Below are 288358 nucleotides of genomic sequence, written 5' to 3' on the forward strand. Positions count from 1 at the left end.
CACATGAGGGAAGACCCCTGCCCCACAGCTTTTTTTTTTTTTTTTTTTTTTTGGTAAAGTGAAAAATGTGCCTCTCCTGCTGCTGTTGAGCACAATCAGTGCTTCAGGAGGAAACGCAATCTTAGCAGGTCAGATTTCACATGCAGGACAGATTACATGGCTGGAGAGTTATATAGCAAATAATGGATAGTTTAAACCGGGAACAGCTGACTTCAGAGCTCTCAAAGGGCCTGCCAAGTGCTGAATGGCCAGACCCACCGACTTATGTATGAGCACCAGTTGCTATATGGACACCACAAGCTCTGCCAGTCCCCTCTGTGGTGCCCCAGGCTCGGGGTGCTCAAGGCATGTGCAAACAAGGAGGGTGGCTCAGTGGTGCAGCCCTGCAGGGCCACCTTTTGGGTCCTGTTGAGCTCTGTGCAATAAGGTATGAAGCACCCATGATTCCTATTAAGTTGAAGCAGTTCTGTACATTATTAATCTGTTTTTTTGACTTTCCATGAGAAAGCACTGTATAAATTTAAGTAGGACCACAGTGAAATCCAATATAATTAGGTGAAGTCACTCAGTGTGTGCTGGTTTTGACTGGGATAGAGTTAATTTTCTTCATAGTAGCTAGTATAGGGCTGTGTTTTAGATTTGTGCTGGAAACAGTGTTGATAATACAGGGATGTTTTCATTATTGCTGAGTAGTGCTTACAGAGAGTCAAGGCCTTTTCTACTCACACCACCCCACCAGTGAATAGGCTGGGGATGCACAGGAAGTTGGGACAGCTGACCCCAACTGACCAAAGGGATATTTCATACCATACGATGTCATGCTCAGCTGTCGTGGTTTAACCCCAGCCAGCAACTAAGCACCACACAGCCGCTCGCTCACTCCCCCCCGGTGGGATGGGGGAGAGAATCGGAAGAGTAAAAGTGAGAAAACTCATGGGTTGAGATAAAGACAGTTTAATAGGTAAAGCAAAGGCCACACGCACAAGCAAAGCAAAGCAAGGAATTCATTCACTACTTCCCATCGGCAGGCAGGTGTTCAGCCATCTCCAGGAAAGCAGGGCTCCATCACGCGTAACGGTTACTTGGGAAGACAAACGCCATCACACCCAATGTCCCCCCCTTCCTTCTTCTTCCCCCAGCTTATATACTGAGCATGATGTCATATGGTATGGAATAGCCCTTTGGCCAGTCTGGGTCAGCTGTCCTAGCTATGCTCCCTCCCAGCTTCTTGTGCACCTGGCAGAGCACAAGAAGCTAAAAAGTCCTTGACTAGTGTAAACTCTACTCAGCAAGAACCAAAACATCAGTGTCTTATCAACATTATTCTCATCCTAAATCCAAAACACAGCACTCTACCAGCTACTAAGAAGAAAATTAACTCTATCCCAGCTGAAACCAGGACAGTATCCACCCCTTATTCCATACCATTTACGTCATGCTCAGGTCCCACATTATCCAATACATCCTCATTAACCACCACCCCACTTATTCTATGGACCACTCCTGTAAAATGTCTGTAAAATGTCCATAAACATCCACAAATGTCCACATAATGTCCATTGGGTTCATTTAGTCCGTGACTGGGCTCCATCGGTGATGGTGATCACTCAGGACAGGAGAGGTGGTGTGTTGCGTGGAGTTATTGGGCACCAAAGCCAGCTCAGGTCGGGTTACTGCTGCACTTGCACTGCTTCTTGTAAGGCTTCTCCTCCATTTGTTCAGGTGGTTCCTGCTATGGTAATTCCTATAACATGCAACTCAGATCATGGGTTACAACAATTTAAAGGTATTTCCATTACAATCTCCACCCCTGGCCACTTTGGGCCAGGATTAACATTGCAATGAACTCCTCCCCTTGATCCTAGCCTGGCTAGCAACAAGGGGTTCCTGCTATAGTAATTCTCATAACATGCAACTCAAATCCTGGGTTACAACAATTTAAAGGTATTTCCATTACAATCTCCACCCCTGGCCCCTTTGGACCAGACCATTGGGTTTAACACTGCAATGGACTCCTCCCCTTGCCCCTGCTTCGGCTTGGACTTATCCACAGACTGTAGTCCCTTAGCGGTTTACCTGCTCCAAGCGGAGCCTTGTCTATGAGCCACAGTCTCTCCAGGGGTATACCTGCTGTGGCATGGATTTATCCACAGCCACAGTCACTTAGAGGTGCACCTGTTCCCACATGACCTTCTCCATGGGCCACAATGCTTTCAGAGATATACCTGCTCCAGCGTGGCCTTGCCCGCAGCCACAGTCTCTTCAGAAGTAAACTTGCTCCACCATGGCCTTACCCGCAGCCACAGTCTCTTCAGAAGTAAACTTGCTCCACCATGGCCTTACCCATGGCCACACGCTTTGAGGTGCTCCAGCATGACCTCATGCACAGCCACTGATGCTTCAAGGTGTACCTGCTGCAGCACGGACTTATCCACAGCCACAGATGCTTCGAGGCGTACCCTCTCCAGCGTGGACTTATCCTTGGGCCACAATCCCTTCAAGAAGTATACCTGCTGTGGCACAGACATAACCATGGCCACAGACTCTTCGAGACATACCTGCTCTGGTATGGGCTTATCCACGTCCACAGGCGCTTCGGGGTGTCCTGCTCCCGCATGGACTCATCCACAGGTCACAGTCCCTTTGACTCGAGTTCACACTGGAGTTTCAGCCTGTCCAGTACAGCAGCACAGAAACAGCAGCGATGCCCTGGCCATCTGCCAGCCCAGGGCATGGCCGTTGTTGTTATCAAAATGTTCCCAGGCACAGCAGAGTAAGATGATCAGCAGTACAGCAAGTAGCAAAAGCAAAAAGCAGCCACTAACGAGCACTATACTCTAATATACAGTAAGGCAAGCAAGCCCCATGGCAAGTACAGAAGCGTGCTGATTAATACCTAAACAGCACTAACAACTATAAATTCAATCATCTAGCACATTCCAATTAAATCTGTCATTATCTCGAACCCTTCGAGCCCCACGTTGGGCGCCAAAAAGGACTGTCGTGGTTTAACCCCAGCCAGCAACTAAGCACCACACAGCCGCTCGCTCACTCCCCCCCGGTGGGATGGGGGAGAGAATCGGAAGAGTAAAAGTGAGAAAACTCATGGGTTGAGATAAAGACAGTTTAATAGGTAAAGCAAAGGCCACACGCACAAGCAAAGCAAAGCAAGGAATTCATTCACTACTTCCCATCGGCAGGCAGGTGTTCAGCCATCTCCAGGAAAGCAGGGCTCCATCACGCGTAACGGTTACTTGGGAAGACAAACGCCATCACACCCAATGTCCCCCCCTTCCTTCTTCTTCCCCCAGCTTATATACTGAGCATGATGTCATATGGTATGGAATAGCCCTTTGGCCAGTCTGGGTCAGCTGTCCTAGCTATGCTCCCTCCCAGCTTCTTGTGCACCTGGCAGAGCACAAGAAGCTAAAAAGTCCTTGACTAGTGTAAACTCTACTCAGCAAGAACCAAAACATCAGTGTCTTATCAATATTATTCTCATCCTAAATCCAAAACACAGCACTCTACCAGCTACTAAGAAGAAAATTAACTCTATCCCAGCTGAAACCAGGACATCAGCATATAAAGCTGGGGGAAGAAGAAGGAAGCGAGGATGTTTGGAGTGATGGCATTTGTCTTCCCTAGTAACCATTACGCGTGATGGAGCCCTGCTTTCCTGGTGTCCTGTCAGAACACCTGCCTGCCAATGGGAAGTAGTGAATTAATTCCTTGTTTTGCTTTGCTTGCATGGATGACTTTTGCTTTGCCTATTAAACTGTCTTTATCTCAACCCACAAGTTTTCTCACTTTTATTCTTCTGATTCTTTCCCCCATCCCACTGGAGAGGGGAGTGTGCGAGTGGCTGTGTGGTGCTTAGTTGCCGGCTGGGGTTAAACCATGACAATTGTCAGTAAACCTGATAAGGTATCTGAAATTAACATTTTTATTCAAGGATTTGGCTAGCTTGTAATGTGACAGGCATGACTGACATAGTTTTAGATACATGTGCTGAGCTGTCCCATAATTACATAGAGAAGCTTTTGGAAATGCTTTTTTTTCCCCTGTTTGGTTTGGTAAGTGGTATAAAACCAGAGATTAATGAGGTACTGCCATTGGTCAATGGAATTGGATCTATCTTTGTACTAACAGACTTCTGAGAGTTGTAGAGATTTGTAGTCCTCTTGACAGTCAGCCAGAGAATGTGCAGGTTTAGTTTTGAGACCGTCCTGACAAGGGGTTTCCTGACAAATGACTCTCTTGTGAGACTTTTGACATGTAATTCAAACCATCCTTACAGCATGTATACTGCACCCTGATGTACTGTATCCTTGTGAGCAGGTTTGGAAAAAGAAACAGCTGCTAGAAGAAGAGCAGATGTCATTCCCACAGCAGGGATAAAAATGAATTAAAAAGAAGAGAAATCTGTATGACTGATGAGGTATAACAGCTTACGTACTTTCATTAAAGAGGGAGGACAGGAGAATTCTGCTTAAATCAGTCACATGGAAGCACTCCGTTCAGAAAGAGAAAAAGCTCTTTAAGCTACAGCTTAGGTTGAAAGTCTTCAGTATGTGAGCAAGACATACTGCTTTTATGGGGTTTGAAACAAATCCTGATTACCTAACAAAGAGTGTGACAATCAGTTATGTGAGAGAGGGATACTATGAGAGTCTAAAAGTGGTCCTGAGTACTGTTGCTTATCATGTCCGAGTGTTGCTATGCTGTACACTGGGGGAACTAGACTGAGCGTCTGAGTGTTAGAGAAGTATACATTTAAGAGGCTCTGGTTTGCAACACTTAGGACCAGTGTGTGCTTTATTCAGCGCATTAAGGCAGATGAAACCCAGACACTGAAGCAGACCTCTGTTAGATAGTCTGAGTGACTCTGAATAACCCAGGAGCTGGCCAAGGAGTGTATAAATGGCTCCCTTTTCTGCAAATTACTTCCTCAGTAATGCATATATCACACTAATCCTTTCCTTGGGATTCTCCCCAAAAAAGAACAACAGCTGATCTACCCTAGGAAGTTATGGAAATAAAATAACAAGGGGAGGAGAAAGGGATATGGTTATCTTATATGTTCCAACTAGTTTCTAGTGCAGCTTAAATAAGTTTTGTATAACAGGAAGGTCTTTCACATGTTATATATGCATTAAAATCCATAGTATGGCTAAAACTCGTTAAAGACATACAAGTGTGTTAATCCAGGGTATGTCATAGTGCCTTGATTAAAAAAAAAATATTGAGTAGTGGTAAACATACATCAGGGACCAAACTAGTCACATCTCAACTACCTGCCTTTAGCATGTTTCTGAACATGCACTTGTTTGTTTGTAATCACTTGCTATGCCAAGTCCTGCCCATGGACTTTGTTCTGGGCTTCACCTATCAATTCCTGTATTTGTACACTTAGCCTACAAGCAAACAGCTTCAAGAGTTGTGTAAAAAGTCCTAGCAAGGCTGCACATCCCCAGACTATGCTCTTTGAGCATTCTTTAGCACCTCAGTAGGAGCTGCTGACTTTTGTATATTTTGGTCTAAAGTATGGTTTGTCATCTATTTACTTATTTACTGGTTAACCTGGGAAGCTAAAAATCAGGCACCTTTTTGTTCATTTAAAAAAAAAAATAGAAGCTTGGCCCAAGATATAACAGACCTGATCCTATAGATGTTCCCTTAATGTTTTGTTGCTTTTACGTTTTCTGCTGTTTCATAAGGAGAAATTAAGCATAGAAATACTAAAAATAATACTCCGTGGTGTTTTTTTAATTGCATAATACCCGATGTTGTGAAGTTAACCTTTTTTTTTTTTTTTTTGAGTCATTTGGTATGTTTTTTTCTATTAGAACAGTTGTAGAAAAGGAGGGGAGCTGCAAAGTGAGCACAGACTGGAACCAGAAATAGAGAACTGAGCACAGGGACTTGCCAAGTTTCCTGCTTCCCCACTGGGAAGAACTGCACTTCCCAAGTCTCAGGCATCCAGAGGGGAATTTTATGGCTCTTTAGAGCAAGTATAATGATGAATGATACAGTGTCTTTTTTCCCCATTTCTCCTCCATCTAAATTGCAAATGAAATCAGACTGTGCCTTTCTCTGAAACTGTAAGATTGTATTAAAAAAGCAGACAAGAAGCTCATAGAATTGAGAGGAAACCTATGCAAAAGAAGCATCAGCGATTGCAAAGCAGCAACCCAAACAACAAAACAAAACTGCTTCTCCAACTGCATCCTACAGCTCTGAACATATTTTACAAGAAAAGAAAGGCTTAAGGACCCTAAAACTGTATGATATTGTGCCATACATTGCCTAGTTTACTTCTATCTACAGATATGCACCCAAGTCACTGTGAAATTAATTCTTTTCCAAAAATCCTTCTTTTTTTCAATAATTTTGTATCTCCTGTCAGATAAATAGATTCTTTAAGTTGAAAACATGGTGGAAGTTATCCTGCTCTTTTGCATTTCACTGAACTCCATTAATAACAAATGTCAAGCGCTGCTCATGTTGGTTCCGTTCAAGAGAAGAATTGAAGGAAAGCTAGTGAAAAATTGTGCATCTGATCAAATATTTGAGAATCCCAGAAGACTGAATTATGAAGAGTTGTAGTGAAATGTGTCAGCTGACTGAGGGATAATGGAAAATCATCCATCCCTTTGAGCGTGTCATGGGAAGAACCTTAGGGAGCATTCTAGAGCAAAACATAACTGATAGTCTAATCCATGGATTTTCTAATGGATTCTTACGGAATTTTTTCTCTTTAAGGATATTGACTTTGGTGTGTGTGTTTTATATATGCACTAACAAAATTCATGTTCATAGAAATGAAGCTGAATTATATATTTGAATGTATATAATAGGAAGTGAGTCTGAGTTCCTGCTGATCTTTGCATGTTGAGCTCAGCTGATGAGAGCAGCATCATTGAAAACTCTGTTAGGAGATGGACCTGTTAGTTTTACCTGTCTCTTGGGGAACTTCAGTTCTGTGAAGTCTCAGCAGGGACACTGCAAGCATTAGTTATTTCCTCCCTAGCTGTAGCTAACTGGAGCAGCAATGTTGCAAGAAGGAGCTTCAGCAGCCTGCAGAGTGCTAACTAAAATGCAGCAAAATGATGATCTTGTGATGTCAAGGTTTTCTTTTCTCTACATGTTGCCATAAGAGTGGGAGGAGAGGAAAGACATGGTGTGGCAATCTGGAAAGTAAGAAAGGAGCTGACTCTCCAGAATTAGGTCCATGCTGAAAAGGCAGAAAACAGGGATGCCAAAGAGAGTATGTCCTGAGGATAAAGTGTGGGAGAAATTATCTTATGTATATATATAAAAAGGTGGACAAAAAATATGCATTTGCTGGCACAGTTTATGGAAGAAACAGAGAAAGTTGCACAGCAGTCGGAAGCAGAGAGAGATTACAAGAGACATGTGACAGCTTGTGGTATGTGTGTTGTTTTCATGTGGGCTTTATTCTCACAGATGCTCACTGGCAGAAGGATGAAAGAGGTAGTATCCCTGAAGCAATCTTTGTTAATGTCTCATCTCACAAATCATTGCAAAGCAAAGCTGGATGAATGGGAAAAGCCAGTAGATTATTTCAGCATAAACTGCCATTAAAAGCTTTCTCAAGAAGGAATCATATAATAAAGCAAACTATTCATGGACACTGGAACTTGGAAACTGGAAGTAAATTAGAAAAGAAACTTGAATAAACTCAAAAGTCATAAAGAATTGCTTGGAAAAGTTACACTGGCTGTTGGTGGCTTTTATTAATTGCATTCAGTGACAATGTTAAAGATGGAAGTGAGGGAAGCACTAACAGTGATGTCAGCAAATATTTAGACCCACTCACAGAGCACAAAAGAATAAAAACAGACTAAAACCAATGCTGCCATAATGGCTGGATGATGAAACAGATGTTCTCACAAATAAAGCAGTAGACTTTTTTCAGTGTTGAAGACTGAAATACACGGAAAAGATCTGCAATGCGTCGTAATGTTATTAGATAGGGGTAGTAAAAATAACATATTCAAATTTGCTGTAAGATGGATCAATCATATTCGTATTCAGTTAGATGATTGACTAGAGGCACAACTAATGAGTTCTCCTTACTTCTGGTGTTGCTCTCTCACACAGTTTGAAAAATCTTTTTTCACAAAAGTTTGCTGAGTTTATACTGTCTTTTGAAGATCTTTGTTCCTGTCAATAGTTTCAGTAAAGGCTATGCAATGTAGGGCAAGGGAAGGAATTTGTGGAATTTGAAAATTCAGAAATTGGAAAATATTATTGTTACTACTGTTGTTAATATAAAAAGATACCCTACCTTACTGCTCAACAATACTGAAAGGCTATTTGGAGCAGAATTAGCATAGCAAACTACAAAATATACAGTGCTCTGCTGAGATCACTGACTTTCTTTAGCACTAAGTTCTACTCACAGTAGATTTGGGGGACAGAGATTCAATCTGGATATGTGATTGATACGTTTGTATACCTTAACCTATTTGGAATTGGAATTTTAGATGACATTTTGGGATCTCTAGTGTTTTCATGGAAATATAATACTTTATGTTTTGTATGGTCAGCTTGTTACCAAAACCAAAATATGATTATTACAGATATATATTATCAGTGAATAGTAGCTACTGAGAAAAAAAAAATATTTCTCTCCATATGGGAAGGAGGCCTTGACAAATCTAAATTAAAGGTAAAACCAAATGGAAAAAAACCCCCTTGTTTTCCTCCAGATATTAGGCAGGCAAAGTTCCCCTGGAACAGATGAGAAAAAAACCAGGCTTGAGTCTAAAATGACCCCATTCATACTTTCAGCCAATTTAGACATGAAAAGAGATCATTCACACAATCAGAACCTGCAAGGACAAAAAAAGCCATTACCACCTCAGGTCCAGTTAGGTTTGGACCTGGGTTCTGTCTGAATACTGGCCATATGCTTCATGGTAGCCCGCTCTCCCAGACCAGATATTGTAGAACAGGTTTCACACCATTTAAAAGTAGATTGTACTGTCATTCCTTAGTTCTAACCTTCATCAGTGATTCAAAAAATACCTTTCTTTAGGTGATATTCTGTCCCCAGATATCATCTTTAAAGACTAGCATAAATAAATACATATTTTTAACAGCTAACAGGTTTTAGCAAGTTTAGCCCCAAGCCACAGAAACAGAAATCTTCTGTAGTAAACTCTTCATAAACATCAAATAAAACAAACTCACTGCTTTGTTCACAGTGAACTTACAGTCTAAAGATCAGCTAGAGATAACTGTGGTATATAGATAGTAAAAGGAACAAAAGAATGAGTATTTGCTTGTTGTGATAGGCAGTGGCTCAGGCTACTAATTGTTACATTTAACAGTCATCAATATTTGTGTAAATGTTGTAAGGAGGGGTATTTTTAAACATTGAAAGGAGAAATTTTCAGAAGTACCTACAGATAGTTCCTCCTGTAGCTAAGGGGAAGCCTGGAAGTAGCATGAAGCTGCTACTGTGGAAAATTGGTAAGCAGAAAAGGTGGGTCTGTGGAGGAGTGGTAAACAGAGGTTGATATGTCATGGTGAGTGGGACATGATAGGCACGAGGTTTGGTGGAATGGAAGAGTGGCATGTGGAGAAATGCAAAGAGAGAATGACATCCAATCACACAGTTTGTATACATCTAAAATGATCTCTTGCTATTCAGTCAAAACATATGTAGGGCATTCATTTAGACTTTGTATCTCCTGGATCCTACAGAATTAGTATAGTTAGTGAGATTCTTCCAATTAAAAATATCCCCTATAGTCAGAGCACTCAACCAGAATGGCAGAGGGACAGTTTCAAGGCCAATAAGAGCAGAAAACTGATGTTTCAGGCATCATTTTGAACAAGTATGGGCAGAGTAAGGTTGAAGAGAAGCAGATGTTTCAGCTATGAGATAAGAGCTTAAATATGGAAAGAGAGACAAAAAGACTCAGTATCTTGGAGATGTTTAGCAGAGAGATATCCTTCTGGATGTGAGAACCTGGGAAAAAATCTGACTTGAAGGTGGTGTCCATGCTACAGGCCTGAAGGAACGGGTAGAAAGGTGAAGTTGGCACCAAACAGGGGCGGGGCGGGGGGTGGAACAAACACAAAAACAGGTCAAGAGAAAAATTGAGGGTAGCGCTGGTGAGGGGAGGGGTGGGGTGGGATGGGGGGGTGGGGAAGAAAATCTCATGAGAACTTGCCAACTCATTGTCTCATGAGAAGAGTCGGTCTTTGTAGAACTTGCTCTAGAAACCAGCGAGGGCTCCAGTACTTCCCAGTAAGCTCCAGGCAAGAAATCTTCATGATTTCTGTTAATTTGCCCTCTTAATTTCAGTGTGGTTGGCCAGTGAACAAAGTCAGCCTGTGAGGTTGAAGCCACTGTGTGTGATGGGCATTATTTGGATTTGTAAATATTTTATCTATCTATCTGCTCCATTGTATTTTTTCCCAGATATGTTTTAAGTATATTTTGTAAAACGAGAAGAAATGAATTATGAACAAAGGAATATACTATTCCAACTGTGTTGGAGGAGGAAAGAATAAGGAGAGAATTAGATAAATACAAATGTTTATAAAACATTCTTCAGCAATGCTAGCTGGTAGGATTTCTTTGAAATCTGTGACAAACCTGGGAATAGGATAGCAAGACCAATGATAAAGTTCAGCTTTAAATATTTCCTCTGATATATTTTCAGTCTTTTTTTTCCCCCTTAATACCTTTTACTGCTTTTAATTGAGACCTCAAGGGAAGGAAGTATATTATAATTTATGGTAATGAGTTTCAGTCCCTGGCCTCATTTTCTCTTTTCTGGTGTCATAGTAGCAAGACTTATTTTGCTAGTTTATGAAGAAGGGAAAAGATCTACTAAAACTGCTGTGCCAGGAAGAAACAACAACCACCACAAAATGGAATAAAAAATTTTACAGATAAAATGCATTGTAAAATGCATGATGAGATAGTGTTTTCCCTATGCCTAACGCCTTTGCAACATTTCAAACAATGCCTGTTAGAGGAACCAGGACTTTTCAAAGAATCTGAAAGTGAAAATTATGAGTGGAGCAGGAGGTGGGAATTCCCTGTAACATGTCCCCTAGCCCTGCTCTGCCAAAAAGCTGGTATGTGGGGGTCCACATGTGACCAGATTCCATTCCAGTGAACATTTAGGATACAGATGTGCACCTAGATGTGGAAATTTTTGTCCCATGGGAAGGTCCTTTGAGCTGGAAAACCTCAGGGATCACAGTCCTAGCCTTGAATAATGGAGGCACAGGTTCAAGCCAGGTGCAGAGCTCAGGCTTGACTCCTTGGCATAACACAAATTGGGGCAGGTCCCAGTACCTCCTTTTTTGATCAGAAATGTTACTGAGGAATTAGGAAGTCTTTCCTGACACAAGTATTGCTGAACTAGATTTAGTTCCTGAGGTAAAGGGGCAGCTGGACTTGATGGAATGCCATTTGTGAGTAGGAATAAACATTTTTATTAATTGAAAAAAGCGCCTTTATTTCCCTTGCTACTTGTGGATTTGAAGGTGTAGTTCTGTAGATTTTTTTCTTCTTAATCTGGCTACAACAATGACATGAAATTATTTTAATTCTTAGTGCTCTATATTCAACAGTATTTTTCAGTCTGCAGCTCACATAGCCCTGAGTTTCCACAGGCTAGTTCTGAGTGTGCTGTGAAAGGTAAATTAAGAAAAACAAAACAATTCTTAGAATTATAGTAGTTTTATATTCACTATGTAAATTCTGCCCCCTCCTAGAGTCTTTTTAGGTGTCCACTAAAAAAAAAAAAGTTGAAATGACTTCTCTCGGGAGAAAAGCAATAGTAAATGTCAGTTCATCTTTGTTGGCTTTTAATTTTTCTTGCTTTACAACTTTAGCATCATACAGGAAGAGAATAACTTATTGCTAGACAGTGATGTGTCATAATGCTTCAAGGTTAAAACTTTCCAGCATATAAAACAATAATATGCATGCTATTACAGACATTACAACATGGTGTTGCAGTCTTGGGACAAAAGCTATAACAAGAATGAGAAAAAGGATTATGCTGATCTTTCATTTATGTAAAAATATTAGGAAAAAAGTATAAATTTCTTGTGGATATAGTTTCCATAAAATATTCTTTTACTTTTCCTCTGTCCCTTTCTTGAAAATAATTTTGAGCTTTCTACACATCAAACAAATATGTCAATAACAAGCTACCATGACTTTCCTGGTCAAATTAAAGTTTGTGTTAACACTCAGTATTCTAGTTAGGATTCAGTTCTGAGAATAAACTCATAGCATGTGCAATCAGTTACAGAGGTAAAGACTTTATCTGCTAAAATATTTAGTGCAGGGACTGACTTCTTTTGTGTTCTGTATAGGCCTCAGTTCATGGTTAGTGCTCTATAGATACAATTTTAAAAGTCTTTGTTTGTGACTTTAAATATGTTCAGTTCTTTAATACAGTCAAGTCAGGAGTTTATTCACTTTGATGATGAAGGGGAAATGTGTTTCTACATTTTTAATTCTGATTTTTATTGAATTTGTAACAGTTTCCTTTGCCCAGTATCATTTACAAAGATGTGGTCTTGATCTGATTTGTATGGTGCTTTTTGTTCTCATATTCCAGAGCCATAAAATTCATTTTAATATTTAATTAAAAAAACTGCTAAGTCAACTGATTATTAAATAGATGTGCTTGTACTAGTAACAGCATTGAATATATTATGCCATTGATCTGCTATAATTATGCCGCCTTCTTTTATCATCAGATCTAAATAGTGAAGTTGAGTGAGTTACCTCAGATCTGACTATGGTGGATGAAAAGTATATAGCTACAACTCATTTCGGATAAAACAAGATTATTTTTTGTGAAAAAGACACCATAAGAACAAATGGTGGATACCTGGTTTACTACCTTGTGTTCGCTGCCGTTGTCTACAAAGTAGAGATGAATTTGAATCATTGGTTTAAATAAATACATATGAGCATTTATAATATCACACAAAGATATTTGTATAAATATTTAATATAAATCTCTCTCTTGTAACTTCCTTTGCTTCCAGCTATTGACTCCACGACCATTGTGACTTGCACTTTTGTCATTTTCAGGCAGTGATATTTAAGCTCACTGTAGGGAACAAAACATGAGAGCCAGGATCTGCAGAGCCATTTCCCGGCCTTTAGCAGTGCAACCCAGCTCTGCTGGGTGCACTGGCGGCCATATTACTTCCCAAGGAAGTCTAAGGTTTGATGTTTGCTCTATGAAGCCCTACACATCCTTAGCAGTTGCAATCAGTTTTCTGGGAATCCCTGAGTGCCTGGGGAGAACAGAATTTGCATTTTTTTTGACAGAACTTGGGTCTGCTAGTCTTTGACAGAGCTGTTTGGTTGACAACATGGTCTATGGCTGATGTAGGTCTTACAAAATTTGCATGAAGTATTAGGCGGGTGCTTCTCGAAAATGTGCTTGAAACAGTGAAAATCCAGTTTCTGTAAATATTTCTAGGGTATTATCAAAGCTGTAATGGCTGAAATAACTTGAGTTCCTATAGTTAGTTTAAGACTAGAAGGTAAAACCTTTCTGGATTGGACGCTCAGGAGCAGAGGGATTTGCTAATTAGATTTAATTGTGTCAGCCTGCAGTGCCTGACAAAATTCAAATCAAATACTTTGTTGGTATGATGAGCTATGTAAAGCAGTGCCAAACTATAAAAAAAAAAAAAAGAAACAGATCCTCAGATACTCTGCTTCTGGCTGGAGGTACTGCCTGCCCAGCGTTAGTCTACTTCTGACTGGGGATTTTATTCTGTCTCCATTTATCTCTATCGTTACATCCTCATTTGACTCCAAGTTTCTTCACAGCAGACTGCTCTTGCTGCTTTGTGTGCCTATCTCAAAGAGGGTGACTGTTCCTACAAGGAACAATGTCCCTGGACATACGTGGTTGGAATCGGATAAATGAAAGATCCCGGGGCTGGAGAGAGACTGTGACAAGAGAAATGTGCCTGAAGCAGACATTTTAGCTGAAGAGAGGGTAGATACTAAGGACTGTTAGGAACAGAAGTGCTTTTTTTTTTTTTTTTTTTTTTGGCAGTTAAAAAAAATAGGTTGATAGTTTAGATTGCCTCAGGCAGAGAAAATAGTTTTCAATAGAGAGGAAGCATAGAGGCTGGTGACAAGAAGGTGGCAGTCTGGAGTGATGAAGTGAACTGTTGGTGAAATGGAAGGTATTCTGCATAATCAATGCCTCTTACAAAACACCAGCATTGCAGTGTAACATTGCTGGAGATTAGCCTGCTGGAGAGAGGTGAGGTAATGTGAGGAGGCCAAGGAATGTCAAATTACCTGTCTGACAAAGTATATGAGCAAGGTGTTCACGAATATTCTAGTGTATTACCAAAGTAGGTGCTAAACTGTGTCTACTTGAGAAGGAGGATGAATCCTCTCTTTCCCTGACATGATTTCCTACCTAGGAAATGATGCTGGCCTCTGTGCTGAGAAACAGACCTATTAATTATCAGTATTTCCTTCATATGAGCTCTGTCTGCACCAAGTCCTGCTCCAGGATACTGGAGACCTGGGCAGTACACCTGACTGTGCTGTGAACATACAGCTTGTCTTTGGGCACTTCACTGGTCTGTGCTTCTTTCTCCATTCCTCAGTCTCTTCCAAAAATACCTGAGGGCACAGGTGATCCTCTCCCATTTCTAGGGACTCTGGAACAATGTGCATGAACTAGGGCTTTGAAGCTCTACTATACTCAACATATGTTACTTTATTATTTTTTGCCAGGTTTTGGTTGAGAAGTCACGGGATTTTGGATTAAAACATGTGTTTGACATGTCTTTCCCACCCCTCTAAGGATAGAAAGAAGCTGTTGGGCACACCCCTGTAAGAGTATACGTAGGGGATAAGAAAGATGCAGAGGAGACCTGGAGATGGATTGCTCTGACTATCTGAGTTGCTGTGACTTCACCAGATCCATTGTGTCATAGTGACTGAGTGTGTACATGTCCTTGCCTACCAGGGACAGACAGCAAGACAAAACATTTTAGCTTCAAGTCTCTTCCAGCATCGTAATGCTGTTGTGTGTCTAAGCCACTTCCTGTTCTTCAATTATAGCTTTGTTTTTTTCTCGTCCTTTAGAAGAAGACAAAATAAAACATCACAGAGTTTCCTGCTGGCCTGCATATTCTATAAATGAACCACCCTTTCCACTGCCCTGCTCATTACTGGAATTACTCTCAGCAAAAATATTTAGTATTTATGTGTTGGCAATCTGTGTATTAGGGAGAGATGAGAAAAGGATCATCATTAAGGTGAGAAAAGAGAGCAAATCTGAGGAGGTAAGGGGAGTATGTTGTGAGGGAGAGAGTTAGAGGTGAGACTGCTAATATCTGAAAGAAATCCATGTTAGGAAAGAGGACAAGGTGGTAGAAATCTGAGAGCAAGGAAACTGCAAGGAAGAGAGTCTGAGAGAGTCTGAAGGACTTTGTAGAGAAAGGAGACCAAGGCTGTAGAATGAAAAACAAATTATCCATGTGCTGTGGTAAGGTTAAAACCAATTTTCACATTGGTTTTCCCATAACATAAAGTAGGCATGTGGAGAACACAGTGCAGGTTATTATCAGTAGAAGAAGGGACCCCAGTTCCAAGGTATGATGCTCATAGCAGACCGCCTATAATTTTTAGCAGCAATTAAGGGGCAGCCCTAGTCTCATGTACTAATAACAATTTAGTCATGGCCCCAAACTTTTCTAGGCTTCTTTGCAAAACCTGCACTCCATATTGCTGTAGCTAGATAGCTGTTTATACTTGAGCTGGCTGATGGAAAGCTCCCTCAGTATTGTGAGAGCAAGTTAGACACACTGCTGGCTTTCATGGAATTTATTATATGCCCACCTCTTTTTTAGAAAATGTATGTAAACTTCTAAGTCATTTAAGTACTTTGAAAAACCTACTCTTAATCTCAGTGCTGTGAAACTATGAGTGGGAAGATGCTTAGGAGGTTACATTGGGTAAAGCCTTTGGCACTGTTCACTACAGCAGTAAAAATTCAATGAGGAAGTGTTGAAATTGTGTCAGAGGAAATTGTTCCAGCAGGGAACTTGAGACTATAAAAATAAATATATTTTGTTGCCTTGTGAAATGTTAATAGACAATTTGAAAAAAAAGACCTTGGGCCTTGTAGTCCAGATGTTGAAAAAAAAAATTGCAAAATGTCATTTAAACTGTTTTCCTTGTGATACACTCAAGCGTGGGGCAGAAATCTCAGCATCCATTCAGTCTCACTAACCTTGAAATGACTGGAATAAATCTCTGTGTAGCAGGACAGAGTTCACTCATGAAGCCTCCTTTTTGGTTGAGTAGAAATCTAAAGACAATACAATATGGAAGGGAGACCATAAGAAAGTCTTACACTTAGTACCACTCAGGAAAGCAGTGCTAAAGGGGGCTCATGTAATTATTCTACATTACAACTAAAAATGTTAGAAAAAAAAGTTACATGTGATAAAGCAGAGGACACTGTAAAGTCTGGTGGCAAGTTCACTCAAATTAAACCCATTTGCCAGGCGTTGCAAAAACAAGTGTTCTTTACACAACAGAGAGTTGCTCTAGGAACCAGTTATCAGTGTTTCTTAAGCAGTGTCTCACAAGTGTGCTGAAAAACACAGAAAAAGTGAAGCATAGCCTAATATAAATGTTTCCATTTATTTGGCTCATTTTTATGTTTATTGTGCAGACCTGCGGCTCTCTTTGGGTGAAATTTCTCTCTCTGCAGAGCAGAAACACTTCTGTTACAATTAAAACCCTATTTTCAGTGCTCAAGTGGGACTTCCATGGTGCATAGACCCTGTGTTGAAGTAATTTCTGTATTATTACTTTTTCAATACTTTATGTCTGCACTAGGTTGTACCATGTTCTCAGCAAGTATTTATGTGAGGAACATGGCTTAAGGCAGAATATAATTTTCAAACAGAGGGTAAAAGAAAGGATACAGAGATTTTCATGGGGCTATTGTTACTGTTCACCCTTGCTATCTAGTTCTCTGTGACATGGCAGTTGCACAAAACGCATTCTACTAATGAAAAACACAGTTTTAAAATTTTTTTTTTTTTTTTAAAGTCTGACCTTCTTTCAAGTCAGGACAAGGGCAACATAGTGAGTTTTAATGCATTAGAAGGGTTAATCTGGAATTGCCTCTTCTGGATAATCTTTTGTGTTTCCTGCTGTTTTCTTTAAATACTTCCAGCTGCATAACTACTGTAATAGCTATCCTAATTTTCAGCCAATGGCCAAGACAACATGAAACTTCACTCCGGGCCAGTTTGATTCTTAGTTTTGCATTTGACTTCAGTGGAAGCTAAAGCACACATTTAAAATCCTAGTATAATACAAAGGTTTCTGATAACCACAGTGGTGTTAATTTCTAATCACTACTAAAATTTTCTGTCCTTTTTTGGTAAGTCCCACAAATTAACATAATGTTTCTCACCAATTATTTTGAGGTCTGCATGTACAACAAGAAGAACAGAAAAGACAGCCTTTTGAAATGATACTGTAATTCGGTGTGCAAGATCACGACACAGTTGCTGACAAGCTGAACAGCACATATTTGGTTCAGGAAGCGCATCCATGTTGAAATGAAATTTATATTCTTAGTCATTATGGGAGAGGATGAAAAGGAAACCACCTCACTGTTTTTTAGTGAGGGTGATATAATGGATACATCAGAATCAATTGCACTGAGAGTAATGGACTGAGGCTGCCCACATCATTACTCTGCAGACATTCCTTTTGCCTGCTCCTCCCACTGCTCACAGGATCTGATTTTGGTGTTTCATTCTTTGTGCCACTTCTTTGGAAGACGATTTTGCAAAAATACATTTTCCCTTCAGGCATGCTGTTGTGAGGTTTCTTTTCAAGGAGTTTGAGGGTACCAGTGAAAAGTAGCAGCTCAGAAAAAAGTAAATCTAAAGAATTATTCTTTATTTTTTTTTAATACTGGGCTAAAATGAGAGTGACAGCAGTGTTTGATGGCTTAGGAACTGGGCACCGCAAACTCTGTTCCTAGATCTAACAAGGCTCTGATCATGCTTCTTGTTCTTTTCCTACCTTCTGGCCGTTGTGTTTACTTGGACCCTAAATGTCCTGTGTACTAAGTGTTTGTGCAATGCATGGTGTGCACAGTGCAAAGAGGTCATCAGTCCACCTGGTACTTTGAAGTCCTAAGGTTGGAGGTGGGTATAGTGATGACTTATTGTCCCCTGCATGGCCAAAAGCCTGAATCTCATGATGCTACACATAGTCTAATAACTACGGATTTTAGAAAAAAAAAAATGGTCTTTCACTGCTGATGATAGTTTGAGGTATAATGACTGCAAGGGGCAAAAAGGAGAAGGGAACAAATAGCATCAGAGATGACCTCTAGTTATGGGCCTGGCTTCCGCCTGGGCGTTCAGCTAAGCACCTACATATAGTAACCTGACTCTCTCCAGAGCACGTCATCTACCTTTACACTGGCCTATTTAGGCTGGAATGCATTCCCCTGAGATACTCTTCCAGGCAGAGTTAGGACTGTGAGAAGAGTCTGTCAGTATCAGCTGCTTTGGTACATGTTATAAGTTTTATGGTCTAGGAAAGGCTTTGTAACAGTGCCTGCACCCTGATAGTCCATAGTCTGATTGTTGACTATATTTGTACTGTTAAGTGCCTTGGGAACTGCAGTCCAATTTTTGTCCCTTATCATAAGTGAGGTGGGAGAATGTGTCTATTAGAAAACCCCAGAAGAGGCACAAAGAAGTATTTGGAACAAATGAATGTCAAAGGACATCTCTGACTAGTGCAATACAGCTAGAGTGAGTATTCCAAAGTGTCCAATTCAGCCCAAAATAGCTACACTGGTTGCATGGGAATTATTGTATTCAATTATTTTCAGTGTTTTTCGTTTGACTAAAATATTGATCTTAAACTAATTACCTACTACTAGAGGTGACTGTAAATCCAAAGTTATGCATTTGGGAAAGGGACTTAAACATGGCCAGGGGGTCATGCCTTATAATTGAGGCTTAATTAGAGACAGAGTAAGGATGTCACAGGTCTGAAACTTTAAATGCACTGTTACTGTCAGAAGCCTTTAATAATGGAAATAAAGAAAATGAAGCTGTTTTAAATTCAAATAACCACTCAAGTAAAAATACAGGTTTTGTCAAAGAAATTAAATTCCAAAAGGGCAGACAGTCAAATTTCTTTTTGGTTTCTGTTACTTTCAGTGGTATGTGGATTCCAGATTATGTATTTGAAATTGATAATTAATACAGATTGGTGAGAAAGGAAGAGTAGCCTCTGCTTGCATGTATAGCTCTGTCATAGGCCATATGTGGGTTTTTTGCTTCTATTTTATTGTCTCACGAAATGCATGATGCAGTCCATGATGCCAGGAACAAAACACCCAGGAAAAGCATAGCAGGACACTATTAAAGACCTGAAAGGTCTTTAGCTGAAGAGTAAAGTGCACTGCCAGAACTCAGTTCAGAACTGTGCCCAGTTCTCATAGAACAAAGAAAACTCAACTAAAATAAATAATTAGTTGTATTAGACTTTGTTTTATAAAACTATGTCTGCCCTAGTCAGTTGGCGGCATTCTACAGTAAAGTAATAATGAATTGACAGACTTTCTAATTTAGTAGTTCTTCTGTAGTTAAAGGAAGTGGTGAGTGATGAATTTATTGCATACAGGGTGTCAAGAAGCCACGCTGATGAACCCTCTGTGTCCGTGCTGGCTGCATGGCAGATGATGAAGAGGGCAATAGTCCTAGAAATGCTAGTATGTAATGTTCCAGTTTTCTCAGTGGTCAATCCAAGGAGTCTGGGTGTCACCCAGTCTGAATTTTGCCTTTCTCTTCTTTTACCATAGCATGTTCTTACCCACTAAAGCCCTAGATTTGGGATAAATGGGATATTGGGTTCTGACTGCAATGTTATGATCCACCAGAGAATCTTACACAGCAGCACAGAAGAGATTTTTGGGAAAGCTGGACAGATGAGGCCCCTTTCAGAGGACCTCACAGGGGAGCATTTATCTCCTCGTGTTCGGGCTGGAGGTGTGCAGTGGCAGCAGCTGAAAGAGGCCCAATCCACAGTAAGATGAAATTACCATAAAACCATTGAAGCCATGATGTTTGACACTGGATAGCCAAGGCTTTTCAGTTACATTAATTTATATCAATTCCCCACAATAACTGACAAACTAATTTAAAGCTGAATAGGTATAATGATTAATAGGATTATTGCAGACACTTTGAACTAAAAAACCTGTAAAATGCTAATAATGATGTATGAGGGCTGTTAGGTGCTACATGAGGCTCAGAAAAGATGTGGGTAAATGATGTGGGAGGTCACTGTAGACAGTTCCAGCTGGAGAGGACCTCAAGTCATGTCACTGCCCCTGGGGTCTGGAGCAGAGGATTGTTCTTGGAGGCAGATGTCTTTAGCACCATTGTCATAGCTGTAACATCCACAACCTTAGCTGTTTAAGATCTAAATTTATAAAGACTGACAGTGCATTTGAACTGTGTATGGGAGGGAAGAGTCTCGGAGAGTTCCCAGGACTGTCTTCTTTCTAACACCCTGCCCTGAGAGGCTGGATTTCTGTTCACAGGCTGCAGGTGAGCTCAACACAAGGGCAATCTGTATTAATGAAGCTAGTAAAGCCTTTCTGTATTTTTGTTAGAGGCAAGTTGTTTTGGAGCTTTCTGGCTCCTGTGACATCAGTCATCAAAGCAACTCAAACTGTTTAGTCTGCTTCTGGACTTTTCTTGAGCTATCCATCAGGGGGGCTTTGGGAGTAGAAGGGCAGTGATTCTTAACAGAAGAACAGAAAATGGAGCAATAAGGAAACATAAGCCAACTTCTTTGTTTGATTTCTTTTGTGAAATGAGACAAAAAAGAGAGAGAGAGAGAAAAAGAAAACAATATTGAGCAATCTAGACTAGGAGAGTGAATAGTCTGACACACTGCATTTTCAATTCATTTCAGCAGAAATGAGACTCTCTGCTACTACCTTTTTTCCTGTTTTATAAAATATCTATGCTGTTTGACGTCAGTTTGGAATGCTCTTGTGTTTACCCCTTTTGACCATGATGCACAGTATGAAATGGGCTAAAGAAATATAAGAAGCTGCACTCTATGAACTGAGTTTCTTCTGCCTCCTCTCTTGTTCCTGGCAGCTCTGTTGTTTAAGTTTCTTATTTCCCTTCATCTTCAGATTTCTGGAACCTCCTAAGTTTCTTCTCTCTCTGCCAGCTCTTTCGGCAGATGGAGAAATATGTAGCATAGAATGATATTAATCAGACAGATAGATAAACTTCACCATTACAGAAGTGAGAAAAAGGAGAGTCCAGCAACGAGGTAAGTTTATGGAGACTTGTGTTCCAGCCTCTGCTTTGTTAGAGACTCCATGGAACACCTGCATTTAGCTTACCTCCATCTGAGTTTTATGAAAATAGAGATGAAGAGTACATCTTTACTTTTCAGAGATCTTATGAGGCTAAACAAGAGCATGTGGTGTTCAGTACTTTGAGAACAGGAGTTATATAAGCACTTTTGATTGGTGCATTAATAATGTATCTCTGATTGCGTCTTCTGAACAATCTGTCTTACCAGGACTACCTTGATATCAAGCAGCTTTTGACATCCCTCACAGTAAATACAAAATCCAAGCACTACATAAATGGTTTCTTTGATATATTTTTGAGAAACAGAGAGTATATGACCCAAGTTTACAGTCAAAATGTGGTATTTTATTGTCCACAAAAATTGGATGGGCCCGACACAGGTCTTGATACTGCAATAATAAATATTAGCATTCTACAACTCACAGATTCATATGTGAGAAAATGACAATGCTGTATGTTCTAATCAGGCAGGTGGATAGAAAATTTATTATTGAGCTCTGTGGACTACTATAGGCATAAGGTACTATTGATTGTCCCTCTTTATTGTGGCATGCAGTCCATGGCAAAGGGTGACTACACGATTAGTCTAAGCAAGGAAGATTTGAGAACAATTTCCTATGTTTAATGCAGAAAGGTCAGCAAAACATTTATTCTGCCTTCAAAAAGCACCCTGTCTTACTTTTATCTAGCCGGTAGCCTATTTAGCTCCCATCAACATTATTTTCCAAGACTTTGTGTTATCAGCAGGGCTTAGAGCTATCTTCAATTTAGTGAGTACTGCACTGTCAAACAATTTTGTTTACCTTTTAAAAATACTCTTGTAATTTCTTTTCATTTGCATCTTATTGTACACAAGCACAGATACAGTGTACACAATGCCCTGTAATTAATAGAGAAAAGTCTGAGGAAGGCTGAACACATTCTTATTACTTAAATCCATCCTGACTGTCTCTGAAGGGAAATGTGGGTAGTGCTACGCCCTTTGGGAAAAACTTTTCTTTGATTAGCCTTATTGGTCACTGAAGGTCATTTTTTATTTTAATGAAATATAGCTGCAGGTGCCTTTTATCTGTACATAAATAAGAAGTTTGTGAATGCTGAAAACTCCTGAGGGACTGGTTTGTATGTTCAGTGTTTCTCTTTGATACCTAAAGCAGTAGTAAATAATTACTTATGTCCTTTTTGCAGGAACAGGACAGAATGTCTGCACTCATTGAATATATCCAACATAAATTTCCATGCTGAAAATGTCTCTTCTGCATCTGTTTCCTTAATATGGACTAGTTAAATTCATGAGCCAAACTTTGCCTTTTTAAAAGCCTTGTTGTGTAATACAAGTCCCTGTGGTATTTTTTCCCAAGGTTTCTCATGCAAATCAGGGGCACTCCATTTTGAACTGCTGACTAAATATTACAGTGTGCTTCTGGAGGAATGCGCTTAAGTTTTCAGATTCAATTACTGGAAATAACCACTTCACCTGTAACTACTTTTATGCCCTTTATCTCCAACAAATCTGAGTTGATTCATTTGAAATTTTAGATGATGTTTTTTAATATAGAACTAGAATTTTTCTGAAGAGTTTCAGAAAAAGGAGTGTAAGACATTAATGGATAGAGTGAGTTTAACTTGTTTCTCTTTTGAAAGATTTACCTAGCACTTTTCTGGCTCCTATTTCCCCAGTGAACTCCTACTTAACAGAATTGGCTGTTAGAGGTTTTGAACAGACAGGTAAGCGTAATACAATTGTGGTTGCTATGCAGCAATACAAGAACACCTATATTGTATCAAAACATCACAATTGCATAATCATAATTGCATTTTGCAATATATAGACTGGTTAAATATTTTCCAATCTGTCAGATATTGCTTATAACTGGAAAGAACTTTGCTAGACTCATTATTCAGTAGATAAATCAGTCATACCACGTTCCGAAACTCTTTTAAGGAGACATTTGCAAAAGTGAAAATGCGGTGATTTCATATGCCATTTAAAAACTGTAATAACTGGAGAATTGACATGGCCATTTATGTAGCTTCAGATTATTCAAATAAATGGGAAAATGTGAATTATATATGGGTTAGGACTTATTATTCCTGTAAAGCAATACTGTTAATTTTTATTCCTTGCACTTTATAGATTCATAAACTGGGATTATCTGTTGTAGTCAGCAAAGATATTATTTCATAAATTTTATTGCAGAAGGGAAAAGAAATTATGATTAATTGGAGGAAATGCTATCATAAGTAAAGTTGCAAATTTTCCACTGAAAAACCCTTTTATTCAGGATCTGTAAAAGTTCAAAACTATAATTTTTCATAGGAAAACCTCAGTTTTGACAAAAATGAGAAGACACAAAGAAAGACTCTGTATTGTAGTAGACAGAGGACACCAGCCTGGATGTGGAAGACATTCTTAAAGTTCATGATATGAATCATGATGGAATTAAACTACATTATTCAAAACATTCACTTAAACACCATGTCTGACAGGCTTTTACTATTCTGTTTACTCTTCATTGTGATTTAAGTGAAGAACTCTGAAAGAGATGGTTTTCTTCCTCTTGAAGGGGAATAGACACATGGCAAATCTGGAAGTGTTACAAAACAAAGATAAGAGCAACTACTTTTATTTTCCTAGGGTAGCTTGAAGGAAATTGGCAAGCTCCTTTCAAATACTGTTTCATTATGAAATGCAATTGATTCTATATCTTTCTTTGGATAAAAGGGAAATCTTGTGTATTTTCAAGTGATAAGGGATAGTGATAATTCAAATGCTGTTTATTTCAGTTAGTGTTGCAGAGACAATGCAGCTGAGAAAAGGGAGATCTGATTCATTTTTCTTCCCATGCATTGTGAAAAGAACTTTTTGTGTTGCTGCAGATGGATGCGACATCATGAACCTTTCCCCTTCCAGGTGGCAGAAACAGCCTAAGGGCTTAATTCAGGCTACAGAGTATTTCTTGGGTGCAAGGGGAGGAAAAAGAATTACCTTACAGCTTTGCAAGTGTTGTAAGTGTTATGCCAGGAGTCATCCTCTGTACTAAAAAATGTTGAAGGGCAACAATACGTAGTAATCCTATAGAGGAAGAACAGCACCTTTAGAGTATCAGTTAAAAATCCTGAATTTTGGTAAAATATGAACATGTGATATAAAGGGGTCTTGTAAGAAAAACTCCAATGCATTATTGCAGCAAGAGTAACTTTTTAGAATCAACATATAAAACAGCTTTCTGCAATTTAATGAGAAGGCTTTATTTTGCCATTCACTGGAATGTCATACACACAAACATGCAAACAGGTGGAAAAATTTGCAGTTCTACCCCTTACTTACAAAGCAGAATATGAAACAATTGATTCATCTACTTTTCATGCCTGTTTGTGTGACGGCCAAGGGCATTTTTCCATACATTTGTGAGTGCTTATATTGTGGTGATGGCTGAATTTGACAGGCTTAGTTATATTCAAAAGTTAGTTAGCTCCAGTTCTGTAATTAAATAAAAGTGAAAAGAAGATAAATTTTGTAATTAATATTTGGAATATTAAAGGCAAGAAGGAAGATACAACTGACTTTCAGACTAGAAAGATTTCAGCCTTTGAAATGCAAACTCTGGCAAGGAGCAGCCACAACAGTGGGATTAGCAACAGGATTAATGTTTTAGCCATCTTTTGTTCATTTGCTCTTATTGTATTCTGATTACAAGAGATGATGGGAAGTGCTGCTTTTTTGTGCGTAGGTCCCTACCTAATTTGAAAGGACATAAAGGAATTTTCTTCTATTTTATTGTGAGAACTTCCGGTAATTTCCTCAAGGAGAAATCAAATTAAGTCTGCCCATACAATGAATTCACAAAATGATGATTCCAAAAATATCTGAAGAAACATAAGAGTGGACAGACCACCCCACGCTGGTTATTTCAGCATATTCAGCATCCACATAGTCTCAGGGTATAGAAGGCTACCCTGTGAAGGACTCAGACTGAAATGAAACCTAGAAGAATAGAGACCCTTTGTGTGCTGACATTTTCAAGTGTTCCAGCAGTTACCACCCATCCTAGCTGACTGCTTTGTTGAGTATTTTTAACCCTGCTAAATACAGTGTTATGGTAAGCCACAATGCGGCTGAGTAGGACCTCCCATTTATCCTTTTTGCCCAGTCAAAAAATCTTGGAAGACTCAGGACTGTACGGTGATCTACTAGGTATTAAGGTATGTAAAGAGTCAAAATTATTGATTCAGACTGCAGATACCTCAGGCAGGGCTGATGTTCTCCCTCTTTAACTGCATGGTCTGAATCTGTGGGATCTTGATATTTTTTGCTAATTTTATTTTATATTGTTGAAGCTTTGGCTCTTCTTAACTGAATTACAGTAAAGATTCATTCAGGCATCATTTTTTCCATGCTTCTGCCATCTTACAATCCATTACAAGGCATTCTGATTTGGGATTTCAATTTTTGTTTAAAAGCCTTTATGATACTGAAGTAAGCAAGGCCCAAATTCAAGAAAATTTTTGTTTGACTTTAAATACATGCCTAAACTTTACTGACCTCAAGAGTTGAAACAGAGGTTCATAATGCATGGGGAACAGAAATGTAGAAAACACGCTGTCCAAACTTACAAAGAACGTGTGAAAAAGATAATTCAACTATAAAACTAAAGAAAATAATTGAATAATTGTGGAACTGAGTTGCCAAGCTTCATATATGTGATTTAATCATGTTTTGTGTAGCAACAGTATGGAAAAGAGCTGCTTAGGAAGCCTTATTTTCTTTCTAGAAAGGGCAGAGAGCAGCACTGAATGTTTCAATATTCAAAACCTTTTACATGTAGAAGGTGATTCTAACACTAATCTAAGAAAAACCTTTTGAGAAATATCCTTCTCTTTTTTTATATAAGTCCTGGATTTCGGTTGGATGTTAATAGTTTCATAGAAGAAGAAACAACATCTATTTCATCCTTCTTTTCTAAGGCAGCATCAGCTACACCTACTCTTTTCTTGATAGATGTTTACCGAGCCCATTCTTAGCAACCTACAATAATGAAGTCAGCACACTTCTCCCAGACAGTGTGTTTCAGGGTTTCACTATCCCTTACCATTTAGAAAGTCTTTGATAATGACTAACCTGGACTGTCCTCTGTGCAATTTAAGTCCATTACGTCTTTTTTATCCACGAAGAACAGATTATTATCTGCTCCTTGTGGGAGCTTTAAAAGCATTTTAAGTCTGCTCACCAAGTCTTCTCTTTTCTAAACTAAACACTCTCAATTAAGGAGGCTGAAATGGATTAGTACTAAAATCAACCGTCAAAAATAATAATCCACTGAAAACCTATAAAGCTATTTATAAAGCTACCTCATATCATAAAAAGAACTGATTACAGGCTATTTAAAACAAATTCTTCTGATGACATGAGAGCCTGTCAGGAATGTTCAGATTAAATGTCTTTGTCATAGAGAAATTTTTATTCTTCAAACAAAAATTTTCCTTCAAAACATACCTAGTCTGGACATTTCTGAAAAGGAGGTACAACCTCAGTGAGAAATTATATGCAATCCAGCCCTGAAGAGTGAGTGGTATAATACTATTAGTGGTATAATATTATTAGCTTGGGTAGTGTTATCCTGAGGCCCTTGCTGTGAATTATTTGGGATGTGAACTTTAGCACCTTGTACCACAGGTGAGCATCCTAACCTTTTGCTGGTGTTTTTCCTGGGCTGGGGAAAGGTTCCCTTTCTTTTGATTTTTCACTTTGACAGGACTTTGTTTTGTCCTGGCCACCATGTCTGAAATGTTAAATGTTTTCTGGATGAGAACATTCCCTTTCTATCTCAGACTGACAGCTCAACTATACACGGCACAAGGAAGAGCCTTTTATAGAAAGTGAAATCAGAGAAGAAGGAAAAAAAAAACCCAACATAAAACTTATGTGTGTTTGACATTTTGGATCTAATTGAGGAGGGACATATGCACAGAGGTATTCAAGTGCTGTAACAGAGGAGTAAGAACTTGCCTAGCTTTTTTAATCTTGCTGGATATGACAGTCCTGCTGAGAATTGCCCCCTTAAGAAGAGACCCAGGACCCCTGGCACATAGCCACATAGCTCAGGTCAAGAACAGAGGGGAGGGTCTGAGCTTAGATGCAGGTCTCAAATGAAAAGGGACCCTGACAAGTTGCAATCAGACCACTGTACAGAAAAGCTGCAAAAATCTGAGGTTTTGCTTTATTACAGGTGTGAGATAGCTGCACATAACAAGCTTTTCTCTCTTCCTTTGCCAAAAAACTTATTTGTTATTAAGGAGATTTGATTTGTTGTGAGATTTCTGTGCATTTTGCTGGCAGGGTGGTAGCTTTTGGCTGTATGCTAAGTCCATGGGTAATAGTACTCATATTCGGATGTCACTCGAGGGCAGCTGAGACATCATAATTCAAAAATTATCTGTATGAAATACACTATCACTTTCTAGTTAAAAGGTAATATAATGAGTTTTGAAAAATAACACAGCAGTGATTCAGATTAGCTCACTATCCGCAGTATGAGAGAGTGAGGTGTTTATGTACAAGGATTCCTGCTTCAATGCTTGAAGGTGAATAGACACTTCACAGCCAGCCATATTGACAGGCAATTTGTAAGAAGAAAAATTCTGAGTCTCTGTTGAAACCATCCTGCTTGAGAGGACAAGATTTTTAAGTCATCTTTTAGTGGTGACAATTATTTAGTTGCTTTGCCTATGACTGTTTTCTTTCCTTTCTTACATTATATAATGAAGGTCTGGTGCAAACCAAGCAGTTTTTTTCAAGTAAAAGCAAGCCACTACAAGAAGGGGAGCCATTTATCAATACTTTTGTCACTCTACTCTGAGCCTTAATTAGAATTAATCTCTGTTTCAGGATGACTTTATGATTTAGATTCCCCAACTTTCACTTCAAGGTAGAAAAATCTGCTTTGCATTTTAAAAGATATAACATATCCCTCATTTTTCCAATTAATTTGTGGTGTCACTTATGGTGTGTATATATATATATACACACATATATAGAGGTATACATATATAGAGATATACATATAAAAAATCTTGGCACTAAATCAATTGCTATCTGTATTGTAAACTAAAGCCTATGTAAAAATAGTACCACAACAAAACAATAATCATATCAAAGTCACAGGGAATATGAACAAAAGAAAAAATATAAAGGAGAAGATTCACCTGCCATTTGCCATGACAGAAAAAGAGGGCCATGATTTTTCATGAGGTGCTATACAAGGTAGACTGTCTGCTCAAAAGTCTGCCTCTTCAGCAAGAGCAAAAAGTGTAATTCCAAATCCCTACGATAAAACAGCTGGTCTGGTATTATAGCATGCCTCCAGCAATGACCTGTTTTGGACTGGACAAATAAACAAGCAACCTTGTCAATTCTGCAGCATGCTACACATGAGTCCGCAAGGATTTTCTTCTTGCAAGAATCAGCTGATGCACTGTAGCTGGTTGCTGCTGTTGCTCTACTGCAACTTGAGGTCTGCATCAAGACTGAGCACCATTTTATCAGTTGCCTTGTGCAAATCCTTTTGAGAACCTAACCAACCTATTTTACCTATTTTATGGATTGTTTTCACATATAATTTTTTTCTTTTTTTTTTTTTTTTTTTTTTCCTGAAGACAGATATGTTGAAATACTTGGTTTGACTGGGGTTTTTTGACTCATAAGGATGCAGACATCTGATTTGTAATCACAGATTTTGAATAATTCTCTCTTCATCTAAATTATAAGAAAATTAAATATTGAATGCATGGGTACTTCATGCTTAAAACTCTTTTTAATCTTTGTTCTATTGTTTTATGGGAAGGGGAGACAAAGAGAAGAAAGACTGCAGTTGAAAACTGACTTAAGAATCTGATGCAAAAGCAAAGTGAAGCAAAATGGTTCACATTTACTGTGGCGGAATTTGGCTCTGCCATACTTTTAGGCTACCTTCTATATATGTTTTCACACATTTTTAAGAGCTGTGTGTTTGTCCCTGAATGTTTGTCCTTGAATGATGCATTAACTGTTCTAATCAAAGTCATTGCAATGAATTTGGTGAGAAAAATAATACAGCAGCTAAAATACCATTTAGGACTAATTATTTTTACTGTATGTGCTTGCTGTTAGTTGTAAGTGGAAGACTTCAAAAGTGTCACAAACAGGGGTCTTCTATTCTTCCTGTAAGGCCCCTCTTTCTCTCTACTGGTGGAAAAAGTAAGTAAGTTGAGTGCTGGTGTACTCCACTGAAAATGTACTCAGAGTGAAAAAAAGGAGTCTTGCAATAGCAGAGCAAAGTTTTCTTTCTTCCTTTCTTTCTATTGGTTTAAAAAGCTAGTGTAAAGCTCAAGCCTCTGTGGATTTCTCTGCATCTGAAGTGAGAGTTGTTGAGTGCAGTTCTGCACTTGACATTGGAACAGTACTAATAATTCCCAGTGGAAGAGCAGACTGTAGCCATCAGTTGTTTTGTTGTTTTTTTTTTTTCTTTCTCAGAACTTTTATCATGAACTACATAATTTGCCTTTAAAGAGGTTTTTTCTCCCAATGAAACCCCATTTCTCTGAAGTGTACAAGACACTTTTTGTAAGAGCATTAATCAACTTTCCAACTATACAACAGATGTATCACTTGGAAATGAAGACCAGAGAGCAAGAGGAATAAAGGTTACACATTTTCCTTCAGACTCAATTTATTGTAAGGTCCCTACTGAAAATGCTGTGCCATGTTATACTTTTTTTTTCACAATATAAAATGCTAATATCATGAGTGCAATTAATTAATTTTCAAATTAATTTTTTGTTGTACCACTTCTTTGTCTTATGGAAAAGAAGAGGCTTTATGCCGATAGACTTATGCGCATTAAGATTAATTTTTTTTGTTGGATCTTACCCTCTATATTCTGACCCTTGCTGAATATAAGCAACAAGTAACAGGCGAAGAAAAATAAATGGTCATATTTAAACAAAATCCTTCAGTGATTTATGGGTCTTGGCTCTGACTTGTAGTTGTCATCACTACAAGTACTTGTGTTAAAAAGAGGCAATATAAACTGCTGGGTCTGATCAAAGACTTTAAAGTTAATGAACAGGTTTCTGGGTAGGTTGCCAAACCTCTGGAAATGAACTTTTGTTAGATCTTCCAGGGGAAAAAATGGAATGGAGACAAGAAAATGATAGTGACTGATGTGTTTGCAGAGATATGGTAGAGATGAAACACAAAGAGAAGAGGACTTACTGTTTTTTCATGTTTTTCTTTTCTAAAGATCTCTGAGTACAAGTCACAGAGAACACAGCTGTTCTCTGCAGTTGTGACTTAAGGCTTCACCCCACAGGATGTGTGTGTATCATTGTGTTATACAGACCTCCTATTTGAAATAGAACATTCTCTGAGAAAAAATGCAGAGAAATCTGGAATAAGTTTTCAAAGAGGTGAGGGCTTATGTTAGGTAGGATGTTTACATCATACACTGACAGACATTTAAAATTCTTGAGGGACTTCCATGTAATTTCTTTTCCCTCTGCACATAAATGTCTTTGAACACTTATTGAAGACAACAGAATTGCACCCCTCTAAGATCTTGTTCTTCGTATTTAAGAAACAAATGAAATTGATTGACCCCCCCAAAATCATGCATGTTGGAAAGCTTTGGGAAATGAACAGAATATCAAAGGTAGGTCTCATAAAATCAGAATTAAGAGTGAAATAGGATTACAATGTAACTGCATTTCTCAATTCTGCTCTGAGTTTCCCCCCACCACATGATCTCTAGTTTGTGCATTGTCCGCTGTCCCAGGAAATGGTCATGTTTCAAAGTTGTAAACGGATATCTCCATTTGCTCCTTCTCAAGCACGCCTAAATATTTTTGGCATCTTCCCTTCCCTTTCTGTGTGAAGGATGTATAAATGTTGGTAAAAATTATATTGCAACACTACTACATGTTTCGTGTAAAATGAGCTGAATAAAGAGCACTCTTTTAGCAATCAGTGGAGGATTGATTCTTGCAAACCTCTCACTTGTTTTCAGAAGTCTTGGTTTTAATCTCTGTTTAATGGAAGAAAATGCACTCTTCCTAGGTGAAATGGTTGTGCAGGAACCTGTCAAAAGTTGCTGAAAATGTCTGTCAGTGTTTGCCAAGAGTCTGAAATCCTAAGTCTGGGTGTGAACTACCGCAATCGTTCCAAGATGCTAGTGATACTGCTTTAAATATTTACACTATTGCGACAAATTTGAAGGTGCATGTAAATATTTTATGAATGCTATGGCTTAACAGGATTGTTGTGGTGTTTACCGCTTGAATCTACAGAGCATGTTTGTCAGGAAATTGGCTCTGTAAACAGTGTATATTATAATCTTGATATTCATTTTTTAGAAACATTTCAGAATATTGCAGTTCTATCAGTCTATAAGTGAACTCGTGACATTCTTGCAGGCTGACTCACTTGGTTTAAGCAGGATCAGGAAACAGAGCAGAGAACAGAAAACTTGGAATAAAATAAAAGGAGAAGCTTTCAACGAAAAAGGCTAAAGGACAAATTTGGGGATATAGACTGGAATCCAGACTCCAGAGATAAGTTAGAGCTGTAACTTGCGATTTATTTAATATAATGTAGACATTTATGGTGGCAGTATCTGTAGCTGAGATAGTCACCCTTGGCTGCATTTCTTTGCATATAATTAATGCAGAGTCATAGGCAGTTTTGGAGTACAATACATATGACCAATCCTAGACTTCTGTTTTGATTTGAATCTGTGTCTTAGAGTTCCTGTAATTATAAAAAGATCCTGGATAGATTATCTCAGATGTAAACAATGTGGACATTCACATCTCATTAACTGAATCCCACCTATACACAGTTATAGTTTTGTAAAACTGTCTTTTGCTCTGCCTTCTTCCTACTGTTAAGATTAAACAATATTTTGTTTCAAAGATATTTTTTGGATCCCTGAATATACTATTACTCACAACTCCCAAAGGGAAGATCCTCAGATACTAATTATGGTCAGGCCTGCTGAGTGATTAAGGCTTGTAATCAGGCACTTGGAATAAGATAAAGCAAATTGCAACTTTCTTGCTGAGAGAGGTGAATACGTCAGAAGTAACACATCGTGATCCAGAGGAACAGATAAGAAGGGCACCAAAACAACAACTTGCTCTGCAGCTATAACAAGTATTTAATGATTTCATTTCTCACTGACCCCCTGCAGGTGCCTGTATTAATTAATAGAATAAAAAAATAATTTAAGTGGGAAGGGACTGCCTGGCATCATCTGGTCCAGTCCCCGCTCAAAGTGGTGCCAACTTGGAGAAGGTTACTCCGGGTTTCATTCTCCAGTTTCATTCTGAATATTTCCAGGGAAGAAGATGCTACATCCTCTCTGGGAAACCGTTGCAATATTTTATCATCCTCATGGTGAAAAAATGTCCTTATATCTAATCAGAATTTTCCTTTTTGCAGATGTGTTGTTGCCTTTCATCCCATCACTGTGTGGGTCCAGATAGTCTGATTGCTTTCCCTAATTCTTCCGTTAGAAGATTCCTCCTTAACTTTCTGCTCTTGAGGCTGAACACACAAGGTTCTCTCAGCTTCTCCTCATATGACATATGCTCCAGTCCCCAAATCATATTGGTAGCCTGTAGTGTCCTTGCTCCAGTATGTCAATGTCTTTATTGTGAAGAACTGAAAACTAGATGCAGCACCCCAGATATGATGTGACAAGTGACATACAAAAGGGAAGAGTCGCTTCCCAGGACCTGCTGGCAACAGTATTGCTAATGCAGCCCAGGATGTGATTGGCCTTTGCTGCTGTGAGGGCACATTGCTGGGTCATGTTCAGCTTGGTGTCCATCAGGAGTCCCAAGGTCTTTTTCTGCAGAGCTGCTTTCCAGCTGGTCAGCCCCCAGCCCATACTGCTTCAGGGAGGTTTCCCATCCCAGGTGCAGGACTTGGCATTTGTTTTTGTTGAACTTTTGTTGAACTTCATGAGGTTCCTGTCAGCCTATATCTCCAGCCTGTCAAGTTCCTCAGTGGCCCTGCACTCCAGGATACCAAACTCTCCGCCTGATTTGGTATTGATCACAAACTTACTGAGAGTGCACTCTGTCCTGTTGTGCAGGTCACTAATAAAGACATGGAGTATTATTGGCCCCAGTATTGATCCTTGAGTGATGGCATGAGTAACCAGCCACAAGCTGGGCTTTGGTATGGCTGATCATAGGCTTTGTAGCCTGCAGTCCAGCCACATTTCCACGTAACTTACAGTCCACTTATCCAAGGCATATCCTTCCTGTTTGGCTTGACAATGTTGAAAGACTTACTAAAATCAAGGTATCTGTAGCAGGAGCCTACTAAGATGTCACCTGTGTTTATCTGTCCTCTGATCCTTGCCCATAAGCTCATGTCTGGTGTCTCACAAGTTCCCAGACAAACCTCCCTGCATTCAACCAACTTCCTTGCTGACATGCATCTTTTCCTCCTTGCCTGTCCTTTCTAAAGAGCTCCTATTTACTCATTACAGCACTCCTGCTGCACAAGCTACCCCACCATACCTATGTAGTCCAAATGAGCTCATAGATCTGCAGCTGTGCATGACCTTCTCATTCTTCCTGTTCTTTTCCCATGCTGTATGCATTTGGCTACAGGCACTTGAGGGAGTCCCCAGTGAAGCTGCTTTCACAGGGGAAGTGTGAGGGCCTCTTCCATCATGCTGTTCATCAGGCCTTTCCTTACTTCAGCCCATGTATCACTTCTCATCAGGCTTTGGTTAACATCCTACGCTGAACGTTGCTTGAGGACCTCATTGCTAGATTAGCAAGCTTGTTAGCAGAGATGCTCTTTTGCCTCTTCGTCAGATAGATCCTCTCTCTCCAGCTGGACTTACTTACCTTAGTTAAAGAGACATAAATTATGAAGATCCACACTAGGTTTTCTGAAGTGAAAAACTTCATGCACAACGGGAAGGAATAGAAATGAAGGGAATTGGAAATATATGAAGAGGTGAACATTTGTTAAGTCATGGCTGGATCTTATTTTCCTGAAATGGTTGTTTGAGTTATTTAAAATTTAGATGTTTGCCTAAGATAAGATCAGTTAGTACAAGGATTTAGTGGTCTCAGAAATCTTGCAGAGATGCATTTTGTGTTATTCTGTTTTCCATCTTCTGCCACTTTTCATGGTTCACTTTTCTCTATCTCTTCTTCAAACAGATGTAGTAGACAAACTGTATTTAAATCTAATGGGATTTGAAAACTCTCCAGCATGTCTACTTCTGATTCAAAATGACATTACTACAAGAAACTAGAGTGTTTTGTGGCTAAGTGTTATGTGGAAATAGATCAACATACAAGCTTTCTCCCTGTTTTATCAAGTGTCCAACTATCTGGTGACAAATATTACTTCTGTGGAAAGAAGATTTTTATCCTCTGTGTTGTCAGTCTAGAGCATAGCTGACCAGAACAACATTTATTTTTCATTCTGCTTAATGCTCCTTGTGTATCATATGAAGCTACTAAATGTCATCACCAAATTAAGCAAAACGGGGAGATCTATGCCTAGATTTCCTTCCTTCTATTGTGGATCCATTCCATTGAAACTGGTATGTGTCTGTGACAGGTTTCAGTTTGGGAGAAAACAACATTGTACTGAAAATGTGCTCATATCCCCTATTAGACAGGGAGGGTAGACATCTCCTCCACAGGAACTGCTGTTTCTCCTCTCTCTGTTGACTTTGGGGATGAATCATCAGCAAACACTGGGATGGAATTTGGGCAGAATGACTGCAACGTTTTATAAAGTCTGACAGATATTTAGTATTACAGAGACAGGATGATTACTATACAACTTCAGGCAACCAAGGGTTTGTATATGTATATGTCATGAGACAGTTGTTTTCCTGTTCACTTCTTAGAAACAGCATGGTAAAAGTGCCAGAAGCGATTAAATGACCTTCTCTGCTATAATCCACTGCTATATATGTAGTATACCCAGCATCTAAGGCAGAAGAGATCAGAACTGTACTGAGTCTTGCAGTGAGAGGCAGATACACCAATGTCACTGGGACACACGGTACTGACTTGCTCTTAAAATGGCATGAAATAAAAAGTGCATACGGAAAGAAAGTCTCAATGACCAAATCCTAGTTAGAATGCACAAGCTGTAAAAAGGAAGTGTCCTCTTACTTTACAGACATACATATCTCTAATGGTTTTCACCAAAATCACAACCCAAATCACATGGCTTAGTAGTGAATCGCATTTATCTGAAAGATTGTTCCTAGAAGTTTGCTTGCAATCCCTCAAAATAAATGAGATCATAGGAAATGATATACTCATATTTCTCTCTCTCATGGAAAATCAGACCAACTCTTGTCAGTCCAGCCTGATAATATCTAAAGAAAGCATTTAAGCAGTTCTAAACTCTAAAAATGTTTTGAGATTTTTTTTTCTGTATTGACCAGGAACTTTTGGTCCAGCTATTTTTTCTTCTTTTATTTTGTCCAACTATATTTTTCTTCTGCTCTTTTATTTTGTCCAGGATAGATCTAGAAACACAAAAGCCAGAGGAAATCAATGGGAGTTGAAGAGAAATTTGATTGCTGAGACCAGAGTGAATACAGCTTAAGGCTGATCTCCAAAAATCTTTCAGAATGGGTTGGCTAATGGAAATATTATCTGTTAGTGTTTCTGTCCCTCTCATCATCTATTATGAATCTGTTTCAGATTGTGAAGAACTTAAGGTAGGGATCATGCAACTTAGACTTTCTGTCCAGCATAATAGACCTGGAATTTTACTGTGTCCTTTGGATGTTACTACAGGACAAGAAATATTGTTTTCCACTTTCTTCGTGAGTCTTTGAGTTTAGAAAATAATGACATGAGAGGAAATGAAAAAAACTTTTTCAAATTTTCTCCAAGAAAATATACTTAATTGCAGAGGGGGTTTGATGTAGCCTGTTTTCTGATATGACTTATTCTAGGCTTTTTACTTCTATAAATTAAGAATGCAATGGCTAGAATAATCATTGGGGTTTTTGGGTGTTTGGGTTTTTGTTGTTTTTTTTCTTTTTTCCCCTGCTGTTTTTCAAATGTCTGCCTAATTGAGCACAGCTGTGCAGTGGCGCAAAACTAACCAGGAAATGAGCATTTTGATAATTTCACAATTCTAAAGCACCTCTTAAACATCTTGTGTGAAAATAGCAGCCGCAATACCTTTAGAGATCAACAACATTGAACCAGATTTATTATATTGAGCTGTCTCCTGCAGGCATTTAAAAAAATCCACTTTCAAGACAAATCAGTAAAGGTTCCCTCAACTGTAACTGTCTTGTAACATAAACAAAATGTGTGTGGAATAGAGACAAACTTTTCCAGGCTGCTCCAAAAATGAATTCTTGTCTTTTCACTAGTCTACTGCCAATGAAGACTTCATTTTTTTTTATTTCATAATAATCATCTCTACATCAGTTTTCCATTTGGGACTGTGGCCAGTGGAAAAGTATATAGACTTATGAAATACTCTGAAGTAATTCATAATGTGTTGCTTTTTGTGAACATCCTGTTTGTGATTTCAGGCTTCATCTTTACATGTTAAAGGGCTGATTCCTCACTGAGCCATATCCTCAGAGGATATAAAATAGTCTGACTAAGTGCACTGATATAAGTCTGTTGAGTCACTCCTTTCTAAAAAAAAAGATTAATTTAGAAATTACTTTTCTTTCTGATTCAGATTCAAAACTAGAATGGAGGACATCAATTCCTGAAAATGAGTTTTAAGCAGGGTCAGAAATCTCACACGAATAGCTAGTGTGGGCCCAAATTTTGTATTCCTGATTCTTGTCTGAACTCTAGCCCTGAGCTGAACCCTAGCCTTGAGCTGAACCCCAGCTGTCTGGTACAGAAACCCTGTTCTTGCCTTTGAATTTGACCTTGATGTGAACAGTCTCCTCCAAACATCTTGATTCCCTCTATTCTAATTTTGTAGTTCAGTAGTGTTTCTCACACTTCCAGAGCACTGTCACAGAAAGTAGGCGCTGGAATACAAAGACAGATCTTCATGCATTCCTCATGGGTCAAATGTCTCCTTTGGAGTACTGGTTTTCCCTCTCTCCTCAGGTATAGTCAGATACCACCTGTAAGGAACTTTGGATGCATTTAGGCCTCCATAACCTGACTTCTGTGGAGATTTGAATCACAGTATGCGTTTCACTAATGTATTATACTTGCATGTATCTTATTTAGTTTGAGTGAAATTGTACCAATAAAAATTGGCTTTCTGGACTGATTTTGAGAGTTATAGAGATAAATCAGGCCAAAAGTTCCTTTAGCTACCCACTGACATAAGCGCTGCTCTGGGTAGGCCACTAAATGCACTGCTACATTTTAATCTCTGTGTTCTGAAACAAATACAGCTCTGGAATATGAATGCGCTTTTTAGTGCACAACATCTAAGAAACAAGAATAATGTCACTAGTGCGGAAAAGAATGTGCTTTCAGTACAGCATGTTTTAGCTTATGTCACTGTATGCCAATCTACAATTTGTTTTAAATAGTCTTTGTGCTTTATTTGTTTTATTTCTGGTTCAGTGGTCTGAACGAGATATTTTTTATTTTATTTTGATTAAGAAAAGTATGATGCCATTACAGGAAATCTTGGTTTTTTGGAGTCTTTCAGTTATTCAAACTTGGTTGGCATGGTTCAGCCTGTAACACCATTTTAAAAGTAGTATCAAGGGTCTGGAGATGACTATGAGTATCATCTTCCTGGGATGGCCATGGAGGACACTCATTTGTGCTTTTAACCAAAAGTAGAAAGGATTGGTTAAAAGTAACCTATGAATGCAAAGTGTAAGACACATATAAGACACAGCTTTTTATCTCATGATGTCATATCCCAGCAACTGTTAGGAGATTTGTGACAGTGATTTAGAAATATGTTTTATTTTTCTATTAGCCTTCTCCCTCCTTTCTTTTTTTTTTTTTCCTCAGTCTCATTTCTGAGACCCAAACCAAACAAATTACAGTACGTAAATAAATAAATAGGACCATGCGAGAATTTTAAAAATAAAAAACCTTTACCAATGTTGATGCTTCTCAAGGAAAACAAGTTTTCTTGTTTTTAATGAAACCTATTTTCCTATGAGAAAATTTCAGTTACATATAGTAGCAGCTACGAATCGAAATATTATAATCTTTCATTACTTTTACAACCTCAAAATCAAGATTTCATTTTTCAGGTAAAAAAACAGTACAAAATTCTTAATCAATACATCTATATTTTACCCAATGACCCTCTAAACTCAGTGAGACCATTAGGCTTTTCATGGTGACCATCCTTAGACTCATTTTAGATTGAACTGGGCAATAACTTTCACTGTTGCATGACCTTGTTAACAGCATTTATTGCCTGAGCAGCAACTGACAGAATCTTTCTCTGGATATTTCAAGACTGGTAAGATGTTCCAACTTTAATTAACAAATTTAATTAATATATGGTGGTTTGAATTTCTTTTGTTTCCTCTAATCTTGTGCATAGGATATCTTAAAAACTTGTTGCTTGGACCTAAACGAAGTCCCCTGCAGAGGGGCTATGGGGCCAGGCAAACAATTACAGTTATGGAAAGTTCTCAGTATTTCTCAAGGCCAAATCCAAATTAATTATTATCTTTTAATACAGTTTGATTTTCTGCTGTGAATACTTTATAATGCAGACAGTCAGTCATGTCCCATGATGCCGATAGAGTCTAGGGATTAGGAAACATACTTGCTCAAGGTTTTGTTTTGGGTTTTTTTCTGTTGGTTTTTATTGCGTACGTTTTCATTAGTCTAGATATTATTAGCATTTTTCTTTGTACTGAAACCAGCACATGCCATCTTCATTTTTTGTCAATTTTAAAGAACATTTTTCTGCACAAAAATGCCCCTCCTTCATCTACTGCACATTGGTCTGAGTGCTACAACAAAGATTTCTCACGCTTTAAACTTTGAGATTGTTGTGCATTGCATTGTCCATCAGACTGAAAAAAAAGGAGTGGGATAATAAAATGAAATTTTAAAGAATTATTTTTTTTTATTTTGGAGAATGCAGTAAGGAGTTGTCAGGTTACAAGATATTTCTTAGAGCAGGAAAGTCAGACTAAGAAATTATTTTTAATTATTAGAGGGTTTGTGCTTATGGCTGTGAAATAATTAAACAAGTCAAAGGAGGGGTAGTAGTTGAATTAATACTGCTTAACATTAGTATAGCACTTCAAAGCTCTAAAAAAAAGAATTAATTGAGTTCAGTGTGTAAATCCCAAGAAATGATTTACTCGGCATGTACAGCCTTTTCTTTCTGCTCTCAGACTATACACCGACAACTTTTATTTCTCTTAATGCATTTATTGCTCATGTTCTTGTGATATTTTTTGTACCAATAGTATTAAAATATACCTATATATCAAATACCCTGTAACAGAAATCAGTGGTGTTGATCATGGGGTGATGCCTCTATTCTATAGCTGATAGCCACAGTCAGACTTTGAAGAAATCATTGCAGCTTTGAATCCATTAGGAAGAAACATTGAATAAGCAGGGCTAATTTTTTTTTTAAACGAGAAGGGTTTTTTTCTGGTTTATGTGTTTTTCCTCTAATCCTCTTCTTTCCCTTATCATGAGTTTTCACAAACATTAATTCTGATTTGTGTGCTTCTGGGTGACAAAGAGGTATGGTTTTTTTGGTCAATTCTCACTGTTATTTGATGGCATTTTGAATAGATGGTGTCAAATTAATGCATGACAATGTTAATTTACTCTCTGTTTTGGCAGTAGGCATGCTGCCTGGACTCCCAGACAGCCCTGTGTCCAGCCCCATGCACTTTTTTCCTGGTTCAGTCTGACATACCAACCACATGACTTTGCAGACACAACTAGAGCGCTTCTCTGATTTTCTTTTTTGAAGTCAGCTAGAACCTCAGCAAACAGCCTTATAAAAACTGCTTCTTTGTGCCTCTCCTAGGCCAGCCTGCCACCAGGACTGAAAGAGCAGCACACAATCGCTGCCTTTCCAGAGCAGCCGTGGTGATACAGCAGGATGCACAAGCAGTGAAGCGCCTTCATTAGGACTCCTTGAGTTTGGAGGGAATTTGCAGGTTCAGCACAAACTCTTATAAAGTCAGAAGTGGAACAGGGGGAAAGGGAGGTGAAAAAAAGCTAGCTGCATAGCTTGCAAATTTAAGTGATGAATGAGTCCTCACAATAGTTCTTACAGATCTGAGTGAGTAGTCTCTCTGGTGTTGCAAATATGACAGGATAGCTGACGAACAGAGAAATTAATCATGGGGAAGACAATGTTTATGGAGATCTGTACTAAGAAGCGAAGTCAATAATTATTTAGGTGATTCTTTTGGGCTCACCTGCCTTTAACTTACGCTAGTTTCAGTTTGTCCTCCTAGTGTAAGGAAGAGCAGATATGCCGGAATCGGGGTGTTCCCAATTAAATGATTGGCCCAAGGTCATAAAAGACTCAAAAGCAAATACATTACTGGAAACATCAGAGGTCTTGGTTCCACCACACAGGTTAAACAATCATCTAGTTTGTCAGTAAAGAGTATGGCTGCTAAGCTAATCCCAGCACTGTTCTCCTTTAAAGAGTCCTAGTGCTTGGAGGGGAACAGAGTTAGCAGTTCATGATAAAAAGGTTTTCAAAACACTAGTTATGGAAGTGACTGTGACAACCCCGAGATGCAGTAAAACAGGCCTTAGCGTTGGTCACAGAGTTACGTGAAGGAGCCCTGGGAGGTATCATGGTGTAAATTCCAAAATAATGGGATGTGGGGATAATAGAGAAATGCACAAAAAGTATCAGTTTTGTTTTTCTTAAGGATAGACAAATCAGTTAACCATTTAAGGTATTGCTGTATAAAGTTCAGCCCTTTGATATGGTTTACAAATAAGGCTAAGGACAAATATTCCCTGAATATCTTCCAATAAAACATACCTCTCTCTTATTTTGAAGGCTGTGGGTTGGACAAGTTAATCTCTTAAGAACACACTTTATTTCCTCCATGATTTCTGACTAATTGCAAATTCTCCTTAATCCAGTTACAATGCTAGTAACATTTACAGTCCAAACTATCTAATTTTTATAGAATAGGAATTGTTAATAACATAGTTAAAATTGTTAGGTAAACACATGCATGCTCCCTGTGAGCATGTCATCCCTGTCCCTTTTTCTGGTGTTATATTCACCCTGCCACTGTTCCCCTGGGCCGCAAGGTTAATGGAGCCAGTGCGGTCTTTCTTGAGAAGGAGGAGGAGGAAGCGGGGAGGATTTCTGGGGAGTTGTCAATGATGTCCTGAGTTCTCTGGGAAGAGTATGATATAGATAGTGAGGATTGCTTCCTCCCCACTCCAGGTCTGCTATTTTTTATACACTAACACACACTACACTGTGCTCTTCTTTCCATTGGTCCTCAAATGGTGTTACAGGTGTATTTACAATCTATGGTGTGTTTTATACATGTTAGACGCTTGTTCTTTATTCTCTTTGTTATGCTTAAAACCAGTTTAACACATTTTCCAAAGCTTCAATCTTTTGATGATTAATAATTGAGAACTGATTAATTATTTACAGTGCCGGGGCCTCTGAATTTGTCCTGTTCCCACACTTGCAAGGACTCAGCTATCATCCTATGCCTACACTCCTCTACAACACCTCATTAGTCTAGGGTCACAGAATATTTGTGCAGTGAATAACTGCTGGTTATTACCACTGATTAGTTACAAAAATATATCAGAACTATTGTAGCAATACACATTACAGAACACAATCATAAAAAGCTAAACTAAAGCTAAAAAAAATAGGTAGTAGTTGCCTAGTACCTAGAAAATTGCTGTTAGCTAAACAAGCTAAAACAAAGATCCAGGCAGGCCAGGACAAATCAAGCCTGACAAGTCCTACTTCTGTGGCTTTGCAGCATTAATACAAAGCCTGTGGCTTGTCACTAGCAATGGTAGTAATGTTATTTGGATCATGAGGCTACAACACCCAAACACATACATAAATACACAGATGTAAACATACCCACATACATTTCTACCTCAAATGCAGGGAATACATGAAGTCATGAAGCATTCTTATAGTCCCTGTTGCCAGTGGACTGTAATCAGTAGATAAAGCACAAGGATTTTCACCCAGTCAGAATTTTCAGTTGGAGAAAATTATAGAATTTTGGTTTTGTTACATATGTTCAGATTGCAATGAAAAAAAAGCCTTTGGATTTGTGGGTCATGGTCCCCTGTGTCTAGCAGGTATTGTGTTGGACTGCAAACCTTCTTAAATCAACTGCAAGTCTTAAGTTAAACTCAGACTATCTTTTATCAGAAGATCTTTTATCATTTTTACCACACATGAATAAAGTGGTTATTTTCTGGTACATCTAAAACCAAATCATGAGTCTGATAGTAACGAGGTTGAATAGATATGCAATTATATTTTTTAAGAGGAAGAATTAAACCTCATCTTAAATTTTTAATGCCTGTGGATTACATTGTATATAGCAAAAAAAATGGTCATAAAGTGAGCTCATCATAAAACAAGTTTTACGGTATATGAAAAGGGACTATTTCTCTCTGAGAAAGAACACTTCCAATTAGCTAAGCTAGAGATGAATGGACCCATTAGATGGAAGAGGGTGGAGAGGATTTGTAGTCTTCAACCAACAGCAAGAACAAAAATAATCATCTGCCAAAACCATCTTCAAAAAAACAAGAGCTAATGATGTACATTCTGGCCTGAAAGGACAGTTTGTTGTGCATTACTGGGCTTTGTTCCACCCATCTTAAATTCTATCTGAAGAAATATAAATATGATTCTGATTTTCCTCAGTTTTGCTGGCAAGGTTTAAGGAATGACTGCTAAATCCTTGAACAGCTTAACTAAAGTTATAAGTTTGGCTGATAAAAGTAATAGCACTGATTGATACAATACATTTGGAATAACCCATGGGCATAATACCAGAGAATGTTTTCATTTAAGAAGTTGAAAGACATATAATCAGCATAATAGATGGACTGAAAACTTGCTGTCAGTTTTTAAAATACAGTTAGTTGTAGGTGAGGAATCCCAACGAGATGAGTGTGTTTCTTTTGGGGCATCTTAGATATCAGTCCTGGGCCTTGTTGATTTAATTTCAAAATCAGCAATCTTGAAGAAAATGTAGCATAAGTATAAATGAAGTGTATAAATTACACAGATATTGTGGAAGCGCTAAATAATGATAAATAATGGTCTGCTTGTTTATCTGAGCCCAAGTGTTACATGACAGTGAAATGCAAAGTCATACATAGAAATGAGAAACATAAGCTATAACTACAGGTGAGAATTATACACATCAACGCAGGAATGACACAAAAGATTTGAAGGGGGGGTGATAGTAGTTCACCGGCTAATCAGAAAAGCCCAATGATGAATTGCAGTCAGTGAGTTGATGCACTGGGAAATATTGCATAAAGAGGAAATCATATCACCATCCCATGGTGTACAGTCTGACCTCTAGAGTGAAAAAAGGCATGATAAGATAGAGAAAGATGAAGAAAAAAGGTGAAGGATTAAAGAGGAGGAAAAACATCTTAAGAGACAGGCTCTTCAGGTGTTTCATTGACTTGACTTAACATCTCAAAGGAAAGGCTAAGGGGTGACTTTCTCCAAACCTGTAAGTGTCTTGAAATCTAGGAAGTAGAAATCCCTTAACAGAGACTTCTTCTACCTGTCTGGCAGAGATGAGACAAGATTTAATGGTTGGTAGCTGAAACCAGAGACGTGCAGCAAAAATAAAATAAAGATAATGTATCCTCAAACCTACACACTGGGAAGGTGTTATTTTACCCAAGGGCTCAGACTAGATTATCACCATGCTCCATGTTGGCCATTTATTGTATAAGTCTTCAGAAGTAAAAGAAATGTTAATTCACTTCACAGAAGTTTCCCTTTCAAAGTGTTTATAAATCACCAAAGGTAAATTGCCGCAAAGAAAAGATAAAAACCCAAATAATTCTTTTGAAACAATCCGAGCACCTTACATAAACAGCTGGCTATAATGTCATTGTGGTGCCTCAGTTTCATTAGTCTCAATTCATCATGTTCTTTCAGCCACGACTAGATCAGAGTCATAACAACTTCTGGAAGAGCATTCCTGAACCACCATTTCTGCTTTTCTGTTATCAAGAGCACCAGTGACTTCAGAGACCCTCTGTGATGTTGGCCCCTGACTGAAATGTTAATTTTCAAAATGTTAGTTTAAAGGTAAGTCAATTCATGCAGTGGCCACATCCAATGACAAAAATGTAATTGCTCATTTAAAAAAAAAAAAAAAGTGAAAAAATATTTTTAAAAATCCTGACAAAGCCTGTTTTTTTTTTTTTTTCTTTTCTGATGAGTGTCCTATTTAAAGAAACCAGCTTAGCTGGTAGCTGTTTTTCAGCTGCTGAAAACTATCGCTGATCCAACAAAAACTATACGTGAATCTATGTTTACTTTGGAAAACAATTTCTGTTGGAAAAATAGAAACACTTGCAACATTTCCTTTTCTTCTTGAAAGACAACTTCATTTCTAGAATGAAGACGACAGACTATAAACCTTTTTTTTAAAGGATTTGTAAAACTCCTTTTAAAAAAAGGATTCAAACACCTAGAAATAAAACAACCTTATGTTTTGTATTCATAGAAACTCTGCACAAGCCTAAGTGAATTTGTTCTTGTATTTCATTTTGATAAAGAAGCTAAATATATTTGTTTATTATTTCTTAAGTTTGGCCATAGACATGAAAAAAAGATTTTGTTTCCATTATTTTCTTGTCAATATCTTGTGACAATCTGCCTTGTGGTTTACAGAAGCTGCTCTGTATTTTGTGATTTGCAATTAGTCCCTCCCAGTGGGACAAATAGGTGATGATTTAGATCCATTTAAGAATGCAGTTCCACCAAGGAACTCTATTTGGTGACAGGAAGAATAAACCACCTAAAAGCATAAGGCTGAGAGGGGATAAACAAATGTCAGAAACAGATTTCCCACATCTGCATTGAGGTCACTGAGCTCAGTGGGAAAGTTTCTTTTTTAGAGTGGGCATAGTAAAGGTATGTAAAGGTAGTAAAGGGTCCAGTAAAGGTATTCAAAACCAGAATGTTGCAATGGGAGTTTGAACATTATGAATAAAATAAACCCCTAACCTGTGCTGAAGTAGTATGGGAAACTTACTAAGACCACAAATATTAAATGTACTCTGTGACTAAATATGTAGGCATGAACTGAGGAAGTATTGTTTTTGTCCTTCCATAACTCTTCAAAATCCTATCCAAGGATTTTACATTGTTAAATAGTAGTAGATTAGAATAAGTTTTGATCCTATTGTGTCCTAAAATAAAAACCCTAATTTTCAAGTTTGAAATATGATTAAAATAAATTAGTTTAAAATAGATAAAGATATATGCAAAGTTTCTTATTCTAACTTCTTTTTCTGAAGTCAGGGAGAATTGAGCAATAGCTAAATAGGAGAGACCCTCATGCTACTTCCAGTAATGAGTTGTAAAATTTTTCCAATGCCAGACTCTTTCCTCTTCTTACTTCCTCTACATCATCAACTCAAGATATTTACGAACAAAAGTAGGTAATTTTGAATGTGATGATACAAACTGATCCTCAAAGCCTCAAGATCTGACTGAAATGCTTGTCCTTACCAGCTCATGAACTTAATGTACGTGCTATACTCTTCCTGACACGTTTCCCACCAAAGCAGTATACTGACATGTTACAAAGGAAGAATTGGTTGAAACAGTAGATGTTTGAATATTTCTGCATGTTTTTAGTATATTGCCCTGACATATTCTACACTGAAATATCTAAAAATAAAAATGGTAGCTTCCTTCAAAATTCATATTCTAGCATTTGTACTGTATTATGTGGGTTCCATTGGCTCTGATGTAATTGCTTCAATATCTATAACCTAACATTAATTTCAGGCTAAATTTGTGGAAGTTTTCAATAGGCATATGCCAGTCAAGACAAATTGGGGTGACGGTACTCCCTTAGTGAGCAGCTTTCTGAGTAAATTTATTCATAGTAAGAGATAATGTTTGGACCAAGGTCAGGAAATCTAAATCTCCACAGGAATAGCTGTGTGCAGACAGCTGAGGAAATAATTATATCTGAATTTAAAAAAAAAAAAAAGAAATGGACTGAGGTCAATAATTATTTGAATTCTTTAACTCTAGAGAATTATTGCAGGCCCGGATAATGCTGGAAACTCATTAAAGGCCTAAAGGATTTCACTCCCATCTGAATTTCTGTTTGAAAATAACACCAGTGATGTTGTAGCAAATATGCCCTGGAGTTCACCATTTTGTACGTACTAGATCCAAGAATGTTATAACTGTCTGGGTAGAAAGATAAAAAGTGCTAATAACACAGACAGAAATGTGGGTGCCAACCAGCAGGGCTTGCCTAGGAAGCCAAAGGAGATCGTGGAGTTGAAACATATGGGTTCAATGGGCATGGAGCATATAATGAGTTAATTTTACATATGCGCACACACATACACACACAGAGAATTTACTACCTAAGGATTTCTGAATGCTTTGTAAAGGCAGAGCTTTCCTTGTCAACTTGTGCAGATCCCAGGAGCTGTGGTTACCAGGCTTCCTAAGAAGAGCAGAAGGGCTTTGCAGGACTCCCTGCACTTCCATGAAAGAGCCTCCTTCCGCTGCCTCTTCTGTTGCAAACCAAAAAACAAAATCTAAAACAAAGCCTAGGAGGATTTGTTTTTGAAATTTTTTCAGAGCCCTAACTATAAAGTAACTGACATGGAGCCAGTAAAAGTACAGCTCTAATTTGTAAAGGAAGTAATCAGTACAAATGAAGAGCAGATAAAAAGACATTACCATCATAAGGGAGCAGGCAGAAATGAAGAAATGAAAATTCCTGGAATGTCTCCAACAGAGTTTGGTTCTCATGTTATTTTACTTATTAGAGACAATTAGGAGAGATTTGTCTGTTGCTATGAGTCCCTCAGATTAGATTAGAAGACTAAAAAGTTTTAATGTGTTAGCCTTTTCCTGCCCTTGGGGAAAAAAAACCCGGTGGGAATGCTAATGATGGGTAGAGTCTCCGAAAGGTTTCAAATTAGCTCTTTGCTCTCTGTCAGCTCCTCTCTACTTTCCCCTTTTCTTTTCTCCAGTATGTTTGCATCTGTACCTGCACAATTTCATCCGGGAAACTCACAGGAAGTCTATGAGAAATCATGAATTCTCATGAGATGCCATTAACTCCTTGATTTCTGGTAATAGTCATACCTCTGCAATGGGAGATGGAAGTAGGTAGTTTGCAAAGGAAGTAGAAACAAGGCCCTTTTAACAGCAACAAAATCATATTGACTGTCCTATCTGTTACACCCACACATCACTAAGTGCTCTCAAAGGCTGTGATCTGCAATGACAAAGATAGAAAATAGATCATTCACTTGAAGAATTAAAGCGGCCTTGACTTCTTTTGGCAATGTTTTCTTCACAGTGTGTTAAATTAGCAACAGCAAATCGGTATCAAAGATATAGACAGCTGTCCTGCATTTGTTTCACATAGTAAAATTTCCTGCAGGGACCTTCACTGAAGAGACTAAGGGTTTGTGAACACCTGGGTATTAGCATTTGCAGAAGATGTTGCCTAAAGGGCAAGTTACCAGTTGTCAGTTATCATTTATCTCAGAACTGGAAGCCAGGACTCTGCAACTGGGGTAAAGGAGAGATTTATGGAAAAGGAGGATCCAAGAATTGTCAGAATTAGATGAAAGGTCTTCCTAATGTAGCAAGAACACCTTGAAATTAATATGAGCTCAGATTAACAACCAGCGGTGTAACAGAGCCAGGTCTGGAGTTATGAGCTGTAGCTATTCAATGCCAGCAGAGACCAGGCAAGGGAATTCTGCATCAGCTGTTAATTGCGCATGCAGAGGTATTAGTGAGAAATGAATCTCTGCAGTAGCTTAGCCAGGACAAAAGGAAGGGATAGCAAGGACCTCTGCATCAGCAGAATTATGATGTTCTCTTACAATGTTACTAAATTTAGTCACGGAAAAGGAGGAGAGAAAAGACAGCTCTGATGATGTATTAAAACAACCCAGAATCCTAACAATAATGAAGTCTTGTCTTCCCCCACTCCAAGGCATTTTATATTTCTTTTGCAAGTTCTTAGAGGGTGTTTTCTTTTAATGTAAGGCTAATGTGGAGAAGCTGTTTATTGTTTAACAGTGATACATTATTTTAATACAGTGAAAATCTGACAGTTGCCAAAGCTCCTGGCCTCACTGCAGCGATAGCTTCACCAGTAGAGTTTAGTGTTTCAGATGTGACCTGAGCAGCAGGGAGTTGTCCTTCTGACCCCATCCCATTCCTCAGTGCTGCCCAGCAGAGCTTGCCCTGCCCCACTCAAAGTTGGCTGTACTTTGGCGCTTGGCAGGTGTTCTCCACAGGCTCCAGAGATCAATGAGGCATCGGGCTTGATTGAATCACACAACATCCAGAGGGAGAGACCTTTCTGTGTGCAGCCAGGATATTTTCAAGAAAACCTGGGTTATACAGGCAAAATATGACCATTTTGTACTTAGCTATGGGTAATCCAGGTTCAGACTTGGCTAGTCATCTGTCAGTCTCTGAAAGTATAAATTCCATTCAACTAACTTACAAAAGCTTTGTGAAATAGCATAGGCTGGCATCACCGTGTCTGTCCTTCAGGAGCTCTGTGAGAGCAGGTTTTCAGCAAAACAATCAGAAATAGCTTTACATTCTTTCTATTCATCCCAGAAGCTACAGGAACAATTTTTGCTCTTTTGAAAACATGTAGTAGCTTTGTTCAGCTACCTATAACAAAATGCTGATTTTTCCTCTTGTATCTGTTTTTTTGTTGGTTTCTTGTGGGTTTTTTGTTTGTTTGGTTGGTTGGTTGGTTTTTTTAATAGACATGGCAAAGTAAGCATCGTTGAAAGACTTGTTTAAAGCACATACTCAAGAGGAAGCTGTACATTGTTTGGGATTTAACACGTCTTCTGGTTTACTCAGTCTGCCTTGTTCTGTTCTTCCAGTGCGATTTTTTGAGGGCTGCCTGTGCAATTGATGATACTCATGCATCTCTTGTGGCTTCCAATCTGAAATACTAGCAAAATGCTGATAAACTGGCTTTGTTGTCATTTGATATCAACATGTTCTTAGAAGGGAGAGATAAAGTATAAGGTAGAAAAAAAACAAAAATGGTATTTTCAGATGAAGGACTCAGTCCTGGTTCCTATCTTGTCTGTTATGTCCTTGTCAGTTGGTACAAAGCAACAGAAAAAATATCAGAAGATCTAGTTGCCAGGGATATCCCCAATTATGACCTTCAGATGCATTAAGCAGCAGTATGTCATACACATTTTCTCAGCCCTCCTCTAGTCCCGGGCTTTGGCAGCTGGGGTACAATAGCTTCAGCTGCTTCTTCTCTCAGGAGAACTCTTGACAGCTAGTGTCACCTCTACGTGTCATTTCAAATTGAACAAAATTTTATCTATGTGGCAATTTACACCTTAGTTGCCAACATGTAAGGAAACTTAAAAGATGATGACTATCTCACAGAATTAAGTCTCCAATTGCACATGGAGTTTTAATTCCCTCTGCTGTTACTGCACATTTCTGATTCTTTGTGAAGTTGCAAAGGAGATGATGCCAATGCACTTTTCTTCTCTCTTCCAGAATCTGTTTTTAGCAACTGCAATACTGAAGAGGAAAACCATATACTAAGAAACCCCATATATAAATAAAAATAAATGAAAATACTGTTTTAGCTTCTATGGACTTGACAGTGCATATTGGACAGCTGTGCATACTTCTGTACATAATGGCCAACTGAATCTAATCTAATACAGCAAATAAGTCTAGTGGCAGAACAAATCCTGCTGTCCTAATAACATACAGAGACACTAATAGGGTTTCCACTTGTGAAATTGCTTTTTCAAACAGCATATGGTTCAATTTGGCTTTACAGCTTTTATTCCTTTAAGTGTCAGCAATTTGCTGAAAATATTATTATTAGTTATAATTTATTTATTACCTCCCTCAAAAATTCCTAACAATAGTTTTTGAACTCTGCCATTACATTTAGAAACACTACTGAGCCTAGCAATTGACAAAACTGTGTCATAATAAGTTGGATGCGTACTGCCTGTGGTTTTAACATGGCAGCAATGTCCTTATTTTGTCTTATAACTTTAAGAGAAAATTGGCCTCTTTTTGCCAAATCACAAAGCACGTATAGTTATGCAGACAATATGTTTTATGCAATAATACATATAGAAATTATATTAAAAAAGTGTTCAATTTGCAGTGTCAAATCAGCAAATGTTAGAGGCTTCCAGAATTAAGCTGTCCAAACGAAGCAACTTTTTGGCAGGGAAGATTCCTGTGTCCTGGTCTAATCTGATGCTTACACTCTGGAAAAAAAATGATCAGTTTTCTTGAAACTTTCTGCTCTGCTTGCTCTCTACCCTGGACACTTTTCATGATCACATAGTTAAAGACCAAATAATAATTTGAAATTTGGGGAAAGAATTTTGTTCATAATAGAAGTTTTTACTCTAGCACTTCCAAACTTGTGTGTGCTACTTGACAAGAATAATTCCTTTTCTTTTTTTTTAGGAAGAAGAGCTTCCTATGTTAAAATTCTTAGACCCACAACAGATGTAGTAACCATGCGAACTGAAGACTATTTAATAGTAGTAGGGACTGACTATTTTCTACAAGCAAGTCTCTGTGGATGGGTACAGAGTCCTGAGAACTTCCATTGAGTCTGCTGGCTGACTGAAAGCCAGCTCTCTTTCTTCCAGAATCCCAACATCTGTATGGGAATACTGCTAAACTCTCTTTTGCTTGTCTCTCCAGGTCAGTTCAGAAGCCCCCAGCACACACTGATATAATACGTGCCTCATGGACTCCTCCTGACCTCTGGGAACCCAGGAGGGGGAGATGATCTAAATGTCTGGGCAGTGGGGTACAAAACCAGGACAGAGCCAGCTGGTGAATTTGGGGAATCAGGCATTTTGTGGTGAATTTTTATCTTTGAGGGAAGCAATTTGAGAATTTTACAGGCAGAAAATCATGTGCCTATATCTGCCATGAAGTCTAACTATGGTATAGGGCCATTAATGGAAATGGTAGAATTGTTAATAATAAAGCAGGAAAGTCATGAGTCTCTCATATCTGTGTTTTATATATCATCTGCTTTTGGAACAAGGCAGTCTGATGTGTTTGCACTGTAATAAAAACTTGAAGCTAGGATTCCTGGTCCCTCCCAGCACCCAGATCTCCAAGCACTTTAAGGAGACTGCAGCAAAAGGGGAAACTAACCTTGACAGCCAAGGAGAAGATTGAGGACACAGAATGGAGCTAGTCCTCTCTGGAACAGCACCAAAACCCCCTTCCTCAATGCCTCACAAACTTAAAGCTCTTGTTATAAAAAGGTAAAGAGTTTTACATCTTTTGCAAATCAATCATAATTATAGTGTGTGAAGAAAACAGAGCTGCTATATGCTGAATCTGATCTCAGCGTGACTCTGAGCTGGGAAAGAGCCCGCTACAGCTGTTCCACTGCATTAGAACCATCAGCTTCACCTCATTAGGAGAAGCATTCACCTTCCTATGAGATCCCTGCTGCATAACCTCCTGCCCTGCCACTGAGACAGACACAGTACAAGCAGTGTCACTTAACCCCTTGTGTTCCCAGCTACACTCAAGTGTAGGGAAAAGAAAGACACAGAAACAGCTACAAGAACAGCTTCTTGGCCGTACTGGTGTCTGGACTCAAGAAAAACATAACTTTATGTATAAAAATACTTGTGATGCCACTGTGTGCGCCTCTGTCTGACAGACCGGCATCTGGTGGAGCACCATGTGGTACACCAGCAAACACTGAGCAGTCACTCTGGCAGAGACAATGTGTTAAGAAAAGAAAGAACAAATTTAACTGTTTAGACACCTTAGAGCAACCTAACGTAGCCTAGTGTTCCTCTCAGATTAAAATCCATTTTGTATTTTGTGAGGGAAGAGGAGAGCATGTAGTGCCTCCTTATATTTAGACACCTTTTTCATCAGTCATATTTGATTTTCTTTATTGTACTGAGTCTTTGTTAGCAATTTGCCTTTCCAAAACAGATGTACAAACATAGTGTGTGTATAGGATCAACATAAGGTGCATGAATTGCTCTGAACTTTCAAAAGTTCTATCATCTAAAAATCTTCAAGAATTGCAGTCAGAAACGTGTACATGCTTAGTCATAGAGATGAGTTCTGATGTACACCTCAGGACCGTTAAAAAACAGGAATTGTATTCATAAATGTCTGGAGATTGTATGAACTAAGGCTAGGTTCCAACAAAGGTGAAATCCTATTTTACGGAGTTCATGGGTTGAGGGGGGCTGTGGGGTTTTGTGCTATTTTTTTAAAGCAATATTTGGCCTCTTATAAACTTTACTAGGCTAGTGTTTATAGACTGGTGGAACTGTCTTTACTCTCAATTACTTTATTATTTTTAGGACTTTTTGTGAAATAGAGTAATATGATCAGGTCCTTTCATGTTATACAAGCTTTGCTAAGGAACAACCCCCTGGACTCCAAAGTCACTCTGTTAAGGAAATTAGACTCTTCAAAAGGCTCTGAGCTTCCCTGGTGTTCAATTCATTTGCCACCTTTGAAAGTGAACATGTTCCGACAAAACAAACATATGTTTTGGTGTCCCCTATTCACAAAAGGGCAGAGAAGGAAGGTTACGGAGGAAATTGGGGGATGGACTTCTCCAGGCTCTTTTATCTCTGAACACGTGCCACCCATGTCAGGTCTGAGAGCAACAAAAGTAGAGCCATGTCCTCTCTCCCCACAGGGCATTACAGGAGCTTTGATCCCTTGCCCATAACTGGCCAGAATTGGGATCTGCACCTCACTAAAACTCTTTGCAGCTGTATACGCAGCAGGAAATCTCTTTCCTATTGTCAAGCCTTCCCTTTTTAGGGAATGAAGGTCCCATTGGAAAAGGCACTGCGGCAGGCTGCAAGAGTGGGTATGTTGCATTGTTACTGGGAGGCAATGGGCTCAAATGGAGCCAGAGCACAGGAATGGGTTTGTCCAGGTGCATAAATCCTACAAGGCATTTTATAAACTTCACAGAAGGGTCATGTAGTGGTGTGTCTGTGTATGTCTTGTGGGGTGGTGAAAAACAAGGCGTCCATGATTTAGAAGTAAAAGCTAAAGGAAAAGTTGGCACTGTAACAAAGAAAGAGAAGCAGTTTCAAGCAATCTTTTCAGAGGGAAAATCCTATTATATAAGTTTTGATTTAAGCTCTTGTTATTTTGGGTCTTTTCCTCATGATCATAAACTCTGCATACATCCTCTGGTCTGTGCTATCAGAAAGGAACATTTTTCCTTCTCATCTATCCCATGAGAATGGACAGGGGAGGGAAGATGGGGTGGCTGCTTGCTCAGATCCCACAGAAGAATTTCTGGATGAATTTGCCACAGCCTTCTCTGAGCTATGAGACTGGTCCCATTGCCAGTAATCAGTCTGAGAAGATCAGGAGCACAGCCCAACCCAAAAGTGGGACTGCTTCGTAAGATAACTTGAGCTCTCCAAATGCTTTCTGTTCCTTTCATTTAATGATGTTATGAAAATCAGAAAGTATCCAAAAGGCAGTTTCCATAATGAAGCAATGTCTGATAAGATGGAACAAATCCGAACACCCAAGAGAGCTAGTCGAGCGTCAACTTGGGTAATGAAGACTACAACTCCATGCATATTTTGGTCTGTAGCAGCAGCATACAGATCCTCCATGTTATTTCCCTTTTCAAACCTGTTTTGGTACTTCTAAATCAACCCAGACTGGATGTTCTGCTATGTACTAAATGTTTTCCAACCTTTAACAGGTTACTTAGTATCCAAGCCAAAGGATATTTGGACAGCTTTGATGATGCAGGCAGCGGGATTTTTTTTTTTTCTAGAACACAATAAAACCCCAGAACTGCACTGACCAAAAATACAGCAGCCTCAGCACTCATTCATTCTTTTTGGGCCAAATTGTTTGCTAATGTGGACACATTGCGAGTGAGCCACCAGCAGCCTTCTCTCACGCAGATCTCAGCAGCAGAATTTGATGCTATTAATGTTTATATCCCCCTTCTTACACACATTTTTCCATGGTGATGGCTAATGAAGAAGACCATTCTTGACAGCAAGAATGGATGTGAACATGTTGGAAAACAGTGTATGCACTTTATGCTACACGAGAGGATACGGAACAAGGTGACATTTTTGGAAACTGAATTTCAAAGGATGTGGGAGTAACACAGACCATCTGCATAGTCACTTTTTTTTTTCTGTTGAAAACATGAAATTTACAAACAGGAAAAAGTTATCTGGCCCAGCATGTCTGGTTTTTTTTGTTTACCGTAATCCCACATTTCTGTCTTTTCTCTCTATGACTTGATCCCTTTCATGCTCAAGAAGGAAATCTGAGGCTCTCTTGAACTCATTTACACTTCTCAGCCTTCCCTTCGATTATTTATTCCATATGTTCAGAGCCCTTTCAATGAAACAGCTCTTCCTGAGTCTCCTTGGTTTAGTTTATGTTGCCACCAGTTTTTGACTTCTCTGTATGAGAAATTTGTCAGATTAAAAATGCTAGGTTTTGCAAATATAAAGCATTTCATATCAACCAACACCATGAGGATTTTTGTGTTATTAAAGCAGGGGAAATAATAGTAACAGTGATAATGTGGAATCTTAACAACATTTTTAGTTATTTTTTTTCAAAGGAGGGGAGTGAAGAACTAGAAACACAAAGCTCTGACATTTTTACAAATTCTTATAATTTCCTGAACTGCCACATATCAGAGTGATCACGAGGAAATGTAGATGTCTAAAAATCAGATGTCTAAGTCTGGGCTCACCAAAGTGAGTTCCCTTGGTTAAGGGACAAAACAGTTTATAGGACTCATTGTGTACATATTTTACTAGGAAATGAATTGCTGTGTAGGTGCTTATGTGTCTCCATTGCTTGCAAAAGGAACCTATGTAGCCTTATTCAGAGTTAGATACCTAATTCTAGATTACTTAATTACAGCTGATGAATTCCACACCATGTGTCCACTGCTCCACAATAAATATGAGGTAATTTGAAATAATAGGATTGAAACGTGTAGGTTTTCATTGTGACTCCCCATTCATTACCTTATCCGCTGGACCACTAAGCCAGAAAATGTACCTGCTGTAAAAGCAACAACAATTGAAGAAGCTTCAGTTTCAGTTTCATTAAATATTGCTGAAGAAGTCAGGCGTGTGACTTCTCCCTGCTGGGTAACATGGTGAATCTAAATCTGAAGATGTGCAGCCACTGACTGAGAAATGTGGCTGACAAGAAGAGCAAGCAGCTGTTAGCTCGTAAATATTTTGAGACCACTGCAGAAAGAAGGTATGAGTCTTCAGAAAATTCTGTGACTGCTTGAGGGGCTCATATGCTGAACTCTGTGTGGGATGAAGGGGTTTGCTATGAATGTCAGACTCAGGGCAAGACATGACTTTCAGCAAAGCATGTGGAATGCAGGAAAAGCAAAAAGACAGACTGCTCTTCTCTATATGCTTGGGGACCCAAAACTAGATTACAAAGTAAGAATTGTTGAAATATCACTCACATAAAGAGTATTGTCATTGCCCTTTCTCCTGGGTTGGGAGGCCCTAGATGCAGAAGGAGAGTAGTAGGAGAAGAAGCATTTTGCAGTCACAGTAAGTGTTGAGCACTTCTCAGGTTCATATCCAATATTTTGTTCTAAGTATTTCTGCATTTGTCATTTTCTGATCCAATTTATTCTGTCAGTCCGACTAATAAGTTTGCTCATTTATGTGTATATTTTGGGAAAAACTTGATAAATAAAAAAACCTTACATGACAATTTCCACTGAATCCAATAACTTTGCTTGTGTGAGTTGCTTTTGCAAAGGATTTAAGGATGTACTTATTGTGACTCCACATACATATGGATGCCTGCAGTGTCTTGTACCTCTGCTATCCCAGGAGAGTGAATGATTCATTTGTAGTGAGTGGTGGGAGGCTGGAGGTAGACCAGTTGGTCAGATTGTTGCTGGGCTGCCTCTCAGTCACACTGGCAAAGCACCTCACTAAGGCAGGATGGCGCTTTGGCTCAGTCTAATTCTACCTTTTCATTGCATTTTCCACAGACGCCTTCTGAGAATAGCTTTGCCCTCTCCTTATGCTTGGCACTGTAATCTAGAAAGGTCCTAGCAAACCGTATCATTCTCACGAGCGTGATCCAACTCTCCTTTATGCTCTGCAGTGTCACTTAGGTCCAGAATAGACAGAAATTACACAGTGCTGCAGAATTATTTGCAGAACTGGCTTAAAATTTATGTAAGTAATGTACTATAAAATATGTATTTTAATATTTGGTCTATTTACCACTTAGGCCAAGAAATATACAGAAAAAAATTGGCTCACTTAAACACTCAGAGTTTGCCAAAATACAAGCCTATTTCATGTCCAAAACTATGGACACCCTTGGGGAGCTAGGTAAATGTGCATAAATCAAAATGAGAGGCCATTATTGCAGAGAAAACAGCGGCGAGAAACACTGTGCATACAACTGAGACAGTTCTTGGCAGGTATTATATTTAATAACAATGCTTCCAGTTGAGAAATGTATGTTTTAGGCTATTGGCCCTGCACACTACACCTAACATAAGTGATATATTATTAAACTGAATTTCTGTTTTATTGGACTGTAAAGTTTGTTCAGAAAACAGTTCAAACTAAGCATGCTTCCTTTCCTTACTTGTGACTAGCTTCAGGTTCATATGCCAGCACAGTCATGAAGGCCAATATTTAATGTGTCATTTTGATACTTTTATAGAGAGAGGAAGCTATATGCAATTTACATGAATTCTTAGTTTCTACTGCAAGTGGTTAAAAAAAAAAGCGATTATTATCTTGGGTTGTTTGGGGGTTTTTTTGGTTTTTTTTTTTGTGGGTACGTTTGCCAGATTGTAGCAGGGCATATGTGCTATGGAGGGAAAAACTTCACAGCTTGAAAAAAGGCAGCATCTGAGTGGGTTTTATTCCCCCCTCAAAAGTAAACAGTTTTCACAATTAACCCCACTGCTCTGTTTATACGTCAAATAAAATGTGGAGAGTACACACAGTTGTTCTCATTAATTTTTGATAAGCAATAGCAACTTAAAAAAATTACTCCATGGCTTACCAGTTCTTGAATTCAATGTGAAACATATGCAGAAACAGACTTTCAGTCTTGCTGTATGACAAAAGAGGTGGTAAGCCGTCGAATAAATATGTTCAGATTTATCTGTTATATTGGAGTGCCTGTCTCTCTTTCTTGTTATTCCTTGACAATACAGACCCATAAAACAGATCATGCTTCTAAGCTGCCTCTTCCACTTGATACTAATCAGCACATATGCTACAAGGTGGAGAAACTCAGTAGGAAAAACTGTACATAAAATATTCCACTGCTACCTCATGGCTATAGAAACAAACAAGCCCTCACAGAATATCTTGGCATTCAGTATGTTGTTATAGCTAAGAATTTGCAAACATTAAGGACTCACTTTTCTAGGAAATGCCTTGCCTGCAACCCCTTGTGAAATATAAATGTCTTTAGGTTGGATGCAATGCAATGAATGTAGGCATTTAAATGATTCTTTAACTGGGCGTTCTGTATTTTTTGTTTTCATTTCAGAACAAGAGAGAAACATATCATTTGGCTACTCTGAATAGGTGATTTTAAAGTATTGAAATTCACAGCTATTGTCTTTTAAAGAAGTGACACTGACATCATAAGAAACTATGTGTAATAAGGTAACATATAGGTAATAAGCTGGAGCCTGGATATGTAGTGCTGTGCTATTTATATTTGTATCTGTATATTTAGATTTTTATTTTATAGCTAAATAAGTGAGACAATTTTCAAAAATAAGACCCTGATGTACTCGGTGGTCATGAAAATCAGACCAATTATTTGCCACTTAGTTGCTCTGAAGCTTATATTGGATTACATGTTTCTAAAAATCAGACTAATGGAAAAATTATAGAAGTCACCTGGGAAGTCTGAAGTAGGAAGACTGAGAATTTTATCTAGATGTGGTGTTCCTGCATCCCCACCACAAGACTGAATCTAGTAATTTCCAGAACTTCATCACTTAATTTTCATTAGCCTCACAGAAGTAAGGGTTATTTAGCAGTAAATAATGATTTACTCGTCATTCCACTCCACCAGTCTTCAAGATATATACACAGTGTTGCCCTGTGCAAAATTGGCATCTGCCAAAAGCTGCCACATGCAGTATCTGAGAAACTATCCTTTTTTTCCTTTCAGATTAGCTGAGTCTGAATAGAAATAATCAAGAAGTGGCAAGTATTGCTAAACCATGTTTTTTGCAAGTGTATGCTAGTCTAACAAGTGCTGTCCTTTGGCTGTGCTCTTCCCCTCATGCCTGCTAATATAACGTGCCCTCAGTGCAGACTGAATGTGTGTACAACCCCCCCAGGGCATTGCCTTCCAAGGTTTGTACCCTTGGCTCTACTCAGCATCTGCTGATGTGGGAGGCAAAAATGGGTTTTGACTGTAATGAGATGATACCAGAACTGAAGTTTAACCTTTAAATGCTGAGAACAGGGAGACACATATGGATGAAGAATAGATGGATGACACCTAGAGAGGTGATACCTTCCCTGCCCTCTCTCATCTCAAGCAATGCAGCCAAAATTACCAGCCACGAGGGGGCTGCTCCTTACATGAAGCTCTAGTGTGAGCCAGGTTGTTCACCTGGCACAGAGCTTACACTATGCAAAGCTGGAGTGAGGCAGAATTGCAATAGATGGTTTGGCTCTGAGTGATGGCTGTACTAAATGAAGATCACGTAAATAATATTTTTAGTCCAACTCTAACAGTTAAGAGCTCCACTGTGACTTAAATTCTCCAGAAACACAGAGGTAAGACAGCATTAGTTGTAATGATGAAGAAAGTTTTCCAGCAAAAAGAAAATTAATCATCAGAAATGTATGTCTTGTAATAGCAGTTTCCAAAGTAATAGAAGTTTTTAATTGTTTTCAGTTAAGCTCAGGCAAAAGACACAATGCAGCTATTGCAGACCCTGGAAGAGTACCAAAGACCACACGAAAGCAAAAAATTAGTGGTATGTTTTAAAAACAGACTGCAGGAAGATGTGAATATATAAAAGAGTTACTGGAACAAAGAAAAAGCATTTTATGTTTTAAGAAACTGAGTCTCTGATAAAAGATCTAAGCAGGATCTGAAACCAAAACTTGGATAAGACTCTTAGAAGAGTAAAAGCTAGACTTTGATGAAGCAATTAACATTTGTTAATATGCGTGTCAGCACAGACTGTCTTTAAAGTAGGTGGGTAGTGCTCTGATACACTGCACACAATGACAAATTCAAAATACCACAATAAGACAGAGGCAGAAAGATCTGAGAAGTTCAAAAGTGACATCCAGAAAATCCTGTCCAAAGAGCTGCATGCACAAAGACAACTTATGACATTTGGGAAACAATGCAAAATAACATCACTTTGCTGGAACAAGTGAGCGGCCGAGTCAAGACAAAGACATTGGCACCAGCATTGCTACCTCAGAGGAATTACCCACAGAAAAAGCACGCAGTGTTGCAGTGAGTGGCGACTGATCTTTCAACCTGAAACTATTCATGTATCTGTAACTTTAAGTTGTAGACCATACAAAAACTAGCATGGTTCACAAAATGGGGCCCTAAGATTGTAAGGAAAACAATGGGAAACAGAAAGGAAACTAATTCACCCTAAAAGACCATTTGTTCAAACATATAATGTGTTTGAATATTTTTTTCCGGTTCCCCCCCCCCCCCCCGCCCCTCCCCCCCCCCAAGATAAAAATGCAACATTTGAAAATAGAGTTTTGGAAGAGATATAGAGACTTCAGATATGCACTCCAGTGCCTGGACAGGGAAGCAAAGTTGAAAGACAGAATATCAATATCAGTCCAGTAAAAAATCTTCTTTGATCTCAGATGAAATCTGGATAATGATTTCTAGAGATAAAATTGAATGTCAGACACAATAGAAAACACCTAAAGTGACTAGCTGGAGATGTCAGGGGCAATGCATTCTGAAACCTTATTATCACTGTAAGGGGTTGTTCTCAGAACTAAGTAAGATTTTGTGTAGGAACATCTCAGGTTTTAATGGAAAATATGTGGAAAAGAGCACATGAGACTTAGATGGAGGTAAAAGAAATGTAAGAGAAGGGCCAGAGATATTTTAGAGTGTCCTCAGAGGAACATTAAGGAAACTTCTATTTCATATTCCAAATTGCAGATCAAGTCAAGAGAAAAAGCACATTTTGGTAGTAAATTAGGAATAGATTAATTTATTTTGCCTGTGAAAAAGTGTCCTGGACAACGATTCTTATTTTTATACACGACCTTACTAAAAAATAATATATCTTAACTCACGCTTATGTGTAACATCATTAACTTTTCCTAAGGTGACAGACTTTACATAATATTGAAAATTATTCAGTGGATCTAAGCAGTTTTCAATGAAGTACAAATTTTAAATATTGTAACTTCTTAAAATGACTACTGATAAAGGCTTTTGAATCAGAGTCTAATATGCCATACACTTAAAATACAAAATGTCTCTACTTGTGCCCAGATGGTATGTACCCTTGACGTTTAGTTTCAGCTTAAAAGTGAAAACAAGAACCTCTGCACTCCTGGATGCTGATGTCAGGATCATCAGGAAGTTCTGACAGACAAAAAAAAGCAAAATAAGAAGAAAATCAATGCAATTTGATGTTTCAAGTGCTACCATCACCTGCAGAAAATGATGCAATGCCTACCTATGATAGCAAATATGGTTTACAAACAGCAGGAATGTTGCAAGATATGGCTCATGTTCATTTTAGGTTGACTCTCCTGGCAGACAGAAGTTGTGAAGCCAGTTTCAAGTCTTAGACAATAGGAATATAAAGGACATTATGTGTGTATTTGCCCAGGAAAGTCTGAGATGGCCCAGAGCTTCAACAGGCAGAGACAGCTGGTCACCCATCACAACTAGGATAACATGTTCACTATTTTCTGATGGCAAAGGTGCCTGTATTTCAGGGCAGATGTATCTGAAAACAACACTTCCCTCAGAGTCTAACTTAACACCTTTAGACAGTGTCAACACATTAATCATAAATGTTTGGAATACTGTGTGGGACCAAAAGTATTAATCCTTGTAAGTGGCACAGGGTGTTCACATAATGATGTGCAATAGGGAAAAGGATTCTCCATAAAAACTTTCTACCAGCAGCTTCTGCTTTCACAGAGGTAGATTGTTGGCCTTAACTTCAGTCATTTGAATTTCACTCTTTGTGATTTTTAATTTAAATAAAACCCAGTCATCTGCTGCCATCTTGTTTATAGAAAGACCTTGCTAAGTGACTAGATAACAGCTCAGTAAGAGATCCTCCTGTTAGATGTACTTTATATACACATGGGTAGGTCTCCTTCAAGCTCCACAATTTAATTTACTCCACACTACAGTAATTCAATCTGATCCCCATTCAGTTACAGTGCTTGTCAGTGTACCATTGACAGTATTTCCATGTTTGTCAGAACTCCTGCTAATCTACTCGCATAATGCCTCACATATTTACTGAGGCTGCCTTTTCAATATGACTTGAGTGACTGTACCTATGGGAATGCTTGAAAAAATTACAAAATCTGCACCTTTTTCTGTTTAATTCAGACTGGATTTGTGAAGTGTTCTTCCTTGATTATTTGTCTTAATTCCTGAGTTATTTGGAAAGCAAGGATTTGTTTTAGGATCACGCATCTTTGTTATGGTAATGTTGTTACTCTTATTTTATGAAAGCTGTGAAGAATCACTCAAGTAACCACTAGAATTGTTCATGTGTTTATCTTTGATCTGTTACCCTATTAGTAAATACTGAGTTGTTTATTAGTACTCAAAAGACTGCCCATCATTTCTGTTAAAAAATAGAACAGGACCCAGTGGCACCATTAATCTAAACTTTACACTTGGTTTTCAATGATTCGATGTGTCTCAGCTTGTCACTAAGTGTCATGGTTTAGCCCCAATTGGCAACCAAGCACCACACAGCTGCTCGCTCACTCTCCTCCCTGGTGGGATGGGGGGAGAGAAGCTGAAGAGCAAAAGTAAAAAAACTCATGGGACTCCCCCCAGTTTATATAATGAGCATGACATCATATGGTATGGAATATCCCTTTGGTCATTTTGGATCAGCTGTCTTCGCTGTGCCTCCTCCCAGCTTCTTGTGCACCTGGCAGAGCATGGGAAGCTAAAAAAGTCCTTGACTGGTGTAAGCACTACTTAGCAACAACTAAAACATCACTGTGTTATCAACATTATTCTCATACTAAATCCAAAACACAGCACTATACCAGTTACTAGGAAGAAAATTAACTCTCTCGCAGCCAAAACCAGGACACTAAGGCAGCATGCATGGATCTTGGAAGTGGATTCACCTGTCCTGCCATCTTCATCGGTCCTATAAGCAGATTTCCAGCCTACAAAACACTCTGTTGCAATATTTATACAGCTCTCCAGATTCATGCAATCTATTTCCTGCAATTGTGCATGTAATTATGAAGTTCAAAGAGTGCACTACTGTTACTAAAGAAACACGTTCTTTTAAGCTGTGACAGTGATGTCCTTTTGGTAATTTTTTGTTGTGACAATAGACTACATGTAACACAGAAAACATATGGCTAAACTGTGCTTCCTCCTGGAGCGCATGATCACAGAGAGAAAGAAAAAATGCCACTGTTAAGCAACACATGTTGTATGTATACTTTTGGAGGAGTTGCATTAATCTTATATTTGAATCATTGATATGATGTTTGTGTATGAGTGGGAGTGGAACTGAATCAAGGTAAAACTCAACAGCTGAGCCTCTGTCAACTCAGAACAACTGACTGAGGAAAAATTGGAAATATTGTGATCTGGAAATGTTGGCACATATGGTAACCACATGGTTAAAGAACTTGAGCTAATATGTTTTATCAGGGTTTGCTAAGCAGTTTTTAGTTAGAGTTTGTTCTCTCTTTCTGAACAACTCATAATCCCTGCACCCTCATTTTGGTTGGGAAAGACAATTGCTCCAGTGACTGAATGGAGACATTGGCAGTCAAATTATGGGAAGCAGTTTGTCAATCCTATAAGAATTTCTGAGATCTAAACATTTTTCACAAAGTCAAAACCTGAAATTTCAAGTTGGGACAATTTAAATGTTTTATTACAAATAAACATTATAAAATGTATTATTTTGTTGTAAATCTTTATTTTTACATTTTGAAATAATATGTATTTTGGAACAGCTACACAAATTCATTTATATCAAAGTATAAGACTTTTAAAATCTAGAAATATCAAAACTGGAACCAATTTAACGTTTTTTTAAATTTAACCTTTTTTTCAAGTTTGGTTTTAGATATCTTGTCAGTACACCCTCAGATGATAAGCAAAAATCTATGAATAAATAAATTACAAAGAAACAGATCATCCAAATTATTGTAAAATTAACATAGACCCCTACCTTGAAGAAATTAGCAAAGCAATTGAAATCATGAAGAATGCTAAAGCTTCTGGATCCAGCAGAGACATTTAAATTTGGAGACATGAATCATATTTAAATATGGAGTTAATTATACAAATTCTTAGCGACATATGGAAAACTGAATGGTAATTATAGTTCATTACTATCTACATCAGTAAAGGCAACAATTCAGATTTGGCAGTTACCTCTCACATCAGCATGCATGGTGTCTGGCAGCCTAAGCAAACATAAGATTTCATCACTGGCTGCATGACTCCGTCAGCTGTAAACTATCTAAGTAGTTGCGTGATCTGAGGCATAAATAAAGTACAGCTGATGGACTATTTGTAGCTAGCAGTTGCGGAGTAAACAGCACTGGATTTCCAATACTATCCTCAGTACATGGGTGAAACCATTCAATGTTGTCAGTAGAACTGGCTGCTACCATCTAATCTGTAATTTCAATCATAAATCCAATCATCAATGACATTCAAGTGACCAAATGTAGATCTCTATGGTGTAGAATCAACCAATATAGTCATTGGAGGGTAGGGTGATGTCTACCTAACCTGCTATAGACATCAGCTTAAAGATATGATGAATAATGTTTTGGCTTCATTGACTACATTTACTAGAAAAAATTTTACTGTTAAAAGAACATAAAATGTACCTTTACGATGTCTTTGGTCATCATACACAGATTTTTGTATACTTCTCCTGTCACCTGTGATATGGAACAGAATTGTGTGACAGCTCAGCAACTATGCCCTATTAATGGGATCCCAACATGAGATCTCAGTTCTGGCATGCAGATACATTTGTAGTTATCTGGAAACCTGATGGACTTAGCAGATGCAACAGAAATCCATGAGGTATTATCTGGTATGTGCTGAGGAACACATTTTAAAGAGCATAGAGGGGGAAATACGTCATTGACTAAGGCAGTTAACTTGGGGAATAGATACCCACAAAACCATGATGACAAAAAAGCAAATCAAGGATGCATATCATAGAAACATAGAATTGTCAAGGTTGGAAAAGACCCTTAAGATCATCGAGTCCAACCATTAACCTAACACTGCCAAGTCCATCTATACCATGTCCTCGAGCACCACATCTATCCGTTCTTTAAATACGTCCAGGGATGGAGACTCAACCACTTCCCTGGGTAGCCTGTTCCAATGCTTGACCACCCTTTTGGTGAAGAAGTTTTTCCTAATGTCTAACCTAAACTTCCCCTGGCACAGCTTGAGGCCATTTCCTCTCGTCCTATCACTTGTTACTAGGGAGAAGAGACTGACTCCCACCTCGCTACAACCTCCTTTCAGGTAGTTGTAGAGAGCAATAAGGTCTCTCCTCAGCCTCCTCTTCTCCAGACTAAACAACCCCAGCTCCCTCAGCCGCTCCTCATAAGACTTGTGCTCTAGACCCTTCACCAACTTCATTGCCCTTCTTTGGACACGCTCCAGCACCTTGATGTCTTCTTGTAGTGAGGGGCCCAAAACTGAACACAGTACTCGAGGTGCAGCCTCACCAATGCCGAGTACAGGGGCACTATCACCTCCCTGGTCCTGCTGGCCACACTATTCTTGATACAAGCCAGGATGCCATTGGCCCTCTTGGCCACCTGAGCACACTATATAGGAAACTGCAAAAAGAATCAAGAAGTAAAATTGGCAGCATACTATTGCAAACTCTCAACTCATTTTGTACCTTGACAGCAAACTTTTGAAACATGCTTATTCATCGGGTAGCTGACAGATGGCATTAGCAGAGCTTGCACATCTTTTGGTCATGCATCAGGAAGAGTTTAGAAGAAAATCAGAATCAAACTTCAGACCAGATTGAACACTTTAAAAACCTCATGCTGTTGGGGCGCATACAATAGATTTTCTATCAATAATATATATGGATTGCAGAAAAATTTCACCTGTACTTTTTGTACTCCCTGTTGCATGTTAGGGGGCAGGATAACTTGGAGAATAGAGATATTCTGGAAAACTGAATCCACAATCGCTATAGCAAAGCCATGGTGGGACAGTCATACACATAGAGCAGAAGACACCAAAGTGCCAAAGCCATTGCTGCATGATCAACTAAGAAACAGAACACAGAATTGAGGGGAACATATGAAGCCTTCTGCTTTAAAACAAAAGCCTAAACAAAAGTAATATAAAATGGGAGTCAGTACCTGGGAAATGGCAGCAGATAGACCCCACCAGCACAAAGAAGTCAAACTTGAAGGAGCTCATATTGAAAAACAAAATCAAGAAAGAGCAGTGAAACTTGTTTTTCAGCTGGTAAGGATCTCAGGAAACAAAAAAAATGGCAGTAGATTTTGTGTGTGTTTTTCCTGTGTTTGCATGCTAACTCAACAGAAGTTTAAAGGATCATTATAGTAGAAACAAGAATGTTACACATTGATCATTATTAAGACAATAGAAGGTGATGGGATTTAGTGGTTATATGTTGGATTGCAGACAAAATAGCCGTTATCTTGTAAAGGATTTTTTAACTTTCCCCAACTCACCCCTTTTGTGCTTAGCCCGAGTCACTGTATGCCCATCTCTGAAAACTTTGGGCTAACCAGTGAAATTCCCACTGCAGACTGCTGTGAAGGGTGCACAAAACCACCTGAACTCTTAACAGCATCTAAGTTTTCAGTCAAAATAAGTTATCTACCAAACTGTGTTAGATGTTGTAACAAATTGTTACATATTGTAATGAGCTTATATGAGATTTGCAGTTGCATATGTCATACAATCTTAGATGTCTGCATGTTGTCATCAACACAGAATCATGAAAAAAGATTTCAGCGAGGTTTACAAAGTTTCAGTGGGATGGACCCTACAATTGCCAAAGTATGAGCTGCCCCTTCCAAGAGAAACTGAAGTAAAGAGAGCTTTGAAAAGGGGCAAAGATTTCAGCAGCTTCAGAGGTTCCAGTGTCCTCTGACTACATATGTAGCTGATGAAGAAAAGACTATTTTTTGTTAATTGGCTATTTTAACTCATATGTTAAAGTCACAGTAGCCACACTGCCACTGATTGCAGCAAATAATGTAAACAGCAAGTTTGGGTTTCAATAAAGCCTACTTTTCTAGGGAGGCAGGTATGTATTTGAAAAATTTCTGACCTATTCTGTTGGATCTAAGCTTTTGGGTTCACACCCATCACATCTCTGGAGCTCAACAATTATTTGAACCCAGAACATCCACTTTGCCCTTCAAAAGCCATGCTTTCTCTCAATAACAAATATCCAAAATAACAGCATAATTGAATGAAATGCAAAGGAATTATTTATGTAATGGAGACATCTTGTTCTCATAAATTATTGAATAAGAAATAGCTGACAACCTGTTGAATTTTCCTAGGGCTGTGCTGACTTTCTCTTTATCAACTTGATATATGATTTATGAAAGTAGAAGCATCAGGGTAAAAATGATAAGAGAACCTGGCTTGCATACTAATAAAGAAACTTCAGTGAAACGAATATTTAGAAGTTATAAATTAGGTCAAGCTAGTCTGAGTTTTGTTGTTGCTGTTTATTGTTTTCAGTGTTTCAAACATAAAATTCCAGGTGATGTTTTTTTCCCCAAGCTGGTAGTAAAAAAAAAAAAAAGAGAGAGAGAGAGAGAGGGAACTACTGAAAGCTAGTCTTTTTCTATACTCCTTTGGTGGTTCAAGATGCCAAAGGGTTATGCTGGGCTCCTTGCTAATGTTCCCCTTTCACTCCTGTTTCTCCTCAATTTCATCTTCAGATGTAGAAATGCTGTCTATAAGCTATCAATCACAGTACCACCTTTGAGCCCAAAGCAATGATCTGATATCAAGTTGCAGGCTAAGTGAAACCAAATGTAGCTCTCAGAATGCATGAACATTGGGACATCAGCATTTGGAACTGTTCAAATATTAGAAGAGTGGCAAGACCTTTAAAAGTTGATATATTTAGTATTTATAAACCCTCTTGCACTTTGGTTTTCAGAACACTGTATTTTATCGCATGTGGCAATATTATACCAATATCCTTGCATGTGCTTGCTTATCTGGCTTGGGAAGAAAATTACTGCACTAATGCATGATATAGAATATTTGTGTTCGGTAATTCATACAACAGAAACCAACAATCTTCATGATTTCAAAGCAAGTTCTAAAGGAATAAACAAAACCTCCCTATTTTAGAAGAAACTCCAAATTTTATGATCCAACTTTGTGACCTCAAGCTGGTTATTTTCTACTGGCAAAAATAAGTTGGAGGTAAGTGAGTGATATTGACTGGCCTTTTCAACAGTTATTTGTCCTTGGTGGACATCTATCTGGTACTCTGTGCTTCTACGTATTACTGTAAGAGGAAATGTACTTTTTAAAAACAGAAGCAATATACAAGGGCAAATATCACCTGTGCTTTCAGGGCTGCATAGGTGAGAAAACAAGAGAAGAAGTAGCTCGTCCTATTGTTCCATTTATAGTTGGAGCTGGGTGGCAATGACATGGCTGAAGTTTAGGGTGGACACAAACCCAGTAAAGTGATGGTAGGCTGGAGGAAACAAGGGCAGATGAAGATGATGGCTTTCTTAGAGGCTTTTACTTAAGAAAATCTCTATGATTGATTGATTGCAAAACCTCACAGCCTAACTTTGACTATGAACTATCACTTGCTATTAAATGATAGTAGAAAAGCAGAATATTTTTTCCCATCCAGGCATGTCCAAGAGGTAGCAGTTGTTTCTTTCAGTTGTGAACTTTGCCAGTCACTGTGATACACACTATCAGCAGACTTCAAAAACCACATGGGGCCCAAAGAAGATGTAGGGGTTCAGAAGGAAGCAGTTTATTGTCCTGTGCCTCTCAAACAGAGCACCTTGGAGAACAGAGAAGGTATTGATGCAGAATGGCATCAGACTGATCAGTTTTGCTTGCCAAGAAAGGCAAGAATCCCTTGGACACCAACTTGTATAAAAGGTGGCTTTTCTTACTGGTACTGCAGCATTTAATGGAGGTGTCTGAACTGGACTCCTGTCATGTACAAAACCAAGGTTCTGTGAGCAAGTTACTCTCAGTAGAAATTTTTGGACTTTTCAATTTTCTCTGCCTACAGACCTGATGACCACCTGAGAGCCACAAATGGTCTGAGGCTCCTTAAGGGGAAAAACAGAAGATGTATTTGTAGTTGTTGGTAAAATGTCCTCTTGAAAATTTTTTTTATGTGTAGTGGCTTGCTGAGCTTTTAATGTTTCTGGATGGTCTGTCTGTAAGAAATAAAACGAATTGCCAAGGCATGATTCACTATCATTTTTGTGAACAAACTTTTGAGATAGCTTTTCTGTGTAGGGAAATACAAATAAATAAAATAATTGCATATGCTACTTGCAACCTCATATTGAATTTACCACAGAATAATTTTGCACAAGGGTGACAGAGTAAATACTGGGACATTTCAAACTGAATGCATAATTACCCATGTTGTGCTCACAGTTGCCGGTACTGCACATAAAAATATATAGCTTGGATAAAAGGACTCCAAGACACTCAGGCTTTATTTCATGATTATAAGACATTATAACTGCATTACTTTATAATCAGTAAATGTAAAAAATGTTTAAGGCTTTGAATACAGATATTTTTATACAGCAAGATAAACAATTAGCTGAATGAATCAAAGCCCTACACACAATCCAGCAGCAGTGGGGAAAACAGAAATGAGAGTTTTCTGCATCAACAAAGGGGAGCTCTCACTTTCTTGTGCACTGGATGCTCCCTGCGTTGCCGTCTATGTGACGGCCACTAATGTTGCCAGGTATCTAGAATATTTCATGAGGTTTAGGGGTAGGTGGAACTTGATATTGACCTCTTTACCAAGCAATAAGGCAGTTTTTCATCTGGAGCAAGGGATACAAAGGGAGGGGCTGTGAAGCCTTACAGCTGACAACAGCAGAAGCCATGAAAAAATGAAATGTATGAGAAATTTAACAGAAAAGGGAGGGAAATTAGTAGCTGCCTTTGGGTCTTAACAAAAAAAGCTAATGTTCAAGCTAAAAAAAAAAAAAAATGTGAAACAGAGAAAGGAAGAGGAACTGATGGCTATGGTTGATTTTGATGGTAGCAGTCCATTGATCTGGGATAGTTGGAAAGGGAATGTTTTAAGGTATATAAAGTGCTCTGAGCTCCTCAGAGGGGTTTGGCATAGTGAGGGTGGTGTATTTCGTTTCTGTCCTGCTTACTTGTGGAAAACTAACGTATGAGGAGGCATGAGATAATAGGAACTACTTATAGTGCTAAAATGTGCAAAAGCTGGGCCAGATCTCAAACACTAAATGAAACAAATCAGTTTTCGTGGCTCAGACTGATTGCTGAACAGGAGTGAAATGGTACCCTGAAGGGAAAAATGGAGCAGTTCAATAACTTACTATTTCAGTCTGAAGCTTATAGAAGGTAAACAACATCCTGACATTGAGGTCATATCAGGGAAGAAAAATGCTACAAGAAATCAAGCTTGCTATAGCAAGGCATGTTAAGTTAGAGTCCACAAACCAGCAAGGAACTGTGTGGGTTGCAGTTTGCACCAGAAGTCAAAACAATGTCAACATTTGGAAAACAGGCTGCACTGTCTCACCTTGTAAGTTTGCAGTGCCGTCCAGAAAGTCTTGTCAAGAAGGAAACTCTGTTGGCAAAGTCTAGATCAAAGCAATTGTAAAAAGGTTGTCATCTTCTAAGGAAGAAGGATAGTCCTGCCAGAAGCCAGAGCAGTCAGAGAGGCACCAGGCTCCTGGATTTACACACCATGAATGCTGAGCTGGAAAATAAACAAGCAGCTGGGTAGGCCAGTTGGCTTGGACTTCAGAGTAATAAGCAGAAGAAATACCTAGAGTCTTTGATCAGTTTGGTAAAGAAGAGACTCAGCCGTATACTCATCTGCAGGTTCATGCTGTTCTCCAGAATTAGGATCCTACCTGACTTAAATTGAAGAATTTTTAGTTTCATGGAGCAAAACAGGCATTCTGAAGGATGCAGCTGCACTACTGTAGTTTTCCTAAAGGGAATTTGTGCTCTTTATTTCAGTGAAGACTTCCTTACTTTCTTGTATCTTTACCACCTGAGAATGTGGTAAAATAATAGCAAGTATAGTATCTAGTAAGTATAGCATCTAGCCATAAATGGGGCTTTTCCATGCTACAGTGATGAATGGAAATACCTGCACAACATTTACTGCTGCTGGGCTTAGCACAGCAACAGTATTGATTGATTGATTAAGAAGATAGATGAATTGATAGATTAAAAAAAATGGTTTATTTGGTGACTTGTGTCATGGGCCTAATGGAAAAATACCTGTCAGTGCATTATTTCTCGATTTTCTATAGCTCTTGCCTTTGATAATTTAATTTTCTTCTATGAATTAAATGAGAACATAAAAAGTGCCTTAATATACATATTTGTGTTTCAACCCTATATTTAAGTTTGCATAAAAAATTCATATGTTACACTAAGTGATTGCTAAAAAAAGCCCTTCATGAGATGTAATAACTATATAAAAGATAAACCATTTGCAACATATTTTTACTATATTAGCAAGAAATGGTTAGTTGCACTTTTCTAATCCTTTATACTTGTTTTGTTTAATTTACTTGTAAGTCAGAGCTGGTATAAAATATAGCAAGATAGAGCACTGAAGCTATAGCATGTTGGTTTTTAATTAATAATCTTATAAAATATGAATTAGCATGGTTAGCAACTCACTTGAAATCTAATTAACTTGCCTTAGCTATCTTGTTAGATGCCTGCAATACTAAAATATTTTTTACAAGGTTAACATATTAATAAGATTGTGATTATGCATTTCTGCTCATTTAATTATATTGCAAAACTTAGTTTGTCCTTAGATGAGCATGAAACATCAATTCAATGAGCTGTCCTTTAGCAAAACATTTGATTGCTGACATACAAAATCTGATTTAATTCCAAACTCATTATTAAGTACTTTTAGACTTAATTTTCATTTCATATGTTACTGTCACAGTGTATAAAGACTCTTAAATACCTTTTAGATATTTTGAAAGAAGGAGGCAAACAGTTGGTTGAGGAAGAAAGGACATTCGGTTAGCCTTCTTATCTTGGTGTGAAAACTAAGACATCTGTTCTAGCTCCACATTTTGTGACAACCAGGTCTGCAGCTGCAGGTGGGGTGAATCTCTCATTAAGGAAAGGCTGGGAGTACTAATCTCTTATGCCAATAAAGCACAAGAAATTGTAGTGTTTCTTGTTCCTGGAAATCTTTTCCTTTAGACTTTGTAAGAACCACTGACCATAATTGTACTGTGCTTACCAGGAGCTGTAATGTTTTTTAAGACATGAAATATGTTCTTATGCGAACACTTGGGGTCTTCATATGAGATATGTAACTCTGAAATAGTGAAGGATCATATGTGTGATCTTCATAAAGTAATCATCTTGAGTTAAATTAAATGAGCAAGTGTTGTACTAAGGTGATTGTTACCTCTTCTTCCTCCCTCTGTGATACTGGTTACAAGTAGTACTCTGCTGTCTCACTGAAACTTAACAGATTTTATGTATCTATCTCCAAGATTAGAAATGGTAGACTTCATAAATCAAAAATTTACCTTTCCTTGGAATTCCATCAGTAGAGGAATTCCATTAGTAGAGGAATTCTCACATTAGAGAGAGGTACCTCACAGCAGAGATACCTCACAGTTGAGGTACTACTCACATTTTTTTATTAGTTGTTTCAGGAATATCCTGAACATTGCTACAGATTAAAATATAGTCTAGAACTTTTGTTCCATAGTCATTGACTGTATTCAATCAACAAGAAGAGAAACCTAGAAGAACTTATCTTTATGTGTTAATGAAACTGTGCTTAGTTTTTCTCAAGAAATTAGAGGATCCTTTTAGTGAGTACTATAACCATCTATTATTTTGTGGGAGATTAACCTGCTCCTCTGACTTACTTACCTTCTTTGATTTCAGTGCAGCTATGCCAATTTGTATCATGGATCATTCATAACTAATTTTTCAGATCTCTATTTCCTATGATGATTTTGCCCCCAATCACACCTGTAAAATTTACATGTGCAGGTACATGCTTACAAATGTATCCCCAGCAAGTGTTAACTTATAATATGACTATGTGTATGAACAAGAAATAAATGAATGAACAGGAAAACTATTCCATAAATTTATTTTTTGTATGCTTACATTGAAGTTTTCACTAAGAAACCGTGTTAAGCTTTTTCTAGTTTAATGAAGGATGTTATTATTTAAATGGCCCCAAAGTAACTATTTAATAAAAAGAATCATTTAAGGCTGAATGAATTTTTCTTTAGAAAGGATGTATTTTCTGAAATTTCTCATAATGGTTATTTTCTATTTTCAGAATCAATCTCAAGCATTCCTGTATCTTACATGAAAAACATATAAACACATAAAGAATAACATTTTTCTCAAATTTTACTTTAAGAGCTTACAAAATTAAATTGCATGGAAAATTATTGGAGTTTTGTGTGCTTTTATATAAGTAACTGTGAGTTGTGAGGAACAAGATAAAAGTAAGCTCATAAACTATAAATCTTCAATATTACTGCGTAGTAATATTGCTATGCATAATTCTTGTGCAGTTTATCTGGAAAACGTGATTAAGATATACTGAAAAATGAAATGGCTGATGCCTAAAAATTTATGGGATGCCTAAAAATTTATGGGATGATATGGGGACACATTGCCTAAATTCCCATGTGGCACTGATTTCCACATGGAAAGAAAGGGGTGCTGGTTGACCATGACATTGCCATAGTTCTATGAAGACAAGTTGCATGGCTGTATGTTGCAGTTAGTATTTGTGCTTGCAGTCATGTGTTATGTGCAAGTGTGGGTACTAATTTCACTAGGAGAAAGGCTTGACCTTTTGAAAAGAAGGTTTAGCCCTGAAACAACTAAATTTTAATAGAAGCCATAGATGAAGATCTGTATGACAGCCATAACTGACGACTGGATCCTCCCTATCATACGAATCCTATGGTGTGGCAATTCAATACAGTAGTGATGTGCTGATCATATTGATAATCCTAGAGATATTATTTTAGTAGAGACAGATGGATCTTTTCTCCTACACAGATAAAGACCATGAACTCACTCTAAGGATTTCTCATTCTGCATTTCAGAACGGGGGAACTGAAAGGACACATCCCCCAGTAAGTAGATCACATTCATGAGTCATACACAACCAGCATCAGTATCCATGTTTTCCTTCCCAGTGGTAAATAAATGTCATAAAGAAGATGACTGGATAAATAAAAAGTGGAGATAGAAGCATCCCAAAATATATATAAAATCTTAGTCCAAGACAATCTTAATTCAGTCCCAAAACTGCAGTTTATTTCACATGATCAGCTCTGTATTTACAAGGATTTCTCTATTTCAACATGTTTCGCATCTGAAAAGGGAGGGCTAGAGGAAGGCATGTGGAAGGCAAGGAATGGAGGTGGCTCAAAGTATGGGAGAACATATGGATGCTTCAGTAGGGAATCAAGCCGAGATACTGATGGTACCCTGTGTACTCAATGAGCCAAAAGGTGGCTTAAATTTCCATTCAGATCAGCAAAATACAATTTCCTCTGGCTTCGTTTCATTTACCAATGTGTTGCCAGTTGATCTTTGGCTTTGTACTGTGGGTTAGCACAATTAACTCAACATGTTACAATCTTAATGTGTGCTCTGAGCTGTATGCATGTGTTTCATTGCAACTCCTGTAAGATATGGCAATTAAATAAATTAGTCTTGTAGATGCACAGATATGTTTCAGGTCCAAAAGTGGTGTAGGATTTCATTAAGCATAAACAGTCTGTAAAGATATCTTTCAATGTCTTAGTATCTCATCCCATTTAGAACTAAAACTGTTTCTAACTAAAGAATTCTAAATATGTATTTGGTTTTTCTTAGATAGGCCTAAGTTTAGCCCTCATTATATGGAAAGAATAGACACGTACATCTTAAAGAATAATTAGTGACTATACCCCCTTTGAGCATAAGTTTTCCACTGATGATATAAAGGACATTTTATTGTCTGTTCCATAACTAAGAGGAGTTAACCTTTATAACTGATACGAAATTTAACTTTCCCATTTGTCTTCAGTCATTCTTTTATGTTTGTCTCATAGGACATGTCATGTTTTTCATTCTTTGGTTTCTTCTTTTTTTTAAGTCCACAAACTAAAATAGACAAATTTATTTTATTATTTTCCGGAGATTATCATGTGATCAGAGTGCTTCAGACTGTGGCAAGTGCTTACATGTATGATAAATAGATTTTCAGGATTATTTTTAGAAAGGGAAAGGAAGATAATGATAAAATAATTAATAATAATAATAATAATAATAATAATAATAATAATATGTGGCTTCATGACCAATCAAAATACCATCTTATTAAAGAAAGGAAAATGCACTTACTTTGTGAATAGCCTTCATATGTTCCCCTTTTGATCCAAAATGTGTGCTGGGTTTGGAGTGAACTCTTAAAATAAAATTCATCAAGAAGAAAAAAAAAAAAGGTTCCCCCCTTATCTTTGGTCCACATAACCCAAAAAATAAGAGAAAGTGAATTATTAATTAGGGAGTAAACTGTCCTCCACTCGTTCAAGAAAGTTATTCTTTACAAGTGGCTCTACCCAAGGGTAATTTATGAAGTATATATCCTATTTGGTATGAGTGAAGGAGTAAAGCCTCATCTTAAAGATATTGTGGGCTCACATATATTTTCAGTCTAAGCTAGAATCTATCCTTCCTGTGCTGATTTGTACAAGAAGCCTACTTAATTTCATTAAGGCTGATGGTGAAAGTAACTGGTCACAGTTAGGCACACGATACCATATATGATGATGCATAAGACAGCCTGCCTGTCTCTCTGGAACTCATCTCCAACTTTTAATTTTTGCACATTCTCAACATTTCTACCCTTAGCAATTATAACTGTCAAAATTAATGTGTTAAAAATGCCATGAAAGCTATGCGTAGGTATCGGTCCTTTTGGGTAAGCAATCATCTTTGTAATTATTTATTAAGTAATTGCTGTGCAGTGCTCTTCATCTGAAAAGAGATTCAATTCTAAAAGAAAAAAAATGTTAAGGAAGGCTGGTATTTAAAAAAGCGTAATAATCACATAGGCACAACATGTCACAGTGCAGGGGAAGACTAAGAAACACAATAGGAGTTCAGCCTGTTTCAGCTGTAAGTTCTTCACTGAGCTCCACAGGAGACAGGAGCAAACAGTAGAAATTAGGACACATTGTTGAGGGGATTGTAAAGGAATATTTCAAGATGGTAGAGGCAAAATCAGAAACGCTAAATTAAAAACTAGATGCATTAACAAGCTACGTCAGGAATAACAAGGACTGCTTTAGAAGTGCGTTAATAGTGGGAAGTAAGAAGCCTGAAGAAAGTGTCGGCCTACTCCCTTTGTGAAACAAGGAAGCTAATTGCAGGTGATACTGAGAAGAACAAAATGTCACAGTCTTTTTTTGAAACAATCTCCCCTAAAAAGGTCAATTTATGACTAGAGGATTAGTGCAGCTGATTAGAGAGGAAAACGAGCAAGATCTTCAAGTAGAACAGGGAATACAAAATTTAGAGATTATCAGAATAGTTAGGGGTTTTTCAGATCTCTGAGTGCAACCCCTTCCCCTCAGGGAAAAGGACCTGGGGCTGCCCCCCAGCCTGCCCTGCTCCCCATTGCAGAACCACTGGGATATGAGGACTGCTGGAGGAAGAATGAAGGATTGAAAAAAAAAAAACCCTACAAAAAAGCCTCCAATGAAAAAAAGAAAACACAGTTTCCTTTAAAGAGGAAAACAGAGGAGCATGGGAATCACAGATTAGTCAGATTTTAATTCAGTTCCTAGCAAAAATCTGAAGCAAATAACTACCTGTAAGCCTGAAAAATAACAGAGAGATAACAACTAGAATGGATTTGTCATGAATAATCATATCAAATAATATAATTTTCTTCTTCATCAGATTAATAGATCTTGCCGATGGGAAAAGAGCAGGAGATTTCTTGGGGTTTGCTGCCATTGGTAAGGCTTTGATACCATCTCAACAAGCTAGGAAAAGAGCTTTAAAAAAGTCTTTGAAATTTGTGCAACACAAGTTAGACAAGAAGTAGTTATCTATCAATTTTCTATGAAAATAAAAGGAAGTTATCAGATGGGGCTCTGTAGAATCAAACTGCATCCACTTCTATCCAATACTTTCACTAATGAATTGTATGATGTAACAGAAAATAGTCTTGTTGAATTTCAAGACAATATCAGATCGGGACTCTAAGTGTATTGAAGGACAAGATTAGAATGCAAAATGACAGTTCTTGGTAAATTCAAGAAATATGCTGAAAATATAGGCTGAAAATCAATAAAGAAGTGTGCAACAAAAATCAATTGCCCAATAAAGGACATGGGAACAACCAGTTAGGGATCATTTCTGCAAATGATCTAGATTTAGAGGAGAGCACAAGTTGAATCAAGAAGCTATTGCTCTTATAAAAAAGAAAATTATCTATAAGAAACCTGGAAAATTCTTACCTTTTAATTTTGCTTTGGAAAGGCTTCAGCTAGAAAGGCATGCAATTTAGGGCATTACACTACCAAAAAATGTTCACCAGTCAGGACAAGCCCACCAGAGACCAATAAGAATGTTCTGATATCAAAAAATATGATCCCTTGAGAAAGTACTTGTGTAATTTATTTGAAAGATGCTAAGAATGAAGAAGAGAAATGATGATATTTTTTCAAGTGTATAAAGGGGTACTATGAAGGAGAAGGAAACATCTGTTTTCAACAACCCTTGTGAATAAAACAAGAAATAATGGATTTAAACTGCAACATAAAAGACAAAGCCAGACAGTAGGAAACCTCACTGAAATAAGGGTAGTGAGGGACTGAAACAGATTGCTGAAGGATTTGAGGGGTTTCATTGCTGAAGTTCTTTGGGAACTTGGTAGAGAAATACTGGTAAGGAATGACTCAGATACTGGCTATCCTGCCAGCAGATAGACTGATTGATGTCTTGAGCTTGATTCGCATTTCTCTGTGATTTCACCATAGCCAAATATCTAAGAATACTCTGTATTTCACATTGACCTCTGCTGGTACAAGGTACAAGGAAAACTGGAGCTTCTAAAGCTTTGTGTCTGGACTCAAAGCAGTGCTAGGTATAAACTAAAGACTTGTTCCTCGATGTTCTCCTAAAAAAGCCCATCTTAAGTAAAGTTTGTCTCAGTGAGGCCAATACCTAGGACTTTTAACATCAGGACACCAAGCCATTTAATCTCCTTACACCATACATACAGTAGGTATTGTCCAAGTCCATATGTGTGTGTATATAGATATATAGATAGACAGTTACATGTGCATGTGCATACACAGTCTATATGTACAATAATATACTTTGTGCATGTATATATATATCATATATATATTTGGTATATATACCAAGGCAAACATACATATATGTACAGCCAGTATTGTCCAAAACACAATTTACAGTACTTAAATTGTCTTTTTCTCCAGTGATTATAAAGGGCACATAAAAAGCATCACTTTTAACTTAGGCAACTATATTTTATGGTGTAACTATCCCTCCCCCCCAATATTTAGCACTAAAATTATCTGCAAGCAGAGAAAACATGAACATATATTATGCGATGAAAAGTTTCTAATCCAAAATCTCATTTGAATATTCTTTATTAATAGTAGAATAATCCTATTCAGCTTTCATTAATGTTTTTGAGACAGATGTGGTAGGTCTTTCCTTTATAGTAAGAAAATTCGATGGGAAATCACAGGTCCCTGTGCCACATGTGAATTAATCACAGGAAAATTCAAAGGCAAAATGGTTCTGAAGTCTGTCACAATTGCTAAGGACAATAGTTCTTCTGCTTCTTCAAAAGAGGAATCCTACTCTCCCATTAAAATTATTTTTTATCACTTAGCACATACTTTGGCAGATTAATTATTGTTATAGCAAGTATAAAGCCTCTCTTTTTTTCCATGTTCAATAAGCAGGCCTGATCATATTTCCAGAGACTGGTGCATCTGTCTTTGTAATCAGTATGTGCATGCCTGTCAATATCAACTTTACAATGACTTAAAATTTTCTGGAATTCCTTTTATGGTCATATACATTCGTGAAGGTTGTCTCATTGACCTACCAGTCATTGAGGAATTCAGACTTAACATGTACACAGTAAACAACTCCTCTATTTTGTTATAAAACTATGTTGTCCAAAAAGTCGCCATTTCTGTCAGTCAAATATATTAGAAAATGAGACTGATATGTTAATTAAGCATGTTAAAACAAGGAAACAATGATTATCCTGGGGAAAAAAGAGGAATGTACATTCCTTTGCATAGCTTAGAATTCCCCATTGTGTCTGTGTGGTTTATGTGTAAACGCATCCAAAAGTCAAATCAGTTGCAATTTACAGTTTTTGCCAAAGGAAATAATGACTGCTAAAACATTTATTTTCCACATTATCAAACGTTTTCTCAGACAAAAAAAAAATATCAGAAAAATATATATTTGGAAATGTTGGGAAGTTTAATTTCAAATCGGCTAAAGATCATCCTGAGCTGTCATTGTGTTTCCTAGGAAATGTAATTTAGTGTTACAGATTCATCCATATCCTCTAACCACCATAAACAAACTCTTAAACCAGAGGGGAAACCACATTGTTTCATGGAAGATGTAGTCCAGGAAAAGCTGGCTGTAGAAGGGAAAGAGGGCTTGACGCAACACAGCAGTTTACATAGATAAACATCAAATTCAGACTAACTCAAAATGAAATTTAATTTGACAAATAAAAAATTAAAGTATTAAAATATCATTGAAGTCTACATTTCTTTAGAAAAATTTCCAGACATAAATGTATTGGCAAGATTCCTGTGGAAAATTTTTATTTAGTAATTGAATTATATTTTGAAAAAAAAAAAATTCCAACCAATTGTTCAAGAATTTTGAAGGGAAAATAATGACAGCAGGATCTGCCTAAGATTAACCTAAAATTGTCTTAACAATAGAAATAAGGTGATGAGGCAAGATGATGAATGAAATGGACTCTGAAATCTAAAATCCATGGTTAAAGACAATTAGAATTCAACCCTGAGAACTGTCCAAAGTGAAGGTTCTTTAAAATTATCAAGGAACTGGAATCCAGCTTGGACATTTTTTCAACAATGGAAAATAGTAAACCAGCTGAACTGAGGAGCAGAGTCACTAATCACAACAGAATCACTCCAGATTCAATCTGCTAAAAATGAGAGGGGGAGGAAAAGCTTTTTACCAAACAACTCATGTTGCTGTAAAGGAACTGTGAAGACGATGACTGCTGTATTTTGTTTAAAGGCACCACTGAAGGATCTCTTCAGGTTTAGCTGGAAAGTGGCCTGCTATGCCATCTGAGAACCCAGCTCACCATAGGTGGTCACCTGCTTGGCAATATCAACATTTGCATGCCCAGATAGATGCTCAGCACAGGAGGTAAAGCTGACTCAGGCATTTTACTAATACAAAGATAATCCGAGGCACGCTGACATTCTTTAGTTTTAGTGATTTGTGGAGTGATATGGAAAGCAATCATACCCCTCTGTAACCTAGGCCACTGCTTTGAGTGGGCATTCTTTGAGCAACATTTAACTTCTAGCCACAAATAAAACTTCAACTGACAATTTTACAAGCTAAGTATTGCAGATGAAATGATCAAACCTATAGGTTTTTAGTGAAATAATATAATAAATCAAAATAGTTAACATAAAAATGACACAAAAAAACCTCCTTCTTTGAAGGAAATTGATTCTGAGTGGAAAATGCAGTGAAAATTAATAAATTAATTTTTTTAAAGGTTGAAGAGAATGCTGTTACCTTCATCTCTTATACATTTTCATGTTTTGCTTTGTGAACATGAACAGACTATCATCTTCACTGAACAAGCAATAAACCTACATCTTGACCATTCCTAAAAAAGCAAAACTTTATTTCCCTTCACAAGCTATGGAGGAAAAGAAAAGACTTCTTTTGTGTTTATTTTTCACAGTGAGTCATCAGACACACTGAAAATGAAACTGGAAAAAAAAACAGCAGAGAAGATACAGAAGTGGTGTTTCAGGCACCCTTAAAGGGGAGATGTAACATTTGTGTGTGTGTATGCGTGTGTGCGTGTGTGTGTATGCATGTGCACCTGTTTGTCTGTTCATGTAAATGGAAAAGGGGAATTTTAAATGTTTAAGGATAGACAAACTGTCTGAAAAGGTACACCTGCCAGTTGCACATGGAGACCTGTGTAACCCCTCGTGGAAAACCAATTGAAGCTCACAAGTGTGGAGTATATTTTGGCTCAAAAGCAATTCTAAGTTGATACATTTACTGCAGAATGGCTTTTAATTTCCAGCTTTGAAGCTGAATCCTCTTGTGTTAAAACCGAACAACTGTGATAAGATTCTATAGTAATGTTTTTACATCATAATAAATAAAATAAATTTACCAATAGAACTAAAGAGTGTTAGAGGCAGAAATTAATTAGCTAAGTTGGAATTTGACTAGGACATCAGGGTCTAAATGGTATAAATTCTTTAACTACATTAAATAGCTAAAATGCACTTCTTATTTAAAGGCTTCCATTTCTAGAAAACCCAAGGTCCCAAAAGCTTGATAGAGAATTTATTTCTTATTCTACCAGAGAGACAAGTGCCATATACTGAATCAGCACAAGTAAATGCTGAAAGATAGCACTGTCACCAGACTGAACGTGCCTCAAGGCAGCTTGCCTTTTGAACCTAGTAGAAAGGTTTCATTTCACAGGGGGACTTATTCCTATCTCTTATTTTATTTTTGGATCCTTTATTTTGTGGCTGCATATGGGGTCATTCAGGTGCCTTCGGTAAGCAAGGAAGCTATGGGTCAGAAGTCTGCATTCTTAACTTTAATTATGAAGGGAAATAGCTGCAATTTTTTGAGAATGGACCTTTTAATCTTATGAAAACTTCAGTACAGTGTGAAATAAACAGAGAACATCAAATTGTTCCTTTCTACTGTGGTAGTTCTTTCTATAGAAGGGTTATGTGGTACTGTTTTCCAAGTTATTATCCTGCATAGGCAGGAAGAGACTACTAGCAACTGATTCTTGGTACAGGTCAAGGCTGACTGTATTATCACTAAAATCTTTCAAGACCTAGTAACAAATGTCTTCACATTTTGTGATAACTGTCAGGAAAGTTGAAAGAACTAAGTTAGAATGGTGTGAGACATGGTGGGCATGAGATCTGGTAAAACTAATCAGTAAATACTGACAAGCTTTGATCTATGAGACATTTGTATATTCTCACACTCAGTTCCTCCATCAGTGCTAGGGATGGAGCAGTAGCCAGTGACACGACCCAAGGTTTTGGCATAGTCAAACAAAGTCGTTCTGCTGTTTCTGGTAGTCTGCTGCTCTAGGTGACTCTAATTTACAGGCAGTCAATGCCAGCTACAAAGAGGGAAAAACAACTAACTATGGAGACAAAATAAGTGTGTGTGCAAGGAGGATTTAAATGCTTATAACACAAAACCTGAAAATTTAGTTTTCATCAGTGTCTTCTGATATCTACAACCAACCTGAGTATGCTCCTGTCTTCTGCTACTGTGGGGAATCTCGCACTGAGCAAAGGACCAAAAAAGGGTGAAGGCAAAAATTTGGCATTCACATTGCCTTTCAAGGAAGTGAATCTTTCACCCACCTGAGTGGGGAGGGTTTCTTTCCAGCAGAGGAGAACACTCCTGCTCTTGCAGATGGCACAAGCTCATTGCCTCACCCTTTCTTGCAAAGGCAAACAGACAGAGGGGTAGACATTTAGTTATGTTCTGATCTGCTTCATGCATGTATTGGCATAGGGGGTTTTTTATATAATCTGTGGAACCAGTTGCCGTAAGATTCCAAGCCTGAATTTATTTTGAAGCCTTAGCTTTTCACACTGCAAATTAAAGCCAAAGATGTTAAGTTGTTTTTCATTTATCTGAAACAGTAAAGTGCATGATTTGAAAAAAAAAATAAAATTCAGCCCCATTTCAAAAGAGCTAATTTAATTTCTGGTTTTATTTCCCAAGCTGGTAGTTTGCTGCAGAAACTCAGTTCTTGATTAATATGCATCATTTAAATAAAAGTGGACGCCATAATTTCAAAGAACAAATAATGCCACTTCACTGCTAATTCAGCATTATAATTAGAAGTCTTCAGACATGTTAGTTGACAGAATACGTTTAATAAAAATGAATAAACCTTGCTCGCAGGGTCATCCAATCATGAATATTACTAAATTCTGCCTCTTTTTATCTTGTGTGTGTATATATATATGTATACACTTAAATTCAGGTAAACGTAATCTTAGCATAAGAGAAGTGAATAATGGTTCTTGTAATTAGGGTCTGAAGAAGGTGAGACACAGAAAAAGCAGCAAGATGACATGTCAGTGCATCCCTTCTACTCATCAACGAACATTTTTACTCCGCATCTTTCGCTCTTGGGTATGTTATTCAAAAAGCGTGCCTTTAAGTTCTGTTCAGTTCTTATTCAGATACACCACTGGGCAGTGTCACCAGATCAGCACAATGCAAAATGAAATGGAAAAGTACAGAAAGGTGAAGATTCTGAGATATTTGAACAGGTTATTACATGTCACATGTACTTATCTGAAGGGATATATTTGCTGTAGGAGCACATTTCTCTGTGTTCAAATCACTCATATTCCATTGCATCCTTAGCTCGTAATTGTGCTGGATATTGCGCACCACAAGAGCTTAGCTATGATGTAAGTCCCGAATTCAGAGAGGGCTTGATCAATGAATTGATTATGCGTCCCTTGTGCATACAGATGACTCTAAGATGAATATAAACAGCTGAAAATGTTGAGGACAGGAAAGTTAGGACAGAACTTCTGGACTAAATGGAGGCTATTAGTTTCAGATTGTGTTTTGAATGAGAAGTCTTAAAGTTAAATGGATTACTCATCAAGCTCAATCCATTGTAATTAGAAAGCACCAAAAGTCCCTGACCTTATATAAAATCAAGATATATTGGTGGAACAGCTTTTAATAATACATCAAGTGCCAAAATTTATACTGAGGTCACTTGTAACTATGCCTGTACCATTCCTACGCTTTTGTCAATCACTCCCTGAATTGGTCATAAAATGCTTCTGTGTTCTCATTTGCAGCTCTGGTAATTGAGACATAAATCTGGAGAGTAGTCAGAGTAGAGTAAAATGTAACAAAATAGTGTGTTCACTTGTTGGACTGTATCTCACCACAGTATTTTCCTGTTGTCTAGTGACAGATGTGTTCTCTTCTCAGGCAAGATCAAAAACAGCTACTGCAATAAAGTCTGGTTTTTAAAAGCTTTTGGTTATTGTCATTGTAATAAATTTGTGAGATTCAAGTAATTTTTTTTTTCCAAAATGTAATTTGAATACAGTGATATTTCACTAAGATTCTTTTCTTTTTATCAGTAAGGAAAACTTGCAGTGCTAATTCAGATACTGTAAGAGAAAACGGAATGGAATTCATGTGTCTTCATCCTGCCTTTTTGTTTAAATATAGATGGCATTTAAACTTAATCTCTTAGTCTGTAATTAGAATTTACCAGAAATCTTATTAACACTAGGAAAAAAAAGTCTTCTAGAGGAAAATTTTAATAAATGGAGCAGGAGATGTGGAAAGTCTTGTGGTTCTTTTCCTGGCTTTGTTTTTTACCCAGTGTATCATGCTTAACATCTCATTAACTGTCTTTACCTGTTTCCCTGTGAGTAAAATAGGACTGACAATATTTTGTCAAGGGCATACAGATCAACAAAACATACACCAAACAAAAAAGATGGAGTGCTTTATTCTATTGTTACTAGATGTTAATATGAAAAGTGGTAGTAAGACTGCTGCTGATGAAGTTGGGTAAGGTTTCTTGTTGCTAAAAAGCAACAAGACAGTCCACCCCTTCAGCAGAAGTACTGACTGGTGCTCCTAAACAAGACCATTAGCTTCCAAAAACTTGAAATCAATTCACTTGCTTATGAATCAGGAAACTATTACAAATCTACAATCCAAATTAAGATTCATGTACTGTGGGCCAGAGAAGAAACTTACTCTCAGATTACTCAGTACCACAGAATTATAGCTATTATTCATCTGTTTCACAGGAAGTAAAAATGCTGAAGTGTGGCTCAAGAATTAGTTAACAGTGCTGTGGAGAGATCTAAGCCCAATAGCAGCACAGAAAAAAATAATTGATTCTTTGCAGCTCAAAGAGTGGACTGAAGACAACCGTATAGTTTGCCTGTGGGCACAAGCCGCTGTAAATTCAAGTCCTCTACTTTTGTTCTGTCAGCAAAAAACACGTAATTTTTTCTCTTCTGCAAAATACTATATGCCCCAGGCTATCAAACACTCTAATACCTTAAACTGTCCTAAAAATGGAGTTCTTTAGAAGACTGGAACATGAAACTAGAGAGCAATGTATGTTTGGATTGAAGAGAGATGGGCCAGGGAAAGAACAAAAATGATACCCATAAAACTAAAGATATTCAGTGAAACGAATATAGACAATGGGGGCCATCGCTGAAATCCTTACTCTACCTTTATTTCCTTTGAAAAGAAAATTTCCTGCCAGAAGGACTGTCATAGCTTAACCCCAGCCAGCAACTAAGCACCACACAGCCGCTCGCTCACTCCCCCACCCAGTGGGATGGGGGAAAGAATCAGAAGAGTAAAAGTGAGAAAACTTGTGGGTTGAGATAAAGACAGTTTAATAGGCAAAGCAAGTGTCGTCCATGCAAGCAAAGCAAAACAAGGAATTAATTCACTACTTCTCATTGGCAGGCAAGTGTTCAGCCATCTCCAGGAAAGCAGGGCTCCATCACGCATAATGGTTACTTGTGAAGAAAAAACACCATAACTCTGAACATCCCCTGCTTCCTTCTTCTTCCCCCAGCTTTGTATGCTCAGCACAACATCATATGGTATGGAATATCCCTTTGGTCAGTTGGGGTCAGCTGTCCCAGCTGTGTCCCCTCCCAACTTCTTGTGCACCCCCAACCTACTCGCTGGTGGGGTGGTGTGAGAAGCAGAAAAAGCCTTGACTCTCTGTAAGCACTGCTCAGCAATAACGAAAACATCCCTATATTATCAACACTGTTTCCAGCACAAATCTAAAACACAGCCCTATACTAGCTACTCTGAAGAAAGTTAACTCTATCTTAGCCAAAACCAGCATAATGAAAATGGAAAAGGTTTTCAGGATTGGCCTTGAGGTGCGAAAGTGAGGGTACACATGTATGTGGGTGAATGGTTTCTTTTAGAAAAACAGAGGCCAGAAGTGAGCCTCTTGAATAAATGCAGTCATTTTCAAAAGGACTAAGCAGCCAAGAGTTCCCTTTGAACTTGAAGTGTGTATTTGAGGGATGAGCCAGAACAGCTGTAGTTGTAGCTGTAGTTGTAGTTTGTAGTTGTACAAACAACTCACATTTATGTTGTCTAATAGTTCCATCATTAAAGATTCATGAAACTGACAAAAATTAAATCAAATAAATTCAAACATCTCAGTCACTTACAGGACATCTTTGAAATTCAGCAGAAACAAAAACTGAAGTAGGTTTCATTCCTTTGTCCTGTGAAGCTCCATCCCATTTTTTGCCAAGATATAACAAGCTGAAGTCTGCTGTTTCTACTGCTTACTGCTTGCAGGCAACACAAGGAAATCACTTGTATGTAGCCTTATATGTGAGATTTCTCAACCTTGGAATGTGTACCTTGCAATTTCAATAAAGTTTTGGTTTGTTATGTTTTGGTAAGATATACATTTTTTATCCACAAAGTGGCTGGAAAAAGGCACAGGAATCAATACAGCTAATGTGTATTTCACTGAATTTGGCCTCTTGAGGAAAACAAGCAATGTCATTTTTGCCAGCAAAGTTCTGCTGAAACACAGATGTGCAGCTATAGCAGGAAAGTTAAACTGTAGGAACACACTCCATTTTCTTGGAAAAGGCAATAAAGAGAGACCATGTGCAATGTCTGCTGCTTCAGACTCAAAGAAGTGCTTATAAGCCCAAGAATCTGGTTTCATTTTTTTTTCCTCCCAGCAGATCATCTGCTTTCTTAAAACTTCTTATTACCTTTCCCTATAAACTTTGCATTCTTTTTCTTCATTCATGCACTTTTCAGAGTATATGACCTCCAATAACCATCACTAGTACTGGGGTCTTCCCCAGCATGTGTCAGTCTTTTGAATACTGCATTACTTACTAATCAAGTTAAAAGGAACTCAGCTTTACAATATGTCAGACCTTAATAATGGGATCACTATTTTCTTCTTAAGACCCTCACAAGATGAAGAAAGACAAGATGTACTAAAGTTCAAAATTTTTTTCAAAAAGACCTTTGAAGAGTATTCAAAGAGAATACTCTTCCAGCTTCTTTTCCTAGATGACAATTGGTATCTAATTGACTGTAATGGGATCTTCAGCCAGAATGGTCATATCACCCTGGGTGAGTGGCCTCTCCTGAAAAGTCCATGGCTTATGATCCTTCATTATTTACTTGTAGATAGTAGGAATGGATTTAGTGTTTGTGAAAAACATTGGATCAACTAGCTTTGGTGTCTAAAAATTGCTGCCAACTAATGAGCAGTATAAACACTAAGCTGCAACAATGTCATTGTGAGTGAGGGTGGTAAAGATCAGAGGCATGTACATTTCTTTCCACAGAGCATAGCTGATCTGCTGGAATCATCCCCAGAGATAAGAATTTTATTCCTTATGTAGCCCTTCTCAGGGCCTCCCTGCTGAGAAAGAAAATTTAGGGCTTTATTTTGTGTCCATTCAAGGCGATGGCAAAAAAAAACCCCTATTTGTAAAGATTAATATGCTTTTCTTAAAAGGACATCTGCAGTAGGGAGAAGGCAGATGTGATTGCACTGGTAACCAGTTCTGCATCACTCTTTCAAGAAAGGAATCAGTCTTTACCATCAATTTTATTTTATTTGATCCTTAGGTTTTAAAATCTGATTTAACACATTGTGTAAAAAAAATCCTTTTTCTTCTGAAAGCAATTTTACTCTTGAACTGCTTTTCCTCACACTAGTCTTTCTGCTGAAGATTTGCTGTGGGGCTCTCCCTCCCTCTCTAGGCCCTTCATCTCTCAGGAGGCTGCCTTTTAATTAAATAGTTACTTTGGTATTTTTTATTATTTGTTTAAATGTTATTGTTTGTGCTTTGAATTGATCGCCCCTGTACAATCTGAAGCTGAGCATCTGCTGTGGCACTGAGTGAATTTCTTCTGCTATTGCCTCAGGACATTGCTGCAAACATAGTGTTTCAGCTGATAAAGATTCCCACAATAAAAGAATTTACAACAAAGAATAAATTAATTTTTCCTAAAGCTCAATGGCATCAAGATCAGATACTGTTTCTCTTTTTCTCACTTCCAATTTCCACTTGCTTAGAAAATAGGTTTCTATTTATTTGGACTAATATGAAAAGCACATTGTCATACAGACAGACGCAACACTCAACAGAACAAATGTGCCTTTGTCACCAGTGTTTCTTTGTAGCTACCCTTCTAGCCATTAACAACAAGCTTAAACCAAGTGGTGCTATTTTAGTCCCAGTGCAATTTTCTTGTTCCTGCAAAGAAACACCTTTTACTGTTCAGTTAAAAGCAAATTGACACTTCCAGCCATTCTGTGTTGTAAGTTTTTTTCTTTTCATGTTCTTTTACCACTTTGTTCTCACTGAGTTTTCAAAGCAAGAAATTTCTTTGCATCTTTTATATTATATACAGTTTTGCTGATGTTATTGTTTCAGTTGTATAGAATAGTAAAAGAAGATAGATGATAGAAATATTCTGTTCTCAGCAGAAGAGAAGATTAACAGGAATGTCCAGGCACAGAAATACATAAGAAGCAGTAGAGAACTTGGCTGCACTCAGACCAAAATAGTCAGTGATGGTAACTTCTGCTGATACCTCTAATGCTTGTCCATGGGTCTTTTTTCTGCCTAGTGTTCCTCTGAGCCTTGATATGCATTGGAGCCCCTTTTCCTTTTCAAATGAGCCTTTTAGTACATGGTGTGTGGCTGTGGCTTATTCAGAACTTCCTTAGCTCCTGAAATGAATTTGGATTAAAATCTGCACCTGACTCCATTCCGCCGCAAGCCTTCTATTCTGGTATTAAATGTGACAAAACTTCCCTATCTGTTTTCTACATAGTCATTGGTGTTCCACCAATGGATATTATCAACAGAGCTGTAAAGCTACTTGTAACCACAACAATATCACAGAATTATAGATTTTAGGAAAGAAAAGAAATAACAAGTGAGTCACTTCTTGGCTAGACTATATTGCAGTGTTGTGCACAACAGTATATTTCCTGTTACTTTATCTAGTCTAGTTTTAGGCATCAAGCATTGCTATTTCCCTGGGGAGACCATTCCACAGTCTATTACATTTCAATGTTAGCAAGCTTTTTCCTGATGTTCAGTCCAAATGTCCTTATACTGGATCATCCCAGATCACTTGCTGCACTGAGTACCTTTTAAAGTCAATGAAATCCGGGTCCCTTATGGGATTTTTAATACCCTATGGGGTTCTTGTATTTTATTTTTTTTTTAAGACAAAGAGAGAAAGAAAAAAATGACATTCATTTCTAAACTTAGAAATTAAAATTGTTTTGCAATAGTCACTGGAGTGATAGGTAAAAAGCCAGTTAAGGAAGAAGTGCATGTTAAAATCTTTAGTTAATGCTTTACTTTTAGTTAGTGCATTAGTTAGGAAGTCAGGCTTTAGTTTTGCTTTCTAGAATGTTGTTTAAATGTTTTCTTTTCTGAAACACTGACCCTAGATTTTGCCTGAAATTACTTTCTCTCACTTAATGTGAACAAGCAGTCCAGCTTTGCAAATCTTCTGGATGTGGAGCACTTATCCACTTTATATTTTCGTTAAGTCTGAATCTTCATCAAAGTGGTTGTTTAGGTTGTTCTAAGTATTCACTTCGTGCACTGAAGTCAGACAGTTTTGCCACCAAGATCTGCCAGAGCAGTATATATGCCTGGCATCTTCTCAAGCTTCCCCCTAACACAGTAATGTAAGGAGTCTTCATAGACCTTCTTCAGTTCCTTTGTGCCATTTGGGGCTGCAATTCAAATTTCTTTTTCCACCTTGTCTCACAATTTCTTTGTTACTCCCTTCTAAGCAATTAATACTCCTTTTATTCTAAAACAGAACAAATTTCATATCTTGGCTGTGAAAAAACTATCTGTGTATGGCTGAAACTTACACATGACCTTGATGCTTGCTGCCTGACATATCATGGTCAAGAACATATCACATGAGACTGTAACATCTACAGACCATTTTAGCAAAGAACACCAAGGTATGGAGAGAGGTGAGCAAAGAATTATTTCCTCCAACAGTCTATAGACCTCTCTCCTAACCTGGCCACTTGGATGTGGGGAGACAATATTTTAGATTATCTGGACACCCAAAGGTTTTTTTGGCTCTTTTCTAGCCAAAGGGATCTCTAACACTGTGAGGACAAGCAGTGACAATTGCCTTCAGTCAGGATCTTCCCTTTGGGACTTACTGTCACAGACAAACTATCTAGATCATTCAGTTTTTGTGTTGTAAACTAGGCATGAATTTAGTGGTATTTTGGTGTCCTCTGTGGACACTCCAAGATCATATTAAATGTGACTGAACTTAGCTGATGCTACTTGCATCAAAGGACTTCTAAAAGTGGACATAATGGATGTTTATTTTAAAGGAGGTCTACAAATGCACATTTCAGACTAAAAGCTATTATCAACAAGAAATGAAATAATCGATATTTGAATCCCACCTGTATATTACCTTTGAATGTTACATCTATATCTATCATGAGGACAAAGTAGAGTAATTCTCTTCCTCTTTCGCTTATTACAGCACTACACAGCAGCAAAGTGTAATGCTGCCTTATTTCTCCAGGGATCATAAAGACTATTGATGAATAGCAGCTTTGCCCACACTAAAACAAGCACAGAAGAGGCAAGCCCCGATTCCTGTTGCCTGGGTGGCTGCTGGGGCTGGGGGGGAAGCTCTGCTGTGTGGTGGGTCAAGGGCAGTGCTGACTGGGTGGACTGGACCATCCAGTGCCATTTCCTGCTCCTATCCAAAATATTTCCAGGGGTATATTGTATTTTCCGGGCACAGTCAGTTGCCTGAACCTTAGCTATTAGCCTGTAGCAGCTTAAATCACACTGCTAGCTGGCAATTACCTCTTTATGTGTAACGTAAAGTGTATGAAGTCCAGCAGCCTTTTGGCCTTTTGTACCAATAAGTAGGTTCTGCAGTAGTTTCCTTGGGAAGGTTGAGGAATGTAAACTACTAAATGGTAATACCTTTCAGATGCCCTGAAGTTACAATAAAAAGAAAATGAAACTATTTAAACAGTCTTTAATGAAGTGATACAGTAATTAAATTCTAATTAACCAAAGGGATGGTTATTTCCTACTTTCGTATGCAGATGTATAACTTGTGCTGTTGCACCTCGTGCAGATATAAGAGTTTCAGTAACGCCGTTTCCACATCATTCCACAGTTTAGAAAAATTACATTATTGACAAAAATTTGGGGGGTTCTTGTGGGAAAACAACAATTAGTCTCTGAGACACTGTTATGGACACCTAAACATTCAGAAGCAAGCTGATACTACAGAGCTAATTTTATCACTAAATAACATTCAGAATTTAATCATTAATTTGAGATCAATATTTGCCCATTACATCTTGCTCAGACTTTTCACCAATAATATAACTGAGTCCCTGTCTGTTAAGATGGGTAGACAGTCCTGTGTGAGCTCCTGTGCCTGGCACTGGGAGTGAGACTTCCAGAGCACAGTTTGGGCTGCAGTAGGGACACCTCCTTTCTAGACTTGATTATTTGCATCATGGGGAAATTCTGGTAAAGTTTATGAAGATGTGTCCTTTGAACTTGCAACAGATGGGAATGAGAGATTCTTTTTTATATTTAGGCTGAAGTGTCTCACATGAAAGTCCCTAGGACACAGCTTCAAAAGCGGAAAACAAGAGGGAAATAAGAAGATGAACTTAATCTTTTATTCCTTCCAGAGCATGTCAATTTAATGAGACTTATTCTTTGTGCAGTTATAAAAATCATGTGATTAATATGGAGAACTGACATTCTGACCTCTTCTAAAACTAAGTAAGAAATGAGAGATTCTATGTTTTTTACGGCAAACTGACCAGCTCTTCTGAAAGCTGGGATTGGTCAAGCTATGATCAAAACATACCATATCAAAACTTGCATCTCCCAAAGGCTTTATTGGAAAAAGAATGAAAAATAATGATTTCATATCAGTTTATTTTCAAAACCTCTCACATACCACTTCACGCTTAATCTTTTCTTTAATTACACATTACGCATTTAAGGTTTAGTGCAAGTTATTGAAAATCAATAAGGTTATAAATGTAGGATTGGTAATTACTGCATGACTTGTACAATATCTTATTTACATAATTCATTTACTGGCAACTTGCATTTTAATTAACCTAGAATGAGTGCTTCAATGAAATTGTAATTTAGTGTGCTAAATTGAAAAAGTTGTCAAATCTTGCACTTAGTCATGCAACTGCGAGTTTCATTGTCTGTTCAGAAAGATTAAGAATTGTGCAATTAAGATGAATTTAATCCTTGATTCCCAATGTATTATAGAAATCTTTGTTTTTTCCTGGTAAATTGTGTTTAAAATGTGGTAATGATCAGAAACACTGCCAAATTAAAAGTTTGCTGACCAAATTTCCCCCTACAGTGTTCTTATTCAATAAAAATGTCATAAAATACAGCTAGAAGAAAAAAGTTGATGAAGAATTAGTCACCTTAACACCTTCCGAAATGCTCCATGCTGACACTGAAAATATGAATAGAAGTAATAGAATCTAGTCCTTCTACTGGTTAAACTGTCAATATCAACTACTTGCTTCTTTTTATTATATAAACAAAACAGTTGATTTCAGCCTAAGAAGATAGCATTGGTAAACTCAATATCAAGATTTCCCATAACTCTGGGGACCAAAGGTCATATGGAATTATGCAAGAAAAGTGGACTTAGCTCTTACAGTAGGAAGACACGTGAGTTAGATTTTTACTTACCTGCTTAAGCTGTAGCAGTTTATATATAAAACCAAATATGCAAAATTCCCTTTCTCAGCTATCTCCTGCTCACAATCCTTTGTATATTGAATGAATTTTCCCTAATCTTTGATTTGATATTAATGTCCATATTCTTGGAAAGAAATTTCTTAATGACTTTTTCCCAAAATTTGCATTATAATATTGTTCAGAATACATTTGTAGTGTTCATCTGGAAAATACCAAAAAAGCTATGTTACTGTATTCTGGTTATCTGTGCTCTGACATAATCAGTCCTTTCAGAAAACCCATAAAAATGCATTGGCTTTTAAAAGGGCAATCACATTGGAAGTCACATCATGTTATTTATAGCCTTTCTGAGCTTGTGAATATATTGACATAAATATTTAGGTAAAGTTAATTAATAGAAAGCAGTTGCTTTATAACACATAAGACAGGAGATTTTTTTGTCACACTTGAGCAGAACAGACAGACAAATACCATCTCTTTCACCTGATTTTCTATGTGGTGTCTGAGATTTAGACAAAAGATATAATTTAGTTATTTCAAGGCACTTCTATGTCAGTATATATTCCACAAGATGTAATATAATTTATCTGTTACACTGTTTATGCAGCATGCTGTCTGGTACAACATTCCCTCTAGACAGAAGGTGCTGACATATTAAAGAAGCAAGCAACAAGCATTTGATCTTCTGTTTATATTGCTTTTCTCAGAAAAACAGAAGAGCCAATTCAACAGAGATTTGGTTGCCACTGTGTGAACATAGCTCCTGACCTGAGGGGTAAGCTGGAATTTCATAGCTTTACCATCTCAATAAATTTAAACACAGTGTAATCTTTAAAAAGAAAAATTTTCCAGAAAATATCTTTTCACATTTTTAGTTCAGGTGCATGTCAATTATGTTGTTTTATATAATCAGACATGATGCATGGCATTTTAACCTACTAAATTGAGGCAGAATTTTTCAGAAAGGAAAAGAATGCAAGCATTTGTTTAATGGCTTCCCTTCCTATCACCAAGAAAATGCTGCTTGAAGCATCAGAGCTAAGAGAGCCCTTAATATCAAACTGGCTTACTATGGGAGTGTATATTTGAGTGTCACAAATCATGCTGAGAGTGAAGGAGAATATTAAGTTTATATGCAACAAGTATCATGAGGTTCTATTTCCCTCTACCTTACCAGATTTCAACAAAATGCTGTAGTGGATGAAAGTGTCATTAATCTCTCATCTCCAGACTTAAGTCCTTAGACTGGGAATGAAAGTCCTAACTAATTTTGTTTTCACAAAGAGATAGAATGGTTATTATGCACTTGATATATTTTACTGACTTTAATATTGGCATTAATTATATGAGGTGAAAGAACAGGAAAAATGGAGACAAATACAAAGAAAAATGTTATTAGGTACCGGTTTTGCTTTGAAAAGAAGGGGAACTCATCTCTGTTCCAAGCTGCAGGTTCCTGCAGTGAAGTGTTCACCGGTACCTGAACAAGTTAATTGAAAACTATCTTTGATATCTCTGTGTATTGGGTTTGCATGGCATAGTTTTGGTAGCAGGGGGGCTACGGAAGTGGCTTCTGTGAGAAGCTGCTAGAATCTTCCCCTATGTCCGATAAAGCCAATGCCAGTTGGCTCCGAGATGGACCCGCCACTGGCCAAGGCTGAGCTCATCAGTGATGGTGGTAACGCCTCTGTGATAACATGTTTAAGAAGGGGAAAAAAATTCTGCCCAACAGCAATGGCAGCCAGAGAGACATGTGAGAATATGTGAGAGAAAGAGCCCTGCAGACACCAAGGTCAGGAAAGTAGGAGGGGAGGAGGTGCTCCAGGTGCCAGAGCAGAGATTCCCCTGTAGCCAGTGGTGAAGACCATGGTGAGGCAGGCTGTCTCCCTGCAGCCCATGGAGGTCCACAGTGGAGCAGATACCCACCTGCAGCCCATGAAGAATCCCACGCCGGAGCAGGTGGATGTGCCCGAAGGAGGCTGTGACCCCATGGGAAGCCTGTGCCGAAGCAGGCTCCTGGCAGGACCTGTGGACCCATGGAGACAGAGGAGACCATGATGGAGCAGGTTTGCTGGGAGGACTTGTGACCCCGTGGGGGACCCACGCTGGAGCAGTCTGTTCCTGCAGGACTGCACCCTGTGGAAGAGGCCCATGCTGGAGCAGTTCATGAAGAACTGCAGCCTGTGGGAAGGACTCATGTTGGAGAAGTTCATGGAGGACTGTTCCCCATGGGAGGGACCCCACACTGCAGCAGGGGAAAAGTGCGAGGAGTCCTCCCCCTGAGGAGGAAGGAGCAGCAGAGACAATGTGTGGTGAACTGACCACAACCCCCGTTCCCTGTCCCCCTGCGCCGCTGGTGGGGAGGAGGTAGAGAATTCGGGAGCGAAGTTAAGCCTGGGAAGAAGGGAGGGGTGGGGGGAAGGTGTTTTAAGATTTAGGTTTTATTTTCTCATTACCCTACTCTGATTTGTTTGGTAATAAATTAAAGTAATTTCCCCAAGTTGACTCTGTTTTGCCTGTGACATTAACTGGTGAATGATCTCTCCCTGCCCTCATCTTGACCCACAAGCCTTTTGTTATATTCTCTCTCCCCTATCCAGCTGAGGAGGGGGAGTGATAGAGCAGCTTTGGTGGGCACCTGGTGTCCAGCCAGGGTCAACCCACCACACTGATTGCTGCTGTGAGTGGAAGAGTGGCATGTATTTGGCAAATCTACATCATTTGAAAATGAAAAAAGGGGCTAGTGAAAATCAAAGCTGGGGGCTCAGACACGTCACCGCAATTAGTATCATTTAACAATCTAGCCCCCCCATGCTGTGGCACAGTAATTGTGCATGAACTGCTCCCAAATCCCTAAATGTTAAAGGCCATGTAGCTTAAATTACTGCCCAATGACAAAGTTAAACTGCTGCATTACCTATATGTGTATACAAAGCCATTGGGTTAATGAACAAAAGACTACGGCTCAACTAAGGTATCATAATGTGACTGTTCATTGGAGCCTCCCATGTTTCAGACATTCACAAACTGTAAAAAAGAGCTGAAACATTTAGCCTTTTTTTCAGGAATACCTGCAAAAGAAAACTGTGCAGTACAAGCTTTCATAATCTGTCTTTCCAATGTGCCTTGTGACATCGCTTGTAATGGACATAGTAAATTCTCAGCACCAGTTCAGTCCCTTGCGTCTCTGAGAATCATAAAAGACTGTATTCACATGAGAAGGTCAGCCATTTCTCTCAGATCTGCAAAAATCCTTCAGATGACAATGTCTTCTGATTACCTAGACTATGAAGTTTCAGATTAAGGTGGACTCATCTTTCTTCTATTTTAACACAGCATCCTGTTTGTAGAATTTCTTTAATATCTATATCTATCTATCTATCTACAGCTGTTATCTTTTGACTGCACTCAGTGATTACAGTGGAATTGTGCTGTTTTGAAGCAATGGAAAATTGCATCCTAACGTTTTTGACCATGTTTTGAATACTCTAGTAAAAGAAACTTAAACATATTAACATAAAGTATTTTACAGTTTTAGCAGATATGTATAGGTTTACATAGAAAATATGAAAAATGAGTGAGAATAAAAAATACTCACAGGTTTCAGATGTCTGCTGTATCAGAAGAAAAAGGTCCAAATAAGCATGATGGAAAGCAAAACTGACAAAAGAGTTTTCTCCACTAGGTAGGATCATTGCAACCCTGCAGTGTGGACAACTCTGCTAGCAAATCATTTCCTGCTAGCAGACCCTTTCCAAATAAGTTGATTTTTTTGCTCAATAGTGTTAGTATCACTGGCTATTACAGATGTGATAAATACATCTTCAAATGGGAAGTTTTTGTGTTTTTGAGATAAATGTCTAGGTGTGCATACTGTAAAAGTGAAAAGTGAAACCAAAAAGCTAAATCTTCTGTACCATCATCTTACTTTTGAGTGAAATCAGTTTCTTTCACCTGTGAAAGCACAATTAATTACCAGATGAAAGTTCTAAGCATATGATTTCAAAATGTAGTAAAAAGTTCGTATAAATAATGCTTTCCTTTGAATGACACTCTTCCCTTCAGTATGTTGAATACTAAAGCTAGTGCTCAGGCACAATCACAAACTTACTGTAAGAAGTAAAAGTGAAAAAGAGGCACAAATTAAATTAATCACAGTTCTTGCTTGGGGGAAAAACTGCTTATCACTAGTGGAATAGGATAGACTACACCTGGGTTTCAGGGTTTTTCTGTGGTACTATGCCACAGCTAAAAAGGTTCCCTTGGGGCTGAGCAAGTCAGAAATTTGCATATGATAATGTGAGTTGCTTTGGGAATTTGAAAAGAAATCTGTAAAAACCAAACCCACCTGAAATTATAATAAAAATTAAACTCCATACTTATCAGTGTTTAATATCTATGTAAAATCTCTTAAAAGATAAGGAGCTGTTCTGTAGATTAGAGGTCAAGGCATCACTCACAGACAAGCCCTGTACATTTGTCAAAAATTAAAGTCAATTTGGAATAGCAACATCTGGGATAAGTTTGGCACATAATTAGCTGATTTATTAGATGAATGATTAACTTTGATAAGAAAGAGATTGACTGTTTCAATGGTTATCCAGTTTCCATTGCTTCCTAAAATGAGCAGATCAATATCTTCTCAGAAAATGGAAAAGCTTAGTATATTTTGATTTGCAAATACAGCATTAAAGAATTTGTACCGTTGTCTATGCTTGCTTCTGTCATGATATTTTATTTATATGAAGAACAATGAATCATGAGCCTGGTTGCTGTTCAGTTGACTTTTCTGTTTAAAGGGCATAAATTCTTTCAGCAATTTTACTGGTAGTCCGAGAGCTCAGAACTGGAGGAATCTGGGACGACTTTGATGCTGCACCTGTACAGCTGATCTGTGTGTTCTCCCCTTCCCTCCCTGCCTCGTCATGGTCACTGTTGATGTATATCAGGTGTCTTTTTTCCTGTTCCAGGGAGAGGCCATAACATGGTTTATCCTTGAGCAGACTTTAGAGAAGTTTCAGGACTTCTAAAAATTATTCCACAGCTGCAGCAGCTGCTTAAAAGTCCACAGCAAAACACAAAATATCTCTGGATATTCAAAAAATTGATTGCAAAAGAGGAAGGCCCACTGATTCATATTTATGCTGTATTTGGTGATTTTATTTTAATTACAACAAATTAGGGAAGGTTTAACTGGAGTAAGGAAGCATTTTGTAAAATATATTCTTTAAAAAATATTGCAAGACTCAAAAGAAGAATAGTGTCTTCTAGGCAAGGTCAATAACTTTTTTCTTTTTCTTTTTCTTTTTCTTTTTTTTTTTTTTTTAACCAATACTCTTGCAGATAACTTTCATTAACTTCTGTTACTTTGAATCACACCCAGCATAAACAGCAAGAAATGAAAGCAGGCGAAACATTATAAGTAGTATATTCTTCAGCTATAATCCTTGATAAACATGAATTCATTGCATTCATTAATTTTAAAATACACTATTTTAGGATGTTTTCTTAGGAATAAAAAATTGTGGGTTTATAAGCAACTGAATCATCTGAATACCACGAGGGGAATTAACTTAGTTAATCTACAGCTGCCTCTGTGTAAAACATCTACTGCTCTGTACAAACAATAAATGATACAGGCTTTCTATTGTAGATGTCTGCCGAGTATTTGAGAATGGAATCTTTACTGAGTTTTAAGATGGGTTAAATAAAAAGCCATTTGGAAGCAATTTTTTCATATAATTTTTGTGAGTATCTTCACCTAAAATTCCTGCAAAGATTATAAAATTGCAGTTGCTCTATGATCCCAAATTATCAGATGGCATTTTCTCTAATTGTGTCCACTCATCTTCGGGATTTGAATTGAAGGGTCATCTTGGTGATAATTTAGTTTTCACTTGCAAAGTATATTTGCATGATGAAAATGTAAGTTTAGAGTTCTTAAGAACTCTAAAAACGCTTTCTACAGCTTGTACAAATTTTTATCTTCCCTATGTACTTTAGCACTTAAATGCTGTAACAAGTTTAGGAGCAGTTCCTTACAAATGAGGGAAATGTGCTTTGCTTTCTATTCCTTTTTAAGAACTCATAGCAGTACAGTTTATTCCATTATGTGGAAATGCAGAATGATGGGTAGTTTTCATGCGTAGTGCATTCAACACACTTATTTAAAATGGCACGTTGACCAAATTAGGGCCTCCTATGGCTGTTTGGAAGGAATACATGCAGAGCAGTCACCACATAATGCAGTCGAGGCTATGTACTCTCCTACCCAAGTTCCTTGAATAGCTTTGTCAGTGAGTTTCTGGGAGTGAAGGATCTGGGCTCTACAGTGTGTGCAAGCTCTGTCCTCAAGGTCTTAGCCATGACCTTGCTTACCCAGAGTAAAGGGTTTATTAACTCTTGTGATGCTGCAAGACTAGCTCAGGAGAGCCTCTGCGAGTCTGAATCAAAACCCCTTCCCTGTGTCCCCTAACCACTTTTAAAGAAAATAATTTTTAACAGGGCTATCCCTGATACCGCACAGATGTCCCTCCTAAATACATGTTCCTTCTGCGTTGACCAGTCTATTGAAAAATCTCCCTCTGCTCTATTTCCCCCCTAGCTACAAGTCAGAGAGATGCTTTATCCATAAGAGAGCGAGCTCTTTTTATACAATTACTTAAGCTCTTTTTATACAAAAAGTACCAGCTGACAAAACTCAAAAATATGCCATGAAGTCCTTAAGCTTAGGACTAATAAGGTGTTTTAGCATGCATTAAAAACACCTCAGTGTACCATGGCTTGTCATTTCTCAGCACGATATTATTGGCTTTTGTCTGGGAGTCACCAGGAGAACAGAGAATTGAGTTATCTCAGCAACTGTTGTGAGTAGTGTCTCATTTTCTGACCTATTGAAATGCAAGGAGCAAAGTATAAAAATGAGTTTCTTTGGGCAGTCAAAATCCTGTTGTAGGGCAGGATATCATTACATCTATGAACAATAGACATAATGATAAAACAAGTACAATGATAATGGGTAGAGGCAGCATCTCTGCTGAGATATACACTTGCCTCAGCTAGAGGAGCACTGACAGCATGTGCAGGACAAGAAGAGTTGCATCTTAATACCCAGAAAATGTTATGTCAGCCAGGTCACAACTCTGCCTTTAATTAGATGAAATGCCTTCAATTGGAAGCCACCTGCATATAGGTTAGAATATATGCAGCCTGCTCAGTTCCCAGCAGGTAATCTCTTCTGTGAAAGGTACGTTTCAGTTATAAAGAAAACCCCCTACAATGCATCTATTGTGAAGCATAGCTAATGTGTCATTCATATACAATCATAAACAGCTTTAAAAGCACATTGATTCTGTTTATTTTTATTTGAATGATGCTTGTATAGTTGAACATGTAGTTATTTCTTGAAATAACTGGGAAACAGCAATCAAGAGAAAGCGGTTGATTAGCAATTTAAAGCAAAGCAAAATGGAAACATTTTTCATATACTGTCAAGATTTATTCTAAGTGCCTCCCGTTAAAACGGTATTGCTTACAGTAGCAGGCTGCAGTGATTCACTGCCATATTAATATGCATTGCTGAGTACAAGTGAAATCTATATTCAGTTACATAAGATTTTAGTGTTTTATTGTTGATGGCCTTTCCTTTGAACATAAGCTTTTTGTTGCACATGACATCATAGCCCATTAAAACACGAAACTTCTTGGGCCAATGTCAAAGTCTCCTCCCCAAGGTCAGTGGAATTATACTAACTTGAAGCCAGAAGGAAGGAAGGGGAACAAAGCACTCAAGCATCTAAGGTATTTTGAGGACTCAGACCATAGCATCTTCTCCTAGTGATTAATGACCTTCCAGCTTCCGACTTATCATTTATGAGATTAAAAATTTTTAAACAACTCTCATGTATGTGAGATATATATATATTTACATCCATGTGAGAATGAACTAAAAAGGAAATACGTAGAAATGTAGTCACTTACAAGAGTCTGTCATAAGAAATTTCTGGGTGGCCGTTGAAGAGTTTGATATGTGTTTGCTGAATAAATGGCAATTTTTGAAAATGGTGATTTTTTTTAATCTAGGAATTCTATATTCATTATACAGGTCCTTATAAATAGGAAGATGCTTGAAAATATATTTGTTTGTGTAATAAATTGTTTTTATTCTTGAAATTAAACCCAAGGCTTTGCTGTTTCTTGATTAAATACTTTTCAGAGTAAATTGAAGATGTCTGAGTACATTGTTAGATAAATATCTTTTTACTATCCTTATTTTATGTTGATAAATGCCTTTAAAACTATTCCTTGGAAAGGACTTCATTTCTATACTAATTGTAGCCATGTTTCTCTTTGGAAAGGATTACCATAGATGGTCAAAGGATCTTCACATACAGCTGTTATATCAGCTAGAATCTAGATCCTTCATATGCTCATAAATATTTTTAATTTTAAACATATAAACAGTTCCACTGTGCTTTCATGCCTGGAGCTGGCAGAATAGTTTAAACTTCACTGTGTGGGACTTATATATGATCCTAATGTGCTTTCTATCATCTGAAATAATAAGGTAGAATTATCTATCCAGCATCATGGTAGATGATCCAAAAATAAGAGCCAGAAACATAAAAAATCAAAGAGCATGATATTGTACTGGTGTATACCACTAGCTGTATCAAAGAAAAAAAAGAAAAGAAAAAACCCCAAACAATCTCCTCAAAACCCCCGGTGAAATTATAAGTACTTTGTCTGTGTATTTGTATTTTAGAGACAAGTAGAAATGAATTGCAATATAAGTGAAGGGCACCAAACCAAATTGTGTCAAATACCAAAGCTCACATTTGTCAGGGTTGTTATGTGGGGTCAGAAACACTCATCTCCCTCTCTAAAAGGAATTAAATATTGAAACAAACACTAACAGAACCAGAACTTACTAGAACTAATCAACATGTTTTGAATCTGTTTTGTGCTAGATATCCTCCTCCTCAGTTTTATGAGAAGGCATATAAATAACTGCTCGTATTCTCTCTGATCAAAATGAAGCTGTGACAAAGGTGACAGCGTCTGAAACTGGCACCAAGATGTGATCCTGAGTGACTCCCTGTAAAGCTGTCTGTTGCTCTGTTATGCTTGGATTTTGTGTACTGTAGACTATGAAGCAACTAAAGGAAGGTCATCTGGTCGTATAGGTATCATTCAGTTTTTACGCTACGAAAGTAAATGAAGTACTGCGTCTGAAAAGCTTAAAGTAGAAAGTGACAAAAAAAGATGATTCCACTGAAGTTGTTTATGCGCATATTACAGCAAAGAGTTGTCAAAACTTATTCACATTTACTCCACACTAGAGGAGGGATCATAATTTTTGCTGACACATGCTGGTATCAGGATACCACCTTGTATTGATGTGAAAAACATTTTCTTGAGAAGACATATTTAAGCTCAAAAAAAGAAGAAACCCCAGAAAAGGGTATGCAGATGGTTTCACTCAAGGGAATCTAATGTGGGCTCAGAGCATCTGTTCTGAGAAAACAACTGCTGAAGAGAATGAGATTATATGCGATTTGGCCTGTTGCCGTGGGTGGCACACTCTGATTTGGGTTACTGCAAAACATAAATGTGATATCTCTGGAACACTGGGGGCGCCTTTGGAACCTACAATCAGTGCAGCTTTCTGGAGAGATTTAGGAAAAAGCTCTTGAAAAATCTGGAATTTAGAGAGCTGAAGTCTCCACCTGTGTAAACAAGTTGATCTGTTTTTCCATTTTGTAATTTTGTCTGATAAAGTTTTCAGCCTGGATTTGGTCCATATTTTAGAGGCACTAAGTAGTTTGCTTTAGCTTGTGACTTTGTTTGTCCATAGGACTGATTCCAGGTAACGCTGAGCTCAGTTGTGTGTTCTGTCTCCCCTGGACATAAGTCTCCAGGATTAAGAAGCCAGCATCCTTTCAAGTTGTTCGTCACCCTAGCTTCAAATGGGGATTTGCAGGCCATATCTACATTTATGGGAAGAGCAATACAGTAGTACCAGATCTAGACAGTGAAAAAATTGGACCGAACTCCCTAGCTTATGCAGCGTTGGGGTGAGATGGAGTGGGAGGAAGTGTTCCCCTGACTATTCTGGCCATGTGGATTGAGTGCCCACTGGATGATATTAGGTGGGCTCCTGGCATCTATCTTTGGCTTATTTTCATCTGAAAAGAATACGATTTCTGTGCTCTGCAATGTAAACCAAAATATGGTTAAGTGGGGGCACATGGGAGATCCGCTGTGACTTATTTTCCAGTATTTCTGTTGATGCCCCATTCAAGTACAATTGACCGTAGTTCAGCTAGCCTGGTTTAAAGTTTCCATGTGAAAAGAAATGAAATGCTTTCCTTTTTCAGTTCTCCATCCTGAGTACTTTCAACTACTGTGGGTTTTTGATGACTGCAAGTCAGAACATCTGAAATTTAGGACCCTTTTAGTCAATGTTGCCCATTTGTTCAATGTACACATGTAGAAGTCTCCAAAAGTAACTCAGATGACTTAAACTGGATGCCTAATGAGTAATCTTTGTATTTTTTTGGTGAATGTTAGTACACAAACCCTAAGTTGTGATAATAACATAAATGCAGAGAATAAATTTTTAACTCTATTTTCCACATACAGACAGGCTTCTGACTGCTAACAATGCTGCCAACAGGTCAAAGGCCAAAACTCAAAATTGTGGTTGAGAAATAATAAATTTTGAAGAAAGTAAATGGGAACAACAAATCATCATGGACCTCATGATTTTAAATAGAACAAGAGGTATAAAGCCATATTCTTTTTTTGCAGTGTACCTGTTCATCCTGTTCCTTCCCTCAGCTGTATGGACATATTATTATGCTCTTTTGCGTCAGTACCGAGTTTATATATGGACCCTGCATTAAATTCTGCCACATCCTCTACTCTTTTTTCAGCCCCACCAAATTATTCATTGTTGTGAAGATCAGTTCTAAGGGAAACATATAAAGCACCAGGAGGACAAATGCTCTACTAGAATGCACCACTTTTCTAGAGTATGTGAAATTTTGTTTCTAAACAACTTGGTAGTGCCCTTATTTTCCACCTCAGCGATCTTCCTTAATCACTTCTCCTATTTGTGTATCTAGGTTTTGAGGGTTTTTTTCCTCCTCCCCCTTCTCTTTTTCTCCTTCAACTCCTTCAGCTTATGACAATGGTGCAGAATTCTAATGAGCAAGACTCGTCTCCAGCCAGGTAATCATTTCGGGCACCAAACACTGACTGGGCTTCTAAGGGAAATTTGCAGGCTGAGCAAACCTTAAAAGTACAGTAAATGCATTTGATATGCACTTGTTGCAGGTGCATCCACCATTCAGCTTCTTTCTGTACTGAAAGCTGTTCAGACAAAGATTTGCTACAGCACTGATTACACCAAAATCATATCCTATACCCTTTCTCTGTTTTAGCTAGTATTTTGACCATATCAACTGCACATTACAGTAATAAAACGGGCTTTAATGTACATGTGGAATGGTACAGTGGTGCTATGCAATGCTGAACAAAGAGCTCTATTATTACCATATAATGTGAATCTTTGCATAGCTAGTCACTGGGCAAAATTCTCAGCTGGAGTACATGCATATAACTCCTGGGAGATCAAGGGATTTCATGCCAGTGGGAGTTCAGACTTAACATTACATATGAAGAAGAATGACTTAGTTGGCATTCGCTTTTATGAAACAATACATGCAAGGGTAAATGTTTGAAGAGGTTGGGTCTTGTAATCTTTTTTACATTTGAAGTATGATTTAGGTGAACAGCTGATTATTCAAATCTCTAACTGCCAGCTTCTTTCTTGCAATCAAGTATTTAGAACTGTTAGCCTGGATTCATACTTGCAGCTCAAGTGTGGGTGTAAATTGAACCCACAATGGACAAGCTCTTGTACAAAAACATAATCCTAAGTGTGAATGTACCTGTCCTTACTTAGGGACTAGGAATACCATTCTATGCTGATTTTCAATTGTATTCTTCAAGAATCACATTGATGAAAATTTGAGTGCCTTGTAGGTCCTGACTTAGTCTATTTTTGTTACAATAGGTCCTGAGTTAGTCTATTTTTGTTATGATGGGAACATTTGAGTAGGTTTGTGGGAAAAAAATAAAGAAGGAATTTTATTTATGCCTTTGCAAAAAAACACAAAGTCTCTCATCACTGGTAATTTTCCATTTTCTAAAATCGTATTATTTTGTTTGTGTTCACTACCACAACATGAAAGTTGCTTTATATCAATCATTTCACTTTTTGTTTCACAAGCAAAAACATCATTTTGTTTTAGTAATGTGTTACAATGGAAAGTCAATAGTAAGGAAGAAGATTGCCAATATGATAAAGTGGGTGCTGAGACAAATTTGACAGAGGTGATCTGTATTTTGCTTTCAACCTGCTTGCACTGAGAATGAAGCACATAGTGATTTGGAATTGGATTCTGCACCCAACAGAGGCCTTAAGATCTTGCAGGTTTGTTGGTTAGACTATAACTTACAGCCAATAAATCAATATTATTCTTTCTTCTTCACCATCTTTCTAAATAGTTCAGGAGAATGCATTTAAATTATGAGTCCCTTCCAACTTGAGATACTCTATGATTCTATGAACAGATATTGTTCTGAACCTTAAGGTTTTGCTTACTGTTTGTAGTTAAGGAAAGACTGATGACAGTGTATTTATTCATACTAATTTTATAGTCAGACCCATATAGTGATGGAGGCTCTGGAAGTGTATTTCAGGACTTAGAGATGGTGCCAGATAAGAACATTGTTTTGGATATAAACATGGAATACAGGTATCATATATTTATCTTTTTTCATCCTTATGAAATGAAATTACATTTTTGTTTAAGAAGGATCTAAAAGGAAAGAAAGGCTGGTTACTTGTCATGTTCAATGCCATAAGTGATTTTCCCAGATTAGCAGCCTGTAGTAACACTAGTCTTGAAAAGGAGGTTCTTATTGGATAATGTTAATAGTGGGCATGGGGAAAAAATTATAGTAACTTAAATCATGGGGAAATGTGGATCCACATATGCTACTTTGTACCTCACTTGGTTACAAACTACTAACCAGGTAGAGGGGTGAGCTGGGGAGCACAGGATTCTCCAAGTAAGAGGAAAGAAATGCACAGTGTGTGCTAGAGACATGAACAGGGAAGTTCAGCCTGGAAGCCTGCTTGCTGAAGGAATTGGTGTAGCTTTCTCTTTTTGGATGTAGTCAAGTGAGATACACACACAATGAGCTGAATTTGAACTTAGATAAATATATTGTTTGGAAATTTGTTCTTTATTTTGGGATTAGAAACCCAAGAAGTATTGAAAATAACAGCTTGCTGAGACAGAAAAAAAAAAAAAACACATTAGAGGAAAATATCAAAACAGTGTTCATCATTCAATGTTTTTCTTCCTTCCTTCCTCATGACTTTATGTTCTAATATGCTCCATCAGTAAATATAACTCAAAAAAAAAAAAAAATGCATTGACACTGTGTCTTTGAAACTTCTAACAAACTTAGAGTATTAGGAAAGTGTCTCTTTCCATCTAGTGGTGAGTATGCACAGGTGTTTTCTGCACCCCTGAAGCAGGTGTGATGTTGCCAGCTTCTGGAAGGAGATGAAATACTTGCAGAAATTGCAAGAAATACTGCAGAAATTGCAAGAGCCCCACGTAATTGCATTATGTTTATCTATTACAATAGATCATTATGAAATAAGTCAAATCTAGGTAGGTGTACAGTTCTAACTTACTTAAACATCTGGTTCTTCCATTAGGTCTCATCTTATGGGTAGAAACTATTTTATTTTTTTGTCATTCTGCAGCCTCTGTATGTCAGAAACCTGCAGTGTGACCTGGTAGTGAAAGCTGGAAGCAGGTCTCTCTCCCAGATGCCATCTTCTGTCAGATCTTATAGTACCAATCAGATATGGCCACTGTCTTGTGCCAGATAAACCCTTACAGAGTCTGGCACTGATGTTGAGAGATGACTGACCTATGAGCAAGTGGGATCCCAGTGCTGGAGTTGCTGTTCCTAGTCATTCTGTTGCTGTTCCTACTCATGCTCCCTTGCCTTGTTTCAAGTTATATGTTCACATTGCCCCTTGTGTTTCCTCAGGCCACACAGAAATATCTTTTCCATAGGCATAATTTAGTCAGGTATGTCATTTTCCTGCAGAAGCAGACACTAGCACACTTCTCTCACCCCTTTGCCATACCACGCATCTCCCAGGATCCTCTTACACTCCTGTGATGGACTGGTAAGAGTCTCTTGGTCTTTTGTTGGCTATGGCTTCAGCTTTTGTTACTTGGCTTCCTTTTTTCATTTGCTGGATTCTTGATAGGAATATGGATTCTGTGTATTTTACTACTTTTAACCACAAATTTTACTATGCATGAACCTGATAATTTTACATGAGCTCTTGTCAACAGTTTTGTTTTCAAGTTGATGCTGTTTTTATCATATTGCAAGCTGCTATCTGAACAATCTTTTCCAAATTTGGAGTGTTCTTTTGTTGAAGTATTTTACTAGCTGACATAATTCCAAAGTGGGAAATTTTGGGGTTATTCCACAGTGAATTATACGCTCTCCCAGTATGTCCTCGCCTCCTCTGATTTGCTGGGATTTTCTTCTCATCTAAAACCCTCAGCATGTTTTCATCAGCTAGTTACTTTTCAATATTTCTTAGACATCTAAATATATCCACTAAATATAGATGAGGCTAAGTCTGTCACTTATCTCTTCAGATTTGACCAGATTATTCACCTAAGCAGTAGACAACCTCAAGCAAGTTCAAGGTTAGCTCCAGTTCTGGCAGTTATGTTGTGGTAGCCAAGTATAATAGATGGCTAATATATAGTGCTTTACTTGGGATTTTTATGTCTCTATAGGCGCTTTACTTGGGATTTTTATGTCTCTATAGGTGCTTCCAAGTATTGTGCTGTTAATGCTGGTTTTATACAATGTGCTTTAATGTGTACTGTACCTCTTTTGGTTTTTTTGTTTCATAATTGATATGGTAAAATATTTGCTTCAATGCCAGCTTTCAGGTTGAACTTTTTGATGGAATAGAGACTGTGAACACTCTGAGGAGCATGGTAGATAATTTCTGTTATCCTTCAATACTGCCCAAATCACTCATGTTAGTTTGACAAGGAATATGTGACTTTTTGTTTTGTTGGATAGGTTTGGTCACTTTGTACATGGAATAACAGTGTTCTAATCTTCTGCATCTTCGGCACTACCCTCAAAGCTGGCAGACCTTTGGTGAGGATATATGGTCACAGAACAGGTACGGACAGTCTTTCTGGCTAAAATGTCGTCACACTTCTTTTGCTGAGATCTTCTACAAACTTGTAGTCTATGTCATGGAGATTATCTCTGCTTGTGAAGCAAATGTCTTTTGCTTTCCTGCAAGCCAAAATCAAAATCCCTCAGCAGCCTTTCTTTTAGTTCTGTATCATCATCATTAAACATAGTTTGCCTCTGATTGAGTATTCCTTAATATTGCAAGAAATGCTGGATATAACTTTTTGCCTCAGATCTGTAAAATGCTCATTTTCTGTCTAGATATAAATGACAGCAGAATGGATAGCATTCAAATACAATATTTTTTTAGCATTACTTTATTTCCTAAGTATTGTTAAGACTTAAGCCATTTTCAGTTGGCTACATTACAAATGTTCCAAAGCTTCCTCTCCTACAGTGTGTAAATAGCTATTTTTGAGCCCTTTCTTTTTTATCCACCCCCAAAGACTCTTGTAGAGCTGTGGAAGTGTTGCTACCACTGTCAGTTCTCAGCATTATTGCGAAGATAAAATGGGGTTGGGTTGCAGCGCTCCATGTGTAAGAAAAATTGTTCTCTTGCCCGGATGCTTTACATTGGCCTCATTTTCATGTACTTCATGTGCTCGTATCAAAGACAAAACAACCATTCCTTGCTTCACATAGACAGAGGATACAGCCAACATCATGTTATGTTTTCTACATTGTTGTACTTTTGGTTTGTTGGGAAACAAGAACAAGACCAAATATGAAAAGGTTGAAACAGAGTTCAATATGAGACACAAGATAAGGTGGCTTTTATGCGAAAGTTTGACAAACAGACTTCAAACAAGTATTTGTGCCAAGTTGGAGACCCCTTCCAAAAAGCAGTTGTCCTTTGACTGCACATAACTGATTTTAAGAAGGTGTCGTGGTTTAACCCCAGCCAGCAACTAAGCACCACACAGCCACTCGCCCACTCCCCCCCAGTGGGATGGGGGAGAGAATTGGAAGAGTAAAAGTGAGAAAACTCATGGGTTGAGATAAAGACAGTTTAATAGGTAAAGCAAAAGCCACGCGCGCAAGCAAAGCAAAGCAAGGAATTCATTCACTACTTCCCATTGGCAGGCAGGTGTTCAGCCATCCCCAGGAAAGCAGGGCTCCATCACGCGTAACGGTTACTTGGGAAAACAAACGCCATCACGCCCAATGTCCCCTCTTCCTTCTTCTTCCCTCAGCTTATATACTGAGCATGATGTCATATGGTATGGAATAGCCCTTTGGCCACTCTGGGTCAGCTGTCCTAGCTATGCTCCCTCCCAGCTTCTTATGCACCTGGCAGAGCACGAGAAGCTGGGAAGTCCTTGACCAGTGTAAACTCTGCTCAGCAAGAACCAAAACAGTGTGTTATCAACATTATTCTCATCCTAAATCCAAAACACAGCACTCTACCAGCTACTAAGAAGAAAACTAACTCTACCCCAGCTGAAACCAGGACAGAAGGTAATGACACATTAATAACTTTGAACACCTTTTGCTTTGCACACCTTCAGATCAAGTGAGCTCCAGACTACAGCCTAAAAAATATGTACCTGCTGAAAATAGTCTTTTTCTTTACTGTCTTTAGCATACTGCCTGTAGTCCACAGACCACAGCTTCATTGTGAAAGAGGTTAGCTTTTTTTACTCATTAGGTGATTTTTCAGATCTTCTGACCCCATGGGAAAACAACCATAACATTCTTGTAAATGCTACTACCATAAGGGGCAAAACACTGTATGGTAGAGAGGCCTTCCCTCTGTGCTCCAGAAATGTTTGCTTGCCAGTTCAGAGTACAAATACCGAAGTACCCAGAATGAATCTTATAATGTGATAGTGGAGCAGGGAAATCTAGCTGCAGGCAAGTTGCAATACAGCTGCCATGAGCAGGGCAGTTAGATTACATCTAAACTTGAAGGCAAAGGAATATTTTCAAACCCCCAAGTGCAGGTGCATTCCCAGTTACACCCCAATTCTCTTTTGGCATGTACATGTACACACCTGCCCCCTTTAAATGTTGGCTTGTCTGAAGAAAAGACACTAAACATGCAGATGACATGCAGTTTGTGGTAATCTTTAAGATGACCTTGATTTTTATGGAGAAAGGATCCCAAGGTCTACCATTAACTGGGACTCACAGCATGGTTTAAATAAATTCTTAAGGTTTTGGGATACAATCTGACCAAAGTATAGGACAAATAATACCCTGAAACTTGGGCTGATTGGGCCAAACCCAGGCACCTAGCACACTTACCTATGGGAGCAAACAAAAAATAACATTTCAAAATTATATTCAGAAATTATACTCTTCCCTATTGTAGTGACAAGGGAATGAAAAACAAGATATCTCACTGGAGCCAGACAAAGCATATATAATAGCGTGAGTTGGTCTTTGCCTGAAAAAATGTAACACTTTTTCTCTATAGCAATTGGAGTTGTTCAATTTTTGTAACAAAGCATTGGCTATAATAGATGATTGAAACTCAGATTATTGGTTATGAGAGAATATTTCACTGAATATTATTCAAGGTGAAATTTTCTAGGGGGATTTTTTTCTAAAAAGAAGCAGTGAGAATACCTCCCTTTTGTTATTCTTCTGTTTTTTTATCCTTTATAATATATTTAACCCATCTTTTACTGCTGAAGAAGAGCAAAAATGCCTTCAGGAGTTTAATATAAATTGCCAGATGAATGCCCAGTTGAGCTACAAACTTTATGAGTCTTTGAAATTTCCAGTTGGTTTTATAGTACAGAGATTTCTTTAAGTCTCCCTCATGATTTCTTTCAGAGAGTATGATAAACTTTGGTGTGCAATGGGTTTTTTTGTTTGGTTAGGTTTTTTCCTCACTTGAGCAGTCATCCAGAAATAAAAGCCTTCTACAGAAATAATCAAAATATTCAGTTGATCGTGTTCAGAAAGAGCCTCATTCTTCTATGCAGTTATGCAATTATGGTGCATCTTGAATGATTGTCACTTAAAAGGGTTGTAACTTTCCTGGTTTATTAGAAACAGCTGGCAGATACATCAGAGGCGTCAATGGAATTATTGCTTTGAAGCAGATGTTAAACAGAATGGGGCAATAACAGCTGTTGCAATTAGAGGCATTGTGGGCACATTTCTGCACATCTCTGGCTCAACATGACAATGTTCCAACCAAAGACCAGTTAGTAATACGTTATTTTTCCAAATATTCAGAAAATTTAATTTCACATAACCAGTGCTAAGAGAGTGCTTTTTCTTATAGCTTATGTCATTTCTGAAGTAGCTTAGACAACAGAAAAAGCTGAATGAGATCTCAAGTGCCAGCTGATATTTTTTTACTTCAGGTTCTGATGAAAATTCACCCACAAAAATGATTCCTAAGAATGTATACCACCTATTGTTGAATGTTATTGGGTGAGGACAGAAGAGGCTTGCTTAGGTAGAGCAACAGGTTCACTCAGCTCCTTGGAAAGGGAAGGTAGAGTCACATAATGCCCAGATGGGAAAATGTTTTCTTCATATTTTGCACCTAAATCCCAAAGTGGACATGCCATTACATGACACCCTCCAACCAATTCGTACAAATCTCCTAATCCTTTCTGCAGCAGCATGACAAATATTTCTTCATTATTCATCAACATTTTAAATTCATGGAGTCTAGTTACTGAGTCACAGTTAGAGAATGAAGGTAGATGACAAGTTGTGTTCTCCAGAAGCTCTGCAATCTCTTGTGTAGAGGTAGTGCTGAAAACCAGCTAGACCCTGATTGGCCAACATAGGTTCAGAAAATGATAACACGGTTTTAGCCACTAATCAAACACAATATGGAAGTCACCTAGATTGACAAAAAGACCAAGAAGTGGACATGAAAGAGACAGAAATTAGGAAAATATGATTCATAATTTCATAGCAGTATGCCCTTTTCCCCTAAGGACTTAGGAGGCCCTCCCTGGCTGTGGCTGAGATTTCTCTCCACATGTGCCCCAAATTCTCCTCAGTTGAGTGTATTTCAGACAGCTGTAGTTTGCAGATATTTCAGTTAACAACATTAACGGCTATATCAATCTACGTGAGCTGAAAAAAGAGTTTAGGTGCTGTAGGAGGGGTTAGGACAACTTGACTACACCCAGAGGTATTCTCCTTGAACTGAACACCCCCATACAGAATGGCTATATGAGAGAAACAACAGTATGTAAGAGATCTTTGGTTGCCAAGATAAATTACACATAATCCTCACTGGGTGTGAAGTCCAGAGCCCATCATTCCAAGTCAAACTCCGTGACTGCCAGATTTTATTTGTTTTCTTTCTTTTTTTTTTTGGTTTGGCCTCTGAATCAAGTCACAGGGAGGAAGTGGGTTATGGGAAACAGGGGAAAGAAAGAAGATGGAGGTTAAAACACAAATTACTCTTTTTAATTTAAGTTTTATTTCTCATAGACAGACTAGCGATGGATGATAAAAAAAAGGTTGAAGCACTCAACACCTTTCTGCCTTCATCTGTAGAAAGAAAGCTTGCTTTCAAATCTCTCAGGCATCAGCATGCTGTGGGAAGAAGGGCAACTAGAAGCTGGGAAGCAACAGTTTAGGGAACATTTAGACAAGCTCGATATAATCAAATCCATAGGGACAAAAGGAGTCAGCAGAGGGTGCTTTAAGTGTTGCTGTGATAGCAAGGCAAATATCATCTGTGGAAAAACCATAGGGTTACCGGGGAAGGTCACTGACAGCCTGGAAACAGGCTAAGTTTTCACCCATCTTTAAAAAAGAAAAGAAGGAGGACACAGGGAATTATAGGTTGGTCATCCTCCTCTCAGTCCCCAGAAAGATCATAAAGTCATTTCTCTGGGAATTCATTTGCAGGCACATAAGTCAAAGAAGGTTACTGGAAATGCCCAGTACACGTCTACAGAGGGCAAATCATGGCTGACCAAACTGATGTGGTCAATGGATGTTCCGCATATTTTCTTCTTCACTCACTTCAAAGATTTGCGAAAAGTAGGCTTTGGTGAAAAAGTGGGAGCTAATGTCACTGTTGTGCAGCTGCACACCTCTTCCCCCAAATCCCAGAAACACTCACTACTCTTTGGTTGAGGTCTGCATTCAGATCAAGTACTCTCTGCACTTGTGTCTGAGGCTGATGTGACTGTTTCAGACAGATGTAGTTGGGAGATATTAGTTAGCCACATAAATGACTGTATTAGTGTATACGAAGCCAAGCAAGGTGTAAATGATGAAGGGGGAATCAGCGTGCAACTCTGCAAGCCTGAAGGCATTCTGCCTGTGTTGGACAGAGGCACAGACAATGTCTCTATGGGAAGAGAAAATGGTATATACAGAGCATAAAGGATCAGCAGTTGGCCAGAAACTCTGTTTCCTTGATCCTGATACTGAATCTCACTGACCCACGATTTTCCAGATGTGTTGTCAGTTCCTTAGCCTTGTCAGATAATGATAAAATCCATTCCTTGCTTAAAAAGTTAAAACTGATTTTAAAATGTATATATATTCAGTCTATCTTAATCTTCCAGAAGCATTAGAGTAGACTCCCACCCTTCCAGTGAGGTTTGCACAGAGGTCAGCCGAAGAGACTGTGCAGACTTCTTGGAGTTTGTAAGGAGTGGAGAAGTGCCAAACAAACCATTTTGAGTAGAAAACCATCACTTTTAATGGTCTATTTACAATGAAAGAAGTGAACTGACTTAAATATTGAATCATAAATATGTTTCAGATCTATTGAGCAGGAGTGGCTGCCATTTTTATTTATTTATTGTTACTGTTGGAGGAAGAGATAATGAAATGAAGATAATGAGATGAAAAGAGATAATGGGACAAAAAAAGTCAACTTTCATTTTCTTCCTCAGGTAATCTTGTACTCAACACTAGTAGTTGATATTTACTGAAGATGTGCTTTCACTACAGACACATATTATTGGTTTAATTACCTGGACATGAGAGAGAAAAATAGTATCTTATGTTTAGTCTATAATTCTTACTGTTATCATGCCTGTAAGCCTTGGTGAAAATTAGGACCTTTTTTTTTAAAACAGGAAATGTTCTTAGTTTAGTCAATTATTTAAACAACCTTTTTTTACTCTATGAGTAAAACTCCTGACCTTGCTGTCACTGCACCTACATACCACCTCATGGGCTCTGGATAAAGGATTTTATACTTTCTTGTCTGCCTTGGCTGTTTTTCACCTCTCCTGCACTTCATCAGCTAAGCACCAGCCATCAGGGAGTCATCCTTTGGTTACTGTGTGAGGACTGTCAAGTGCTGGTCCCTGACAGTGCTCTGGGACTGACAGCCTCAGCCACCAGGAGAGGCAACTGGGACATGTCTTGTCCCCCATGCTCTGCTATTGTCATAATGGGGGCTGTTTTCATGAACTTCATGAGAAAAAAACAGGGTGTGTGATTTTTAGGAATTTGGCATTAGACAAGAGCTTCTCCTGAGTGAAAGACGATGACCCCACATCCTTCTGATAACCTTTCAGCATTACCAGACAGTGTGACAATGCTGCAGTATATTCTGATATCTACCATACCCCCTTATTTGATTCAGACATGTTTAGGCTGGCACATGCTGGACAACATTACCCAAGGACTACATCTTCCAGTATCTACTGGTCATGTCAGCAGTTATTAATGATGTTATGCAATCTTCCTAAGTACATATAAAGTGCTGCCATTCAACAAGCTCTTTACTGTTATTGCCAACATTAAATTGTTTCTATAGTTCACATAATTCATGACTTGCAGACCACAAATGACCAGTAAAAAGGTATATCTGGGTCATGTCTGCCACAGACCGTTGTATATTAGAGAATAAAGATATTTTTAGGTAAAGGAGTCCCCAGTTCAACTGCCATCTGACTCTGAAAATCAGCCTGTTTATCCATCACTAGTAACTTCTGCTCAAGCTCTGCCTTGAAACACTTCTCTGCAGACAATGAACTGCATAACAGGATAGATACCATCTAAAGGAAAAATAAGCCTATGAATCCACAATCTTACACACTTATCCGCAGCCTGAATAAGAAACAAGAATAAGAAAGCCGCTTCTGTTCTTTCTTTTCTTTATAAGATACATGTGAAGATACAGAATTTCCCATCTTCATTTCAAGTGAACTGTACGTTCATGAACCATTTCTAACCTAAGAGAAAGACTTCCTATCTTTATCACTAGAACAGTTAAATCCAATTCAAGTTTCACGTACTACCATTTCAACACCCCTCAGTTCCTGGAGAAACAACCTTCATATATGAGAGAGTACATTTTCCTTTATACACTTTTCCTCCGTCTTCAATGTAGTTTTTTCACTGGGAATACACAGGAATGCCAATTACTGACAATTGCAGTACTGTTTTTTGCTATGTTAGCAAATCTTTCCAGTAGTAAATCTGTCCAGAGAATGGATATGCTTTGGTTTTGTACCTACTGTCCTCATTGCAAGTCTGTTTTTAAGAATACATTTATTCGTGCAAATATCTTCGCTTTCATGGCAACTTTTGTTATTAGGCCCTGGAAATGAGGTCCTCCCTGCATTGCTGTGCCAGCACATTACCTTGTTATTTAGAATGTATCGGATGTACAGAAAAATTGGTGATACCATGAGCACAAATAGGAGCACAGGATAACAAATGTAAATAAATTGGAAAATGACACAAACTGTGTTCCTTGTCAAGATAACACTGATATCAGGAATGGGAAATAACATGCAGCCAGCTTTACTGAAGTCACAAGATTTTCTAGCATTTTTCTACATTCTTCCAAGTTATTATCAACTGATGCTGTAGTTACAAAAACAAATTTATCAGCTCAGCTGCAGTTCTAATAAACATCACAGCTATCTGTATGTGTTGATCAGTACTTACCCAGAAAATAATTAAATGTTCCAATGATACATATTCATATATTTAAAAAATAATCTTACAGAGGTCTCTCTAGAAAGAGAGATCATTTCCAACCTTTTTAATTCAACCTCTGACTTAAATATCACTACAACATAGAGATTTGTAGGCCTGCTCCAAAGAGCAAACCTTATGTGTCCTTTTTCTGACTTCTGTTTCTGAGCCTTATTGTGGGACACTAACCTGGCTTCTGCTCCTGCTCCCACATAATGCTGTGGCATTGTGCAGAACCTACAACAAATTTCCCTAATGGCAGGAGAAGGAGAAGGTCAGTGTAAACCTTAGACGTTGGAAATGCCTCTTTGGTGTAAAGCCCTGCAGTTGTGTAATGAGAAAGATGTGTATTTAAAAGTAAATCATCCTCTCTCAAGATTCGTCCAAGGATTACGCACGTGCTTAATTATTAAGCACTATGAGTACTCCCACTGAAGTCAGTAGGGCTATTCATAATGCAGAAATTCAAGAGCATTCATAATTCTTCAGGATAAGGGTTATTATACTAAAATGATTGTGGGGAAATGTAAATTTGGGTCCAATTATATTTACTTTGGTGTACATCTTAAAATATTGTTATAGTTTAACAGGTTATTATTTCCTTAAAATGTAATTTTAACTCTGAGTTTCCTCATTTATAACACTTGGGGTCTGGGGATAGAGACTCCTTCTAATGCATTTTATCTTAAATTATTGATGTGCACTGTCAACCTTAGTTCCATCATATACTGTGCTACCTCTGCTGCATAATTATGCAAGTTAATGAAACTCATGAGCAGGTATACTGGACATTTAAATTAATTTATATGTGTTTTATATGCAGAGGAACATATTGTATAGAGAATTGAAAATTAATAGCTATTCGTATAGAAGTCCACATATCTTATTTATTAGAAGTATATTAAAGCAGCAGAATGACTTTAACATGAAAATCACAATACTTTTTACAATATTTAAGGCACTGGTTAGACAATTCAAAAGAACTGGTATTTTTGACTTCCATCCTATGTATTACAATAGATATTTTAACTTGAAAGACAGGCTCAGTAGCCTATCAGGATAATCAAAGAACATTATTAAAATATATATATATATATTTCAGTTCCTCTTCCATTATCTTTTTTAGGGTTTCATGGGTACTTTCTTGAGAAAAAATTCTCCTTTTTCCCTTTCTGTTTTGTTGCCTTTATGCCTGCTTAATAGGAAAAAGAACATTGTCACCAATTTGACCAATTTCAATCAGTTCCAAAAAAGCATGCATTTTTTTTGAACAAACATCTTTCAACCTGATTTGAACTATAGCAGTTATAATTTATAAATTTTTCCAGAAAGAATCCCTACAGAATGTCAATTGACCTTCACCTGCTCTGCAGTGTTGGTAGTGTGATACAATAATACATCAAGCTGAAAGACTTTGCAGCATACCTAAAGGGCATTCGCATTATGGGCACCAAATAGCTACAATATGTAATCCACTGCAGGGGATGGGGCAGCCAACACAAACAGATCTAAGTGGGGCTGGCAGTAGAAGAACTATACCTGTTGCAGGCTTTCTCTTGGAAAAATGCCAAACACGAGGCAGAAATACCTAATTGCTAAAGGCTATAAGCTGCGGCCAGTACCACCATAGCAGCAAATCTCTATCAGACAGGTAGCTATTAACACCTGACAGCCTTTTAAAAGTTAACTGCTTGGCTTTTTTTTTTTTCCAAGAACAGAAATTAAAAAGGATTTAAAAGAATCTTTCACTGAGATCAGTGAAACCTCCCCAACAAGATGTTGAACTTAAAACTGGCCACCACTTGCATCCTGCAGTTCACATTCTGCTAATTATACCAAGTGCTTCTCTGTAGAAATACTGGTTAAAGGATGATTTTAAACTATTGTACTACTATAAGATTTATATTTGGAGCATAGCTTTATCTTTTTGTAGCCTGAACTCTGAACAAATGCAGTGCAAGATCTCTGGGACATCTACCCCATTACATTTTGGATAACCAAATCTGGTGAGAAATTCCAAAACGAAACACAGGATGTGATCTATGTACAACATTTCACGTCTTTTGCTCTGCATGTGTGCAAGATAATTAACAGAGACAGCTTCACACAATGGTCAAATAATGCTTCACATTTCATTTTCTTTGTGATTTGCAATTGAAGATTTTACTTTAAATGTATGACTTTTTTCCTAGCTTCTCCTGGACCACAAAATCAGCTTTCAGTCTTTTTCACAAAGCACAGCTATCTGACCAAGCTGATATCACACCAGATAAATTATAGCAGCATCAGAGGCATGAACTTTTCCCATTTGCTCTTGTAAGGATGTAAACTTAAAAACTCGTGACATTTTAAACATTTACAGTTCTAGGCTTGCAGCGAAAGCAATAAGCAGAATACATTCCATTAAAATCAACGCTGTGAAATCTCGCCCTGGGTGTAGAATCTGACCAAAACCCAACGTCTTCATAGGTTTAAAATTGGTTTAGACTAGATGAGAATAAATCCCTAATGATTTAGCTTAAAAACATCAGTGGTATTTGGTTTCTCACTCTTGTTGAGGTGTCATTTCCTATAAGAGTTTAGAGTTCAGATACTCTAGAGGAATTTAGGCCTCAATGTAAGCTGGAAACTTGTATTTAAACAACAGGTAAACTTTGAGGGGCAGCTGTCCATACACTGAGAAACATCTAAATAGAGAGGAGGCTGGACTGAAGGGTATTCGTAGTTTGGGTTACTTTTATGTATTAGACTATCTGCCTCTAAAACTTGTCCTGCTGACATTACAGCCAGCCTGATACAAGCCAGTTTTGAAGTGAAAATGGTACAGTTGCTGTGAGGAGGCCCAGAGCATATTAACTCAGTTCAGTATCTTGTAATTGTGGCTCCACCTTTTCTGGATAGAGTTGACTCACACCTAGAATGAGATCAAGTTTACCTTAATTCACAACACAGTGGGTGCACTGCGTCTTCTGCATAAATGTAACATGTATTACAGCAGCTTTATTAACCACAGTGACATCTTATTTTGCAGATTGGTGGCATAACTTTGTCCTAAACATTTCATTATTGCACCTGGTCTTATACTTTTATTTTGCATACTTAAAATGAGAGGCTTTTCAGAGAAAGGACTCATTTACTTTGTGTTTGTACATTGTGCTGCCCTCCTGTATTAGCTGTCTATAAGACACTACAGAAATAAAAAGAACAACTATTCAATAGAGAATATAAAAACCCAATATATTTACCTCTAATGTAGGGTGTGAATGTGACGGTAGCAAAAAAACCATTTGTGAGAAGACTGACAGAATGTTTCTCCAATTCTCCTCATAAATGAGCCATGAGAAGGAGGGAATATAAAATGGAGAAACCAAGTCAGTTTGAAAGAAAATGTCGCTTTTAGAGTTCCACAGGAAATAATACTGTGTAATGTAATGTACCAAAAAGTCACCTAAGTACCTTTATTCTAAATGCACAGTAATTATACAAAAGACCATAAGGTCTCATCTTTTTTTTTTTTTTTTTTTCAAAAAAAGACACTACAATAGTAGAGGATATGCTCCATCTATGGCAGCAGTAATCACCTACTGAAACCATTTTGTAAATTTTTACTTTTAAATGGGGTCCACCCGTTCTTCATACAAAATATAAACGTTTAAGGAGTCACTAGAACAAACGGAAACCCCTTTGATTACCATGAGACTGATAGTTTTGTAAGATATTTGTGGGTGAAATGAATATTGACATAAAATTATATGAAAAGCAGAGAAGGGAACGTGGAAAGAGTTTGTGTATCAAAACATCTTACCCATCAATATAGACACCGGAATGATGGTCTGGAGGGTAGCAGGAGAACCCTGAGAAGAAGTTTTCATGGATGCTTAGGGTAGATGTGACACTAACAAAGATAAAATAGGTAGAAAACTAATAGAGGAATCACAAAGGATGTTAGTAGAAACCCATCAATAATGTATAGGTTTTTAAAGTATATTTTTTTTAACCAGGAAGTAGAAAAAATAAAATAGAAGACAATTAATGTGTTACATTTCTAAGTATTGCCTTGTAATTTCACTTTCAGGGTAGCTTTTATCAGCATGCAGAAGCATGGACTATTCTCAACTGAATAAAATATTACACCATGAGAGGTCATCCTCATCTAGCAGACAGTTTGTATAGGTCACACTATTATTTATTGAAAGTAGAGAGGATGGTGAGTGCATAGCAATAGAATGATGACAATGTTTTAAATTGATATAGCACTTTATATCCATGAATATCAAAATGCTTTGTGGATATTAGTTATTCATACCTCTTGACACCAAAACGGAACTAGTCGAATTATTATTTCACTTCCTAGACACAAGTCTGTGTCATCTACATTCCCATGTCATTTAGATTGGTAGTGTACTTTTGAAGTGAGACTCCTGATCATCCCTATTTACTGTGTTATGGTCCACATCACAGAGCAGCATCGGAGCATCCAAGCTGGATTGCGCTGGGATGTCACTAAACCAGAAGAGGTGTTCCAGGAACACACTTAATCTGCTCTTGTAGCAGAGAGACGTTCAGTCCTTGGATCTAGCAGTCCAAAGCAACTTCCCAATGCATGAACAAAATATGTGTGCCAGGTCCTGAGCACTGTTTGATTCATTCAGCACAGCTCTGCAGACCCCTTCTAGCACACTGCACCACTTGCTCATTCATATGTAACTCACACAGCTGACCCAGCTCACTTGTCCCAGCCCAGTTGCTTTGACACTTCTTTGCCTCAGGAAGGACACTGCTTCTCGACACTTGATGTCAATGAGAGGCGAGCTGTTGTTCATTATTTTCCTTTTTCTTTTTTTCCTGCCATAATTTTCCATGATTATACCACCAAAAAGACAAAGAGTGAAGGGGAAGGAAACAGCTCATCTTTTTGCTCTTTAAAATGCCATTTCCCCTGTGTCACTTTAATTCTAAAACATGAGGTGTAAGGGTATAGAGAACAGTGGTGTTTATCTTGAATCTCTGCCTTTGTATTGGATCAAAAATGCAACACCCAGGCCAAAGACAATACTAAACATTTACCGCTGAGGTCACTGATCTGCAATTTGTTGCAGTGACAGATCCAATATTGTGTTTGGGGAACAGACTGGATGGCTGTTAATGCACTATTATAGGCACAGTTGGGAAACTGGCTGAGCACCAGGTAACTGGAAGAACTGGAGCTTATTGCACAAGTCCAAGAGTGTTTTAACTTGTGGCTTGATTGCTAACATGGGGCGAGCTTTTAAAATGTTAATTGATTTTTTTTTTATAATAACATAAACCATCTGTAGCTTTGAACTTAAATTTAACTTCTCTAATTAACTCTGATCCTTCTACTACAAGAACCGTATACATCAATCTCTTCATTCTAATTTTGGTTCAGTTTGTTGCATCATTTAAAGCCCTGACCCCACCATAGCAAGGTTTTAATTAACGGTAAAATAGTTCTAAGGGAAACGCTGTATGAAGCATGAGGAATTGAGTATGGACCCATTCAGATAACATCATAGGAAGATCTGACATGGTATCTTGTGTCTTACCAATGTGTTTGTGAAAGACAAGTTATTCCATTTATCTGTGGATTATCTATGATTAATTTTTAAGCCATGGCTTAAACCCCTGTTTTTCTGTGGAAAGTTCTCCTCCCAGCCACACACTGTACTGCGTGTCAGATTCTGAGAACTGTCAAGACATTGGCAAACAATGCAAACAACAGATAAAAATTACTGGGGGGCACGGGGCGGGATGAATGAATACAAGGTGTGGAAGAAATCCACTGACAGGATGATAAATCGTTTAGCTCTGAAACAGAAGCAGACTTGCCAGAGGACGAGGAATGTCAAGGGCAAGAAATCAAAGACAGGTTGTGAACAAAGCTATTACTGTGATCATCATCATATTACTACATGTGGGCAGAGAATGTCTGTAGGGCTAATGGTTGCTATGTAGAAAACAGAACAAGGAAAACTTCAAGGGATACTTTTGGCTGAACCCATTAACTACTTTATTAGGGCCATACTAATTGTTAGACAGATACAATGCTGCATGGTTGACATTAATATTAACTTGTAAAATAAATTGCATTGGGTGGTATAGAAAAAAATAATGCTCTGTTCCTACAGGAAAGGCAAAACGCTAGTGTCAATTTCTTGGAGAAATTATTTACATAGAAATTAAAGCTTCTCCCTGGGATTTCATCCCCAGGAAAAAAAAAAAAAAAAAAAAAAAAACAAAAAAAACCCAAACAAAAGCTACTGAACTTATTACACTCAGTTAAAGAAGGATGTTAGACTAGTCAAGACCTGATAGAATATCATTATTGGGAAGATACGTACTAGAGATATTCCCACTTCATGTAACATGCAATGCTGTTTACAAAAAAAACCCACACCACATATGGTCCCTCCTCACCTTCCTAGATGCTTACAAAGGTCTGTTCTGAAGGTGCAAAAAGCAGTGATGAGTCAAAGTTGCTCCCGAATCCCATGTGACTTCTGCAATTCTAAGCGCGGCCTGAAGATTTGGGTCTTCATATTGAAAATTATATCGGGATGTGAGAACAATGCAAAGCAGAGTGCAGAGTGGAAGAGCTGGATTGTAGCCTTTTAAAGAGTTGAGACTTCTCCAAGTCCATGAGGACCAAGGACCAAGTCCTTCAAGCTCTCTTACAGGGGCTTTTTCATCCCAGAGGGTTTGTAAACTTATCTGACTTTCCAGTAACTGTAATTTTAATCAGAAGTGACACTAAAATCGACAATGACAGTGAGTCCTCCAGGTATGCAGTAGAGTGAGGGAGCAAACTGCAGAGACCCAGAAAAAGTGAAACTACTGCTACAGGCAAACAAATGCAAGTGTCAGAGATTTTAATGAAATTGCACTAAAATGTGCATATGGTCAGCTATGGCAGCTCCATTCATGAATGGTATTTCATTAAGATAGCATAACTCAATCAAATCCATTCATGTCCCCAAGGTCTAAAAACTGAAGCATGCAACACTATGAATGACAGACAAGCAGATTTGAATTCTTCTCAGAAAAAAGTAAGATTTTAAAATATTCCTGTTTCACATCAAGCTGATGAGATGATCTCGTTGTTTTCATATTTTTTTTTCTCTCATTACAAATGAAACTGAGAGTGATGTCCTTCCTCGCAGAATAACCAATAACTTGGTTGCCAAGCATGAGACTGGAATGTGGAGCTGCTGGTTGAAGGTCCTGGTCTGAATTAGGCAGAGCAGAGATTTGAGCCTGCATTTTCCATACAAATGCATTATACATCCAAGTAATTGGCACTTCTGGGACCACAGTCTTTACCTCTTTTTCTGAACAGAAATTCCTTTCCAGTCCCAAGAAACTTTTCTCAGTTAAGGTTTTGTGCAATTGGTTTGTTGAACTGATATTTCTGACAAAACATGGAAAAAAAAATAAATTTTAATTTATAGCCAGTTAGAGTTAGAACTATATTCAGCCGTGAAGCCTATCATCTTCCAGAAAACTAAAAGACAAGGTGTTTGCTCAGATTTTATAATTTCTATAAAGTCATCCATATCAATACCCTCGTGCGATTGCAAAGCATTTTTATTGTACAGGTAGAACTGAAAGACAACTGAAAGCACTCCTGAATATGTAGCACATGCCATATGTAAAATGAACGATTCCTGGATGGTTATTGTCTAAGCCACAGCTGATCCCAAGCCATACCCACGAATAGCTTTTTCAACAGAAACTGATATTAAACATGCTGGGAAATTGCAACAGAATCATGAAAACTTTGCAATAAGTAAAATGGGACCAAGAAGAAACCACCACATTCATAGACCTTATATGACAGCATGGAATACACTGAGAATGATCTAGCATCTTTACAACTGTTTGATTTAGAGGATAATAAAGAAAGGAGTTTGGGGATCCTTTAAAAGATGGCTGGAGAAATAGTTTAAAAGGAGCATGAAACTGGAGACTCCTGTTTCTGTGATTTCATAACAGCATCATCCCAGACCACAAAAACTGTAAAGCTACAGAAAGTATTAGTGTTTCTAAAAGCATACATGGGAGAAGTTTTCCTCCCCTGTGTACTAATACATTATAAAAGAGCATAAAATTCTAAATAACATGTGCTAAATCTTTATGCTGTGAAATGACTTGTATTTTCTCATAAAGAACAGTCAAGAGAGATTTGGTTGATCTGTCCAAGCACATGTCTAATTTTGAACTCCACATCGCTCCCCCCAGCAATTTGCTGCACTTTTGGAAAAGGATGATATTAACATCTTTCTATGTGAAAACAAGAATTGTGCCCGAAGAGGGGACAAGGCCACACTTTTTACAAACCTTGTCAGTCAGTTCTGTGGCTGTCAGAAACAGAGGGAGAATTCACAGCATGGGAAGGACTCAGGAATTTTAACCATGGTCATGTGGAATGAATGGGATAGTTTTCCCGCCAGCAATTTAATGATGTTGTCCATATTTCTGGTGATTTTAAAATTAACCCAGGCTTGACTTCTGGCCACCATTCCTTTTACTAGCACAGCATACATATGCACTTTACTAGAATTTCTGGAACATGGACTTGGTCATAGCCAGCCTAGAAATGGAGTCTGAAAAATATGACAGTGAACACACAGAAAAGGATTTACTACAGAATAAGGTACCAGTGTTTGGAATATCATCTGCAGCTGCCGTTTAGCAAACTGCATGGGCTAGGTTATGCAAAGCATTTTGGATAGCTTTATAGTTTTATATATATATCAATAATATGTTTATTACTGAACCCTATGATGAGTAATGACTTGAGGACCTCACCAGGGTATTTGCAAAGTTCTCAAGGGGTCATCTTAAATCAGGAAAATATATACTTGTCCCTAAAGATCTAAATATACGTTCTGGTCATTGATAAACATGGAAAACAATTTACACAGATTACAGATTGAGAATTTAGAAAGCCAGCCCAAAGACAGGGTTTCCAGCACAACTTTGGAGATATACAATGCTTTTTGGTGCTTGCTCTTACCCTTTGAGTTTAAAACTAACAGCTATATAAAAGTACATATTTCCTGCCAGAATGGCCACTAGAAATATTAGGAATACAGAAGTAAGTAGGTGACAATTAATTACATCATAAAAGCAAATGAAATTCAACAAGGCTAAAGAGAATCTTTATCAGAAATGGATAGATATGAGTATACCAACATCTGGTTTGAACTTTGCATAGAAATAACAGCCACATACACATTGTCATGTGTGGCACTGGAATGATTCTTCCTATGGCATTTGGGATACACATAGTCTGAAAATTACATGAAGGCTAGTTTGGAACTGTGAAAATTTAAGTTCTATCCCAGAACGTCTAATTTGTTTTTTATGGCAAAAGGATTCATACACCAAGAGAAGACATGAAAGCCACATCAGTCAATGCAATGCATCCCTGATATACTCTGTGTCATCACTTTAAGCATTCAACACACTAATGGCAATCTGTGCGGCATATACTAAGCCTGATATGGTTCATGTCTGATTGTGGTGGATTCTCATCCTGGATTGCCTGAAGGACTCTATGAATTCTGTTTTTTCTGCTCAAATGATGGACCTGTTAAGGCTCATTTTTAAGGATGGGAGACTCTGGACAAACTGTGCAATGGAGGAAACTTCATCCAATCTACATATGAAGCCTATCAACCATTTGTCAGAAGAAAAAAAATATCAAACTTGTCACATCCACTCCTTTCTACTCTTCAAAAGGGGATTAGTGGAAAGATTTATTCAGACATTCAAGCAAGTGGCCCATGCTATGACTCCAGCAAAAGATAACTTATAACACGAGATTGCAAATTTTCTGTTGGCCTGTATGACAGCAGTGCATACTGCCATAAATCACATACTGGGGATGTTGTATGTTCATAAAAAAGAAAGAAGTTGTGAAAAAAGTGGCCACAAATAGACAAATACAATGGAAGCAAGAAACTATAGAGATAATTCACAGAATTCATTGGAACCTAAAATAACTACATACTGATAACATTAGGCAGAAATAGCCAGTCAGAGAGAAGGTATTTGAAACAGCTTCTGTGCATGTATTTAATTTGATGCACTAGAACAAGCATACATATTGAATGTAATTAACAGTCAGACATTCAGCCAGAGCAAAATGACTTGTGAAAACCCACCATTTCTGCTACAAGTGTCCTAAAATTAGAGGGCAGAAAATGTTGCTAACAAAATTACCCTGGAAAGCTTATACCTTGTTTCAAATATTGTTGTGTTGACTAAAAGCCATCTCTGTAAGAATGATGTTATTAGCATGTCTCATCTTTAATTAATAGTATTTTGTACATAAGTTATTATAGATTTTATTGTAAAACAATTATATTCTAATTGTCCTTTTATGATAGAATCATAGAATTGTTAAGGTTGGAAAAGACCCTTAAGATCATCGAGTCCAACCGTTAACCTACCACTGCCAACTACACCACTAAACCATGTCCTCAAGCACCGCATCTACCCATCTTTTAAATACTTCCAGGGATGGAGACTCAACCACTTCCCTGGGCAGCCTGTTCCAGTGCCTGACAACCCTTTCGGTGAAGAAGTTTTTCCTAATATCCAACCTAAACTTCCCCTGGCACAGCTTGAGGCCGTTTCCTCTTGTCCTATCGCTTGTTACTAGGGAGAAGAGACTGACCCCCACCTCGCTACAACCTCCTTTCAGGTAGTTGTAGAGAGCAAAAAGGTCTCCCCTCAGCCTTCTCTTCTCCAGACTAAACGACCCCAGCTCCCTCAGCTGCTCCTCGTAAGACTTGTTCTCTAGACCCTTCACCAACTTCGTTGCCCTTCTCTGGAAACGCTCCAGCACCTTGATGTCCTTCTTGTAGTGAGGGGCCCAAAACTGAACAGAATATTCGAGGTGTGGCCTCACCAGTGCCAAGTACAGGGGCACTATCACCTCCCTGGTCCTGCTGGCCACACTATTCTTGATACAGGCCAGGATGCCATTGGCCCTCTTGGCCACCTGAGCACACTGCTGGCTCATGTTCAGCCGGCTGTCAGCCAACACCCCCAGGTCCTTTTCTGCCAGGCAGCTCTCCAGCCACTCCTCCCCCAGCCTGTAGCGTTGCATGGGGTTGTTGTGACCGAAGTGCAGGACCCGGCACTTAGACTTGTTGAATCTCATGCAGTTGGCCCTGGCCCATCAATCCAGCCTGTCCAGGTCCCTTTGTAGGGCCTTCCTACCCTCCAGCAGATCGACACTTCCACCCAACTTGGTGTCATCTGCAAGCTTACTGAGGGTGCACTCGATCCCCTCATCCAGATCATCAATGAAGATATTGAACAGGATATATTAATGAGGGAGAAGCATGTAGTGCCTAGTTGTTGAGTATCACTCTGAATACTTAGAAGTCCTTCAGTGGGACTCTCTGCCCTCTGTAACCACCATAACAATGCCAGTATGCATAAATCCTGCCAACATGTCCAGATATGACAGGGAATCATGGGTTATAGAAACCTGCAGCCAGCCTCCCAGTGACAGCAGCCTTCTCTAATTTTCCCTGGTGATTGCCTGCCAGCCCTTCTCCTCCATTCTGAGGAAAGGTACTTAGGGAGATGCAGAAGTTAGAGTAGCCAGCAGATCTTCCCCTAATGACTCCAAATGGTCCTCACAGGAGGGCAGGGAGTGATAAGAGCTGCTCATTTGGGTCCACTCCCTTGATTTTCCCCCTGGATCTGGCAGGAGAGGAGGAAAATGGGGAAGCGAAACTGCAGAGTGTTGTTGCCCTTATCTACCACTTGTCTCTAAGTCTCAACAAGTGAGACGGTGATGTCCTGGAGCTAGGGCTACCCCATAGTGGATAGGGTGCTAGGCAATTTTTTGGAGACATGACTTAATGACTGGGTGAGAGCCTTTCTTTCTTAGGAGGTTCAAAGCAACACTATAGCCACATCTACATGCTCATGAGCAAGAGGAGTTCAATCAGAAGGCAGATCCAAACCTATGATGTAAGCCTCAAAAAAAAAAAAAAAACTAATATCTCAGGGCTTGGTGACATTTCAGATAGTGTCGCAGTTTCTGAGAATGGCATGCTTGGCGTAGTTAGTACTTCCATCACCTGTAGGCTCATCTGTCTGGAAATCATCTGTTCAAGTATGCATCTCCCATAGGCTTAGCATGTTACAGAAAAACAAGACTTAACAAGGTGATGAGACCAATGAAAAGGTAGAATTGAAGACAATGAAAGAGGTCTAATGGAGAGGTAAGGACATAAACAATATGAAAGAGAATGCTCAAAATGTACAGCAAAACCAAGCCAAATAGTAAAATCTGGTATTGTCAATCATCTAAGCTCTGTTATTTTACTTTGCTGTTCCAAATCCATGCAATATTTATCTAAAATAGTTTTTTTCAGTTTGAAAATTTCAGTGAAAGAACATTTGCCAGGTTCTCTAACCTTTTTCTTCTTATTTGCCTGTCTGGCTCTGACACAATTCGTGCCATTTCCCCACATTTCAAAAGCACCACAAAGGGCTTTTTTGGCCTGGTAAACTCTTGGCACTTTTTAAAAAAAAAACAGTTGTGGACTTGTGGACCTTGTGACCTTACTCTGTGGCAAAACTATTTGTTCTCAGGAATAAATTAGAAATCATTGAAACTCCACATTTCATCATACTGTTAAACATATTGATTTTTATTTTCTATTTAATTTTCAGTAATTTATAGAGTTTTGTTCTTTGTTCTTCGTTCTTCAAAGCTCACTGATCTAAGGAGTAAATACTGTCTTTAGAGAAGGACAGGATGTAACCATACAATTCTGAGGGTAAGTCACCATGCTTTCTTCCACAGCAGTATTTTCAATTCTTAAATTCTCTTTAAATTCGCATCTATCTAGGCATACTAAAACAATGACTATATCTCATAACAACTTAAACTACGTCAAAACACACACAACCATATGAGAGAAACTTTAGCTGTAAATATTAACATTCCCCAAGAACATCTAGAGCAGTTGGGTTGAGCTTTTCTTTGAAATGACTTTGTTTTCCAAACAAACAGATGCTGACAGAACACTGTGAAGTTAGTGCTCATAAATGTTATAAAAGTTTATCCATTAAACCTCTAAAAATTTTTATTTTCCTTAAATCCTTATGCTCTTCTTGCAGACCGAACAGATGACTGGGCTTCCTGCTCTGAAACAGAGTGAGACTTTCATGAGGCAAAATGGAGACAAATGCTTAAATTTAAGATTTTATCTATGCTGCTGTGATAATGTTTCTACAGGGTTCAAAAGAAGTTACAGCTGTATATAAGCCCTCTTCTAAGAAAAGTCTTCCAAAAAAAAGTTCCCACCCTTGCTATTACCAACATTGCTGAGTTGGCAGTGGTAACAGTGAGAAAAGGCTTCAACAGCTTTCTTTATTTAAACCCCTGCATCAGTAAAACTTCCTCAGCATGTGATTGATAATTGTTCCCCAGCACTGTTGTGGAGCAGGACTGATTACCAAGGGGATTAAAATTCCAGAAACTCTCTGAAGAGTGTCTCTGAAGACTTCTCTTCAGTCTCTTAGCTGCAAAGCTGATATTAGCAGTGGTGGGATTTAAATTTAGCTTTTTTAAGACAAGATTTCCTGGCATGATCAGCATCTGAGGCCTTACTGGAACCCCTTTGGAAAAGTGTCTGTCTTCTGTCCAAGGCATAATACAGCTGCAATTTGGGAACGTACCTGAGTATAGCATAGCTTACTGGCTACAGCTGGAAGGAAAGGAGTCACAGAGCAATAGATCACTCTTGTGGACTGAGCATGGGCCTGATTCAGCCTTCCAAACTGCTCCCCCAGCTCTGCATTCTGGCTCCAATTCTCTGGGCCAAGTCATTTTACCACCTTGTAACTAAGTCAGTTCCTTAACTGATAAAATGAAAATTTTTATATCGATCAGCTAATGTAAGATGTTAGTATTATTTTCTAATTCTTTGGGGTTTTTTAAATTCTAAGTATGTGTACAAATTCTATTTTATCTGGGGATGGGCTTTTTTTCTGTATTTTTGCTCTTATATCAGGGGCCATAGGAGGAGGTGAATGAAACTTAGTGATGAGTCAAACTGGATTGATGATTGAACTTCTTTAAATTTGATTATGTCAAAGAAAATATATAAAAGCAAATATTATTCTTAACTGCTTATGAATCATGCATACATAGAACTGCCTGTTGAAGAACTGCTAAGACATCCACACTGGCAAATTAATTCAGGCTGGAGACCATTCTTATTACTGTTTAATTTATAAGTGTAGGCTAGACATCTGCTTGATAAAATTTACAAATTACTTGGTCTAGTGGTGACTCAATGCTTTTCTTATGCTTAGGAGTGAAAATGAGAGACAAAGGGAAAAAAAACATGTTAAAAATTAATACATTTTCTGATGATAATTAGATATTCAGCAGAAATAATACAGTTGTTGGCTTCTTTCAAGCTATTCTTTGACCAGAACTGAGGAGTGGTTCACCATATCTGGCCCAAGACAGGTATGTGCAAATGGAAGCCTCTGTGAACAGACAAAAACTATTCTGTAGCTAACTGCGTTTGTTTGCACATGTGTTGAATCTAACTACACAACAACAATGCTACTTAAAGAAATTTAAGCTCTACTATAGCCAGCTGGATGCAAAAATGGCATAATGCTCATCAGTTAACCCCACTCTCAACCTCAGCCCAGCAAAGTAAAAAAAAAAAAAAAAATGTGACCCACTATTTCGCATGTATAATGTGAAATCATCCAAGTGAACACAGACAAATCATGCCCATGGCTTATGACAAAATATTTTACTCAGATGATCTCTGGTTGAGCTGGATCCTAAGGTCCCAGAACGTGACAAAGCACCATGCAAGCAAGTTGTACCTGTCACTCAGCGTTTGTTGTGCTCAGTTCTGCCAAATGCAAGATTTGGGAAGACAATCTGATTGTGATAAATACAGCAGCAAGTTATTGTAATGGAGTTTCAGAAAGGAAAAAGAAAGAAGAAAAGGTAGCAAATAGTTAGTGTGTAGTTTTACATCAATTCATCTGAAGCCATAGAATGCGACACTTTTGGAAATGTTTGGCTAAAGAAGAGTACGAAGGTCTGAAATTATAGAGACAAACAGAAAGTAACTAGTTATCATAAATGAATATTTTTTTTTCCAAAGGAAACTTGAAGCCTTAAAAGAAGGAAACACTATTACTGAAGCTGGCAATGTGAAACACATTCTCCTCTTGGGCATTTTACTTGATACCTCTAAAAGTCAAATGCCAATATGATACTCAAACTTCTACCCCTCCTGCACAACAGACACATCTGAAGAAGTGATGAAGCCTGGAACAGCAACTGAATGGAAGCAGCTCCTGTTGTCAACTAATACTCTTTTGCACAGCGTTACTAAAACAGCTGAATAGTATCAAGAGCAACTGCTCTTACATCTCAAGAAAAACATTCAAGTTGCTAAATCAAAAAAGCACCCGTTGTACTGCACAAAGCCAGGAATTTCTATGCCTGTATATGATAGATGTTTGGGTACTGCACAAAATGAGGAATTTCTATGCCTATGTTTGGAAGAAATCAGTGAGGAGATGCAATGAGAGCATTTGTGGCATTTTAGGAAGCAGGGAAAGCTTTTTCTGTTCTGATAGATTGAGGTGACATGGTCAACAGCATCCTGGACACAGGGTCTTAAAATAACAGGGAAGAGCATATGTAACTGACGGTTGGTGACTTTGTATATACTTTATATACTCCTTGCTTTTTGTGCAAGTGATCCCTTTACTGGCATGGGTCTTCACAAGAATGGGACCCAGACAGACTGTTTGACAGACAACATCACAAGAAATTTTAATTCAGCTTTAAAATCAGACACACCAGGTTTTTTTCTCTCTTGTATTTTAAATTGCCTTTCAAAGATCATTTAATTGCATTTTGGAAGAGTTTTCTGAAAGGAATCTGGCTTTTCTCGCTCATGAGATATTCATGTGCCTTAATTAATATCTTTTCAAATCAACGGGAAACAGTGCAGCTCCACACATGTTGAGAGCTGTGCTTAGTTTACCATCATCTTTTTTTTTTTTTTTTCAAGGCATCTTTACTCAAAGAATAGTTATGTGTTTAATGACATTTCCTACCATCTTTGTTAATCAAAAATGTGTTTCCTCCCTTGGAATCTGTGCTTGCTTTCTTGATCCCAATGTGAAGTCTGGGCACAACTGCTGTATCAAAATCATTTCTATAGCAAGAAGCTCCAGTGCCCAGCAGCACGCTTTTTTTCCTTCAGAAGGATGAGGCGATAGAGAAGTGGCAGAAAAGCCTACAAGAGCAACTGCTGAAATCAGTGGGGAAATGGATGCTTCAATATAGCAATTTAAAGCCAATATTTGTGGCATGGCAATGTGTCACTGATTCATATATCTTTCTTATGTATAACCTTACTTCCAAGCCAAGAGAAAGCAAGTCAAATACTTTATGCATAGGTTCACAGAGTGAGGGAAAAATCCAGGTTCATGAGGTTCTCTGAAAAGCATATGTTTCAGCCTTCTGTTGAAAGTGGGTTATCCAGGGCCCTAGCAAGCCAAGACTTGGATATTTCCAACAAGGGAGATGCCACCACGTCTTTAGGCAGTCTCTTCCAGCATTCTCACATGATTTTTTTTTATACCCAGACAAAATTTCCCCTGAAGCAACTTCTGTCCATTGCCTCCTGAGTTGTCATTGTGAGTTCTTGTCAAGGGAGTATCTCCATTTTCTTTATAACTATCTCTCAGGCACTGGAAGATGGTGATTATATCACCTGAATTTTCTCTTTTCTAGGCTGAAAGTTCCTTTAACTTTTCTTCATATGTCAAGTTCTCCAATCCTCTAATCATCTTAGTAGCTTTCCATTGGACCCTCTTCAGTTTTTCAACATCTTTCCTGAACTGGTGGGAGCAAAACTGAACACCACACTCCTGGTGTAGCCTAACAAGTGTTGAGGATGTTGGAATAAGCACTTCCCTTGATCTACTGACTATTACTCTTGCTAATGCAGCCCAGGACGTTTTGCCTTCATGACTGCAAGTGTACACTGCTGGCTGTCTTGCTGCCCTCCAAGACCCCCAGGGCCTTTCCAGAAAAGCTGCCCCAAGCACCCAGATCCCAGCCTGTGTGGCTGCTTGGGATTATTCTGTCACAGGAACAGGACTTTATCTATCTTTGTTATATCTCATGCGATTCTTGCTGGTTCAATATTCCAGCTGCTGAGGTCTCTCTGAATGGTGGGTATTCCTTCAAGGGCATCTAGTTTTCCTCCAGGTTTGGCGTTATGCAGCCACTTGGTAAGGGTACATTCAGGTCTTTTATAAAGAGGCTGCATATTATTGGACCTGATATTGACCCCCGAGGAATCCCATTTGTGACCAGCTGCCAACTTTGGGTCAGTAATCACACATTTTAAGTTCTGCAGTTTAGCAGCTTTCAACTCGTCCTATGGTCCACCTCTCCAGTTAATACCTTACCATCTTGTCAGCAAGGATGTTGTGCAAGACCATGTCAAACACCTTGCTAAAATCAAGGTTATGTCAAAGTTGTTAGTGCTTCCCCTTGTTTGAGAGCGAGCAGCCAATCTTTTACCCTTGTTAGGGTTGTCTTGTCTGCCAAGCCAGCAGCAGTGCTGTCTTCGGAGTAGTGTGCCCGCATGCTGTGTGTTGTCTTACCTATTTTATTGCAATTGTAAAGCAAACAAAGCAAAGAAAGAAGAGAGAAGATCCTCAGAATTTTTTTTCTTCCTTTCCAAAATGTGGTCCTCAAAGATATGCCATTTTCCCATTGTTTCATTTTTCAGTGAGCGGTCCCAGAAGCCTCTGGGGGTCAAGGCCTTGTCTTAGAAGGAAGCTGGAATGGGAGCTGTGAGAAAATTCTCACTTGCAAAGTGAAGTGCAGGATTTGGGCCTTTCGCCAGTTCCGTGTGGGTATGATGATTTCAAGGCAGTTTGCCATGTATTTCTATATAATTTTGTAGCAACAAAAATAGGTTTTGCATTAAAAAATGAAAAAGTGATTTAAAATAGCTTCTCCAAGTCAAGAAAAGAATAAATAAGGCAACACTCAGAAAAGTAAATTTATCCTCACAGACGTTAAACCCCTGAACCACCATCTATTTCATTTGGCTGGGCTTCCTCAGCTGTGTTTTCCACTGCTGATTTAACTGCTCTTCAGATCTTGCTGTTAACATGCTTTATGCTCACAGACCTCCAAACAAAGAAGCAACTGTTAGGTCTTGCAGCGTAGAGGCAGATCCTGGGCTAGTCCATCTTACAAATTGCTAATGTTTGTAGCAAAGACAGGCACTCACAGCCAATATCAAGAACTAGTACGGTAAATTTTCCCTCCCTTCCTTCCTTTTTGCAAGAATCCCTCCATATTCTCATGTTTTACAACTTTTGCCCCATGAGGATGGAAGAAGGCAATCATGAAGACGTGCTCCACTTCAGCTCCACTTTTACCTGAGCAAATGCACAATAAAAAGAATAAACATGGTAATATGTTGCATTTTCTTTTTAAAGTGCGGAGTAGAATCTTTCAGTCTATCTTATGCTTATATAAAACTTACCAAAGGTTTTATGATTTTTCCACATCTGTCTTGTTTAATATCCCATGGCATCAACTACAATACTACACATGCTCGATACAGGCTGGTATGATGATCCCATATGGCACAGCTGAAATAAGATCTGCATAGTAGCATTCTTTCTTATTTCATGTGTCAACTTGCTTGAAACATTTGCAGAGAACAGTTAATGGTGCAAGCCATGTCAGTTCCATTGCACCAGCACATTTTGGCAAATCCATATCTGAGGGCAAAATTTATCCTGATGTAAAGTATCAAGCCTGTACACACAGATTCATCTTCAACTAGTCCCATCCAACTAACACTTTTGTCCAGTATAAAATCTGGGGTGAACTTTTTAGGGATGGATTCCTCTTTGCTCTTATTCGAATGTCAAGGTCTATTAAAATTTGATAACTAATTTTCCTCTCATTGACAACAGTTCCACCAGGGTGTTTATCTTTTGTCTCTGTTCCTTTGTATGTGGGGGAGGATTAGGCCCCTCTGAGTCAGTCATACACCCAGAAAATGGTCAGAGCAAGACCATATTCCACAACAATACCAATCATCCGCTGCTGCAGCAGCTTCAGTTAAGTGATTTTTAATTACTCTGTCATTTTTCATGATCAGACAAGAATCTGAGTGTATGAAACCTGCTTTTGAGCATTGCCCTAATTTCAGCACTGGCCTACATGTGCCAAGGATACAGAATGAGAGCCAAAACATGCACAGAAAAGACAATTGTTTCCTATATCCTTTGAAGTACTATTTATTGTGAGGCATATTAGGTTTTCTATTAGTTCAGCCTGTGAGGTGCTGTTGTGACAGAAATGGCATCCTGAACTTGACATGCTCTACTTCCAAGATGCAAACAGCAGAAGCCACAATATATTGCTGCTTTGGATGGTGTTCATTGCATTTCTTGTTTTCTTTGGGTGAAGACTGGGCATTGGTTTTGCAAGTTGCTAAACTTGTTTTTAATAAGATGCAAGAAAGTGAAATATTCTTGCTCATTACACAAAGACTGCACAGACAGAGGAGCACAATAATATCTGCAGGCTCTAATTCAATTAAAAATATGTGGCTAAAGATATGGAAACATTTTTAAGGATGAAATTTTGAATATTTCTCCCATCTCTATTTTGCTTCATAAGGCAAATCAGAAACAACCCACATTTTGTCAAGATCCCCGAGTTCCATGATAGCTAAAGGCTATTCACGTAAAGTTCCAAGTCACCTCTGGCAGGTTTCTTTTTCATAGAAAAGTTAATTTAGGAATTAGAAGCAATGCTCAGCTGCTAGACTGGTATAATCCACACTAAGAAAACCCCTTAATTGTGTGCACTGCACCTTTTAAGAAATGGAGCTCACCTTGGTAATGCAAATACAGACCAGCTTCATGAAAGCGCTGCTGTTCACCAGTGTCTTGCCACAGACCTGTATCCTTACCACTGCATGCTTAAAAATAGCAGACATATTCTCTTACACAGAAAGTAATGTCAGCTCAATTTATACTAATGACCACTGGATGTGTCCACAGAAGTCTCAGTAGCTGGGGCTACGGAGTACCGTGTGCGAGGCAGCTCCTGTTACTTGAGCCCTGGGCTAAGCTGGGGGAAGCAGCTGAAGTCTATTGTGTCAAGCTGGGCCTTACAGAGTGCACCTGTGCCCAGATCCACACTGTCAGTGCTCCTGCAACCAGTAGCTGCCTCAGGCAGTCCTTACCCTTGTGAGGAGGGTTAGGGTGTAAAGAAATTAAATTTAGTCTTTGTCTTTTTTAAAATACCTTTTCTTTCCTGGACTATGCTTGTTGAAGTAAGATGGTTTGTTTTCTCCAAGCTCTGGCTGCACTGTGCTCTTGGATATCCTTCCTTTGGGAAAGCCTGACATCCACCTGTATCCGTGGTCATTATTAGGCATTGTCACAGTGCTTTAAGAGGCCTTATTCTTCTGATCCTAGGGTAAAAATGTCTTTCTTGTGTATCTGTCAAGTGTATGTGCAGCATTTAAGCTTTTGGAGTATTTTATTATTATTTACTACTCAAATGACTGTGATCAATGGCAGCAATATATCCAATGATTTCCATTTCTTCAAATGCAGCAGAATACAAATGAGAGTGTAGGCTGTGTCCTTGAGCTGTATGTGAGTATACCTGCAGCAGACTTACACAGACAGACCGCAAGTCTTCCTCACACTCACTTCTTAAGAATTAACAAAATTTTATAAATAGAAAAAGACTATTTTAAATGTCTTACTAGTTCTGAGTAAACATTTCCAGCATATTTTGTGCACCCAAGAGTCTGCTCCTGTTTATGCCTCCCAGAATAGCAGAAAAAATTAAGCCAAGATTTGTTTTTATTGCTTTTTAAAAAAACACTAATGCTCAGTCTAAATTCATACCTTGGTGTCTATTTAAATGATAGTTTTGAACACACTGTAAATGTGGGGGTTTTCAAAGTATTTATAGCAAATTGCAAATTGCCCAGTGTTCAATGAATCCAGCTGACCAGATATTTAAACACAAATAAATCAGACCCTAGAGGAGGTTCCACTATTAAAAATATTTACTTAACGCTGTCCCTTCATTATGAGCAGCATTTCAATGACAGATAGGAAATGGACACATCAACAGCCATCTCAATCTAGATTGCTTAGTATGTGTCAGAGACTAAAAAGCACAACACACTTGCTGATTGAATTCTGGCTTTCTGACTCGAATTCCCACCTTCCCTGAATTTATGAAGACTTATTTTGAGTACCCCGAAGTCAGTGGGTGGCTGGGTGCTACAGCTTTATTATTTTGCCAAAGTAAGAAAGGGAAAAGTGCTGGAGGACTAAAAAGACAAAACTCTTTCTGTCAAGAATGCAGAAGGAGAAGGTGAAAGGCACTATAACCAGGGTCTTTTCCTTCCAGTTCTTACATTGAAAGGAAATTAAAAGACCTTATTACAGGACAAGGAGACTGAGAAAGACTAGAACAAGCAAAGGATATTATCAGTGTGTAACAAAATGGATAAATAATTAATAATAAAAAGCAGGCTGCATTTCTCCAGAAGTTGTCTCTTGCATGCTATATTTGACTCAGTAAAGCTATTAGTTCTTTCTTTACTTTCTTAAAAGAATTTTTTTTTTACTGCTTAAGAAAAAAATAGCTGAATGTAGGAAGGTAGGAATTAAATATCTTTCTGTAAGACAAAAATTTTCTTGAAAACAACAACAAAAACATTGTCTCTGAGAAGACTTTAAAAGAAATATCATCAGTGACCTTTTGCAAAAACATGGCTAGATTAGAGTAGGATTCCACAGGGACAATGTAATAGCTGATGATTAAGGTAGTTACCACTAAATATGTATCATTTTTGCAAAAGGAAAATATATTCCAGGTGCCCTCTGATATAGCAGAACATTTCTGCACATCAAGTATGAAAGCAAAGCTGTCAAAATAAATGCAACATTGTGTTCCAGGTGCACGTCTCTGAATTTACAGCTCAAGCGGTGCGTCCATAGCCTAAACGAGATGCTGGAGTTTTCAGCTCGCTGAAGAATGACATCATTGTGCTCTTGATACAAAAGCTGCCCAGTTGCCCTTGGGAAATGCTCTCCCTGCAAAAGATACTCAGTTACTTCAAGTTCTGTGTAAACGAAGCAGGAGGCAACCAAAAGATACCAGCAAGAGGCCTGGGAAGGCTTGGGGGACCCAGGCATCGTGGCCATTCCCAGTATTGCATGCTTGGGCGAGGTAATACTTCCCCAGTTTTGTACTATAATTTTTTTAATCTGTTTTTGTTTGTTGTTTTTTTTTAATCCCTCTCCCACCAGGCTCGGGCACTCAGGGCTGTGGAGAAACTGAGAACTACATCAATCAGTTGGTTCCTATGGATTTGGTGCAAATTTTTCTGAATCAACAAGTTCCCAGGCAGACTGCAGCCTACCCCTTGCAGGGGGAATGACTTCCTAAAGAGAAGAGGACCAGGTCAACTTCAGTATCTCTGCTAATCTTACTTCCCTCCATCTGCTGGATGGGTATTTTTATGGGACAGAATAACCTAGTCTGGTTTATTCAGCCCTTCTGTCATTCACAATGTTTAAGATTCACATCCTCTTACAAAGTAGAATTGATTGTATTGTTATATTAGTGTCTTTGAAGAATAATGCTATTAAATTTGCTAGGCTCACAGCTCAAAGACACTGCAGTGGACAAGAGAATCAGCTCCTCCATGATCAGTATTCTGATCTAAATTATTCAGTTTGACAACAATTTAGGCTGCTGCTGTGCTGAGTCCTCTGATCAATACCGTCTCACTGCTCTCTTTTTCTACTCCCATCTGCTATTTTCATCTTTTGCTCTTAGTTTTCCACTTGGATTGTAAAGTCCTTGAATCACAATCATTACTTTGTTCGTTGTTTGTAAAGTGCCTAGAGCAATTGAGTCCCAGTCTGTACCTAGTGTGCCCAAATGGTGTAATAAAATAAATGTGTCACAATTACTACTGATGCTGCAGTTGTTATCGTATCCACGACCATACAGGTGATAAATGAATGGCAGTAAAGTTGTAAGTTTTCTTTTTTATCACACAATGCATCCCACACATCTGCAGAAGGTGTTCTCACTGCCACAGCCATAACTGTTGGAGAGACCCTGCCACTGGGCAGAAGGGTAGTTCAAGCTTAACTGAGCCCATGGAGTTCCTATTGAGGCTGCCAGAAAGCTTTCTGGTAATCAGATGTTGGCAAAGAAACTCACTGATAAGCTTGAATTTTCATTAAAGGTATACTACCAAAAATAGCCACCCTTCACTCATTGCAATTTTGTTCCATCCTAAAGCAAGATGAATACAGCCCAGGAAGCCAGAGGAAAAAAGGGCAGTTATAAACCAAAGCACTATGCCACCAGCCCTTTCGCTTCCACCAAAGGAAGATTTCACCAAAATCCCTCTATCTATGCAAGTATTCTCTCAGCTTTATGAAATCTATTTATTAGGCAACTGTATATTTTTTTTTCTGATTCATTATTAGTAGGAGGCATTTAAGATGAGTATATTTGCCTACATATTATGAATGAAAATTTTATCACATTGAATTAGTGAAACAATAGTACATACCATTACACACAGTTTGTGCACACGCCCTGTAACAAAGTCTTTAGAAATGTTCCTAAGCTCCTACAGTATCAAAATGACTAAGCATCATGTCAGCTGGGTCCTCCTATCTGACCCAAACCTGACCAACCTCCTGTCCTCCCCAGCATCCATCCCCCTCCTTCCCAGGCTGGCTTCGTGCTACATTTTTATTTTTTCTACTTCAAAAAAGTGGCAGCAGGAGGTCCTGGAGGGACCAGCTATGGACTCTAACAGGAGCTGTGGTCCCCAATGGCAGGTGAGGAAGGGAATGGACTTTCCTGGAAAAGTAAGGGAACATGCTTTGCACCGTCTCACACTGAGTCTTTTGTGTTTGGTACTGTCCTGCACGGATCTGCTCTGGCCTGTCCTCACTGCCAAGGCAATGTCTGGGATGGATGTGAGGTGGGTAACAAGATTATTCAAGCCAAAATACCTGTGAGTCCTCAGCCCTTCTTGCGAGGTTGTCAAAAGTTTATTGGCAATTTTGTAGTGACAAAGACAATGCCTTGATGAGCCAAAGTAGACTCCCAGGCTCACTTCAAAAATAACATGGGACAGCCACTCTGTCAGTCATCAAGTAATGAGGTCAGGTAAATTGGGGAGGCTGGAGAAGGGGGATTTAGCTAGGAGAAAAAGAAAGACCTCACCAATTATCCAGACCTTCCAAAATCCTCTTGTCCCTTGCTCACAAAATTAATAACCTGGAGACATTTGATGTTGTTCTAATATTATTTGGGGAGTTTGGTAACTTACTATAAGGATCACTATGGCCAAGGCATATTCAAGGCATATAATTGCCTCACTGTACTAGTGTTTTTCATCTCTGTTCCATATATATAACTGAAAAGTAAGGTGAATGTTGGTCAACACCTATACCCTTTGAGATATTACACATTCAAGAGCTGTGCTTCTGTAAGCAAGAGTGGGTACGTTTATGTGTTCTTATATTTTAAGCCCTCTAAGGAGAAGCACATTGTGTCCTCTATTCCCTAAGGAAATCCAGACAAGGTCCTTTATATAGGAAGGTCTTTTTTCATTATAAAATGTACAAAGGCTACTAAATGTATCAAAATGAGTTCTTTTATCTCTAATATAAAAGCAATTACTTCTTCATGCAGTAGAAGTCCATAGTATTCTTGCAGCTGGTTTTGTCACTGGAGTCATGTCCGTCCCTTATTGCCAAATGGTAAAGCCCACTTGTGAGTTAATGATGCATTTGGGGTTTTAATACTCTAGTGACAGAAGGAACTGTAATGAATCTCACTGAACTTCATTTCAGGGCATGAACCTGATATTCAGTGGGCCGGAAAAAGTCACCTTCGAGGCTATCAAACTGGTATACTATATTTTGTTCCTTCTGATGCCACACACTGTCTTTTTTCTTACCTGAGCTCCTCAAAACGCAGTTTCACTTCAGACTGTATCACTGAACTGTAGCAGTCCATCAAAAGCTGAACAACATGCGTTGTATTAATTGTTTCCAGGTTCTAGCTCAGAATATTAGTTTAAAAATATCCCAGTAGAAGAGGGGTCTGTAATGAACTAAACATGGACATGCAATAGATTACAGAATGCCATTTTTATTAGCTATATTGCAACTGCAGAAAGATTTAAGGGGAGCCAAGAAATATACCCAGTTCTTTGATTCAGGCTGGTCAGTCTTATTCGTGGCTTCATGGAAAAGGTTTAGAAGCAATGAAAGAAACTGCCTTGTTTTTCTGTTCCCCTCCCCCTGCCTTTAAGCTACAGAACGCAATTTCAGGATGTATTGGCACAAATGTGTTTTTATTGGTTCCTGTAAGCTATAATGTATCCAAGATATGACTGCAGCAACCTGAAAAACAATTAGCATCTGCAAAGCAGTCTGTGACCATGAGATTACTTCAGAAAATGAAGATTTAACATGCAGCTTCCACAGAAATTAGTTGTGTTTGGGTCTGACTTTTCTGTTCTTCTCTTCCTTTATTGATCCCTTCAGGCAGAAAGAAATGGTGAGTTACCTGATTAAAATGTGTGCAAAACTGTAGGGAAATCCTGCACAGCTTCTAATGCCACCTGATTTGATGTTGGAAGTACAATCAGCTGGGTGTTGGTCAGAGCTTCTGAGTGATTTTAATAGCTGGTTGAATAATTTAAGAAAGGTCCAAGGTAACGCAAAAACAGACTTACAGTGTCATTTTTTAAACAGATAGCAAAGTTTAAATGATAAATCAAGTAACTATTTGTCTAGTTTGTAGGAGTATCATAGCATACATAATGCAGGGAATATGGATTTTTTTTTTTTTCCAAAGGCACAGTTATCTGTTATTTGTGAAATGCTTACTGAGGTTTAATAGATTCTGTTAAAATATTTCACTAACAGCAAGTCAAGCTGAGCTGGTAATGGGCTTAAAAAGGTTCTGAAAGCACAGGCAAGCACCTCAACACTAACTATTCAGCCTAAAACAAATCTGAAACTGTTTAATTTTCCTACTGTATTTTAATCCAGAGAAGATGACACAATCTGCAAAAGGCCTGTATTGGCTTGTTTGCATATTTCCCAGTGCATTTGCCAAATGTGTTTTTCTAACTCTATTATTTTGAATTTGCAGGCTCGTGACAGGAAAAATATTGAAAGAGAAACACAGCTGAAACTACCCAGCATATCTTGGTGGGATGAAAGTTCAACTCAACATCATTTCAAAACACATTTACAAATTGTTACATATTTCTCTGAAAATGGAGCAAGTTTATAATCTTTTTCCAATTCCTTTTACAGTGAAGCCAATATGGGGTGGGAGATTATTGTTGTTATAATGTGCACACGGAAGATTGCATTCAAAATTTGATCCCATTGCACATGATGCAAATTTTGCTCAGTTTCTTGTGAGCACAGTGAGAGTAGTCCCGAGATGCATTTTGCCTTCTAGTGGTACTACATAGTATAGAGTACTTCTCTATATGGGAAACATGTGGGAACAACTCAGCCATTTCTGTATTCTGAGCAGCAAAAGAAACATTTTTTCCTCTTTTGGAACGAAAGATAGGGCATGGTGCGTTATTAACAGGACACGTCAAATTCTTCCCCTGTCAGTACCAAATACAACACATGCATGAAAAGAATACCACACTTTCAGACATTTCAGAGTACTCAAAATCCCCTGTCCCTGCCTCTATGAATGCACTATTATTTTGTTGAATGAGTACAAAGAGATTTATGGCTCACATACTGCTTAATGGCCTCTATAGGATACTCTATTTCAAGGACACATAATGCTTTACAAAAAGTTAGAATTCTTCACGTACCTCTTCTGTACTGGGCCTAATTTTGCACTGTTTGTCAACAATCGCTCTCCAAAGTCCTCCCACTGTTGATCTAAATGCTCCCAGAGTGTCCGTAAAGCCACAGGCAGACGTTCATTTTCCAAACCGTTTGCCAGCTGAAAATATTAATGCTCCTTCGCTGTTTGTCTCTGACCTCTGTCAGAGGTTATCCTCCCAGTATTGCCAGCAAAGAAGGGATTATAAGAGGGATGTCTAATCTATTTCAGGCAAAACCAGCCAGAGTTGACTTAATTAAATTGTGTATGAGCTAGGACAGATTACATTGTTCAAGACCAATTTGCAAGTGCTCATACCATACTGTCCAGCAGCAGATCTGTGAGGGCTGTACCTCCAGATGGAGGGCAGCGATGGACAGTGGGTGTGAGGTCTCAGTCCAGCGTCGCTAGACATAGATGGTCCATCAAGGCCCCCATGAAGGCACAAAGGTGTACTGGCCAGGGGCAGGAATAGTCACAAAATGCTCTGGTATGCCCATACCATAGGATGATTCATTCTTCCCATGTAGTGAACTCAGAGTTATTTTGGTACTGAAATAATATCTTAAAAATATAACTCCACCTTCTCTTTTCAGCTGTCCCATGCTGTGATAGAAAAGACAGGCAGTGGACAGTTCTGGGGTTTGGGGTTTTTTTTGTTCTTAAACACAGAGGTGGTTAAGAGTTCATGAATAATTACCAGATGAAGATTGTTTGTCTGACTTTCATGAGCAATTTGAAAAAATAAATGCACTTATTCCCTTGTGTGTTTGTGAATAATTTATCCAAAGGGAAAAAGGGGAAAGTGAGTGAATAAATTGCTGGTTAAGAGTTATCACTTGGCATTACTGATGGATGTTATTAAAATAGAGGTGGGGATAGGTTACAACAAAACAGCACCTGTAAAAGTGAGTTTCAAAATAAACAGAAGTCAGTGTGATGAATATTATGAGCACAGCATACAGTTAGATAATTGCTAGAACTTCTATTTGAAGAAGAAGAGCACAAGAGGGAAGGCCATTATGGACAATATTTCTTTCTAGTGACTTCTAGTCATTGGCTTGGTGGTTATGTTTACACTTGCTATTTCAGATTGGGATCATATCATAGACATTTCCAGATAACAAATAAAGAACAAACACAGTGGTGAAATGAGCAACATCTGTGTATATAAATACATTTTTTCTATAGTGAGTTTTTACAAAGCACTCCCAACTTCTGCTATTCATCAGTTATATTTTGCAAACACAAATCTAAAGGTGAAAACATTTTATGAATTCTAGTACAAGTCAAGCTTGTGACTGTACTGACTTTGTTTAAAAAAGGTTTTTTCTCTCTTTTTTCCAAAGATAAAAAATCTATTTGAAAAAAATTGCTAAAACAGAATAACACTGCTATTACATTCCTTTAATATGCTGAAAGTGCCAGAGAGACAGGAAAAGTTGCTGTCTTTTCAGAAAAATTCATACACATTCATTTTGGGGTTTCTTTTTTCCTTTTTCCCCCCCCTTACTATATTCTATGTAGAATAAAAAATTGTTCTGTTACAAAGCTTATCTTTTTCATGTCAGCTTATACTGTTTGCTTATTGCAAAATGCAGTCAGGTTTTAGACTGACATGGAAGTGGTTTTAGAAAAAACATAGCCAATTTACCTGCCCTTTGAGGTTCTTAATAGTATTAGAAATGTATGTGCATCACAGCAAGGTCTCGGAAGAGTGATTTTGTTACAAGACAATCATCAAATAAAGTACGGATTTTCAACAATCAAAGGATGGAAGTGCACTTACCCTTTGTAGCAGGGTTTGCGTGTAATGGCAAATTTCTTCTCAAAGGGCTTGATCTGGCTGCCACTGAAATCAATGGCAAAACTTCCATGTAGTTTGGTGAAGAAAGGAACAGGTCAAAAAAGTTACATACTGATTTAGGACAAAGCACTGTTTTCTGCAGATTTAATATGGTCTATTTTTTGTGTATTTTTAATATCTAGTATTTGAGTTGGAACTGGAGTAGAAAGACCTTTGGATTCCAGATCTTAACTCCTCTATGGTCTGTAAACATGAATGTCCAAACTTTAATGCATTTACACTCATGTCCCATGATGCCTGACCCTTTCTTGTTTAGACACCAAGTTATAATTACAGTATGCTGTCACTGTGGGCAAAAATTACAACAGAAACCACTGGAAAAAATAATAGTCCTATTATCAAGTGACAGTGGTATTAATGTTGGGAAGCTTGACCCACGGCACATCTGGGGTCAGGAAATCAGACACTGGTCTTTTGCACCAGACTCCAGCTTGGTTAGTGAAGTGCAGTAGGGACAGAAATGCAAGACTGGTAGCAGTTCAGAGATGAGAAAATGCCTGTTTGGGTAGCATGCCTTTCTGATCTTCCCCACCCTGTTTGAAAGCATTTCTCTTTATTTCATGGGGCTGTTGGCTGAGAAAAGATTTCTGACCGAGGTATCACTGTTTTCAGAGCTATAACCTCTGTTTTTCAAAGAGACAGGCTAGCAATGGCCAGAAATATTCCACTCCCAGGTTGTACCCAAGGACTTGAAAGCCCTGCAGTACACTTCGGGTAACAAGCACTCTGTGAAGTAGGTATGTTGTTTGTAATTGAACAGACCACTCAATGTGCATCAATTAACATTTTAGGCAATACTTTATACTGGACTCCAAGGTGAAAAAATAAATCTTTTTTTTTTTCTTTTTTTCCTACCAGATAAAGGATTAAACATTAAATAACAGAAATGGAAATGAGAGTTCTGAAAACAGAACCATCTGAGCTCAGTCCCCTGATGTCAGCTTGGGATTTTCTCCTAGGATGTCTTCCAAGAAATTTGATGGAGGCAGACTCAAGCACACATACCCTTGGCAGAACTGAGAACTTGCTTTAGATGTTTTTTATTCTCCCAACTTGTTGGACTAACAATTAACAGCAAGTGAAGCACATGCTAAATCTCCTTTTATTCTGTTCCCTCCCTATTGTGGTCAGTGGAAATAGAAATGTTGCTTTGTCAGGCTTCTCTGGGACACTAAATTCTTTGTAGTGTACATTCACTGTATCTGATTTGGTTTTCCTGCCTGAACAGGTTTTGTTTCATTTTGTATCTGGATGTTTACTTGACTCTATCCTTAAATTCTGCATCTCCAAACTTATTCATGCTAATTTGAATGAGTTTAGCATATGCTGGGAATGAATTATGGCTTGCTGCAGTATTTAGAACATTTAAAAAAAATTCTATACCCACACATTCGTCTATTATCGTTCTTAGTTCATCCTTGCCATTACATAGTAAGTAAAAGTGATAGAAAAATGTCATGATAGAGAATGGGATTTCTGAACTGTAGAGCCCCACCATGCACAGCTTTAACTTCATGAGAGTCCATGAGGGTCTTCAATAGTCATTTCATACATGCGTGTGTCTAGCACTTTACATAATAGTTATGCATTACTGATTGTGTACAGGCGGAAAAACTGAGATACAAAGACCCTTTGCAGTTTTGCAGATCATTTTCAAGCTAATCTACCTTTTAAGCTGCAGTTTTAGGAGTGTCATTAATGTGATTGCTTTTGCGCTACATCTGGTGAGTGTGCAGAGATGCCTCAAACAGCTCATTAACATCTCACGTGGGTCTTGGAAGCAGCACAAACTTCAGACTTATTTAATTTATCCTGCTTCTGAATAAATAGGCATTGGAACAGGCTGCCCAGGGAAGTGGTTGAGTCTCCATCCCTGGAGGTATTTAAAAGAAGGGTAGACGTGGTGCTTGAGGACATGGTTTAGTGGTGGACTTGGCAGTGGTAGGTTAACAGTTGGACTCCATGATCTTAAGGGTCTTTTCCAACCTTAACGATTCTATGATTCTATGAAATAAACTAACCCATGCTGAGCCCCTTGCTGTTTAGGTACAGCTTCACATACCCAACCTTATCTGTATAATGCTAGCTCAGAGATCTCAGACTTACTTTGCAGGTTTCAGTGTAAGAATAGATGGTATGACAAGGTGGATACCTAGGCCTACAAATGGCCACTGAGATTTTCAAGTGGCTTTCCCTGTAATAAATACATGTTGACAAGACTGTCCTCAAATTACATGTACTCAACCTCAGCAAACAACATTATCAAGCCAACTTCATATAATAAAATCTGTCAGAGTTTGTAATAACCAAAAGTCGAATTGACTAACGGTGGTTTATTAATGTTACTGAAGAAGCATATACCTAGCATTTGCCTTGTATTTACCTGATACTAGTTTTCAAATTTGTTTCATTTTGGATCTCCAGGAAGAATTATGCAAAAAAGCATTTAGAGATCTAAAATGATTCTAGACCTTTCTAGCTGCCAGCCTGTTAAGACTTTTTAAAGCAAAGTAAAAATTGTTCAAAGACGAAAAGTTTAGAGTTGAGAACGGGAGTCTGCTTCTTTAAAACAGTTGTCTCTAAAAATAGACTCACAGTTTACCAGGGTTTTTGTGGATTCATCAATAATGTGATTCCACCCCTCTACATCCACTACCACACACATAAATTTGCTTTTGTGCATGTCTCATTTTTATCCTAACTGTTCAAATAACTTCAAAATTACTAGATATGTTATTGTGATTTAATTTTTGTAGGCTGGAGTGCCTGAAAGCATTCTGTTTCTGTCTTGTGCAACGAATTTTTTATCTGAGGTAAAAAATGGATGATGTGCAGAATGAATCCTATCTGGCCCTGAAAGAGATACTTAATGTTTCATCCTGTCTTATGATTACTGGCTAGGAAAAAGCCATTATTGATTTAATACTCAAAGCCTTTCTATTTCTTAGCTGTGTTCTGACATACATTAAGCAGACCTGTCATGCTAAATTTATTTACTGGGAACTAAAGATGAGTGCTTTTATTTTTGAAGAGCCTTGTAGTTGGGTAAAAATAAAAACATGCCCTGTTTAGATCTAGATCTAATTTCAACTGAATTCCCCACAGGTAGGAAACAAGGGAAGGTGATAAGTTTTTCAGATTATACCTTAGCTCTCCTGGTTGAAAATGACACAGCAGCCTTCCAGCATTTCAAACAATTAGAACAGAGGTGAGGATCCAGGGGAAATAGGAAGCTGAGTGAGTCCAAGACAATAGACTGAGGTTAAATTAGACAGGACAGGTAATCAGACTGGACTTGTAATCCCTGCTGTCCTCCTGGAGGTAAAAGTCTGTCCATAAATAAGATTATCAGAGCATGATTCTGTAAAGACATACGATGATCAAGGTCAGCAGAGGGACAAAATGTCAGGAGTAAGGTGAACTAAGTAATCTTTTTTCAACAAACTTCATACACAAAATAGAATATATTTTACAAGTGCTGTGTTCACAAGTTCAGTCCAGAATGGAATTTCAATTATTTCAGGGGAAGATACATGCTAAAACATCAAAAAAACCCACAAAAGCACATACTTTTACTCTGTCTTATAAATTTACTACTTATTTTTGAACATTAATATTTTTGTGGTAGCACATGTCTCTCTTCACATAATGCTGCTGCAAAATGTTGTATTTCATCCACTATGAGCAACACAAACATGATGTTTATAAATCAGCAGAAAAGACTGTTCATAAAAAGGACTGTGAAATCACTCAGCACTTACAGCACTTCATATTTTCAAAGGGCTGCACAGACATGAATAGCCAGATTGTAATTGACCCCATCTTGACTGCAGAGTGAGTGATGAAGATTTACTGCTTTATCAGATAGAAAAAATTGATGGGAGGCTGGGGGTGTGGGTATGAAATGAATTGCGTCTTCTTCCTCCTCAGTACAGGGACAACCAGAAGAGATCAGATGCAAACAAGAAGCTAAGTTCTTTCCACAGCTACAGTATTCCAGTATTTTTTTTTTCTCTGTGAAAAGTAAAGAATACAAAAGAACATGCTAGCCTGACTCACATTTCCAGCCTTGATGCCCTCACAGAACAAAATATCCATATCTGAACCCAATAAATTAAGAAATAAACTGGAACGAACCAAAGGAATTAGCAGTCTTTCTGCATTACATGTATAGGTGAACATATGCAGGAAACCACTTCCTCCTGATTTTTGATTACTCAAGGTGTTCACAGAGAAAAGAGGGGGTAACTGGCAGCTTGTGCTACTTCAGAACATCTGTTCACTAAAATCCTCACTTCTCCACACCAGTAAATGTGGGGGTAAGATGCAGAATACTCCAACATCTCAAAGGCAGGTAACATATTGGTACGGTACCTGTCAGCGGCATCATGCCTCTGTCCCACAGTGATAAGCACTGGGGATTATTTGCATGCATTTCTGCTCCATTCAGTTAGGAATTGGCATTGTGACCAGTGGTCTGGTTTGCTGGAGAAATGGTGAGAGCCATTGTTGTTATACAAGTGTCTTTGTCTGTTTGACACTCCTCTGGGAAGCATTGGGTGGAAAGAAAGCACACTCACCATCTATGCATCTAAGCTCAGAGAAATCAGTGCATATTATCCCAAAAACCACTCCAAGAGCACCTTTTACAGGGGCAACACTGCGTCCCTTCTGTTAGAAGTGGGATACACAACTCTTTTTCCCATGATCTCTGACTTAGGAAGAGTATGGTCAGGGTGTTAAACAGCATCTGGTGAAGGTATAACGTTAGATGACACGATATACATACAAGTAAGGGATTTGTAATTCCTGACAGACAATGTTCATTCAGTAAAAAGTTTGACTATAGGTAGCTTGTGTACAGAGACTGAGTGTGCCAGGGTTAGGAGACCATCAGCATAACTTTCAGAAAAGTTGCAGCTCTGTGTGAGTGTTTTTCTTCATGGTATGTTCCTGACATGCATGGGAAAGTAGCTCTACCTAGGTGACATTAAAGGATGCTAAATGCTCCTCTCAGCTCTCATACACCTTGCTAAAGTACAACAGGATCAAGGTCACATTGAAATGTTTGCAGTCTAACGGTACCAGCAGAAGAAAAAAAATTATATCCCATATAATGTCTCCAGATCAGGACAGTATTACAGTGATTATTGCAACTTACACCATGTTAAAGAAAAGACTGATTTGCCTCTCTTCTTTCCAGTTGTGCTTCACCATCTTCTGAATATGGAGCCTCCATCTTTTTTATGTAATTCTTCTCCTCTTATGCTTGAACTTCAAGCTTCTGTCTAATCCACAGCATATGTTTTTCAAATACAATTCTTGTTTTTTTAAAGGGCAATAAGTGGCACATGCCATCTGGGTAAGCATTAAACAACAGTTCTTTGAAGAGCTTCCAGTCCAGGCATCTTCCAAAGTCTCTGCATATTAAGAAACAAAGTCTTCTTGCTTTGAACTATGTTTATTGTCTTAGGTTTCTTGGGGAATAAGAGGGGAAGGTAAGGTGATGGTGAAATATCTCTAGTGAAAAATCCTCAGAGTTGAATCATTTTGCTCTATATCATCAAGGCATAACCAATTTCAAGGTATTCAAGTGATTACATGAGTTTTAGAGCAACCCTTCGTGCAGCCCTTGAGAACAAGATTTTCAGGTGTTCTTAGCTTGGATTTTGATACTTCTTGTCATATCTGATGAACAGATGCTGATCCCAAAAGCTTGTCCATTTTTTTTCCAGAGATACTGATTGCTTTAGTACATGATGTTACTTCTCCCGACAGCTCTTGCCTCCAGCTGAATGGGAACACACACTGTGCCCTAACGAGCTGCACGGCTTGCCAAGGTGAAAACTGTTCTTTCACTTGCAGGGAACATTCTCATCATTTCTTTTCTGGGCCATCATGTGATGGCCTCTGGCTGGCATCAGACATGTCCATTCTCATGTCTGCACCACAGACTCCTCAGGCTCAGGCTTCCAGCATGGTTATCCACGTTCATCACTTAGCGCAGCCAGACTTCTCTATATAGAGGGGAGAAAGCCTCAAATACCCTCCATATAGTCCTAGAACTTATTGCATGAAATGTATTCATGAAATGTATGCCCTCGAAGTACAGGGAAACAAAACTCCCGGCACAATATACCAAAAGGAAAGAGAGAGGCTGCTCTTGGGTACGCTATTTAACTGTACAAAGACTATATTCTACCACGCTGTAATTACCCACAACCAAAATATTTTGACAGATGAAGTCTACAATGATTTTTTTTGAGCCTCTAGTCTGAATTATGTTTCCCATTCAGTTTCTGGACTGTTGAAAGATATCATGGCAGCGAGATTTGAAATATATTGGAATTGATGAAAAGTGAGCAAAAAAAGGCAACATAAAAAAAAGAGAATAGTCTTGTCTTTTCCCCTTCCCTTCCCTTCCCTTCCCTTCCCTTCCCTTCCCTTCCCTTCCCTTTTTCCTTTCCTTTCCTTTTTCCTTTCCTTCCCTTCCCTTCCTTTCCCTTCCGCTTCCCCTTTCCTTTTCCCTTTCCCTTTCTTTTGGATTAAGTTTTATATTACAGACAGATCTTGGATATGAATCAGACTGATCTGAGTGAAGCTTGCACTGTTCTGGTCACAAGCAAGTTGTTCACATGTAAGCAAATACTGCATGTACTGCACTATGCATATGTGTAAATCAATGTCATCTCCTATCCCATTGCATTGTAACAAGCTTGTTTTCTCCAAAACATTGGATAGTTTAACATACAGTATGCTTATAGTATCTGTCACAGTATGCCAGAACATATGAGAATGTTATACCTGGACATAGAACTAAAGCCCAATGCTTTAGAGAGTGTCATCATACATGCAGCCCTCAGAAACCTTGTATCTGGGCATGGAAAAAATTCTCTATTTTCTTTTTTTTCTGTGCTGGTGTCAGAGGCAATTGATAAAACAACTATTGATGATCTATTGCTAGAATGTATTATTAACAATAATCTATTGGTAGAAATGCCTATTAAAAACAATCTACAACAAAATCTCACTCTCCACCTTTGAAGTTTCCTCTCCCGTGTGCCAGTGCCTGGTGAGCTGTCTTTCCTCCTCCCTCTGCTCAGTTGGACACATAAATCGCTTATCCTGGCACTTGTGCATTATCCATCCTGGCCCTGTCACCAGCATTTTCTCTCTCCAGATTAGCAGTGCTGTTTTGTTCAACATCCTCCATATTAGGTGATCCGTAGGGGTTATTAGCCCTCAGCAGAGCAACACTGGGAAACAAGAATGGTTGAGAAGATCAGTTCAGCTGTCACAACCTTCCAGGTTTCTGATTCCTAACCCAAACTTACCTACACCAACAGTTCAGTCTTATCTGATGTTTCCATTACTGTAGAAATACTGAGACAAAGATGTAGGATTCTTTTTAAGAATATCTCTCCTACTAGCTCCATAGTGGCAATGCATATGCAGATTTTTGGTTGTTCTAAAATCAAAACCCACTTACCACATCCTAGGAAGAGCCTCAGCTCCCAAAAGCCTCACTAGACAACTTGAGAGTTTTCCTTTAAGAGGTAGCATTTTTCTGTCACTACAGGTGTGAATACCTTCTGAACACTGGATAAGAGAGAAGTCGGCAGGTTTCCAGCAAAATATCTCTTTGTTTTTCGAAAAGGTATGCAAAGAAGGCGAATGTGAAAACTTAGTTCTTGGCCCCAGAGTGCAACCTCTACCTTGGAGAGTTTTGCATGTTGCGGTGAGTGAAGCAGGGATAAAAAAGTAGAATATGCAAGTCATCTGTGTGGGCTGACAGGAACACCTCCCAACTGTGGGCATGGAGCTTGCTTGCAGAGCAAATACTTAAGTAAAAACAGATATTTCCAAAATCCAGCTGATTTCCAGAAAGTCCCACCACATGTTTACTGCTTCAAACAGGGTGAAGTCTGAATTAGATGCCAAAAAATCATCTGAGCCTGCCCAGAAGTGGCTTGGAATCTGACATGACCCTTTTATCTCCTTTGGCAATAGTACTGCAATAGTTATAAGGATCTTTTCTTCTGTAGCTGGCAGATAGGCTTCAATACAAACTTTGTGATATGTCCAGATCAGCTTATACTGGTCTTCACTCAATATGTCTCCTCAAATGTGAGCATTTTAGTCTACAAATCTGCCCCTTGGATAGTGTAGGTTGACTGAGGGAGTCACTTAATATGGTGTGTCTGCAACTGCAAGAAAATAAAGAACAAATGAAACAATTAGCATATTTCTCAAATGATGCTGTTTAGTCATGAAGACTCAGCATTTGACCTGCCTAAAAATGTGATGTTGACAATGATTTCCAGGATCCAAGCATTTATCTAGTTTTTAATATAACATTTCACTGAGGAAGGCTGAGCTCAACAGTCATCACTTTTGCAAGGCAAAAAAAACCAGTTCAGCTAACTCTGATTTCCATTCTCTACAAACTGTTGAAGGGCTAAAAGGAATCAAAGGAAAATATCTTGTGATCCTTTGCTGTCATTGCAGCTGCAGTTAATATAAAATTGTGTTTCAATGTATTTTAATCGTTGATGCCACCATTTGTTGATGCACAGACAAATCATTAAGAAAGGGCTAGAAAATGAAATCTCTTAACTTCACACTAGTAAGCCACCCTCTGCATATCTAAACAGTCCCCTGTGAGCAGTAATATGCTCAATCTCCACCAGACACTCCTTGGAAGAGGAGCATCAGAGTGATACGGAGCTGCTCCTGGAGGTGGGACTTGTAGTCAGCCATGAACTTCCTTCTGGGACTTTGTGTGCTGATGCTCAGAAGGGCATCCCAGACACCGCTGCCCCCTCTTCTTGGTGTAATGAGGCAGAAGAATGACCCTGCTTTTGGGCAGCCCTACCCAGCTTCTCTGCCACTGCTGCTTTGAGGCAAGGAAGAGTCAAAGCTGTAGATCTAGAGGAGCTCAGGGCCTCTGGCCAACGGGTTTTTCATCAAAACCAGAAAAATCTCGTTAGTCTAGGGGATTGTGGCAGGGAATGATGTCAGGCTATTTCATTTGGCTGCTTCACTGACCAGAGATGCAAGGCAGGGCAGAATAAAACCTAGCATTTTCACTGTCTCTTTTCTCTCATCCCAAAGACACTGGGCACACCTGCTCTTTTAAACACATCACACGCACCTTTTAGCACTCTCAGTCTCTTCAAAGACCTAATCTTCCACTTAACAACAGTCTTAGATCATTCCCTCCTCTTTGATCATGCTTCTATTCATTCAATATCTCCAAATATCTGCATAGTGCGTCAATACTGAGTCAGGGGGGCAGAGTCAGAAAACAAGTTCCTCATGAATTAAAGCATTTCTCCTGGCAAATACAATAAGACTATTCAATAAAGGGGACACTGACTCTTTTGGGGCATTTGTATAGCCCAGTGCAACAGAATATTATGTTTCTAATATATGGTATTTAGCGTTAGAGCAATAATAATAATTAATTTTTTCACCCCTTTTTGTTAAAGAATTTTTACTTTTCAGGAAGGAAATTCTAAAAAAGTCACTTGGAGCATATGAGATCTATAAGAACTGAGAAATGAGAGCTGGGAGGCAATATTCCATGTTTTGTACAGGAATTAGCTTATATTCAGCGTCATTTTGAAAAAATGCTGAGACTTTGCTTATTTTCTACTTCAATAAACTTTATTGAACAGCAATATTTTCCTTCCTGAATAAGTTTATTTAATGTTCAGGCCTACCCAGTACCTCTGCCCAAATCCACTGTGTACCTGGCCTCATGTACACTTTTGCTACAGCTGTTTGTATGAGCAGGATGGCTCAAGGGATTATGAATTGCAAAGGAACATTGAGCATAATGATAATATTTGGCATCCTTCTGTGATGCACAAGAAAAACTCCCAGGTTCACTTCTTAAATGTCTGTAAGTGATCATTTTCTTTAGTGGAAAGAAACAGTGTAATGCAAAATGGTACCCCTCATTGAGAACTCATACAACACTGAACGCCAGAATCTGAGGCATGTGTACTGATTAATTAGTATAAACAGTCCCTTTATGTCATGGATTATCTGAAATTTTTACCCTCCTCAGTCCTTGCAGAGCTGTTCTTTGCTGATGATCATTACAGATCTCTCTTCAAATTTTATAGGGATATATATACAAATGGCACTATAAACACAGAATAGAGCACAGCCTTGAGGCAAATAGAGTTTCTTGCATTTAACTGCAGGATACTTCTACTGAAGCAAAGTAGTCATTTCCCAATTATTATGTTAGTGCAAGATAAATATGAGTTAACAGAAGTATCCAGCTGCCAAACTCAAAAACAAAAGAAAGAGACAACATCTTGTCACAGAGATTTTCCTGCTGCTTAATTCTCCTGCCTGCTTCTGTGCAAACACTCACCTTTTTTAATGAGGAAATGGTCCGTAAAGCTGCAAAAATGAAAAATGAGATATATATTCAATTAGTTGTAGTACTGTTGGCATGCCACTTCAGGTCAGCTGGAAAGCTTTGAAAAGCAAGACATTTGTAACTTAAAGTAGAAAATCTGAATGCAAACTCAGCTGGCTTAACTGTGAAGCTCTTTTGGCAAACCACTGAAAAACATAATTGAATGTAGCCCTCCTGGGAAGGAACCTAATAAACTGGAGGACAACTTGTCTGCTAGCATTTTGATTTTGCCTTCGCAGTGTTCAAGCCTTTGTGCGATTACAGTAGTAAGTTTCACTTACAGGAATGATTACCCTATGCAGTTATAGGTAAGGGCCTGTTTTATCCTCCCCCTGCAGCTAACATCCATCAAAGAAATGGCTTTCTATACATAGCCTTCTTTCCATGAGTTTATTTTCAAAGGGTGACCATCATTTTATGGGCACAGGTGACACCTGAACAATTTACTCTGGCATTTTTTTGTGCTTACAACCCATACCACGAATACAAATGTGATGAGCTGCACACCTGACTGAGTGGCTGCTGTGCAGGCAGAAAACAGAGACACATTTTAGCTGTGAGCCTGTGCTGCACCTGCAGGAAGACTAGTTATGCCAGTGACATTATGTATCTACACAGGAATAAAAGGTGAGGGACATTGCTGTAGGGGAACTGTAAGGGAATACATGATCCCAATTCACTCCCCATGCCAATCTACAACTAGAATAATCCCCTTGTAGTCAATATCCTTATGGACACCTTATAAATACTAAGATTTTTCAGCATTTTGTTTGCCAGATTCTAGGATATTTGTGTCAGTAACATCGACTCAGAAAAATAATGTCACCTGTGACCTATTTCAATGCAAATCCCATCTTTGCACAGCTTTTACTGTTTAAGGTAGATAATTGCACCAATGCACTGAGTAAGACTCCTGATATTCTGTAGCATGTTTTTAATTTGGGTTCTCACATTCCCATCAATATAGCTACAATCTATCTTCACCCCTCAAAACAAGAGATCCCACATGAGATAATCCCCTTTCCATGCTTGGTGATGCTTATAGCTCAGGAAGTGATAGCAGAGCAGTTATACTTGTGTCAGGCTATAGGAAGCACAAGTATAGGCCAGACCTGAGAGAAGACACAGATCTTTTATACTGGGATTTGTTTCCATGATTAGTTTAAATGAACGATGCACAGCCAGTCAGCTAGTGGGAAGCGAACTTCAAATTCAGATTCCAGCTTTCCTGCAGATTCATGTGATGGTATCCTGCCATAAAGGGTCACACAGAATCAACTTGGACTTCTGCTGGACAGTGTCTGAGAATCCAGCTCCTGGAAGGTACTCAGTATCATTTTATTCAGGAAAAGTCTCCAACATTTTGATTTAACGAAAAATTCATGAGGTTAAATAAATTCCTTGATGCATATAGTGGTGGTAGAAGTTAACTTCTGGTTTAGCCTGTGACATAGCTTATCAGATAGGCAATGATTACTGACTGTATGTCAGAGTGACACAGACATATTTAATTCAGGTTCAGTGAGGACCAGGTGCTTGGGTCTGATAAAACCTTTGCTGGCACAGGCCAAGGGTAGGGAAAAAGACAGAGTGACTCAGTCATCTTTCCTGACTTCAGGGCAGTTGCAGGCCAGTGTGACCCCAGCAAAAGTGCGGTCATTCTGGCAAGTCAGCCAAGGATTACTAAGGACAGTGCTCTTAAACCTGAGTCAAAGCATGACTGAGCAGCATGAGATAAGAATCAAGCCTACTTTCTTTCTTCCCCTTGTCTTTCTTTTTTGTCTCTCCCAGACTATGCCCAAAGCATTCATCTTCTCTGGACTGCAGTAACCTTCACTTTTCTTTGTTACTATTGAAATCCCTTACAATTGCTCTGTTTTTTTTCCCACGACTTCTTACAATTCTATGCAGAATTAATCCAGTTATTTCAGCATTTTTCCCTCTTTCATTTGTCCTAATTACGTTAATGACTATGAACATTCCAGCACTAAAAAAAGATACTTCTGAAGTGCTTCAGACAGTCTGGCACAGGAGTCTCTGGACGTAGTTTTAGATGCTACAGATTTGGGTTCACATTTTCCTGCTATGGTGCAGTACTAAGAAAAATAAAATCCCAGCTTGTACAGACAACTTGTTAGAGAACTGAAATTACCCGGTACTTTCTCAGGTAATGCCACAGCTGCATCTGACAATGACTGTTATATTCAGGATTAGTTTATATGCATTTATTTCACAAAACAGAGACCTTAGGACTGTATTCTATGTTGGTTACAAACCAAAGGAGTCACAGCCTTATATACATCATTGCTTTGTTTTTCATTCAGTCTTATTCTATACCCAATTCTAACAAACCATTTAATAGTCCCAGACTTCCTGCACTGACCACATTTACATTGCATCATCATGTTTTACTGAGTGTAGAACCAGAAATACAGACCACTGCGTTCCATATATAAGTGTATTTTAGAAAGGTATTTTAAGTGCATTTAATCAGGAAGTTAAAAGAGAAAAGTGATTATTTATACTGCTTAGAAAAATCCTTAGCAAACTGCTAAGAGTCAGATCTTTGAGGTCATTGTCTTGCAGGTTTACTTACTATTTAATAAGTCTCTGTGAAGATTATACTGATTGCTAATACTCAGGCCATCACCTCAAAGATAGAATGGCTGGAACAATTCAATAATAGGCAGTCAACTGTCAGATACCATCTTCAAGAGAATGACAAGAAGCCAGGAGAATGAGACCACCACCAGCAGCACAGAAGAAATACTATCATGGAGGAGAATATGCTAAATAGCAGGGAGCCAGCAATAAAGAAGCGAAGTAACCAAGGACAAAGCTGAAACCATTAGTCAGAAATTCCCACTCCAAACATGAGAGAAACCTCTCACTCACACACTTGATATTTCCAGAGTGAGCAACAGTTCAGGAGCACTTGATTTTGAATGTAAGGCAATCGGGAAGCAGACCACAGATGGAATAGGTCAACACTAGCTATAAGCCCAGCTGCGTTCTGCTTAAAACTCTGCAAACTTTATTGAAATAAGTGGATCTGTGCCAGTTTGCAGCAGCTGAAGGCTTGTCTCTGCTATTTTATACATCTTGAACATTAAGATCAAACCAGATTTCATCATATGTCAAGACAAAAACATTGACAAATAATTTAATTAATTTAGTTCATATTCAAAGGGAAGTAAGGGTATGAAATCAATCTTTCATTTGGCAACTGGTCAGCCAGAGAAAATTATGAGCAAGTCATTCAGTAGAAATGGTAACAATCACCAAAAATGTTTTAATCAGCTCCAATGGAACTAAGAAACTGAACTGAACATGGGTTAGTTAATTTGCTACTAACATTCAGAGTCTGCCATCTGTGTCCGATTCATATAATCCACTCCAAGATATACAGACTAACTCTGCCTGAAAATCTGGGTCTTTCTGTTGCAGTCACCTTCTATAGAGTTGGTTTGGTTTCATTTGGTTTTTTGTTTTTTGTTTTTTACCACTTCAGTCCAAGGAAACATTAGCTATTTTCAGGTTTCGTCATAAATATGAAACTTTAATCACATTACCAGAGTTTACTGAGGTCAGTGAACTTTTTAGTGAATACAGGCAGATTTATGGCTTTTAATGGAACAATGTAAAAGTTGGCTGTTTTCTTCAGTTCCATGTACCTTAAACAGTCATAGGTCAAAATATGAAGACTTGGATAATATTTCCATTGGGTAACAGTTTATCCAAATTCTAAATGCAAAAATTAAGAAACTCCTTCCTCTTCTTTTCATTTCTAAAAAGGTATTCAATTACTCTTGGGATGCTGCAGAGCTGAAAAACAGTCCAAGCCAAAATAAATAACATATATTTTACAAAAAAAGATGTGCTGTACTATGACATATCAAACTGCAGATCCAGTACCATCTCCCATTTCTATCCACTCCCTTCACATTAACAAAAATAATAGGTGCATTTTGCAGAATAGCCTGAATGCCTACCAGAGGGCAGACAGTATTATTGAACCAAGGGGAGGAAAGTGAATTTTAAAGCCAAATATCCTCCCCTAAGGGTGTTTTAGGTAGCGTCCCGTTAGGTCTAGGCCAATTGCAGTTTCGGATATTATTGCTTAGGAATTATAACTTTATACCACAAAATGTCTCTTCTATTACTCATACAATAATGCACTGCATTTCTAAAAACAATTCTGGATCAATGGTCAATAGAGACCATCAAAAGGATGCAAAGGTGTATAATCAAGCTTTTATCTTGCTTTAGTAACTTCTAGGCAATTAAAATTTCATGACATATATTAAGAGGGCTGGATTTTTTTCTGAGTTTATACTTAATGTAGAACTCTCTACAGTGAAATATTTGCCAGTGGCAATCTCTTTCATACATATTAGCATATCCAATTCTTCCCTTGTGGGATGTTTCAGCATATAATATTAATTCACCATTAGGTAGTGTACTCATTTTAGCAATCTCCTGTGTTCTCATTAATTAAAAACCTGGTACAATCACTTGTAGCCTATTCCATTTTACTTTGCTTGCTTTGGCTTTTTTTTTTTTTCCTTTCTTCCTCCCCCGCCCCACCTTGTCTCCAGAGTGGTGCTGGGTTTTAGTATAAAACCTCTACCAATGTCTACCCCATATTCAACAGTTACTCTCATATACTCATCCAACAGCTTCAGGCAGGATGGTCCTTTTCTATTTGGTAAGGTGTAATTACAGTATTTATACTAGTATAAACATATTTGTAATATAACAATAACTTTGCTTTCCTCTAGGATTAGTTCTATTGTCCTTTTCTTCAGAATCCAAAGTTTGAAACCCATTTCAATTTCCTTTTTTTTCTCCTCAGAACTGTTATAGAATTTCTACAAAATTGCATTCTCCCTGAAAGTCTCAGGTGAGTTGTACAAATTATGACCTGCTCACCTCTCCATTATATAGATAATTGTGAGCTGTTACTTAAACCTCCAAACATTTTTTTGATTGAGGAAATTAAATAATAAGGTGTGTGGCATGAACTACTGGAGAATCATCCTTCAAAAGGTTTCACTACATGTTCAGTTCTCATCCTTCAGGAGAGAAAAAAAAGAAAGCCACTGTAATGAAAGTTACAAACATAATAGTAGAAGAACAAAGATATAAAAACGGTGTCAGCTCTCTGAGATTACAAATTACTATTTGATAGTTACTGCTGGCTAGAAGAAAAATTCTGGTAGTAAACCTCAAAGTACTATCAGAATTTTCTTTAAAAAAGGTCAAGACAATTTGGAGCATTTTACTAAAGCCTTTTTTTTTTTTCTGTAAGTTAATGCTAATAACTCCATTCCTTTCTACATTTAATGGCTTGTCTGTAGTGCTTATTTTGCTATAGATTTTTTTTATCAAGTTTTTTATAACTAAACTTTATATCAGTGGTTAAAGGACCGAATGTACTATTTTAACTATGAAATTTAATAGAATAATATAGCAGTTTTAGAAAGGAAAGTAATTATCAGAGAAATATCTAATATTCACTCTACCAAGCCAGAATGCAAACTCCTTCAGAGATATAGTTTTATTTGTTAAAATGTTTGTGATTATTGTAATAGCACTTTTTTTTTCCTTTCAGGATGCTTTTAAATCCAGATGCTGGCAAATTAATATCAAACAGGTTGATCCTCTTTATTAGAAAAGGAATCTTGAAGTTTACATATTTATGACATATAGGTAGACAGGTTGCCTTGTATTTCAGAGAAAAAACATGGTAGAGCAAAACTTACAGAGGGAGACAAAGAAAAATACACTGGCAAAACTGATTTATCAGCTGAAAGAAAACAAGGTGAAAGACCAGATAAGAGGCAGATGGAGAATGAAAGAAGACAAAGGAATGTGGCATCAGGTATTTTAAAAATAGTTGAGCCTGGAAACCCTAATACCCAGAGTCTATATGCTTCTGATAAAGCAGAGGAGGCTCTAGAACAGAAACAAAAAAAAAAAAAGTGAGTCGTTTAAAGAGAGAACAGAAATATGCAGGGTGAGAGGCCCACCAAAAATCAAATTCAACTTGAAAAATTGCAAGCCAGAACCTCTCAGGGAAATTAATACAAAACACAGGCATCCAATGCTCAAATTAAAACCAGGGAAGCAGTAACAGCAATACGTCCTTTGCAGAAATTGTGAGCAACACACTAGCCATGAATTTGCAATGTAATATGACGGAGGGGGGACATAAAATCCAAGCAACAAACACAGGCAGCTAATCACAAAGTAGAAAGAAAATAGTTCTTTATCTATATGGCTTTGTTACAACGGTATCTGGAGTATTTCATTAATTAAGTGTACCTTATGGCCAAAAATATATACCTGCTGTGAAAGGGGAAATGAGGAAAAGCAAAAAAAGATAATAATTACTGGGTTGATTTGGGCTGGTTTATGGGACCGAGAGGGACAGACTTATGAGGAAAGACTAAATAAATACATTATGGCTTAGATACTTAGACGTGGCTGAGGGAACTAAAGTAACCAGGTACAAACTGGCATAAACACTAGAAGCAGAAACTATAGTCTTTATAAGACAAGAGGAGCAGATTCCAGACATCAAAATGTCCTTTTAGAAAATTTTCTGAATGGTATGTTATTGTACAGACAGCAACACAAATTTTCTGCTCTGCTCATAGCCCTCAATCTGGTTCTTATTTCAGCTCCATTAAAAACACTAAACTCTCCTTGATCACCCTTGGCAGGTAGTTCTTCCCCACTCTCAGTAATCTGGAGATATTAAAAAACCCAATACTTTTCCAAGGAAAGGAGGAGGCTTAGGGTGGAGGAAGACCATAGACACAGATAGATACAGACAGCTCAGTATTTATACTCATGAACACCGATTCAGGAAGGTATTTCCTCAGTCGCCTCAAGCAGTGTCCCACAGGAGGTGGTCCCACCCACCTCTGCAAGAACCACTCAGCTTTATGCAGATATGTTTCTGAGAGTTTGAAAGGCTGCACAGAATCAGCCAGGCTCAGCTCACCATCAGTATTTGTACTGTGCCATCTGTGTGCCACAGCCTTTAGCCCAAAGCCTGCAGGTTCCTGTTTGGGCTGAAGTGTAGCCCTGCAAAGCAGCAAGACCACACTGGACTGTGAGCAATAGCAGGCATTTCAGTTCAGTATTAGTTCCCTGGGATTCAGCTTTGCGTAAGGAGCTGCTGCAGGTTGTCTTCCTCTGGCTCCCTGGGACCGAACATACCTCCACCATAGCTTGCAGGACAGCATGGTGAAAAGCTCCTGAGGCAGCTTTGGCATAGTCATGGCTGCTGCCGTGGCAGTTTGGACATCATCAACTCAGCGTGCATTAGTTCACTGAACCAGTTTCCTACAGACTATATGCGAAGTGGAAGCAGGTCACTCAAGAGAAAGTAATCGAAAAGCAAGACTGTGGCTGACTGTATTGTCGAATGAATACAGCAGAAGAAACAGCCTCAGGAAAAACAACAACAACAAAAAAAAACAAACAAGAAAACCAAAACAAATGAAAAAACACCACCACTTTTCCAATTTACACCAGAATCTTCTGAAGTTCACTTGTCATACAGGCTTTACTTACCTCCACAGTCTCAAACAAATGGTTTGTATTTAGCCCTGCAAGTTACATTGTCTTTACATGCGCCTTAAAATGTTGTTTGATATCTGAGGGTCAGAACTGCTAAATGCCCTCAGCAGATCTGCTGTTGGGGGTTGCAAACAGTGCTTCTCCATTAAAAAAAAAAAAATAAAAAAAAAATTATTCTGTATCCATGACTGAACAACCACACACCATATCATCAATACCATGTCCCTGAGCAGCTGAGAGTGACTGACATATTTTGGAATTTTAATGAAACCCATCAGGGAATATCTGATAGGTAAAACATCTGGAAATCAAAAATCCATGGACTTCTGCAATACTCAAGTGAGGACTGCTTCAATTCTCATTTTTGTCACACCTTCTTTATGTATTTTTAAACGCATTTCTACCTTTAAAGTTAGCTCCGCCAAGCCTGCTGTCAGTGCAGTTTGGTTATTACCCATTCCCAGCTGATGCTATCAAGCTGACCTGTGGTGAGGCAGGGCTGTCAGAGTAAGCGGATTCCAATGTACAGTAGTTGAAATAATAAATGATAGGGGCTGTACACCAGAGAAAACTGTGATTATATCATCACTCCAGTGCCCATTAAGCTCAGCAATTTCTAGCTATTTGAAAAACTGAGATGTCATTTCTGCAACATGTAAGTGTTTTATTGAATGTAATAAAATCCACCATTTTAACAGTGATTGCTTCTCAGGACCTGCTCACAGGACTGTTATCTAAATAAACATTTCAGGAGGTTACTTACCTCTATCAGACTTTTAATTCATAATGTGAAGCTATATTGTTTTGGAAATTACAAGCACTCAGTAACTCATTTCTTTCCCTGTCTGCCAATGATCACGGCATCGGGATTTATACCAGGACAGTGTCCAAAGCCCAGGAAGTGCCTAGGCTCCTGAATGTCTCACTTGTGGAAATCTTGCAAGGACTGGCTCTGAGAAGTTCCCACACTCTCCTCCCACTATTTGGACTACCACAGAGGTACATCAAAACTGTACTTTTAGCACTTCTACTCTTCTTCTGCAACTGGAGAGTGTAGTTAACTGAACTGTCTGAACCTTAGATAGGTTTGCATTTCATTTGAAGACATTTTTGGAAAGCTTTTTGTTTTTCCTGGACTAGTTCTTCCACCATTAACTCCGAAGTCCTAAACCAGATGATTAAACGTAAAAGTGAATTTCATCATGTCTTTGTAACAGAATGTACCACACAGTCATGGTAGAACTTGACAGAGAACTGGTGGGAGGCTCCCCATGGATTTCACTGGGTTTTGCATCAGATCAGAGAAAGTCCAAACCCCTCTTTTTCTTCTTAGCCAACTTCCACTTCCAGTTTTGTGTCAGCTGAGTCACGAAAAGAGAACTCAGCCCTCCTGACATAAGGCAACCCAGGATCAGCAGCCAGGGAAGAGATCTTAATGCATAAATGTTCTTGGGGAGAAAATATAAAGCAACTCTCACTTTTGACCCAGCACTTAATGAAGCTGGATGGAAAGCACTATTTCTAATCGGTGAAATGTGTGCTCAAGAACCATCTGAATGTTCATGTATGAGCTATGACTGTGAATTAACTGGAAATCTGTCTCAATGAAATGAAAAAATAACCCCAAAAATCCAGAGCAGGAACCAAATGTAAACCAGTCCTACCAAGAAACAGATGATACAAATGCTATACAACAGAACAGAATGAAAGGACACGTGCAGACAGACTGCAGATGCAAAATACACTTACATCTTTTAAAAACCAATTAAATAGATGTCAGAAATAATTCAATCCATGCTTGTAATTTACAAGGAAAGGATGCATATAAAAATATTTCTGAGTGTTTGTGGGAGGGCAGATTTGCAAGCAGTGTCTCTGTGACAGCATTAGTTTGTTTATCTGAAAACAAAGGATAGTAAACTGGGCTTGAGCAATTTTAGATTTGAATCAAGATTTAGGGCTAAAACACTGACTATTTGCTGGTTGAGTTCACTATCCCAAATATATTCACAAGGGAAGATTGTAGGCTGTAGAAAGAGACTAAAAAATAGTTTGATCTCTTTCTTTCTGTTACTGACTTCAGCAGAGTTCCTCCTCAGTTATTCACTGTTAGTGAGAAAGCAGAAGAAAGTATCTTCTTGTTAGTTGCTGAAGACTCGTGTTTTCACTAAAAAAAGATGAAAAGTGTCTATTAGAATCATAGAATCATAGAATTGTTTAGGTTGGAAAAGACCTTTAAGATCATCAAGTCCAACCGTTAACATAGCACTGCGAAGTCCACCACTAAACCACGTCCCTAAGAACCACATCTACCCTTCTTTTATATACTTCCAGGGATGGAGACTCAACCGCTTCCCTGGGCAGCCTGTTCCAGTGCCTGACTACCCTTTCAGTGAAGAAGTTTTTCCTAATATCCAACCTAAACCGCCCCTGGCACAACTTGAGGCTTTTTCTTCTAGTCCTATAGCTTGTTACTAGGGAGAAGAGACTGACCCTCACCTCACTACAACCTCCTTTCAGGTAGTTGTAGAGAGCAATAAGGTCTCCCCTCAGCCTCATCTTCTCCAAACTAAATGACCCCAGCTCCCTCAGCTGCTCCTCGTAAGACTTGTGCTCTAGACCCTTCACCAGCTTCTTTGCCCTTCTTTGGACATGCTCCAGCACCTCAATGTCTTTCCTTTAGTGAGAGGCCCAACTTGAGATTAATTACTTGAGATTAATTTTATTCAGACCTGTTAATCCTCACTGGATTATGGGATTCTTTGTTTATGTTCTTCTCCACTTATTTGTAACTGTCACGGATTGAGTACTGAAGTGCCACTGGTTCTAAAAAACTGATTTTTATAGGAAATTTTTTTGCATCTTGCTAAGGCTCTGCTTTCCATGTGTAGTTCTATGCTGAACACTATAATATGGTACTCATTCTAGGCTGCATGGAAAAAAGAAGCCCCAAAGTTTTCTCCTTCTCCATTTTCTTTAGCTAATCTCATAGCCCAGAAAAAGATAGAAAGGTAACATCAGCAACCAGAAGATCCCTTCTTATCTGTGTTATTTGCTGCTGGTTTTCCAGCTGAGTCCACAAGCATGGCCAAAAAGGTTCACACTGCTGTTCTTAGCTCAAATCTCCAGGTTATTTCAGGATACGAAGCAACGTACATGGTCATCATGGTGCATAGGAGGCCTTCCACTTCCTTTACACTCTTTTTGTGCCAGGACCCGGTCTGGGTTTTCAATCTTGTGAAATGTTAGTACAAAGATTCCAATGTAAATCTCCCCCAGTCAGTACCCAGGAGATTCTGGTGCCCTAGAAATGCTGAAGCTCTGAACAAACCATGGTGTACAGAGCATCCTAAGATACCCAGTGCCACTCTTGAGATGGAGCTAGATCCATACTTCTTTGTTCCCATTTTAGACTTTGTTTCTATTTTATCATCTTCCTTTTCTTCAGCAAAACTGTCAGTCTCCCTACTTACAGTCCCCCAAATAGCTGCATATATTTCAAAAGCTGAAATACCTTATGTTTGAATTTTATTGCAAGAGATAACAATCCTGAAGACCACATTTCATAAAAACCCGAGATAAATAGCTTCAAGGTATAGCAGATTTAATCCTTCCTAAGGCCTGATTTAGGACAAAACTTACACTGAGACATAAGGACAAGTAATAGTGAAGTTTGGATGATGAAATTTGCAATGACTCCTTCCTCTAGTAAAATACTCTCCTACATGTCCTAATACACATGGAATTCCATTTCTTAAAGTCAAGAATTTGTAGCAGCAGAAAGTTAGGGAATGCTACATTTATGTGGGATGGAGATAATCGCGATCTAAAATGAAAGATGTGACTCATAATAAGTGACAGTTATGTATTAGATTGCATTTATTTTTTTTCTTCCATCTTCAGCTACCCAAAAATGATTACCATGATTACTGTCTTTTTCTGAAGAGAAATCCCACTTCCTCTCCCACTCCTGCCTTCTCCTCCTCCTCTAGCTTTCAAGTTAAAATACTGAGAAATGTTTAAAATGTATCTTACCATTTATAAACACACTTGATTACAAAGAGCACTGGAAGCAATGGTGCCAAACTGTAGCACGCGTATTCTATCACTAGTGCCTCATGCATGCACAGAGAAACCACAACAAATGATCATATCCCTGTTCCTTTCCTGGACAATGTTTGGCCCTATCGCAATGGCTCCATATGCTCTAAACTTCCAGAGAACCATTGCATCCCACCTTTCTGCCCGTGGTATATACTTTGGCAGAGGAATCCTGCCAGAGGAAAAGGGAACACCTCAGCTCAAGTCCTACAAACTCTTAGCACCAATGTGGACATTACTCTCAGAAACCCCAGTAGCTTAATTATTTAAGCATTTCACCTTCCAGAACATTAGCCACACAAGCACATCAGGTTTATTGATAAATTCAGCAGGATATATGACAATGAGGAAAATGGATCCCTAGACAGACTTTGAACAGGAAAATCAATCAAATTCGGTTATGCTTTGCAGAAGAAATACCCAGAGTTAGACATAATCCTAAACAGACCTGAACCTCTTTCTTCACCACTTGAAAAACCTGCTTGGGCCTAGGGCAGAGCTCTATGGAAGCTCACAAAGCCATGCCTCTGCCTGGGGACTCTTGATCTAAATTAGCTTTCTCTGCCCCCGCCCCGCTAAATAGGACTCTCTGATTGTGACGTTGCTCATCTTTCAGCAGTTCCTCAACTTGTCCTCCAAAGTTTGTAGTTGGTATTAACACCTCTTTCCCTTGCTCTGGCTCTTCCCTTGCCCTTGCTATGCTTGCTGCCTCACAGCCTTTTGTATCATTTGGAAGAAGCTGAGCCCTCCTATGATATTTTCAGGCTTTCATCCTCCCAAGGCAAAGGTCCAGCCACACTATTATTGTTCCTAGCTATTCATAGAAAGACACATCAATGACATCCCTATGTCCTTCATACCAGGGACACAGCGCAAGCCCCTGTGTAAGAAGATAAATGCTTTGTGAAATCAAACCAGAGTCTTCACATTTTGGAGACCAGTGTCCAAAGCTATCACTCCAGAGCTTCTCATTGTATTTTCCACACTTAATATTAATTTCACTTTGGATTTGAGGAGAATACCCTCTCTTTAAACACAGCATCTGTATTCAGACACCAGCATCCTTTAACTGCACTGACAGAGCAGGCAGAAGGACCAAAAACCAGAGAGACTAATCCTCAGCTAATGGAACATGTCATATCTCCACAAAATCAATTTGCTGAGGTGACAGCCTTTCTGTTGCTTTTGGTGAAAGCCACAATACCATGGGTAATAGTTTCTCCGAGCTGAAGTACTGGCTGTTATATATGGAAATGAATCACATCATAATTGAAGGCATTTTAAAGTTAGTATTTGAGGCTTTCAGTCCTTGGCCATGTTTTTCCTAGTGAGTTCCAGGACATAAGTGGCAAGAAGCAAATGCACAGACGGTGTATGTCAATGATCTTTCCTCCATAAGACCTTTTTGGGACTGATTCTCTTTTCTGAAATAAATCTAGAGTGACATCTTCTGTCAAGTAAATTGCAGCCTCGGAAAACAAATGAGCGCAACAAACCCCTTTCTTTCCTTCTTTTAACATAATTTCAATGCTATTGAAGTATTCATAGAAATTTCTACCTTCTAATGGCAGAGATCCTGAAATGCAGCATGCAAAGGGCTAGTTAAGGACCACATAAACCTGGCAGTAAAAGAGAAAAATAATAGATCACATTCAGAAGGGTTGTGAGTTCTTGCAAGACACCATCTTGCTGCTGCTCACAGAGCTGTATCTTATCAACTTAGATTTTTTTTCTGGACTCTGTAAACTTACTTGAAGCATGCATGAACTTCAATAAATTAAGTGACTTATGTATGTTAAAACTGGCTTAATGTCTATGTCGAAGCTTTAGAAGAGTAGGGCAAGAGAATCAATTTATGGGAGTCTATTCAAAGATGTAAATTAAGACAGTTAACCTCAGTTACTTTATGTAGCTTCTTGACAGGTAAGTTACTATGTAGATTCAACTTCACACAAGTATGGATAAATAGGTGTCAGTAGATCTAAGTGAATCAAATTCTAAAAGAATTTAATGTTTATAAAAAGGCCAAAGTATAACTTATACATAACCTCTGCCTTTGTCTCAGAACTGAATTTTTTTAAACAAGTAATTCAGAAATTAATAATTAGTGTTTGTTGATTTTTCACTTGTTCTTGTATCTTTTTGTAAGACTTTTTTTTTTTCTAAATATTTCAAGTGCTGGATTCCTCTACACAGAAGTGGGGAGAGCTGCTATTTGGGCAGGTGGGACACACAGCTGCATGGCCACTCCTCCATTGCATGGCACACAGCAGGAAAGGTGGAGGAGGATATAGTCTCCTGAGCCGCCTAATATAGCTGCCTCCCAAAAGCATATTCGAAATAAAGCAGACACAGAAGCTAGACATTGCACTATTGATGCACATCAGTATGAGAAAAAGCCTCTGCTGTACATCAGACACAACACACTATGAAGAATTAAGATTGTGTCTGTTTGTCATGTCAAGAGAAGGAATTTGGGATGATATGAGTTACTTCTGCCTATGATATCTATAGGCTCTGGCTTTCCCATCTGTCAAATTTATGATTCAGACTTTATCTGCTCACAGTCTCCCACCTTTTAGTTTAGAGCAGTGTTAGGTGAATACATCTCACTCCAAGACAATTCCTGATGGCAGGAATGTGATACTATCCCTCTATTTTGCATAAGGGATGACTGTCCTAATTTAGGGCTTGGAAAGAAAATAAGAATTAGTAAATCAATTGTCTTGAATGAAGACATCCTGGGACAAATTCTAGAAAGGGCTATGGGCTGAGGAATCCTTGGGCTTTCCACAGGCTCCTCAGGAGATGGGGAGAAGTCAAAGAGTTCTTTTTTGCTGCCCAGGGCAGTACACAGTACCACTGTGCTGAGTCAAAAGAGAGTTGGTGCCTGAAAATAGCCAGCAGCACATACCTGGAGAAAAGATTAAGAACAAGATATGAGGGAAGTCACTGTTCCCTTAACCTTCTTTGCCAGCTGTCAAGGATTTCTTAAGGCAGGCTATCAGCTTCTCTTTCAGTGCATTCCCACTGGGGGCAAAATTACTCCAATCAAAATAACACCTAAATGCTCATGCAACACCTAGACTTCCCAAGTATGCCTGGGAAGGAGGCAATTGTAGCTTTTTCAGTCAGGAAATTTCTTCTCCCCTTCCCCCCAAGAAGCTGATTCATCAAAACCAACACTTTTTCTAATGGAAGGGCTTAGGATTTTTTTTTTTTTCTTCACTCTCTAGAAATATACTTTAGAAATTATAAAAATATTTCCTGGGGCGGGGGGCGGTGGGGGGGGGGGGGGGGGGGAGAGATAGTTTTCTGCTTCAAAACAAGGTTTTGGGGGTTATTTTAGTGTTATTGTTATTGTTTTATTAAGCTGCTCACTGCTGCAATCATTTTTAATGTTAAAAAGTTAAATGAAGTATTTTCATGGATAAACAACACATTTCTTTTGAAATTTCATTTGATGAATGTTTTTTGAAAATTAACTCTTTGTCTTAATATAAAACAACATGATTTATTTCATCTGTGAGAAATTTTCACAAGATAGAAAAATTCTTTCTTCTGCAGTTATAATCAAGCAGCAGCTTATATGCATCTTTGAGTAATAGTTCCTTCTCTTGTGTTTCTTTGAGTCTGTTCCTCTCTGTCCTACAGGCAGGCCTTATCCATACAGTATAGTTAAGTCCTAAAAAAAAGTGTATTTCAAGTTTTCACAGCTAAAAGTGGGTGATTTAGTAATGAAGAGAGTCAGTTTGCTTAGGCTGTCTAAAAATAAGCCTGGTCTAAGCAAGTTTTTTAGGCTGTTTCTTTAGTTAATGGAAAATTAATATCAGCTGTATAGGGTGTTCGTTCAAGAACAGTGTCTAAGATAGATGGGATTAATTATCTTGAAGACTTGCCTACAGGATGACTATAGAGCAAACCAGGTAACTAGCTCAGACTAGGTGAAAATCTTTTAGATATCTAATGTTATAAGAGATTAATGCCTCCTTCCTAGTGAAAATAATGAAAACATGAAGGCTTTATTAGCAGTGCTTAAGTTGAGTTAGTCTTTTTAAACACCTAAACAATTTTGGATTTTTTCTACCATATATTTTTAATGATATTTGTTTCTCACTAACAAAAAAAACTTTCATTTTCCTAAATAATTTGATTTTATTGTTTAATCTCAACATCACCAAGCAAACTTGACTGAGCTGTCACACTGTCATAGGACCATATGGGAAAAAAAGAGGAGAATATTGTCCCCTTTTAATGGAAGAAGACATGAGGACGTACAGAGATGAAATGAAGCTCCAGGTCTTCCAAAACTTTCAAAAACAATCAATAGAAATACTAGAATGATGGTAGGCTGTTATTAGAAATGGAAACTAAAACTAAATAGTAGCACAGAAGATATCCCCCCATACAGCTATATAAAGACCCGTAACTGAAGAGTTCAGGGACCCTTTTTTTCAGTACTTATTTTCTGACTGTGAGTGATCTCTTAAACATGTACACTTGTTAAACATATTTATGTAGCAGATTATGTCAAAACAACAAGTAACATAATTCTTAATAAATGCAAACCTGGTTTTCTCCTTTCTTCTGAGCTCACCAACGTAATGGGAAAAAACAACAACGTCTGTTAGAGAAATCAAGCATCTGTAATGTAGAGCCAAGTCAAAAGTAGCAGAAATAGTGTATTACATGCTACTTCACGTTCATCTTCCATGTCTAAGCTGTCAACCTTTCAGTCTCTGTTCTTTGAAAGAGAGCACAAGAACTGTCATTTAATAGTCAAGGGATATTAACAATGAAAGAACTATCATTTAAATAAAAATAAGAGTTGTGAAACTGATGTTGCAGCTGTCTGATCTCCAGTTAAGTTTTGAGTTGTATGTCAGACAATAATATTTCATTCAGCGACTCCAAAACAGATACAAATGATAAAATTCAACATGCCTTGCGTTTAGACCTCTGGCAAGAAACCTGGACCGAGCGGGTACGTGGCAGGCTGCCCCAAATGACTGACACAAGGCAAGTGTTAGATTTAGCATGTCTTCATTCGACAGCTGACCCAGCAGAACAGCACCTCAGTGGGCTGCCAGTCTTTTTTATATCTCCGCTCTCTCAATTATAACATCACATCCCATTTAGCACTCCAAATTCACAGTCATTTACGGACATCACCCAAGCCTAAGCAGTCAGCTAAAAGGATATAACCATCTCGTTGTTGTTATTAGCCATCAAAGTTCTGAAACATTGTCATCTTGTGGCAGGTTGAGGACATAACAAGGGAAATAGCCACTTCAGGCTATTTCCCCGGCCCTGGAACAAACCAGCATGCCTGAGGAGATTTTGGGTGCAAGGCACATGTGTGAATTGCTGCAAAGGAGTTTCCTTAGTGCCATAGTGTGAACACACTGGGACAAACTAAATCACAACAGACTTACATGGCAAGATCAGGTCTTTAACTTGTAGTGCTGTGTTTTGGATTCCCAGTGTAGCAGTACTCATTAAATACAAAACAATTTAGCCATTAGACCCACTCACTTTTTCACCTACCTGAGGAAGTACCAGCAGTTTGCATATTTATACCTTCTGCCTGGCTACATACATAACCAATCAACAAAAATTAGACCTGACAGAGGTTAAAAGGTGAGCTCTAGCAACCTAATGTTAATAACTGCTGTACCACCCTAACACTTTTTTGCTTGTTTTTAGGAGAGCTCCTACAGGAAGAGCTTTGCCATCTCTGTTTTGTACTGTCACATGCCTTCTTCCAGAGCATCTGAAGGGCATGCTAAACTCAGCACAGTTCTTCCCAGAGATTACACTGTGTGCACTCATTATCCGAAAGAACAGTGTGTCACCTTACCTTGAGTCATCACTGAGTCAGAGTTTTAGCTCTTCAACACTCAGTGCCATAACTTTCTACCCAAAGTTCCTGAATCATACAGGGGAAAAAGAAAGGAAAGCTACAAAAAAACTTCATGAACACCTATAGACTTGCCCAAGCTAAGGGCACATCTGTCAGGTTGGATGTAGACACATCTGAGCCCATAGAGACGGAAATATTCAAACAGGCCCAGCAATATACCAATGAAGCAATACGGATCTTAGAGTGAAGATCTGGATTCAGCAAATTTGAAGGCCCATGTAGACATATCACTGGATGTCTTCACTGCTTAAGAGAACCCAGGCTCCAGCATCATGTGTGTCTACCTTCTCCCATCCCCAGCTCTTTGCTAACATATTTGTACTAGAAAACAGAACTCATACAAGTCCCTAAGCTCTTTCATATGAAATCAAATGAGTGAGTTACACTAGAAATGATCTGACAGCATTGCATCTAGCTTAAAAAAAAGTACTTGAAGGTTTACTGTTTCCTGAAGAGTCAAGCCCAAAGCCACCTGGTTCACTCTGTAACATAAAAGGTAGAATTACCTCTCTTGTATGTCACCTGATGGTGGACTGCAGATGGAAGCCTCATGGAAGCTAATGGTAGCCTCATGATACGTATAGTGAATAAATTCCTTATTCTCACTGAAAGGAAAAAACAAGAGCCACCACCACAAATGCAGGTCAAATCAGGAGCTGAGCAATGTCAGCAGGGAGGGGTTCAGTAGAGAATGAAAGCAAATGGATATAGCTGTTTTTTCCAGTGGATAGATGTGCAGGCATGTGTAAGCATAAACAGAGACACACAGAAATATCACAGACACAGAGCACAACAGAAAGTCAGAGGCAGCTAGTTGTTTTTTGACCCTGACCTGAAAGAAAGCCAGGAGAGATTTGTGAGCAGAATGCAGACTGGAAAACAAAAGCAGATGGGAATCATAAGAGAGAAAGCATTCTGCTCTTTGATTTCTACTGATTCAGGGAGACAGACTTTTATGTACATTTTTTATTAATAAACATTATCAAATCAAAGAAATATTGTCTCCCACCTAAAGATTTCCTCCCAATAGAAACAACCTGCAGAAACCTAAGTGTTTGCTGAAGGCTAGGACTGCAAAAGAGAGGGATGCACCACATTTAGGTTCATGTATGAAGGCTCCTAACCTGCCTCTGGGGACCATAAGGCCACAGTTCTGCACTGACCACCCTCAGACATGGACTTCCCAGGATCGCTCAGCCACACGACCCTGACCCGGATTAGGCAGGTAAGGAAAGCTGTTTTATGCCACTCACAGGAGAGGAGAAATTACCTGACTGCGAGTAACATCAGAACCGAGCAGTCGATAATATCTGAGCTGGCATAAAATCTAGTGCATAATTGCCTGCCACAAAAATCCCTTGAGCACACAGGAACAGTCAGGGTTACTTTGCACCAGTTCAGTGCCGCACCATATGGTTATGACATTTTAAATTGTATGTTGCATTTTCTAAAACCATATTTTCCATTCCTTGCATCCACAGCCTAAGGAATAAAAGAGCAGGGAAAACACTGCAAAGATAGCAGCCAGCTGAGAGGCAACATTAAAGCAGAAGTATGCCTCAAATCCCATCCCTCCATGGGATTTATTGAATATAAATAGAGTAGCAGGAACAGAACTGAGGTGCCCCAAGCACTCCTGTATCATGTTTATTATCTGGCATGATGCACATTTATTTATTCCACATAAAACAGAAGCTTTAACAGAGGGAATGAGAACATCCTCAGTCTGCCCACAGTAGTTAATCCCAGGTTCAAATCACTTCAGAAAGATGAGGAAAGTTAAATCCTTCCCATCACCACCATAAAGTCTGAGTTATAATTAGTAGGTGAAAGATTAAAACAGGAATGAGATAGAGACAGAGTCACACACTTCAGCACTTCCAGAGATGCTCCATGTGAAGCCTAGTACAACAAGAAGCACTGGAACATGCTTAGTCAGTCACAGAGGGAAGCTAGACAATTTGTGAATTTAGCTCAGACTTTTAGGCATTTAGGGAACTTCACTGTGACAGCGTTCAGCACTTGTGCCTTTTAGGTATCACCAGTGTGAGGCAGCAGCGAAACAAGACTACAAACCCAAATTTTGCATATATTAAAAGCACCGGTGAGGTGGGTCGTCAGCTCTAGCTGCTTTGGGATAATAAGAACCCAACACCTGGACGAGAGTGCATGGCATACAGCCATTGCCTGCTGCAGCCTTGGAAAGGACCAGCATTTCCCCTCTAACAGTGCAAAATTGCACTGTGGATTCTTTACCATCATGGCTACCTTATAGCATTAGGGTTGTATGTTTGGGTGTGAGAAGGTGGATATTTAATACCATGCCAGACAAATCTCTGGTGTAAAGTCTGTCAAGACCAATAAAGTTTCACCATGGAGGAATTTGACCTACTATTATAATTCAAGGAGTTTCAGGACTAAGGGAAAGTAAAGGAGAATGTGTTCACTGCTTAAAGGATGGCCTAAGTATTATTTTTCCAAAGCCATTCATTAATATCTTTTTTTTACATCTATGAGAGTCACACTCCTATAAATGCTGTCTCATATATTTTGAAGCACAAAAGGTGACCGACCCTTACTTAAATGAATGAAAACAATGTTCCTTTCTAATCAGATTTTAAAGGAAATCACTAATCAGCAATTTTTTGAATGAGGACCAGTAGCCAGCTAATCCATATCCTGTGATACCTTCACCTTCCCATTTACCTTCTCGCTGCCATTGTTCCCATGGTTATTTAGCCGATCAGATGCTGAAATGTTGGGTTGGCGTTTATTCAAGCTATGTAAGCATTTTTATGCAGACCAAGGGAAAACACCTAAACAGTACCAAAGCAAAGAGCAGATGTCTGCAGTTTATTTTCTTTGATTGAATTTCAATAGAATTTACATCAGGTCCTCTTCGTATTCAAGTTATCACATTAGGGAATCTGGGCTTGTGTTGGAGCATGACAGGCGTTTGAGAAATTTGTCCAGCACTTGCAGAGGACAAGCTTCCAGATCTGAGCAGAGAAAACAGTGGAGTGGAATTCACTCTTCCAGGATGGGAAAGGAAATAGTGCACTGCTTTTGTATTAGGTTCAGAGTTGACAGTCTTCTCAAATAGCCCATTTGATGCAGTACATTCAATTTCTGCATTAAGTCAAGGTTCTTTAAGGTATTTAGCCTTTAAACTGTCTTAGCTACGTAACTTTGAGGGTTAATATTTTGGCTTATCTTGGAGGTGAATTGTAATGTCATTTGCTTTAATCAATTTTGTTGAACAGCTGTCAGCCACTGCAGTCACACAGTCCTGAAGGAGTTAGGACACAAGCTCTGCTTCCCTTTCCCAACTTTTCTTGCACTACTTTCCCAAGGCATTAGAGGGATAAAACCTCATCATATTCACTGATCTCCAATGCTGGAAGGAATGCTAAGAGGTCAGGATTATATGAATGATCCTGTCATTCCTCTGGAGAATTATGCTACCACTAGTAAAGGAAGTGTTCTTCCTTGGAGAATGAGCTGATATTATGGACTTGAAAGATAGCTGCTATCCTGGCTGCTCCAGCAATTACTGAAGTAAACTTGGTGTCTGGAGTCTTTCAAAGGCAGCATGTCAAATGATATTTTACTTTCCAGGTTAGAAGTTAAGCACATAAGCATAAACTGAGCAAAAGCCAAGAGATGCTACCTTTAAAGCAGGCAAAATGCCATCTGTCAGCAGTGCTCAACCTCTCCAGGAGGCAGTGGTTTCTGGCTCATGCTGAGTTCAGAGTCCCATGGGACTCAGAAACTGGAAAACATCAATATCTCCTCCATGCACTGGCCCTGCTCTGTGCAATTCAGAGTCTGGCACCCTGCAGTACCAATCCATGACAGAGACAGCCTCCACAGCTGACAGATGTGCGCTTCTACAGTGTGATCTTCAAGAAGTGGGTGTGCGGGACAGGGAAGCTTCCCAGTGCAAATCCAGTGTGAATCAAGGGAACCAAGCACACTGGCATACAAGTGGTGTTTATTCCTGTAGCGTGCTGCTCTCCAAGAGTGCAGAACACAGAAGGTGACCCTCCTTGGTGTGCATGCATTATGGTCAGTCTGTTCTTCTGTCAAATGGGCAATTTCTGAAGATCTGGTCTTTATTTTTTCTCTGGCCAGAGTGCTTCCTGTGTGATATATTAGAGTACCAGCCCCAAAAGAACCAAAGCCTTTTGTATTACCGTGGAAGAAGACAAAGAAGAAGTGCAGTTTCACAGTTACTCTCACTACACAAGCAACACATGACAGCAGATTGCAGACCCTTATTGGAGCTCCTTCTTCAGCCTGGTGCCATCAGGAAGAGGAGAGGTTGCACTGCCACATTACTGACTGTACTTGCAGGGCAACTCACACCCCCCTTCTCCAAATCATCATGTTCTGCTCATGATGACCACTCTTTAAACGGTGAGGGAAGGCCAGTACTTCTGGAAACCCATAAAAATTCCTTGGGACACAACAGCAAACTTGGCTGAGATCATGTGGTTGAAGTAATTTTCTAGAGGAGTGGCCGAGGCTGCCCAAAGGGAAATGCAGCAGTTGCAGGTGACCTTTTACCTCACCAGCCTCCACACTCGGCCTTTCTGCCTCTTTCTGTTGCCCTGATCTTTTGCAGGTACATCTATAATTTCCTATCATTAAATACAGGGAGAAATGGGTGCCTTTGAGGGCAAGGAAAAAAGGAAAAGGAACAAGGTATTTTGTTTGTTCAGATCCCAGACCAGCTTACATTTATTCTGGCACTAGCAAGCTCCCTAAAAACACATACTAATTCAGGTTAAAGAAAAAGAGTAATTCATCCACTTTTCCATTAAATCTTACTTACCATCTGTCCAGGCCATTGTAATTCAAATGCTTTCCCCTCCTCATCTCAGATAGAGCTTTTACTCTCAAGTACCTGCTCAGGAAAGAGCTTTTACTTTCATGAATATATATATTCATGTGTATATGAACATATGAATATGAAAATACAGAAGCATCATCCATACTTCATCACAGACTGTGCACATTAGTCATCATGTTTCTTATCTTTAGTCATGAGTGGTCATTAAAAAAGCCTTTTAGCAGAATCCTTAAGCTTATTAAAAACTGTGTAATAATACATTTCCTACTGACTAGTTTATAGGTATCCTGACACAATGGTAATCAAGAAATTCATGGCTGCAGCTAAATTATACACTGCTAAGAGAGAAGGTGTACATTTGAGACTGGACTCTAGGCTGCCAGTGAAAGACTGGTCCCGTCCCCAAAAGCTTCATTCTAGTCAAAAACAGTGATGAGTGGGAGAAAGGAAGCATCATTAAGCACAGTGTACACATGGGGAACAGCAATACAAAGAAAAAGACTTGCCCAATATCACACGGGAAGACAGGGACAGAGCTGGTAATGGAACTCAAATGTCGTGAAATGCAGCCCAGTTGCCTTAATAGTAATTCTTTCCATTCTATGCTATCTTTAATTCTTTTCACTTCACTTAGATATTACAGTGACAGTTGCCTTACAGAAGCCTAAAATGGATGGAAAGCAGGTGTCAAGAATTTCTTGGACACAAAAGTAAGCAAAACAGAAGAGATTTTCACTTTCTTCAGGGAGTATACTGACTTGTCTATCTTCATCATAAGAACACCACGCTACTTTGATAGCTTCCCTAGCCCTTTTATATATATCATTTTTGTAATTGATAGTGTTACTGTGAAAAGCAATCTGCTGCTGAATTAAAGATTAAACCAAAACTAAGCCCTTAGTCGGTGTGAATGTGTGTATTATTCAAGGATCCTATTTATTATCAAGGTAATTCTACTTTTTAATGCCCATGTAGACTGAAAATAAACTAGTCAAAGCAATGAGCTTACCATAAATTATATTCCTAGAATGGACAGGTCTGAATTGTCATTACCAGAATAGTCTGCCTCAATCATTTTGAAAAAGTTTGTGTTATAAAACAGGATGATCTGTACACATTTTATACAGCTCAATTTCACCTAATATTTTTCTTTGTAAATTCAAGAGCTGGTGACACATACGTGTTCCCATGCTTTCTTCATTAACAGGAGAGAGAGAGATATTTTTTCTTTTTCAACACACAGTCCAGCTGATGCCAAGCACTCAAGTATGACAGCAGAGAGAGGAAAGAAACAAGCAACCCCACAAACCCGCAAAAAGATTTCTGCCTGTTGTGTGCAAAGTGCTAACCTTAAAGCACAGCTGGTTAAAGAAACAGCTTATTGTCCTCATGGCAGGCAGGAAAATTTATCTGACTACTATCCACTGCATCCATTGCTGGTGCTTCCAGCAAGTGCAGTATTAAAGGCTTCACTGACCTGAAAGAGAGGAAACCCAGGCTCTGGCTACAGACCAGTGGGGCTGTGTGACCTTCTGTTCTTCACCTGGTTCCTCTGACTAAATACTGATACCTACATGTAAACGAGTCACTGCAAACCTAATTGAGAGCAAATTAACTCATCCAAACTGGATGTCTCAAGTACAAAACCAAAAACCCATCCTGAAATTGCTTCTCTCTCTCCATTAAGCAGACGAGGACTTTTTGGCAGCTTGCTCAGCTGAGAAGGTGTAAACGAATGAATCATGGTCCTGCTCCTTCTTCAGGCTTTTACATTGGGTAGAATGTTTGTAAGTTGTGTCACTTCCACTAAACAAATAAGTATAGGAAAGACAGACTTGGACCTGTTAGAGCAGGTCCAGAGGAGGGCCACAAAAATGATCAGAGGGCTGGAACACCTCTCCTATGAAGAAAGGCTGAGAGAGTTGGAGTTGTTCAGCCTGGAGAAGAGCAGGCTTCAGGGAGACCTTATTGTGGCCTTTCAATACTATAAATGGGGCTTATAAGAAAGATGAAGAGAGATTTTTTTTACCAGGGCCTGTAGTGACAGGACAAAGGACAACGGTTTTAAACTGAAAGAGGATAGATTTAGATTAGATAGAAGGAAGAAATTCTTTACAATGAGGGTGGAGAGACACTGGAACGGGTTGCCCAGAGAAGTTGTGGATGCCCCATCATTGGAAGTGTTCAAGGTCAGGTTGGATGGGGCTTTGAGCAATCTAATTTAGCGGAGATGTCCCTGCCCATGGCAGGGTGGGTGGAACTAGAGGATCTTTAATGGTCTCTTCTAACCCAAACCATTCTATGATTCTATGATTATTAAAAAAGTTTAATGTCTTCTAAATACCATAAATTCAATCAAAAGTCATGGTTGAAATAACAGTCCCTTGGGTCTGTGATCTTTCATTTCAATGTGCCTGTCCTCATCAGCTCCTCTCTTTGCTATGTAAATATGCAGCATTACTGCAGCATGTGGGGCAGCTATTCACAGCATGACTTGCTTGCATTATTTTGGTTGCTATATATTCACAACTGATTGCCTTACAACCCTGGTTTTGTTTACACTTCTCTAGTATTGGTTTTATCAGTTGTGCATACGTACTTAAAGGCTATTTTAGTACAAGGCCATTTAAAGCCTTTCAAGCCAATCAGTGCCATTGAGAAGTCACAATTTACAGGCGCACAGAAGACACAAAAATGTTGCCATCTGGATCTGAAGGAAGAAATGGAAACAAGAACATTTTACCTTAATTTAAATAAGGACTAATCCCTGACACGTCGACAATTATTTATAAATCTTGGTCATCTCCTATAAATGCGTTCTTTGTGTTTCAGAGACCCAGAAACGCAGCTGTGATACCTTCCCTCTGAGGAGGGAATATGGTCCTGATCCACGCTCAGAGTTTGAACCCAGCTGCCATACAAGCATTGCCCAGAGCTCACAAAGCAGAAGCAGGAAAGCGTGGACCAAAAAACTTTGCAAACACACCACTTAAGGAAAAATCAGATTCAGGCCCCAGCCTTGTCCCCTCTTGAAACAAAAGCTGTAAGATCTTGTACGGCCTCAGAATAATATTGAATAAAATGCTGTGGCAAACGTATCTGTTCTCCAATAAAAGACCATCAAAACTATTTGAGATTTCTTCTGAAGACATTGCATATTTCAGTGGGGAAAAAACATTTGTTAAAGGTCAAAACAAGTTGTCTGCCATTTTCAAAACAAAGTAATTTTTGGCTCAGACTGACAGTTGCCCCAGCATTTACCTTTAGTTTTTTTTAAAAAATATTCCTCAAATTAACTCCAATGAAATATTTTAAGAATTCATTTTTTTAATAGGATGAGCAACCTCCCCCCTAAAGAAATCATTTCGGGTCAATGTGAATGGAATTTTTTTTCAGTCAGTGAACTGAAAAATCAATTAATTCAACAGCCACTGCTGTGAGGAACTCAAGGGCAATGTGAGACCAAGAGACAAACTGGGAAAGAAGAACTGACTGATCCTGCCACAATACTTTTCAATATAATGCTACCCATCTTTTCCAACAGGTTCCCTGTTAAAGTTTCCATCTCTTGCTCAAATCTTGCTAGGGTTGGTGTTAAAAACAAAACAAAACAAAACAAAACAAAACAAAACAAAACAAAACAAAACAAAACACAAAAAAAGCAACAGAAGAAGAAAAATGAAAGCAGAAGAGTTCCATTTCTGCAGCTGGAAGCTGAGAAGGGTATAAACACATTTTCATGATTTAGTTGAATTAGAAGCCATTTTGAGAAATCATCCCATTAATGTCCCCTCCAATCCCAGGCAGAGTGGGCAGAGGAGGAGGGAGAGTAAAATACTTTTCATAGGATCATGACACAAATGCTAACACCAGTGCTCTCACACTCATTATTTTCTGTGATTCTTAAAATACCAATTCATTTCTCATTTCAGGAATTTTATTTCCATTCTCTGCTTACTCTAAAAAAAGTACTACATATTTATCCATATTTAAATACTTTTTCAGATGCTTAACCTTCTCCTACCTCTTCTTTTTTCATCTCATTTACTATAACTGGCTTGGGAAGCATTTAGAGGATATAATGCATAGCCTCAAGACACTTGATATGTGATTGTACTTATCTATATCACTGCAGAAAAACAGAAGCTTTGTTAACTTGTGAGTTCTCCCAACAGCAACACAAACCAAATCTAGTTCTTTTGGTAAAAATGTGTCAAAATATAAGTGGGGATACCAATCCTGTTAATTGATGAGATCTGCAGTTTTCTTATCTTTCTGCACACTAGGTCAAATGAAAGTAATAACAAGTCCCATCAAACTCAAGATCCAATCTCTCACACAACAGGTCACCTAGTTCTGTGTGCACTGATATATTCTATTATCAAAAACATTTTGATATTTAGGGGGAAAAAAATCTATTTCTAATTTCATTTTCTTGCTTCTCATTATTTCCCTGTTTCTCCACAGCAAAAGTTAAATTGGTTTGAGTGTAGCTGCAGTAGCCTGAGAAAGAGTAAAGACCTGTGCCTGGAAAGTGGTAGGATCACATGAAGTTTGCCATCTGGCCATGGGGCATAAATGTATGATTAGCATCATCACCTATGACTCCCTTGCCTGGATGACTTTACAAATAGCTTAACCGGCAACATCCTGTGGCAAGATTTTTAAGTAGTCTTCTTCCACAATCCTGCTGAAGATGAACATAATTTCATATTGAGGTGCCAAAATTAAGTGACCCAGTTCTCACATGGAAACGGTATTTTCTTAGTGCCAAGAAGACTTTCAGTTTCCAGGTCTGAACTAATTTTTGCATTACAATTAAAAAAAAAAAATCTAGGACGATTGAACAACCTTTAGGGAAGAATAAAAGGAAAAGAAGAATAAATTAATTTTCATTTAATTGAGGATCAATGCCTTTTGCCTTTAAGCAGTCTGTTGCCTAAACGTAATGTGCTTTTTATTGTTTGGCATAACTCCAAGGTTTGCTATAACTACAAATAACTGGAAAAATGAAAACCTATTTCTGGTTCTCTCTAGTTTGTTTACTTCTGCATTTGCATGCACTCTGTGTATCTTCAGTTTCATTATCTTCCATGTTTCTGTGACTCTCTCACACTGCAATAGCAGAATGAAAATCATGATTGTAAAGCCCCAAGAATTTGCAGAGCAATCACAGAGTAGGAATTTTATCTGATACTACTTTTAATGTTTTTTTAATAAATTAATATATTTCAAGTTGATAGGGTCCCTTTAAATCCTTCTACTCTGATAATCTGTATTTCTGATTATCTTATGCATAAGTACCAGCTTGAGTTTTTCAAAGAAAAACCTCGTTTTCTTATTTTCTGCACAGCTTTGCAACATGCATTTTTTGGATTTTCCCAGTGATGTTGAGATGAGGATTTATATGACTTTTCTAAGTTCTGAGAGTGACTTGATTTTCTTCTTCAAACACCTCAGGTACCTTGTCTTCTTTTAAGCACTCTCTTTCACGGCCCAGTTCAGCAAAAGCATTTAAGCACAGGCTTAATCCTCAGTCAAGTAAAGCATATAAACATGTTAAGTTAATATGAATGCACACCCTAAAGCTAACACCAAAACGCGTGACCATTCTATCTCCTCTTGACTTCAAAAGACTAGTAGTGCAGGTATTTTCAGAAAAGCAACATATTTCATTGAATAAAAAAAAAAATATATTTCCATGATCTTTCAGATCCCATAAAAGCCCAAACTATTTCCATCTAACTCTTGCCTTGTCTCAGATCAGAATAAAAAAACAGCTTTTGTGGTTTTGACAACAAAATCTTTTTCCTTCCATTTGATAAAGAGAGTTGCATACTGAAAACTGTAAAACTCAAGGTACCACTGTTTAATGTGTTTGGATTCACCATCCTTAGTAGTCAGAGTGGGCTAAGAATTTTCCAAGAGACTACTTCTCTGCTGGAAAACACTGTTTCATGGCTGAAATATGCTGCTTTTGGAAGTCCTCTTCTCCTTTGTCTGCCCAGGCTCCCCCAGCAGGACCTAGCCCTTCGCTGTGCCTACGGGACCGTGATGAGAAGGAGAAAGTGTGAGAGAAGGAGTGGGAAGCACCTGCCAAGCCGGTTCACGGCGAGCAGGACTGAGAGAAGATTAACAAACATTTTGGGAAACAGCTATATTTCTAACTGCCAGCTGGACTGGACCACCTGCAGTGCTGCTCTGGTTTCAATGAAGCAGCACTTTATGGTGTTAATTTCCTCATTCTTTTTCCCTTACTTTGTCAGGATCACTGAAAAGATACTCCACGCTAAATTTTCATCTGGAAGTTTGACCCTAGTATTCTTCTATTTCTGTCAAAATTATTCCCTTGTAAAAGGAAAATCATCAGCATTTGTTCACTGTAGATCCAATTTAGCAAAGCTTCACTCTTAAAAATAACTTTTTTTATGCCTGGATAATCTACGTACAGTGATAAAAAATGTATTTTTGTAAGGCACATTTGTAAATTTATAAACTTTTTCAGGTCCTAACAATTTTTCTTTTGATTCCTATTAGAATCTCTGCTTGTTTGTTTTCCAACATTTAGAAATGGAATATCACCACTGCTTACAGTGTCCTGAATTGCTGGGTGCACATGGAATTTCCATTTTAGGATGGGCTATTTGATATTTGTATTTCAGGATCCCTGTGCAAGACCCTGCTGTTGTTTACAGAATAGTTTTGTAAAGTACACTTTTATGTGTCTGGCTGAATAGTCGCCAAAAGAGTTAAATGTGGCATGGCATTTGGAAACATTGCAAGCTCAGAACTTTTCACAATTAACAATACGGAAAAAAATTGAACAGAATGCTTTATGGCAGTCTGCATTTACTGTATGTCTGCGTTTTGTGCTGATTGCATTTAAGTCATATTAGCATGAAAATCATGCCACTAATGAGATTCAGTGCACTTTAAGAAACACTAACAATGATCTTTGAGAAAACCCAGAATATAAATTCCACAATCCACTGTCAGAAATAACATTATACTGTTCATATTTTTAAGTGTGGTCTTGTAAAGGTATCTTGATTTCTTTTCAAGCCCTGTAAGCATTGTATAAAATAGCCTGTGCTAGTGAAATTACCTGGCAACGCCTGATGTTCCATGATCATTTTCCATACAGTACAGCTGGAAATTCACAGATTCAGCAGTCAGCATCAGATTAGCCATGCTTAATCATCATGAGCAGCAGTTCTGGGAACATATGCATAGTCCTGCTAACTCAGTCTTGTCTTCATCTCCGCAATTAAAAGGTTTCCCCATCTACGGCCTATTTGATCCTAGGTAACTTGATGATAAAGTATCCATTGGCCTCTTGCATCACCTCTCCAGTGATGGAGGATTATTTACTCATCTGCCTTGAAGAAAAGCTATAACTTTTCCAGACTGGTTTGTGAGTCTGGCTGGTAATGAGGTGACTGCTCTTTTTCTAGATATGAATGATTCATTTTAGATTAGAAAGGTTAGGTTTACATTACATTACATTGTTCAGTTTACAATGCATTGCTTGCATTGCAAGTTGCCCTGGTATTTTTGTAAAAAATTCAAAAAGTCATTATTTGCTATTTTACTTAAGCCTGCTGTGTGCTAATATGAGAAACTAGATTAGCACTAAAATTAATTTTCTTTAGGAATAAAGATGAGGGGAATCATACAAAATCTACCTTGCGGTGAAACCAATTTTCAATAAAAATATTTTATATCTTCTATAAATATAAAGTTCTTATTAGAGCAGGTATAAGAAATTACTTTTTTTCTGGGAAAAAAAAATAGAAAGAGGGAACTATCATTTTAGCTTTTAGTTTAAAATATACTTTCCAATATCAATGCATAAAATCAAAGAATTTGAATAAGATTTAAAGTGCTTTGCTTTTTTAAAAATATTGAATTTAATGCAAAAATAAAACTGGAGTTACAAGCATTTTGAGCAGCTCTTCAGAACGTAATAAAGGGAAAACATACATTATATTAAGTCACTGAGGCTGATCCAGGGTTTATAATTAACCATTGCTGTGCTTGTTAAGCAGAAGTGCCAATCACCTTCTCAAAAAACTTGTTTTGAGTTACAATAATTTGAAAAGCAATTAATTTCTTAATAGTTTTGCCCCTGTGTGATCCTAATTACAGAAGCAGCAATGTGCATATACCTACTCAGGCATTCAAAGATTTACAGACTGGTTTAGCAGCCCAGTCTAAAGGCTCTGCCCTGACAAACTCTGTGCCTGGATACCTTCAAATGACTATGCAGGAACTGCCACACCTACAGGGATCTGCCTACCCAGAATGGAGAATTTCGCTGGCATTTAATTAAATCAACAGAAGCTACGTCTGGTTCAGGATTGCACTAAGCTTCCAGAAGACAGGGGAGATGTATGATATATGCTGTTCTCTTTTTCTGATCTTTCCAACTTCTGGCCAATGCCAGAGGTAGGATGCTGAGCTAGACAGACATTTTGTCTGACCCTGGCCAGCTTTTTTTACAGTTATAAGGACCAAGGCTCTGCTACTTACGGTGTCCTGATTCTTAGGCTCAACACTTTTTCTAACTTAAGTATGAACTTGTACTTAATTATGAAACTTAAGATGTTTCCCTTAAGTGTTTGCAGAAGTGAGTCTCCACCTATATAAACAGAACATACTAAAGAACAAATCAGTATATATTCAGAAGAGTTGAGATGCACATAGGCATGACTACTGAGGCTCTAATTATGGAACCTCATTAAAATTTCTAAACAGAACACCACCAGCATCAGCCTGCTATTTCTCTCATACTGACATTGGACCATTTGAAACAGGGACTGAACAAAGAAGCTCCATTCTCTACCTCATGAAAGGGTTTATTCCATCCACACTACACCCTCAGAGCCCAGGAAAAGGGGAAAAAAAAAAAAAAAACAAACCAAAACACCAACCAAAACCAAACACAAAAAACCACACAACTAGAAAAGTTTAGAAAAAAACTTCTAACTAGCCACACTGAAGGCCAAAGAAATGTCATAGCCCCAAAGTGTTCCAGCTGAATTTCTGAAAGGCATCTTTAAAAGTCTTCTGAAGCCTTCTTAGCTTCTGAGCTAAACAGCCATCTAAGCAGGTTTCTGAAAGTCATCTTTAATAGCAAACCAAAACCTTCCCTATCGCTTATGCAGATGTCGGTCTCTCTTCCATGCCCTAACCCTGCTAAAATTCGCAGCTGTCTTTTATGAACAACAGAATTGCTTTAATGCTGCAATGTCCTAAGAAGACATGCCTTTTTCAGGTAATCTAGATCCGTCAATCTGTCCAAAACTAGTACATCATTCCATAGTCAGTAGTTTATTTTGTGACAGTAATAGGCAATAAAATAATGCAGTGAAATATTTTAGTGTGAGGAGTCTAATTCAGTATAGGTTAATAAAGTCTGGGTGATTCATTATGGCACATTACTTATCCACAGTAATTTACTAGGTAGATGTGTGAAATCCCATTGTAGTCAGTGAAATTTATGTGCTGGGCAGTCTTTAGCATTTTTTTTTTTTTTTAACCAATAAGGACATTTACTTTCCCCCAGCAATTGAACAATAACCAAGAGTTTTAAGAATTGCATAATTTCTGGTTTAAAAAGCAAGATACAGGTTAATGCTGATCTTTTTTACAATGCAGATTTGGAAAGACCTTTTAAACTGCTGCTTTTTAAAAGTGATGCAAACACTGCTGAAAGCACTGTAATGGTTAAAAATAGCTTGGGAATTAAAATACATTTGGGCACAGATTTGAATGGTTAAAAATATGTATATACATAAATAGAAACACCTACCTATGACAATTTTTAAAACAATTTCAATTAAACCACTGTAGCTTATGTGCTAAGACAAGCCCCACTAGTCCAAATATTGGAATAGAGCACTAGATAATGGAAATTTATGAGAAATGATCACAGAACATTGCAAATGAAAGTATTATTAATTAACTGCATGAGAAAACAGCATCATAAAGCACTTGAGGGTGTTTTCCAAAAACTTCATTACTGATGGTAAAGGCTGAAAACTTAAGAAAAAAGTTATCTCCTCTCTCCCATAATCAAGCATCTCTAGTGCTAGCAACACAATGTGAGGCTTGTCTGTGAGCAAAATGCTGTCTCCCTGGAAACCGCTAGAATGTGTCACTTGATCTGATCCCAAAATGAGAGATAAGAAACAAGCAGTGCGAAATCCTTTGCTGTAGAGGTTAGCATTTTATTAACAAACACCTGCAGTTTGATGTTTAGCAGTACCTGAAACATATGATTTCCTAATTGCTGCAAAAGGCATTGAATGTCCTTTACAGTTGCATCTGTCATGACAGAGGTCCTTCCTTTCACTGTTATTTTCCTGCCTGTTTAACAGATCATAGCCTCAAAACAAAATTATAAATATCTCCTTCGCATAATTTCCTAATTAACCCACTCTTTGCTTCACTAAAAATTACATTAACACTTTCCTGGAAGCAAACTTATATTTATTCCACACCTCCATTAGGACTTTATCAACATAACCGTTATGTGTACGCTATGATTGCTCAAAACAAAGTCACACTAATAATCTTAATTAGGAACACCTCCTAAACCAAAGCTGTAGAAAAGGGACATTGATTCAGTAGCAAACCAGCCAGCGTGCATCAAAAGCAACAATTTTTTCTGTTAAAGCTGCTCTGGATTCTCTGATCTGACTAAAAATTAAGCCTTGATAGGGAGCTTCTTGGTCTCCACACAAATAATTTGGACTGGAATTTCTGGTCACAATCAGAGAGACAGGGAGCGCTGTGGGGCACCAGCAGTCATGTGCAGGCTGATGCCCTTCAATTACAAGGCTGTTTCCACACTACGTGACCCGGATCCATGCAGGGCAGTAGTGGATGCTAAAGCTAAAGTGTCCTTAGATTTCTTGAATAAATCAATGTGTGGACAGAAAAAAGCACAGTGAACACCAGGCTCTTGGCTATCATGGGTTGAACGCCTTATCCATTTTCTCTCTGGCTGGAAGGCAAGATGCTTCAAAAGCCCTTAGTTTCCAACCACTGCAGAGGGGAAAGGAAATTAACTTCTCTAGAAGGTACATGAGACAAAAAACACCTTCTTATCTAACCCAGTTATTTAGTGAGTCAGAAGCAAGCTTTACTGACGTGAACATACTCCCCATCAGGCCTGTTGGGCATAAGCAGAACTCCACAGAGAGTAAGATATTTGAAGTCAGGACCCTTAACTTTTTCTAGAGTTTCCAGGCAAATGACGCCTGAACACCATATTAGAGAACTGGACTCTACACCTGCTTTCTCTCACACGGTACCAAAGCAATGTTGAGTAAATGTCTTTGATCGCAGTGATCACAGCTGCACCACTGATAACAGTTTGTCCATCCGTTGTTGTGAATCTGCTCTACAAAAATGCAGTAGCAGTCAATGGATGGTGATATGTAAAAAGCTACATAATATTAAGTACTCTGGAAATAAAACAGACCATCAACTGAGTCTTATTAATTTAACATTAGGAAACCCCCCCAAAGTGGAACGTTTCAATCTTGAACTGCCCATGCTTTGGTATCTCCATCTGTAATACAAGAATGCCACAACCACTTTTTGTAGTGTGTTATGAAAATCAGTTCATTAATAGTTAAGAAGCACTCAATCCATACAGAAATGAATGTCTTTTTCTCTAGAGGACAATCTGAATGACACATCATACAGAGGGCATGGGCCAAGCATTAAGCAGCGAGGGTAAGATGGAATGGTGAATCCCTATTTGTTTAGAGATCACTTACACTGTGATGAGTGGGGACCGTTTAAAACAAAAAAAGTGTGTGATCATGAAATTAAAGAAAGTATTATCTCTATTACTGTGCAGTCTTTAATAACATGATCATACATTACTAATGCTACAAAATTACTTAATACTTAATTTCAGTATTTCACAGCTTTCAAAAGGTAAGTTTGCAGTTCCTGCTGTATGTAGTTAAATATATAAGTGAGACAATATCTTCTTTTGAATCTTGATTCAAGGAACACTTTCATAACACAGTTCTCAGGATGAGGTTAACTGTACAAAAGCAAGTATGGGAGAAAAGTGATGGAAAGTAAAGGGAAAATGAAAAGACTGACTAGACCATTCTTTGAAAGAGTAATATACTTGTTAGATTTTGTTTCCTAATGTATTAGCAAAAATTTTTACAGAAGCACTAGCCAGTAAAGACAGTGGTATTATTATCAGAATGAGGGACATTCATCAACAAAGAGAAAATCAATCCAAACAATCCAGGAGTGCAACTGAGACTGGGATCCACCTGGCTAGAGAGCAGCTCCATGGAAAGGGACCTGGGGGGTCCTGGTGGACAGGAAGCTCAACATGAGTGAACAGCGTGCTGCTGTGGCCAAGAAGGCCAATAAGATGCTGGGTTGCATCAAAAAGGGCATCATCAGCAGAGATAAAAAAGTCATTATCCCTCTCTACCTGGCACTTGTCAGGCCACACCTGGAATACTGTGCACAGTTCTGGTCCCCGTTATACAAAAAAGATGTGGACAGGCTGGAGGGGGGCCAGAGAAGGGCCACCAAGATGATCAAGGGTCTGGGAAGCCTGATGTATGAAGACAGGCTGAGAGAGCTGGGCTTGTTCAGCCTTGAGAAAAGGAGGCTTAGAGGTGATCTCATCACCATGTACCAGTACTTAAAGGGGAGCTACAAAGAAGATGGAGATTCCCTTTTTACAAGGAGTCACATGGTGAGGACAAGGGGTACCGGGTACAAGTTACTCCCAGGGAGATTCTGGTTGGACACAAGAGGTAAATTTTTCACAATGAGAACAGTCAATCATTGGAATAATCTCCCCAGGGAAGTGGTTGACTCCGCTAGGCTGAACACGTTTAAGACTCAGCTGGACATGGTGCTGGGCCATCTCGTCTAGATTGTGCTAGAAAGGTTGGACCAGATGATCCTTGAGGTCCCTTCCAGCCTGGTATTCTATGATTCTATGATCAATCAATCATTAAAACATTAGGTCCTAATTCTGAAACAGACAGCATTATTTTAAATTCTTCCATGGAAGAATACAGTCTGTCATTCCCAGACTGACAACTTTTAAACTCGATATTCTGTTATGCATCCTATCTTACCTTCCACTGTAGTCTTTAATATTTAGATAAATGACCTGCCTCTTTAGCTTCTTTGGACCTTTTTGTTACCTTTGCAGTGGAATTAATCTGTGGGTCTGCATATTACAACCACTGTCATTACTAGGTGACAGAGAGAACACCGGAGTGGCTAGTCTGACCAAATATTGACTACTGATGGATTAAAATGCATACAGAAAGTTCCTTACATTCCTAGAAGACATCAGAAATTATAACTGTGACTTTTGTTTCTAAAAAGGATGGACCAGATGATCTTTTGAGGTCCTTTCCAACCTGGGCTGTTCTATGATTCTATGAAAAACAAAATCTATCAGGACAGGATATATTCCTATTACAGTATTTTTTTTTTAAATAGGGCATATCATCATGGATAAGACTTTAATAAATAACTCTCTTAGCCAGCTACTAAAAAAGCTGTTGAGAAGAGGGGATAAATAAGGATTTTATGTTCTAAGTAAACAAGCAAAAGAGAAGTGAGTAGTTCAGCTAGTAGCTAAGGTGACAACGAAAGGATACATAGATCAGAATCTGAAGAAACAGAAAGCAGGATTCATAGCAAGTATGTGACCAGCAATGTCAGGCTTTCTAGCAGCCCATACCAATACCTAAAAACATAGCTGGAAACTCATGCTAATATTAACATGAGGATATTGTTTGTTGATTCTTGGTTGCCTGGTGTTTCTGCCTAGAAAGAACTAATAGAGTAGCAAAGTGCAAAATGTTCTGGAATTATCAGCAAATTTCTTTGCTGATCCTACTTCAGAAGACCATGTTAGTTACTTTGGTGAATCTGAAACGAAGAAAAGAACAGTAGTACCAGTATGATGGATCATGTTCCATGAGATCTTGATGTTAATTAAGTTTTTAAAAACTTACCAACATTCTTTATCCACTGGAGCTGCAAGCCCTTGAAAATATCACTTCCTCCAGCTGCAGTGTTCTAATTGTGAAGGAAAGCAAAAGAAACTGGTATCTAAGAATTTATAAGATGAGTCCCTACAAGAACATTATACTGATTATAGCATGACCTTTTCCCTATTTCACTGGCCCCAGACAAGTCCCTCAAATACATATGCGCACAGGAACTCTAGAAATTGGTTGCCTATAGCTCAAGTCTGCAGCAAATCCCAAAACGGCCCCTTGCTGCCAAGCAGAAAAAATGTAAGCAGAAGTTGCTAGAGTTGTTACATGGAAGCACCACAGAGAAAATGCTATAAGGAGATGTAATTCTTCCAACAAACACATTCCTCTTTCACCTGGAATTTAAAATACATGAGAGTGCACTAGAGATACAATGGTGAAAAATTGGTGGGGAAAAAAACCCCACATTTTTATTGATGTAGAGATGAAACAGTTATTGGAAGAGGCCAAGGAAGAGTTTGCAATACCATGGGCTTCCAACATGTTCACAGTCAACCTCTGCTTACCCCAGAGATAAAGAAAGCTTTGCTAGCTACAGAAACAGAACTTAAGCAACCCCTGTTCCTTGTGGTTATGTTTCTATTAAATCTGTTCTGAGACCTTGCAGAAGCAAGTTTGTAGCTGAAGATTGTATTGTTAGAAAGCAGCCCTGTCTGCTAAAATTCATGGACAATAATGCTGGAAAAAAACAGCATTTGATGTAGTTTCTGTTTCTCAAATGCTTCCTATAGTTAAAATGCAGTACTGAAAGATCAGCAACAAGAGTGTTATGAAAAGAGGAATGAAGTGGCATAGGCAAAAGAGAACAGCTGCATTTTCAGTTGAGGAGGGTTTATTGTAGTGAAGTCTGAGGAGAATAGTAAAGGAGCTAAAGGAGAAAAGGAGTAAAGGAGTAAAGAAAAGCTAAATAAAATTAGAAAGAAAGAAGAAAAGGATATTGCCCTCCCTCCAAAAGTATTAACCCAGTGCAGAAGTTTAGTAGTGAGTCCTAAAAAAGCATATGATTTTGAAAGCTATGATTCTTTGCATTTCTTCAAATTCTAATGCTTCCTCACATAAAATGAAGCTTGTTTGTTCTCTAATTTTGCTGTCTTCCAATTATGTTCTTCTTGGGGAAGATATTCACCTGTAATACAAGTTCTATTAGAAATCTGACCCATTGCCATTGGCAACAGGAGTGAGATTAAGATTCTTCACTTTTTTTTTTTTCCATAGTAGTCCAGGGTTACCATTGTGGTTCTTCACAAGCTAGCTCACATAACTGCAACTGTCAAAAGAATAGAGTTTAGAAAATTCTAGTTTACTCTATTCTTATGATTTCTGTTCTCCACCATATCTCACCACCAAAATCTACCTTGCCAGTCAGATTTTAATGGTAAATCAAGGAGTGGAATATGCCTTTGTGGCTCTAATGCTGCCTCAGTAGGACTCAGAGAGGTGCAGAAAGGTTTGAACATAGAACAGCTGTGTACCACTGCCTTACACCATGACTGAAGTAACGGTAGAGAATTCAGTTTCCCTGGACACTTCATTCTGATATTTGGGATTTAAAACAGTGCTTTGGTTATAACAGCTTCACAATGTTTTCTCCATGTGCAGCCTATTTGTTGAGATGGTTTTCTTGGTTGAGTTCCTTTCGTCTGTTACTATGCATTCCCTCAATGCTTCCTTTGCACTAGCAGCATTCCTCCCACACAGATTTTCAGGACTGCTCGCTAGTGCCGAAGGTCTGATTTCCATCTAATGTCAAGATTTCCTAAGACCGCAATATTTTTACCCCCCTAAACTGTCAGATAGAAGTTGGCAGAACTCAGTAACAATTTTAATGCTGTTTTCTGAGGAACGGATGATGCTCTAACTTCTATATTTCACATAGTTTTTTACTAATTCAGACTTCGCTTTTGGCTACATGGCTTGTCATTAAGTCCTTACAGAAGTATGGGTCTTTTCCTGTGAACCAGGCTTACAGGCTAACAGAAGCTTTGTGTTAGCCTGCTTCTTGTTGATTACAAGTTTGCTGTGATCTGAAGAAGAAATGCTGTGCATTGATGAGGTTAACCTGGAGCCTACTTGACATGTTGCAGAATATTTTGAGATTTGAGTAGAAAGGGGAAAAGAAGGTTAGGAAAACTAGTTTCCTCACAGGAGTGTCCCTCTCTACGCTTCAGGAGTAATCTGGAAAATTATAAATTAAGGGAAGCATTGCTATAGGATGTCCTACCAAACAAATTATATTGGTTTGTTTGCTTACCTTCAAATGAAGGTAAATCGTACATCCTCCACTTTTTGATAAATGTTTATATAGTGTGTGGAATGCCACCCCAGGAAAACCTTTAATGCCCCCAGAGCTTGCTTTCTGCAATGTTCTCCATGGTTTGAAGGGGAGATGGGTAATCCAGCGGTGTTGACAAAAGAGTGCTGTGGTTACCACAGCTTTCATGGTTCCTACACAGTGTTTCAAAACACAGTGCATTGAGTAGAAAAGGAGTTAGCCTTCTAGTGAAGATAAAAAACTCTTTTGGGTTTTAGCAAAAGCAAACAACTACTTTTATGTAACTGGTATAGATCACACTGAATTAAATTGAGCAAGAACTTTCACAGAAACCTCTTCTGTTTTGTCGTATACAGAATCTGTTGTCCCAGCTGCCAGCAAATGCATCACCATTTAGCTCATTCTCACAGGCGATAGACTTTAAAACACATCAAGGGTTGTGCCAGACTACTGTACATCTTTTAAATTCCACTTCAGACTGTATACGGCTCTGGTTGTAGTATGCTCTGAACATCAAACACAAGCAAAGCACAAAGAAACTGCCACATCAGCAGATCTAACTAATCGCAACATTGATATGGAGAATTATGACATTTACCAGAATACTGCAGTTGATCCGAATGTTAATAAGCAAACTTTTTTCCTACACCCTTTCTTTATAGCAAAGGAAGAAAAGTATGCTAAAAATAGTGGCTTAGTTGGTAAATAGGCCACCTCAATTGGCAATCTAGTATTGTAGATACAGCTATGGAGAGGTGGAAAATAAGATTTAGCCTCCCACTTCCTTGTTAATTAAGTCATTAATTGGCTAAATCTTCTCATTTATGCCCACAGCTAAATGGCAGGAAAGATAGTTTGAAGTTCACAATTGTACCTTCAAAATTCAGGAAAGCCTCCAAAAGTAAGGCTCATCTTCCTGAACTAGAAATGCATATCAGAAGTCAAAATTAAAAATCCCTGAAAATCTCCAGATGAGGCAGGAATGAAGAAAAGTGTTTCACCAAGATCTAAGCTCTGTTTAAACCAAAAGTCATGGTGACCTTATAAATGCTGATAGGCACAAGCAGCTCTGCACTGGTTGCCAAAATAATGCAACATCTATTCTTTCACTTCCATGTACAGCCTGTTTAGTGCTCAGTCAAAGGGTCGTGGATACTCTTGGACACTCTCCATCCCTTCTGAAACATTCAGACTTTTTGTCAACTCTGGCTTCCTCTTCTGAGGCACACAGCCAGCAGCCTTGAAGCATAAACCATAGACAGACACAGTAACACCCCCCTCCAGCGTGGGAACACTGGAGGTTCAGGAAGGGAATCTTTTCACTCCCTGCATCTCAGTGCAACTGCATTATGGCTGACATTATTTGGTCACATGTCTCGATTTTTTTTTTTTGTAATACAAAAGAGATGCTAGATAGAGTGACAGGGGAGCAAGTGCCTCTTGACTTTCAATATCTCAGTAAAAAGTATTCTCCTAAAGGATTATGACATCTTAGAAATCTGACTTAATGCCTTCTCCTAGAAGGAAAAGAAACCCACTCAATTCCAAGGAAGTGGAACACCAAATTACATTATTTGCCTTGGAAAACTCAACTGCATCTCATCTCTATCAAATAATCAAAACAGCATTTGAACTTATCTAACAAAAAGAAAGATATGAAATAAACTAAACAACAAAAAAATAAAAATACTTTCAACTTCTTCATATTTGTGGCCCATGAACCTCTTCACTTCATATTTATTTCCACCTTCCTGTTTTTGCCAAGGTCATTCAGGGCCCTGAAAATGTTAAATCTTTTCCCATCCAGACAGGAGATGTAGGGACTCAAAATATTACCCTCAAAATTTCTTGATATTATTGAAAGAATCACTGTTAGTATAGATCTTTGCATTAATTTCAGAAGAAATGAACGGGGTGTCTGAGTTTAGAATGGGGGTCACCGTTGCCCGTGTGACAGACAGTTTAGGGGCATAGAGAACTGAAGACTGAGCTGTTGGTACCCATAATATGTTCCTCTAAGTATCAACAAAAGATGAAACAATCATCATCCAAAAATAACTCTTCTCCTCCAAAGTACTTTGACCCCTTCCCATGAATTATTCCTCAAAAGTCAACTCATTTTGGCTGTCTCTTCCCTGCAGTCTGCTTCCAGAATCCTCTTTCACTGGTAGCCAGCCAAACACTCACAATCACGGAGAAAAGCAGAAAAACACAATAACCCATAATACAACATTCTCTTTCAAAAATCCAGAAACACAGCTACAACCCAGCGTAGTTTGCAATTCTAGATTCTCTAAACCAAGACAAACAACCAAATCTGGTAAAAATTAAGTTGGCAGCCTCACAGTTTGAAACTAGCAGCCTCTCTCCTACCTCTTCCTTTTTTTTTTTTATTATTTATTTTTCATCTAGGAGAGAACACTGGAAAGGTAACAGTGAGATGGATGGCCTGGAGCTCTAATAGTGCTTATTACTTTGGGTTTACACAATGAGGAATTCATACCTAGTGACTTAATAACATTGATAGCATCATCAATCTTGCCAACAGAAAATGGCTAATCTACTTTAGCAGCAAGTTCATTAAAGGTTGAGTGTTGCTTTTTTTTTTTTTTTCTCTAGAAGAGGAAGGGGGCCAAGATAAGGACCTTCCAGAGAGTATTTGCAAACTATTCCTATAAGCAGGTTAATATGGCAATTCACAACTAGGAAGGGAGAGAGGAATGGAAAAATCATAAATTCTTAAGAAAACATTATAGCACATAGATTAAAAAGGTTATTACTTAGAAGATTGAAGAGTTTTAAATGAAAGTGGCAGAGGCAGAATAAAATGGATATCCACAAAAAATGAGACTCTAGGAGGAGAGTTAATGATGAAGCGCTGAGCTGGCAGGAAGCCAGCATTGTCCAGATTAGTTCAGTTGAGTAGGAGGGATAATGTCAGCTGACATGCTGGCAGCAAGAAAGGCCTAGGAGATGGATGGCAGCTTAAACACAGGCTGGTCCAGCAGTCAATGGAAAGCTTGTTGCAATGATCAGACTGATTATTCTATCCACTGGGATTTGGGGTACTTCAAAGTAACTACAGAATCCACCTGTCAGGGAAACAGTTGGGAAAATGGGAATCCATCAACTGAAAATGCACATGACTGGTGACAGACCAGACATATCACCAAGACAGACGGCAGGCTGTGTGTTCATCAGTGTAACACTGAAGTTAATACAGGGCAACTTCACTGACGGCTTCAGAACTGACTCCAGATTTACGCAGAAACTAATGAATTCAGAGTATGGACATATTGGAATTTCCTACCAAGTGCACAGGGGAGAATTTTATAGAGAAAATCCACTGCTCTGCAAACAGAAATTGTAGTTAACATTTGCCAGAATTTCATCCATGGGCTAGATGTTCAGCCAAGGTAAATGAGCACACTTCCAAGATACCAGCACAGACTCTAGCCCCCTAATATCTTCCATCGGACAGTGGCAGTATTTGCAGAACTGCAGTCTCTCCAGAGCAGATGTTGAAACAGCTTGCAAAACTACTAGGGTAACTGTAGTATAAATATTACTAGCTAATCTACTAGAGTGAAACTGAAAATCCAACCTTGCTGTGCATCACCACACTCAGAGGTTTTTATTGCAGGAGGAGATAGAGGGCTTAACCAGATGGAAGCCTCTCAGGCCACAGACTTTAAAAACACAGGGAACGTGATGACAACTTGTCAAAGGGCTTATGGGGGAAAAGAGAGGTATTGTGAAAAGGATAGTCATGATGGAATCTAGACTTGGGTAGGATTTGACTAAATAATTATAACAAACCCCAGTACGAGATAGAGGAATCATTATGGGTATGCTGCCCTTAGAACAAGGACCAACTCTAGGGTGGGGACAGTGAGTCTAGGAGTTACATGCTAAACTTGGGACTTTCTGGGTTTGAAACTAATTTGAGAAGAGGGACAGGAGTAGCCACCTGCAAGCTGGGATAAGAAATCAGCAGGCAGTGATCAACTCATGGATCAAGACCTCCGAGTCCACACCTAATGGCCATGAGGAACAGGAACTGCTCTCTGAGTCAGTTCTCTGGAGGAATCTGAACAAGCTAACGGCAAAAAGCTGGCACACTTAATCACTGCTATACTTGACTGGAGTGTTTGTAGAATAACTTTCCCAGTAAGCAAGGATGGATGGAAAGATTATCGGAACTCATAACCAGACAATTACAATCTATAACATCATCCACATTTTATTTTACTGTGGATTGCATTCTGTTTTTACCTTCCACTCACATTCTATGAACAGGGTTAAATGAACATCTAATTAGAGAAGGGTATGACTTAAATATTTTTACATACAAAACAACTCTTTTCATGAGTAGCATCGTGGACAAGTATGGAAATGGACTGGTTTGTTGTCTGTGTTTCAGTTCCCATTTTAGAAACACAAATTAACCATTTCAACTTTGGTGACATCATCTTTCTCTGATGTCAAGTGTCAACATGCTAATTTGTGATGATTTTTTTGTTTATTATCATGTTTAAGGTCAAAAAGACTCCTCTGCTGTCTCACATAACTGCAAGTAAATTCACATTTTCAGGGACTGTTTGAAGTCTCATTCCACTGTGTTATAACTTCACTGATGTCACTTTGACTTAGCAAACAATTACACCAAAGATATATTTCAGGAAAGAAATTGTTCCCTGAGAATATATCTGGTTGTTTCTTTAACTTTCACAACAGAGAAACTAAGACATTCATTAAATTAAAAGGTGGACATGAAATTTAACACAGTCACAATGCACCAGATTGGAAGATAACAATCACATTTTCCCACAGATTTCAGTTAAAGATTTAGGTCATGAAAGTAATTGATGGAATTATTTCTCCAACTCTCTCTACTTCTTGCATCCTAACTCTCAACCTCAAACTATTTGCCCCCAACAATATCACTCTTACCAGACTTTAGGAAATACTGTAAGCTGGTATATCTCTAGTCAAATTAAAAGGAACGAGATTTCTGTAGGCGGCAATTATTGTTAAAGCACTGACTACAGCTGGGTACAACACAAGCCATCATACAGCAATCAACAAGAAGTTTGAAACCTTTGGCTGAAGACAAGAAATGAGAACTGGAAGTCACTGTCGTAATCAACAGGCAACCAGCTGCCTCACTTGGATGTGGAAGAGGTTAGAGGGCAATGCAGAAATCAGCGTAATAGCAGCCAGAACAAATTTAGGAAAGCTTGTGAAGCATACTTAAAGGGATGAAATGCAAGGAAGTGAAACTTTTTTATTATTATTTTTATAATGTTATGAAAGTGCTAAGGCATAAATGGTTTTTTTGAAACTTCCTATGCAATCTGTCTGGCATACTGTATTCCTCAAGAAGGCCAATTGGATAAAAATTCTGAAGGTAATTGAAGAATCTATAATTCCATTGAATACGGAGTTCTTTTTAAATTGGCCTGGCAATCATAATGCAGCAGAGGCAATAAATACATTTAAAGAATAGGTATTAGGTATTTTACTGATATGCACTGCTAAAGATTGTAGGCTTCAATGCAGAGAATAGAACAATCTAGATGAACAGGGCCAAAAAAGTCAGACTCAGCTGATTTCACCTTTCTCCATTTTTGAATGCATGCCCTTAAATAATTACAGCTATGCTCCATGAGGTGCTAAGCATCAGCAGTTTTCATGGACTGGGTTTCTCCATTACTGTGGTTGGAGAAAAATAATCTAAATAGAGAACCAACAGACGACAACTTCAAATACCTAATAATTTCAAATTGGGCACCTACATTTTCTGGGGCACCTCCTGAATTTGCTTCCTGCTGAAATTATTTTGTTGCCAGTAAGGGAAGCAATGTAATGTAAAATTCGCAAGGGCCTGTTTAGATTCAAGAGGACAAGGAGGTAATTTCTATTCCTATAAGCTAACACACATTGCTTATCTTTTGGCTGTTTCAAAACTTTAGTCTAGTTTTCAGGTGTCTATAAATCACCGACACCTGGATTTACAATGCTGTTCTTCAAACAAAAGATGCTTTTGATGCTTAAATAAGACCAGTGACAAATGCAAGAATTTTACTTTAATTTGCTAGACTAAGAATAGAAGACACTTCCATTCCTGGGTGACTTCCATAGGTATTCTGGAGGAAAGTATGTGAAAGTAGACATGGTACACCTATTTTACCCAAAAAGAAAATATATTGGAGAATTTTGACAAGCATTCATTTCTTTCTTTCTTTCATTTGTTCTGTTGCTTTTGCCATCCAAGCATGACATTACAAAGTTTGTCAGAAAAGTGTGTTTTATGGCCTAAGTCCTATCATGGCACATTCAACTAAAATCCATGATTAATTCTGCTCATAACGGAAAGCAGTGTGATATTTACTTTGTTTCTCAGAATTTTAAAAAAAAAAAAAAAATTGTTTCAATTTGTTAATAAGTAGAGCTGGTGCACAGTTGAGAGACATTACATTAATTCCAGATTCAATAGCCTTTGGCAGGTAAGCGCCATGTTACTTGTATGTCAACGAGATGGTAGTGACATTCCAAGCACTGAAACAGCATCCTCTGTTCCCTAGCAGCAAAACCATGGTCTTCAAATACACTATAATCTTGGCTTGGAGGAGGTCCTGCACCCAAGAGATTTTGTCCCTGTAACAGCTTCTTTTTAAAGGGCAATTGTCATGGTAATCATGTCAAAGGTAGTAGAAAACTCTTTATGCAGCTTTGCTTCTGCACTGTTGTTAGTTACTGTCAACTCCTCATAGATTATTTAATCAGCCAGATTTACACTGATAACCTAGTAGTGAAAAACTACTTCAGTTTCCTGGCTTCTCTAATCCTCTATCAACAACAGTTTTGTTTAACAGCATGTAAACAAATAGAAGGACTAACAACAGGCTAAAGCTGGGAATTGCCATGAAGAATGGTTGTTCATCTCCAGGGAGTCTCTGATCAGTTCTGAGTAGGAATGCCTTGCTCTAAGTGTCAGAAACAAGCAAAAGCTCCAACTCATTTGCCTCTGTGGTTCAGCTTTGCTCTGGCATACAATGGATAAGGTGAGCCAAAAGACAATCTATTCTGCCTTTTACTTGCAGAAAAAGAAATTAAAGAAATTAAAGAAATTAAGACCCCCATTTTTTTTTTAATATGACCACAGGGATAGCACAGGGAGGTAAGCAAGATTAATGCCTACTGAGGATCTGACCAACTGTTCAGATAAGTCCAATGAAGCAGAGGGTAGCTTAAGTGACTTGCTCAAGGTGAAATGGTGAACAAATCATACCACCGAGCACAAAACTCTAACTCTTGCTCTCTCTTTCTAACTACTGAAGTACTTCTCTCCCAGGTACCCACTTTGGGATTTAGCTAGAGGTAGAGCCACACCTACACGGGAAGAATATAGCAGTTGCAATTTTAGGATAGCTGGAAAGCTATATTGGGCTCTTTCAGCTTCACTCAACAAGAAAGGAAAGAAAATGACTCAGCACCATCATTCATGATCATAATCAGCCTTGGGACAAGGCAATGTGCTCAATGATACCTTACTCCCACAGAGATTGGATATCTTGAGAAAAAAAGCAGATAATTGCTTTTGACAAGGGCCTGAACAACTGAAGGAGAATAACTTGAAGATGACTCTTAAAATATAACCCGGACACCGTATATAAATACACTCTAATATACAGAGAAGTGGAAAAGGGAAACATATTTACTTTGAGGTTGGGTTAATAGCTTTCAGGAACTCACTGCAGCACTGAATACATTCTTCAACAACTGCTACCACCTCTTATAAATTTACTTCAAAGAAGCAGATAAAATATTATCTTACTTTTTTTTTTCTTTCTTTCTTTCTTCTTGTTCCAGTTCAACTTTCATTTAAACTAAATATTTAAGCATGAAGTACTAGATAGCCCAGAGGTATGAATACTCAGCCTTTCACTTCTACATAAATATAACTGAGATAAACAGCAACCAATATGGAATGATTAGTTGGCATTAAACCTGTTTTTAGAAGATATAGAATTTTTTTTTAAGTGTCATCAGTTAGCATTAATTAGTAATCATTAACCTATGGAGGAAGACAAGTTAAGGTGTTAATCATTTAAAGTCAGGACGTAAAGTAAAGGATAAACACATATTTTACATTTTCTCAGATTGTTTGACTTCACCATATCATTTTATCACATACTTGATCTTTTAGTTGGCTGCTACTCAGCAAATTGATATCCAGGTATTTTTAAGGAACAGAGAAATACTAAAAAACAAAACAAAAATACATTAAAATAAAGTTAAGTTAGAGTCAAAACCAATAACTTCAACACTTCAAAAAACAAGCAAACAAACAAAAATAACCCCTAACCCTCCAGGGAACTCAGAATTATCCAGTGTTATGAAGCCTGGAAACTTAGAGCCGAAGTTAATTTTAAAAGAAATTTAAACATGTCAAGGTAGAAAAATGAACAGAAAACAATGTTATTTCTATTTTTTTGCGTATTCCTCAGTAGAAGTCACATGGGAAAAAGGCAGTTAAATTGAATTTAAAATCACAAATAATATAACGCGATCAGTATGCTCTGATCATAATCATATGGCTATTGCACGAATTCAAGTTGCTCATTCCTATACATGAATGATTTAGAAATTAAGCTGCTCATTTCACTAATGGCAATAGATATCCTTATATTCCATATCTTTTCCAAATATTTAGGCTGTGCAATCATAAGGCTCATTTCATCAAAGAACATTGCATTTACACTGGGAAAAGGATCAGAAATCAAAACAACCAGATGGCTAGGGGGCCTTAGTCAGAACCTCCGACAAGAAGGATCTCTCCCAAGAGATGTGAGAAAACAAAGAACAGCCATCAAACACAGAATCAGTGATCACAACAGGAAAAAGGAAAAGGACAACACACAACACAGTAGAAATCCTTAAACAAAGGACCATGCAATTCACATAAGAAGGCAGAGATGGAAAAACAAAGCAAAGGGAAGATCTTTGCAGTCATCCTGCCAGCACCCAGAATTTCAAGGTCACTACCACTCTCGGAGATAAGCCTGATTTCTGCTTTACCAGAAAATATCCCACCGTTCAGAAGTGAGGAGAAAACATGTGTCAGAATGTTGTGGGAGTGAGAGAAATAACGAAACAGGTTGTGTTTTTTTAAAAAAGTATCCAAACTAGAGTCACAAACACAGAAATTCCTACTCAGAATGACGTGGCTATTTTATGTGGCCATTAGAAGGTTGAGTTAAGGTTCTTACAGAAGTCCTATCTGCCTATTATCATACAGGGCGCTTAGAGTGAAGCTTAAATGTAACAAACAGGTTTCTCCCGGTCAAATACAAAAGGTACATGAATATGATGAAGACTGTAACATTTAGTTTAGGGACAACTGCAACAACCCTGAAATGAACTTTCCTTAAACTAGTGATGGATAGTCTAAAACTCGTACCATGCATTCTTGTTATGGGAACGCACACACACACATGCACAAAAAGAGATTAATCGTTATTTTAGCAAGTTTCTGTCTGTTCAGCCAACACATGGTAACTAATTTTTTCACTCCCTAGCTCTATGCCATTGCTTAAGCTCCCCTTAAAATGGTCAAGGAACACATATGCAGTCAGATACCATGTTTTTGCCAAGGAGATGATAATATCCAGCTGGTTGGTGTGTATGTGGGCAAGGTGGGGACAGACAGTAATATATTAGTGGACTATTACAACCTTCCAGTCACACAAGCAAGCCTGAAGGTCTAACGTGCTTAAAATATATGCTTCTGTTTGCTGTTACTCCTCCTTTCCGATATGTAAGTTTATCCCATTTTTCACTGCATTCAACTTATGAATACTGTGCCTGTACGACAATACATTTTATGTGCATGGACACACATTTTTGTGTGTGTTAGAACAAAACTGAGTTTGAAGCTTTGCTTATCCTCTAGCAGAAATGTCTTCATGGGTAGGGATAGCCTGTCTTAGATGGTAGCTGGGCTCACTGCTGATTCATTGCATGGATTAGAACTCAACCCCTGCTATGAAATACTCCTTGACATCAGCCTGACTGTTTTGCAAGCCTGTTAACAAGGTGAATATAAAGTACACACACACATATGTATATATAAATATTCATATATGATATACATGCACAAGTTAAAGGCAGGTAATATATTACAGTGAATGTTCCAGGTTTCATGGAGATTGAGGGCCAAATCTCCAACTGATGTAAATTTATACAGCTCAATGGATATTGATCAAAAGCTATTTTAATGTTTCTTTCATCAACATTGTAAGACTTTGCCACACAAATGAATTAGCAGTATGAGGTCAAAGAGTTCAGTAAAAGTAGCAGTATATGCATTCTAATGATACAATTTCCTCAGTACTTTTTTAATCAGATGAGAAAGTATGATACACTTTTTCAAAAGTAAGATTTGATTTTGAGTATCTCAGTTTTGGCAGTGTTCCTGAAGTCTTGTTTTTAAAGACCTAATCCCCTTCACTGCACCTTGTCTTGACTATGCAAAAGCTCAGGGCTCCAAATCACCAGTCACTAGAAATGTAGGTCATAGGTTTTTAGCTGTATTTCTCGTTGTTTCAATTTACTGAGCACTGACTCACTATGATGGCTGTTAAACTCCATTAGTGTTAGAATGTCAATGTTTAACATGTTTCTCTAAAATGAACCATATGATTTTGTGTTCCTACAGCACAATGATTGCTCTCCTTTCCTTTACTTTTAATATTTCCTTTGATAAACTATACTACCATAGTAATAACCCTGAAGTCTCAGAAGCTACCGCATACTAAAAATAAATGTTCTGAGATGCCGTTCTGAAGAATGGGATATGCAATACATGTTAGATCTCAATTTTGAATTTTTATAAAAAACATACTGCAATGCAAAATAAAACTTACTGTGTAAACTATCTGTTAGCAGGCATTATTCTGCAATTCTGCTTCTAAATTACCCAAAATTAAATAGGTCTTCTTATTAAATTGTCAAATGACATTCCTCTTCCTGTAATATAGGTGGAATTGCTGGTATAAAGAAAACAAAGCACTCAAACCTCCTTCTTTTTAACTGCTCCAATACAGTATAGTTTTCCACATTTGCATTGACATTTATTTAAACTAGAAGATATGTATGGAATTACCAATTACATTTTGCCTGACTCATATTCTTTCAAAAGGGTATTTAAGAGCCAGAAATTCTCAGAAGGAATGGAGGGAGGAAACTAGTGAGAAAGGAAAGCAAAAACTTGAAGTACAACTGTTCTTCAAGCATTGCAGCATAGAGACCCAGAGTTTTGAGTCCCTTTCCACTACTGCACAAAATCATATCTCTGAAGAACTGCTAAAGTTGTGATTCAGTGTTATCAATAATGTGCAACTGATTAAAATGAAATAATTGAATTCTAAGGCTATCATGTATCACAGTGATGTTTTCCATTAATCTTTCTTTTTCAGCTTTGAGATTGAAATTAGGAGGCTTCTTAGATAACTGGATTGACACCTCACCTAACATAAAGGCAAAAATATTGGCATTGTGCAAGAAATACAAGTGTTAGTTCATCTATAGGGAAGACGTACTTTTTATATAATTCACTAACATAAAGTCAAAATTAATGTATAGTCCATGGAGGCAGAAGGAATTCAGAGAGGAGAATCTTGGTTTGAGGACCAAATTATTCTAGAGTTAATTGGAAGAACTTTCTTAATTTCTAAATCTGTTTTCTAAGTAAGCGAGAAAAAACCTCTGACACTGGTTTTAGATCATAAAGCCAGCAGATTGTATAAAGTAACACTTCAAGTCCACAGAATTACACCTAGATTACAAAGGCAAGGAGAGAAAATCCTTTCTGCTGCGCTCTGATCACCAGTCAAGCCATTACAGGAAAGCAGAATATGAAGCAGAGTGTTAAGGAACAGATATGGTTTTGAAATTAAGTAATTGCACAAGACAGGAAAAGCAGTAATGGCTGAAAGTTTAACCTTAACTTCACCCTTATGTCCTAAACTACTCTTCTTCCATAAATATATGAGACATAATGAACAGATAACCTAGTGGTTGGGACAGACACATCCACAGAACCCATTCTGCTGGAGCAGTACTGACAAAAAGTGGCAGTATTCATTTGCTAGTGTTGGCAAAAAGTGTTATTGTATAACAGTCCATTAAAGGTTCTGGTTATAGCAATGTAATGCAGATATTTGCACAGATTTGAATTTCTTTACCTTCCATGTACAGTAAATTACGCTAAAGCCTACAGTCTGAGACTTGGTTTAGTTTCAAATTCCCGTAAAATCTAGAGAATGAACCAAGGGTGAAGAAAATCAGTTCAAAGATGAAAAAAAAAGAAAAAAGGTGAAATGGTGGCAGGGACTCAAAGGTGGTGAAAGGGACTCAAAACTCTGGGTCTCTATGCTGCAATGCTTGAAGAACAGTTGTACTTCAAGTTTTTGCTTTCCTTTCTCACTAGTTTCCTCCCTCCATTCCTTCTGAGAATTTCTGGCTCTTAAATACCCTTTTGAAAGAATATGAGTCAGCTAAAAATTTCCATTGGTGTGGCATGTCTGTGAAAAACAGCTCAAAGAACTCCATCAAATATTTGACTATAATTTTGCCTGGTTTTTACCCTAACAATTATTCCAGTTTCATAGAGAATACAGGACTGGAAACTTCCACCTCTACGACCTGTGGTTCATGCCCTACAATAATGTAATGTCCCTTCAGCAAGCCATTGAGTTTTTTATTTTCACATAGATTCTTTGTATATAAATATACATACATGTGCCTGTGTAGTGCCAGAAAGAGCAATGTCAGCATTGAAAGGAAAGCCACAAGTGCAAGTCAGGGTTACATTAGTGAACTAACACTGTTGAGTATATATTCATGGATGTATCCACTACATATATGGATACAGAAAAAATAGAACTAAAAAGAAAAGTGTCCCCAGAAAACTTCACATTAATAAATTCAAGCAACCTCAAAACCTTCAGTCTCATTATGAGAATACTCTCATTGGAAAGGCAAGGAATCCAGCTCTGATCTAAAACATCTAAACAAAACTATACAAGCATCTATACAAAGCCACCCATTTTTTTTTCAAGGAGAACTTCAAAACCAAAATACTACTGCTGCATCACCAAAACCAGTAATTCTTTCGCTGAATATATGAACACACACTAATGTCAATGCATTGCAAAAGGGGAGAATGTTGTGACCCTATTCCACAGATATGCAATATCATGTCCCTATCTGGGGGAATGACAACGTAAGCTGCTGATGAGAAGGAGCACGAGAGGAAGTGGAAGGATGCTGTGTCACTCCCGAGGAAAGGTAGGAAGGATGCAGTTACCTCCCACATCTCTCACAGAGGCAAATGAAATGTCATCCTTATTGTTAGACCAGCATTTGGGAGGGGGAGACACTGGGTTCCATACAAAAAAATGAGAGTTGCTCAGCAGTCTGCGAAATTTTGCTCTGTTAAATCTGATTGCTAATTGTTGTTGCTGCTACTTAGAGGGAAATGGAAATGTTGAAGTAGCACAATTTCAAAATTCTGGCATGAGCCAGTCGTAACTGAAGCATGTTCGCAGGGACCAGTTGCAAGGCAGGTGGAGGGCACAGTGGATCTGACTCCTTGCCTTGGAATGATCTTTGATTCATTTTATACAGCCCAGAGAATACTCCCAGATCCTTCTTGAGTTTCCTATGTATGGAACTATGAAGAGAGGGAGAGCATTTTTATTTATGTCACTAATACCAGGAAGATTTCCATGAGATACATCCTGGTTGGCAGAGTCTGCATGCAAGCTTGGGAGAGGAACATGCCAAAATCAAAATCTATGCAGTTCTGGAAATACTTGCAAAGACATTTAAATACTGTAGGAAGTTTATACGGGTGCTTGTTTTTCACACCTTCAGTGACAACAGGTGAATGGGGAGGGGGTATTGAACTGGGAAATCTAAAGTCTGGATTTACAGTTAAGTTACATTTGGGAATGAAGCCTTTATCTCCTCTCAGTATCTCAGTTTGTGAAATGGGTACAAAAGTGTTCCATAAATACTTACAGAAGTCTGTGAAACACAGAAATGATGGTAACAGGTAATTATCCACAAAAATAACATGATTTCTCAGTAAAATAAAAAAATAAAGTAAAACTAAAAAATAAAAAAATATCCTTAGTATACAGCAATTACCTCCACGTTGGCCCAAGATTCTCCCATATGCTCAAGATCAGATCAGACTCACCAGAACTTTTTTCCTTACCAGGATGTCAGTGTAAAGTAACAGAGTGCCTCTGACATCCCCTCAGTGCTACTGGGCAAGAACCTTGGTATAAAAAATGCCTTCAGCACAGTGCTGCAGTCAGATGGGTGCTCTTACAATGACTTACACACTAAGTCAACATCTAAGAAAGCACCTTTTCTTTTAATCCATTCAATGCAATTATATAATCAAATAATTCTAGAAAGTACTACAGCATATTATGATCCCCCACTGTCAATACAAGTGTAGACATTATCTCGTGATCCAGTTACAACAAATCCCAGTGAATCAGTACATGTTTCTGCACTCTTCACATACTCCACTCAGGGAAGAAAGAGGGAAAAAACCCCACAGCTGTTTTCACAACATGGTTCTTTATCAGTGTCTTGTGTCTCCCCACCCATGACGCTGCCTAGCTGTGTGTGTGTGTCTGCCTTTTAGGCAGCTCATCAGCCTAGCTCACTGGGGAAGTTGCACTGACTCAGGGAGGATGTTGTGCCGAGCAGCGTTTGCAGCACCTCCAGTGACATTCTCTGAGATGTGCAAGATACAAGAGAGGCAGTGGGGACTCTGCAGCACAGCAACAAACACATTTTCAGCAAAATCCACCTGTGAAGCCAACTGATAATAATCAGCTAGAGGCTAGAAGGCAGCACATCATTAGCCACTACAAAACAAACATGATATTGTTGAGCACAGGCATAAACTCTGTCAAATGTAGAATTGTTTTGTTAACTAGCAATATATCCCACATATTCCTATGTTATATTCAGGGGGAGGGAGCAGAAAGAGAGAAAATCTCTTGAATGATGACAGATTAACTTAGTTGTCTGTGACATCTTTCTATTTTTAAGGGTTTTCTGTTTTTTATTTGGTTGGGGTTTTTTTAACTGAAATACCTACCATCAATTTTAGTGAAGTCATTTGTTGCTTTTCCATGTGTAGCCATACAACAAACAATTTCAATATGATTGAGAGGATTTTTCTTTCTTATTTGTTTCTATTTTAACCAGTCCATCCCATATGATTAAGGAACAAACTCCAGCTTTGTATTTACAAAGATCTAATCCATAGAGGTTTTAACTTCTGGGAAGATATGTAATTAAAATCAGTATTTCCATGATTACTGCCATGGATCCCCAACCATCTCTTAGTCAGCTGTTGGAGGAAAAATAAGGAAAATGTTGGTGTAGCAAGTCTTTATAATTGTAAAAATACAAGTACTTACTGCATGGAAATTTTCCTTTTGGTATTCAATCATGCTTGCAAAATGCTAATAGATTCAGATGGCATATAGTACAACAGCAGTGCAGCTTTCAACAGAAATACTGAGCAACTAGTTACGTTTCCCCATTATTATTTTAGATCTGTTTACTTAAAATTGCAACCATGAAACAAGATTATGTCATTTTAAAAGGAGATAGGCTTTTAAAGGGAGGTACCAAGGGCCTACTCATAAAAGATTATACAGTTATGCTTCTGAGCTCAGGAGAAAATAAAACGGAAGGTTTTTTTTTAATTAAAATTCATTAAGTCTTGCTCATATTGCTTACAAATGTTTGTCTTTTAGTTAGAGTACCCTAAAGGAGATTAATTTATTGCTTGGATTATAAGGAGGTGAGCCAAGAGCTCCAGGGTCTGCTACCAACATCTTGAATGATCTTGGGAAAGTTACATCATTTCCTCAAGTATTAGCTCTTTCACATAAGAAAAAGAGAGAGAGAGAGAGAACCAGCACTATCTTACACTCAGAAAGGTATTGATATGATAATGGTTTAATTAATGTTTTTTAATTGTATTGAGAGCCCCAAAATGAAAGTGCTATACTAATGCAAATTATCTCTATTGTTAAGTGATAGAATGAAGCTCCCTAAGACAAAGGCTGCACAATGCATTGTCCAAATAACAAAAGTCCAACTTCACTTGTTAAATTGTTTAGAAATGTCATCAAAAGATCATGCTAGAGAAAAAATTTAGCACAACTCAAAAGGCCCACTCAAATCATTTGGAACTACCTTATGTTCAAAACTGGAACATGAAAAGTATAGAAATGGAAATTAATTAACCTAAATTAGAGAGCTTAGCTCACACTGGTAAATAAATTGATGAATAGAAGAGCTAGTCCACTAATTCTACACCTCATTCTTCAGTCCAAAGTTTTGGGGTAGTGGGTAGACAAGATTAAAAAAAGGAACCCACATAGCATCACTGACACTTCTGCCTCCTTTGGGTAAGTAATTCCTATGAACCAGCTGATTTTTTTATTTATTTTTGTGACACGCTCTGTGCTCCTCTCATGTTAGAAAGGCAGCTAAAAGCACAGTCCTAAGCATGTTGGTATTTGACAGACTTCCCAGCAACTGAGGAGACCAGTGCCATGCCTGTCTGTAACTGTAAGATTTGCAGCATGAGCCAGAACCAGAAACTACATTTTCAGTCTTTGGTGTTCTTTTTCTTTTTTCTCTCCTTCTGTGTGTGTGCTGCTTTGTCTTCAACAAAAGCAACCACAATAGCTCAGATCCCTAGTATCTGACTTCTTCAGTCCTCCTCCAATAGTTATCATCCTTAGTACACTCTAAAAGACTGTCAGACAAGATTTTCTAAAAGCAAAGCAAAAAGAAAAACCACCTCTCTAGAAATACTCTAAGCTAACAGGAAAGGGAATAATATCAGCTGTTGATGTGAAATTTTTACTTAATGCTTTGCACGTCTGAGTGGATTCTCCCTCCCCACAACTTTTTATACCTTTAAATAAAAACTTAACGCCATTTAGTCTCATTTGCTATGAGCATAAGCAGGCTGAAGCCTGTATGTATGCAATACTGAACCCTGTTTCACATTTTGAAGTGACAAAGGCAAATTAACCCCTTTAATTCATATTTTTCAAACAAGGTTATTAGTAAGGCATTACCAATAGACTTTAGTGAACAGAGCAGGCAAACATTTCTGTGCGGTATGTTTATATATACATTTAGGTCTAGCAGTCTTCTCTGTTGGAGGTAATAGCTAATCTTTATAGACCTCAGTGTTGCAGAAGACAACTCTATGTGTCACTGGACCTGGCCCATAATTATGCGGTACTGTAAAGTACAGCTGCCATAGCCCAGTTTGCTTAGTCAGCATCACATTGAACTCCACCTGGAGGAGGTTTAGAGCTCTTCAAATAATGGGAGAATCCATAACGACTGAGGCATCCTTCCCCAAATAGCATGGTGACAGTGGAGAAAAACGAGAAATCTTTTCTACTTTCCCCATTCTCTGATGAAAGAGGATTTGTTCCACTGAATTTTATTTCTATCCTGCTTGACAGCTGAAACTGTCAGTGACAAATGCTATTTGGAGAGTATGGTCTCTAAAATATCTCACAGCTTATAATTATTAGATATAAAATATCAAATCCACAGTTTAATATGCCTTTGTAATACTACCTTCCTGCCATCTGCAAGGTCAGAAGACGACCAAACTTATAACCACCAAGTTATGTTAGGCAATGATCTGAATGCACTGACCGTTGAGAAGTATTGCTCAAGATACCTGCAATGTTCCCCCTGGGCATAGTTCAGTCAGTCTTCATGCTGCCAGGGGAGCTTAGGATCACAGAAGGATTAGGGACAGAAAATGTAGAAATTAGGCTTTAGTTAAAAATTTTATTAGGCAAACAAAGTACCCTGCATTTCAAATGGAAGGGCATTTATGACCATAGATCAGTTCTATAAGGAATGGCTAAGATAGAGCAATCATCTTTTTTGGAAAGAGGTAAAGGTGAAATTACTTAAAATAAGTGCAATATTAAGACGATGCATTTCCAGGGGTGGGGGTGGGGAGGAAGCCCTTGGTGTGTCATATATTTTTCTTCCATTTCTACTGCCTTCAGAGTAAAAATTGTCACAAACTTCAGTTCAGTGTTTAAAACTGCCCTTATATGATCAGCTTTAAGGTATATAAACACCACCTAGTTTTTGTTTTGTTGTTACTTTTAAATCAGTTCATTACCATTTCTACCATTGCAGTTAACATGAACGTTAGATTCTAGCACAAAGAGAATTATCATTCGAAAATTTTGCCACCTGTCCAAGGCTGTTTACACTAGGAAGAAAAACATTTAAATTTTTCCTTCCACAAATATTGAGAAATTTAGAGCACTAAGACTGAATAATAGAAAAATAAACTATTTCTTAAAATGCCTGAAGTTTGCGTAAACAAAAGATATATGAATCTCTCAATAGATAATATCTTTCATACAAAGAAACCATGCACAGCTTTCTGAGAACTTTCAATCTTTCAACAATGCTCACAATTTCCTGATATCTTTTTTTTTAAAGGATGTGTTTGAATTGGATCACGCTGATTGTTCATCTTAATGACACTGTAAAATCTCCTAGCAAAACATGTATGTATTTATTTCTGTATTTAGTTTGCCATGATAGTTTTTAAATTAGGATTACATTTATAATAAAAAAGTGTCATCATACCTTCACCATAATTTAATCTTCAGAATTTAATCTTCAGTGAAAATGCATTGATTCATAAAACTCAGCACACTCTATATAAATAGGTTTTAATTTTAGAAATGTATTTTAAAGCATACAACACAGTATGAAGAAAGAAATGGAAGTAACAGCCACTGACATTATATCATCTTAAAATCTTTATAAATCTTAAAGAGCTTCAAAAATGTACCTTACCTAATGTACAAAATCTTTCTTCAATATACTTCTAATAAAATGGAGATAATTTTAGGATTCATGCAGCTGAATGAAATTCATCATTGTGGGCATATGGTTCAAGATTTTCATTCATTCAAACTTTAGAGAATGAAACATCTTCTGTAACTCTCAGCAAATGAAGAAAAAAGACAGTGAAGTTTTGTTACACATTTTTCAAGGAAAAATAATAACTAACCATAGGGTTCTCTGCTGTATTACACAGCTTAAGAAATGGGCAATTAGCTGGAAGTGTATATTCATTCTCATCTTAAACCACTTGTTGATAGAGTAGTATCTCTACAGTTAACACTATCATCTCCACTCATAAATAAAAACATATCTCCAAGCTGAAACATATTGACTGTAGCAGACTTTTTACTTTTCAAGTATTCTTAAAAACAAGCACCATGACAACCGATCGTCTCATTAAGCTGCATGTATCAACAAAATTGTTACAATTTTTTTTTTTAATTGAGACATCCAGGGCCACAGAAAATAATTTGCTCCTTTCTCCATTATGCTTTTAATTGTTTATGTGGTTGTAAGAGGAAATAATACATTATTGGCAGTATGTGAAACTTCTGCTGTACTAAAATGTTTCATTTCTTGGAAAACAGAACAACATAATTTATTATCCCAATCAAGTGATCTATGTGAATGATTTTGGGTGATAGCTTAGCATGTTTGTGTTACTTCTGTGGCAGTAAACAATTGTGCCTTGTAATTTTCTGTATCTTCACTTCTCAGTGATGAAAGAGTTTCAAGGATTGTGTTCATAAAATTATATGTTAGAATTATTTTTATAACCCAGTTCATTTGCATGCTTTGTTGCATCTGACAGACCACTCTGGGTATTTAAGAAACCTCTTCTGCAAAAACTGCAGTAAGCTTTATGGTTATTATTGCTATGTTCACTGATGCAGGCAAAATCATTTCTCTACTCAGAACACAAAGAACTATTTTTGGAGTGTGGTTATGGCAGCCTTCTCAAAGACAAGAACAATCCTTTTAAACATGCAGAAAGTCATACAGGTGTGGCAGAAATTTGCCTTGGCTGAACAAGGAACTCCCCGCAACTCCAAGGCAAAACTGCAGAGGAGTGCTCTAGATGTCCCTTCCAACCCAAATTATTCTGTCATTCTATGATTTATTGATGGAACATTACCCTCAAAGTCATTGCACAGTTACAATCCATGTGGGAGCTAGTTATATCAACCAGAAAACATAAACAATGCTAGGAATCAAAGACTTTTTTTCTTTATTCCTTGATGCTGAATACCATACAGCAAGTATTCATAACAAAAATTACTGTTAGATATGAAAGAATGAATACATGAGTTAGTCCTAGCTGTGCTTCTTCAAGGTAGCCTTAAGACTCTACCTACAAGGTAGATCTTCTAGACTATAATGTTTTAAAAACACATTTTAGTTTTGAAAAAGCATCTCAAACAAACAAGACGATGTGGAGAAATGAAACAATCTTCAGCAAAGATAGACTAACTCTCATCACAAATAAATACCTCTAAGGCAGTGAGTATTCACAGTACTTCTCTTATCTTCCCCCAGTTCTTTAACTCTGGACAGTTTCCTCATCCTCCAAGCAGTTGTCGCACTGCAGTCAGAGAATTTTTCACCCTGTCCTTCCTCTAAGAGCACCTTCACTTCTAAGAATACTCTTCTGAAACACACAAAGATGTTCTATCTCAAAGAGACATTCAAGAGAAGCTCAGAGACATATCACCCCCTTCTCCATCACCACCTCTTGGCTCCAAAGCCCTCTCTTCTACAGTCTTCTCAGCGTAACAGAATACCATAACCACTTCTAATTTCTGCTGTGGTTGGTTGGTAATTTCAGCGCTGCTCCAGGAAGGTCTACACTCATAAACATTGAGGTCTTCCAGAGGGCAGTGGCTAGATAGTATGTATAGTATGACCTAAATCTTTCTAGTAAAACATAATGTTATGTACATGTGGGAAGCATAGCTTGTTTACATAGTCTTTAATTAAATCATCCAGAAGACTTTTTCTTTGCATAGTATTTTCTTATTGAGCTACAAATCCAGGAACAAATTATTAAAGAATATTCATTTTTAATAGTCAAAGTCTGAAACATGAAGTTACATCTCTGAATTACACTTCAGACAGGGCCCTTACACTGTTTTCTTAAACCACAAAGGGATTTTTCTGTGTGATCAGTTTTTCTTAAAACTCTAATGGTCGCTACACTGAAAACAGGATTGATCTACACTGACAGAGTATTATGTGGAGCTCTGATTAACTGATTCAGCTTTATTCATGCTGGAAACGAATGAAATATAAGATAGTCCCTTAAAATTAGGAACAGGTTTCACTCCAGGGTACCAAAAAAACCCCCAACATTAGCAACAGTCTCTTAAAATAATCAATAGCAGATACTCTTGATTGAGGAAAACTCCCTGAAAAATTTCTTGCCAAAGGAAGCTCAGCTATTAGTTAAGGAATTCAAGTGTAAATGCACTCTAGGCTCGGATCACACCAACAGCCTGGGACTGCCTCTTCCTTCCAGCTGGATGTTCAAGGTTGGTGTGGGTATTCTGAGGGGTGTTCAAGAATATTTAAAGAGTATTTTGAGGTGACTCTAAACATGCTAAAATGTACCCATCTATCCTACCCTGCAGGAGCCACGCTACTTGTTCTAAAAGACTTAAATAGTGCAAGACAGCAAGAAAGCAACACTCTAACCTCATCGTTAGGGCACTTTCCTTGGAGCTATAGGTAGCTCAGTTCCCATCCTTGCTCCTAAGAATGCTTCTTCACAGAAATAAGACAGAGTCCACAGTAAATTGTCAGAGCTTTCTCTGTGCACCTGCTAGCCTGGCAGCTGGAAAATTAAGATCCACATTCCTGCTAGGCTGCATCAAGAATTTAAATGGGGTTTCTAGTCCCTTATCTACTGGACATTTCACCATGACATTTTCTTTTCCACAGCTGATACTGCTGCTATATTAAACATAAATGATTGAAGAGCTTTAGGAGGACTAAAGATTTATTATTTAGAGAAAAACTTTTGCCCAGCCCCAGCTGCAAATCATAGTGTTATGCCTGTGACTACTTGTTTTGTATCTGCAGTGAAGTCTCAGGTGGAGTGGTGGTGAGAAGTTGTCATTCTGCAATGCTAATGTCATGGTTCAGATTGCAGCCTTTGCTGGGGAGGCTGTCTGAAAAGGCTAACTTATGTTTCTGCTAAGTCACATTGATTTATTGCTGTCAAGAAGGAAGAGGGATAGAATTATCAGCCTCATGAATCATCAGGAAAACTGCCCACCAGTTTCTCATTTCAAAGGCTTTACTGATGAGCACTACTGAAAATACACACAGGGTTAGATTTGATTTTCAAATACCCAGATGAAACAATCCAGGAAATTCAAATGGCACCGTTCCTGTTTAGGCCAATGTGAAGAACTTAAGTCAAGACACTAAAGTCATTTTCAGCTGCAAGCAACCAGCTAGTGCAATAACAAGGTTGACAGGAGAACAAGTTAAACCCAGCAGCTATGTTATCTTTTATGGAAAAGTCCAGTAAGAGGAATGTAGAAACTGACTGTATCTATTTTTAGTTTGGTTCTGGAATGTGGTTTTCAGTAGTTCACTGATTTCCCCTATTTGCAGACTGGTATCGGAGTATGACAACTGGAATGCTTTCAGGAGAAACAAAACTGGAATATGTGCTCTGTTCGTCTGCCAATGGCTGTTTGGGGAACAGAATGGAGCTGGTCTGAAGTAAATTCAGAAGAAATAAGCACAGTTTCAACATCAGTTCCTCAGCCACAACTACTTCACTCCTCAAATCCTCTCTTAATGTGTTGCATTACTTTTGCTAATACACAGGCATTACCGTTTTACATGTATGTTGAGGTATTCTAAAGAAATCTATACTTGAAATCACCATTTTTCAAATTCAATTTCATATATTTTGGGTTTATTTCTACAACAAATTTTTGAAAGCAATTTTGGAAGGCAAATTTACAACAAGGCAAAAACCTCAGCAAAAGCCCCATATGCATACATGGCACATTGGAACAGCATAATGTCATATGATTACAAGCTACAATAGTAGAAAACTATTGCCACAGTTTAAAGTGAGAGTAATAATCATACCAGACTACACACTACCATGTCGAATGGACAGGTAAGTATCTTCTTATTTCCTCTAAACTTGTCTTGGAAACAATGGGCTCAATATTGGCTATTTATCTAGAATTTTGTCATTGACTTCATTGCAAGATCATTATTGGGACTAACAACATGAACTTCAGCAATAACTTGCCAAATGAATGGCTAGGGCGGTACTTTCTTTGATCATTTTAATAGCTTTATTCTTAGCACCTAATTAAAATGAGATGTCCTTCTGAGAGACATGTCAGGGGTCTTGTGGAAGGAGCTACTCACTGAAATGATGTGGCCTGCTCTACTCAAGATTTAAGAATAAATGTCAATAATGATTTCTTCTAGCCTTAAAAAAAACCGAATCTACCAGTGGGCAGCAAGGACTGATCTGAAGAACACCATCTGAGGATTAAATCCTATTTAACATGAATGATTATTGGTTTTTCCCCTACAAGAAAAACTTCATCAAGGAGGAATGAAATATCAAGCTCTTCAAAGAAATGTTTTTAACTGTATTTTTACAGAAACAAGATTTGATACATACATACATATGGATGGAAATCAGTGTTTAACAAACTGGAAAATGTGGTAAAGGAGATTGAGCAGCAGGAAGTAACATAATTGCCAATACCCTACATAACACTGGCATATTTCAGCAATAACCAACAATGCAGGAATGGTACACTGAGGAAAATCAGGCCTTGGGCCAAACAAATAAAAAAAGAAATATTACAAAACCATGAAAGCACCTTCCATGAGGTAGCAGCTACTTGGGTATTGGAGGAAAACTCTAAAAAAATTACTGAGGAAGAAAAATAATCCCTAGCAAAAGGTGAAGGAGCTATTGGAATCAGAAGTAAAAGCAGACTACGGAAGGTGAGAAACTGCTGCTGTATTGATGCAACCTCTGCCCTTGAGCCTCAGATCAGCAGAAGCTGAGAAGGTGTAGAGCAGAAATATTTCCATGTGTTTAACTTGTTACACCTTTCCCTGGTCATTCACCATTTGCCGCTACTGAAGGAAGAATAGTGGTTAGACAGAGCCTTAGCCAGATCTAGTCTGTGTGTTCTCATTACTGCACATCTTTAACACCAGCTGCTTTTCTTGCAATTTAATTATAAATGAAAAAAAAAGCGAATCAAGTAGTACATTATCAGAACCTCCATCTTTTTTTTACACTAGTTTCAGTAGAAAACGAAAGTGGTTTATCTCACTAGGGAAACAACATAGCAGGACTTTCCTAGCACAGCATGTCTTTCTGACGGTGAAGGAGGAATTATTTCACCCTACTTTACATTCTCTCTCTTTCCTGGTTCTCGGTTAAATTACAGAAACAAAGATGGAGTATTAGTATATCTAGCAGATCTTGACTGTCTTACAGCTCACTGGTGTAGATATCTACTGCCATTCAACTAATGACAAGCTGCGTAAGTTCCCATGGTTGGCAGTACCTCTAAGCCATAACGTCTGCTTCCCCAAACCAGTGTTTGATTTCTGCATCTAAATCTGTACTAACATGAACATCATGTTGACACTGGCCTGACATTGACTGAACACACCATTTCCTTTTCAGTCAAGCATGCAGCTTACGGAGCAGGTTATAAGGCATAAAACTCCAGCAAAAATGTTGGAGTAGAACCTGTTTCTCACTCTGTCACACGCATGATATATTTGCTCATCTGTTTTTCACAACTAAAGGAGTGGTAACGAATTGGCAGGAAAGTTGTCTCAATTTGCTCTAGTAAAACTGCAAATGGTAAAAATCTATAAACATTTATTGGAACTGGCCAACACCCCTCTCTTCTTAAGTGAATGTGGGCTTTGTTCACCCCAAAAAAGTAGTAAAACAGACTGTTTATAATGGTTGGCAGCAATAACATCCGTACCACAGACCTTTATATCCAGCTATTTGGATTCATGTCAGCCTCTAATATTTTGAGAAATCGATCCACAGAACAATCTCAGGGTTGTGATTCGAAATAAATTGCATTAGGTATGTCTACCCAGATGGCTGGGTACCAGCACATAGTTGTTTTTGAGACCAGGCTGATGGATCATGCAACTTCCAAATGTGGTCTCAGAGGCAGCTCAAGTGTTCTCTGGGGAACACATGTCTGTTAGGCTCTCAGACCCAGGCTCCCCTCATACAGACTGCAGGCTGTCTATGGGTGGTCATGATGCTGAGAGGTGATGTCACGCAAAAAGCTGCTCTAGAAACCATGTTTGCAGAGGTAGATAAAAATAACCATTGGTTCTGTGAGAGACCAAGTAACATGACTGAATTAAAGGTAATTCAATAAATATCAGTAAGAGGTAACAAAACTGACCACAGCCTGCCTGTCTTAGTGGAGGAACAGTCCCAGGCAGTATCTTAAATACCCATACCTAGGATATGTACTTATCTTGACAGCGCAGATGGCAGAAGAGTTGCATTCACTTTTGGTAACTTGTCTAAAATTTAAAAGAAAAAAAGTTTTCCCTTGGGGCATCACCTAACTAAAAGTTTCAGTCTCAATATACTTTGAAAACAGAACTTTGGTAAAGGAAAACCTTAATGTATTTTACAGAAAATGTCATAATACTCACTCTTTGGTACTCCAAAGACCATGACACTGTTTTTACCACCTCACAGATTTTCCAGAATGCTAAGATACATCCATTTGACGTTAGGTTTTTCTGCTCTTAGTTTTTGTTTGTTTTTAGATCCCTGTCCTGGTTTCAGCTGGGATAGAGTTAATTTTCTTCTTAGTAGCTGGTAGAGTGCTGTGTTTTGGATTTAGGATGAGAATAGTGTTGATAAGACACTGATGTTTTGGTTCTTGCTGAGCAGAGTTTACACTGGTCAAGGACTTCCCAGCTTCTCGTGCTCTGCCAGGTGCATAAGAAGATGGGAGGGAGCATAGCTAGGACAGCTGACCTAGAGTGGCCAAAGGGCTATTCCATACCATATGACATCATGCTCAGTATATAAGCTGGGGGAAGAAGAAGGAAGGGGGGACATTGGGCGTGATGGCGTTTGTCTTCCCAAGTAACCGTTACGCGTGATGGAGCCCTGCTTTCCTGAGGATGGCTGAACACCTGCCTGCCAATGGGAAGTAGTGAATGAATTCCTTGTTTTACTTTGCTTGCATGCACGGCTTTTGCTTTATCTATTAAACTGTCTTTAACTCAACGCATGAGTTTTGTCACTTTTACTCTTCCAATTCTCTCCCCCATCCCACCAGGGGGGAGTGAGCGAGCGGCTGTGTGGTGCATAGCTGCTGGCTGGGGTTAAACCACAACAATCCCCTATACATTTTTGTTTCACTGCAGTGGCTAAAGGCATAGCAGTGGGAAAAAGACACTTGGAATTCTGTTTAAAAGAAAAGAGGATTTTCTGAAGATTGGCAAGACCTGGCTTGAATTTTTTGAAAGCTTAAATTTGAGTCTAGCTCACAACAATTTCAATTCCATTTCAAGCAGATGGTGAAATCATAAACCCAAATTGCTTATTACATCTTTCAAACTAAAAACCAGGGCTAACTGCAGAGAAATTTGTATAACGCCTAACAGCAATGGAAGGCAGAGCTGAGAAGAAATGGAATCTGTATTAGAAAATACCTGGACAATTGTTGCTCATGCATTGTTTCTCCGTTGTCCTGTCCAAGGGGAACTCAGTAAGAAATAACATGAATAAATTTACCCACACTGTCAGTTACCTTAAATAGTTTGCTTTATTGTGTTCACCCCAAGAAACAGCATGTATTTTTTTCTTCCATGAAAATAATTAATTAATTAATAAATCACTGGGCAGACAGCAGAACAGATTAAAGAAAATCTTCTTAGAAATATTCAAAATAATTTACATTTGCTGCTGTATTTATGGTGGGAAAGTCCATCATTCTGGCACTAATGTTGAAGTCAGGCATGAGTGAGGGATTGCAATGGAAAGGTTGTCCATTATTTCTAAACAAGAACCCTGCAGAAAGGCTGAATTGCTGGCAAGAATGAGCATATCTTCCAGTCTTTTCTAATGACTCACGCGATGGCTCAGAGTGTCAGGCTGAATTGCCCTGCCGAGTCCTTTCATTTTGTTTCTCTGAGAAAAATGAAAACTAAAAAAAGGAGAAACCTTCAAGGAAGATGGGGCAAATATCAAGGTTCAACATAAACCCAGCAAAGTGTCCAGTACTAACATCTCTCAAACACCTATACTGAAGCTCTCATTTTAAATTAATGCAAATAAAAGTTACAGAAATTCCATTAGAAACATTTTTTTAAGCTATTTACAGCAGGCATGTGCACATGGGAAAAGAGTACTAGCAAATAATTTGTAAGCAAACAAATACAAATAATTCACAATCGTACAGAGATTTTAAATGTCTTTCCCATTGTTTCTTTTTTCAAAAAATAAAATCTTCTAACAAAATGGATTTTTTTTAATTTGCTATTGATTTTAGGATACTCCCACTAAATTTACACTTTTGTCACACAGTAGTTTTAAAATATGTTGATTGGAGGCAGGGGTTAATGTAAAACAGCAGCTGTTACTTAGACGTAATTGCATTTACAGCACAACCAGTGGCTTGATTTAAATATTCTTTATAAAGCTGTAGAAATCATAAGTAATGAAGTTGTTATTGCTTGTACCTCTTAAGCAATTATGTATAAAGTCTCATATACAGATTAGATTAGATTTCAACTATCTTAAATGTCTGAATCAATCCTTACAAAGGCTAAATTCTCAGCAATTTTAAAATAATTTCATTTGACATCAGTATATGACAGGTTATTCTTCCCTCAATGATTACATCTTGCAGAGTGGAAGCAGTACAGCAGACAACAGAATTTCCAACCTAGCTGTCACTTTGGCTGCTAACTGATCCAAGGATGAACTGAAAAGTGAAAGAGAGTGAAGTTGTTTGGGGGGGAAAAAAGGAAAAAAAAAAGATTTAGAAGTACTTCGTCAAAGAAGCTGGTACCTAAAAGTGCTTAAGATGTCAACCACTGGCTACTAAAACTACACAGTACAACAAAAAGCAGTGTGTATTTTCCTTTCTCCATTTCTCGCCTGCCTTAATAATCAGAAGTTGAAATGCAATTTAAGTATAGATTTTCAACTAGGCTCCATGTTGGAACATGAACATTATGTAATTCAAAACAAGGTGATATTCAGCAACATATAATTTCACATGATTAACATTTTTTTTTCCACAGCTTGTGTCATCTTATCACTAATCTTTGGAACTTGTGAAAATGAGCTTACGAAATTCTTCTGTGCTACAAACTGTTTTCTCCATCCAAGATAAGCAGGAGGAAATGTACATAACAGAAAAATAATAAAGATTATTTTTGTCAGCTTTGAGTAACAAATTAATTTTGCTGATTGTTCTCTCCCTGTCCTCTCCAGCACAGGTATGCAGAGCCCATTTAATTAATGCAGTCCCCAAGTATACTCTGCTTAAAATCTAATAACTGAAATTCAGAATACTGATCAAACTATAATTCAATGTGAATTTCCTTTAAATATAATCTTTCTGAAGCCTATCATAAGTAGAGCTATATAAAAAAAAGGAAAAAGAGAAAAGACAAAAAGTATTACTTTAAGGCCAGGTTCTGCCACTCACAGTCATAGCAAGTGGTACTTTATAATTAAAGTTCTGATAATGGTGATGAGAAAAGTAGTATTCAAGATGAAAGGGAGGGGGGAGCTAGTGAATCAGTCCTTAGTGAACAGGAAAATAGACAGACAATGTCTAAAAGAATCAGAGATGATATTTGCACTGTTAATTCAACGCCATAAGAATGAGATGTATTTTCACTAGTGTAAATAACCAAAGGTTAAAGAAAAAGAAAATGGAGCCTCTAAGGGATGGCTACAATAATGAGGCTGGTGCTAAAAACAGCCACTTCCAGTATTAACCTTGGCATTTAGAAATAACAGGAAATAATTCTGGAATCTGGCAGATGTTTCCCAGAGAAAACGTATCAAATACTGTAGGGATACTGATGTTGAGCCAGAATAGGAATGTTTGAAGTCTGATATGAAGTGGTGGATGTGACAAGAGAGAAAATCAGTTTAGAAACATCAGTTTAAAACATCTTTGACAATTAAGAAAATGCCAAGTGTCATTGTGAAAGCTAATAGAGAACACAACAAATGTTAAGGATTACGGAGAGCTGTGCACATCTGATCTAGAACAGCTACCTCATCCTTAATTAATAACCGTACTTCAACAACTCGCTCCCCAGCCTCAACTGCAGTGCAGCAGAGGATTTATAGGAGGAGAAGGAAAGGGAATATACAAAAGTAGGGAGACACCCATCCTCTCATTGGCATTGGCCAGCACAGCAAGTTCCCTGCTGCAGAGGCCACACCAACAAGGAGGCTACATCCAGTCCTGGTTTTATTATTTATGATTCACAAGCACCACACATTCCCAGTTCTGGACTGAGCTGTATCATACATGAACAAAGGCTGAAATGACAGGCTTTTCCATAGAAAGAGGTTATAGTTATATGTATTTCTAAGGATGGATAAGTCATGTGCTTTACACATTGCCACCTGCCTAATATTACATGGACAGATATTAATTCTTATATCTATTGATACCCTGCACACACAGTATACCACAGCCGCAGAGACCTGCCTGTAACTCCCTGAGAAGGCGCTCTGGCTGCTGCCTCTTGCAGAGGGTAACACCATCACACAGCAAGGGGCTGACACTGTGGGTAGCAGTTTGTTCCTTTTGCTGCCTCCTGCTCTTTCTGAGATGCACTTGGGCTGTGGAAGAGCATCTACTTCCAGAACAAGTGTTTATTTGCATAGATTTTGATGATACTCAATGTTACTGGGCCATAAGGACTAACTGTGTCTCCCATCTGGCAAATAAGCAGCTACACTGGAAAATATGTGAACGAGTGGGAGCTGAAGATGTAACTCCAGAAGGATAAAAATAGTGGGAACAAGATGCAGGAACTTGTGAAGCAATGGGAAAGCAATCGACTCCTTAAATTGACTTAGGAACATTGACTCTTCCTCTGTAAAGTCAGAGAAGTTCTGCGCACCTGGTAAGCAGGACAGATCAAGGTTTGGAAAAATACTACAAGAAAGCTCAGCCTTAGGGAGCTAATAGGTGACAGAAGTCACTGTCTGAATGACAATTCCAGCCCATTCCCAATAAATTTCTAGTGGCAAGTTTCTATTTGCAGATGTCTCTCAAAGCCATCATCATTCAGAGAACAACATAAGCACAAAGCCTCAGCAGTCCAAGCTGGCATGGGAACCAGCACTATGTTGTGGAGCTGATATGGCCACGAGGTTTTCAGCCATACTAGACCAAGCAGTGCTCCTGGCCTTGGGTCAGAAAACAAGCATGGTGGGTATTGCTTGCATCTCTCGTGCAATGGTTATTTCAGTTCATTGCAAGTAAAATGGATTTTGCTGTGTGAAAATTAATTTCACATACCAAATTTATTTCAGGCCAGACTTTTAGGTCAAGCCCATGTCTGCCACAAGTTCACATGTGTTTTCAAACAGCTATTTATAAAAACAAGTATATATCCCACAGTCTGAGTCCTTTAGAAAGCAATCAGCGCTTGGCTACTTTTACTCAAGTACAGCCAACACTTTTGATTGTTATTACTTTTTCTAAATGCCATTCTGTGCACGATGGCACATCATCTTCTTTAACCTTTCATTTTATGACAAGCAATCGTGCACAACCAACATGAGGTAACTACACCTTCCCAGGTCAAGTCGGCAACTCAGCAACAGCTTGGATCAAGCTGTGTTGATGTTGATTGTCTTTTTTTTTTTTTGCAATGCCTACATAGTATTTTCATACTACTTCCAATCATCACTGGAATGATAAGAACAGTGCAGCAGGTGAGGCATTTACCTAATGAGAGCACCAGACACTGGAGAAATTTTAGCTGAATGATTTTCACTCCTACAGAGAATATTGCCTCTATGCAGGTTGGAGGAAGGAATCTGTCATGAGAAGAAATGAAGAAAAGTAGTGAGATCAGTCAGAAGAACTGGTCCTTGTGCAGTAATTGCTACCTTACAAAGAAAAGAAGCAGAAAATGCTCAATGGTATAAGCGCTTTAAAGTAAAATTCATTGATCATCCAAATTCCAGCACTATGAGGAGCATTTTTCAGTTTGTAATCAGACAGGCCTTTTCTTTCCTTGTGTCTTTTAGAAAACACCACAGATTTAAGTCATTGGAAGGGATGTAAAGGGAAAATAGACAAGCAGCCTTTGATGCCATTTGGAATGAACATAAACTTGTTTTCTGGCATCAATGCAGCGGAGATTTTCATGTCCCCATATGGTTATTCTCCTGGCTGGAGCCTGTAGAGCAGATGCACAACACATGGAAAGGAAAGAAAATTATACTTAGATAATAAAATTAAAGCTGGAAAGTAAAGGAGAGAATTTCAGGAATCACTAAAGTGAGCACCTCCCAGAATACACTCTTTGTGTTATTTCTGCTTCCAAAAAGAGAAAAAAAAATAATAATAACCCCACCAACCCTCCTGTAGTTTATGAAAATGGTTTGCTTTATGAAGAGAGCTCTGCTGCCAAAGTCCTGCTGCTCTGCAGAAATGTATCCATGGAGAGAAGGCTGAGTGCCGCTTATGCTTTTGTTTTTCCCTGACTCAAAATGGATGGAACACAGATTCTGTTTTCCATTCGAAATACATTAAATCTTCATTTAGGGATACTATTGAACAGTCATAAGAAGGACAGCTCAGGGAATATCACTTCTTCACTGCCCTCTGACAACAAGCCTGGATTTGACAAGCGCACTTGATAGCAAAAAATAGAGTTTCCAGCTACTAATAAGCTCCAGTAAATACAGCAACTGTGACCTTCCAAAGCTATGTCAGCTGCATATCTCTTCAGCTGTGCTCAGACCAGGCAATATTACGACTGTCTGTGTGGTGAACCATGCCTCTTTCAAAAGCATCTGTGGATTTTAAGTGATCCCTAAGCATTTTAGAAATGCAAAGCTAATTAAAGTTATGAAAGGATTTCTCTTCACCCTTAATGGTAGATGCTTAACTCTTGTTAGTAACTCTTGTTAGCTGCTGAATTCCATCGCAGCCAGAGATGTTAGTGTGAAGTCTGTGATGCTGTGCAAACTAGCATCCAGTTTGGTTAATCAAATTAAGCTTTCTTGGTTACCCTGCTATAAGAACACCTGACGGGACACCTGGAAGGCAAATGCTTGATGGTAGTTTCAAGTACTAGAAGGTGCTAAATAATGGATAAACTATGGGCTGCTGCAGTTTGCAAAAATATCCAAATTGCAATAGCCTGAAAGAGAGCTTGCAGCACTACCAATTAATTTTCATTAGGCTTTGCTGTGAGGTAAAAGTGGTCCCAGCAAACTAAGAGCTGTTACTTCTCTCCAAAGTCTCTACAGGCAAATAGAAACTTTAACAGGGGAGGAAGGAGGGAGGGAAGGATGCTCAATTTAAAGGTAAATTATCAAGGGTTTAGTGAAATATGGGTTAACACAATTTCCGGCTTCTCAATTCTAGAGACCTGGATTCAAAGTAGGTTGCAAATAAAGCAACTCTGGTAATTTCAGTCTGGTCCCTAATGGACATCTGTGTTTCATAAAATCGTATCACTTAATTAGGCAGGGGTGAGGAGACATTCAGATCTGGAACAGAAAGGAGGCACTTCGAGGTCATGACAGTGGTACTCCTGCAGTAATATACATGCTGGGGATGACAACTGCACAAATTGCATCAGTTCTCTGTGAGACAGCACCCCCTCCCCTTCCAGCAGGAATTGCCAAGAGGTAACCCAACAGGGTTATGATATGATGCCATTTTGTAGAACTGGGTGAGTAATGTACAGCAAGTTATTTGTTCACTGAATTTAGCTCCCCTTTTGCCCTCTCCTCCTTGTTTACTGTTGCAGAACACCTAGTAAACTGTTGTTTATGATTCTAACCTTACCACTCCTCAGCATTAATAGACAAAAAGCAGTGTAAAATGCTTTACTTTCTGGGTTGCTTATTAATATTCAAAATGCATCTGACTGATGAGCTATGTTCTGACAAATCTGTTAGCCTCCTTGGGTGGAAAGGTGCAGAAGTACTTCTGCTGTGAATTTGCAACCTTAAAATTTGGTTGGTAAATGCATGCATGTTTTTCTGCCATTTCTACAGTATCTGAGGTCCTCACAGACTGCCCACAAAAACAAAAAAAAATGTTGTGAGTTTTTTTTGTTTCTTTGTTTGTTTACACAAAGGTGAAAAGAAAGGTCAAAGCCCCTGAACCACGTCAAACAAAAATGTCTGAGGAAGGAATAAGGTTTAAATTCATATCTCCCATAGTCCAAGATTATACCTTAGTCATAAAATCATCTTCTGCAGACAATTGTGACTATTTGCTTTCTGAGAATCTTGTGTTAGTAAAATCTGCAGCTCAGAATTTTTATACACACAAATAATGTAAATATCAGTAACAGAAACAATACAGCTGAGGAGAAAACATCAACACTCACTTTTCAGTCAATTTGCATTATGCACACAAGACAACAACAAGGCAATAAGCTTGTTGAAATACCTGCATTCAACCCTTTTATGAATAACTCTTAAAGCCTTGCTGTTTTGAGCTCAGTTCAATTTACAACAGAAGGATATTCTAGAGATAAGAAGGATCTCCAAAGAGAGGCTGAGAATCTTAAATCTGAATAAAACACAAGCCATGCCAAGCCAAGACATTGTTCAGATTCCATCTAATATTTTTCCTCTTCTAGGGCTACTTCTGAAGTTCTGAGTGGACATGAAGCAGGACAGGCCTAAAGTTTAGGCAAAATCTCAAAGATGTAAGTTTAGTGAAAGGTTTGGCATAGGTCTTCTCTGCTTCAGAAACTGGGTCTAAATTCCTGAAAATGTCTTTTCTTGGGTTATCTCATTTAGAAAATTATTCTTATTTGGACATTACTATGATTAAAACCATAAATGTATGTGAGATGGAATTACATTCTCTTCCATTTTGCAGTTCAGTCTTTCTATAAGCAGACTCACATCCTATAGCTTGTACTAACATATGCACCCTATCTCATTCCTTACCACAGTCCAATCTTGACTTTTACCTTCTGTGTTACATCCTTTCTGCTTTCTTCCTAAAACTCCATCTACAGACAAGAGTGCAAAAAAGATGACAGCATGGTGTTGGCAAAATTCAGAAGATGATAATGGCACATTCGAAACTGCAGATTAGAACTTCCTTATCAAATGAAAATATTGCACACATCACTGGCTAGCTTCACTAGTAAAAAAGTAACAATCTCCCCTTCTTCCTTCTTGTTCTGCATGTGTGAATTGCATAGCAGTTTCCTTTAAAACTAACTCTGGAAGGACTTAAGGCCATCCTCTAAGTTTTCACAATGGAAAACATTCCCAGTGAAGTGTCCAAATGGAGTTTTAAAGGTGTAAATATTCAGGCTTCTAGCTTATGTTTGAATGACAATACTTGAAATGCTTTAAAGGAAATGTTTTCTATGCCACTTAAAAGACTATCTCTGTATTTGTGGTTTGTGTAGGTCAGAAACAGCCTTTAGGGAGTTGTACAAAGAAAAGTTCACTCCATTAACACTTATAATAAAATTCTCATTAATTACTGTTCTGCTCAGAAAGCATGAAACTATTATTCAACAGCCAGGAAATACAGAGACTTCATGACAGCTCAAGCTCCAACCACCTTGGAAAACATGGACTGGAACCTGGGATCTGGCTGAGGAGATGACATAATTCAGTAAGAAACATTGCACTGATGGCCACTAATGATCCCAAACAGACTACTACATTAATCAAGAGTTGCCCTGTGTGGCGGCTGAGATCCAGAGTCCAGTTAAACCTATGGAGAGTTCTTTTACTGCTAGAAAGTACAAGTTGGCTATCCAAGAAAAATCTGTCCATGTCTACCTCTATAGCATACTAGAAGATCTGTGATCATTCAAGGAGTTTCCTATAAGAATATGTAACTTTTGGGGGCTTGAAAGGAAATACGAAAACAATGCTCCAGCAGCACCCTAAGAGGACAAAGATATGATAAGCAGCTGACGAGAGTACGTGCTTGCTTTTCTGTTTATGCTCTTCCCCTGTTGTTTTTAGCTTACTTCTTGTAGTTTCAGGGAAATATCTTAGATAAATATCCAGCACAGATTACCCATTAACCATCATGTCAGAACAGTATTTCGTACCTTACAGAGAGAGGATTCTGACTACAATTTCTGATGATTACTCTTTTACATAATCTTGCATGAGAACTCTGGCAACTATAGGTGAACTATAATAGCTATACCCTGATGCTATGCTCTGCTACAGTAGTAGTTCCTCAGGGAGGAACCATTTCAGAGTAAACACTCGGGAAAAGTTACTCTGCTTTATTGTGCCTCTTCGTTTCCACAAAAAGGACTTTCTAAGTTTGAAACTCTCCTCCAGCCTGTGCCCACTGGAACTGTTTTTCCACACTCCAAGTCACTGGGAAGGGGAGAGATAGCAGAGTGACAAGTTACATCTGCCATGTAAGCGAGTCAGAAAAATTGTTTGGTGGGAGAAGGGGGAAGGAAGAAATTATATATTTTAATATAAGTTTTTTGATCTATTAAGTACAGCAATATATGTTCATAAAAAGCCCAGAACTTTATATTGGTGCATTCACATTTATTTAAATTTATTTAAACTTTATATTGGTGCATTCACATTTATTTAAATAAGGTAAGACTTTTCTTTTTCTTTTTTGCTTTTAAAACACTTGCAAAAGAAGCTACATGAAGTCCTAGCTCCTATAAACAAAGTTTCCTTTTGTATTTGAGAATGCTGTGGGACCTACAGCAGAAATCCAAATTGACTTATAGTCACAGAGCAGCAAGATCCCCAGAAGTATTTTGCGTATAACTTTTAGTGAAAATGAGAGAGGTAGGTAATGATTTATCAACAACTATTTTCTGAAAGAAAGCTGGGCCAGCTAAGGAATAAATCTACCTTCATAAATGATCATCACACTTAAGTACTGTAGCACATAGTTGTTAATATGTTCTTCCATTTCCACTCCCAAAATGATCAGATTGTGTGCTTCCTTGAATAGGAAGACTTTTGAAAAAGAAAAATTCAGTTTAGTTCATATTTTTCATAGAGTACTCCACTGCCCGTGCATCAATACTGCCTGGGAACCCTGGTGGATGAATTGTTCTTAGCCCCAGGTAAATGAGGAATATTTTCTCCTTTTAAAATCCTTGAAGAGACACCTGTAAAAACCACTGACAATCTTCCAAGTTTATTTGGGTTTGGGGTTTTTTGTTGCTGTTTTTTTTTTCTGGCAGCTGTAATGGAGCTATTAAAAGCCATGAATAACACAGAAAGATTGACTTTTTAAAGACTTCTTCCCCTCCACCTCCCTCAGAAACTTACAGAGAATCTCCGAAGCCTAGTGTAATTGTCTCCTTCCATCCCTTGCCTGGATATCCAGGGGAACAAAGAAAGTGCTTCGTGGGTAGGTTAAAATAAAGGTAAACAAAGCCCAAACAGCCACCTAAAAATTATCTTTTCTCCCCTCTTCACTTGTATTAATACCTCCTCCACAAAAGCCAGCAGAGCACAGGAGCTGCTGAGTGAGAAAGCTGTAAGATCACAATCCTCTCTCAAACCCTGTAGCTGTCATGCAGGAATATTTATTCATGCTCCTTAAATAATCTGAACCCAGCTGCAAGCAATGCCAGAGACAGCATGATGGGACATGATGACAAAGGCTCCCCTTTATTTACCTTCTCAAGAGCTTTGACAGTGAGACCTATTTTCTTCCTAGTGCTGAAATCACATCAGCTACGTCAAAATGATTCCAGAAATGTGGATTCCTTATCAAAAATTACTAAGAAAGAAAAATCTATTTCTAAATAGTTGGACTAAAACCTGGCAACAGCTATAAAAGCAGTGATGAGCTTTCCTTCTCAAGGGAAGGAAGTAAAAAGTTGGCACTTCTCACCTTTCAGTCCAGTGGATCCCACAGAGGTCTGCATAATTACCTTCCTGTTAGTATCATGTAACGGAGGAGATAGAAGCATCTGGGGCTGGGGGGGGCGTGAAAAATTTTTGTGCAGAATCTTTAAAGTAAATACTTAAGAAATCATAAAGGTTTTTTACCTATTATTTTTACAATACAAAGTGTAGGACTATTACACCCCATCTATACAATGCAAGCCTGGCGCAAGCAGAGATTTGACAAACAGCAGCCTTGAAAGATAGGTCCTAAATAAAACAAAAATAGAAGCTGTAACGAGAATGAAAATCTCCAGTCCTTGGGGGATTTGGCTTCAACCAAAACTCAGTTGTGGAGTAGGAACAGCTTTAAATTTCTTTGCACTCATTTGCATCTCAGCACTAAGATTCTGTCCAAGAATAATTAGCATAAGATACTTCAGAAAATGAAAATGGTTTTTAATAGGTGGATTGTTGTCCTCCTCCTCTCTCTGGATGATTAAAATGAATGTTCTACTCAGTTTCATTCCCTGGTTTCAGGATTTAGCTCTTTCCATTCACAAGGATTATGCTTTTAAACAAAAATGGTTAAAATATTTTTCTTAATTTGTGTCTCTAGAGAGAATTTTTTGTCCCTTCTAAAAGAATACTGTGCACATCTAAAATCTGTGCATGAAACTGTTAGCGAACATAATTGAGAATTGTTCTATCTAATTATAGTTTATTTATATGCTAAACTAAGAATGTGCCACAAAAATGAAGTACTACAAAAAGTATGCAGAGGGGAGTAATTCTTGCCTACTTCAAAGCCTGTGTATCCAGCATTTACCATATCCACAAAGCCAAGCTAGTCAACAATCTTAATAGCACCATCCCATTTTTCTAATATATATGAATCACAAGAAAATCTTTAATTCTTGATCTCGACATCCTCCCATGGTATCTTTAGCACCTTCCATACTAGGGACAACGTATTCTGACACAAGGGGTGAACAGAGATTTCACAGCATGTGAAGGACCCTACCTGTCTGGTGCAGAATTTGAAAGGTGCAAGGCAGATGAGGTAGCAGGTTGTGGGAAGAGAGCAAATGGCCTCACCACTGAGTAAGATGAGTGCTCCAATGCTGAATTCTGCTCTTGCCTCTGCCACAGCCATCCTAAATCATACCATTCTCCCAAAAGATACATTTCTTACCTTGCCACTCCAGGGTCTCATTTGGAGACACTGTGAATAAAGTCAATGGAGCTGTGCATACACAGGATATACGTGCAGGTGTATATGGAGAAGTCAGACCCTATGAGTTTCCATCTGGGTTCCCACTATTGGTCAATACTGATCTTATTCTCTCTGCCTCTCAGGCACAGAGCTTCCAACGTGGGGTAATATTTGCTCATCCTCTGTTTATCAGACTGCATCAAAACATCTGAACAAACTGAATGCAGAGAAAACTAAGCTTTGGACAACAGAATTCTGTTTGTCACTGAACTTACCTAAACCATTGGGCAAGTTCTTCCAGTGCTGTGCACCCAATGAGTTATGGGTCCTTGGGAAATGAAAGCACAAGGCCCAGTGATTGAAACCTTTAACACAAGCAGAACACGGGGATGAATGAAGATGGATGAGGCGATTTTAATTCCTAAATTTCCTAACTCTTAAATGTTTGCCTTACAAACTTAATAATTAATATAACTTTGAACATTTTAACATAGTTTTTTTCTGTGTGTTACATATTTTGTTCCATGATATGGCAGCATGACTAATTGATTAACAACTTTTAATATACTTGTAATTATATTTTTTAAACTATGCTGCAAATATAATAAAACATTATAAAAGAGAGTAATGTAAGTCATAAATGATATAAACTAAAGAAGCAGAGAAACAAAAATTATTCAAACTTTATGGCAACTGAAGACGTATTTTGCAAAGAAATCCATTCAAATCTGACAACTGTTAGATACCTCACTAGATGGATATCTAACCCAAACATTGGCCCTGAAAGCCCTGTTACTTGTGTGTGACTTAGCATAGACCAGGTGTTTTTCCTCCGCTTTGTACATTTGAACAAGACAGTTCATGCTATGCTCAGAAGAGCTCTGAGACACAAAGAGGTTACTGCCTCTAGCATACCCTTTCCTTGTCACAGCTGCATTGAGAGAAGTTGACCTTCAACTTGACTGTCTGATTGTTCTCTAATCCATTTCTGCAAAATGATCCAGATTTACAATGAATAAGTAAAAACCACAGACTTGGTCAGAGGTAGAGGAGATGCAACCATACAGCCACCACCTTGTCTGAATCCCCGCCAGACTGAAGTGGAACGAAAACCTCATGCAATAAACTGTCAGACTTACTTGGAAGACAGCAGGTGACAGCACTACCTCCAGCAAGGAGTTGTTAAAGTTTATTCTCACTACCGCTCTAATACACACACACACAGAGCAACTGACGGATATGCAGCACCTAGATTTTCACACAGTGTAAGGACCAACAGAAGGACCAGGATGGTTCTTGAAGGTGTGAGCTTAGACTCAATTATTAGCCTTCCAAATCATATGCTTAATGTCAGAGAAATTCCAACCCTATATCTGAACTAAACTTGCCTGACAAGGAGGATAGGAAGAAAATGGGATTTGATGCACAACATAAAGTGATACACGATGCAGAGATGTCAGTAGAAGCTTGGCTAGAGTCAGGGAAGCATTTGCCAAGACAAGCAACATGACAACTGGACCTCCTCTACATCAATTCCATGCAATGATGTCATGTTGCTGAAACAGCTCCCCAGTTGGCTGTAACAGTCAGCAAGAGTCAAATTGAATCCATACTACATTTGTTTTGGTATTCTTAAGGAAACAACCTCTCCTCTGGTATTCAAAAAATGGCCATGTCTGAGGCCATTAGTGACTGAGGCTGAAGGATAATATGAGCCTCTCATTGCTTGGTATGTGTGATATGAGTTTGATATGAGTTTTACTTTCTTGATCTTTGATGAAATCTCCATGAGGCCCGAAAGCCAGTGGAAGAGGAATCTTTTTCTTAAGCGGCAGCCATAGGAGAGATTGATTACTTATTTTTCCCTCTTTGAGGTACAAACTGATTGTCAGGTGTTATCTGAGTGTCTGGGTGGAATTTCTTCCGGTCTGAAGCATCCCTGTTTCATTAAGAATCTAATATCCATTATGTGCAGTGCTAGCAAAAATTACTTCAATTCAAGGCACTTTGAAAAGCTTAACTACTGTCTCAGTGACAAGATGACATGCACTGATGAAAGTCTAATGCAGCTCAGGTAAGGAATAAAGACTAAGTTTGATACATCCGGTAAGGCTGCCTAATGGTTTAGCCTCAGAATGCAATCTTATCTCCTGGAAAACATGATACTCCCACAAAAAAAAAAAGCTGAAAAAAAGCCAAAGCTGCCTGCTGAGAGGAAAAAAAAAAAAAAACAAAACAAAACCAAACACACACACACACACAGAAACTGCGTGCAATGAAACCCACAAGAATACAAAATTGATGTGGTTTCAAGCTGCATCTCAAAACACTAAGCTAAGACCAGTTACGAATAATTTCCACAAAATTGTGAAGCCTCTGCTTAATTTCAGGTGGACAACAGAATATTTCTGGTTTCATAACGAAATCCTTGTACTACTCCACAATTTTAAAATTAAGTCAGAGGACGGGCTTGGCAGTCTGATAATATTGTAATTCAGGGTATTACCTTAACCACTTACTTCGAAATTGAGAATTTTCATTTTTAGTAGGTTTGGGTTTTTTTTAAAGTCTGGGCTAATAAGAAGAAATTATAGATAAGATGTGATGCATATCTTCCTGGTCTTAAGGGGTCACAACAGAATCAAAGTACACATTTTCTAAGCTTAAACAGTATACACCCCGACTGGAGTCTTCATCTGTTTTTCAGAGCATAGTCATGAATGCAGGCTAAAATCCTAAGCTCCCATAGCAAACTCTGTGTAAAAAACAAAGAAAACAATACAATCAGGGCACATTGTCTGTCTTCTAAGCAGACAGCCCCCATCTGTTTCCTGCCGGACAGGACCCCAACCTCTAAGTAATGCCAGAGCTTAGCTCCACTCAATTGTGTCTGATTAACTTAATGCAGGAAGTCATTTCCAGATGGAACCCCAATTTAAATCCAAAAGCTATGCCACCGTTTGGCTCATCAGGGCTTCCACATCACATACAGCGCACCCTAAGGGATGGTAGCTTCTGCCAGGCAATACTTTCCTAATACCCTACTGAGGTAGACAGTGCTGTTATTCATATTTTACACAGTAGAACTGCAAGGGTGTACAAAGAGAGAGAGAGGAGCTCCTGAAGTTTCTGCCCCACCTTTCTAAACTCGATGAAAAGTTCACACTTGAGAAGGTTCTCTTAGAAGGATTTTTGTTCATTTTGCATCCTTTATGTATAAGAGAGATTTTAAACAGTTAACTGATCTCCAGAGCAGACTTTTTTTTTAAAAAGTAGGCTTTTTTTTTTTTAAAAAAAAAAGCATCTAATGCACAAGAAACCCAGATTCCATGAAGTCCACATGTTGGACAGTTTGTTCCTAGTAATTTACAACATCGTGAGTTTTAGATTATTTTTGCAATGAAGCTGTTCCCAGCTGGCTCATATGCAGACCTCCAGCCCACTGAGTGAACTGCAGCACTCTTCCATCATTCCTGAGCTCCTTCCCAAAAGCATCTAAAGGAAAAATGGGAAGCCTTGTAACAGTTTATGCAGCAGAGCAAGTTTCCATCAGGCATTACTAAAATTCTTACAAAACTATATTAACATTTTTGTTCCTATGAAAGCACTGAAAATATTGAAATCAATATGCATGAATATTCATGAAGGAAAAAAACAATAGAGGCAGTCCAGCTGGTGCAATTATCATTAGGGTGGGGGAATGGGAAAACAAGGTCTACATATTAAATTATGTTGGTCAGCATTTGGGACCCAAGGAAACATTAGCTCACCAAACATAAGCCAGACTGTGGCCTGTGTGTTTGAAAGAGGACAGTGATGTATATTGTATTGGGTGATGGAACAGCAACCATGCATCCCAACATCTTCCACCTTCCCACATCCCCACCCACTCTCCTAACTGTCTGCACTCCTCGATTACCCCCAAACTGTGATACTCAAACTCACACCATGCCATAGAAAATGTAGGCTTCTGAGTTAAAAGGCAAAAAGATCAGCTGAGCTTGGTCTCTTCCAGGGAATTTTTAAATAGAATTACCCATAGTTATTACTATAAATTCACTCATAGCTCACTAAGTTACACTAAATTCAGGTGAACCACCATTAGTGACATCAGGTGTTTAATACAGACCAGTCCATGTTGATTATATTGTAACTGAGGAATATTCCATAAGGGAATACTGAAAATGGTGTTGGCAAACGAACACTTTCTAGCGGCTAGTATCACTAACCATGGCCTATCAGAAATTTTAGAGGAGTTATCCCTTCTCTACCATAGATAATTCCTTTAAGAGCATTGTCATATAGAACCAATAATGGATTGTACAGAAAGTAAGAAATACTGATTTACTAATCCTACTGGTTGAAGAAATTTATGTGACAAGATAACACCAATGAACACTACAGTAAAAGCGTGCTTCCTAGATGACATTTCGACAAAGAATAGACAGGCTGTGCAACAAGAAATAATAGTGTCTTAAACCTTCACCTGAGCACTTCGGGGCCGTCCTCCTGCCTTATAATTTTGAAAATGCATAGGCCCTCACTGTAGGGCCCCAGTTTTTTAAAAGTTAAGATTATGTAAAGAATTCATAAGGATTATAAGCATTCAACTGGTATGAGTAGTATGATTACAACAGTTAAAGTCCATCTGTTAAATATGCAAACAAGCATCCTTGTGTTTTCCCCTATGCTGTACAATACATTTGCCTTCCAAAAACATCTGAGCGGTACCTCATTATAGTCCTTCAAATCCCTCCTTAAATTTTGTCACAACAGCTACTAACAAGTTGAAAAGATTAGGCTTTCAATGTTCTGACCCAGAGATCCTTTTGTGTTAACCAATATCATCTTGTTTTATGCGTCCTCCATCTGCATGCCTGTTTTAAACTTGGACTGTAAGCAGATGCATCCTGGTCCACAACTACGAATGGCTAGCTGTTACAATACAAGCAGAAATAGCATTATTACTATTATAAATATAATAACAACCATGCCATATTAGATTAATTTCCCTACTGAGGCAACCTTAGAAAAAGAATTCATCTCTGTACTTCAGAAACTACACAACCATTTCACGAGCATACCCTCACAAGAGAAATATGAATCATTCAGAGACGCACATGGTGTATATGAATGCCACATTCTTGCATTTGGATTCCTGATTCATCTGACAGATATGAGAAAATTCATGAAGTTAGACAAGTCCCAACTGATCACACGTGTGTGGATGCTGAAAAGCACAAGTTTTTCCACCTACTTTGGCAATAAAAGTACTGAGCTTTTTTTCCTTCTGGTCAACTGTTCGTTGTAGTATAGCTACAGTTGTGCATTATTAGCAATTCCACCTGTCTTTTCACATCCATTAAGAAGATTTTACAGACCTTATAATAATCAAGAGTAGTGGCAGCCTACACTCTCATATTTAATCCAACCTTTCATGTTTTGAAACCCTTTAAAAACAAATTAAAACCTCCCAGCAGGCATCTGAGGTAACATGGATGACAGAAGGACAGGGAGAACCTTTTTTAAAATAAAATACTGTAACAGAAACACTGAAATACAAGACAGATGCCAAAGTTGTATATTAAATGCACACATATATATATTTTGCCACCTTTGCATGGTACTCATTACAGCTGTTACATCAAACAACTTAAGTTTTTACTCCCATACGATCTACTGATATCAATAGACCAAGTACTCCTGATGTGCCTCTGTGCCAGAACTTGACACAAACCTCACTGAGTTCCCTGGAAGTCCTCTTGCTGAACATCCTGAGCTTTAGGCAGGGTGCTTATGGACTCTACAATGAAAATTCAAAACAGTTGTGTGGGGCAGGGTAGATTTCACAAACATCATGTGCATCTCCTGACTCCTCTTCAACTGTCTCAGAGTCATTCTCTATAAAGTTCACAAGCACTGCACTCATGCTGTGCAAACAAACAATTTGTTTTCAGATAACAATCCTCACCATCAAACGCACAATGGAACTCAATTTTCTAGTTTATTTCTTTTTTCTTTCCCTCCCTCCCTCCTGCTGTTTATTACCAGCAAATGTGATCTCCATTATATAGACTGCAAGATCTGTGGCCCAGATACAGTGTTGATGTGTTTGTACAGCACCCAGCATAGTGTGGTTTTGAGCCTCATTTGAGACTCTCACTCTGTGAATACTTTTTGTAGTGTTGCTTTCTCTGGAATTCAGAAGCATATAACTCATGGCTTAAAATTAAATAAATAAAATCTATGATTAAGCATCAGAATGAGTTATAAATGTATACAGGCAATGCCTCTACCTCTCATCTACAGGTGGTTCCTTGCCCCACAGGCTCTCTGCGTCTCCTCACTACATTCAGACTGTCTGAGGATATATTTCAAGTAACTATTTTTAAAGAAGTAAATTTTGCACTTGTAAAGGTATACAGACCCAATAGCTACCATATGCTTTACTAAATGTGCCCAATATTAAGATTCTCCAGAGGCACGTTAATTCTTTAACATGAAGCAAAGCATGCAATGTTGACAAAAAGTTATGCAGTGTTTACCTGAGGTATTTCTTAAATTATTCACTTCTAATTTCTTAGTATATAGTATGGGCTATTGCCCTTCATTTACAGAGTATGTATGCAGTCCTATGAAAGATTTGTTGTTTCCTCCTGACTCTGTTGTTTGTTTCATGAGTAAACACAGAAAAGTTACAAATTTATCCAGGCATCCATTTCCTCCATCCATAAGTTTGGCTAACAACAGCTTACAAAACCATATGATGCTGTAATTCATTACTGAAGCTGTAAGCTGCTTGGGGCAGGGAATATAATTTCATTTTGCATTGATACCACAGCTAAGGAGGCAGATCTACCAAGGGGATGCCTAGGGAAGCTGTAAGCCACCTCCTCCTCCCAGCCCATTAGCCAGCAGCACTCACTTCCCTGCCAAATCCTGCAGACCACTGACAGCCTGCTGAGGCTGGGCAGCTTGACACTCACTGTATTGCTTAAGAGCCACACAGATAGCACCATCAGCATTTCATAAAAGGGTGCTGTGATCCTCCAACAATGGACACCAATTATAAAATAATTATTTTCTATAAAAAAATGTAAAATTCAGTAATTTTTTGTGCTGTGTGAGTCTAACAGATGGGCAATACAAAGCATGAGAGAGAGATCAGTTCTATTTCAGCATCCACCATTTAAAGCAGGAACTTGCCACTTAGTAAAAGCAACTGCAAGGAAAATGTCTCTCACTGGAGGTCACTATGCTCTCCGAAAGGTATGGTGGTTGATTCAACATAATGTACATCCATCCAATACCCAGATAGCATGTCACATTATTTTAAGGAATATGATCAGACTTTCTCAGCCAGTTGGATTTGCTGGTTCAGCAGCCTTACAACTAAAAACAGGGATGAAATACTTTTAGTGCCTGCTTTTAAATTATAAAGCTACAAGGAGGCTGAATCTTGATTAAGAGACAGGCAGGCAGTTGTACCTTGAATGACTAGTTTGATGCGCAATTTCCTATCATCCTGCTCAGTGAACCAGTAAGGTGAATGTAATCAAAAAAGGTGTCTTGCATGGAGAGTTTACAGCATGATAATTGTAGGAAATGAATACAAATTAAAGCTTTTTAAAGACAGATCCACTGCAGGTCATTGTAGCCAACACACTGCCAGAGATTTTCTACAAACAGGAATATCCACAACAAGATGAAAAAGTGGGGTCTAAATCTTCCAGAAAACCAAAAAAAAAAAAAACAAACCCACAACAAAGCACAAACACACACACAGAGTACGTCAAAATCACCACAGAGGTTAACTGGATGGTTTTACAATTTGGCCCCAGTTCTGATCTCATTACACATTTTAGCCCAGCTTGACTGATATCGCTTTGGTTTTCCAAATTTACAGCAGTATTTCCAGGAGGAGAAAGACATCATCTAAAAGCTGGTGGTCCAGATACTCTGGGAATGTTCACCTGGCATGCCTTAGCCAAAACAGAGGTAGTTCATCCGCAGGGAGTTTCAAAAAAATTTAGGGTTTATTTTTACAAAACTTATATGGCTTTGGATTCAAAGATATTTTAGCAAAGCCACCCTTCATCCTACTATAGCAGCCTTCATTAATCACTATTATAGAATCATAAAGATAAAATCCTTATATTACTTATTGAGTGAAAGCTTCAAGGTAAAAAAAAATAATTCTCCTTTTCCATCTGGCAACATCTGAGGCAAATATTTATTTATACTTTTACTAAAAAAAAAAAAAAAAAAAAAAAAAGATTGATCTAGATCCAGAATAAAGCCAAATTACTTCCTGTAAAGTATAAATATGCATTGTATAAAGCTGAGCTTAGACTAAGAAATAAGATTTTCCAGGTTTCTGTTTTAGATTTTTACACTACAAATTGTGCTGCATCTTCCCTGTGGCTCTATTTGAAGAGACCCAGTAGAAATTAAGTCTCAGCAAAACAAAATGTGCAATCAGGGAAGCAATAAATGAGCACTCTGGGAAGACATAAGCAGGTAAGAATCAGTTTGAGAGATTGATATGATGAACAGATCAGGCAGTGAGAATTTTTAAACAGTTTGGACCGGGCAATTAACATGGGACTTGTGACAAGAAAAGCATGTGTAATAACATATTACTGACCCCTTGATGAATTCATTCAATTGTAAACTACCTGAACAAATCAACTTTAATCTCATTTTCCTTTTTTTTTTTTTGTTTTAATAGGAGTAGCTGAATAAGTAACACCACTGAATTACTCTCAAATCTCACACAGGGTTTTCAGAACAAGCTTCCAGGTTGCTAAGCCTAAGGTCGACATGGACTGCAGCCCCATTGGGTAAGTTCTGCCCTTGCTGCTGAGGCACACCAACCCATCTCACCCCATGGATCCTGCAAGTGCTCTACAGCTCCTGTGGGACTACCTGAGCATCACCTGTTCAACAGGGTCTGTATACTGCTGTCCCAGTACAACTCATAGAAAGCTGAAATATGGCATTCCTGAAATCAGATGATTATAAACTATGGGATTTTTGCTCCTGAAATCAGGCAAGTACAGCAAAATTACTGAAGTGTTTCATTACCTTAATAGTTCATTTTGTTTTGATTTTTATTTGGTGACAGTGAGAGAAGGCCAGGAGAGAAGGATTAAGTACCTTACTTGCAGGCATTAGCTTGAAAGCATGGGTGTAACTAATACCATGGCATCTGCCTGAGCTTACACAAAGACAAAACAAGGCATGTTATAAAAATGAAGTGGTGATTCTGCAATTTACTTTTCTGAAGATAGCCTTCAGTTCTTGGGCTAAGGTCCCTCTTTTCTTCACCCCAGACACGGAGTTTGTTTTATTGCAAAATTTAACCTGATGCCCCTTTATTTAAACCAGCCCTGGATCTAGTACCTGCTACATACCAGAGAAGTACTGGCAAAGTACTATAGGCTGCTTTTGATGTTTCTGCAACCAGACCAAGCCCTATGGCCACACCACCTTTTTTCAAGAAAGGCAATTCCTCTACAGCTAGAGGACCTTCTCCTCTCTGCCTTCCCAAGATACAAACCCTTGCTTCTCCAGAGGAATAGACCTCTCCATGCCACTGCCACCAGTGCTGGGTTGAGTCAGGTTTGTAGTGGAAGCAGTCTCCAACTTCTCAGAAGTTGGCCCTCCATACAAGAGCTGCTGCTGCCTCTGAAGTCTGCTGAACAGGAGAACACAAAGCAAGTTGGCAACTTATGAGAAACATTTTTTAGTGAAAGATTGCCAATTTCTCAGCTACTCCCCCAGGAAAATACAATTAACTCATCTGTAATGAGAGCGCTTATACACACTCGATTCAGTTACAGCTTGTGTGCAAGCTCCTACCATCCCTGTCCCCCTGTCCCAGACTGTTGACTTGCATGGAACAAAGCACTGACCCTGGAAGACTTTTCCTAATTAGCGTTCCATGGCTAATGCAAAAATTAAGGGAGATGATTGTGTTAGCTGTACTTCTGGGGAAAAGCTTTTATAAGCTAGGCCTGACAAAGCGAATGAAAATCCAAACGTCTAACTACTCTAAAAACTTCAGAAAAAGGGGAGACGGAGAAGAGGGCGGAAAAAAGAAAAAAAGAGAAGATGCTGGGAAGGAGTTGCGACTCTGGTTTCAGAGAAGGCAGGGTGGGAAGACCTTTTGTCCTCATCCCTGGGCCTCACTCTTCTCTGCTTTGCATCACTCATTCTCTTTGGTATAAAAGGGGAAGAGCAGAGCTGCTCTGCATTAATATGGCCTAGAAAGTTCACACCACCCCACAAGGTGTGTTCTTCTACAATGACAGGAAAATCCCTTCCCCTTCCTCCCAGCGACCAGCATTTCTGTATTAAAACATGAAGCATGCTGCATATCTGTTGAATCAAGTTCTTGTAGCTTAAACCACTTTCCGTCAACTGAACCATGATAACCACCTGTTGATATCTTTGCCTCCCAGCTCATGCACGGTAATGTAGTTTGGCTTAACCAAGCCAAAATTATTTTGTACTTGTCATGAACTAAGACACAAGAACAGCTAGGACTGTGACCCAGAAGTAATATGCAGATTCTCAATTCCTCATAATTTGATTATACTACTTCACCAAGGGTACCTGCTCTTCCCACTGTAAGTCATCATCAGCTCCCCTAAAACCAGAGAAGATACTCATGTCCTAAAGACAGGAAATGGGTTATATGAACTCAGACAAGCTCAAGAACAACGTCCCTCTGGATGATGCTGGCCACTACCTTATAGGAAGAAATCCCACCACTCCTCTTCCCCCAGGATCAAGCCATTTTGCAATGCTCCCACACTCTGCTCTGCACTGTGAAAGACTGTTTCTCCAGCAGAGTCAGATCCCTCATCTACAACTGTAGAGTCACAGCCATACCATAGTCTTAAAGAAGTCATCGTTAAAACAGGAACTGCAAATCTATACTGTTCTAGTTCAGTATGTGGATTTGTTTGCTTGTTAAAAAAAAAAAAGTGCTTAGGAAGGGTATTGAGAAATATCTTTGTCATCATAATCTACTTGCTCCTCAGCTGCCACGAATCAGCATTGTTCCACTAACTTGCATTTGACCTGGTTTGACTTATACCACCTGTAGATCTCACTCTTGGTGCTGACTGTAAAGTAAACTCATGTCTAGAGGCCAAATGCTCAGCTGGATTATATCAACATACTCCCTTCTTTGAAGTGCATGAAGCACATGGATTTACAGCAGCTGTAGGTCTAGTCTTCAATTGTTTGTTTGAGTTTTTAACTTTGAGTAACCTACCAGGTATAAAGAGTGGTAAAATTGGCACAGATATAGTTTATAAAGCTACATATTTGACTGCATGTTTCTCTCTGATAATTATGCTCTGAGGTACATATATATAAATGAGATACGAACAAATCTCCATTGACAGCCTGTCAAAACATTTTCTGTATAATGGCCAATGTGGTGAAAGAAATCATACAAAAGCCAGTGCATGTATTGTTTGTGACTAGAGTTTAGTTTCAGATTTCACCCTTCTGTTTCTGCTGGGATTTTTTTCTAGGCACTTAGCATTTGTGGAATGCACCCAAAAGATGCATATTTTGTTGCTGTAATCCAGTCAATGTTTGTCTAGCTAGAGCCAAGTTTACTGACACACTTTCAGCTTAGGTCTGTTTTATCTATTAAAGCCAAAATTGTCAAGCTTGGCAGCCTAAAGTCAAGCACCAAAATCTATATTTAGGCATTTATATAAGTGGCCCACTTTTCACAGGCAGTGAAGACCTGTAAACTTCAAAAGAAGTCAGCACCCAGCACCTCTGAAAATCGGGTCACTTAGCTGCACAGATATGCAATTACCCACGTTTGAAGGAAACATGCCTTCATTTGTATGGCTTAGGTATATAAAGTGGCACAGTGTGCCCTATGAAAAACACTTTGAACATACCTTTTGAGAATTGTAATTCCTTCTGCAAGTCCTCTCACAAAAGCAATAACCTTCTAATTAAATGTATCATTGATTCCTTTCATCTAGATTGAATACGATCCGACTAGTGAATTGACTAATAACATGTTGAAAAGACCCCAGTGTTTTGACTCACTTTCTTCTCATTCAAACATTGTATAAATCTCAGGCATTGTCTCTGTGGTGGTTGTCCAGAGCTGTTTGTGTGGCTGAACAGATCATCTTCATTTGATTTGTACAATAACATGTTCATTGCAGTGCTGAGATCTGCTTAAGGTATATTGAGTACCAAATGACCTTCTGTAGTTCCTATTTCCCATGCTACCAAAACATCTAGTCAAAAACTCTAAAGGTGAGCAGAAATGTCTGTTAGAAAAGCTTTCATTTATTATCAGTCTACAGCTGAGTCAAAGGATGCTATTGCTAGGATCAGAGCTGCAATATATTTGTTGCTGCTCCACTTATCACTAAGCCCCTCGTCATGAGAGACAAGCCCCTCCTCTCACTGGTCCTAACACATCCCTAATCAATTTAGTTGCAATACAGCTGTTTGCAAGAAACAGAAGTGGCCCAGCAGGACTTGCACTGATGGTATTCCAAAGATGCTCTACAACTGCAGCAAGGATTTCATAAGTGCATTGTGGAGGCTGAACACCTGGGCTGCTGAAGTGAGCTAAGCAGGCAATAGCAAAGACTCCATCTAGAATAACACTAGCTTTTCTTTGCACTTTGGACAGATAGCAGTCTTCAGAGCATAGCCAATGTTATCTTGACTTTGCAGTTCTGGTACCAAAACTAACAAAGATGTGACACCTAAAAAGTGACCTAATTAAGGTTTTTTTGATCTTCTTCCAATACTGTAAGCAAATGTGCTAGCATGTAGTGTCCACTCTAATGTATGAAGTGTCAGGAACTACACAAAATAAGGTATCTACAATCTTCTTGGCATAAGTCTACAGGAAGAATTATTCTGAAGATATTTTCTATATTCTAGAGTACATCTACTGGCTCCTTGGCAACGAACTCTTGAGATATGTACATGTATATATGATCCTGTGTTATTGTGGTCTCCGAGAATTCTCATCAGGATCCAGATTACATGCTTTATTCTACTAATTTATTATGTTATACTGATTATACTACATGCTTGATAAAGGCCAAACAACAAGGCTTTGTCTCTGCAAAGATTTGACAGACAGAACTTCCCCACAATACCTGAACTATGGCACCCTTTCAAATGTAAAATTTAGCTGCATTCCAAATCACATAAACAGCACCATCTTGGAATTGTAAAGGGAACTAAAAATCCATTTTTTTCCCGAGGCTGGAAGGTCCTGATTTTCTTTTTCTTACCATGAATTAATTGCATTGTTATGAGCTTAAGCAAAAAGGGAAAGCAATAATGTTTGGTTGTTGATTCCCTGAAGTATGAAAGAGAAATTATAGGATTTCAGTCTTAGAAAGAAACTCTGTTTTGCAAGCTGTCCTCGCAGCATCTCTTTTTGCCTATTAACTCTATGGTAGTCCCTCATGTAAACATTTGCAAATTATGAAGCACAAAAGATAAAATATTGTAAATAACAGTCTCAAGAAACAGCTAAAACGCAGAGCATGCATGGACAGTTGTGTACTTACCACAGCAAAGAAGAACTTATGACTGACTTAATAGTGCATACAGTATACACCCCCAAAAAGTTTGCCTTAAAGAAAAAGAGATCTGTTCTGCTCTAACCCCATTAGTTCCATCCAACTGGACTGAGCTGAGTATCAGTACATGGATGTAACTAAAAGGATTTGGCTTATGCCACCATTATTGCACTGACTGTTATTGAAGTCTTTTACTTTTATTGAAAGAGTGTGTTTCAAATTATAATCATTTTATTAAGTTATAATTTAATTGGCAGCCTCAGTTTGTAAGTATCCAAAGACAGGAAAACTGGAGATATTAAAAGTCAGGGCTGAAATGCATTGGCAGAGAAGTATGGAAGGTGCTTATTTAAGGACTTGCCAAAGCCATATAGTCTTATAATTCATTTTTATGAGTAAAGGGTATCAACTCCTCCAAATTCTTAGAGATTCATTTCCCAAGAGCCAGGCAAAGACTTGGACACACACACAAATAATAATAGAAATTAAAGAGAAAAATGGGTTATAGATCTTTTTTAGCCTCAGCATTTTCCTGGAAATATGGAAGTGCAACCAGTCTGCCATTCTCTATCCTAACCAAGCAGAGGAAATGGCGGTAGAATCTTAGGTCACTCAGATAGGGAGAAAAGGATACAGTATGGAAAATACAGAGGATCACTGATTTTGTTCATCTTCTGTCAGAGAAAGACTGGCATTTTTAATATTTGCAAGTACTTTGAACAGGAAGTTTCATGACTAATTATTCATACTTCTAGCATTTCCCTTGGAAGACTAATCAACTGGTTAATATAGTACTTCTCAACCAGTAAGAAGTGACAGCCTGTAAGTGCAGTCAGACAATGAGGCAGGAAGTGCCACCTTCTACTCACAGCTAGGATCTATTCATTACAAAGAATAAAAAGTTTCTTAATTAACTGAAATTAATAGGGAGTAAAGTACTTGAAAGAACCTGGTACAATTCACTCTGCACTGAGAAAAGTAACATTTTTAGTGCACTTGGTGTCTGAACAAAATCCAGTGAAGTCAGAAGAACCTTTCCACTGACTTAAATGGCATTATCGTCTTTTATCTGCCACGAGACTTCAAAACTTCAGTGACCTAATTGAGCTCAAAATTGGGTTCATAAGTGCAGATTTTCCTCAATCATTTTAATTATTTTTCCTCTGCTGTATCCATTGTGTCACATAAAAAATGTATTCAAACTTCTTTGGGGTGAATTGTATCATGGATGCAATGAAGACAGTATGCCTGCGATGTAGAACTGTATCACTTTAAAAATAAAGAAACAACACACATTTCTTTGTTTGTTAGACTGTTTCCCACTAGATTCCCACATTTCCAAATGACTTCACAGTTTCACCACAGCCTCAGCAATTATTCATACAATAGAATATTTGAAAAGGTAGATGGTTTTATTCAACCAAATGTCTCAATTTTTCAAGTCTCTCACGTATTTCCTGGCAAAATCATGTTGGAATGGAAGAATAAAAGCCATGTTTTATTTGCCCTAGTGACAGAAATGTTCTCAGTCAGAAAGTATAAGTACTTTTTAATGATATTATAACAATAAAATTAGACATATGTCACCTTTTCTGTTGTAACTGCTAATAAGGCATATCTGTGCCTGTTGTTTGAGACACAATATGCTTTTGGTATTGACAATATTCAGCTGGCACTTATGGAAAGATGTTAGCATGAAGAAATGTCCTGGATATGTTGCAAAGCTGACTGCATGGATAATTCCACTAAGAAATAACTACCTATCTGTTGGAAAGGATTTTTTGCTATTTGTTGAGCCTTTAACATTTTAGCAGAACAATAGAGCTTTTCAGATACCTTGAAGTACCTACACAGCAGGTTATGTTAATGGGCAGCAATTTAATAATTCAAATTCATCTTCATTGAAAATGAGATGTCCATGCATACAGAATGATATTACAAGAAGGTAGATATATGTATCTTGCACTCATGCATATAATTACAATAGACACCAAGTAAGTCCTGCTGTCCATTTGCCTTTCTGATAGCACTTGATGGCCTACTCAAGCTGTGAAGTGTTTCTACTGGAAAGGAAAACTTAACCTTACTCACTTTGTATTCACCCATTCTACTTCCTTACTGTCTATGGGAAATCCACTGATACAATTCACAAAAATTAGGATAGAGCTATTGCCCCCAAAGATCACTATAGTAGCTAGAAGAAAGCTGAAGACAGTAAAATCCTGCCAAACTCAAGGAAGTTATTGTTCAGTTGACAACAGCATCCACTGCTAACAGATATTGCATAACTGCTACTGGAAAACCTTATCAGACTTGATGAAGGTGTATAACATAATGAAGCCTGACAAGAATAAGCCCCTCGAAACTCTTCTCATAGCTACAGCTATAAGAAAAAGCTTTGGACAAAGAAACTGTCTCAACAAGCTTCTTAAAATGCTGCGATTTTGCCTTAAAAGGCAAGATCACAGGCTAGAGAGATGAGTGTTGAAAAGTTGGTGGATTCTGTTCAATGAAATATGGTCAGTTTGGGAGGAAGAGGAAGTAAGAGCAGTTATCTCTAGTGAATGCATTGTTAATGGATGCAAAAAAAATGAAGAGATTGTCTTGTTAAAATTACAGGAGGCAAAGGCCATCACTTCATCTCCCTCTTAATGGAAATGCCTCATAAATAGACCTTTCCCTCAAAGAAGACTTTCCTCAATCATTGAGTAAATAATCGATGTACTTTTTAATCCACCTTTTTGCCCATAGAGTGCTGAGCACATTCTCCAAGTTCAATGCATAACAAATTATGGTAGCCTCAAAATAAGCAAGTGTAATTACTTTATCACTGTAGTATTAGAAAAGCATCAAAAGGACTATTCACACAGAGAGTGTGCTATACAGTTCTCTGCAGTGACATATTTTTATTTTAAAGACATAAAACAATAATCCAATAGATTATTAGTGCCATCACCGTTTCTTTCTCTCTCTCTAATCCCACATCTTAGACTTATCAAAACATACATCTTAGAACATGGCAATTGCCCTTGGAAAGTTCTGACTTAGAAATCATTTGTCTTTCAGGTAGTGGGAACGAAAAAAATATTTTAATTTCTGTGGCTTTTAAAGGCAATTTTTTCTCTTGAGAATGGTGCTGCAGTGTATAAAGAAATCTTTCATAACACTGAGATAGTTATGAACTCCATTTGGTATTAAAAGACCCAGTAGTCATGTCTGAGAAGAGGTGTGCTGAATAGTTGTGGCATATCCCTGATAAATCATGTTTTATCCAGCTCAGTCTGAAGGAAAAGTAGACAAAGTAGATCATGAAATTCTTTCTCTTACACCAAAAACTGTATAAAATATCAGCTGTCAAGGTCAAACAAGTTCTTTCTTCACATGGTGTCAATAGCCCAATCTTTAAAAAATCAAGGTAAAGGGGGCCCTACATTTCCTATGAAAGCACACCAGTGCTGGCCTGATTTAATAGGCATTGATGGTAACTCTGTTTTTATGAAAGTCAGAATGCTCTTTTATGATTTCCTCAACAAATATTTCCATCCTGATTTAATTAATTCTCAGCTGTTGTTTTTGGGACAGTTTGTTTTATCTTATAGCCCACTGCAGTAAACTGTTATTCTGGATATCTTGTTAAATTCTAGATTCCAGATACTATGCCCACATATACAAAAGAAGCCTTCATATATTAACTACTTACAAAACAGAAAACAATGGACTGTGTTCTCTTAAAGGTTCAGCATCTGTGGGGAAATACCTTTTGGTCATCTCTTAAAATAAGATATTGACATCTTCAAGTATATTAGTAGACTTACGACAGATAAAATTAAAAGGCTTTGAAATAATAGAACATTATAAACTTCATGTTCTGCCTAGTACAGGTCATTTTTAAAACAGTTTTCAGAAACATATATATTTATGCCAACACTATTGTAATAGCATCTCAATTCACCCTCTGCCAAACTACTTAGTTTGGTCATGGTATGGAAACACATACCATGGGTTACCTGGTGGTAACACATTATAGCTTATATGACTGAACATACAGCTGAACAGTGTACAGTGGTACTCCTGTATAGATTAAATAAAAAGAGCCACAGCAGATATTTTTAAAAATTTCCAGTTCTCAGTAAAACCAATTCAACACTAGGGCAGTCGTTATCCACTTTGGGAACTGACAGCACAAACATATCTGTAAATAATTGTAGAAACAGTACAAGAGAGACATGGACATACTGGAGAGAGTCCAATGAAGGGCCACGAAGATGATGAAGGGACTGGAGCATCTCCCATATAAAGAGAGGTTGAGAGAGCTGGGACTGTTCAGCCTGGAGAAGAGGTGGCTCGGGGATCTCATCGAAGTGTATAAATATCTGAAGGGTGAAAAGATGGAGCCAGGCTCTTTTCAGTGGTGCCCAGTGACAGGACAAGAGGCAATGGACACAAACTGAAACACAGGAAGCTCCATCTGAACATCAGGAAACACTTTTTTACTGTGAGGGTGACCAAGCACTGGCACAGGTTGCCCAGGGATGTTGAGGAGTCTCCATGCTTGGAGATATTCAGAAGATGTCTGGACGTGGTCCTGGGCAGCCTGCTCTATGTGGCCCTGCTTGAGCAGGGGGGTTGGAACAGATGACCTCCAGAGGTGCCTGCCAACCTCAACCATTTTGAATACCTGAGCAATACAAGTTTTCCTCACTAACAAGTGCTTTCACATCTCACTTGCACTTGTTTCTCTGAAACTGTCTAAAGAGGGAAGGCTGAGAGAAGAGATATCCTGTAAAATGTCACTCCTGCTACTGCCTTACTTTCTATGCTGATTTGTACTAGTTCTTTTTTAAAAAGCAAATCTGATTACCTCCTTCTCCTTCCAAAGCACTATACAACACAGCCAAATGAGGCAGACAGAGGTGGTGGGTGTAACTCATGCCTAACCTGCCAATTCATTCTGCTTCTCCTCAGTTAAGGCAAGGCTAACCCTCTCCTTGTGTCCTGAAGGCCCCCCACAAAATAGCAAGAGAGGACAGAGACATAAATGGTGGAGTGATTCCATACCTAGTCTGTATCCCGTCAGAACAATGAAATTATAAGAGGGCTATATTTTGCATGATGTCTTTAAATCAATGACCAGCAAATGCGTAACAAGGCTTGTGAAACCAGCTTAAGTGTCGCACTGAGGATGCTCCAATGCAGGACACTTCATTTTATACTTAATAACTGTTAGGGGTGGGAAGGAGGGGCAGTTTGTTTATTTTGTTTTTCCTGATTTCTACAGCTAACTCCAGTTAACAGGCCTGTCTGCAATTCTTGTATGCCAAAACAAAATACAAACCATCAAAGCCATGTCACCCTTCCCAGGATACAAAGCTGCGATTTGGAAGAAAAATATAGTCCCCCACAATTTCTGGAGTCCCTTCTGAAATTATCAGTGACTTTAAGCTGTTTATTAGTGTCAGTGTCAGGTTCCAAATCTGTGAAGGCAGACATATCAATCACATATAGCAATGATGACAGTAGCTGCAAATCAGGAGAAAGCACATTAACTGCCAAGGCCTCCCACACATGGAAAAACATTTAACAAAGACAGCTGATTAACTCATTCTCACACAGTCATTTATACTCCACTGCTGACTGCATTTCAAGAGTAATTTCCATTACTATAATAAGCATACTATAGGACTTGCTAATAGGAACAGTTCACAGTCTCCTTGCAACATTATCATATTAAACACAAAAGGCAAGGAAGAGGTTCTGCAGAACATTTCGGGATCCTTTAGAAAATCTGCAGCAACAGTCACGACAGACTTTCAGAGGTATTCAAACCGTGGGTACACCCTGTCTGCAGAGACCTCATTATGGCCATTTACATAGGTCATCAGGGTCCACACCTTGTTCCCCAACTATTTCTTTTACCACATTTAATCTCTGCATGAATATCCTAATTCAGAGTGTGGGATCCCTCCCCTGGCCCTTTTGCAACTTGTTTTTCTATTATTCCTTCTCTGAGGCAAGAACGTACACTAGGTTGTTTTGACTGTGAAGGTATTAGTCTCTATGTTTTTAACTTCCTTCTGCCAATGTATGAATGTCTGCTCAGGGGTTTCTGAGAGTTTATTTTATTAGTCACGCATGATATTTATATCATTCTATGGCTCTTCCTGTGGTTTTCATACACTACAGTTTAAAGTATTCAGAAAAATAGATGAGCAGTTGGAAAAAAGTATGCAATTTTCTGTCCAGTCTTTCTGTTGGAATGCTGCCTGCTTTTTTCCTGGCAAATGAGCTGGTTAATTCTTTGCAGACTGTGTTCCAGAAGCAGCCCTTGAGGAAGAGCCTTTGTGTCAGATCTAGGAAGTCCTAATAAATCAGCATCTGAAAATGATAGCATGCAGAAGTGTGGCATGTATGGGCCTTTACAGAACTACATGCAAAAGAATAATTTCACTGTCAACTGTAACTTCCCTCTCCCCAAGTCTCAACCAGTTGGAGTGCTCCTGACTGGTACTCTTTTTGACTGTTAAAGAAGATCATCACAAATTTTCCTTAATTTCATCGCTGTAAAATCACTCAAGGAAACAATACGAGTACCTTGGATATCTCTTGCCATCACCAATATCAAACAACTGAAAAGCTACTTTATATCTGAGCATCCTCAAAGAGATTCCCCAGTGGACAACAGCAGTCCTAGAAGAAACTGAACATGCCGCCACAAAATCGCCCCTATACTGTTCAAACCTTCTATTGTTGCAAGACACATCAGTAGGTTATGGACAAGAGTGTGGGTTTTCATACAAGGTGTTCAGAGAAGCTAATATTTATACTGTGAACTTAGCCATTGACCATAACTGAATTCCAAGGAAGGAAAAAAAGGCTATATAGCCCATTGGAAGATTTATGTTAAGGTACAGCAAAAGCTAATGAAGACACACAAAAAACTAGTGATCAGTTCAGAATTCATAGACTTTAATATCTGATACAGAGCTTAGGGCCAGAGGAGATGATTAAGTCATCTGCTGTGACCACCCTTATGTTCCAAGATTTTATATTTTGCTTAGAACCCACATACTAAGATGAAAAATTGTGCTTAACTTATCTCCTAGAAAAATGTCCGAAGTTGAACTGGAGACAGTACATGAAGAAATCACTATTCCCTTGGATGTTTTTTTCCAGTGCTTAATCATCTTCACTGTAAAAATATTGTGACTGTGAATTTGCCTGGCTTTAAATACTAGCCAGGTACTTATTGTGAATCCCTTCTCTGGTAGATAAAGAAAGAATTAAGGAGTCAGCAGTACTTTCTCCCATTTAAAATGTTTAAGCACTGCAATCAAGTTGCTTCAGTCTTGTTCACTGCAATGAGATATAAAGCCTGCCTCAAAGTGACTGGGCAGTCCTTTTGGTTTATGGAAGAGCTGAACCATGGTTGCTAGACTCAAGAAGGTGATGAAGTTACAGATTTATTTCACATAGGTAGCCCATTAACATGAAAGTTGAACTCAGTAAAAATAGATGGAAGACTTCCCATGAGCTGAAGAGAAGAAGGAAGAAGAGAAAAAGGATAATGAAAACTGAATGGGTGAATAGCAACAGATGAAAAGAAGGAAGGAGGATGAAAAACACACTGTGCTGCTCAAAAAATTATATTAAATTTCCAAGTTCTTTAGTTCACATTGAGAAGAGTAGTTTGACTTAGGGAGAAAAGAAAAAAAAAACTTTCTAAATTTGTACCTCGTTTCCTTGTTACACGAGAATTCCCTTCAAGGCAGCACATGATCTGGATTAGAAACTACTCTCATTGATCCAAATGGGTGTTACAAGCAATGGATTATAAGCACCTCATTAATAACAATTACTAGTTTCTGAAGCTCTAGCCAGGCTCCCTATTTGTTATGATATTAGTTAATAGGGCGAACATTTCTCTCTTAGCCTTCCTCAGCTCTTGCTGCCAGAAACAAGAGAAACATTCTTCAAGACAACAGACCTCTAAATGAGGCAGGCTCCGTGTCCTGTGGATATGCACCTGAGCAGCATCAACAACACAGCGTTGGCAATACAAAAAGTACATGAAAGTACTAGATTGCTTCTTCTTCTAAACTATTGTATTTTTGAAATCTAATCTGATTTGCATGCACACCTAGATTATGAGAAAAGCACATTGTGGGGCACAGGTCTAGCTAGAGCTATTTTCTGTGTCTTATATGGGAAGCAACCTTCAGGACTACCTGAACTGTGAGTTCAAAAGGTTACTCAGAAGATTATTTTGCAGGAAGATTCTAAAAAAATTCTTTAGAGTGGTAGATTCACTCTGTCTTTTTAAAGTGCAGCTGCTTAGATGGTTACAGACCATTACACCCATAATTTCCTACACCGTGAACTAGCCAGAACAATTCTAATGCAGAAGCCATGCAGATTCACCAGTGAAATGCTAAATGTAAACTAGTTTCAACTGTGCCCAGACAGGCTTTATTATTGCTTAGACCAGATCTGAAGTAGGTTTTATCTGTGTAACTACAGGACTACATGCATGTAAATGTGTGGACATGTCTTAAGGTAATTAAGGGGAAATAGCCAAAATTGTGCCTGAGGTACAACATTCAAATAGTACACATAAAGACAGGTATATTTGTTTACACATTTTTTCTGCATATGGTTGAATACCAAATGATACACCTTAGCCCTGAATATTCAGTACTAGTATGAAATGTATCTCAGATTGAATATTTAGTTAATGTAAAAAAAAAAATAAAGCAAGGAGAGAAAGGAGGAAAGAAGTCGGCATTGCCAGCCAAGGGAACACAGCTGTTTCTGGACCTAATAAGCCAAAGATAAACATTCCTGAAATGTAAGAGAAGCAAAACCTGACAGACCCCTGAGATTCAGCAAAATGCATGCATTAAAAATATTCACTCTTGGTGCAATACTGAGTTTACTAACATATATAAAATCAGGTGGGCCATCTGGAGGCATTTATTTTCTGAACAGTATAAACCAAGTCTGTGCATAAAAAGGCAACTATTCCAGCCATGTCTGCATCCATTTGCATTTATTTTGGGGGCATACAGAACCCTGAAGGTATGTTTCCTTATACTTCTGTGCTAGAAGATGCAAAGCACTTAAAGGAAATGAAGTGCTTGAGTCCCATTCAATAGCAAGGGGAAACCTAACTGCTTAGTCCCTCTAAAATAACCAGTCTTAAAATCTTGATGGTTGAAGAATGCATTATCCTCTGAAGGCCGTTATTGTCATCTCTTCAAAGTCATTATCGATTGTATTCATTCTTACCCTGAAAGTACCCTCAAGAGGAAATTTGATAGACACGTTGAAACACAAGTTTTGCAGCTGCTTCTTGAGGAGTTCGCATTTTATAATTATTTGCATTAAAAATGCATCAATACCTCACAAAACTTACCTACCATCATTTGATGTCTAATGTTTTAGAAGTTTGGTTAAATTCTACCTCATGGGCATCTGTTTAACATTAGCTTAAAGTGAGTGTTGGTTAAACACTGAGGGACCTGGCCCTTCCTCCTTACATTCCATTTTCTACAGCACTACGGTTGTCTCAGAGAACACTTCATTAAAACAAATCTCATATTTTGCCACTATCTTGTCATTTACCTCATGGTGGGAGAAAAGTGATGCCAAATAGCTTACTGAGCTTTGATACATTTGCTCACTGATATTTGCTTAATTTAACATATTCATTTGTTCTTTTTCTTAACACCATCTTGTAAATTATCCTTCCTGAGGGTTTTTTTCTGTACCATTTTGATGCATAGCATGAAGCCATCCATCACGAGTCGGAAGCAATGTATCCGCTAATGGAAGGCCCACTGCTTCCAGCTCAGCAAGCACATCATTCATCTTCTTGAGTGTGCCACAGCGCTTCCACCCTTGACCATCTCCACTGGATGTGGCTCCTCCCTGGCTGGAGCAGCTGTCCAAGGTACCCCGAGACCGCCTTGGGGAGCAGCCGCTCTGTGCAGCAGGGCTTGCTGCCCTGTTTACCTACTGTGGGTGAGCTACGTTTCTGTCTCTAGATCATTTCCATTTTTTCTCACCCACTTACGTTATTTATCAACTTTATCTTTTATTTGAAGTTACGCGTGCTTCTGTAACTATCTCACTACTACTGTGTTAGCTACCCAAAAAACTCACTACAAAAAAACTGGAATATTCTATAAAGCAGAATGCCCAAATATTCCCACACACCCACAACTACATACTTTGTAAATACTTTATTTTTACTTTATCAGATTAAAACCACGATAGCTTTCCTGTTTTTTTATGCTCCCATGCAATACTCTACAGATTTGGTTTCAAAAGTGGCCTTCCATTAATTGCAAACTCAGTTAATGGCAGGTGCAACTGATGGCATATAGACATTCATCTATCTGACTACACTCACAGGAGTCATTTAGTCTGAATGCTCCTCAGTAATCACAAAATCAATAACCACCTTCTTTTACCAAGTTCTTCTGTATGTGGAAGCTCTTTAATAACTTCCTCCATTTCATGTATCATTTCTCTGTGACTATTCAGAGTTTTTCCAGAAGGAGAGTCTTTCCAAAATGAGATCTAATTTTGTCTATATAGCTACACTAAGAGGGTTTTTGCATCATTCCAGTGGGCCATAATATTTTTTTCCTTTTCTCTGCCAAGAGTCTCAGTACTTGTTCAAATGTACTGTGCTGGTTTTGGCTGGGATAGAGTTAATTTTCTTCATAGAAGCTAGAATGGGGCTATGTTTTAGATTTGTGCTGGAAACAGTGTTGATAATACAGGGATGTTTTAGTTATTGCTGAGCAGTGCTTACACACAGTGAAGCCCTTTCCTGCTTCTCACACGACCCTACCAGTGAATAGGCTGGGGGTGTGTAAGAGACTGAAGTGTTAAGAAGAATTGTCTCAAAGCTTGCTTCTGTGTGTTTATCTGATAAGACCAGACAGCAGACCACTCTTTTGTCTGATAAGACCCAAGGGCAGACCATTCTTTGGCCTATCAAGTACCACTAGCTTGCAAGGAAACTTGTGCAAACTTGCTGAAGCAGCAGGCCATTCTTTGGCTTATCAGGCACCACCAAGAATAGGACACCAATTGGTATTCAGGCTAGGCCGCTTGCCCACCAACAATATATGTTGTGTGATTGATGTGCATGTGTTGGGTACGTGAAGTTGCCGTAGGTAACGAAACCGAAATGAGAGGGCAAACTCTCTCTCCAACACCGGACAAAAGACAGCACAACAAAACCTGAGTGTGGCCATCCACCACCTAAAAACTGAAGACCAAGGACCAACAAGACGCCGCTGGATCCATGGTGGTGACTATCCTTTGCTTATCTCTCTGAATGCTTGCTTAATTTCCTCCTAATATTTCCTGCCTTTCCTATCGCTTTACTCTTTTATATTTACCCAATAAAACGTCTGATTGGCGGCATATGACCTCGTTTGTGTCTTAATTTCGCTCTTGGGATCATTACAAACCCTCCCCGAGCCTGACAATCAGACTAGGACTTAACAGGGTGCACAAGAAGCTGCGAGGGGACACAGCCAGGACAGTTGACCCAAACTGGCCAAAGGGATAATCCATACCGTATGACATCATGCTCAGCATATAAAGCTGGGGGAAGAAGAAGGAAGGGGGGGGACATTCGGAGCGATGGCATTTGTCTTCCCAAGTAACCATTATGTGTGATGGAGCCCTGGTTTCCTGGAGATGGCTGAACACCTGCCTGCTGATGGGAAGCAATGAATGAATTCCTTGTTTTGCTTTGCTTGCATGAACGGCTTTTGCTTTACTTATTAAACTGTCTTTATCTCAATCCATGACTTTTCTCACTTTTACTCTTCTGATTCTCTCCCCCATCCCACCGGGGGGGAGTGAGCAAGTGGCTGTGTGGTGCTTAGTTGCCAGCTGGGGTCAAACCACAACACGTACTGAAAAGTCCACGTAATACGTCAAATGATGGCTCAGTTGGGATTATTTGGAAAGAAAGTTTGCAGAACAGCAGTTCCTCAGGGTTCCATTTTAATGACATTGTTAGTGTCCATGTTAGACACACTATCCCCACCTTCTACTCTTGGTCACAGGGGATGTTAACTGAAATGTTAATACAGTGGTGCTGGCCTCAGAAGTAAACTGATTTCACAATGTTTGAGAGCATCCAAAATTAGGCAAGAGGAGTTTGCCCATCCTGAATAAATGGCAGCAAAATCAGTGTTACTTTTGGATGAGAAAGTCAACTACCTTTTAGCTTAAACTGACTTTGAAAACTAATTTCTTACTCTTTTCACAACTATAATTTTTCATGTCATCTCCTTATTGTAAGATGCTCTGAGTGTCTTTCTCTCTCTTTTATTTTTGCAGTTACTGCTCAGTAACTAATCTTTCAAATGAAGTAGAACTCTTCAATATTGCTGTATTAAGGGAAATTATAATAGCCTATTGACTGCAGTTTAGTCAATGATCCACTCGTTATTCTGTCTTAAAGGCTTCTGGAGTTTGTAAAATAATGTATTTGATTATCTCAAAAGTCAATATAAGCACAAATGGGGGACTGCAATGAACCAAACCGGTTAAGATAATTAATGTACTTGTGAAAACAGGGTATCAAGCTGTTCATCCCACCCATTACACATAAATCTGAACTGCTTTCCTAGGCTGATAGTCTGTACAAATAATCAGGTGTAATCCCACAATAAGGCATTTGTTGTTCCAGAGATCCTTAGCCTTAAATGTGGTGTCAGTGCACATTTTACATAGAGATGGAACAGGGTAATAGCTGTCTAAAGTGCCAGTGTTAACATTTAAAAGGTGAGACATGGTACCTCATCTATTTGGCAGGTGAAGCAGCTTTGTTGCGTATTTCACTTTAAATGTCAGGCACCCCAATCAGGAGACAGTAAAAGAGATAGACTATGCACAAAAGTTTGGTATTTAATTGGATCATCCACTCCCATAGCACACCTCTATTACTTCCCACACCACATTCTGATCCTGATTTTTTAGTTCAATATAATTCTTCTTCTTAGAGTGTAAGAACAAAGAACCTGAAGACAAGAGAGCTAAAAATCAAACTAATGGAAAAGTAATGGAGTAAAGAATCAAGCTACAAATCTTCATTTTCTCCTCTGAGTTTGATTTTACAGGACCTCCAGCACCAACACCCTACATAAACTACTGAGAGGTCAGTTTAGATAAAATCAGAAAGAGTAGTAGACTTATGTGGGAGGCAGATGCTGTGTTCATATAGGAGTCACTGGTAGGCAAGGACTGGCAGAGAAAACCACGTACAACTAACCTTTCACCTTACCTCAGGAAGAATATCACTCACTTACCAGCAACCAGGCATTTCTGTACCTCCTGCAGTCATATCATTCAGACTAAAACATGCAGAAAACACTTGGCTTTGAGACAAACAATGGGAAAGGCAAACAGAGTGCTCATACACAGCATGGTCCTAAGCATTCCCCATTGAGGCAGACGTTGAAGCCTCCTTTCATGTTCCTGCCTCTTTAAAAAGCAACATGCAAACAGCAGTCCTGTCTCGCTTCAAAAATTCAGGACTGCACTAGTTCATCCTAAAATAGCTATAACTACTACTCATCTCACTTAAATGGTATTTCTTCTGTACTTGAAAATATGTCTTTTAGCCATCAAAGCTTTTTAAAAAGCTATTCACCAAAATTCCTGTCTTTCTTTTTCACCCAGAACCAAGTTATTTCCTTCCCCTTTCCTCCACCCTGCTTTCTGGCCAAAGTAAAGCCCAGTAATCTTTAATGCATTTTCACCCGTGTGGGCTACTCCAGAAACATTTCAGAATATTAATCTCCGAGTTACCTATATCTCCAGAAAAACTTGCATTGAGTTTTCAAATTTCATTCTTCCCAAGGGGAGGACTGTGTCTTTCAATGAAGTTTATATAAATATGCAGTTACAGAAAATCTGGTTTTAAACATGTTTCATTGCTGTTTCTAAGTATCTCTGAAACTAAATTGGCACAGCAGAATGTTTCAATTTCAGGTATTTATCTTCTCTAGCAACACTATCTATGGTACAATAACTACCCATTAACACAACAAGACAGCATGTATAAACACTTATTCAGACTCTGAATATTATTTACTTTGACCATATATGGAACCTTTTTCATTTACTGTTCACAAAACCTGGGGATTTTTGTTCATCTCTATGCCTAAGAAAGCCATTTCCTACTCAGAGAGGTTTTTTATGTATCCGCTACACAGTTGCAGGCCACAGCCCCTAGTTTGCAGGAATACTTTGCACCCAGCCTTTCTAACACCCTAAAATGCATTTTAAAACAGAATGGAAGTGCTTTTAATCACCATTGTGTTTTTCCACATCCTTGTGTTTTCCTGCTTCCTCCTTTCTGATGGCAAACTTTTTCCTCAGACATTCTGAACTTTCCCAGAATATGTTTTTCAGTACTTTACAGGCAACAAACCAGCACTGATATTTTGGGCCACATATCTGCCACATACTTTCACCCTGTTTCCACTATGCTTAACAAGATTGTTCTGCTCAATACCACCAAATGGAGGTTAAGCTCCACTGAAGCAAAAAAAATTGAATGGCGTTAGCTATTCTGGCTAGCAGATCTGTATTTTCACTTGGTTTTTAACTTTTTTTTTTTTCTCCCCATTGGATGGAGTCAGCATGAATTTAGTTGGGTGGCTACTGTGGAAACTAATATCTACTAGAGGATTTCTATCCTACAGCAAAAGAATGGTATCCTCAGGTAAAACAAAAAGACTAGCACTGTCACCCTCAGGAATTTCAGCAGTTGTTAGCCTTCCCCTCGTCATTACAAAGAAAGGTAAGAGTTGTGGTGCAGTCCCCTATCCTCTGGAAAATGCCTGAAAAGCATTAACTCATGTCACACAGCCTAAGCCATAGCAATCAGGTAACACTGACACGTTATTATTGTAATCCAGACTTGGGACCCTGCTGTTTAAACAAAATTCCCTACTAGATCAGAACCGGGCTTCTGCCAGTAGGGAACAGCACCAGTGTCAAAGGAAAGCACAAGCAGGTAATGTAGTGGGTAGCAACTGAAAACATAGCAACCTGAAACACCCTCCTATCAAATCTATATGCACTACTTTCAATTCAGCTGAATTCCTTTTGGTCTTGTATAATGAAAAGGTAACACCCACATTATCTTCTTAATTCACCAGTTTCTGTCACATCCTTTCATTTTCGTTGTTTTTCTTGATTATAGTCCCAACATTTTCAGTCTATTTTTATACAAAGCTATTTCCATACATCTCAATCACTTTTATCTCCTATATTTAGATCACTTCTCTTTCCATAACTCCTGCTAGGAAGAATGACCAGACTTAACCACAGTATTCAAAATGAAAATTTTTTCTCAAATGTGTATAATGACATTAGAGCATTTTTAGTTTTTTTTCCTACCCTGTTCACAGTATATCCAGTCTCTTGTTGTTCTGTCTAGTACTGTGCACTGAACAGAGGCTTTTACTGAGCCTTTAAGCAAAGGTTAATAGAACCTCAAGGCTTTCCCTTAGTTCATAACACACACTCTGCAGTTTTGCTTACCTAAATCCCTCTTTCTCTTAAAACAAAATCTTCTTTGCTTGTTTGGCAATTGTTTTCCGAAATTGTTCATAGCTCTTAATACATTAAAATTTAGTCCTTTGTCTTCTCCGTGTTGCATGAAGATCTTGAAGTTCTCTCTAATTTCTCTTTGTAATGTAGTAGGATCTCTCTACTCTACTCTGTTCTAGTAGGATCTCTCTCTTAACTCTGTACTTATTACATCTTAAGCTTAAGTACATTTAAAGGACATGTGAGATCCAGTACTTCAGCATTCAACAAGTAAAAGAGTTCACTGCATGTTGCCATATTGATACTTTTCATGATTATTGGAATTGGGAGACTGCATCATCATCTATAAGCTCATCTTCTAGAATAACTTTGCAGGCACTTGAAGAATAGATCAGCCTCCTTTACTTTTTTATGGAAACTAGATTTTTTATCCTACTGTTTTTTTTCTTTTCAGCAGAACAGTAGAAGAAATTAGTTCAGAGTAAATTCCTTAGACACCTGTGCTGGTTTTGGCTGGGATAGAGTTAATTTTCTTCATGGAAGCTAGTATGGGGCTATGTTTTGGATTTGTGCTGAAAACAGTGTTGATAGTACAGGATGTTTTCATTATTGCTGAGCAGTGCTTACACACAGTCAACCCCTTTTCTGCTTCTCATACCACCCCACCAGCGAGTAGGCTGGGGGTGCACAAGAAGCTGGGAGGGGACACAGCCAGGAAAGCTGACCCCAACTGACAAAAGGGATATTCCATACCATATGACATCATGCTCAGCAATAAAACTAGGGAGGAGGTTGGTGGGGGGCCTGCTGCTAAGGGACTGGCTGGGCATCAGTCCATTGGTGGTGAACAATTGTTTTCATTTGCATCACTTCTCTTTCGTGGCTTTTATTTCTCTCTCTTAGTTATTTTCCTTTTCATTACAATTTATTATTATTATTAATTATGATGATTATTATTATTATATTATTTTATTTCAATGATTAAACTGTTTTTATCTCAGCCCCTGAGTTTTCTCACTTTTACTCTTCTGATTCTCTCCCCTATTCCGCTACAGGGGGAGTGAGCGAGCAGCTGTGTGGTGCTTACTTGCCAGCTGGAGTTAAACCACAGCAACACTACAGCAACAAATGCTATCAAACTACAGGTACAGTAAGACAAATAAACAGAGCTACACTATGTTCAGTCCCTGTAAAGCTAGCTCCATAAAGAATGTTGTCCCTCCTTCTCTTCATCAGTACAAAATGATTTTGGCTTCTTAAACCTGGATTCGTCCTGTCTCATTTTTGCCACTTAGTTGAAGAATGTCAGTCTGGAAACTTTCTATCACAGAGGAGACAATGGGCTAATACAAGAATACCAGAGGGACAGTCCAGATACTAAGTAGGCTGAATTGCCTTCAGACATGTCTATCAATCTTCTTCAATTACAGTTGTGCTTAAAGTAACTCAGCTCTTAACTCAGGCATTACAATTAAATGTCTGAAGTTAATTGTATTTAATGTGTTTCCAAATCTGATTTAAATCAGTGAAAAGGCCAAAGGATCCTTCTATTGCTTTTACTGACTGTAGATCATCTCTCTATCGATATTTCTCACTTTGCTGGGTGGGGGGTGGGCCTTCTCTCTACCCCATTTTGAAATGACCATATCAAATTAATAAATACTTTTGATATTTCACTTCTATTGCAAGAATTGTAGAAGTCTGGTACAATATTTTAATGTTTTTGTCTACCCAACTAACACCCTTTCCTCTAGCTACAGCAGGCTAAACTCTGTCTGAGTTCTGTGTACCAGCACCTGAGAAACCATATCAGTACATCCAGCTAGTGTCAGATTCTTTTCAACATATGGTGCACATTATTCACATAAAGCACTCTCCCTAGCCCTTTTCCACTTTTGGTCTTGGCAATTGTATTAATTACAAATGCAACATGGGATGTTAGAAACTTTCAAAGAGGGGGAAAAAAAGCATCCTCAGGTTATTCCTTTGAAGAATATTTTTCTGGAAATAACAAATGCAGAATATGAAAATGCAATAATTTGATTTGCAGTAGAAATGTTCTTTCTTCTAAGATCCAAAATAAATCACCAAAAGCTTTCAAAGCTGACATTTAATCCATGAATTCAAATCATTTCTAAGATTTATGATCCATTAGAAAGACAGTTTCAATTCCCCATGCCTTTGCAAGATTTTAATGTATAGCTAGCAGAAAATGCATTTACACAGTATGCTTTTCATAGCAACAGTATCATTTAGTGATAAGGCTTTTTTTTTTTTTTTTTAAAAAGATATCACTGGTTATGTTCTTTTTTATTTTTTAATCTATAAATAATAAAGGGAGGCTGAGTCAAGTCTTAGCACTTGCATAAACCTGTTGTATAGCATTTTTTCTAAAGAAAAGAATAACTGGAAGTCTGCAAAACAACAGGGATAGTTCAAATGGCAGTAGATTTTCTCTTAAATATAATGTTTGATGTATGTACAGCCAAATTAAAGTCAAAATAAGACTAGTCCAGCTCTCCCCCTCCTTATCTAGATAGAAGGCTTCCTATGTGCCCTCTTGCTATTCTCTAGGGCTGTTATCTTGAGTCTATGGCATGGACATGCATTTCAAATACCTTGAGAGCTCAATCTAGGAATGAAGGGTAGAGAATATCTGATAACCTGTGGCATTGTGATACTGGTAAGTCAAAATCTTATTCCCCTGCAGTTCTTTCCTTAATGCCAGCATCTTGCTATGCATAATATCAGCTAAATCAGAGACAGGAAATATCTGTTTTGCCTTCTGGAGTACTGTATAGAGTCTCTCCATGTAGTCATATAAAGTATAATGTATTAGTGTCTCATCCTTCCCATCGCACAAAGACTCCCACTTAAGCATTTCTCTTCACTAATGTGAAATATTTGTATGTAAGATTGTAAGTTTAAATAAAGAAATAAGAGTTTGCTATGGTAAGAATACAATGGATACAAATAAGAAAATTAGGAGACTGGACAAGAGGTTCTCTTACATTGAATTATCATCAATCAATCATATGCTTGGCCAGACCTTATCCTGCCTAATGTCAACTGATCATCAGACAGCAGAAACATTTTTCTTTTGAAGGCCTCTTAATTCCTGTAAGGAAGATGTACCTTTTTTTTAATCAAACACATCTAAAGAATAGAATTCAATCTCCAGACACCATCTGAGATTTTTAGGCTGACAGCTAAATGTATATTGACCCCTATTGGAGCCAAGTTAGATAGACTCTCTTTTAGGATTTAGTGTAAAGTCCTTCAGTTGTATATTCAGAGCTTGTAGCTGTCAGTGGATTCTTATTTATTGAAAAAAATATTCTTCCCTGAAACATCAATTAGCTTTTGTAATATGTTATTTTATTTTTCACCAAAGGAAGAAAAAAAATATTACCAGTTTTAATTAACCATGTTAAATCATATTTCTGTCTCAAATCAAAGGATGCAGTCTGGATTCAAGAGACTAAATGTCTAATCTCTCTTCCCTGATCAGGCAATGGTACTGCTTCAGGATGACTTACCTTAGACACGCACTGCACCTCATTCTCAATAAAGCATGTGTTCTACTGATCCTCTTTAGCAGTCCGGATAAAACAACATGCTGCTACCAGAATTCAGCTTTAATGGTGGATATTTCTTCCCTTGAGCTATACCTGTCTCTTAAAACAGGTTTGAGCAAACAGGAGAAAAATACTGTTATCAGATCAGCCAACAACTGTGTTGCCAGATTATGGGCATTAAACTAAAGTACAAAACATGCTTTCTGGACCTTGAAGTAAAGTCATAAAATCCAGAAAGATCTCCAGTGGTGAGCATCAACCCCTTCTTCTACATCATCATCCATTGTCAACAGAAGTCAGGGTGAAATATCACACTTGCAGTCATGAATATTCAGATTTGTAGTTATATGCATGTGATCCCCAGTAGTTTGTTTGCTTTTTAATGCTTCCAAATTTGTGAAGTATAATATGAAAACTCCTAGCACAGGGATATGCTACTGGGATAAACAAATGTATTTGCATGAGGCTGTAATAAAAAGTACTATTCAAATATAATAATTGAACATTGTTTACGGTAATTATTTGTTAATGCGTCTTCTCAGCTGAATTAGTTTAGAATAGCATTTTGATCTCAGTTTAGCCTTTTTGCCATTCCAAGACAGTACTGTAATTTACATCAGAGAATAATTGCTCTTCCTGAGATAATGGGAATTTTTACACAGGCCTTGGACATAGGCTTTTAGCTTTGGTATTCTGGACTTAAATCACGGCTTTCTGTATCAAAAAGTAAAATGGTGTCTCCAGAGGAGATTCATCTGGCATGCTGGATGTGCAGTTCTTACTAACAACATAATCGGCTTGGTAATATGTCTTCCGTGTGGTTTTCAATAAGCATAGAAAAATCCTTGATCAATCAATAAATGACAAATAGCATTTTAAAAAAAAAACAATTTGTATTTGAGGCATCTGCAGTAATCTCACAAGTCTGCTGGAAAACTACAGGTCTGCAGGGAGGTCTCCTTTTTTTCCCTTCTCTCTTTTTTTTCAGTTAAAAAGCTTTCCATCATTGCCTCAGAATGAGTTTCCCAGCTTTTATGTGATACCACAGGCTTTTTAAAACAATTTATTCTCAACCAGTTCCAGATGTAGGCCCTCAGAGGTGCCAAACTGGCTGCTTTTCCTTCTCTTCCCGCCCACTCCCCCCTCCCAGTTCCTCCTGATAGTTTTATCTCCATTTCCTTTTTCCTTTTTTTCTCTGATATATTCAGTGACTCTTCTGAGGACTAAGGTCTTTGTCATGTATTTGATTAGTGTAAGCATAAGTGAAAAGGTAGGCATATTAGAAGATTTTTAATTAAGCAGGTAAAACATGTTTTCAAACAACCAAATTGAACAGAAATTCCAGATTTGGATTCACTTTGAGAAATACATTTCCGAGAAGGACTAAAAAAGGAAATTGTTGCAAAAAAAAAAAAAAAAAACACTTTAAAAATGTGTATTTGTAGGTCACAGCCTGAGACTGTCAAATCATATATTACTCATCCTTCAGATGAAAACAAATCTGACCACTTTTGTGTAAAGAATGCACCAGTATTGCAGTGACATGATGGGCCTTGATCAATGCATCTGAAAGCTTTCTTATTAGCTTTCTCTACTGGACAGAAATCATCCTTTCCCATAAAATTGTTCAAAAAATAAATCGTATTTGACAGCTAATCATAAAGGGGATGGGACAGTAGGTGGTCAAAGGTAGAAAGAAAACTTAGAAAGTCTGTCTTAGACTTGCCAGATAAATGTAAGGTTTGATCCAACCACGTCTGGAGTTGATCCAGTCAGCCAGGGTGACACATCATCTAACTAGACTGCAAACATTACAATCTAATTCGCCAAGCTTCCTGCTCACAGGCAAGAAAATTTCCCACACTAAGGTCTAAAAATTGGAAGGTAAGACCAGTAGTTTGGGTCAAGCAAAATCAGCAAATTTTATGATCTGGATTTGCAGATCATATATGATATTGTTTAAATTAACATTTAGAATCACATACATATCTGCTCCTCAGAATCACTGTTAACAGATATTCCTTTTATGCTTTTACATGGCACTAGGAATGGTGATAACCTCCCATTTCGTGAAGAAGTCTACTTCCCTACGACTCCAGTTTCTAATTTGAATAGAGTTTACATAATTTGCTGCAAAGTAAGAACCTGTTCTTTCAATATTTCTCTTACAGAAAAGAACTAAAATTGTATGATGCTACTCCTTTCCTATGTGTTTTTTAAAATACATGGGATAAGTGTGGAGAGACAGATAGCCTTTTACTACAGCAAATGCATAATCGATAAGAAACAAATGAGGTTAAATGGGGGACTTTTTTAGAATCTTTCTTGTTGTGTTTAATTCCTTTTGCTGTTTTACTTTTAAATAGTTGAGCTGCATTTGCATTTTTTGTGGTAAAACCAGTGTTTAAAAGAGCTAAGGCAGCGTTCTGGAAAGTACTCTCTTCAATACATTTACTAAATCAGAGTGTCTGTACAGTCTTTAATTTGTGAGTGATTCTGAAAAGCAGCACTCATTTGCAAGGAGACCTCAGGTTTGTTGCCATCATGCTCTGAGAGGGGACAATGATTGTTGGCAGGTGGAACCTGTTTCTGATCTGAAACTGTGCAGTATCTAAGGAACAATTAACAAAATCTGAAAGCCCCAAACTTGCTTAATCTAGATTTGAAGGAAGACATGCAGACTCTAGGACAAAGTACAAAAAAAAAAAAAACAAAACAAAACAAAACAAAACCACCCACACACAAAAAAAAAAAGACCCAAAGCCACAATAAAATATAACAATCATAAAGAGCTCAAAAATGTTTTTCTTTCCTGTAATAACTCAGGAATAAAGAGATCCTTCATAATGAACACACTGAGGAAGACAGAGAATTTGAGGGTTTGGCATTACCAGAAATCATTTCCACTGCAATGAATAATTGTACTTTTGTAGCACAGCAGCCAGTTGCTAGCAAAGAGAAATGCAAAGCTACATTAGAACAATTCCTAAAACAATAACACACACCCTACATGGCTTGACCCTAAAGGTTTTCAGCTGGAAATATTACTGATATTGCTAGATACATCTTGCTGTAGTGAGTTATGGATTCTTAGTGGAAGTGGGTCAATATATTTTTTGGTATGATCATTACTAAACCAACCACACCATTCTCCTTTTCAGTACACTGCTTTGGAGCACTGCTGTTGAAAAAACCCTTGCACTGATTAGTTATTTATTGAATATTTCTACATCTAGTGCAATAAAAAGTCACTTATCTCATCTGAGGTTTTAGTTTACAAGAATATTTCCCATAAGAAGTAGTTACAGAAACAACCGTTGTTGTGGAGATGTCTGAACTACATGGGATCATACTGAACTTCAAGGAAGAGGGGAACAATTTATTTAAGCACATAGGAAACCTGTCTAGCTGCAAAATGATAAATGGCAGAAGGAGAAAGAACTCGCTGGGACTTTAAAATCTTGATTTTACTTTCATGCCCACCTAATAAAAAAATGTTCTTTTTTCTGTGGCTGCAGAAAGAATTCTGAGAATTCACTGGAGACATGACTGAAGGAAGCAAGGAGAGAAAATATTGCAAAAGCATGGCTTATATTACAGCAGAAATAACTCCTGGTTATTCCAAGACTATTCTATTCAAAATATAAATATTCTAGTCAATGTCCAAAATCTAGAGTGAACCACAGTTTTTTCACATAATATTCTTAGGACAGAGGGAAGAGCTAAATCAAAATAAATCTGTAAGCCCTAAGAAAGAGAGCCAGACAGATCCCTAACCTCCTCACATCCCTCCAAAGTCCCACTCATCCCCTGTCTGAAAGGTTAAATAGGTACTTTTGGGAATATCAGTATCTTCAAAGATTCAAACAGAATCACCCATGACTAGGTGATGCTCAAATCGCTCATCTAAGAATATTGTTTGCAGGTCCTTCAGTATCTATCTTGACTGGAAGGACTGTTAAATTACCACAGAGGTACAAGTCAGAAGGGAAGTCTCATGCTGCCAGTGTTACAGCCATCAGAGAATACACAAACTACAGATGACAGTTTCCTGGCTCAAAAAGCATTGCCTCCAACTCAAAAAAAAAAAAAATCTAAAGTTTACATTATCTTGACAGAGACAGGAATTGACTCCAAAAGTAAAAAGCAGTTGCTTGAGTACAGGAGTTAATGGCTTCATTATATGCATTTTGTGCAAAAGCAATGGAGTCCATATCAATAACATGTATTTGGTGCTTTCAAAGACTGATTTTAAGAAAAATGGAAAGAAACATAACTGGGTCTTCTGCGAAAAATAATTTAAAATGAAAAAAGAAAAAGTGGATTGTGATTTGGAACATTTCCCTAGATTCTACAAAACTTCTAAACCTATGGTCAAGACAAGAGGAGACATTAATTAAGAAACCAGATGAAACATAGGAAAACAAACAAAACTGTTGAAAAATGTCATTTAGAAAATGGGATGGTAATAGCAAAGAATATGAATTAGGCCGTGGGAAGTGCAGCCACTAATGAGGAAAGTTGAAAGTAATAAGAAGAATCGTGACCAGCACAGTTAATGCCAAAAGAAGACTCTTTTTATTACACTAAAAATAACTGGTATATTAACAATTGTATTGGGACATTGTTCGATAAGCAAGGGGCAAGTGTTAATAACACAGAGATTTTCACTAGATATTTCTGCTATGTGTTTTGCTTGTAAAAAGTAAATTATATGTATATATAATGGTCATGATGAACCCATTCTGTTAGTAGCAAAACAGGATGTTAAAATAGAAGCTAGTTTAAATTCATTTAATTCATAAACATTTTTCATTCAGCAAATCCAGATAACTCTCAACTAATAACTAGAAAAGAACTGGTATAGGAGACGTCTGAACTGTTGACATGGATTTTCAATGCGACCAAAGGCTCATTTCCAATACTTAATGGAAATTTCCAGAGGACCAAGCTAAGAAAATAATCTTCTGCCAAGACTTAGAAAAGGGTAAGTGAGGCGATATCTGAAGTAATTACAGACTTTGTCATCCTGTGTTGATCCCAAAGAAAATAATGGAATAGCTGATATGGGACTCAGTTAAAAGACAGTAGCACAATGAAGTACTAATCTAAATGCTCTTATATATAATAGGCCTCAATCTAATTCAATATTTTTATGAGATTACATTTTTGATTGATAAAGGTTAATGGTGTTATACAATACACTTAGATCTCTGTAAGGCACAACTAACTGCATACTGCACAATATCCTGATTAATAAACTAGAACACAAAGTCAGCATTGCATACATTAAACGGATTAAAAACGGTCGAGGATTGATCTCACTGGAAATCACTGCACTGTGGCTTTATTTCCAAGGGCGTTGCCACAGAGCACAGTTGTTGGCCCTTAACTATTTAACATTTTTTATAAATTGGTTGTGGGGAAGGAAACAAACTGACCCAAAGATTAAGGGAGTGGTTGATACTGAAGATAACAAGTCATTGAGACAGAAAAATGTAGATCACTTTCTAAATGATAACAAACAACGTGCCACTCAGGATGGTGCGAGAAAGGTCAAACTTTTTGGAGCATTCCAGGTAGGCCATATCAGCTCAAATAAAATGCTGTTGCATTTTAGACCATATTTTGGACCAATCATGAGACAAGTTTTAACTCAGCATACAAATGAAACTTAAGCTTTCAGGGGAACTTCTAACATCGTGTAATTCATAAAACCATGTCCTGAAGCCAATGAGGAGAAATTATCTCTGAAGCCATCAGACACCCAGAAAGGCACTTCTGAGTAGCAGTCTACTTAACCTGGAGAATCTGGAAACACACATGAAGACCATTGACTTGAGGATTTCCAGAAAAGAAAAACAATGTGGAAATTAAAAAGCAAATTTTACAATATCAAATGTCCCCAGATCATAAGAATGTGGTAAGGAAATGAGATCAAATAACTCAGGAAAAAAAAAAAAAAACACAAACCTCCACAACATTTCACATCCATCTTAGGGATTCAATATCACTGGTGAACGTGATAGAACCAGAAGAGACAAGTCAGACACATGGTGGAAGGAGGCGGAATAAAAGCCAGCCTCCAAGTCTACAGAAACTTCTTTTGTATTCACAATTGATGAAATTCCTGAGAAGAGTCTGAGAATGCCCGTTGTGTTGACAATCAACTGGGCAGGCTCACTTGAATAGTGAGATGAAAGCATAGCCACTATGTACTTGATTTATATACTAACTCAGTGTAGTTACAGCAAAAAATGATTTAACCTTATTTACACCTCTGTGCTGGTTTTGGCTGGGATAGAGTTAATTTTCTTCATGGAAGCTAGTATGGGGCTATGTTTTGGATTTGTGCTGAAAACAGTGTTGATAATACAGGGATGTTTTCATTATTGCTGAGCAGTGCTTACACACAGTCACAACCCCTTTTCTGCTTCTCATACCACCCCACCAGCGAGTAGGCTGAGGGTGCACAAGAAGCCGGGAGGGGACACAGCTGGGACAGCTGATCCCAACTGACCAAAGGGATATTCCATACCATATCACATCATGCTCAGCATATAAAGCTGGGGGAAGAAGGAGGAAGGGGGGGATGTTCAGAGTTATGGCGTTTTTTCTTCACAAGTAACCATTACGCGTGATGGAGCCCTGCTTTCCTGGAGATGGCTGAACACCTGCCTGCCAATGGGAAGTAGTGAAGGAATTCCTTGTTCTGCTTTGCTTGCGTGCGCAGCTTTTACTTTACTTATTAAACGGTCTTTATCTCAACCCACGAGTTTTCTGACTTTTACTCTTCTGATTCTTTCCCCCATCCCACCAGTGGGGAGTGAGTGAGCAGCTGTGTGGTGCTTAGTTGCCAGCTGGAGTTAAGCCACAACAACCTCGAAACAGGTATGAGTGCCTATGCCTCTGAGCTCTTTAGAACACTTAGAAATATGCAATAACAATGAAACAGGCCTCACAAACTGAAAGAATTATACCCAGGACTTATAGGTATGCCATGGATAAACAAAAGACACTCCCCCATCTTACTACAAGAATATTCTGATCACAGGGAAAATGTTTACTTACAAAAAGGCATTACAATTATAAAAGCAACAAATATCAAATGAGAATTGAATACAATGCATTTTGATTACTCCATTAGAATTTGTACTATAAGCAAGCAGTCTTGTGAACAGCATGAAAGTACAATGATGATAAGAACTAAATGCATATGCAGTGCGCAGATCGTTCCTGAAGACATCTCTTCATTTATTTATTTTTAACTTGCAGCCTTTGTTTCATAGGAATCAATATTTCCTTGCAAAGTTAATGACTACTAGAACACATTAATGAGCTATGTTAACAGGCAGTAACGACACTATTGTTTGTCACCCCTATATCTGTGAACTAGACTCAACAGAGAGCAAAAAAGTAGCACTACACTGATATGTAAATTATAGGTGAATTATGAAATCCATAGTGACTTCCCAACTTACATATTCTTAAATCTCTTTTCACTGATTATATCAAACAAAACAATAAAACATCAGCATCAGCCATCTCTCTTGTAACTATGCAATCAAACACATAGTTACACACCCACAAAGTTTTGCAAGTCCACCTATGATTTGTTTTAAATGTTATCAGTAATGTGGATAACATCTCTCCCTAATTAAAAGCTTATGAAATTTTCCACTGGAAGCCTGATTTTTAGTATTGTGTTGCCTTCACTGAACCAAATATCCAAAAGAGGATAGACACTTACCTCAGGCATAGTGGAAATCTAACTTTTCTGTATCAGGGGAAAGAGGTAAGCAATCTCCAGGGAAGGTGATTCAGAACACCTAGGCTTGATGACTAAAATAGAGGTTATAAATAATTTCCTATACATATGAACTTATCTAGGTTTGATTCTCTGCTGAGACAAACTTTAAACTTCAATAAATAAAAGTTGGTTCAACCTCCTTTTTTTCCCTATTGGTAGGAGTCCCATGATTCCAAATTAATGTAAAATTAAAATGTTCATGCTAATCTATGGTAAGAACTCTTGCCAAAGATTACTTTGAAGTTAACTGTTGGAATTCTTAAAAGTGATATTGTACAGAGATTACAAAATGTATGTGGCTCTTGAATCGATGGTTTGGATCTCACAGTCCTGAGAATTTTGCAGCAGTCAGACAGAACAGCAAGACTTGTGTTATATGCTGCTAGCAACAGCAAGGAAAAGGCATAGTATAGCTAGGTTTTCTTTTGAAGAAATAAGTAAGCCGTACTTGAGCCAGGAGTAACATTTATAGTAACTTAAACTATAGTAATCTGTTAGTTAACTTCTGAACTGCACACCAGCCAACATGTGTCTTTAATCACATCACTTTCTAGTCCCTGATTCCTAATTTATTGTGAACAGAGAAGCATCCACTTCTAGTATAAGATAGGCAGCACAGCAATGACACATAGTATTTGTCTGAGGTGACCTCAGATAGTAGTATTCCTGCCACTTTAACGGACAGCAATGAAAGTGAACTTTGCACACATTCCAAAGGTAGGGTATTTAGGGCTTATCTGCACAGGAAAGTTACTGCATAGTAAACCTCGTGCCAATGGAGATGGAGTGACAAAGGAGTTAAGGCGCTAAAAGCAGGAACAAAGTCTTCAGCATTTTGCATTCTCTAGCTATCTGTGTTTGTGGGAGGTGAATAAAGAGGTTCAATTCTGCCCCTAATAAATGGTTCAAAGTGAATGCCAATGCACTGCCTGCCTATAAACATGCCAGTGATTCTGCAGACTGAGAACAGGTTGTGTAAAGACAGCAGCTACCTTCCAATCTGTTCATACTAATGTCATCTTTGTCTCCTAAACTGAATTTTCTGCAGGACAAAAAAGGCCGTACTGGCAGATCTTCAATGCATGGAGGAATACTTGGTTCAAAGGTTCTAGGAATTTTCGTTGGTAAGGAACAGAAATGTTGATGTGTTCTTCCAAAACAATTAAGCACAAATGTCTGAAGCACATCAAGCACTCTGAAGCTGAGCCTCAGGTTTGAAGTTTTATGGGTTCATAAAACCACATCCATGCTCACAGAAGTTTTACAAACTCCAGCTGACTTTGCGTGAACATGATGTAGCCAGAGAATCACATTTTTTCAAAAAATCTACCCATCCTTTTCTGACAGGATCCAGAAACCTTCTTCTGACTTTCAGCACATATAAGAGTTATGTATAAAAAATATTGATTTCAAAAGCAGTGATGTCTTGTGCACTGAACAGTCATATTCCTCCTTAGAACCTGTGACTAGAAATACATTATGTAGCTTTGCAGTTCATGATTTTGTAAATTACTTGGATGAAAAGTAAAAAGAGATTTCAGGATAATAGTTGAACAGCTCATTGTCATGTCCAGTTTTGAATGCTTTTTAATCATTGAAAATTTTGAGATAGAAAATTCCGTTGCCGTGTCATACTAGAAATCAAGTTTATCATCGGTTACTTTACTTTTTGGATAAATCATTGGATTACTGCAATGTAAATGTTTACATCAGAGATCAGGATACATCTTTCAATGCCAGTAATCTTGGATTTCTCCATATTTGGATAAAAATTAATGAAACAAATTAAAGCACATCAGAAAATATTCAGGTTAAAAGAGTATGTTAAAAGAAATTGCTGTCTTTGTTTAGTATCTATGCTTATTTGTCTGTGTCAAAATATAATTGAATTTGTTCAGTTTTGGGGTATTACCTTGATACAGGAGAGTTAAGATCATGCACACCTAATGGAACCTGATGCTTCAGTCTTCACCAGAACTTCCTCCATTAGCTTTCACATACAACACTGCAGATGATAGAAAATAAACGAGGACAGAACACAGCCAACTGTATGCAGCAAGCAGTTGCAGGAGATAAAGATCTTCCTGTACCTAGTCCTGAACTGGGATCCTGTTGCACATAACTTGGAGCAGTAACAGTCCGCAGTGTTAGAAGTCCATACTATGCTCTTAGATGGAGGCATAACAAATGTGAGACTGACTAGTCTCTTCAAGAAATCCTGTTTAGCATCACTGATTTTAAAACGAGTATTTCTCTTTGCCCAAGAACCAGCATGTCAGTGGAGCTCTGCTAGATGCTTCCCACTCACCACACCATGCTGTGATTTTCTACAGCTTATCTCACATCCATATCTCATCTTCTGTATTTTACTTCCAAACGCAATTAAAAGTGAAAAGAAGGAAATTGAATTTGTTCGTTGTTGGACTCTATTTAATGACAGCAGAGCATTAGAGAGAACTAGCCAAAATAATCTTTAAAGTACATGCATCTGCTTGGTAAACTCATACTCACATTTGGCTTGGTGAGTCATTCAAGGTTTCAATACACCTGGACATGTATGGAGTTCAAAATTCAGTGCAAAATATCTGATATTATGATATCACTATAGTTTTCTTAGGAAAATGTAAATTTCCCATCGAGCTATACAAGCAAGAACACAAGATGTGGAGTTCCCTCATCTTTACCTGGAACTAAGAAAATTTTGAAAACATTAATTTACTTGTTAACACCATACATGCATGGGCACAGATAGTGTTCCTCCCCATTACGTTACAATAGGTTAGTAAAAAGAACAATTAATACATTGCTCTTCTAGCACAAAGTGCTAGGAAGAAGTGCTAATGCATTGTTTTAGAAGCAGCGTCTAATTTTCAGATAAAACTGCAAAAGTTACCAAAACATACTGTGAAGATTTTAAAATATTTATGGCACAAATTAGCAAACACACACTCTTTCATCTAGCCTATTAAAATTTCTTGACTAGGCAGTATGAGAAGAGCACACAGAGTATCAAGAAAGAAGCTGTATAGGGTATTAAAATGTAATAAAAATGCAAAACAATGAGCTACTCAGGATTACACTGCACAGTAGTTAGCCATTATTAGTTTTTTAACTCTAGAAGCTCTGTGAAACATGTATAAAACGAAAACAAGGTCTCCATTTGTCATTTTTTTGAAGCCCACCCAGAATCTGACCTCTTTGGAAAGAAATCTTGAAGCATTCATTTTTACAGTTAGAGTTTTATGCTGAAATCATGATAGCATGAACAGCTTTTTAGCTGAAAGCTTTACTTGATTGGTTGTTCTGGTGGTTGTCTTTTTTTTTTTCCACTAGTTTTGCTTTGGTTTGGGGATTTTATAATGCAAATTAGAGAAACAGCTATAAGTAAAGATAAGATCATTTTCATGTAATGATTTTTGGAGTGAAGAGCACAAAGGTACGAAATAAGAGTTTTTTGTGGTGAAGAAGGTTTAAACTTGAAAATGCAGCATTAAATTATGAAACAGGTTCCTATCATGTTCTTCTCTAAATGTAACTGGAAAATACAAACCTCCAAATTCACCTAGCTCTATAAAATGAGCTCTTAGCCCCTATTAAATCAAAAGCAAGAAGCCCTTTACATCTTGCAAATCTGAAAGGAAGTGATTTAGCATGTTTCTGACACTGAAAAATTCTTGTGCTAAAAATAGCTTCACACTGTGAAGCAACAGGAACAGACATACATATAAACAGGAAATTAAAGCGTAACTAACAGATTAAATGACCTCCAGGAGCACTTTTCACATGTGCTCTGAAAAGACCTCTGACTACCTGGGTAACTGCCAGTGACTTCATGCACTGACCTACAATTTACCACATTTGACCTCAAACTGTGTGGTGATATGTTAGTGTAAGAGATTAAAATATGTAGCTGAGAGTCAGCTTTGTTCCTTGTTTTGCCAGTGAGCTGACAGGCAACCATGGGCAAGTCACAAAAGCCAACACATACAGGGTTATTAATTTTAATAAGCTGCTGTCCAGTTTAAGGCGCTACTCCTTGCAAATGCATATGAGGCAGTATATCACCTCCAACTACAAACTAAGGTCTTCAGACGCCGTGCCTGGTTTGCCATCGTAACTTTTATTTGGAAACCATGAGTGACTCCTTTATGACTCTGCTTTCCTGTAATTACACCGATTTGTCTTTATTAGCATTTTAGGTATGTGTTACTGACAAATATAACACTGATTAAAGTAATATTGGACTAAAAATGCATGATATTAGCAAATACATGCCCACACATTAACATGCAAAGGACAAAAGTCTGCAGCACTGATATGAGAAATTCCCAGCACATAGTGGCATTTGTAATAGCTTATATCAAGCACAGAGATGGAAAAATGTCATAAAAGTCTGTTAGAAGTTTGTCTGCTTGGACAAGTTCCTGAACCGAAACCAGTACATCTTTCATCTCAGATGAAAGCCCCTTAGCTGTCACTTATGCTCCACTATACATCATTTAAACATATCTATATATCAGCCAGCAAGGCCTTACCAATGAGCATAGGTTTGTTTTCTTTTAAATCAATTACATCACAGAAGTTGACACTTGAGCTCATGTCTCTACTATGTGACATCGAAACTGTGTAATACAAAAGAAGAATCATTCATTAAAAGACAAATAATCCTATATCGTTAGCAGTTCTGTGCAGGGAGTAAGAAGGCTTTGATAAAGCCAGCGCAAGAAGCAGAGATCATTCTGAACGCACCCAGTCCCACAGTTTTTCTCCTTTCTACATGCCCATCAATGTCAATGCCAGATCTTTGTGCTAACAAACTAGTATATGAGTTTAGTCTTGTTTAAGCATGGCCACATAAATGACATGCCTAATAATTGCCAAATTCTGCCAAATATGCCAGCTCACACAACATACAGCTTATGTCAGCTTTATACTGTATTTGAACTGACTGAAGAGAACAGATGGTGCCAACCTGGTGGCAGACAGGAGTGGCACAGGCAAGGCTGATCTGCCATAAAGCCTCCAGGTTCACCTGCCAATGTTTTCTAAACGCACTTGAACCAGAAGAGGGAAGCAGATCGGGACTCTGTGCCACAGGAACATAGTGTTTTTCACCTGGTGCTAGGATCTACAAGGGCAGATTTACATTATCACGCAACTACAACTTTAGCTAAAATCTCTGCTGCCTTCATTCTAAAGTGATGTATTGATAAGAAAAATGGATGTTAGTGAAGAGAAGATTACAGAACAACCCATCAGGGAGGATTCAGCACATGAGACGACAGAGGCTTGAATTGAAATACATAGTGTCTTATATAGCTGGAGCAATAGAGTCTATTTTTCTTGCTTTCTCTTCTTTTTCTCTACTGTACTGAACACCATATTTCTTCTCTGCCTTTTGCACCTTCCATAAACGTAAACCATCCTCTCCCTGTTCCTTCAATGGTACTTTATAAGAGAGAAAATGAAGAAATATGAAATTAAATTTCCACAGAAAGCTATTAAAATGTCTTTGTACCACATAGGCATCTCTGCCTTAACATCCTGTTTGAGTAGTACATAAACTATGTAAGGTATTGGCAGGAACATGGGAGAGGGTGGTGTTATTTTATTCTCAAGGCATTATTTGTCCTTTCTATTTATGTTCAATTTATTACCATCCCTCCAGCAACCCACTCTTTTAAAGAGGACACCATTGAGTCATTCAAGATGGGTGACCTCGGCACTACTGCAAAGCAGTTAGATGACAAGTGCCTGTTCATTCACCCTAAAACCAAGTTCATGGGGTTAACACACTCCCCTCAGCTAAAACTCCAGCTGACAATCCCCACAGCCAACATGTCCTTTTGCTGGTAAGACTGACCTTCTGACTGAGCCAGGCTACAAAATTAATGCTCAGGAATGGAAGAGGGAATGGAAAAAGGTGATGGAATAGGATGGCAAAACCTATAATCATCCTTTAAGCATGGGCCAATGGGCAAAATTCCCAGAGATCAAAGCTGTTGAGGCTGAGCTTTTCTGACTACTTTTGACTTCACTGAAAGCTGAAATGCACTTAGCATCAGGCAAAACTAGGTCCCAAGCTTTTTTCCCCCCATGATCTGGGATGTCTCTAAATCAAACAAGCACCTTTAATCTTTTATTTTATTGTCGATTTCTGGGATGTCTGCCACAGATATATCTATACCATCCTCTTTTCTTTAGTGTCAGAAAATGTATTTTTATTTAGTGGCAGGGAAGAAAAAAAGATCCAAAAAAAAAAAATGCATTTTAAAAGTTTTCTGAAGTTTCAATGTCATTCCCAGGTAGCAGTTAAAAGATAAAGTATTATCTGCTCCCCCCAAACAGCAAGCTCAGCAGTCAACTGCCTGCAGATCGGGAGACATGATATTGCTTAATTAGCACGGGTTATGTGTTACCTTGAAGTAGATAAATTTGTCTGGTTAAAAAGTTAAAAATCAGCTTTGTCTCCAGTCATGAGAGCACATAATTCGCAAGGCCTTCAGAAATGCTCACTAGTACACATCCACCCAACCATGTATCTCTTTGTCAGGCCATCTGGACCAAAGGAAAGCCTGGAGCTGCTCAGTCCTAGCTTCCTCTCAGGTATTTTTAAAAATTACTTCAGAATTTCAAGACAGATATTTGATTTGTTCTTCCTTGTTTTTACAGAGCAATGTTCTGGAAAGGCTGGTGCTGTTGGCGTTGTTCTGATAGCAAGCACAAAGCTTCATTTCTGTTGCTTGTATTTCATCTGAGGGAGTCACTTGTCCTGATCATGGTACTACTAAGTTATCCCTATCAGCAAGCACTTGCCTTTGAGGTTACAGTTTTTTGAAGCTACAGCTTTTTCTGAAAAGCAATTCTTTGCCTTTGGAAATGACAGGGTAGCATCGCATGATGGTTACAAGAGAGAGAGAAGCTTTAGCCATGTGAGTCAGCAAATTCCCTTTCCTTCTACTGACCAAACAAGAACCCTTTGAAAAGATAATCCAAAGGAAAATAAGCTTCAGAAACCAAAATAGTCAACAAAAAAGATTTTTGTTCAGAATGTTAGAAACCACTCGCTGACTTATTACCCGCTCAGCTCTTAGCACCAGACACTGGATGACAGGAGACCTGGATCCTAACAGTGCCAGGCAGAAGGAAACCCTGCAGCCTTTCTGCCCAGAGGTGAGGATGCCTGTCCCCTGCCTGAGCCTGCTGATTTTCTGCACATCACAAAGACCTTTCCGTCTAAAGCCTGAATGCCCTTTCACAAGCAGTAAAGAATCAAGTGCAATTACATCACTTTTTTTTTTTTTTTTTTTTTTTTTTTTTGCACAGGGCTGCACTGAGATAATGTAAAGGGAGATGAATGAGGCCTGAACCCAAGAGATATTTCAGTGTCCCTGTGACATCAGAGCAGTATTCGCTTATAAGCCCAAAGGAAGGATACAGTCTCCTAAGGCACAATGTGATGTACTGTCTTTGAAATTCACTAGCTAGATACAAGCATTGGTGAATTATGAAGTATTCAACAAGACAAAAACTTATACTGTGGCATTGTGTGTTAGTGGTCCTGAGGCTGCGATATATTAACGTACGCAAATGGATAACAATAGCTCAGGGAAAGCTTGAGCTCACACAGCCTGAGATAAAGAAACAAATTGCAAAGCTCAGCTTAATAACCACAGGGGGTGGCAGCCAGCCAGTATAGGCCATATGAAATCTTCAGAATAACTTCTGTCAGACTGGAATTAGTATTAACTCCAGCCCAGGTTCAGGGTAACACAAAAATTCTCTTCACACAGTGGTTTTACTCCATCAACATTTCTTTTCAAGGTTATCAATACTACAAGGAGACCAGCAGAGTTAACCTTTTATGTTGAGGCTGACCCCAAAAGAACAAGCTACTTTTTTTAACTTGCCTCTCCTGTTTTCTTATTCCTTTATCTTGGACTGTGATCTTGCAAGATTTCACAAGCTAACTGAGGTTAGCTTGGGTCATTGGTTAGATGTGAGATCCAAGCCACTATAATCAGGGTCCTTCCTTTGATTTGCTATTAAAGGTGAGTCTGCAACAGTCATTCAACTGAGGTCTGAACTTCCAAGAGCTTGTGACCATTGTGATTGAGGGCTTTGGTGTAGACTTATTACCAGGCCAGAGCTGGACTGTTATTAGGGCATGAGGTTAAGGACACAGCGATTCTCGGCTACTCGGATTCATTAAAATTCTCACAACATTCCTGGAAGGGCATTTTTTCCATTAATACACAAAATCCAATCATATGCAATGCTACGGAAGTCGTTAAAGTTCTCTAATTACTTCCCAAAAGTGAGCGATGAACGTTATAATCCTATTCTCTGATTATGTGTATTAGTACCTTAAAAGTTCCTTCAAGATCATTCTGGGTAAGTACTTCCACAAAAATATAAAGCATTGTTATTTTCAAAAAGTCCAGGTTTGTAACTGGTCCTCACCAAAATCAAAAAAGTGATTTGTTGTTCAAAAACATCATTAGAATTGTATTTAAATCTTACAGTTTTAAAGTGACCCTGCTGGCTTTAATTCTACCAAAATAATAATGCAATGAAGTATAGAAATCATATCCGGGTAGTTCAAGGGCTTGAATGAAACAATTAATGAGATTGACTGAAACTTATTTTATAGCATCAGAAGTTTAGCTATTTTCCATTTCAGGTGAAGCAGAAATATTTATATTCTGTATTAAAAATAAAGCAAGGTTGCAAATACAAAGAGAGTGCCTAGGGGCTAATTATTCAGAAGCACGTATCAAGAGTCTAACCAATATATTTAGTACTTTATTTAAAAGTCTATAATTAAAACTCATTTACTTTTTAGAGATTATATGTCTAAAATTAGAATTAATGTTAAAAATCAGTCATCAAGAAACTTATTCTGCATTAGAAAATAGAAACTATTTCTCTGAAATAAAGTTTTCCCATTCTTATGGACTTATTGAAACAGGCTCATGCTGATAGTGTAAGAGACAAAACCAAAGGTTGAAACAGTATGATAGATCCTTTGTGGTTTCTGGGGAGAAAAAAACAAAACAAAACAAAACAAAACAAAACAAAAACAACTCAGAAGCTGAGATCCTGCTGTCCGTGACTTGTCTGCCTTTTGGATGTCAGAAAGTTCAAAGGGTGAGAAAAAGTTTCTTTTCAAACACTAGAGAATGCCACTGTCTTGGAAGTTTGGATATAGTAGTCTGGTATTTCAGATTCTTCTAGGCTATGAAAGAGCTGCTTTCTCCAAAGCTTTTCTTCTTGTCTGTGTTATTTCACTGAAGAAAACATATGAAATAACCTTAACTGGACTGGTCTGTCCTTGAGTATCCTACACATGCCAAAAACTAGTTCACGACTTAAGATACTTTCAAACAAGCAATCTGACTGAAGAGCCTTCCTCAGAAATGCAATTTTAAATACCTGAAGGACCCATCAGAGAAAATAGGTATATTTTCCTTTCTGACAATCTATTGCATTTTGGGAAGTAAGGCCAAAAGGCAGAAGATACCAAGGGAAAGGCTGCTGTGGCTTTTGAGCCATGTTCCTGTTCATTTGCCCTCCATGCCACGTATAACAGGATAGCATATGAAGCATATAAAACTGCCAGGCTTAGGAATCACAGAGTGCAGTTGAAGACAACTCTGTGCTTGAAACAAAACAGAAATTCTAGCAACTCCTCAGGTTTGACACCTTCGTTGCAACTGAATCCAAGTAATGTAGGTTACAGTTGATGCCATGATAAAGCTGACAAAAGGCCCTTGCATAGCTAGTGCAAGTGGACAAAAAAGACACAGGCCCGATGACAGACTCCACCAAGCCTTGAATTTTCTTATCTACAAATTACCTGAAGGGAAGGCCACTACACTCTTGAAGTGGATGGGATTTTTATTATTGATTTCAAAATAATGCAGTTTCTCATCCATTTGGCATGTGTCTGTGCTGTCAGTGACCTAAAACTGATATGTTTTACTTGAATCCACTTAAGCTCCAGAGTTTAACATCTGCCAAATCCTGTAGCATAAACAAAACACTGGAGTGGATTTAAAAAAAATGATAAGAAATAAGCACTGTATTTTTAGAAACAGTTATTTCTGTCTGCCACCTTATAAATACATTGCTAGTTCCCAGAATACAGAATTCCTTATCTCATTACCATAACATTGCTCTTTTAACTCTACTTAATATGCAGAGAGAAGAAGCAAATGGTTAATATTACTTTCTTGACACAATACTGCATCAGAGCAGGTGCAATTGCAGAAGAGTTATGAATACAAAGTAGAACAGCAGTAAATTAGTAGGGATATGTCATTTAAGGCTGTCTTTTTTAATTCAACTGCATTACTGAGAACAGGAGAAGAAAATACATGTTACTAGTCTGGTTAATATTTATATCCTACTATACGGTCCATTGGTATGAAGGGATCTCTGTGTTCAAAGTACCAGATGTTATGGGAGCAGTGCTAGAAGGTAAACAAATTGACTCAGGGATCATATCATATACATACTTGGACACACGAAGCTTGGAAAAGTAGAAAATTCAATATATCTCTATCCTAGATGAAACATTTATTATCGTCTTTCTTTTGTACATCTCTGAGCCTGTTTGGAGACAGGGTCCAATTACCACGCGATAGGAAGGAAGGCTGATGTGCTATTTTCTGCTATGCTGTAACCAGGAGAGCTGATTTAGTGAAGTCAGTGCCATGTTCTTATGTAGAAAAGGCCTTCTCTCTTCTATAAAGAAATCTTTACATTTCACAGGCTGCCACTGAAATCTTCCAAATCCATTGCAACTAATATAATGCTTGCAGCAGAAAGCCTAAACCAGGAACTATGAGTCCTTGTCTGTTTCTCTGGGGCATTAACTTGCGTAACCACAGATGATGGATTAAATATTAGCATTGTTAACTGCTTCGCTGACAGAAAAGGAGTGGCAAAACTGCAGTGGTACGTCCTATGGAGGTACCTCATTTTATGAACAACAGAGCTATGTTTCCTTTCCACTCTTCAGGCTGGAGCTCTGAATGACAAGGTTTTGCTAACTTGACCTCTCTTCTATGTTGAGAGTACTGTAGGAGCTGCTGTTTTTTTCTGCTCATCTTGATGGATAGTTTAGGAAGTCCCATTTTCTCTTGTTCTGTGCCTCAGGATTGTTCAATCCCAGGAAATATTAGAGATTTTGTGTAAGGGATAGCACAAGAGAGAAGTAGGGGAAAACAAAAACATTAGAAATTACTCTATAGCATCCTACCAGTGCCTTCAGGAAAAGAAACGTAACCCAGATGACTCTGTTTGACCATCCACCCATTCCACATAAAAGTGATTTTTTTTATGTTTTGCACTTGGAAAATTTCCATGAATGGCATTTTTCTTTAGAGAAAAGGTGACTTGATCAAAATCTGAGAGATAACGTAGCAAAAATACTGTGAATTATCTTGCCCATGGTCACTGGAACATCTAGGGAGAGATTCCAAGTCTCGCAGAGCTCCAGGCATAACCAAGAGCCCAAGGTTGCTAGTATGCTTCATTCCTCTTCTCTACCCCAATCATTTCCAGAGATCTTACTCTTTATAATTCCCTGTACTTACTTTCCTCTACTCATTTCCAAAGTCAAAAAAAGTAAATCCATCCATTCCAGCTGCAAAGACTCAGCACTTTATCCCTATATTCTGACACATTATTTCAGAGGCCTAATGAATCTGTACTGTAAGTTCATACTGTAGTCATGTACAGGACATTTTCTTTAGAGAATATTTGAAAGCAAAAATTGGAAGGAGGGGTTACTCTTCAATTAGCTTCAAAAAGTATGTCAAAAGCCAAAAGAGTAAAAACCTCCACTCTGAACCAAAAGTCATTGATAAAATAAAATCTCACTAAAAAAAAAAAAAAAGATAAAAAAAGACATCAGCACAATAAACTGTGATAAATGTCTTATTGAAGCTATGGACTCATTTTTTACGATGTCTAAAGGCTCTGTTTTGAAAATTTACCTTAAGAACAAGTTTAAGGAGAATGAACGCTCATGGCTTTTAAGGAGCATGTGAACCTTCCCTCTCTAAATTGCTGCATTATTGGTTTTAATTCAGCTCAGGTTGGTAAAGACTAGAAGTAGAATACCCAGTGGAATACCCTCAGTAGAGATCTGTGAACCTTATTTAGTGAACCTGAAATTCAGTCAAGGTTCAGCACCTTCCCAGACAAACTAATAATGAACCTGCTTAAGTACTAGTGAAGGATGTGTTGCTTGCACTCAATCCTATGTGAAACTTGACAATTTTGCTTTGATTTTGATGTCCTCTGGAGGTAAAAATAGTCAAAACAGAAGTTAGAAAAATACATCTTCCTATATCCAATGTTGGTGTCATTCATATGCGCTCAACAACAGAGACCATAGTTTTGTGTTTTCCAGAGACCAGAAAACTTGAATTTGTAGCCAACTGTCTGTTGTCAACAGGTGACAAGACCACAATGTATGTACTCAGAACTAGCACAGACTGACAATCTGAAGAAAAAAATCAAGGTCACAGTGAGCAAGGAGGTCCAAAAACCTGCTCAGGCCCTGAAAAAGAGACCACCTGTCTTTGACTACCAATCTCCAGTCCAAACTAAATCTTTCATCTACATTTAAAACCTTTAGATGGAAGACTGACAACAAAAGCAGTGACAAGCTCGTAACTGCAATGATACTACTGGATATAGGATAATAACTGTGGTGACTAATCCACAAACGCCTTTAGGTAAATCAATCTTTTGGCTAAGTACACACAAATATCCTGAGTTGAAGCTAGCAACTAAGAATAGAACTTTTTTTATTCTACTTTCATCACCTTTGGCTATCCAAAAAATGTGCAGTGCAAACCCCAGAAATTCAAGGTCATTCAATTTACCAGTTTCATGTAAAATTTTAGAAATTTGACTACCACTACATATGACAAGGCTGGAGGCCGATCTATGGTCATTAGGAAAGGGTGATAAAAGAATTTCTTGGGACACACTATGCACATCTGATTTGTTGTATGTTAGATCAGTCGCTCTGAGTGTATACTCTGCAGGCACTGAGGACCTCTGTCCACTTCTACAGAGTCAGTGAAAGACAACCAAGAAAACGAAAATTGTTGTCACTAGGACTGAATTCTCCGTGTAAGGGCTGACACCTGCTTCAGAAAATGCTTAAAAGGTCTGCAGGTGAAAAGAGACTGACAATAAATGTATTAGAATAATATTAATATAGGCTTTGGAGTCTTACAAATCTTGACACCGGTGTCTCATCTCCACAGACTTCTGCTGCTGAAATGTTGCCCAGCTGGTGACTCTTCAAACCTGCCAGTCAGCTGAAATCAACTTGTTTTCAACAATATCCTTCCAGAGAAGATGGAAAGAGTATTCACTTTTCTTCATTATGGAGAAGAAAAATGAAGGCATTCTTTACATTTCCAGTTTTCCCAGATTCCTAGATCTTTGCAGCTGTGAGTTTCCCAATCTGTTTGGAAATTAAAAAAAAAAAAAATCTATCCAAAAATTTCTATTTTTATTTGGAACACCTTAGTTTCAGCAACGTGTTGCTGAATCCAGAGCATGGTTCTGAAGGAACCATGCTGGGGGTCCTGCTGGACTCCTGTATGGACCAATGGCTCCTGCCATCCTGGTACAAGGATGATATTTCCAACAGGTCTGTTCAGAATTAGAGACACGGATGGCCTCTGCATCTCCTTACTGCCATTAACACCCTACTCAACTTCACTACCACTCTCAATTTTGAAAGCGACAAGAATATAATTTTTCCTCGGCAGATGCAGGAATTTTATAGTCTGTGGGAAATTTTATATTTGTAAGTATGTGTGTTTACAATATATACTATATTGTTTATATGTTTTAATATAATAAATATGAGATATATGTGTGTGTGTATGTATATATCTTTTTCAACTTAAATACAAAAAACAAACAAAACCCCAAACAAGTAAAAGGAAAATCCCTAACAGGGGAAGGGGAGGGAAACTGTTTGTTTTCATGGTATCAACTCTGTAATATTACTACTTCAACTGCTAAACATTTTGATCATTTCCCAGGGGCATAGCACCTTCCATTTCTTTAAGCAGCTCCATTTCTGTCTCACTTTCTAAGTCAGAAGTTCAGTGTAGGTCATTCTTCTAGTCATCACCCTTCTATGACTTCCCATCACCTTCTGCAACAAGTACACAATCCTCATCCCCAGGGCAAAAGCTCTAATCTGCTAACATCCAAATTCTCATTCCCACTTTCTCTGTGTAGTTTACCCTCCTTCCACAAAAAAAGAAGTTCCCCTTTACCATTTTGCTGGGTAATTTTCATTTTTTATGCCAATTACTTTATTTTTCTTTCTGTACCATCCTCAAGGCATTTTTCATTGAACCTTCCAGCAATGTATCTGTAGTGGCATTTTACCTGGCCCCACTGCAGGACACTACCCCAAGTGCTGGGCACACTTCACCACAGCTGGCTAGAAGTACTCCATGGAAACACTCTATGGCATGTGACAGGGTCTTAAATAGAAACGCTTGTAGTTTTAGTAATGCAGGATTCTACTCCTGTGCCAGAAATAGGACTCCCAACACTGGTCCTCAGGATTTATAACAAAAAAAAATTGTACCCTGTGGTCTCA

The sequence above is a fragment of the Platalea leucorodia genome (genome assembly GCF_965183815.1).
Source record: "Platalea leucorodia genome assembly, chromosome: 1".
In the NCBI taxonomy this organism is placed as follows: domain Eukaryota; kingdom Metazoa; phylum Chordata; class Aves; order Pelecaniformes; family Threskiornithidae; genus Platalea; species Platalea leucorodia.